Source organism: Hyla sarda, chromosome 9 (genome assembly GCF_029499605.1).
Source record: "Hyla sarda isolate aHylSar1 chromosome 9, aHylSar1.hap1, whole genome shotgun sequence".
Lineage (NCBI taxonomy): Eukaryota > Metazoa > Chordata > Amphibia > Anura > Hylidae > Hyla > Hyla sarda.
Window position 1 is genome coordinate 47,896,023 of NC_079197.1, and position 288,358 is coordinate 48,184,380.

Here is a 288,358-nt window from a genome sequence, read left to right on the forward strand (position 1 = left end):
CCAGGGGGACCCGACTAAGCCCAAACCATTTTTTTTTGCGAATCAGTGAGTTAGTCACTCACTGACCGCTGGGGGGATCACTATATACTGACTGACTGACTGACCGTACTCTGTACAGGCAGTCAGTAAGTCACAGCAGAGAGGGGGCCTGCTGCTATTATCACGTTATTTATTTATTTTCTGAATTACTGAGGCACGACCAGACAGTCCCAGCCCCTCCCTGTCTGTGACTGAGGTCCACTTTGGGGGCTGGAGCGAAAGGGAGCGCCATCCGGAGGGTAGAACACTGACACTTTTTTGGGTGCAGCTGGTATAAGACGTGCCTGCACACAGCAGTTACCAGCAGGCCAGTGACAATGGCTCACGTGTACCTCCTTTCTCTGCCCGCAATAGAGGAGCAGAGCAGCTGGCTACACTGCGCACAGGTACTAACTTGTATGGTGGCAATGTATGTGTGTATGATGGCTGTGTGTGTGTGTATAGGGAGGTGTATGTGTATGGGGGCAGAGTATGTGTATGGGGCTGTGTATGTGTGTGTGAAGTTCTGTGTATGTGTGTATACAAGAGCTGTGTATGTGTGTATGGGAGCTGTGTATGCGTGTATATGGGGCTTTTTATGTGTGTATATGGGAGCTGTGTATGTGTGTATAGGGGCTGTGTATGTGTGTATGGGGGATGTGTATGTGTGTATGGGAGCTGTGTATGTGTGTATGGGAGCTGTGTATGTGTGTATATGGGAGCTGTGTATGTGTGTATGGGGGGATGTGTATGTGTGTATATAAGAGCTGTGTATGTGTGTATGGGAGCTGTGTTTGTGTGTATATGGGAGCTGTGTATGTGTGTAGATGGGGCTGTGTATGTGTGTATATGGGAGCTGTGTATGTGTGTATGGGGGGCTGTGTATGTGTGTATATGGGAGCTGTGTACTGTATGTGTGTATATGGGAGTTGTTTATGTGAATATGGGAGCTTTGTGTGGTGAGCCATGGCGTCTGATGTGAGGTGTAAGGGGCAGATGGTATTGCCCAGGGGTAGATGGTATTAACCCCTTCGTGACGCCAGAGCGTGATTTGCCTATGTAACCACCCGAAGGTAGCACCGCTAGTCCTAGGTTAGGCAGGGGCAAATAATCGTCCAAGGCCAGGTTAAGGTTAACGGTAGCTTTTGCTGAGGTTAGACAGGTGTTAAAGTCTATACAGTTCGGCCAGAATCCCAGAGAGGTGACCAGTAACACAGGGGACCTCGCAGCTTGCTGGGACTTGCAGTGACTGGAGATAGGTGCGGGCCACACTGACTACAATTGACTTGAGTTGACTGAAGATGATGACAGCGGAGAAAGATAACTTGACTTACTGATTTGTGGCTGCAATTTAGGTTGAGGCCTTCAGATTTGCTGGACACTGACCTTGAGACATCTGGACTGGACTGAAACTCAGGAACAAGAGAAAGATTGTAGTACCTCCCCCTCTTATAAAGTGGGGCTGAGTAAGGAGCCCATAGGCTAACTGCGGGTTACCTGGTCACCTGGTGCTCTCTGGGTAACAAACATATGACTTAAACATGTGACAAACATTATTATGTGACTAACAATCATGTGACCCACGTCAAAGTTCCTTTGCACTTAATATACAACCCATTCACAGTATGGGGGAACACTGCAGGAGAGTCTTGTGGACGTACAGGGACTCAACCTGACAGGACTGTAGGGACATATCCCGTACTGGGAAATCACATGTGTATGTGTGTATATGGGAGCTGTGTATGTGTGTATATTGGGCTGTGTATGTGTGTATGTGGGGCTGTGTATGGGTGTTGTGTATGTGTGCATGGAGGCTGTCTATATGTATATGGGCGCTGTGTATATGTATATGGGGGCTGTGTATATGTATATGGGGCTGTGTATGTGTGTGTGTGTGTGTGTGCGTGTGGGGGGAATGTGTATAGGGGCACACATGTGTGATGGCTATATCTGTGTATGGGGGCACAAAGTGAACACTATTACTGTGTGAGTCAATATTGATGAGTAGTTTGTATAGAGGTGGGAATGGTGCTTTAGAAGGGAACCTAAAATGTGTGTTCATCAGGTTTTGCAGAGACAAGTCAGAGCTGGGAGAAGTCTTCATGGAGGTCCAGGCCAGATGGAGAAGGAAAGGAAACTTGAATGACTCCGACCAGAGAAGAAGTTGCCTGTGAGTCCTGTCATTGTAATCACCTATACTGTCAGCAGACACTTTCTGATATCTGTATGGTCAGTTGCAGAGATTTATCAGAACCTGTAGAGAGGAAAAGTAATGAAGTTGCCCATAGCAACAATGAGATCGTTTCTATTTATTTTTCAAATGTTCTCTTAAAAACAAAAGAAGCCACCTGATTGGTTGCTATGGACAGCTTCTTCACTTTTCCTCTCACAGGTTTTCATAAATGTCCCCCGGTATGTGGAAATATTCACAAATTTTTTGGGCAGTTTACAGTGACCAGAATAGGGTACATTTGATCATAGCAGAGTGCGGCGCAGATACATACTTTGCAGCACAATGTTTTACTGCACTGCCCTCTGCTGTAATCTAATCTAATTAAAATACATAATTAGTAAAATTAATTGGGTGGGTGGTGGGGGTGGTTCCTGGTGGCATGGGGAAGGGGGCCCAGGCCTTCACCTGTGTAAAGGGCCCCAAAATATCTGATGGCAGCCCTGCAAAACCGCCTCCCGCGTCACTATCCTTATCACTACTTGCCCGCCTAGTGGAGGAAGCCGCAAATATCTCCTCCACTTCTTGGCTGGTCAGTAGCTGCTGACTGTCCTCTATTAGATCTTCCTCAGTGAATAGTGGAGCTGAACCCACTGCATAAAATACTTCTGTAGGGGAGGGAACAGCATAGGACAGAGGCAATGGGAGGGCAGTGACTGCTCCTGCGCCATGCTAACTGAGGGTTGTGTCTGAGGAATCCACCAACTGTTGACTGGGGATATCAGATGTCACTTGTGATGACCGTGGATGACCGTGTTAACCAATCGATGCTCAGGACTCTCGCTGCGACTACTGCTGCCACTCGCCCCTAGTCTGCTGTGACCTCTCCTTGATGAGTTTAGGCCTCTGCCACTCCTCTGTGCCCGTCCTGGCACTTCTCTGCCTGACATACTTAGTGTGTATATGAGGGGAGTACAATACACTTCACTATGCTTAAAATAGTATTTGTCTAGAACAGCAGCAGGTGTGTACTTTTGCTTAGACTTTCATAATATATAGGCCCTTGAAAGATTAACAAGTACAAAATAGTACACTACTTAGATGTACGTATGTGGTATGCACTGATGAGGGCAGAAAAATGTGGTACAGTACACTTAAAAAAAACTTATTTTAGTAGAACACCAGCCGGTGATTACTTTTGGCTGTCCTTTCACAGTATGTAGGCCCTTGACAGATTAACACTTACAAAATAGTACACTACTTAGATGTACGTATGTGGTATGCACTGATAAGGGCAGAAAAATGCGCTACAGTACGCTTAAAAAAAACATATTTTTGCACAACACCAGCAGATCACAACAGTACTGCAGCACAAAAAAGCTGTGTACTAAACACAAAATTTCACTCTGTCAAAGACTATTAGGAATGGACTGCTGGGTATTACACTGTCTACAGACTAGTATAACCAGCTGATGATTTGTTGTGGAACAAAGACACAGAGTTGCGCTGAAAAATTATTCCTGCCTCCTCTGCAAAGGTTTATGAAGTTGAGGCAGCTTGTTGAAATGTATGAGGCAACACACAGCTCTCTGCCCCTCTCTGTAATACAATGCCGAAGAAAGTCACTGGGAGGTTTATGGTTGCAGTAAAAATCCTTTTCGGCGAAAAAAACACTGCTCTCTGTCCGCTGATGTGACTTGGATGTGAAACGCTGCTGGAATGAACTTTTCTGTGTAACAAACACACACAGCAATGTCCGTCTTATCTCTATGCAGTGTAATGAATGATAAGATGAGCTGCAAAATGGCTGCCGATTATATAGGGCTGTGACATCACAGGGGTGACTGGCTGCTGATAGGCTCCATCTTGCATGTGATTCAGGGTTATCCCGCCTACTTCCCTTCCCGTCTTACCTTTTCGCCTTCCCAGCACTCCTTGCCCCATGTACTGACATGTGGATCCACCATTTCAGATGCTCTGAAGCCTTCACCATAGGAAATGGAGTTTAATGAAGCGATTTGCGCAATAGAATTGTGGCGATATTCGCATACATTGCAAATCGAATATTTCATGAAATTCGTAAGAAATTGAGGTTCGTCAGCTTTGATTCTCTCATCTCTAACACTGACCTATACTATATACTACTATATAGTCCAACATGCTAGGAGTTGTAGTTTTCGTTTGGGGCAGCTGCTGAGCTACAGGGTGTATCAGGGTATGCTGGGAGTTGTAGTTAGTAACTAACTGCAACTCCCGAATTTAATTAAAAAAAGTGAGTAAAAAGTCACATCAAAACAAAAATGGTACTGTTAAAAACTACAAATCGGGGTGCAATTAATGAGCCCTTATACAGGTCTGTATAAGGAGAAATAAAAATGTAATGGGGGTCAGAATAGGACAAAATTTATCCCGCATATGTGTATCCTGTGATGTCATGCATATATAATGAATTATGTAAATTAGCATGGTCAGTATTTTTTTGAAAGAAAGGTGGCCACCCTACTACTGATTCATGATACAAGGTGTGAATGACACCTGCATATCAGATGCAGAAATCACTGTGGCGACTGTCGGAGCAGCTTGGAGATTCCTATACAGAATCCGCTACGTCACCTGCTCCACTGTCACAGAGCTGTCGGTAGAAAGAAATAGCAATGCCGTATTTCTCAAATGATTCATCTCCAGCTTAAAAAAAAAAAAAGTGGAGCTTCGGAGCTGGAGAGCGAGATGCAAGGGGTAGTAGTGAGGAATGATGAGAGCGATGCCAGCAGCCAGGCAGGAAGACATAAGAGAGTGGATTTTATACTTTAATGTTTTGCTGCTCTCGGCCACTGGAATTAATGAAAATTTATAGCTGCAACAAGATCTGCATGTGACAACCTCATCTGTGACCTTGTTTCTCTGAAAGGCTTATGTGATGGATCTGTGTATGAGTAAGTCCCTGTGTGACAACCCGTGGGCTAAAACCGAGGAATTTATACACCCTGAGCTCCCGGTATCCAGGCAACAAACTATGTTTTACTTAAAAGTGATGTTCGAAGAAGCATTTTCTTTTCCTGCCTTACTAGAGGGCCAATAAATCAAGGTGTTTGGCCGTTGGGTTTAATTCTCACTTTAGTGTCAATAGGGGGAGTTAGGTGACACTGAAATTACAGATGACAAATTTCATGCCATTATCCCTCACTTTTTTTTTTTTTACTCTCAGGGACATCTGATGTGAAGTAAAACCAGGCTGTGTAAGGAAAAAGGCTGTACAGACATGCAAGCCAAGTTCACATGTTTGTTACTAAGCATGTAGACTATTTTCTACCCTGTAATGGCAAAGATGAACTCCATCCTGGAAAATCCTGTACATGTATGTCCCACATTCTGATGTTTAGGTATGTGATGGGGCTCATATGGGGCAAAACAGCAATGTCCACTGGATCACCTGTGGGTAGACAGCTTTGATTGACAGCTCCCCTTCTTCTCTAATGGTTAGAATCAGAGGAAACTGGGATCCTATTTGTTCACCCCCTCCTCAGACCTATGTAGTACTAAGGACTCTTTTATGCAGTGGACTATCCACCAGAAATATTCCAGGCAGACACTTCACAGGTATTGGCAGAATAAGCCGGTGCTTGGACAGCTCGGAAATGCCCTGTGTGAATGAGGACTTAGGCTGTATTTACATCAAAACTTTCCAACATGTTGCACATCTACATCAAAATGGGACGCAGATGTATATGAGCATGTACAGGCATGGAGCCATTGACTTTAATGGCATAAATGGCATAATCACCTAGTAACTATGTTTGGGTCATTTTCCAAACATATATGTGCAGTTTAGGGTATGAGCCTAAACATATATAAATTCGGAAATGACCTGAATGTAGTTATTAGATGACTATGTTCGGGACATTAAAGTCAAGAAGGCCTGTGCCTGTACATGTATTAGATGTTTGCAACCCATTTTGTCATGATGCTGATGTATAAATGTGACATGTTGACAAATCATGGTGCCATTATACCCATAGGCCCAAACTCCAACATAGAGCAAGAGAGATGGCGACTGGGAAATAGTGGTGAATTTTGGATTCTTATCTGAGAACTTGTATGATAGAATTATGGATTGCATGTAAATGTTTAATATGCTTGAGTCCAACAGCTAGAACCCCCAAGCTATCACTAAAACTGAGGGGTTGCAACAATTTCCACATACTATTCCCCACATCCTTTTACTCTCTCCTTTCAACAAAAGTATTGCAAGTCTATGTAATATACTATAATACTGTGAACTTCCTTAATGCAGGGATGCTATTACATCTTTGTGGTTAAATCCAGTTAAAGGGGTACTCCAGTGCACCAGCGTTCTGAATTTTTTCTTCAGAACGCTCGGAGCCGGGGACTGTGATTGTGATGTTGTCACAGCGTGTGCTCTGGTCCCCTTCCCCGGACCGGAGCGCCCGTTCCCTCGGCCTACTGCCTCGGGATACCGGCGTCCCCCGGTCAGTCACAATGACCGGGAGCCCGGGTTCCCTTGTGTCAGGGATGCGGCTGCCGTGACGGCTGGTCCCCGTTCACGCGCCGCGTCCCTATTCCACTAACCTGGCTCCCCGCTCCCTGCGCCGTCAATCTCTGCCTCCCGACGCGCGCTGCCCCGCTCTCTAGGGCACGCGCGCCGCCTTCAGTAAATTTAAAGGGCCCGCGCACCGGTAATTGGTGCGCTGGTTGCTCACTTCCCCTGTCCTTCCCAATAAAAGGCACCTGCCCCTTCCTGCCCTTGCCGGATCTTTGTGCCCTAGTGCCTCTGAGAAAACGTTCCATATCGTGTGTATTGCCTTGCCTGTTGACGAACCCGTTGCTACCGCCTACTCGCCTTTGAACCCTTGCTGCCTGCCCTGACCTCTGCTACTTCTGACTACGCTCCTGCCTGCTCCCTGTATACCACGCCATATCAGCCGCCAGAGAGGTCGAGTTGCTACTGGATGATGCGACCTGGTGGTTACCGCCGCAGCAAGTCCATCCCGCCTTGCGGCGGGCTCTGGTGAAAACCAGAAACCACTTAGAACAGGTCCTCTGGTGCAACCCGTGCCATCGCCTCTCTGGTCCAGAGGATCCACTACCAGTCCTGCCAGTACGTGACAGTAAGATCCGGCAATGGATCCCGCTGATGTTCCTTTGCCAAGCCTAGCGGACCTCACCACCATTGTTGCCCAGCAAGGTCAGCAGCTGGCCCAGCTAACCGCCATGTTGCAGCAGCTTCTGCCGGCTCAGCAACAGCCAGCTCCTCCCCCTGCATCTGCTGCATCTCCACCGCCTGCAGTTGCCACCGATTCCAGAGTCCGTCTATCCCTACCGGACAAGTATGATGGAGATCCTAAGGGTCGAGTGCCGAGGGTTCCTGTCACAGTGCTCTCTCCACCTCAAGCTACTGTCTGACCAGTTTCCTTCTGAGTGAGCCAAGGTAGCCTTTATCCTCAGTCTGCTCTCCGGGAAGGCCCTGGCCTGGGCTACACCGCTATGGGACCTCACTGATCCAGCCACCTCCTCCGTCCAGAGCTTCTGCCAAGAGTTCCGGAATGTTTTCGAGTAACCTGCCCAGGTTACCTCTGCAGAGGCTGCCTTACTAAACTTGTCCCAGGGAGGCTCTACCGTGGGTGTCTACGCCATTCAGTTTTGCACCCTAGCTTCAGAACTGAACTGGAACAATGATGCGCTTTGTGCCACATTCAAGAAGGGACTTAACAGTGAAGTGAAGGATGTTCTGGCCGCACGTGAACTACCTTCCACCCTTAGTGACCTCATCTTGCTGGCCACTAGAATCAACAAGCGTTTCGAAGAGAGACGAGAGGAACTCCTTCTTGAAAAAGGAAACGCTCATCCTTGATGCTACCCTCGTCTGGCTCCCGTTTTTCAGCGTCCACCTCAACTTCTTTCCGGGCCTCCTGCCGTGGAAGCCATGCAGATGGATCGGTCACACCTGACTCCGCAAGAACGAAGCCGTCGCAGAGACAAGAACCTGTGTCTGAGTACTGTAACCAGTACTGAGCACTTCCTACGAGACTGTCCTCTTCGTCCACCGCGTTCGGGAAACGCTCGCACCTAGTAAACGTGGGAGAGGCGTTGCTAGGTGTGGATTCATCCTCTCCACGTCTCATCATACCTGTGAAGTTGTTCATCTCTTCCAAGTCCTCCTTCTCTGCTTCCGCCTTCTTAGATTCCGGTTCAGCTGGCAACTTCATTCATGCCTCCTTGGTTGACAAGTGCCATATTCCAGTAACCCGTCTACCTAAGCCGTTCCTCATTTCTACAGTTAACGGTGAGAGACTCTCTACCACTGTGCAGTTCCGTACTGAGACTCTGCAGATGGACATTGGAATATTCCACACTAAAACCTTAGAGTTCTTTGTCCTCCCTTTCTGCTCCTCCGAACTCCTCCTGGGTCTGCCGTGGCTTCAACGTCATTGTCCTGTCCTGAATTGGACCACCAGTGAAATACTGCGTTGGGGTCCCTCCTGTTCAGACCGTTGTCTCAAGCCTCCTCCAGTCAAACAGGCCCTGCAAGTTACTCCGCCTCCATACCAAGCCATACCATTCTTTTGCGAATGTCTTTTGCAAGAAGCAAGCTGAGGTCTTTCCTCCTCACAGACCTTATGACGGTCCTATTGACCTGGTGCCCGGTTCGACCCCACCACGGGGTAGGATCTATCCTCTCTCAACTCCTGAGACTCTTGCCATGTCCTACTATATACGTGAGAATCTACAGAGAGGATTTATTAGAAAGTCTTCCTCCCCTGCTGAAGCCGGGTTTTTCTTTGTGACTAAGAAGGATGGTTCTCTCGGTCCCTGCATTGACTACAGAGGACTTAATAAGATTACCATTAAGAACCGTTATCCTCTGCCCCTAAACTATATACTTGGATTACATCCTCATCTTTTCCTCCAATTTGATTCAACATCGGGTCCATGTGCGACAGGTTCTCACCCGCCTTAGGAGCAATCGCCTATACGGCAAACTTGAAAAATGTATTTTTGAATGGTCCTCCCTGCCTTTCCTGGGATACATTATCTCAGCCCAAGGACTTCAAATGGATCCAGACAAGCTCTCTGCGGTACTGGATTGGCCACGCCCCTCTGGTCTCCGATCCATACAAAGATTTCTGGGCTTTGCTAATTACTACAGACAATTTATTCCGCAGTATTCCAATCTCGTGGCTCCCATCATGGCTTTAACAAGAAAAGGAGCCAACCCCAAATCTTGGCCTTCCCAAGCAGAAGAAGCCTTCCAGTCACTGAAAGCTGCCTTTGCCTCTGCACCTGGTCTCTCTAGACCAGATTCCACCAAGTCCTTCTCTCTCGAAGTAGATGCCTCCTCGGTGGGGGCTGGAGCTGTCCTTACTCAAAAGTCTCCCGGGGGCAAGACAGTAACTTGTGGCTTCTTTTCTAAAACATTTTCCCCCGCAGAGAGAAACTATTCGATTGGAGACAGGGAACTGCTGGCCATTAAATTGGCACTGGAGGAATGGAGGCATTTACTCGAGGGCGCCACACATCCTGTGAACATCTTCACCGACCACAAGAACTTGGCTTATCTCCAGTCCGCCCAGAGACAAAATCCCACCAAGCTCGACAGTCTTTGTTCTTCACCCGCTTTAATTTTGAAATCCATTTCTGTCCAGCATGCAAGAACATTAGATCGGATGCTCTGTCTCGCTCTTCCGATGTGGTGGGCGATGAGCTAACGCCTCAACATATCATTCCACCGGAACGTCTGATTGCCGTAGCTCCCGTGGACCTGCGTCTTCTTCCTCCCGGCAAATCATATGTACCACCATGTCAGCGGTTGCAAGTACTCAAGTGGGGCCACTATTCTCTTTTTGCCGGGAATCCAGGGGTACTAAAATCCCTTCAGCTGATCTCCCAAAGATACTGGTGACCCACTCTGGAGAAGGATGTCTCGGACTTCGTCCATGCCTGTATGATTTGCGCCCGGGATAAATCGCCCCGTCAGAAACCAGCAGGTCTTCTCTTGCCTCTGCCTGTTCCTGTAAGGCCCTGGTCTCACATTGCTATGGACTTTGTTACAGACCTTCCCTCCTCCCATGGCATGTCTGTTATCTGGGTCGTGGTAGATCGCTTCTCCAAAATGGCTCACTTTGTACCTCTATTCAGTCTACCATTTGCACCCACTTTAGCCAAACAATTCTTCCAACACATCTTCCGTCTCCATGGCCTTCCTGAACATATTGTCTCGGATCGTGGGGTATAATTTGTCTCCAAGTTCTGGAGGGCCCTTTGTGGGCAATTTGGGATCAAATTGGACTTTTCTTCTTCATACCACCCTCAGTCCAACGGCCAGGTAGAACGGGTGAACCACATTTTGGGCGACTATCTGCGCTACTTTGTATCCTCTCGCCATGACAATTGGGTGGATTTACTTCCCTGGGCGGAATTTTCTTACAATTACAAACAATTCACTGCTTCTAACAAGTCTCCTTTCTTTGTAGTCTTTGGCCCACATCTTCTTCCACCTCTGCCGCAGACTTCCACTCCTTCTTCTGTACCTGCTGTTGACAATCTAGTATTGGACTTTTCCACCATCTGACATGATACTCACGCGGCTCTCCTCAAGGCATCTGCTCGTATGAAGGTCCAAGCCGACAAGAGACTCAGAGCTCCTCCGGAATTCCGCCCATGTAACAAGGTTTGGTTCTCCTCCAAATACATCCGATTCAAGGTTCCAAGCTACAAACTGGGTCCTCGCTACTTGGGACCCTACAAAATCAAGAGTCGGATCAATCAGGTCTCTTACCAGCTCCATCTTCCTCCCTCCCTCCGAATCCATAACTCTTTCCATGTCTCTCTTCTTAAACCTGCTGTCTTCAACCGTTTCTCTCCCAAGCTTTTTTCTCCCACCCCTGTTGCCGGAACCTCCGATATTTTTTCTGTCAAGGAGATCTTGGCGACCAAGATCCCTCGGGGGAAAATATTTTTTCTGGTGGATTGGAAGGGCTGCGGTCCTGAGGAGAGGTCTTGGGAGCCTGAGGAGAACATCTTGGACCGCAGTCTCAATTCTCTCTTTTCTGGGCACCAAGAAGAGGGGGAGACCTAGGGGGGGGGGGTACTGTCACAGCGTGCGCTCCGGTCCCCTTCCCCGGACCGGAGCGCCCACTCCCTCGACCTACTGCCTCGGGATTCCGGCATCCCCCGGACAGTCACACTGACCGAGAGCCCGGGTTCCCTTGTGACGGGGACGCGGCTGCCGTGACGGCTTGTCCCCTTTCACGTGCTGCGTCCCTATTCCACTTACCTGGCTCCCCACTCCCTGCGCCGTCCACCTCTGCCTCCCGACGCGCGTGGCCCCGCTCTCTAGGGTGCGCGCGCGCCGCCTTCAGTAAATTTAAAGGGCAAGCGCACCGGTAATTGGTGCGCTGGTTCCTCACTTCTCCTGTCCTTCCCAATAAAAGGCACCTGCCCCTTCCTGCCCTTGCCGGATCTTTGTGCCCTAGTGCCTCTGAGAAAACGTTCCATATTGTGTGTATTGCCTTGCCTGTTGCCGAACCCGTTGCTACCGCCTACTCGCCTTTGAACCCTTGCCGCCTGCCCTGACCTCTGCTACGTCCGACTACGCTCCTGCCTGCTCCCTGTGTACCACGCCATATCAGCCGCCAGAGAGGTTGAGTTGCTACTGGAGGATATGACCTGGTGGTTACCGCCGCAGCAAGTCCATCCCGCCTTGCGGCGGGCTCTGGTGAAAACCAGTAACCACTTAGAACCGGTCCTCTGATACAACCAGCGCCATCGCCTCTCTGGTCCAGAGGATCCACTACCAGTCCTGCCGGTACGTGACAGATGTCATGGTCACACCCCTCGTGACGTCATGCCACCTCCCCCCTCCATTCATGTCTATGAGAGGGGGCGTGTCATGGGGTGTGATGTCACAAGGGACATAGCCATGACATCACGACCACTGCCGCAGGAACCCAGCATTTGTTTAGAATGCTGGGTGCTGTGGGAGTTTGTTGGGGCTCCAGCAGCAGGACTCCGTGATCAGACATCTTAAATGTCTAGCAGCTGAGTACCCCTTTAATTCAGACCAATATGTTCCTATATATGTTGGTGAAGGTGTAATGATAATTTCTTTGAGCACCTTAACAAAAGGTTATTTTTCCCTTTATATTCTCTAGCTTTTACATTTACAGCACATGTTACTTTGATGGCCCCCACCTTGTAGTTGTAGGGTATACAATGTTATAACATGGAATAGCTCTAAATGAACTCTACATTGCACAGTACTTTGCTATTCCCCATTTACTGATCTGGACAGCAGTGCACAGTGTGGTTTTAAAGAGCTGATGTGATTTTTATAAATCTTTTTCCCTAATTGAAGACTTTTTTTTTAACTTATTTTGAGTTCAGCTATAGGAACATTTCCAAGAACTGTTCAGAAAGAAAAACACGTACACTCAGTTCTAGCAAAAAATGTTGTACAGTTTTACACTGCATCACTACTGTGAATGTGTTAACTGGCCTAATGTGGTGGAAACATAAGTCATGTAATTTTATGCGACTATCGTTACTGAAAGTGATGTACGCGGTTCTGGTACACTACCAAATGGGAACATAACACTCTATTGTGTCTGAAACTTAGGAACTATTTAGTAATTGCATTTACATGTGATTCTGTGAAATCCTTAAAGGGGTACTCCGGAGGAAAACTTCTTTTTTTTTTTTAAATGAACTGGTGCCACAAAGTTAATCAGATTTGTAAATTAAAAACTTAAAAATAAGGTGCAGCTCACAACAGAAGGACCGAGGCAGTTAAAGCTAAAGCCGGACCCCACCGGCAACAATAATATGAAATAATAAAAACCTATAGCTTATGCCTCTAGGACCTCACCAATAGTGCATAATGGTGTGGGCAAAGATAGATGTAACAGCGTTTATTCAAAAATTGCTTTTAATTCAGATATAAAATGTAATATATATATATATATATATATATATATATATATATATATATATAAAACAGTAGCAAAATATCAGATTATACTGGCATTTATCTAATGAAAATCTCACTGGGCCCTATCAATAATTGTATAAATAAATTAATATTCAAATAAGTCCATAAATCTGCAGATAAAAAATATAAAAATAAAAATACCAATAAAATAATTCCGTGAAAAAATGTTTGGATTTGTGGCAAAATGATTGTAACATAAAGTCAATGAAATTTTTTTTTAAAAAGTTGATGAATGAATGATACAGAGTATCTCTCACCACTGCTTCTGGCTTGATCTGTTGTAGTAGATGGGTCGCAGCCTTATGTTTCTCATGTGCCCCAATGAGTGGAAGGGGGGCACAGATTGGTGGATCTCCCTTAGCAGCCCCGTTGGCAGGGGGGCAAATGGATATTGCTTGTCGTGAGCTCCGATGGCAAGGGAGCAAGCGGCAGTTGCAGCGCTTGGGACCTCGTTCGCTTACCGGCCTAGCACAGACGGCACTAGTCTGGCACTCCGGCAGGAGTGTCAGTCGGCTCGGGTGCGACAACGCTTCTGCTGGTGATGGTACTCCGGGAGCAATGGAAGGTCCGGGACCAGCGTCCCACGTGGAAGCAGGAGAGGAGGCTATGCGATGCAATGGATGGTAAGGTTACAGCCAGGCAGGGCGGAGTAGAACAGGTTTAACTCCTCTGTTGCCGAGGTATTTGCAGATGGACGCTGATGGTGACTGTGTGAATAGTGCCTGATTTTTAAACGCAGTCACACAGTCACCATCAGCGTCCATCTGCAAATACCCCGGCAACAGAGGAGTTAAACCTGTTCTACTCTGCCCTGCCTGGCTGTAACCTTACCATCCATTGCATCGCATAGCCTCATCTCCTGCTTCCACGTGGGACGCTGGTCCCGGACCTTCCATTGCTCCCGGAGTACCATCACCAGCAGACCCGTTGTCGCACCCGAGCCGATTGACACTCCTGCCGGAGTGCCAGACTAGTGCCGTCTGTGCTAGGCCGGTAGGCGAACGAGGTCCCGAGCGCTGCAACTGCCGCTTGCTCCCTTGCCATCGGAGCTCACGACAAGCAACATCCATTTGCCCCCCTGCCAACGGGGCTGCTAAGGGAGATCCACCAATCTGTGCCCCCTTCCACTCATTGGGGCACATGAGAAACATAAGGCTGCGACCCATCTACTACAACAGATCAAGCCAGAAGCAGTGGTGAGAGATACTCTGTATCATTCATTCATCAACTTTTTTTTTTATTTTTTTCATTGACTTTATGTTACAATCATTTTGCCACAAATCCAAAATTTTTTCACAGAATTATTTTATTGGTATTTTTATTTTTATATTTTTTATCTGCAGATTTATGGATTTATTTGAATATTAATTTATTTATACAATTTTTGATATCTCACTAGGGCCCAGTGAGATTTTCATTAGATACATGCCAGTATAATGTGATATTTTGCTACTGTTTTATTTATATATATATTACATTTTATATCTGAATTATAAGCAATTTTTGAATAAACGCTGTTACATCTATCTTTGCCCACACCATTATGCACCATTGGTGAGGTCCTAGAGGCATAAGCTATAGGTTTTTATTAGATTTGTAAATTACTTCTATTTAAAAATCTTAATCCTTCCAGTAATTATTAGCAGCTGTATGCTACAGAGGAAATTATTTTCTATTTGAATTTCTTTTTTGTCTTGTCCACAGTGCTCTCTGCTGACACCTCTGACCTTGTCAGGAACTGTCCAGAGCAGCCTAGGTTTGCTATGGGGATTTTCTCCTGCTCTGGACAGTTCCTGATACAGGCATCAAGTGTCAGCAGAGAGCATTGTGGGCAAGACAAAAAAGAAATTTAAATAGAAAAGAATTTCCTCTGTAGCATACAGTTGCTAATAAGTACTGGAAGTACAAATATGTTTTAATAGATGTAATTTACAAATCTGTTTAACTTTCTGGCACCAGTCCATTTAAAAAAAAAAAAGGTTCCCACCGAGTACCCCTTTAATGCCTGGAATAAATGACTGTGATTCAGATTGTATGTTCATATAAAAAAAAAAAATATATATATATATGTATGTATGTGTGAACCTCTCAAGTATAACTCCAATATTTGAGAGTGTAAATGTCCAGTTGTCAAGAGGCAGTGGGAGAGTACAAAACTCACTAATGCACACACCTTAAAGGGGTATTCCAGGAAAAAACTTTTTTTTTAATATATCAACTGGCTCCAGAAAGTTAAACAGATTTGTAAATTACTTCTATTTAAAAATCTTAATCCTTTCAGTACTTATGACCTTCTGAAGTTAAGGTGGTTCTTTTCTGTCTAAGTACTCTCTGATGACACCTGTCTTGGGAAACGCCCAGTTTAGAAGCAAATCCCCATAGCTAACCTCTTCTAAACTGGGCGTTTCCCGAGACAGGTGTCATCAGAGAGGACTTAGACAGAAAAGAACAACCTTAACTTCAGAAGGTCATAGGTACTGAAAGGATCAAGATTTTTTAATAGAAGTTATTTGCAAATCTGTTTAACTTTCTGGAGCCAGTTGATATATATAATTTTTTTTTTCCTGGAATACCCCTTTAAGGTACTGATACATCTTATGTCTGAGGTATAAGGTGGGGCCTCTTGACTCTCCACCAACAGGTGATGTTGGTTGAGGAGAAGGGTTGTGCATGTTGAATTTCCACTGCCCAATACTTTTGTTCTGGGAAAACACAGAAAACACAGGAACATTCAGCCGTGAAGAACATTCCTGTATATGGGGAGGTCAGGAGAGTTATTGAAAATGTATGTCCACATATACTGTTTCACTTTTTGTGCAAAAGTCCTTTACAGAAAACTGACGTTATGGTTAACAGCGCAACTAGATCTGTTTTATCTTCCAGTTCCCTCAAAATGCTTCACCCACTCAATATTCCTTATGTTTCTTCTCCAGCATCTATAAAAATGTCAACAGAAAATTATATACATCTGTATTCATGCATGGTACTGCCAGTACTCACAGTCTTCTAACAGAGCAAGTGTGAAGGATATTTTCTGCACTTCTAGTCCCGTGTTTTCTTTTGAGAGGTTCCCTTGAACCCTGGAATTCTACGGGACCTAGTTAAGGTTTCCCATTACAGTAGGAATGACAAATTGCTTTTGGCCAGAACAAAAGATGTTGGGCAAAGCAGCCAAAAAATCACAGCCAACAAATCTGCTTTAACCACCACTACACAAGCTTTGAGGTAGGAATGGGAGGAGAGGTTCCCCCAAATTGGTAAATTGTTCTTGGTTTTCCTCTTTGTAATGAGTTAGGGAATCACTTTCCTCTTCATTGTATTTTCATTGCAGATCGAAAGGAATCCCATACAAGTGTCTTTGCCTTGTGATATCCCAGTAACTGGAAATAAGCCAATTTTCTTAGTATTTTTGATATATTTAGAAATCCTACTTATCAGTATACTGGCCAGAACTATGTGTTTTATGTCTGGGAATAAACTTTTTTACGTTATCTTTCCTAAATCTATTCCACTAACCTCATCAGAAGAGATTCATTATAGAACAATAAGACATTCGTACAGAATTTGCGTCTGCCAAACCATGCATTAACTATTTTATGCCGAGAGAGAAAAGTTTGTTAATTGACTTGCTCAGTTTAAATCGTCTACGTGAGTGATCATAATGGAATTTTGGGCAGCAGTAGCCGTATAGTCAATTAGAAGAATCCTTTAAAGCATGGGACCCTCTCTAGAAATCAGGAAATGTTGGCAACAAGTTGAATTATGACTGTATGGGAAAAAAGAAAGTCTTTATTTCATGAAGAATCTGACATTCATGCAATACTTGCTATTCACTAATTCAGCAGTGGTGGTTCCAGCTCCTTCAAGAATATAATCCAGGCGAGAACAAAAAAGGTCAGGTGGAGACCAGATTCATGTTTTCACAACGCTATTAGTACAAGGTCATGTGATAGGTCGCTGTTTACATCAAGGTGGAAGAATGATTTGTTAATCAATGACTTGGTGCAGACTTCTAATAAATAACCTGCACCTCCATTAGATCCCCTAAGGGAACAGACATCAAGTTAAAGGTGCACTCATATGTAAAAACCAGGACTAGAAGCACTCGACCAGATAACAAGCACTTTTAGAGTTATAGTTAACTAGAATTTCTTGTGTGGATGTTGACATCTCCATTCTGTGTATTCCCAAAGAGTTTCATGCAAATTTGAATATTTAAAGGAGTAAAATGAATAAAACTTCACCTTGAAAAGGGGAAACAAACTATATGTTAAGGGGGTACTCCAGTGCCACAAGGTTCTGAACATTTTGTTCAAAGCGCTTGGCGTGAGCGGCCATGATTGTGACATCACGATCACACCCCTCGTGTTGCCACACACAATTTTTCCCTGATATGCCTGAACATGTTTATCCATGTCATGATACTTTGGTGGTTTTCGTTGTGAATATTTTCATAAATCACTCGAATTGTAAAAAAAATAAATAAAGCCAAAACAATTTTAAGGACAATATTAGTTAAAAATGGTGAACTAGGTGAAAAAAAAAAAAACAAAACATTAATTATATTAATAAATAAAGTTAAATGTATTTCCCCATACTTTTTCACCTCTATTTACACTGAACTCCAATAGCACATGAGGCCTTTTATATAATCTGAAGGATAGTACGGGTACGTAGTCTGTACGGGAGATCGTGGGGGTCCTGTGGATAGGGTCTAAGACTGCAGCTGTCATGCCCCCTCACATAGGCTTGCATTCAGGGGGCAGAGCGTGACATCATACGGGGTGGGGCCGTGACATCACAATGTTCCGGCCCCCATGATCGCTAGTAATCAGACCCATAGCGAATGTGCTCCGGGGACTGATTCTAACGGGGTGCTGCATGCAAGATCACGGGGGTCCCCAGTGGCGGGACCCCCGCGTTCAGGCATCTTATCCCCTATCCTTTGGATAGGGGATAAGATGTCTTAGCGTCAGACTACCCCTTTAAAGCCACAGATTTTATGCAGCAGATTTCAGTGTAAACTGATTGACTGAACATGGCATCAAATCTGCAGCTTCAAATCCTGTGCATTATGTATGTGTAGGATTCTGTACATGTGAATACACCTTAATGGTCTATTCAAATGTACAGTATTCTGCACAGATTTGATGCGCAGAATTTTCTGCTGCAGATTTCAATGGAAACCCGTATTTTAACATTTTTAGCCTAAAGTCTATGTGCGTGTTATACGCCGATACACCCCAAGGAAAGGCAGGGGGAGAGAGGCCGTCGCTGCCCGCTTCTCTCCCCGTGCCATTCCTGGGGTCTAGAGCCCTGCTGCCGGCCCTTCTCTCCCCCTGGCTATTGGCGCCGCTGCCCGTTCTGTCCCCCTGACTATCGGTGACGACGCCCCATTGCCGGCGCCTATAGCCAGGGGGAGAGAAAGGGCAGCGGCACCCATTGCCGGCGCCGCTGCCCCGTTGCCTGCCCTCATGGCAGGGGGAGAGAAGCGGGCAGCGACGGCCTCTCTCCCCCTGCCTTTCCTGGGGGTGTATCGGGGTATACACGCGCACACACGCACCCTCATTTTACCATGGATATTTGGGTAAAAAACTTTTTTTACCCAAATATCCTTGGTAAAATGAGGGTGCGTGTTATAGGCCGGTGCGTGGTATACCCCGATAAATACGGTAAATGACTGAACACAGCTTGAAATCCTGTGCATCAAATCTGTGCAGAATACTGTACGTTGAGTGAACTGAAAATCTGTCTGGATATGGCAAGGTCTTCTTATAGAGGTTTTACTATATTTACAGTTGGTTTTCTTTTCTATTCTTTCATTTTTAAATTTTTCTTTTATTTACCTTATTTTTGCAAAAAGTCTTTTTGCACTCTTCAGAGTACTTTCAGTTATTGTTGTTCCCCCTAATGATAGTGACCTTACTGCCTTACTTACCTTAGGCAGTCTGGGCCCATCACAAACAATGTATATATGACTTCTATCCCCTCCTTTTTTTTTTTTTTTTTTTAACATGTGCTGCACTCTTTCCCACCCCCTCAGCCCAATCCTATATAAGTAGTAGTTAGCTACACATGGGTCATTTCTTTCCTAGCAGCCTCCCAGTCTGACTGGGAGAGCATGGTAAGTGAGCTATTGGACCTTGTTCACACTGGTGTGGTGCTGTGCGGTGTCCGTTGCTGCCGTGTCTGCGGGGGGGTGCGGCCCATAGACTGGTTTGAGTGGCATTGGGGCTGCTCTGCTGGTGGGTCGTTCCCCCCTATGGGCATTGGTGTCGCGGCGGTGGTGGTCGCCGCCCGATGCTGCGCCATTTTATGCTAGGGACGTTAGGGACCCACTCTAAATAGGTGGCCTTGACGTGGCGAGTGGGCTTGTACTTTTTGATCAAAAATGTATACTAACAACCTGTTAGTTTTTGATATTATGCTGAGAAGCAGTCAGATCATTATGCAAGATTGTAGATGTGCACCATGTCTGTTTTTCTACCCGAATTCACACTGTGACTTCTATCCCCTCCTTTTTTTTTTTTAACTTGTGCTGCACTCTTCCCCACCCCCTCAGCCCAATCCTATATAAGTAGTAGTTAGCTACACATGGGTCATTTCTTTCCTAGCAGCCTCCCAGTCTGACTGGGAGAGCATGGTAAGTGAGCTATTGGACCTTGTTTACACTGGTGTGGTGCTGTGCGGTGTCCGTTGCTGCCGTGTCGCCGTGTCTGCGGGGGGGGTGCGGCCCATAGACTGGTTTGAGTGGCATTGGGGCTGCTCTGCTGGTGGGTCGTTCCCCTCTGTGGGCATTGGTGTCGCGGCAGTGGTGGTCGCCGCCCGGTGCTGCGCCATTTTATGCTAGGGACGTTAGGGACCCACTCTAAATAGGTGGCCTTGACGTGGCGAGTGGGCTTGTACTTTTTGATCAAAAATGTATACTAACAACCTGTTAGTTTTTGATATTATGCTGAGAAGCAATCAGATCATTATGCAAGATTGTAGATGTGCACCATGTCTGTTTTTCTATCCGAATTCACAATGTATAATAAAATATGCAAGTAAAAAAGAAAAACAAGGGAGGCACAGTTCACATCGGTAATTGAAAAAGTTGGAGGATCCCAAAAGAAGCAATACTAACTAAAAAGTGGATGGTGGAGGAGATGCACGAATAAAAAAGTACATGGCTGCAAAATAAACTTAAGTAAAGATGAAAAATCCCGCACTCACCATGTCCATCGCTGCATTCGTGGAGGAAACAAAGGAAGAGGAATGTGAAAGGAGTAGAAGGGGCTCAGAGGCAAACACCGGTGGTTTTGTGCTAATTAGTACTTCACGCAGCGATGGACATGGTGAGTGCGGGATTTTCCATCTTTACTTAAGTGTATAATAAAATACATTGAAACAAGAACATATATTGAACATGGCTGTACAGTTAGTATAGTTCATAATATAGTATATGTATCTTTGATTGCTGGTTTTACAGTTCTTTTCAGATTTTTGCCCTGATGTTCATTCTTAGAAGTATACAAAATGAGTGTTGTCTTGAGCTTTTTCCAGGTTGCAGTGTGGCTCGAGACATTACATCATTAGTCAGGTGTTGAAAGGGAGCCTGGCAGTGCTTCAATGGGTGGAGCGGGCCACTAGGTGGGAGGGAAATCGTTCTCCACATGGCTGCAGGGAATTGTAGTTTCAAGCACAGCATGCAGAAAGGAGGCTAGTTGTGCTGCAATGGGTGGGGTGGTTGATATGGGGAGTGAGATAAGTCCCCTCCCACCTAGAAAAAAGGGATCCTGGGAGTTGTAGTTTGAGGGAGGATACAAAAACAGGAACACAACACACCCATTTACCACCGATATAAGCATGTATCCTCCCTAAACATGTCAGTGACTGTCTGACAGAGAAGAACTAAAGTCACCTTATGTTGGATAACCCCTTTAAGTTAAGAACATAGTGTTCAGTATTGGCAATGTAAGGGTTACAAATAGGTACACATAATGCCATTCTCCCTGGGCATTATTTGCATGAGACTCTAAACTGTCTCATTCCAGACTTCTCTGAGAATGCATGAAAAACAGAATGACTTTAAATCTTATTGTAGATTTGTTCAACTATATTCTCTGCTCCTATTTAAATATTAACTCTATTAAAACTAATACCACCTACTGTATATTAACTAAAATCCAATCTGTATAGAAAGTTTGTACTCTTAAAGGGAACATATTATCAGAAAGGTCAGCTTTGTATAAAGGTATCTAAATATACACAATTGTTAACTAGTTGGCCTAATATGATCAATATAATCATTATCACATTGGAATTCATCATGCAAGTTGAGCTTGTGATAGCTTTTCCACCTTGTGTGTTTAATGTTGGACACATGCTGATGTTTCTCCCTGTTCCCGAAGTCTATAATAAACACGTGAGGCAAACAGGCGCATCACTTGGAGCAAATGATAAACAAAAAGACAAGCAGCAATAGGTACAACACATATGTAACATTGGCTCAGTTTTCAAACAATTTAACAATTACATTTTACTTTGGCAGAGAAAAGGATACAGGGTCCAAATGCATGAACAATGGCGGCAAACGAGGCATGTTAATTTTTAATGGACCATCTGGTCCTCAATGACCGCCTATGACTGCAGTATCGTTTTGTACCACTAGAGCCACGCTTAACATAACTACATAACTTGGGATGCATGACTGATTGTCTTTTCTGGACGTCTCACAGCCATCCGCCTGCACCTAATAGAGGCTACAACTGAGCAGCTTGTTTGAACTGACCCATGTAGATGCTAAAATTGCTGCTGGCTCTTCATGTGAATTAACAATTCATGGCTTCTAAGTTCTAACTTGCCATGCTTGAAAAGAATCATTCAGCTGACTGGCCAAGAGGGACTATGTTGGTGCATCGATGACTCTTTTTTACTAAGGTAATGTGGTTGCTACCAAATTGGCCCTCCGGGACCATAAAGTTAAAGGAATATTCCATTTGCACTTTTCATGCAAAATAACACAGCACTCCTTTAACATGTTTGTACTATAGAAGATATTACTTTAATAAAACAGTTCTTTCACGTTGATGACATTTTATTTAAAATATAATTATTTGAGGAATGGTATTCTCCATGGCACTTGCTACCTAGTAATGAGTATATAACAAACACCTTTATCCAGCATCCAGTATGTAATGTAATAAGTACACATTACAGTATATTAAGGTACAATCCATTACATTATATTATTATATTACTGTAGTGTTGACATTTTCCATATCTAAATATCTACAATAGCTGAGTGAAACTACCAACCTGTACAATATACCAAGTTATTCATTCATGTATCTAGCTATAATATCAGCCCTCCAGGCAGGTTGTAAATGCTATGTAAAGCCCAGAACCCCTGATCTCCCATTGGAAGCCTGTGGATGTGCAAACAAATTATTATTATTAACAAAAACAATTGTTTTAATTAACAAAATATTCAAATTAACATAAGTCAGACAAATGCGACCCCAGATACTGGAGATACCTAATAAAAAGCTTCGGCAGAATTTATGATATTTGTAAGATGATAATTGGAGATTTACAGTCTTATAGTTTATTATACAGAGATGTTGCTACTTATTTTATTATTCTGTTTTATCCTTATGTCATTATCTACACTAATGTGGAAATGCCTGCAAAAGAGCAATGGCTCTCATTAATCTCAGTGTCCACCATAAACGCCATGACAAAGTCTTGATAATTCCTGTCATTAAAATAAACTTGTCTTTTGCAGAGAGCGATAGGTGGAGCTAATAGCATTGAGCCCCTTAGTGACAGAACTATTCCCAGATGAACAGAACAAACCATGACATCCAAGAACTGCGGGGATTATTTTAGCGAGAGGCAGCCATTCTAATACTTAGAGAGGCTCAGGAATCCCCATAAGAGGGAATTAAAGTCTATGAAATATGGTACAATTTATACATGATAATACCCTCTGCTACCACATTGAAGGATGCAAGCTCAAGTGCAAATCTTATGATAAATCAGCTTTTTGGAACATATCTGATTACTGTAATTGTATTGTATTTTGAGCACTGCTTGTTTGATACAGCAAACAATGCCTGTCTTACAAGATCCATTCAATGCCCCGGGTGCCCATTCCGCACAAACTGTTAAACAGCCCCCTCCTCACCGGCTCATCGCAGCGTTTGCTGATTTGATAGTGGGAACAGCGCCAGGAGCAGCATGCATTGTTTAATAGTGAAGACTCATCATATTGTATTGGAAGCACAGCCTAAGAGGGGGTAATTATTAGAGCAGAGAAAGGAGGCAATAACAAGGAGGGTGAAAAGCAACACGGATAAAAAAAGGAACATATTTCAAAAGGCGCAATTTAAGAGAACAGAATGCCAGGATATAATGAGAGGTGACAAATGAGAATAAATAAAATCAGCAGATTCATTCTCTCCTTATGCCTGAGATGCTTAAAAAATACAATATTTCCCTTTGTATACAAGTTATTGTCGTCCTTAAATCTGTTTCTTCTGTGTTTCTTTGTTCTCTGTTTATGGAAACTGAATCAATATGTAGTAAGAGGATAATTATATGTATCTCAGATACATACCTGAAGTCCCGGCTTGGTAATGCTATTATGTATGCCACTCTAACTAATTCACCAGCAATGTTTTTTTTAGGTCTATATAATAAATCCATTATAGCTCAGTATGCATCTAGCTGGGCTCTGGGAGCATGACCAAAGAAATGTAAGTCTAGTGAGAAATATAGAAAGATAGGCTGGTGGCAGTTTCTGCCAATTTATGTTTAGATGCCCTCTCAATATTTGATTCTCAGAACCTTCTTTACCGTGTGACCACATTGGTAGGTTTGAATGTTAAAATATAGCTGGCCACACATTTTTTTTTTTTTTTCATAAACCGGCTAACTTTTCTGGAACCAAGCGACCATCTCATGTGTATGGTATCTTCCTGACTCTCCATTTAAAAGGGTTAACTAGGAATTAAAAAAATTAATGTGCATATGAATCCGGGTAGGTTAAAAATATAGAACAACCTGTATTCACCTAATTACTAACTGGGGTTCTAATTGTGACATTGGTATTTAGCATATGCACTTAAGGGCATTATATTTGAGTGAGGGCCACTTAAGTGGGCATCATTATGAAGTGGGGCAATAAGAGGCCTCCATTACTGGGTCAATTACTATGGAAAGGGCACTAAGTTTGCACCTATACTAGAGGGAACACCTTTACTGTATATCATGCACTAATACAGTGAGGGGATTAAGGGGTCTTCATTACTGTTAGGGACAGGGCTCCAGGGCTCAAATGAGGTCACAAACCACTGTTTTGTTTGTCGGGCACCTAGGAGAAAACTATTACCATATGGTACACGAAGGTGAGCGCCATGAGTCGTAGCTGGAAGTCGTCATCATAGCCATTTTGGTTGCATGGAGAGTAAAAGGAAAAATGACTCTGACAATGAGTCTGATCAGAGAAAAAGTCCCCTTTGAGTCACTGGATGTAATTGCACTGATATCAATTACTGTATATGGTCTTCAGCAGGGTTATACCTACCAGTGTAATACTAGTATGTGAACATTATATGGGCATGGGTGATATTATTAGTTATGATTTTTTATAGTAGCATGACTATTATTCCAAAATAAGCTATACATAAATTTTTGTTTATAATGGGCCAAATATTTGCAGACATGGTTGATGTATTTGTGGATGGAACCTTCATGATAAAGCAATATCCAGGGACAGAATAATAGAAAAAGTAAGCAATTTACCCTCAGACTATACTTGTAAGAAAACAAAGCCATGGATAGGGAAAGGATTGCACGATACCTCAAAATCACAAGTAGGGAGTCACAGGTCATGTGACTGTGCTCGCATATATGTAAGGATGTCTAATATTATTTATATGGCTTAAAAGCCAGCACATCTGGGCGGCAGATTCTGGGGTCAAAGGAAACCTCCAGTGTTTATCATCAATATCACTATATAACATTAATAGCCAGTGATAAAAGAGGTACGGTACATCTTGTACTGAGCAGCAGAGGATAAGGATTCAGACATCAAAGGGTCTATATACAGTCACACATTTATAAAAACACTCAGAAGGTAGAGCCATATGTAGCCATTGTGAAGACTACTGCCTGCGTGCAGATTGCCGTATACCAAAAATGGCTGTCATTTGTCAGATAGATACAGGGTAATTTGTGAAGGTATGACATAGGTAATGACAGGAATTATTTCCAAGCAATGAGGCATTGTGGATGTATCATGTCTGTGTTGAAAGGTTCTCAGGAACAGGGGAGGAAATATGATGACAGGATCCTGAGAAGATGGGCCAGTGTAAGTGAGGCCCCGCCACAGGAAACTTAAAAGTAACTGCTTAATTCCTGACATAGGGAAGCGTAAAGGCATTTATGTCATTGCATTATTTATGTTCTACTATTATATGGAAATATTTATTTTTCATGTATTATTTTTTTCTACATGATTCCCAAACACAGCAGCATACTATCTGCTGGCTCACTAGTCTTGTGTTTGAAAGAAAAGGAAGACTAGAGGACAGTGCCTACTAGCTGAGTACCCGGCGTTGCCCGGTTTTTCCTTCCTAATCCTTGTTGGGAAGGAAAATAAACAAAGGAAGAAGCTTTTGACTTCATATCCCGTCCTCCTATCCCGACCTCCTATCCCAACCTCCTATCCCTTCCTCCTATCCCGACCTCCTATCCCGAACTCCTATCCCGACCTCCTATCCCGTCCTCCTATCCCGACCTCCTATTTCATCCTCCTATCTCGTCCTCCTATCCCATCCTATCCCTTCCTCCTATCTCGTCCTCCTATCTCGACCTCCTATCCCATCCTTCTATCCCGTCCTCCTATCTCGACCTCCTATCCTGATCTCCTAACCCGTCCTGCGTCCTCCTATTTTGACCTCCTATCTCGACCTCCTATCTTGACCTCCTATCCCGTCCTCATATCCCATCCTCCTATCCCGACCTCCTATCCCGACCTCATATCCCATCCTTCTATCCCATCCTCCTATCTCGACCTCCTATCCTGACCTTCTATCCCGACCTCCTATTCTGACCTATTGCGTCCTCCTATCCCGTCCTCCTATCCTTTACTCCTATACGTCATCCTATCTCGACCTCCTATCCCTACCTCCTATCCCGTCCTCCTATCCTTATCTTGACCTCCTATCTCGACCTCCTATCCCGACCTCCTATCCCGACATCCTATCCCGACCTCCTATCCCTTCCTCCTATCCCATCCTCCTATCGCGACCTCCTATCCCGACCTCCTATCCCGTCCTCCTATCCCGACCTCCTATCCCGTCCTCCTATCTTGACCTCCTATCTTGACCTCCTATCCCGACCCGTAATATGTGTATTGAAATATCTCCAGCTGTACGGAAGTTATGTGGGAACATACATTTCCCATTGATTTGCATGGAACTTTAAACAAAAGCGCTGACCCTCACAAATGGGGGTAGTTAAGGGTTAAATTAACTTTCGTATATTTGGAAGTTATGCAGTAACATATTGTTACACCGAGCGCTCCGGGTCCCTGCTCCTCCCGGGAGCGCTTGCGGCGTTCCTCTCTCTGCAGCGCCCCAGTCAGACCCGCTGACCAGGAGCGCTGCACTGACATTGCCGGCGGGCAATGGGATTTGCATAGCGGGACGCGCCCGCTCGCGAATCGCATCCCAAGTCACTCACCTGTCCCAGTCCCCGGCTGTCACATCCTGGCGCGCGCGGCTCCGCTCCTTAGGGCGCGCGCGCCAGCTCTCTAAGATTTAAAGGGCCAGTGCACCAGTGATTGGTGTCTGGCCCAATCAGCCTAATTAGCTTCCACCTACTCCCTGTCCATATTACCTCACTTCCCCTGCACTCCCTTGCCGGATCTTGTTGCCTTGTGCCAGTGAAAGCGTTTAGTGTTGTCCAAAGCCTGTGTTCCAGATCTCCTGCTATGCTTATCGACTACGAACCTTGCCGCCTGCCCCGACCTTCTGCTACGTCTGACCTTGCCTCTGCCTAGTCCTTCTGTCCCACGCCTTCTCAGCAGTCAGCGAGGTTGAGCCGTTGCCGGTGGATATGACCTGGTTTCTACCGCCGCAGCAAGACCATCCCGCTTTGCGGCGGGCTCTGGTGAAAACCAGTAGCAACCCTAGAACCGGTCCACCGACACGGTCCACACCAATCCCTCGCTGACACAGAGGATCCACATCCAGCCTGCCGAATCGTAACAGTAGATCCGGCCATGGCTCCCGCTGAGGTGCTGCTGCCAAGTCTCGCTGACCTACCCACGGTGGTCGCCCAGCAATCGCAGCACATTGCCCAACAAGGACAGCAGCTGTCGCAGTTGACCGCCACGTTACAGCAACTTCTGCCACTGCTACAGCAGCAACCATCTCCTCCGCCAGCTCCTGCACCTCCTCCGCAGCGAGTGGCCGCTCCTAGCCTCCGCTTGTCCCTGCCGGACAAATTTGATGGGGACTCCCGACTCTGCCGTGGCTTCTTGTCTCAATGTTCCCTGCATATGGAGATGTTGTCGGACCAATTCCCTACAGAACGGTCTAAGGTGGCGTTCGTAGTGAGTCTTCTATCTGGAAAGGCTTTGTCTTGGGCCACACCGCTCTGGGACCGCAATGATCCTGCCACAGCCACTGTCCAGTCCTTCTTCGCTGAAGTCCGTAGTGTCTTCGAGGAACCAGCCCGAGCTTCTTCTGCCGAGACTGCCTTGCTGAACCTGGTCCAGGGAAATTCTTCTGTAGGCGTACTCTCGCTTCCGAATTATCTTGGAATAACGAGGCTCTCTGCGCGACCTTTAAAAAAGGCCTATCCAGTAACATCAAAGATGTGCTGGCCGCACGAGAGATTCCTGCCAACCTGCAAGAATTTATCCATTTGGCCACTCGCATTGACATGCGTTTTTCTGAGAGACACCAGGAGCTCCGCCAGGAAAAAGACCTTGATCTCTGGGCACCTCTCTCACAGTATCCTTTGCAATCTACCCCTGTGCTTCCCGCCGAGGAGGCTATGCAAGTGGATCGGTCTCACCTGACCCATGAAGAGAGGACTCGCCGTAGGGATAACAATTTATGCCTGTACTGCGCTAGTACCGAACACTTCTTGGTGGATTGCCCTATTCGCCCTCCACGTCTGGGAAACGCACGCACCCAGCTCACGTGGGTGTGGCGTCTCTTGGTACGAAGTCTGCTTCTCCACGTCTCACTGTGCCCGTGCGGATTTCTCCTTCTGCCAACTCCTCCTTCTCAGCCGCGGCCTTCTTGGACTCTGGTTCTTCTGGAAAATTTATTTTGGCCTCTTTGGTGAATAGGTTCTGCATCCCGGTGACCCGTTTCGTCAAGCCGCTCTACATTTCCTCGGTCAACGGAGTAAAATTGGACTGCACCGTGCGTTACCACACAGAACCCCTGCTCATGAGTATTGGATGGCATCACAAAAAAATTTAACTTTTTTTTTGCCCAACTGCACCTCTGAAGTCCTCCTTGGTCTGCAATGGCTCCAACACCACTCTCCTACCCTTGATTGGACCACCGTGGAGATCAAGAGCTGGGGGGCTTCTTGCCTTAAAAAATGCCTCACGTCTGCTCCCAGTCCCGTCAGTCAAACCTCAGTGTCTCCTCCTTTACCTGGCCTCCCCAAGGCCTATCTGGACTATGCTGTGTCTCCTCCTCATAGCCCCCGTCCTGGTAACACTTTGCCCCGTGCCCAGCTTCACCCTCTTCCCCCACTCCCATGCCTTATGGTTTGCCCGCTGTTGATGAGGTTTCCCGGGACTTCTTCACCATTTGGAAAGAGACTCAAAAATCCCTCATACAGGCCTCCCGGATGAAGAAACATCCCGACAAAAAGAGGGGGAGACCTAAGGGGGGGGTGTACTGTTATGCCGAGCGCTCCGGGTCCCTGCTCCTCCCCGGAGCGCTTGCGCCGTTCCTCTCTCTGCAGCGCCCCGGTCAGACCCGCTGACCTGGAGCGCTGCACTGACATTGCCGGCGGGGATGCAATTCGCATAGCGGGACGCGCCCGCTCGCTAATCGCATCCCAAGTCACTCACCTGTCCCGGTCCCCGCTCCTTAGGGCGCGCGCGCGCCAGCTCTCTAAGATTTAAAGGGCCAGTGCACCAGTGATTGGTGTCTGGCCCAATCAGCCTAATTAGCTTCCACCTGCTCCCTGTCCATATTGCCTCACTCCCCCTGCACTCCCTTGCCGGATCTTGTTGCCTTGTGCCAGTGAAAGCGTTTAGTGTTGTCCATAGCCTGTGTTCCAGATCTCCTGCTATCCTTATTGACTACGAACCTTGCCGCCTGCCCCGACCTTCTGCTATGTCTGACCTTGCCTCTGCCTAGTCCTTCTGTCCCACGCCTTCTCAGCAGTCAGCGAGGTTGAGCCGTTGCCGGTGGATACGACCTGGTTGCTACCGCCGCAGTAAGACCATCCCGCTTTGCGGCAGGCTCTGGTGAAAACCAGTAGCAACCCTAGAACCGGTCCACCGACACGGTCCACGCCAATCCCTCGCTGACACAGAGGATCCACATCCAGCCTGCCGAATCGTAACACATATATTTCCCATTGACTTGTATGGGACTTTAAACATTAACCCCCGCCCCTGGCAAATCGGGATGAGTAAGGGTTAAATCACCTATCCTATGTTTGTCGTTAACATATAAGTAACATGTGTGCCAAGTTTCATGTTAATATGTTTAGCCGTTGGATGTGATGCTGGAACATACACACATACATACACACACACACGTTGAGTTTTATATATATAGACTAGCTGAGTACCCGGCATTGCCCGTTTTTTCCTTCCCAATCCTTGTTGGGGAGGAAAATAAACAGAGGAGGAAGCTTTTGACTTCATATCCTGTCCTCATATATTGTTGTCATATCCCGACCTCCTATCCCATCATCATATCCCGACCTCCTATCCCGTCCTCCTATTCCGTCCTCCTATTTCGTCCTCCTATCCCGTCTTCCTATGACGTCCTCCTATCCTGTCCTCCTATCCCGTCCTCCTTTCCCGTCCTCATATCTCGACCTCCTTTCCCGTCCTCCTTTTGCGTTCTCCTTACCCTTCCTCCTATCTCGACCTCCTTTCCCGTCCTCCTATCTCGACCTCCTTTCCCGTCCTCCTTTCCCATCCTCCTTTCCCGTACTCCTATCCCGTCCTCCTATCCTGTCCTCCTATCCCGTCCATCTATCCCGTCCATCTATCCTGTCCTCCTATCCCGTCCTCCTTTCCCGTCCTCCTATCCCGTCCTCCTTTCCCATCCTCCTTTCCCGTCCTCCTTTCCCGTCCTCCTTTCCCATCCTCATATCTCGACCTCCTTTCCCGTCCTCCTTTCCCGTCCTCCTATCCCGTCCTCCTATCCAGTCCATCTATCCCGTCCTCCTATCCCGTCCTCCTATCCCGACCTCCTATCATGTCCTTCTATCCCGTCCTCCTATCCCGTCCTCCTTTCCCATCCTCCTATCTCGACCTCCTTTCCCATCCTCCATTCCCGACCTCCTTTCCCATCTTCCTATCTCGACCTCCTTTCCCATCCTCCTATCTCGACCAGCTTTACCGTCCACCTTTCCCGTTCTCCTTTCCCGTTCTCCTATCCCGTCCTCCTATCACGACCTCCTACCCCGTCCTCCTATCATGACCTCCTATCCCGTCCTCATATCTCAACCTCCTATCCCGTCCTCCTATCACGACCTCCTATCCCGTCCTCCTATCACGACCTCCTATCCGTCCTCATATCTCGACCTCCTATCCAGTCCTCCTATCTCGACCTCCTATACTGTCCTCCTATCCCGACCTCCTATACAGTCCTCCTATCCCGTCCTCCTATTGCGTCCTCCTATCCCGGTCCTCCAATCCCAGTCCTCCTATTGTGTCCTCCTATCCCGTCCTCCTATCCCGACCTCCTATCCCGACCCATAATATGTGTACCAGTTATTGAAATATCTCCAGCCGTACGGAAGTTATATGGGAACATACATTTCCCATTGATTTGCATGGGACTTTAAACAAAAACCCTGACCCTCACAAATGGGGGTAGTTAAGGGTTAAATTAACTATCCTATATTTTAAGTGGACATATAAGTATCATGTGACCAAGTATTATCGAAATATCTCAAGCCGTTTGGAAGTTATGCAGTAACATATATTTCCCGTTGACTTGTATGGGACTTTAAACATAAACCCCGCCCCTGGCAAATGAGGGTGAGTAAGGGTTAAATCACCTATCCTATGTTTGTTGTTGACATATAAGTTACATGTGTGCCAAGTTTCATGTTAATATCTTTAGCCGTTTGGACGTGATGCTTGGACATACACACATACACGTTGAGTTTTATATATATAGATTACTCCATAATGAAGAGCCCTCTGGAAAAAAAAGTGCAGCGCCTGAATTTATCAATGTCCATGTGGGTGATTTTTTTTTCCACCTTTTCTTTTTGTGTAGTGGCTATGTGTACATGCATCAAATGTATTAACCCCTTAAGGACCAATGACTTACCGGTACGTCCTTGGTCCTGCTCTTCTGATATAACGCGGGGTTACACAGTAACCCCGGGTCATATCATGGTGGGCCTGGCGTCATATTGAAGCCGGGACCCGCCTCTAATAGCGCGCAGCGCCGATCGCGGCGCCGCGCGCTATTAACCCTTTAGCCGCGCGCTCAGAGCTGAGCCATGCGGCTAAAAGTGAAAGTGAAAGTTCCCGACTAGCTCAGTTGAGCTGTTCGGTTCGGGATAGCCGCGGCTAATCGCGGCATCCCGAACAGCTGACAGGACAGCGGGAGGGCCCCTTCCTGCCTCCTCGCTGTCTGATCGCCGAATGACTGCTCAGTGCCTGAGATCCAGGCATGAGCAGTCATGCGGCAGAATCGTTGATCACTGGTTTCTTATGAGAAACCAGTGATCAACATAGAAAATCAGTGTGTGCAGTGTTATAGGTCCCTATGGGACCTATAACACTGCAAAAAAAAAAGTGAAAAAAAAAGTGAATAAAGATCATTTAACTCCTCCCCTATTAAAAGTTTGAATCACCCCCCTTTTCCAATAAAAAAAAAACACAGTGTAAATAAAAATAAAAATAAACATATGTGGTATCACCGCGTGCGGAAATGTCCGAATTATAAAAATATATCATTAATTAAACCGCTCGGTCAATGGCGTGCGCGCAAAAAAATTCCAAAGTCCAAAATAGTGCATTTTTGGTCACTTTTTATATCATTTAAAAATGAATAAAAAGTGATCAATAAGTCCTATCAATGCAAAAATGGTACCGTTAAAAACTTCAGATCACGGCGCAAAAAATGAGCCCTCATACCGCCCCATACACGGAAAAATAAAAAAGTAATAGGGGTCAGAAGATGACAATTTTAAACGTATTAATTTTCCTGCATGTAGTTATGATTTTTTCCAGAAGTCCGACAAAATCAAACCTATAAAAGTAGGGTATCATTTTAATCGTATGGACCTACAGAATACATATCAGGTGTCATTTTTACCGAAAAATGTACTACGTAGAAACGGAAGCCCCCAAAAGTTACAAAACAGCGTTTTTTTTTCAATTTTGTCGCACAATGATTTTTTTTCCCGCTTCACCATAGATTTTTGGGCAAAATGACTGACGTCATTACAAAGTAAAATTGGTGGCGCAAAAAATAAGCCATCATATGGATTTTTAGGTGTAAATTTGAAAGAGTTATGATTTTTTAAAGGCAAGGAGCAAAAAACGAAAATGCAAAAACGGAAAAACCTCCGGTCCTTAAGGGGTTAAATTGTCACATGGCATGTAAAAATATGGTGCTAGTCCTCATTTTGTAGAAAAATCACTTAAAAGGGGTACTCCACTGGAAAACATTTTTTCTTTTTAAATCAACTGGTGCCAGAAAGTTGAACACATTTGTAAATTACTTCTAATAAAAAATCTTAACCCTTCCCGTACTTATCAGCTGCTGTAAACTACAAAGGAAGTTCTTTTCTTTTTGAATCTCCTATCTGCCTGACCACAGTGCTCCCTACTGGCACCTCTGTCCATTTTATGAACTGCCCAGAGTAGGAGCAAATCCCCATAGCAAACTTCTTTTGCTCTGAACAGTTCCTGACATGGACAGAGGTGTCAGCAGAGACCACTTGTGGTCAGACAGAAAGGAAATTCAAAAAGAAAAGAACTTCCTCTGTAGTTTACAGCAGCTGATAAGTACGGGAAGGGTTAAGATTTTTTATTAGAAGTAATTTAATTTGTGTTCAACTTTCTGGCACCAGTTGATTTCAAAGAAAATGTTTTCCAGCAGAGTACCCCTTTAAATGGACGTTGTCAGATTCAAAAACGTTTTATATGTTGTACATCTTGGAAAAACATTAACCTTTCTAATATACTTCATAAGAATTTTTTTTCCATTTTATAGAAATCATGACTTATTGAAAAACACCCCATACCATCCAGAACACAATCCTGTCTGGCTGCAGCATCATCTTTGTTCAAGATGAAGCTGAAGGCTGAGACAAAGTCCAGTAAGTGAGGGTGGGACCAGCACTTCTCTGTGCTTTTTCCTGTCCTATAAGACTGCAAAAAAGTAACTGCAACAAATTAAGAGTAGAAATATTGTATCCATACAACGATACGTTTCCCCCAATGTGTGGTACACTTTGGTTCGAATGGCCACAAAGTCCTTTGTCATACATCTTTTCTATTAGTGTCAGGGTTAATTTCTTGCATTGATCTAAAACCATTCCGGCGTCATCTGTACTACAATGAACCAAGAAATGAATAACATTTAATATGTAAAATTACATAATGGTGAGGTTCCTGGTCATCAGGGCCCCTGTACTCTCCTGCCACTGCACCCCCTATAGCTAAGAATAGGGGGTAAGAATAAGGGGAATAGGGGGGTAAGAATGTAGGGGGAAAAAATGCTATTTTATAGGAAAATCTGTTTTCACGCTGAGGAGGGGTCGTGCTGAAAGGCTAAAACATAGAATTGTTTTGAGTCACTCTTGAGTAAGGGGATTAACCCCGAAATGTGTTGAGCTGCTGTTTTATTGTGGAGTTGTTGTTTTTTTTTTTTTTTTTTTTTATAAAAGAAGTAAGAACTACTATTGAACTGAGTCCTGGAACCATATGTGCCTGGTGTGGATGAGCCTGTGAAGGTGTGTGAAGAGCCTACTTGGAGTTGAGAGGAGATGAGACATTTTTCCCCTTCGAAGTAAGTCTATTTTAGTGTACCTAAAGGAGATAGTAAAGGAAATAGATACTGTGGTCATGCTTTCTCTCCAATATTTATCTGTTTTTGATTTCTACCTAAGCACCAATGAAGCCGGTAAAGGGATCGTAACAAGCGTATATATATGTATATATATATCCATCCAAAGAAATGGTGCAGCACTCCATAAGTAAATCCAAGGTGCAAAAAGGATTTATTCACTTCACATCATAGCATAGCAACGTTTCAGATCACACAGGATCCTTTTTCAAGCTCATACAAACACACATTAGGGGGTAATAAATACCCAAGTGAACATTTCAATCATGGTATAATAATTATAGTGCCAATTAATAAAAAGTGTACAAAAAGTGCATATTTAGTGCATCATGTTACAAGTATAAGGCATTAGTGCAATGTATAAATAAAGTGCATACGTGTATATTAAAAACATTAAAATAGCTTGAAAGATACAGTTAATATTATACAAACATAATTAATTGCGCACACATGTCTGTCATATTGTATAATCATACCCATGTGTGGCAAACATAAATCATAAGCATAAACACTGGCACGGAGAAGGAGGAACGCTCACCTGTTGTAATGCATAATGGCGCCGGCAAGCGTGAGGCAATCTCTACTGCGCAAGTGCAGAGAGTTGTGACGGGATCTGTGTGGGGATGTCAGCTGACTCACCCGATCACGTGTTCCACGTCATTGTGTTGTTCTTGTATCACATGACCGTCGTCATGGAGACGGGCAACGCCAACTTGTGCTCTCTTCATGCTACTTGGTCAGACATAAACTATCACATATTGATATATTAGGAGATCTGCCATGTTATTTGTATTTAATCTATATGTGTGGCTAACGAATATAAAGTGAATACAAATATATATAATATTATATAAAAAGATCTCTTATATAAAAAGTCCTTTTATATTTTGTGTATATGTGAGAAAAAAATATTTTCTATTAGGATGCAGTAATAACGGGTCCATGTGGGCAAAAACTCAGCATAACTCAGAGTTATATAGAGATAGCATTAAGCGAGCTAAAAATAATTAAAAAATATTATTATGCGAAGAAAAGAGCAAGAGAGAGAAAAAAAGAAAAAAGAAAGAAAAAGAAATAATAAAAAATAAAATTAATATAGTAAATAAATTAAATTATAATAAAAAAATATAACAAACAATTAAAAAAAAAAAATTAAAAAATAGAAAATAAATAAAAATATATTGCAAAATAAAATTACTAAAGAATATAAAACATAAAAAAGTAAATAAATAAAGAAAATGTTTAATTTGATCATGGATCATCACATGAATGCTCAATGGTCTCTAGATTTTTTCAGGATAAGGGGACCCATATAGAATCCCTATTAATATCTACTCCTGGTGCCATGGGACCAGTGCCCGGGGGCACACTATCAATGTATCCCCTGACATCAGTCAAAGAGAGAGCCTTCAGAGTTAGGTCGCTAGACCCTTGTCCAGAGGCTCTCTTCACCATAGTCCAATGATGGAGCGCGCCCGCTATTTCAGCAGTGACTTATCATACTGGGTGGGTCCCCCCATTTTTATTCCTTATTGTTTTCAAAAACAAAAATGTAAACTAAAAAAGAAATAAAAAACAAAACAAAATTGTCAAATTACTCAAAAAAAACATTTTTTTTGTTTTTTTTGAGTAATTTGACAATTTTGTTTTGTTTTTTATTTCTTTTTTAGTTTACATTTTTGTTTTTGAAAACAATAAGGAATAAAAATGGGGGGACCCACCCAGTATGATAAGTCGCTGCTGAAATAGCGGGCGCGCTCCATCATTGGACTATGGTGAAGAGAGCCTCTGGACAAGGGTCTAGCGACCTAACTCTGAAGGCTCTCTCTTTGACTGATGTCAGGGGATACATTGATAGTGTGCCCCCGGGCACTGGTCCCATGGCACCAGGAGTAGATATTAATAGGGATTCTATATGGGTCCCCTTATCCTGAAAAAATCTAGAGACCATTGAGCATTCATGTGATGATCCATGATCAAATTAAACATTTTCTTTATTTATTTACTTTTTTATGTTTTATATTCTTTAGTAATTTTATTTTGCAATATATTTTTATTTATTTTCTATTTTTTTATTTTTTTATTTTTAATTGTTATATTTTTTTATTATAATTTTATTTATTTACTATATTAATTTTATTTTTTATTATTTCTTTTTCTTTCTTTTTTCTTTTTTTCTCTCTCTTGCTCTTTTCTTTGCATAATAATATTTTTTAATTATTTTAGCTCGCTTAATGCTATCTCTATATAACTCTGAGTTATGCTGAGTTTTTGCCCACATGGACCCGTTATTACTGCATCCTAATAGAAAATATTTTTTTCTCACATATACACAAAATATAAAAGGACTTTTTATATAAGAGATCTTTTTATATAATATTATATATATTTGTATTCACTTTATATTCGTTAGCCACACATATAGATTAAATACAAATAACATGGCAGATCTCCTAATATATCAATATGCGATAGTTTATGTCTGACCAAGTAGCATGAAGAGAGCACAAGTTGGCGTTGCCCGTCTCCATGACGACGGTCATGTGATACAAGAACAACACAATGACATGGAACACGTGATCGGGTGAGTCAGCTGACATCCCCACACAGATCCCGTCACAACTCTCTGCACTTGCGCAGTAGAGATTGCCTCACGCTTGCCGGCGCCATTATGCATTACAACAGGTGAGCGTTCCTCCTTCTCCGTGCCAGTGTTTATGCTTATGATTTATGTTTGCCACACATGGGTATGATTATACAATATGACAGACATGTGTGCGCAATTAATTATGTTTGTATAATATTAACTGTATCTTTCAAGCTATTTTAATGTTTTTAATATACACGTATGCACTTTATTTATACATTGCACTAATGCCTTATACTTGTAACATGATGCACTAAAAATGCACTTTTTGTACACTTTTTATTAATTGGCACTATAATTATTATACCATGATTGAAATGTTCACTTGGGTATTTATTACCCCCTAATGTGTGTTTGTATGAGCTTGAAAAAGGATCCTGTGTGATCTGAAACGTTGCTATGCTATGATGTGAAGTGAATAAATCTTTTTTGCACCTTGGATTTACTTATGGAGTGCTGCACCATTTCTTTGGATGGATTAATTTTGGGACTTTGATCAAGTTCATTTGGAGCTGGCACCCGACTATTTTTTTCATTAAGCTAAGTAGTGCTGCAAAATCACCTTGTTTTTCGTATGTATATATATATATATATATATATATATATATATATATATATATATATATATATAGTGACACTCAGAAACAGTAAGATGTCTACTCGCAGGGGTCCCGCCGCTAGGAACCCCCATGAACTCTCCTGCAGCACCCCATGTCATCTGCTGATGACAGGCGATACAGGGGCCAGAGGATCATGAGGTCACAGCCCCGCCCCCCCGTTATGTAACTCCCTACCCCCTCAATGCAAGTCTATGGGAGGGGGCGTGATGGCTGCCATGCCCCTTCCCATCAACTTGCATTAAGGGAGCATGGTGTGATGTCACGAGGGGTGGGCCATGACATCACGATCCTCCGCCCCCTGTATCGCCCATCATCAGGCATGGAGCGAAGTTCGCTCCGTGTACAAGATGACAGAGACATCAGGAGAGATCACAGGGGTTCCCGGCAGCGGGATCATGGGGGTTGCCAGCAGGGGGACCCCCGCGATCAGACATCTTATCCCCTATCCTTTGGATAAGGGATAAGATGTCTAGGGGCAGAGTACCCCTTTAAGTATTTAGAATCGCTCCAATTTTTCAGTTTTTGTTATAGGTATTAGAGATAGTATGTAAGTGGGTACAGAGTTCCTTTTAAAGAATGAAATAAATACCAGATAGCTGAATGGATTACTTTACTTTGTTTTATTTTGCACAAATTGGTAGAGTTTATGTGGCCTTAGAATACCAAACAACATGGTGGATGCATGTTCTTCTTGCAAATTTACAAGGTCAGCTCTGCTTTGTCCATAACATCAGTATGGGAACGGTGATTCAACCAACCAGGGAATAGCTTTGTTTCATTCAGATTTTTTATTTGAGTTCTAGGATCTGCCCAAATTAAGTTAATAAGAAGAATCCTATCATTTTTAGATAATTATTTATTTTTTCATTTTTTTATACTGAAATTTCTCTTTTTTCACTTCAATTGCAATGAGCTGTCCATTGACATTTGTTTACGATAGTCACCATGTTTTGTTTGAAATATTTATTTAGCATTTAAATTGTATTACTGCACTATGAGTAAAAACTCTAATGTGGGGGATCTTTGCTCGCTTCTCCCAAGTCACTTATACGTGAGGGTACTTGGAGAATATTAAAGGGGTTCTCCACTGCTTTAACCTTCTTTGGCCAGTTAGTTAGCACTGTGGCTATATGTCATTAACGCTTCCTTTCCTGTTGCTAACGCTACTATATGTGTTTTTTTTTTTACCTTTTTTAACAGACCCGGAAGCTGGTTAATTCCTTAGTTTATTGGCTTGCCTCAACCACTTTTTTTTCTCCCACCGCTATCTTGCCATCGATACGTCACGCTGCAGGGTGTTGTGTGGGAGGCCGGCCTGCCCCTCGCAGGTTAGTATTAACAATCCCCCAGCGCCTCAGGCCCAAGGCTGACATCACAATGGCACATGCGCAGATGACCCTCACGATCTAGGACGAACTGCGCATGTGCCAATCACCGGAGCCGATTCACCGCAAGCAGCCCAATCAGCATTCAGCTTAGAAGAAGCTGAAAGTAAGGAGGTGAGCGCTTATGATGGCAGAATATTCATTAGCGCGGGAGGCGGGCACGAACGGAGCGAGGGGCAGGCCGGCCTCCCACACAACACCCTGCAGGGTGACGTATCAATGGCAAGATGGCGGCGGGAGAAAAAAAAAGTAGTCGAGGCAAGCCAGCAAACTAAGGAACTAATCAGCTTTGGGGTCTGTTAAAAAAGGTAAAAAAAAAAACATATAGTAGCATTAGCAGCAGGAAAGAAAGCGTTAATGACATATAGCCACAGTACTAACTAACTGGCCAAAGAAGGTTAAAGCAGTGGAGAACCCCTTTAAAAAAAATTAAGGCTGAAGGGAGAAAAAATATGTATGGGTACAAAAGGTAAGCAAAGCAATGGATTCTGAGTATTATATAGTAAGCGGTAAACAAGGTAAGAGTGAACCACAGTGAAGTTAATGAAGTGAAGTCATGGATTGCTAATTCACACCTGTATACATTCCTAACAATGATTTATTATGTTGCCAATGACTAGCAAAAACACTTCTTTAACTAAAACAAACACATGGGGATTTAATTCATTTCCCAAAAGGGAGAGATCCACCAGACTATGATGGACAGTGCAGACAGTGCCCTCATGTAATGGCCACCCATATGCTATTATAATCACTTCTGATATTAAACTTACTGACCTGACATAGTAAAGGGCCCCCCAATCCATCTAGGCATGGACTTCACAAGACCTCTGACAGTATCCTGAGGTATCTGGCACCAAGACATTAGCAGCAGATCCTTTATGTCCTGTAAGTTAAAAGGTAGGGTCTTTATAAACCTGACATATTTGTCCAGGAACATCCCACAAATGCTTAATCTGATTGTGAATGTGAGGTCAAGTGAACTCCTTAATCTCTTTCTTATGTTTCCCAAGCCATTTCTCAACAAATTGTTTTTCACTGTAGTAGGGTACATCATTTTTCCGATAATCATTATCCTTCCAAAAGAGGCCATTGCTATTAGAAAATACTGTTGCCATGAAGGGGAGGAGTTGTTTGTACAATGTCTAGGTAGGTGATGTGTGTCAAAGTAACATACATATAAATGTCAAGACCCCCTTTCCAAAAGTAGAACATTGCCAGAGCATCATGAACTTGCTTACTTTCCATAATGCATCCTGGTGCCATCTATTCCCCAGGTCATTGACATAAACTTACTAGTCTGTGACTATACTACTGTCACGATGCCGGCTGGCAGGTAGTGGATCCTCCGTGCCAGAGAGGGATTGGCGTGGACCGTGCTAGTGGACCGGTTCTAAGCCACTACTGGTTTTCACCAGAGCCCGCCGCAAAGCGGGATGGTCTTGCTGCGGCGGTAGTGACCAGGTCGTATCCACTAGCAACGGCTCACCTCTCTGGCTGCTGAAGATAGGCGCGGTACAAGGGAGTAGGCAGAAGCAAGGTCGGACGTAGCAGAAGGTCGGGGCAGGCAGCAAGGATCGTAGTCAGGGGCAACGGCAGAAGGTCTGGAACACAGGCTAGGAACACACAAGGAACGCTTTCACTGGCACAATGGCAACAAGATCCGGCAAGGGAGTGCAGGGGAAGTGAGGTGATATAGGGAAGTGCACAGGTGAACACACTAATTGGAACCACTGCGCCAATCAGCGGCGCAGTGGCCCTTTAAATCGCAGAGACCCGGCGCGCGCGCGCCCTAGGGAGCGGGGCCGCGCGCGCCGGGACAGAACAGACGGAGAGCGAGTCAGGTACGGGAGCCGGGGTGCGCATCGCGAGCGGGCGCTACCCGCATCGCGAATCGCATCCCGGCTGGCAGCGGAATCGCAGCGCCCCGGGTCAGAGGATGTGACCGGAGCGCTGCAGCGGGGAGAGTGAAGCGAGCGCTCCGGGGAGGAGCGGGGACCCGGAGCGCTCGGCGTAACAGTACCCCCCCCCTTGGGTCTCCCCCTCTTCTTAGAGCCTGAGAACCTGAGGAGCAGACTTTTGTCTAGGATGTTGTCCTCAGGTTCCCAGGATCTCTCTTCAGGACCACAACCCTCCCAGTCCACTAAAAAAAAAGTTTTCCCTCTGACCTTTTTGGAAGCTAAGATCTCTTTGACAGAGAAGATGTCCGAGGAGCCGGAAACAGGAGTGGGAGGAACAGATTTGGGAGAAAAACGGTTGAGGATGAGTGGTTTGAGAAGAGAGACGTGAAAGGCATTAGGGATACGAAGAGAAGGAGGAAGAAGAAGTTTATAAGAGACAGGATTAATTTGACACAAAATTTTGAAAGGACCCAGATAGCGTGGTCCCAACTTGTAGCTAGGGACACGGAAGCGGACATATTTAGCGGAGAGCCATACCTTGTCTCCAGGGGAAAAAACGGGAGGGGCTCTTCTTTTCTTATCCGCGAACTTCTTCATGCGTGATGAAGCCTGTAAGAGAGAATTTTGGGTCTCTCTCCATATGATGGAAAGGTCACGAGAAATTTCATCCACAGCGGGCAGACCAGAGGGCAAGGGAGTAGGGAGGGGGGGAAGAGGGTGACGGCCGTACACCACGAAAAATGGGGATTTGGAGGAAGATTCAGAGACCCTGAAGTTATACGAGAATTCGGCCCATGGGAGGAGATCTGCCCAGTCATCCTGGCGGGAGGAAACAAAATGTCGCAAATAATCACCCAAGATCTGGTTAATTCTTTCTACTTGTCCATTGGACTGGGGATGATATGCAGAAGAAAAATTTAATTTAATCTTGAGTTGTTTACAGAGAGCCCTCCAGAATTTAGACACGAATTGGACGCCTCTATCCGAGACAATCTGCGTAGGCAACCCGTGAAGACGAAAAATGTGTACAAAAAATTGTTTAGCCAACTGAGGCGCAGAAGGAAGACCAGGAAGAGGGATGAAATGTGCCATTTTGGAGAATCGATCAACGACCACCCAAATAACAGTGTTGCCACGGGAAGGGGGTAAATCAGTAATAAAATCCATACCAATCAGAGACCAAGGCTGTTCAGGGACAGGCAGAGGATGAAGAAAACCAGCGGGCTTCTGGCGAGGAGTCTTATCCCGGGCACAGATAGTGCAGGCTCGCACAAAGTCCACAACATCCGTCTCCAGAGTCGGCCACCAATAGAAGCGGGAGATGAGTTGCACAGATTTCTTGATGCCCGCATGACCTGCAAGATGGGAGGAGTGACCCCATTTGAGGATTCCGAGGCGTTGGCGTGGAGAAACAAAGGTCTTTCCTGGAGGAGTCTGCCTGATGGAGGCAGGAGAAGTGGAGATCAGGCAGTCAGGTGGAATGATGTGTTGCGGAGAGAGTTCAACTTCTGAGGCATCCGAGGAACGAGAGAGAGCATCGGCCCTAATGTTCTTATCGGCAGGACGAAAGTGAATCTCAAAATTAAATCGGGCAAAGAACAGAGACCACCGGGCCTGGCGAGGATTCAGCCGTTGGGCAGACTGGAGGTAGGAGAGGTTCTTGTGGTCGGTGTAGATAATAACAGGAAAACTTGATCCCTCCAGCAGATGCCTCCATTCCTCAAGTGCTAATTTAATGGCTAGAAGTTCTCGATCCCCGATGGAGTAGTTCCTCTCCGCTGGAGAGAAGGTCCTAGAGAAAAAACCACAAGTGACAGCATGCCCGGAGGAATTTTTTTGTAGAAGAACGGCTCCAGCTCCCACTGAGGAGGCATCAACCTCCAATAGGAAGGGTTTGGAAGGGTCAGGTCTGGAGAGGACGGGAGCCGAAGAAAAGGCAGACTTGAGTCGTTTAAAGGCGTCTTCTGCTTGAGGAGGCCAGGACTTGGGATCAGCATTTTTTTTTGTTAAAGCCACGATAGGAGCCACAATGGTAGAAAAATGTGGAATAAATTGCCTGTAATAATTGGCGAACCCCAAAAAGCGTTGGATAGCACGGAGTCCGGAGGGGCGTGGCCAATCTAAGACGGCAGAGAGTTTGTCTGGATCCATCTGTAGTCCCTGGCCAGAGACCAAATATCCTAGAAAAGGAAGAGATTGGCATTCAAACAGACATTTCTCAATTTTGGCATAGAGTTGATTGTCACGAAGTCTCTGAAGAACCATACGGACATGCTGGCGGTGTTCTTCTAGATTGGCAGAAAAAATTAGGATATCGTCCAGATATACAACAACACAGGAGTATAACAGATCACGAAAAATTTCATTAACAAAGTCTTGGAAGACGGCAGGGGCGTTGCACAGGCCAAAGGGCATGACCAGATACTCAAAGTGTCCATCTCTGGTGTTAAATGCCGTTTTCCACTCATCCCCCTCTCTGATGCGGATGAGGTTATAGGCGCCTCTTAAGTCCAATTTAGTAAAGATGTGGGCACCTTGGAGGCGATCAAAGAGTTCAGAGATGAGGGGTAAGGGGTAGCGGTTCTTAACCGTGATTTTATTAAGACCGCGGTAGTCAATGCAAGGACGTAGGGAGCCATCTTTTTTGGACACAAAGAAAAATCCGGCTCCGGCAGGAGAGGAGGATTTACGGATAAAGCCCTTTTTTAGATTCTCCTGGACGTATTCAGACATGGCAAGAGTCTCTGGGGCAGAGAGAGGATAAATTCTGCCCCGGGGTGGAGTAGTGCCCGGGAGGAGGTCGATAGGACAATCATAAGGCCTGTGAGGAGGTAGAGTCTCAGCTTGTTTTTTGCAGAAAACATCCGCGAAGTCCATATAGGCCTTAGGGAGACCGGCTACTGGAGGAACCACAGAGTTACGGCAAGGGTTACTGGGAACCGGTTTTAGACAGTTCTTGGAACAAGAGGACCCCCAACTCTTGATCTCCCCAGTGGACCAATCCAGGGTTGGGGAATGAAGTTGAAGCCAGGGAAGTCCAAGGAGAATTTCCGAGGTGCAATTGGGGAGGACCAAAAGTTCAATCCTCTCGTGATGAGATCCGATGCTCATAAGAAGGGGCTCCGTGCGGAAACGTATGGTACAGTCCAATCTTTCATTATTTACACAATTGATGTAGAGGGGTCTGGCGAGACTGGTCACCGGGATGTTGAACCTGTTGACGAGAGAGGCCAAAATAAAATTTCCTGCAGATCCAGAGTCCAAGAAGGCCACAGTAGAGAAGGAGAAGGCAGAGGCAGACATCCGCACAGGCACAGTAAGACGTGGAGAAGCAGAGTAGACATCCAGGATTGTCTCACCTTTGTGCGGAGTCAGCGTACGTCTTTCCAGGCGGGGAGGACGGATAGGACAATCCCTCAGGAAGTGTTCGGTACTAGCACAGTACAGGCAGAGGTTCTCCATACGGCGTCGTGTCCTCTCTTGAGGTGTCAGACGAGACCGGTCGACCTGCATAGCCTCCACGGCGGGAGGCACAGGAACAGATTGCAGGGGACCAGAGGAGAGAGGAGCCGAGGAGAAGAAACGCCTCGTGCGAACAGAGTCCATATCTTGGCGGAGTTCCTGACGCCTTTCGGAAAAACGCATGTCAATGCGAGTGGCTAGGTGAATAAGTTCATGTAGATTAGCAGGAATTTCTCGTGCGGCCAGAACATCTTTAATGTTGCTGGATAGGCCTTTTTTGAAGGTCGCGCAGAGGGCCTCATTATTCCAGGACAATTCTGAAGCCAGAGTACGGAATTGTACGGCATACTCGCCAACGGAAGAATTACCCTGGACCAGGTTCAACAGGGCAGTCTCAGCAGAAGAGGCTCGGGCAGGTTCCTCAAAGACACTTCGGATTTCCGAGAAGAAGGAGTGTACAGAGGCAGTGACGGGGTCATTGCGGTCCCAGAGCGGTGTGGCCCATGACAGGGCTTTTCCGGACAGAAGGCTGACTACGAAAGCCACCTTAGACCTTTCAGTGGGAAATAGGTCCGACATCATCTCCAGATGCAGGGAACATTGGGAAAGAAAGCCACGGCAAAACTTAGAGTCCCCATCAAATTTATCCGGCAAGGATAAGCGTAGCCCAGGAGCGGCCACTCGCTGCGGAGGAGGTGCAGGAGCTGGCGGAGGAGATGACTGCTGAAGCTGTGGTAGTAACTGTTGAAGCATAACGGTCAGTTGAGACAGCTGTTGGCCTTGTTGCGCTATCTGTTGTGACTGCTGGGCGACCACCGTGGTGAGGTCAGCGACAACTGGCAGAGGAACTTCAGCGGGATCCATGGCCGGATCTACTGTCACGATGCCGGCTGGCAGGTAGTGGATCCTCCGTGCCAGAGAGGGATTGGCGTGGACCGTGCTAGTGGACCGGTTCTAAGCCACTACTGGTTTTCACCAGAGCTCGCCGCAAAGCGGGATGGTCTTGCTGCGGCGGTAGTGACCAGGTCGTATCCACTAGCAACGGCTCACCTCTCTGGCTGCTGAAGATAGGCGCGGTACAAGGGAGTAGGCAGAAGCAAGGTCGGACGTAGCAGAAGGTCGGGGCAGGCAGCAAGGATCGTAGTCAGGGGCAACGGCAGAAGGTCTGGAACACAGGCTAGGAACACACAAGGAACGCTTTCACTGGCACAATGGCAACAAGATCCGGCAAGGGAGTGCAGGGGAAGTGAGGTGATATAGGGAAGTGCACAGGTGAACACACTAATTGGAACCACTGCGCCAATCAGCGGCGCAGTGGCCCTTTAAATCGCAGAGACCCGGCGCGCGCGCGCCCTAGGGAGCGGGGCCGCGCGCGCCGGGACAGAACAGACGGAGAGCGAGTCAGGTACGGGAGCCGGGGTGCGCATCGCGAGCGGGCGCTACCCGCATCGCGAATCGCATCCCGGCTGGCAGCGGAATCGCAGCGCCCCGGGTCAGAGGATGTGACCGGAGCGCTGCAGCGGGGAGAGTGAAGCGAGCGCTCCGGGGAGGAGCGGGGACCCGGAGCGCTCGGCGTAACAACTACTCTATATGGAGTAACTATTGTGTTCTAATATGACTCTTTCATAGCCAACATTAACTTTTTAGGTAATATGTGCTACAGTATCTCTACTATGGGTTTGGAGCAGACAGTCTACCCTTTGCTATCCACACACAGGTCTTTCATGGCAATGAACCTGTTTAACAGCTATTCCCCCATGAATTACCTTTTGTAGGTACTAAACCCTGAATACTGGAAACTCTCCTTAAGTCCTGACATTTTGGAGATTATCTTCACATTTTGGCCCTTGTCAAAGTGCCTCTGTTCCTTACATTGTCATATTTTCTTGCTTTCAACACATCAACTTGAAGACCATAAGGTTCACCTACTGTCAACATATCTCACCCCTTGTCAGATGCCATTTTCACTAGATAATCAACATTATTTACATTTTTCATTTGATTTTATTGGTATAGCTGATTAGTGGATATACAATATATTTAGTACAGTAGTGGATATACAATATATTTAGTACAGAAATGTGTCTGATAATATATATATATATATATATATATATATATATATATATATATATATATACATACATATATTAGCATCTTTATAATTCCATTTATTGTATTATTTATAGATAAATGGACGATAAGTCAACTTCTTTAACTGTTGGGATCAGCATAGGTTACAATAATTCTGAATTGGTGGCATGCTATTCCCATAATCACATTTCTAGGCTTTATTTAAAGTAACAGGGTGCTTTGTACCGCTCTATATTATTATGTCCCCTTCTGCAACTCCATTCAGTGCTGCTGACAGGTAAAAGCAGCTGAGTGGCAGAGAGATTACAGGGAGCTCGAAATCAATCTAGTCTGAGAAAATGACTTCAAGCATAGGGATGCAGCATGTACTTAGCCAGACATAGTATCTTTGCCAGACATCCCTGCAGTGCCAGCAATATGAGACCTGGCAGGAAAATGCCTGCCTTTCAATAGACTGTTGGTTAACCCTTGCCTTCTATTGTAGCTTTATACATGCACAGCTAATGGGGAAACAATGCAGACATATTAGAGGTTAAACTCAGTAGGACAGTCATGGCAGGAATAAAACAAAGCTACTTTTGCTGGATGACCAAAATATTACCAATGATATACTGTACACAACCACAGAAGCATTTATTTATTTATTTATTTAATTCTTTAATATGAATACTATATGACCCTGGTGTTTGTCAGCTTGGCTACTGGCTTCCAACAAGGTGTTGGTTAATGGCCTCTGTGCTACTAAGATGGAATGCATCCTGTAGCTAACATCCTGAGCATATGTATGTAACACACACAATGATCTAGGCTGAGTCTATTAATTTAGAATAATGAAGTTTATAATTCAGAGTGATATTCTGTTCTCAAACATTTTTGGCATATCCAAAAGATGACTCGCATCTTATAGGGGAAGAACGAGAGAATGAAGAGATGGCCCATCATGTACATGTCTCTCTTGATTCTGAACTGTTGGAGTTATGTAAACTGCTTCATCTCTTTCTGTCACTCCAACAAAGATGAAAACAGTTAGCTGTGATGACAAATGGTCTCATTTCTATTTATTCTCCCCCAGAATGCCATGGTCTCATTTCTATTGATTCTCCCCCAGAATGTGGTTCATGGAACCTCTATTCTCTACTGGCATAAAAATGAATTATATAGTGCTGGGGCCATAAAGGAACTGAAAGAAAAGCTATACTTTCCTATCCCCAGTCCCCCCACAGGTCCCACTGCTCCGGTCTTCGACCCACTTTTGAAACGAGAGCTCAAAGCAGGATCTGCCTACTTGCAGCTGAAGACAGGAGCAGTGAAGGACCAGAAGCGGAGGAAGCTGGAGTTGCAGTGAGACCTGCAGGGAACCGGTGGTAGGTAAGTCTATCTTTTTTTCTTTTCTATGACTCAGCAACATATGATGTATTTATTTTTATTCTGGAATATTTCCTTAAGTGTAGCTCACACTTTTTCCCAAACAGTGCCTCTCCTAGTCCTAACCTATGGCTGTGTTAATTGGAGCGAAGTACACCCAGGTGGTCAAATGCCTAAAATAAATGTATCATTAGAAACTTAAAGGATAACTGTAGTGGAACACTTTTATATATGCCCGTGCCTGTGCCTCAAAAATTAACAAAATAAACTCATACATACCTTCCTACGAGCCCCCGTTGGTCCGGTACAGGCCTCACGGTCCGGCAATGCTTACCTCATTCCATTTCCTGGGGACGGGGACGCTGCAGAGCCGTCGGCATATCATCGGCCGCAGCGATGTCCCGCCCTGGCCTGTGATAGGCTGAGCCCACTGTCATGTAAGGAGCTCTGGCCGGCTTCTTACATGACAGTGGGCTCAGCCTATAACAGACTGGGGCGGGACATCGCTGCGGCCGGTGATATGCCAAGGGCTCTGCGGCGTCCCCGTCCCCAGGAAATGGAATGAGGTAATCACTGCCGGACCGTGAGGCCTGTGCCGGACCAACGGGGGCTCGTAGGAAGGTATGTATGAGTTTATTTTGTTAATTTTTGAGGCACGGGCACGGGCATATATAAAAGTGTTCCACTACAGTTGTCCTTTAAGTTTCTTATGATACATTTATTTTAGGAATTTGACCACCTGGGTATACTTCGCTCCAGGTTAAACTTATGTTTTTTTTTACTTTTTCTGTAATTGTAATACATAATACCATGCCAAGACATCATGTTCTGTAGAGAAACATCTTTATCATCATAGACAGGATTACAGTGAAACATAGGGAACAATAGACCAGAGCACAACCCTCTACCCTCCCCAACACAATGATCTGAAATGGTCACAGATCATGCCTAGTAAAAATGTTCTATAGATGTCAATAGGATTCTCTCTTGTCTATTGTTCCCTACGTCTGTGGGCTGCTGTATAGCACATCTGTTCTTTGCAGAAAGCTCAGGCAATATGGCTGCCCCATAATATAAGAAAATAAAAGATACAAAAGCATTTAAAAACATTTACATGTTTCAGTACTTGACACTAACTGAAAAAAAAATCTAGGCAATACATTCCCTCTAAAAAAAAGTCCTGTAGCCTTTTGTGCATCATCATCCACGTGGGGCTACTGCAGCCTGAGGACAATGTGATGCATTGAATCCTGGCAATCAATGCTGTGGCAAAGTGTATTGCATTGACGCTCAGCCTATCAACGGCCAAGAGGGGACATCACTGCATGCAGCGATTTGCTGAGCTATGGTCTGACACTTTGACCATGGCCAAACCAGGAAGAAGAGTGCAGCGAAGGAGCATAGAGGATACCTGGACACCGAGGGAGGGGCGGCAGGTGAGTCCTGTTTGTTGTTTTACATGCTGCCACCCGGGCATAGTACTAAAAAAATTTTAACCATGAGACTTCTCCTTTAACTTTCAATTAAAACAGATTTTGCACAGACAGAAAAGATGCATAACTCTGCTGCTTTCCTACAATTATGTTAAGTGTGTGGTCTTTCTCCTATCTGTTTTGTTCACTGCTTAGTGTCCCTTACAGAGATCTTCATCTAAGACCCATCATCTCTAAAATGGCTGCTGAAGTTATATGCATAGGCTTTTATAGTGGCTCTAACATCACCCATATACTGTCTCCTGATTGGTTGGGAGAGCCATTCAAAAGGCATTATGGCATTCCCCGAGGTCCTAATTCTCCTTTCTGCCATGTGGCTGTTATTTTAGAAGATTCTGCTGTAATACACAAAAATAACAACATGTTTCATGAGCCACCGCATTTACACAAGAAATGGTGTTTATTATTACTGTTTATTATTTTAGCAGATGAGAGTTTTGTCATTTCTATGGCTATGAATTTCCATTAGCAGCGATGTCTCTTAAACAAGTCACAGTGCTTAGGGTATAATTGTCATAAGTTTGTCAGGTTACTGTGGCAACACAGATCACAGGTTGTTACATTCTTGCCATAACCCTAGCATCTGTACTTTGTTGATATCTTGTTCTCAACGTGAGGATAATTAATAGGAAATAGCTGACATTGCCTGGGTATTTGTGAAAAATAAATGTCTTTCCTGCATGTAGAACCCAATTTGTACAGTTGTAGAACACTAGAAAATACTGCAACCATCTATATACCTTGCTTATGTACAGTAAAACATTGCTTTTACGGTACTAAACCATTGTTTTTCTTGATGCATATTCTATATGTATGGTTCTACGTAGGGGGCCATATGAGCTTTGATTTTGCCCGAATAAAATAGTGTCTGGGATAATAATGTAACATTAAAAAATTATATGTATATTTTTTAAAGTGAACAAAATTAACTACCATATTTCTGAAAACAAAGCAGATAATTTGATTTATTCATCTCATACTAACAGTCTTACAGTTTTTTCATCATAGGAGAATGCTTATACTTCAGATGTTTTTCAGGACCACAGCTAACAAGGGAGATGGTGACCAGATGGCTGCATGTCACTATTCTGACTAGGCTCCCCAGGTGGATCTTTACATCATTGGGTTCACATTCTCGCTTCATCACATAGCCTACATAAGTCCCTTGAGGATACACTATAGTTGAAATATTTACAATTTTGATTGTTCAGTATAACTAACAAGACAGTTTAAGACAGCTACCAACTACCATCAGGGTGTCTTTTATTATTTTTGGAATACTGTTTTTGACTTTGCTGTATAAAGTTGGAGGCTGCCTCTAGACTGGTGATTGGTGCCTGTTTATAGGAAAGACCCTAATATCCAGTCTTAGTTGGTAGGTACATAACACCCAATGATTTCCCCCTCTGAGACAGGTAAGATATAATAGGGATGGGCAGGTCACAGAGCAGAGCCAACCTTTTCAGGGCATATACTCAGCCTAGGTTTATAGAATTATTGTGACCCATAACAGGGGGAGTGTCCCCCATCAATGTAATCACGCAAATCCCCTACCACTTTATACAGAGCATTAAATAAGCGTATTAGGAGGGTCTGGTCAATATTTATTGCCATTTTGAGCAAAATTACCTATTGGTAACAGGTATTTTAAATTTAATCAGTAAAGGTTTTAGGTTCAGTTAAGGAGCTTATTGCATACTATTAATACATATAATTCAATAATAAATCAGCATTCAGTACATTCCTCTTCTCCCACTATTGGCGGCTGTAGATAGTCAAAATGTTATTATTTTATTCTAATGCAAAAAAAAAAAACTTAAAGCTCTGTATCAGAATAAGTAAGTTTTTAGTACAATAACATTTTTATGTATTATGGAGTTAAGCAGCACTAAATGTTTGACAAAAAATGACACAATGTTTAAATATTCACTTTGAGAGACAATGCTCTTCATTTATAGTTAATGATGTGATAGCTTGGTTGGTAGCATTTGGATCAGTTACAAGTAACCTGAATGTAATATATCACCAAAGGGAGACAAATGCCCTTGTTGGCTCACCATCTTAATCATTTATTCCTTTTGTCACTTGTACTTATGGATTTTGGAACAATGAATGACTTTTGACATTGGTTTGGTCAAAGGTCAGCACCAAGGACAGTGAACACATTGTAGTTTGGCTTGTGCTTTGAGTAAAAATTATTTTCTAAATGTTTCCTGAATGCAGTTAATAAATATTTGTGTAATTTAGGCACATCCCAGATGTAAAAGTTAAAATTTGGTATTATTTTGTCCAAAAGACTGAAAAATTATAAAAAGAAAAGAAAAAAAAAGAAAAACAGTGTGCAGGTTTCTTCAGCCTTTTTCACATACAGTACTCCATAGATATGTTTCTATCAGAGTTGTCATGTTAGGCTGCGTTCGCTATTGGCTTTTCAGGTCCCAGTACTGAGCCAAGTTCAGCTATCTGAAGACCAACACAATTGCAAGGAAAGGGAATGAGAGGCCCATTCTTGCCCTTCTATCATTCTTCAAAAAAAAAAAAAAAAAATCTAAACCAAGGAAACAGGTTCAGTGAGTAAAACTGCTTAATTTCATGTTTGCTGCAGTGCTTTGATTGTGCTATATTTTCACAGTAATTGAGATATCACAATTGATTTTTAAACAGCTGTACAATAAGGATACATCTACAAATAGTAGAGTTTTTCCACATACTGTATGTCACATGGTGATTTTGCTGTGTAATACTGATACCATAGGCGTGCGCAGCCTATTGCATTAGGGTGTGCACCCTAAAGCACAAACTCCTGCTGCGCGCGTGTATATATATATATATATATATATATATATATATATATATATGTATATATATACGCACACAGTTAGTATAGTTCCCCCACATTAGGTGCAGTATAGTTCCCCCACATTAGGTGCAGTATAAGTCCCGCCACATTAGGTGCAGTATAGTTCCCCCACATTAGGTGCAGTATAGTTCCCCCACATTGGGTGCAGTATAGTTCCCCCACATTATTTGCAGTACAGTTCCCCCACATTAGGTGCAGTATAAGTCCCACCACATTAGGTTGGCAGTATAAGTCCCCGCACATTAGGTTGGCAGTACAGTTCCCCTACATTAAGTGCAGTACAGTTCCCCCACATTATGTGCAGTACAGTTCCCCTACATTATGTGCAGAACAGTTCCCCTACATTAGGTGCAGTATAGTTCCCCACATTAGGTGCAGTATAGTTCCCCCACATTAGGTGCAGTATAGTTCCCCACATTAGGTGCAGTATAGTTCCCCACATTAGGTGCAGTATAGTTCCCCACATTAGGTGCAGTATAGTTCCCCCACATTAGGTGCAGTATAGTTCCCCCACATTAGGTTGGCAGTATAGTTCCCCACATTAGGTTGGCAGTATAGTTCCCCACATTAGGTGCAGTATAGTTCCCCCACATTAGGTGCAGTATAAGTCCCCGCACATTAGGTTGGCAGTACAGTTCCCCCACATTAGGTGCAGTACAGTTTCCCCACATTAGGTTGGCAGTATAGTTCCCCACATTAGGTGCAGTATAGTTCCCCCCACATTAGGTGCAGTACAGTTCCCCCCACATTAGGTGCAGTACAGTTCCCCCACATTAGGTGCAGTACAGTTCCCCCACATTAGGTGCAGTACAGTTCCCCCACATTAGGTGCAGTACAGTTCCCCCACATTAGGTGCAGTACAGTTCCCCCACATTAGGCTGGCAGTATAGTTCCCCCACATTAGGTGCAGTATAGTTCCCCCACATTAGGTGCAGTATAGTTCCCCCACATTAGGTGCAGTACAGTTCCCCCACATTAGGTGCAGTATAGTTCCCCCACATTAGGTGCAGTATAGTTCCCCCACATTAGGTGCAGTATAGTTCCCCCACATTAGGTGCAGTATAGTTCCCCCACATTAGGTGCAGTATAGTTCCCCACATTAGGTGCAGTATAGTTCCCCACATTAGGTGCAGTATAGTTCCCCACATTAGGTGCAGTATAGTTCCCCCACATTAGGTGCAGTATAGTTCCCCCACATTAGGTTGGCAGTATAGTTCCCCACATTAAGTGCAGTATAGTTCCCACATTAGGTGCAGTATAGTTGCCCCACATTAGGTGCAGCATAGTTCCCCCACATTAGGTGCAGTACAGTTCCCTACAAAAGCAAAATAGACATGGAGGCCACCAGCATCTGGGGGTTCTACCTTCCTACTGGCAGGAAGAGGGGGTTAATTTGAGGGTACTACCTTCTTACTGGGGGGGGGGGTTAATCTGGGGGTACTACCATCCTACTGGGGGGAGGGGGATAATCTGGGGGTACTACCTGCCTACTCGGGGCCCCAGATTAACCCCCTTCCCCCTGTAGGAATGCAGTACCCCCCAGATTAACCCTATCCCCCCACCCTGTTAGAAGGTAGTACCCCCCTGATGACCCCCTCCCCCCCAGTAGGATGGAAGTACCCCCCAGTTTAACCCCCTCTCCCCCCCCTGTAGGAATGCAGTACCCCCCAGATTAACCCTATCCCCCCCACCCTGTTAGAAGGTAGTACCCCCTGATGACCCCCTCCCCCCCAGTAGGATGGTAGTACCCCCCAGTTTAACCCCCTCTCCCCCCCTGAAGGAATGCAGTACCCCCCAGATTAACCCTATCCCCCCCACCCTGTTAGAAGGTAGTACCCCCTGATGACCCCCTCCCCCCCAGTAGGATGGCAGTTTAACCCCCTATCCCCCCCTGTAGGAATGCAGTACCCCCCAGATTAACCCCCTCCCCCCAGACCCAGTAGGCAGATTGAAATAACATTCACTCACTCAGCGCGGTAATCCTGCGAACCGCGTACCGTCACGTCACGCTCTGGGGCCGGCGTCCCTGAATAGAGCGTGACGTCCTGATGGTCATGTGACAGCAGTAACGCGCCGTCACATGACCGGACCAACTGAAGGTGAGCCAGAGCGGAGCGGGGCGGGGCACAAACAGGAGTAGGAGGCAGCGCTGTGTGGTGCGCCTGACGGACAGGCGCACCGCACAGCGGGGGAGCGGGGGTCTGGGCTGGTGAAGGACAGTCGGGCACAGATGGGGGGTGCTGCGGAGCATCTTGGTGTCACCCGGTCCGGGTCGCAACGCCACTGGATTAGGGTGTGCCTGGGCACACCAGGCACACCCCGTGCGCACGCCTATGACTGATACCATTGACTGATTGCAACCTGAGCAAAAAGTTGTGTCTTTTGTTTCATCAATCTTTATTAGCTTACAGCATGCAGGAACATCAAGGCTAACATGTTTTGGATCTTTCAAGATTATTGACAAACAAAAAAATAACATACACATATAGTATGCAAGGGATAAATAATTAGTATGTTAAAATAAGATCTTGCCTAAGGTTCATGCCATTAGGCTGTCTAGTATCAAGAATAAAAATCCAATAGGTTTCTTGTTTTAGTAGCTTGTGTCTTAGGTCTCCACATCTTGTATTTATCCTCACTCTCTCAAGAGCACTGACACAAAGTGCCAAAACATCACCATCATGGAAGTCTGGGAAATGTTTTGAGAGTGCAGACACATTGAATTGGGAACTTTTTGCATCTGAGATGTGTCTCCTGATATATGTTTTGAATGTATTAGACATACAGTACATCCAGCATATTGGCAGTGACACGGGACACAGGCTGCCAAATAAAGCTGTATGATTGAAATCTGTCAGAAACAGTACGTGGCTACATGTCATACATTTTATACAGTTGCACCTCCACGTACCTGGATTATTGAGTGGAAGTTCTGCTCATTTGTTATTTACTATTCAGGAACAAGCTAGGGGACAAAATTAAACCTACCAGGGACCTTGTCTGGCCACTGTACATTACCCTTCGACTACTGTGCCTTGTAAGATAGAATCTTATTCCAGCACTGGTAGATGTTGTTTCATAATTGTCTGCTATATCCCATAATGAAAGATTTCTTATTGTCTTTGTCTAACCTCTGGTTTTCTGGTTTGTCTATTTCTGGAAGAAATTAGATTATTACAATTCAACTTGCTAGCTTTATTTTTTTGCTTCTACCAAATTGTACCTAGTATAACCTCTTTCCCTTAACCTTTTATGTAGCAGGGCAGATTCAGCTTGGAAAGTGAATTCTTTAGAACAAATTCTATACAAACTTTTACCCATTCTCCATAAGGAATGTTTTTAACAATATGTTATGGATGGTATGAAGAAGCGTGAAGAATAGTATTGCCTGCAACATCTTTTCTATATGGGCAAACTGTGACTCTATTATTCCCTGCAATAAAGGTGACATCAAAAACTAATGTCCACTCCAAATCTAGCAGCGAACAAAGATTATTGATGTTAATGTAATCTACAAACTCATGTATGTTATTTTACATTTCAGGTCCAAATAATTTTATATTTTAAAATGGTTTATTAAAAGTTTAGTTTTATAGCTCATCCTCAGTAATGATTTACATTGCAGATTGCCCATAAAAAGCTGTCATCACATTCCATTTTAACCATAATTTCCAACACATTCTTAGTGTCTTTTAAAAGGGTGGGTGTAACTTTTACTGGTATGAGTCAAACCAATCTCACAGTCTCTAACCCAAGGACCCAATACCTGCTACAATGGAGATAGGGGAGGAGAAAAAACCTCTTTATGGACCTTGGGGAGAGAGTGGAAGATTTTGGTGAATTGATGTTTCATGCATAGAAGCTAAATTAAGTATTTAAAACCTCCATTGCCAGTCCCTCTTCCAAAAGTTTTAGAAGAGACATCTGGCATGACTTGGCCTGCATCTAGTAGCACTATAGAGCCTCCCTTATCCATACTGCAAATAACTAAGTCAGAACTATTCTTATATTATATAGACATGGCTGCACACTTCTCTTTACAAAAAATGGTGTGACTGTTTCTACTCAATTGGTCAAGATCTCTTTCTACCAGCTCTTGGTTTTTGTCTAGAGCAGTTTCTCTAGACACAACAGGATAAAAACTGGGGTTAAATGTCTGTAAAGGACCCACTATTTTACAGAAATGAAAAGACTGACATAATTTATGCAGTGAAAACATATTATGCGAATCTACAAAATCTGTACATATTACAAGATTAACATCAACAACTAGCAAAGATTACAACAGAGAGAATGTTTGTCATAGAAAGTACAAATAACCCCCACATATTCTTCACCTACATAAATAATATGGAATGCCCTCTTTTCTACTGTATTCACACTGGAAAATTTAATGTCAGAGGACAAGGGAAGGGCTCATGTAAATTTTAAGCAAATCTCACCTGTTTAACTCAACAAAAAGTGCAGTGCCGCCTTAGTAACATTAAGACACACAAATCACTGGGCCCAGATGGCATCCATCCCAGGGTTTTGCAGGAATTAAATACCGTACTAGACAGACCCTTATTCCTTATATTTAAAAATTTATGACAGGGAATGTTCCACTGGACTGGCACTTGGCAAATGTGGTACCAATTAGTGTTGCTCACGAATATTCGAAATTCGAATTTTAATCGCGAATATCGCATATTCGCGAATATTGCGAATATAGCACTATATATTCGCAATTACGAATATTCACTTTTTTTTTTCTTTGTTCACAGTACACATCACAGTGATGTCTTGTGGTATGTCCCCCGCACCTGAGAGCTTTGGCTCTCGCTCCCCGTACCTCCAGCTATTGACTTGCCATCTGCCGTATGGACACTTGGAATAAAGCATCATTTGGCAAATACTTCTCAGTGGGTGAGTGCAGCTTTTTTCAAGTCTTCTGCTTTTCATGTTTTACACATCACAGTGATCACTGCATCCCTCTCTGCTTTTCACATATGCGCATATTCACAAATATTGAGCCATCTCTTCTTTAATGGTATAGGGAACTAATGGGCTAGTGCAGTGGTCTCCAACCTGCGGACCTTCAGATGTTGAAAAACTACAATTCCAGCATGCACGGACAGCCAACAGCTGTCCGGGCATGCTGGGAGTTGTAGTTTTGCAACATCTTTCAGATCTTGAAAATTTAAAAAAGAAAAGAATCTCTACTGCTGTTTATTATTTTTAGTCTGAGAGATTGTGAATTGGGTATGCTTTTTTTGTGTTGGCAGGATTAGGGCTATTATATTCTAGTAATGTGTATGTTATAATTTTTTTTGCGAAAACCTTGTATAGTTATGGAATCATTAGTATTTTTTATGAGAACATCAAGAAATTTGAGCTGTTGGTTGCCAAAATTGAATGTAAAAAGCATGTTAACATTGTTAAAGTTTAAGTATGCAACAAATTCTTCAAACCTTTTACAGGTGCCCTTCCATACAATGAGAACATCATAGACATATCTAATAAAGAGTTTGATATTCTAAACAAAAGGATTTGCTTCTGAAAAAACAAAGTTACGCTCAAAAATAGAGAGAAACAGGTTGGCATAAGTACAGGAAAACGGGGGGCCCATTGCAGTGCCGATCTCCTGTCTATACCATTTGTCTTCAAATTTGAACTCATTGGTGGAAAGTATAAACATAAGGGCATCACTGACATAGGGAACTAAGTCAGGGGTTTTACCCAACTCAAGGAGCAATTCATGAATCGCCAGTACACCTGCATCATGAAGGATGCGGTTGTACAGGGATTCGACGTCAATGGATGCTAAATGGAAACTATTGCTCCAAGAGAAAGATTGTAACTGTTGCAAAAGGTCTCCTGTATCTTTTACATACGTGGGCATGGAGCCAAGTAATGGTTTGAGTAACCAATCGAGATTCTGGGACAGGGGCAAGGGGTCGGCTCTGCGACTTATGACATTTTGGGAGGAAATACCACTTAGGGTGGCGTGGAAGTTCTATAAGCAATCATTCAGCAGTTTTAATAGATATAACACCATTGTCTTCATGGAACACCTAACATCACGGGGATTGGCTCTACGACTGAGCCCCTGTCCCACTATCTTGAGTGGTTACTCAAACCATTACTTAGCTACATGCCCACGTATGTAAAAGATACAGGAGACCTTTTGCAACAGTTACAATCTTTCTCTTGGAGCAATAGTTTCCATTTAGCATCCAATGACGTTGAATCCCTGTACACCCGCATCCCTCATGAAGCGGGTGTACAGGTGATTTGTGAATTGCTCCTTGAGTTGGATAAAACCCCTGACTGTTTCCTTTGTCAGTGATGCCCTTATGTTTATTCTTTCTCACAATGAGTTCAAATTTGAAGGCAGATGGTATAGACAGGAGCAACTGGGCACGCTGGTTTCCTGTACTTATGCAAATCTGGTTCTCTCTATTTTTTAGCATAACTATGTTTTTCAGAAGCAAATACTTTCGTTAAGAATATCAAGCTCTTTATTAAATACATTAATGAGGTTCTCATTGTATGGGAGGGTACCCGTAACAGGTTTGAAGAATGTATCAAATGCCTAAACTTAAAAAATTTTAATATGCTTTTTGCATCCAATTTTGGCAACCAACAGCTCAAATTTCTTGATGTCCTCATAAAAATTACTAATGATTCCATAACTACACAAGGTTTTCCCCCAAAAAAAATTGCTAAAAAAAATTACTAGAATATATTAGCTCTCATTCGGCTCACACAAAAAAAAAAAAATACCCTATTCACAATTTCTCAGACTAAAAAGAATAAACAGCAGTAGAGATTAGCCAGAATCTGTCCAGATTGCACTTTTGAACGTGAAGGATCTCTTGTTCTTAAGAGCAGAGGTGAGTAGGCGGCCAGATTTGTTGCTCCACTCGTAATAAACCTTTCCCGTGAGTTGCTTGTAGTAGCGGTGTTTAGCATTCATCAGGTCTAGCAACTCATGGTGAACCCTTATCAGTTCTCTATATACCTGTTCCTGCTGTGTACGTTTGTGTTGTGTCTGCAGTACCTGGAGTGTCTGCGTCAGTGACAAGAATTTGGCAGCAGCCTCTTTTTTCAACCTAGCCCCATGCTTCATCAAAACACACACACTTCAGGGTATCCCACTTTATAGTGGGGGGTGTGGGGTCCGAAGCGTGATCATTCTCAAATTGGAGAAAGGAGTTCCTGAGGTCTTGGAGGCAAAGAGCATCCAAGAGCAGTGACTCATGCAGCTTCCATGAAGAATGGGGCTTGGAGAAGGAGGGGAGGGTAAATGGACAGAATGCAGGAGTGCAGTCAGATAGCGTCACAATCCCACTGGAGGCTGAGGAGATATTTGGCAGGAGATGGTGAGGAAAGAAGATATAATCTGACTGTACAAATGCCTAGGATGGGAGTAAAATGTGTAATCCCTCCCTTGGGGAAGTAGTGCACGCCACACATTGCTCAACTGCATCTTGTGTAGCTTTTGGCGCAGGGCTCTCAATATAGAATGGGATATTGCAGAGTGGCCCATAGAGGTGTCACATGAGGGGAAGAGCGGTACGCTCAAGTCACCACATAATATTATGGCACCTGTAGCAAACCTGTTCAGGGCTTCCAGGGTGTGTAGCAAAGAAGGAGTTTCTGAATGGTTGGGCGCATAGATGGACGCTATGGTGACGTGTTTGTCAGCTATTGTACAATTAATAAAAACATACCTAGCTTCGGGGTCTAAACGTGTGGAGGTGACATTGACAGGTAGAGATGTGTGAAAAACAATGGAAACACCCTTTGTACTGGCTTCGGGGTTGGTACTATGGAACCATAGTGGGTAGTATCTCGAGGTGAGAGTAGGGAGGTGGCCCTCCTTAAAATGTGTTTCCTGCAGGGCAAGAATGTGTACTTTCTGCCTATGGAAGGAGTATAAGGTTTGATCTCTCTTTTCAGGAGTGTTGAAACCCTTCACAATAAGGGAGGCTACTTTAATGTCAACTGCCATGGTGTCCATACGGGGCAATGAACCACTTACCCAGGTGCCCAGGGGTCATCCTGCCATCCACCTGGAAGGGTGTTTAATCACGCGGATGCGTAGACCTAAGAGAATAGAGCAAAGGAGATAAAGGTGGCTAAAATAGAAGGTTGGCAAAGAAGCCGTCACTCACCTGGTGCTTCTCCTGCCCCAGCCTCTGCCTCTCTGCTCCGGCACATGTGTCCCTGTCCCCTAGGGCATGCGTGTGCCGGAGCTTTAAGATTTAAAGGGCCAGTGGGCTCATTAGTGTAATTAACCTGTGGCTCATTGATAAATTCCTCCACCCTCCTCACTTCCCTGCTGGGTCTTTGTTGCCTTGTGCCTGAGAGAAAGCATTCCTGAGGGTTGTCTTACCGTGTATCTGATCCTTTGCTCAGTGATTTGACCTTGCACCTCTGCCACCTGCCTACTGAGCTCCTGCCAAGTCCTGACTACGCTACTTTGCCGCCTGCCTTGACCTTCTGCTATCCTATCCTTGACCTTCTGCTATCCTGACTATGAGCTGCCTTATCCCTCCTGTGCCTCGCATCTCCTCAGCCGATTGTGTGGTTGAGCCGTGCCAGGAGAAGCGACCTGGGTGCCGCCTGCCGCAGCAAGTCCATCCATCAGCAAATCCATTTTGCGGCTGGCTCTGGTGAAAACCAGCGGCACCTTAGACTCCGCTCCCTGGTACCGTCCGAGTCATCTGCCACACAGGTCCAGCGGATCCACATCCACCGGAGTTCCTGTCTTCTGAAACGTGAGTGTTACAGTAAGATCTGGCCACGAATCCCGCTGAGGTACCCCTGCCTGAAGTTGTGGATCTTCCCTTCATTGTGGTACGTCAGTCACAGCAGTTGGCCTGAAAGGCGCAGCAACTTTCTCAACTTTCAGCTATGATGCAACAGCTTTTGGCCTTGCAACAGCAGCAGGCACCGCAACCTGGCCCACTCCCACCACCAGCTCCTGCAGTGTCTTCTGACTCCCAGCTACGTCTGCCTTTACCTTCCAAGTATCATGGGGATTCCAAGTCATGCAGAGGCTTCGTTACATGGTGCTCCATGCACTTGGAGCTCATGTCTGAACTGTTTCCGACAAAACGTGCGAAAGTGGCCTTTGTCATTAGTTTACTGTCTGGGAAAGCCCTGACCTGGGCTACACCCCTTTGGGACCACGGGATCCAGTAGCTTCCAATTTGACAGCTTTTCTGGCAGAATTTCGCTGTGTCTTTGAGGAACCCACACGTGCCTCTTCTGCTGAGACAGCTTTGCTGAACCTATGTCAAGGGAATTCTTCTGTTGGTGACTACTTGGTTCAATTCTGCATTCTAGCCTCAGAACTAGCATGGAATGATGAGTTGTGTGCGGCATTCAAAAAAGAACTGTCTAGCAGGATTAAAGATGCCCTTGCTGAACGTGATCCTCTATCTGTCTGAACTTATCCAATTGGACACACGTATTGATGTGCGTTTTGCTGAAAGGCAGGAAGAACTGTGCTTAGAGAGGGAACCTGCCCAAACACGGAGATATTATCGCCTTGCACCTGTGTTTCGACGTCCACCTCTACAGTTTCCTGCGCCTCTTGCCGAAGAGGCTATGCAAGTGGATCATTCCTGTCTTACGCAACAGGAGAGATCAACGACAACACAGTGAGAATTTATGCTTGTATTGTGCTAGCCCCGAACACTTCCTCAAAGACTTTTCTGTTCGTCCACAGTATCCGGGAAAATGCTTGCACCTAGAGCCCCTAGGTGAGAATACCACCTCTCCTCGCTTAACTATTTTTGTACAAGTCTTCGCTTCTACCAAGTCTTCCTTCAGTGCTACAGCATTTTTGAATTCTGGAGGTGACTTTATTGATGCTTCTTTCTTTTGTCCACAAGTATCATCTTCCTGTCACTCGGCTTGCCAAGCCCTTGTTAGTGATGAGCGGCATATGCCATATTTGAATTCGCGATATTTTGCGAATATGAGGATGGATATTCGTCCCATTTTCATGAAATTTGAATATTCGTTCTATTCGTGACGTTTTTTTGAATTGCGAAATTACGCTATTGCGAAATTAATAGCGAAATTTCGCTCGTCTGCGCATGCGCGCTATAACATCATGCGAGGGACGTTGCTAGGGACGTTGCTAAGCTCTGACAACTGTGCTTGCAGAACTCTCATTGGCTCACAGGCATAAGTAGGGCGGAATTTCCATGAATATTCGTATTGCGAATATTCGTATTGCGAATATTCGCAATGCGAATATTCGCAAGCATAAACCTTTCGCCTCACAGTCTCATCCCTGGGTCTTTAATGAAATGATACAAGCATTGCATTTATTAGTCGAAGGAGATCCCTATAATGTGCTCAGTTTTTAAAACAGTTTGAAAAAAGACGAATATTCATATTTAATCATGAAATTCGTAATATTCGCGAATTCGCAACGAATATTCGAATTGCGAATATTCGTGAGCAACACTAGCCCTTGTTCTTCTCCTCTGTTAATGGACAAAATCTGGTCTGTATGGTTCACTTCCGTGATGAATCTCTTGTCATGCAAGTGGGTGTATTGCATAAAGAAAAGATTGAATTCATTGTACTGCCTCACTGTACTTCAGAGATTCTTCCTGGCCTTCCTTGGCTGCAACGCCATTCTCCGCACCTGGATTGGAGAACTGGAGAAATTATTAGCTGGGGACAATCCTGTCAAAATCTTTGCCTCCAATCAGTTCAGTCTAAAATAGTTTTTCATCCTCCTCCTTTATCTGGTCTGCCACCACCTTACCAAGATTTCTCTGATGTTTTCTGCAAGAAACAGGCTGAGTCTCTGCCTCCACATAGTCCTTACAATTGCCCTATTGATCTTCTGCCTGTTACCACTCCTCCTCGTTGAAGGATATACCCTCTGTCAGTCCCTGAGACCAAAGCCATGGCTGAGTATTTCCAGGAGAATCTCAAAAAGGGATTTATCTGTAAGTCCTCTTCTCCTGCTGGAGCTGGTTTCTTCTTTGTTGGAAAGAAGGATGGCTTACTCCGTGCATGCATTGACTACAGGGGACTTAACAAAATCACGGTCAAGAACTGTTACCCTCTACCTCTTATCTCAGAACTCTTTGACCGTCTACGTGGTGCCAAGGTCTTCTCCAAATTGGACTTACGTGGAGCATACAACTAGTGTTGCTCGCGAATATTCGCAATTCGAATTTTATTCGCGAATATCGCATATTCGCAAATTCGCGAATATTCGCGAATATAGCACTATATATTCGTAATTACGAATATAATTTTTTTTTTCCCACAGTACACATCACAGTGATCATCCCTCTCTGCTTCCAGCTTGTGTGGTGTAAAGAAGGCTCTAATACTACTGTGTGATACTGGTGTGCGAATTTTAGCATATGCGAAAATTTGCATATGCTAATTTTCGCATTTGCACATTTTCGCTTTATGCTAATTTTTGTATATGCTAATTTCCACATATGTAAATTCTCGCATACGCGAATGTTCTCATATGCGAAAATAAAACGAGAATATTACGAATATGCGAATATTCGCGAATATATGACGAATATTCGTCCATATATTCGCGAATATTCGCGAATTCGAATATGGCCTATGCCGCTCAACACTACATATAACCTCATTCGTATCCAAAAGGGAGATAAATGGAAAACAGCCTTCAATACTCGTAATGCAATTTGGTCTCTGCAATGCTCCAGCAGTTTTTTAAGAATTTTTCAATGATATCTTCCGTGATCTTCTCTACACCTGTGTTGTCGTATACCTAGATGACATCCTGATCTTCTCTTCCAACTTAGAGGAGCATCGTACTAATGTTCGTCTGGTTCTTCAGCGATTACGGAAGAATCATCTCTACGCCAAACTGGAGAATTGCCTGTTCGAGAAATCTAGTCTTCCATTTCTTGGCTACCTTGTCTCTCACCAGGCCCTGCTGATGGATCCAGATAAATTGTCTGCAGCATTGGATTAGCCTTGTCCTACAGGACTACTCGCTATTCAACACTTTCTGGGATTCGCAAACTATTATCATCAATTTATCCCACATTTTTCATCCTTGGTTGCTCCAATTGTGACTCTCACTAAGATGGCATCTAATCCTAAGTCTTGGCCTCAAGAGGCCTTCTCCCATTTAAAGTCTGTATTTGCCTCTGCTCCCATGCTTACAAGACCTGATCTGGAGAGGCCCTTTGCTTTGGAGGTTGATGCCTCATCTATTGGAGCGGGTGCCGTTCTTACTCAGAAAAATGCAAAGGGCAAGACCTTCTCTCCTGCTGAGAGGAATTACTCCATTGGAGATCGTTAACTCCTCGCTATCAAGCTAGCTTTGGAGGAATGGTGACATTTATTGGAAGGTTCTTCTCACCCGGTCAGCATCTACTCCAACCATAAGAATCTTCTATACCTTCAGTCTGCTCAGCGTTTGAACCCCCGCCAGACAAGGTGGTCACTGTTGTTTTCCAGGTTCAACTTCTACACTTCCATCCAGCAGACAAGAATATCAGGGCTGATGCTCTCTCCAGGTCCTCTGACGTCATTGGTTTGGACTCCATGCCTAGGCATATTATTTCTCCTGACCGGTTTATTTCTGCAGCTCCTGCCGAGATTCACCAAGTTCCTCCCGGAAAATCATTTGTGCCCGTCTGAATGAGACGGAAGATCCTGAAATGGGGTCATTCTTCCTTGACAGCAGGACATCCTGGTATACGCAAGACTCTACTTCTTATCTCCCAGCACTACTGGTGGCCTCATCTTGAACGTGATGTTTCAGATTTTGTTCGTTCGTGTGAAACTTGTGCCCATGACAAAACTCCTCGACAGAGACCTGCAGGACTCTTACAGCCTTTACCCATTCCAGAGACTCCCTGGTCCCATATTGCCATGGATTTCATCACCGATTTGCACTGTCTCAGATAACACTGTCATCTGGGTCATTGCAGATCGGTTTTCCAAGATGGCTCATTTAATTCCTCTACCAGGTCTTCCTTCTGTCCCACAGCTGGCGAAGTACTTCTTGTTGCATGTCTTTCATTTACATGGTCTTCCGCAGCATATCGCTTTGTATCGAGGTGTGCATTTTGTTTCAGCTCGCCAAGATGATTGGGTCGACCTTCTTCCCTGGGCAGAATTCTCATATAATCATAAGGATTCCGAGTCCACGAGGTTGTCTCCCTTTTTTGTTGTCTACGGACTCCATCTCTGTCTTCCTCTTCCTCTCCCAGTCTCCTCCAGTGTGCCTGTTGTTGATGAGCTGGTCCGTGCCTTCTCTACCATCTGGCAACAGACCCGACAGTCGTTATCCAAGGCTTCTTCATGCATGAAGGCGCAAGCAGATAAAAGTAGAAGACCTCCTCCATCCTTCTCTCCTGGTGACATGGTGGGGTTTTCATCCAAGTACATCCGCTTCAAGATCCCCTGTTACAAGCTCAGTCCTGGCTACCTTGGTCCCTTCCAGATTCTACAAAAAATCAACCCTGTCACCAACAAACTCCGTCTACCTGCTACGTTACGTATTCCCAATTCCTTCCACGTCTCTCTCCTCAAGCCACTTGTCATAAACCGGTTTTCTCAGAAGAATCTTGTCCCCACAGCTGTCTCCGGCTGTCTGACATCTTCAAGGTTAAAGAGATTCTTGCCACAAAAACTGTGAGGGGTAAACAATTTTTTTTGGTCGACTGGGAGGATTACGGTCCTGAGGAGAGATCTTGGGAGCCTGAGGAGAATATCCTGGACCGTGACTTTCTCAAGAGTTTTCTGACTCCTAAAAGGAGGGGCACACCAGAGGGGGGTACTGTTACATTATGTGCTCCCGCCACACACGTTGGTTGTGAGCGCATGGTCCCATTACCTGCGGCTGCCGGTGGGGCTGGGACTCGCATCGTGGGACGTGCCCGCATGCAAGCCCCAGGCCGTCACTCACCTGGTGCTTCTCCTGCCCCTGCCTCTGCCTCTCTGCGTCCCCTAGGGGACGCTCGCTGGAGCTTTAAGATTTAAAGGGCCAGTTAGTGTAATTCACCTGTGGTAAACTGAGGGAAAAGAAAAGCCAGCAACTATAATGATTCACTCTGAGAATAAGAATATATATGCAAACAAATATCTTTATTACATGTAAAAACTGACAAAAAGGAGAGCATACAAACAACCCCTTAAAGAGAATGGAGGCCGTCCCAACCATAAAAACACAATGCAAATTATGAATAATACTGTATGTATGTAATCACACAAGGGCTAAACAGTTGCAAATCAACATAGACCTATGACTAATGATGTCCACAATAGCAATAGATGATCCCAGGGTCCGTAGACAATGCATGCAAGATGTCAAAAATTAGTGCAGACTAATCACAGAGAACTAGAATGAAGATAAATATAAATTCCTAAATACTACAGGCCTGTAAAGTGTATGTGCAAGGAAGTTGCTACTTAGAACCGAAGTTCTATCTCTGTAAATGTCGGGAACGCCTACATCTCTGTGTGGGGGAAAGCTGACCCCACGTGTTCCGCCTCCAGCAATGGAGGCTTCCACAGGAGTGCTATTCCTGGGAACAGAGTCTCTAAGTTCATATTCCAGGGTATTTAACAGATCCCTGGAAAACGGACACTGCAGAAGAGAAGTGATGAGCGGCATATGCCATATTCGAATTTGCGATATTTCATGAATATATGGACGAATATTCGCCCTATATTCACGAAATTTGCATATTTGCATTTATTATCGTTTTGTGTAAATGCACATATGCTCGTATGCACATGCAGATAACTATGTACCCACCTATCTATATTCTCTATCTATCTATCTATCTCCTAATTCTTGGTCTATTCTTGGTCTACACAGAAGTGATAATAGTTCTATGACATTTTTCATTTTGAATATTGTCATGTCATATTCGCGAATATCATAACTATCAACCTATCTAGTCTTAGTGACGATATTCGCGAATATGAAGATATTTGTAAATATTCGCATATTTGCATATTCTCATATTCGCGAATATTCGCTCTCCAGTCTAATACAGTAAATAGTATAGGAGCCTTCTTTAGACCACAAGCTGGAAGCAGGGAGAGATGAGATCACTGTGAGGTGTTCTATGTGAAAAAAATTATGAATATTAATAAATACGAATGTATAGCCCTATATTCGCCATATTCACGAATATGCAAAATTTGCGATAAATATTCGAATTGCGAATGTTCGCTATCAACATTACAAAAGAGGTACAAAGTTGTTTCCTAAATTATTGGACACCTCGGGCAGTATCTGGTGTTGAACAATCCGTGAGTATGCATGTAAGTTCTCATGGGCAGGGCCACCTGAACGGCCATCCATGCAAAGTCCTTATGCCCATTTGTAAGCCCACTGTAAGCTACAGATTTCCAAACTGTCTGAGCTCTTGCTTCAGAGAGCCCTGAGAGCTCTGAGGAGCTTGCGGACTGTCTTTGGTTTCGGGCTGAAGACCCTATAGCTAATATTCCCTCACAAACTTGAGAACTTCCAGATAGTACCATGGGAGCTCCCAGTTGTAAGGGTCGGAAGTTGTCCCACATTTCCCTTCCAAGCCTCCTCCAGAGAGGCAGGAGAAAAAAGTGAGACATGAATCTGCCCGCCAAGCCTCCTTCTATTGTCATCAGATTCCTGCAAACACACGTGTCACATATCTGAAACTCCTTCTCCACCCTTGCTTGGTTCCTTGTAGATGACTGTCCATTTTACTCTGTTCATTTTGGAGCCCAAAATGAAGCAAAAGGTCACATTAGGGGGAGGTCTGTGCAGGGGTTAAAGTATAGCTAGACAAATTGACCATGGAGGGAATTACATGAACAGATTTTAAGACTGAAGATGGTAATGTTTTTTATTGGTTTTTCCAACTGCCCCTTCTCTTATGCCCTTTCAGTAGCAAGATGTAGTCGTTCCTGTAGCAGCACCTGACACAGTTGACATAGAGGAAATTGATGGTCACATAAAGTTTACATCAGACAGCTAATCATGTTGCGATCCATCAGCGTTAAAAAAGCTTACTCTGTCTTTAGCAAGATTTTGCTCTTTATAATTGTGTTTCTTATTGCTTTTAATAGGACATGATTTTGGAATTAAAATGGAAAGTGCAGTAGTAGGCATTGCATTGTGTTTCTGTGTGAGCCAGAAACACAATGCAACCATGGGGGACATTTATCATTAGTGATGAGCGGTATAGGCCATATTCGAATTTGCAATATTTTGCGAATATATGGAGGAATATTCATCATATATTCGCGAAATTCGTATATTTGTTTTTTCGCATATGCAAAAATATATTCGCATATTCACGAATATTGAGCCCTCCCTTCTTTAATGGTATAGGGAACTGTGACTGATGCATTAACTCTGTGATTTTTCACCCATTAAACCAATATGCCCATTGTGGTCTATGGGGATCTCAAGGCATGTAAAACAGTAAGCTAAGTAGGACTGTCTCAGCAGCACATTGAATGGGAGACCACCACGGGATCGGTTTCCGGGGTGGGACATAGTTTTACAGTGTTGTGGATTAACTTTACTTTCCTGGAAACACTGCTGAGTTGTCCATAGCAACCAACCAGATTGCTCATTTCATTTTTCACAAGGCCTCTGCAAAGTGACAGAAGCGAACTGGTTAGTTGCTATGGGCAACTCAGAAACTTTTCCTGGAAAAGTTTCTGAGTTGCCCATAGCAACCAGATTGCTTCCTTCATTTTTCAGAGGCCTTTTCAAAAATGAAGGAAGCAATCTGGTTGGTTGCTATGGGCAACTGCAACACTCTTCCTCTACACTAGTTTTGATGAATCTCCCCCATAGAGGGAGATTTAGCAAAACCTGTCCAGAGGAAAAGTTTCTGAGTTGCCCATAGCAACCAATCAGATCGCTTCTTTCATTTTTAGAGGCCTTTTCAAAAATGAAGTAAGCAATCTGATTGGTTGCTATGGGCAACTGCACAACTCTTTCTCCACATTGGTTTTCCGCATATGCGCATATTCGCGAATATTGAGTCCTCCCTTCTTAAATGGTATAGGGAACTGTGACTAGTGCATTAACTCTCTGATTGTTTGCCCATTGAAACAAATAGGCCCATTGTGGTCTATGGGGATCTCACGGCATGAAAAACAGTAAGCTAAGCAGGACTGTCTTGGCAGCACAGTGGATGGGAGACCACCACGGGTTTGAGACCTGGGGTGGGATAGAGTTTTGCAGTGTTGTGGTTTAACTTTACTTTCCTGGAAAAGTTGCCCATAGCAACCATTCAGATCGCTTCTTTCATTTTTCACAAGGCCTCTGCAAAATGAAGGAAGTGATCTGATTGGTTGCTATGGGCAACTCAGAATCTTTTCCTCTGGACAGGTTTTGATAAATCTCCCTCTATCTGGGAAATTCATCAAAACCAGTATAGAGGAAGAGTTGTGCAGTTGCCCATAGCAACCAATCAGATTGCTTCTTTCATTTTTGAAAAGGCCTCTGAAAAATGAAGGAAGCAATCTGGTTGCTATGAGCAACTCAGAAACTTCCAGGAGAAGCTGCTGAGTTGCCCATAGCAACCAATCAGATTGCTTCTTTCATTTTGCAGAGGCCTTGTGAAAAATGAAAGAAGCGATCTGATTGGTAGCTATGGGCAACTCAGAAACTTTTCCTCTGGACAGGTTTTGATTAATCTCCCTCTATGGGGGAGATTCATCAAAACCAGTGTAGAGGAAGAGTTGTGCAGTTGCCCATAGCAACCAATCAGATTGCTTCTTAAATTTTTTGAAAAGGCCTCTGAAAAATGAAGGAAGCAATCTGGTTGCTATGGGCAACTCAGCAGCGTTTCCAGGAAAGTAAAGTTAAACCACAACACTGTAAAACTCTGTCCCACCCCAGGACTTGAATCCATGGTGGTCTCCCATCCACTGTGCTGCCAAGACAGTCCTGCTTAGCTTACTGTTTTACATGCCATGAGATCCCCACAGACCTCAATGGCCTATTGGCTTCAATGGGCAAAAAAATCACAGACTGAATGCACTAGTCACAGTTCCCTATACCATTAAATAAGGGAGGACTCAATATTCGTAATTATGAATGTATAGTGCTATATTCGCAATATTCGCGAATTTGCGAATATGAGATATTTGCGAATAAAATTTGAATTGCGAATATTCGCGAGCAACACTATTTATCATCGTTGCTTTGGTAAGCAAGTTCTGTAGGCATTTTTTTGGTTTAATGTTAATAAAATGGCATTAGCCCCCTACACAGCTAGCGCTAACCCCCAATTATTACCCCGGTACCCACCGACACGGGGGTGCTGGGAGAAGCCGGTAACAACAGGCCCGGAGCGTAAAATATGGCGCTCCTGGGCCTAGGCGGTAACAGATTGGCATTATTTAAGCTGCAATAGACAGACAAGGAGAGCGCTCCTAGTGTGATAGCGTAATGTAAAAGCAAAGATAATAGACAAGAAAACTTGCTCACCAAGTCTAGTTGTACTGCGACCAAGTACAACTATGGTGAAGGCGTGAAGTGACCCTGCAACGGGCGAAGAGCGGCAGCTGCTCCTGGACACACAGGCGAAGAAATTAAGCGGATCCCTCCAGGGAACAAACCAGGATAGAGGCAGCGCACAGGACTTCAAAGGTAAAATGGTTTATTTACCCGGCATGCAACGCGTTTCGCTGGATAACCAGCTTCATCAGGCATGTTGAGGGTGGAGATACATAGGGTATTTATACACAACAGTTAACCCGCACATTGCTGGAATAAAAGCAATAGGCGGGAGCCCATAAAACACACATATAAAAAATAGTAAAATGCAAAAAAATATATATAAAAATAAATAAATAACAGAATTATATATATCCACATACCCAACTAGAAAAATTGGACATGTAAATACATAAGATATAAAATATAAAATATGTCAATAAATTTGTAATATATTTATAATATGTTATGATAATAGAAGGCAAGTCAAATCACACAGCGTTCTCAATCATCTCATTTAAACCACCAGGGAAAAGGGAACCAAGTGAAAAAATCCAGTATGATTCTCTATTAATTAGCCTTTGGAAACGATTTTTTATAATAGATGGTATGACTTCAATGATTTTTAATTTAAGACAGTCAAAATTCCCGGAGTGTATTTGACATATGTGTCGTGAGACACTGTGTAGCATGAATTGTCTTCCCACATTGGAACGATGTTTATTCATGCGGGACCGCACTGTCTGAACAGTGCGGCCCACATACTGCAAACCGCAAATACAAGATAAAAGGTAAACCGCATAGCTGCTTTCGCAATCATGCGTTCCCTTAATCCGAAATACATTTTTCGAAATATTACAAACAAAATTATCACCTTTTTCTATCATGATGCAGCATTTACATCTCATTTTACCACAGGGGATAGTGCCATTATCCTGTCCTACACGATTAGATCCAACAAAACGATTATTCTTAAGACCGTCACTGGGGGCCACCAAATTACGCAGATTTTGTGATCTGCGGAATGTGACACCTGGGTGGTCGGGTAGTATATCTTTAAGTATCGGATCACCTTTTAATATATACCAATATTTATTGAATATTGTTTTTATCTTGGGTGCTGCGCAATTAAAATTAGTAACGAAATTGTGACTATAATTCTTCTTGAATTTTTTATTATTTTTACAATCAATTTGACATTTATCGATTGTGAGATTTATAATTTCTTTCTTAATATCATTCGCATTAGTTTTATCAATTATCAAATCCTCTTGTCGTTGTCCCTTAGCCTGATTAAAAGCTTTATTTAGAATCGATTTTGGATAGTTTTTCTCTCTAAAGCGATTTTGTAAAATACGTGATTGTTCCAAAAAGTCAGAATTAGATGTACAATTTTTTCTGATACGCAAATATTGCCCATAGGGCACATTACGGATCCACTGGGGATAATGGGAACTATTGAAATCCAATAGACTATTTATGTCCACTGGTTTAAAAAATGTTTTTGTTTTTATACGGCCATCCGAATCCTTTCTGAGTTGAAGATCAAGAAAGTCAATAGAGGAAGAAGAGCAGTGAATGGTAAATTTTAGACCCCAGGTGTTAGAATTAAGAGTGTCAACAAAATCATGTGCTTGAGAGGAAGAGCCTGTCCAAATAATGAACAGGTCATCAATATATCGCCTATAAAAGGCGACATACCGATTAAAAACAGGGGACTGTGTGATATGTGAGGACTCGAAACGCCCCATGACCAAATTAGCATAACTGGGGGCGAATCGAGTCCCCATCGCACAGCCCCTGCATTGTCTGTAAATGATATCATTAAAACTAAAAATATTGTGTTCTAAAATAAAAAAAATAGATTCAATAATGAACAGTACTTGGGTGAGTGAAAAATTACCATCTGAGAGGAGAACCTCCTTTATGGCCGCTAGACCTATAGAGGTGGTAATATTAGAATAAAGTGCACAAACATCAAGAGTCAAAAACAAAAAATCAGCTGGAAAAGTAATATTGCTAACCTCCCTAATTAGCTGTGTAGAATCTTTAAGATAGGAGGGAAGAGAGAGAACAAAAGGTTGTAGAAATAAATCTATATAATGTGATAAATTACAAGTGAGTGAACCAACACCAGATATAATAGGACGTCCAGGGGGACAAAACAAGGATTTGTGCAACTTAGGTAAGTAGTAAAAGATAGGTAACGAATAATTTTTCACTGATAAAAAATCACATTCTTTTTTATTTAACAAATTATTATCAGTAGCATTCCTTATAAGTTCTTTATATTCCGCAAAATATCTAGGGGAGGGATCATTCGTCAAAATTTCATAGTATTCCTTGTCGGAAAGGATTCTGAGGGCCTCATCAATATATGCAGATCTATCCAGAACTGCAACACCACCCCCCTTATCAGCGGGGCGGATAATTATAGAGGAATTATCCTGTAGACTTTTTACAGCCTGTCGTTCAACAGTACTTAGATTGTCTTGTATTTTGCCAAAATTATGGCTATCACGTAAGGAACAAAGTTCTTTTGAAACAATCTGATAAAAAGTATCCACATAAGGGCCTTTATTATGGATAGGATAGAAAGATGACGGGGGGGTTACTTTTACATGCTTGATTTCAGTATTCCTTATGGTGTCAAAGGATGATGAAACATTTGTATTAGATTGCCCCAACAATGGGTCCTCTACTGAGATGTTACGTTTATTCGAAAGGGAGAAGTGTCTACTTAATGTAAGTTTACGTGTAAAACGATTCAAATCTAAAAATAGTTGGAAATTGTTTGGTAAGGAAACTGGACAAAAGGATAACCCTTTTGATAATAAATCACTCTCATTTTGGGCCAAGGCGTAAGAAGATAAATTGAAAATTTTTATTTTACCATCACTATCTCTAACTATGTTCTTAGGAAAACTTATTATTTAAGCTGGGGAGGGCCAGTAACAATGGTCCTCGCCCACCCTGGTAACGTCAGGCTGTTGCTGCTTGGTTGGTATTTAGCTAAAAATAAAAATAGTGGGAATCTTATCTTTTTTTGCATAAATAATTAATTATTTTAAAAAAACAGAAACGCATAGGGTCCCCCCTATTTTTATTTTCAGCCAAATACCAACCAAGCAGCAACAGCCTGATGTTACCAGAGTTGGCGAAGACCATTTTTACTGGCCCTCCACAGCCTAAAAAACGCCAGCCTGTTACCACCTAGGCCCAGGAGCGCCATATTTGACGTTCCGGGCCTGTTGCTACTGGCTCTTCCCGGCACCCCTGTGGTGGTGGGTACCGGGGTAATAATTGGGGGTTAGCACTAGCTGTTTTTGTGGCTAACGCTAAGCCTTAGCTTACTAATGGACTCCGTCTATAAGACAGCTTCCACTACTAAGCCTGTAAAGTAAATAAAAAAAAAAAAAACTCAACATGTTTCAAAAAAATTTATTCCAAAAAACACTCCCCCACAAGCCCTCGTTAACCATTTTATTAACATTAAACTGATTTTTTTTTTAAATGCTGGTCATCGAGGCAGTCCACCGAATCCGAAGTAGTCCATAGGATACAGGGATCTGAAATGAGAAAAAAAAGAAAAATAGGTTAATAAATTTATTGTCACCCGCCCGCGCATGACTACAACTCGCAGTATGCCCTTACAGTAAGGATATGCTGGGAGTTGTAGTGTGGGGGGGTAACAATCTCCCGCACCACATGACTACAACTCCCAGCATATCCCCACTGTAAGGGCATGCTGGGAGTTGTAGGGGGGCGGGTGACAACTACAACTCCCAGCATGCCCTTACAGTAAGGACATGCTGGGAGTTGTGGGGGGGGGGGGGTGACAATGCTGGGAGTTGCAGTCATGTGGTGCGGGAGATTGTCACCCCCCCCCCCCCCCCCCCCACAACTCCCAGCATATTCTTACTGTAAGGGCATGCTGGGAGTTGTAAGGGAGGGGGAATTCGAATTGCGAATATTCGGGAGCAACACTACTCCTTACCAGGCGCTGCAGAGATAATAGTTGACGGAGCCTGGGCAGCTGAAGTGTGGCTAGCCCAGGCTCCTTACCACGACACCGCAGGATATATGAGGAGCCCGGGCAACTGAAGTGTGGCTAGCTCGGGCTCCTTTTAACATCTAGCGGAGCGCGTCTCCGAGGTATGTTAAAAGGAGCCCGGGCTGGCATCACTCTGCATCCACCCGGGCTCCTCTGATTCTATCCCCGCTACCCTAAGATAATGATGGGGACACTGCTGTACATACCCCCACCCCCCTTGTCTTCCACCCGCCCGTGCCGCACAATGTCCGCCCACTACAATACTACAACTCCCAGCATGCCCTTACTGTATGGGCATGCTGGGAGTTGTAGTCTTGCAACAAGTAGCAGACAGATGGGAGATGCGGGCGCAGGAGACAAGGGGGAATGTCATTATGTTAGGGTAGCAGGGTTAGAATCAGACAGAGCCCGGGCGGCTGCAGAGTGATGTACAGTTGTAATATATTTCCCGCTGGAGCCGTGATGTCGGCTGCCAGCGGGAAATATAAAATTTGCTCTCAAAAGCCGTTTTGTATGCCAGCTGGCTGGCTTACATTTACGCAGTTTTTGAGGGCTTGCGACTTTTTTTTGCGCAGTTGCGACTATCTTAGTTAATAAATACCAGTCCATTTTAAAAAATTTTACTACGTAGTTAAGTTTTGGAAAACTTGCTTTTCTCGCTTTCCAGTCAAAATGTTGCACGAAAAATCGCATAGTCGCAGTTGCGACATTTGTGCGACATTTTTAGTAAAACAAAATTAACTAAATTGCTTGATAAATGTCTGTCCATATCTTTTTCATAAGGTGAGGACATTTTTGTTTCTTAGCCACCATAAAACTCTCCTGCAGAATTTTTATATGATATACTTTTTCATCTAGAACTCTATATTTCACCTTTTCTTTGTACATATTTAGAGACACTTGCATTCCCTCCCTCTCTCTTTGAAGTTTCGAAAATTGGTCCTCTTCAACCATGCATTTGAGTAAATTTTTTGAATATTCTGAGAGCAGCATTCCATTTTCTTTCACATTGTGGAGGATAGACTTTGACAGGACATTTTTTTTAATGCAGTCCACGCGGGACCATGTCCTTTGTTGGACAAAGTTCTAAAGTCCCAACACAGATGTAGCTCTTTAGCTTGAGCTGTTTCAAAATATATCATAAGTATGATACGCTCTTGCAGGGCAGATTAACTAGCACAAGTTTGGTAACATTTAAAGACTGGTCAATATATTTAGTCAATTGTGCTGTTTATGTTAAGCCATCCACTGCCCCCAACATAATCCAGCAGCTGCTTATTCATTAAAGAGATGTCTATTACTGTGCAGTTGAATTTCCAGTGTACATGCCTACCAAACCAATCAAGCCATCAGCTAACACCTCCACCACTTGTACCTGCCAAGAACTAGCCAGCAGTGCCACTGGCCCAAAACTGAGAGCCCAGGAAGAAGATTAAAGGTGTTATCCACCATGAGGTGATTTTAGTACTTACCTGCCAGACAGTAATGGACATGCTTAGGAAGGATCCGTGCTTGTCTTGGGGCTAAATAGCTTGTGTTGTGAGTCCACCATAATCCCACCATCCCTTGCTTGTAAGTGTGAGGTCACTTTTCTTCCTCCCACACACATCACCTACCTCACTCATTGAAGCACACCTGGGACAATTCTCTGTCTCCCTGTGGAGAATGATCTCCCCGCCACCACCACCACCCCCACCCAACGGTTGCTCCACCCATTGATTGTTCCACCCATTGAAGCAGACAGGCTCTCTTTCAACACCTAACTAGTGATGTAATTTCTCACGGGCTGCACTGCAACCTGGGAAAACCTAAGACAACCGTCATTTTGTATGCTGCTAAAAATAAACATTGAGGCCAATATCACATAAGGATTGCAAGACCAGCCATCAAACACTATGGGGGAGATTTACCAAGGGATTTAGAGCTTTTCTTTTGCTTACAAAAGTCGCACAAAAAGTCGCATGTGCACCTACGCAAATTTTTGTGCGACTTTTGGCTTTAAGCAAAAAGCTACAAAAGAATTTATCAAGTGCGAAAGTCACACAAAAAGTTGCAACACCTCAAAAACTCTGTAAATGTAAGCCAGCTCGGAGCTGGCTTACAAATTGGCTCTTGAGAGCAGATTTTTATACTTCCCGCTGGCAGCCAAGATTACAGCTCCAGCGGGAAGTATGATATAACAACTGTACACAGGAGCACGGGCTGGCATCACTCTGCAGCCGCTCGGGCTCCATCATATTTTCTCCCTGCTACCCTAACTTAATGACACTGATTTATTTCCCCCCCTTGTCTCCCACCAGCCGACACTGCACATCTCCCATCTGTCTGCTAACTGTTGCAAGACTACAACTCCCAGCATGCCCTTACAGTGAGGGCATGCTGGGAGTTGCAGTCTTGTAGTAGGTAGCATGCGAAAGATGTGCAGTGCTGTGGGAGACAAGGAGGGGATGTAAATCTGTGTCATTAAGTTAGGGTAGCAGGGAGAAAATATGACGGAGCCCAAGCAGCTGCAGAGTGATGCCAGCCCAGGTTCCTTTTAACCTACCTTGGCGCCGCAGAGTTTTTCTAGTCTCTACTGTAATTTCACATTTCCCGGTGGGCCCCCGTGATTGGCGTGGACCGAGCAGCCAGTCACAGGACCCAGCAGGAAATTTGATATTACAGTATGGGATGTAAAAACTCTACGGCTCCGTGATGTTAAAAGGAGCTTGGGCTGGCATCACTCTGCAGCCGCCCGGGCTCTATCTGATGCTATCCCCCCTACTCTGTCTAACTTAATGAGGGGATGAGGACACTGCTTCACATCCCCCCCTTGTCTCCAGCCCGCCCGAGCTGCACATGTCCCGCCCGCTACAAAACTACAACTCCCAGCATGACCACACTGTATGGGCATGCTGGGAGTTGTAGTCTTGTAGTGAGCAGGAAATGTGCGGCATGGGCAGGAGACAAGGGGGGATGTATAGCAGTGTCCCCGTCCCCTCATTAAGTTAGATAGAGTAGGCGGGATATCATCAGATGCCAGCCACGGACCAGGGAGTGGAGCACATTACCGCCCACTTCCCTGGCTTGCAGAACTAAAACTCCCAGTATGCTCTTACAGTCGATGACCAGCATTTTCTTTTTTTTCAGGTGAGTGCACCTGAAGAAACGCCCATCGGCATGAAACGGCACCATTGTGCTTCGATGAACGTCCCTGCCACACTGCTCTGCATGGCATACACGGGGATTGTCCTCAGAACCACTCTTCACATGTACGCTGCTACATCATGAAATAAAGAAGTTCTGCTGACCGGGTGAGTGCACCGGCTCCTTTTCTCTACGTTGTGAAGTTGTCTAATAGCCTTAGCACCCAAAACAGCTAGTGCTAACCTCCAATTATTTTCCCGATACCCGTCGCCACAGGGGTGCCAGGAATAGTCGGTACCAACAGTCCCGAAACATCAAAAATGGCACTCCTGGGCCTAGGCGGTAACAGGCTGGCATTATTTAGGCTATGGAGGGCCAGCAACAATGGCCCTTGCCTACCCTGGTTACAACAGGCTGTTGCTGTTTGGTTGGTATATGGCTGGAAAAAAAAATACACAAAAAAAAAAAAGCATAGGGTTCCCCCTATTTTTATTCTCAGCCAAATACCAACCAAGCAGCAACAGCCTGACATTACCAGGGTGGGCGAGGACCATTGTTACTGGCCCTTCCCAGCCTAAATAACACCAGCCTGTTACCACCTAGGAGTGCCATTTTCATGGTACTGGCTCCTCCCAGCACCCCTGTGGCGGTGGGTACCGGGGTAATAATCGGGGGGTTAGCGCTAGCTGTTTTTGTGGCTAACGCTAAGCCCCGACTTAGTGATGGATTCTGTCTATAAAACAGCTTCCACAAAAATGTAAAAATGTAAAAAATGTGATGGTTCGGAATGGTATTGGTTTACCACAGTCCATGCAGTAAATAAAATGAATAGATATGTCCAAGTCCATATAATAGAGATATATTAACTAATAGATGTATATTTACCAGCCAGATGAGATATTATGAATAAATTTGCTTCCAAAGAAACTGCTGCCGACAAGCACCCGTCCAAGTTGGGGTCTGCGTACGCCGGAACCAGTTTCTTTGGAAGCGAATGCAATGGGCAGACCAGGGGCGGACATATCACTTGTTCAGCCAGTTCGGCTGCACAGGGGCCCAGCGTGTTAGGGGGCCCCCCTGCCCAGGTCACAGCCTGGGCCTCACAGTCTGGGCCCCTGCAGGGCCCCCTGCCAGTACTAAATGCTGCAGCAACAGGTCCCGGACCTGCCGGTGACAGCAGTAATTTACCTTTAAACCGGCCGGGCGAGACGGACGGGCCAGGGGCTGATGGGAACAGACGTGCCCCGCGCAGGCACGCACGTCTGTTCCAAGCCCCTGACGTCACGTGTCATGGCCTCTGACCCCGGCAGAAGCGACAGGAGCAGCAAACCCTCCCGCCTCACAGCCGCATGGCTGAGCAGATAAGGTGAGGAGAGCGACGGTCGGGTGCAGGGCGGTGGGGGAGGGGATTGTAGTGATGATGAAGAGGACAGGAGGGGTGTTTAAGAGGTTGGTGGTGTAATGATAAGGAGGATTGGGGGTCTGGGAGAGCGTAGTGTTGATAAGGAGGAACAGAAGGGGGGTCAGGGGTGTAGTGATTAGGGGGTTTAATGTTGATGAGAAGGACTGGGGGGGTGTCAGCTGTGTAATAATGATGAGGTCCTTAAGGTATATGGGGTGATGAGGAGACTGAGGATGGAGTGCATGGGGTGTATGGGGTGATGAGGAGACTGAGGATGGAGTGCATGGGGTGTATGGGGTGATGAGGAGACTGAGGATGGAGTGCGTGGGGTGTATGGGGTGATGAGGAGACTGAGGATGGAGTGCATGGGGTGTATGGGGTGATGAGGAGACTGAGGATGGAGTGCATGGGGTGTATGGGGTGATGAGGAGACTGAGGATGGAGTGCGTGGGGTGTATGGGGTGATGAGGAGACTGAGGATGGAGTGCATGGGGTGTATGGGGTGATGAGGAGACTGAGGATGGAGTGCGTGGGGTGTATGGGGTGATGAGGAGACTGAGGATGGAGTGCATGGGGTGTATGGGGTGATGAGGAGACTGAGGATGGAGTGCGTGGGGTGTATGGGGTAATGAGGAGACTGAGGATGGAGTGCGTGGGGTGTATGGGGTGATGAGGAGACTGAGGATGGAGTGCATGGGGTGTATGGGGTGATGAGGAGACTGAGGATGGAGTGCGTGGGGGGTATGGGGTGATGAGGAGACTGAGGATGGAGTGCATGGGGTGATGAGGAGACTGAGGATGGAGTTCATGGGGTGTATGGGGGTGATGAGGAGACTGAGGATGGAGTGCATGGGGTGATGAGGAGACTGAGGATTGAGTGCATGGGGTGATGAGGAGACTGAGGATGGAGTGCATGCGGTGTATGGGGGTGATGAGGAGACTGAGGATGGAATGCATGGGGTGATGAGGAGACTGAGGATGGAGTGCGTGGGGTGTATGGGGAGATGAGGAGACTGAGGATGGGGTGTGTGGGGTGTATGGGGGTGAAGAGGAGACTGAGGATGGAGTGCATGAGTTGTATGGGGTGATGAGGATGGAGTGCATGGGGTGTATGGGCTGATGAGGAGACTGAGGATGGAGTGCATGGGGTGATGAGGAGACTGAAGATGGAGTGCATGGGGTGATGAGGAGACTGAGGATGGAGTGCATAGGGTGATGAGGAGACTGAAGATGGAGTGCATGGGGTGATGAGGATTCTGAGGATGGAGTGCATGGGGTGATGAGGAGACTGAGGATGGAGTGCATGGGGTGATGAGGAGACTGAAGATGGAGTGCATGGGGTGATGAGGAGACTGAAGATGGAGTGCATGGGGTGATGAGGAGACTGAGGATGGAGTGCATGGGTTGATGAGGAGACTGAAGATGGAGTGCATAGGGTGATGAGGAGACTGAGGATGGAGTGCATGGGGTGATGAGGAGACTGAGGATGGAGTGCATAGGGTGATGAGGAGACTGAAGATGGAGTGCATGGGGTGATGAGGAGACTGAAGATGGGGTGTGTGGTCTGATGAGGAGACCGAGGATGGGTTGTGTGGGGTGTATGGGGTGATGAGACTGAAGATGGGGTGCGTGGGGTGATGATTAGACTGAGAATGGGTTGTGTGGGGTGTATGGGGGAGATGAGGAGACTGAGGATGGGTTGCATGGGGTGTATGGGTTAATGAGGAGACTGAGGATGGAGTGCGTGGGGTGTATGGGGTGATTCAGTGGTGTATCGTGGTTGGCAGTATTATATTAATAGAGTACAGTGGTTGGCAGTGTTATATTCAGGGGTACAGTATTTGGCAGTATTATATTCGGGGGTACAGTGGTTGGCAGTATTATTTTCAGGGGTACAGTGGTTGGCAGTATTATATTAATAGAGTACAGTGGTAGGCAGTATTCAGGGGGTACAGTGGTTGGCAGTATTATATTCAGGGGGTACAGTGATTGGCAGTATTATATTAATAGAGTACAGTGGTTGGCAGTATTATATTCAGGGGAACAGTATTTGGCAGTATTATATTCGGGGGTACAGTGGTTGGCAGTTTTATATTCAGGGGGTACAGTATTTGGCAAGGTTATAATGATTATTGTCATCATACAGAGGATGAGGATCTACTGACAAATTAAGGAGCCAATGATGTCCAGGTGTCAGACTCTGCAGAGAAGATGGAAGAAGTCCTGGTGTCTGGACCAGAGGAAGAAGAAAAGTAAAGACAACAGAGAAGACGTCACTCAGGTCAGTGATATCATTGTGTATTTTCCTAACTGTCCCATCAGAGCTGTAGTCACTGATATCATTGTGTAGTCTACTGACTGTCCCATCAGCTGTAGTCACTTCAGACATGATGGGAGTTGCAGCTTTCCAACATCTCGGGAGCCACTTGAACCAAGGTGATTGGTGGGGGTCCCATGAGTCAGACCCCCACCATAAAAATGGGCTGTTTATTTTAAAATGCCTGGGCCTATTTTTGGTCCCAGTCTGGCCCTGCCTGTAAGTCACTTCTATCACTAAGGATAAGAAGCCAAGGAACCAGGGGGTGCCAAGGGGTGTCGTGCTAAGTCCAGGGGTGCGAATGTAAAGGGGAGCACTGTCCTCTGCCTCCCAGCTAGATACAGGTCAGGCTGACCCGGGGGAGTACTCACTGGGCCGCACACTGAGAGGGACAGGGGCCACCCGGAGCCCACCTCAGGAGCCGTTCCATCCACCTGTGGTGAACAAGGCAAGTGGCGACACTACACACGCGGGGTAAGTGGAGGCCCTCCGGTGGGGTCTAGGTACATGAGGGGGCAAAGTGCTGTGGCGGGGGGGCCCAGGCACATTCTTTGCACAGGGGCCCTCTGCTGTCTGTGTCCGCCCCTGGGGCAGACGACGTCCCTTTTTAACATTGCCTCTATTTCCTAGTTTGCTCCTGTTTAGTACAAAACAAATGAGCAGAACCTCAAGCTCAATAATCAAGGTACATAAAGGTGTGGCCACAAAATAATGTATTACATGTAGTCACATATTGGTTTCTGACAGATTTCAATCATACAGCACAGGGAAATGTTACAACACAAATAGCTATATCAATTGCAACACCACGTCGGTGGTGTGTTTTGGCAGCCCGTGTCTCTTGTCACTGCCAATATGCTGGATGTTGGTCTAATACATTAGAAAAACACATCAAGAGACACATCTCAGATGCAAAAAGTTCTCAATATTATGTGTTTGCACTCTCAAAACCTTTCACAGACTTCCATGATGATGAAGTTTTGGCACTTCGTGTCAGTGCTCTTAAGAGAGTGGGAAAAAATATAAGAAGTTTAGACCTAACACGCAAGCTACTTAACTGAGAATCCTATTGGATTTTCATTCTTGTTACTAGACAGCCTAATGGTATGAACGATAGGCAAGATCTTATTTTAACATACTGATTATATATATATATATATATATATATATATATATATATGTATATAGTCCCAAAATAATGCAGCACTACTTATCCAGTCCAGCAAACAATGGTGGTGCCAGCGTCCAAAAAAAGACTTGATCAAAGTCCTCCATAGACAGAAACCAAAAACAGGCGCAGCACTCCGAAAAAACAGTGTGATTTAATATCTCATGTCAGCATTACAACGTTTCAACTCCTCCTGGAGCCATTTTCAAGCATAGTGATATACAAACACCACAGGGCTTTTATGCCCCAAACAAATAATTAGTGCAAATCAATTCATAAAGTGCCAATCATATAAACATCATATAAAAATATAAACAGTGCGTTACATAATTATATAGCACATAGTGCATCAGTGTAGATAAAGTGCTATGGTGCATCTAGTGCATAAGAATCATACAAAAAGTTAAAATACAGCTTGAAAATACATCTCAAGATATGATTGCATATAATCATACAATCATAAACACCTGTGTATATAATGAACATCATAAAATAGTACATACTGCATAGTGAGGAGGAAACATCCACCTGCTCCATACAATGGCGCCGTAAGCGTGGGCTACTAGCTATTGCGTCTGCGCAAACAGGCTGTGAATACTTCCGCATACACACTCGCGGTCATGTGACTCACCCGCTCACGTGATCCACTACCCCGGCAACGGCCATCGCTATCTGCGAGGCAGTGTACAGAGGCAGCCGGAGCACGATCGCAGGCGACAATCCAGGCCGCGAAATGTGTATATATAGAAATGAAGAAAACAAGAACACAGGTATCAGCAAAGAAGAGGGCACAAACAGGACCATGGATTCAGATGCCAGAACATGGGGATTACAAGGCGCATAACAGAGTAAGAGAAGATTAGGAGCAAAAAATTGAAAAAACATAAAAAAATACAAATAATAATAGACAAAAAAAGAAATAAAAAATAATAATAAAAGTAAAAAAATATAAAAATAAAATGAAATATAATCCATAAAACATTGTTTCTTTTTTTGTTTCTTTTTTTACAGTTGTGTTTTCATTATTTTTATATAATATTAATAGGGTTACACCTTGTTGGGCCAGGGATAGATAACTGGCTTAACCCCTAATAGGGCCAAGGAGTCATCCATCAAAGGGGGGACGCCTGTGTTCAGGACCGTCAAGCCCTCACCCCACTGGATTCACCCCACCTGGGCTATACTCAAGGGCGCCCGCTTATTCAGCAGCGCTGAACCCTAGGCATACTGCCTAGTGTAATTCAAAATAAAAAGAACAAAACATAATAAAAAACAAAAATAAAAAAAATAAAAATATATACAAAACAATATATTCTTTTTATCATATAAGAAAATATAAAAAATAAATGTAAAAACAGAAATGGAAAAAATTAGAAATTTTTTTGAAAAATACCCCAGAATGATGTAATATGCGCATATATACCCCACATGATGGAATCCACCAACCACGGTCCAAGTAGTACCACAACAGTGCTGAATCTGTGTAACTTTATTTAATTCACCACATCAGATAGTAATAATACAAAAAATTAATTTAAAAATATTCGCCACAGTGTAGAAATTTATCTTAATTCACATATGTTGGAGTAGGTGATGTCTCCTCCTATGGTTGTAGAAATCTAAAAAATAAAGAAACATATTATTAGAATTATGACATTGTATTTGTATATCACATTACATATGTATAGAGGAGGTAAGTATAGCAACGGATAAATGGAATTCAGGGGCTGTTTATAGGCCACCTCTGTATACAAGTTTTCTACATAATATTGAAATCCGCATTAAGACCATAGGGACGTAGTGTTTTAAGTTTATGTATCCACCACAATTCACGTCGTTTCAAGATTGCTAATCTATCACTCCCTCTCACAGGATGTGGTATATGATCAATTGCCATAAAACGTAGGTCCTTCTCCAAGTGGCCAAGCTCAGTGAAGTGCTTGGACACCGGGAGGTCCAACCGACGTTTACGTATGCTAAACCTATGGTTATTAATTCTAGTTTTCAAATTCAAAGTAGTTTGCCCCACGTAGACCAAATTACATGGGCAAGTCAGAATATAAATTACCCAGGTTGAGTCACACGTGAGGTAAAATTTAAGAGGATATTCCATCCTGGTCCCTGGGTGTCTAAAGCTAGATCCCTTTATCATAAATTTACAATCCACACATGTTAAACATGGAAAAGAGCCAAAATTACGTATACTGAGTACAGTCTGTCTAAGGGTTTGGGGTCAGTCAATAGTAGATTTGACCAGTTTATCCCTCAAATTTCTTGATCTTTTATAGGACATCAAGGGAAATGTGGAAAACTCCTCAATTCCCTTGAAACTTTTTTGTAATATGGTCCAGTGTTTGTTGATAACACCCGCAATTTTACCACTATGGTTATTATACACTGATGTGAAGGGAATTCTTCTTGTTTTTTGTGTCTTACTAACTTTTGTCAAAGTAGATTGTCTGTCAAGAGTCTGTAATTTATTTCGCTGTCTATCAATTATGTCTTTGGGATACCCTCTCTCCAAAAAATTGGAAGAGATGGTGTCCAAAGTAGAGTCCAGAGTTAATTCGTCACTTACTATTCGTTTTGCTCTAAGTAACTGGCTGTACGGGAGTGATTCGATCATCCTTCTAGGATGACAACTTTTGAAATGCAATAGCGTATTTTTATCTGTTGGTTTAGTATACAATGACGTGAAAATCTGTCCATCCTTTTTACCCACCCAGACATCAAGAAAACTGATGCCCTCTAGGGAAAAAGTCATAGTAAATTCAATGTTGGGGTCAATTGAATTTAGAAATTGGTGGAATAGATTTAATTCATCCACAGAACCATTCCAAAGGAGGAAGATGTCATCAATATATCGCCACCATGCCAGACAATTTCTGGCATGGTGGGACGGGTAGATGACATCCTCCTCCATTGTGGCAACATACAAGTTGGCATACATGGGTGCGACATTCGTCCCCATAGCGGTCCCGACTAATTGTAAATAAAATTTTTCTTCAAACATAAAATAATTGTTGGTAAGTATAAGTTCTAATAAATCTAACATAAACTGTCGGGCCGCTATGGGGAATTCAGATGTCGCCAGTACTCTAGAAATTGCCATTAGGCCTCGTTCATGACTAATCGAGGTGTATAGACTCGTGATATCAAATGACACCAAAATGGTGTCTTCTCGAGTCTGTACATCTTGAATCTTATTTAGAAAATCGGTAGTGTCTTGTATATAGGACTGGGTCCTAAAAACAAAAGGTCTAAGAACCCTGTCGAGGAAAATGGAGGCATTACTGAGGAGTGAATTACACCCAGAAACTATAGGGCGGCCTGGTGGATTAACCAAAGATTTATGTATTTTGGGGAGAACATAAATGACAGGTGTAACCGGATTCTTAACTACAAGAAATTCTCTAAGGCTCTCATCAATGATGCCTTCCACAAATGCTTGTTCTACAATAGATGTAAGTTTCCCCAATATAACTTTTTTAGGATCAAACTCTAATACCCTATAGGTCCGTACATCTAATAATTGTCGATATACCTCTTTCTTGTAATCTGCTAGGTCCATAACCACGACCCCACCCCCTTTGTCCGCGGGTTTAATGGTGAGGCCGTGGTTATGGACGAGCAGATCAATGGCTTCTTTCTCCTTTAAGGAGAGATTATGCTGCACATTACCAGTTTGTAAAAATTTTTCTTTCAGTAACTCCATATCATTCCATACTAATGTGATAAATGTCTCCAATGGATGGGAGACAAGCGCTGGGTTAAAATTACTTTTGTTATATAAATCAAACTTCTTAAGTTGTAACAAACCACCAGCTACTTGTTCTCCATGCATTGTCTCCCCACTATTTCTTACATCATTAAACCAAATTTTTAATTTAATACCTCTGAAAAAATCTTGTAAATCACACTCCAGTTCAAACCAATTAACAGGAGATATAGGACAAAACGACAACCCTTTAGCTAATAAAGCTAATTCGGCATCAGAGAGTACATGGGAAGATATATTTACCACAGTCTGAGTATCTTTCAGGTCTTTCTCTTGTTGTCCTGGAATAGGGCAGGTGTTAATTTCCCTTGTTTCTGTCTTCTGGTTCTTCCTTGACCAATGTCTTTTTCGACCACCTCTTCTGGTGGGTTTCTTGTGATGTTCACAGATGGACCCTCTCCTAAAAAATCTTTGGAAGAAGCAGGGTTGTTTGTAACATTCCTAGAAAAAGATTTATTAGATTTACCCCGACGGGGAGAAAAAAACTGACTGTCCGTATTATTGGACCACTGTTGGTTCCACGTGTAAACTCTGCCTTTAGTATAGTCCATCTGATCACGATACCATTTCCTTTTCTTTACATCCATTACTTCACTTTTAAATTTATCCAAGATTTTCTTATTGCCATCCATATATGTAGAATACTCCTCTCCAGACAACATTTTAGCCAAACTTTGTTCCAACTCAGTGACTCTTGTTTGTACACCAATCAACTCATTCTGAAGATGATCCAAATTCAAAAGAATAATATCAAAAGCATATCTATCCGAAATCTCCTCAAACCTCTTCTTAAACTCTGCACTTTCAGTGTATACTGTAGGTCGCAACCGTGACCTCATTCCTCTAGGGATACGTTTGCTCTTATAATATTCTCCCAAGGTGGTAAGATGTAGTTCCATATTAATAAACCGCTTAGACTCATACTCAAAACTTCTTTTAACATCAATGTTAAATGTATGGAGCAGGTGGATATTTCCTCCTCACTATGCAGTATGTACTATTTTATGATGTTCATTATATACACAGGTGTTTATGATTGTATGATTATATGCAATCATATCTTGAGATGTATTTTCAAGCTGTATTTTAACTTTTTGTATGATTCTTATGCACTAGATGCACCATAGCACTTTATCTACACTGATGCACTATGTGCTATATAATTATGTAACGCACTGTTTATATTTTTATATGATGTTTATATGATTGGCACTTTATGAATTGATTTGCACTAATTAATTGTTTGGGGCATAAAAGCCCTGTGGTGTTTGTATATCACTATGCTTGAAAATGGCTCCAGGAGGAGTTGAAACGTTGTAATGCTGACATGAGATATTAAATCACACTGTTTTTTCAGAGTGCTGCGCCTGTTTTTGGTTTCTGTCTATGGAGGACTTTGATCGAGTCTTTTTTTGGACGCTGGCACCACCATTGTTTGCTGGACTGGATAAGTAGTGCTGCATTATTTTGGGACTATATGTGAAGATTTGTTTGCTGGCACACTGATATTATGGAGAATTTGAATAGAAATACTAACTCTCATGTCTCTTCATATGCTGAGGAGGAGGTCGACAGGATTTTGGGAGGTCTTAAAGGGGACGCCACCTTTTTAGCTACACCTACTACCATTGATGTTAAAAGAAGTTTTGAGTATGAGTCTAAGCGGTTTATTAATATGGAACTACATCTTACCACCTTGGGAGAATATTATAAGAGCAAACGTATCCCTAGAGGAATGAGGTCACGGTTGCGACCTACAGTATACACTGAAAGTGCAGAGTTTAAGAAGAGGTTTGAGGATATTTCGGATAGATATGCTTTTGATATTATTCTTTTGAATTTGGATCATCTTCAGAATGAGTTGATTGGTGTACAAACAAGAGTCACTGAGTTGGAACAAAGTTTGGCTAAAATGTCTGGAGAGGAGTATTCTACATATATGGATGGCAATAAGAAAATCTTGGATAAATTTAAAAGTGAAGTAATGGATGTAAAGAAAAGGAAATGGTATCGTGATCAGATGGACTATACTAAAGGCAGAGTTTACACGTGGAACCAACAGTGGTCCAATAATACGGACAGTCAGTTTTTTTCTCCCTGTCGGGGTAAATCTAATAAATTTTTTTCTAGGAATGTTACAAATAACCCTGCTTCTTCCAAAGATTTTTTAGGAGAGGGTCCATCTGTGAACATCACAAGAAACCCACCAGAAGAGGTGGTCGAAAAAGACATCGGTCAAGGAAGAACCAGAAGACAGAAACAAGGGAAATTAACACCTGCCCTATTCCAGGACAACAAGAGAAAGACCTGAAAGATACTCAGACTGTGGTAAATATATCTTCCCATGTACTCTCTGATGCTGAATTAGCTTTATTAGCTAAAGGGTTGTCGTTTTGTCCTATATCTCCTGTTAATTGGTTTGAACTGGAGTGTGATTTACAACATTTTTTCAGAGGTATTAAATTAAAAATTTGGTTTAATGATGTAAGAAATAGTCTGGAGACAATGCATGGAGAACAAGTAGCTGGTGGTTTGTTACAACTTAAGAAGTTTGATTTATATAACAAAAGTAATTTTAACCCAGTGCTTGTCTCCCATCCATTGGAGACATTTATCACATTAGTACGGAATGATATGGAGTTACTGAAAGAAAAAATTTTACAAACTGGTAATGTGCAGCATAATCTCTCCTTAAAGGAGAAAGAAGCCATTGATCTGCTCGTCCATAACCACGGCCTCACCATTAAACCCGCGGACAAAGGGGGTGGGGTCGTGGTTATGGACCTAGCAGATTACAAGAAAGAGGTATATCGACAATTATTAGATGTACGGACCTATAGGGTATTAGAGTTTGATCCTAAAAAAGTTATATTGGGGAAACTTACATCTATTGTAGAACAAGCATTTGTGGAAGGCATCATTGATGAGAGCCTTAGAGAATTTCTTGTAGTTAAGAATCCGGTTACACCTGTCATTTATGTTCTCCCCAAAATACATAAATCTTTGGTTAATCCACCAGGCCGCCCTATAGTTTCTGGGCGTAATTCACTCCTCAGTAATGCCTCCATTTTCCTCGACAGGGTTCTTAGACCTTTTGTTTTTAGGACCCAATCCTATATACAAGACACTACCGATTTTCTAAATAAGATTCAAGATGTACAGACTCGAGAAGACACCATTTTGGTGTCATTTGATATCACGAGTCTATACACCTCGATTAGTCATGAACGAGGCCTAATGGCAATTTCTAGAGTACTGGCGACATCTGAATTCCCCATAGCGGCCCGACAGTTTATGTTAGATTCATTAGAACTTATACTTACCAACAATTATTTTATGTTTGAAGAAAAATTTTATTTACAATTAGTCGGGACCGCTATGGGGACGAATGTCGCGCCCATGTATGCCAACTTGTATGTTGCCACAATGGAGGAGGATGTCATCTACCCGTCCCACCATGCCAGACATTGTCTGGCATGGTGGCGATATATTGATGACATCTTCCTCCTGTGGAATGGTTCTGTGGATGAATTAAATCTATTCCACCAATTTCTAAATTCAATTGACCCCAACATTGAATTTACTATGACTTTTTCCCTAGAGGGCATCAGTTTTCTTGATGTCTGGGTGGGTAAAAAGAATGGACAGATTTTCACGTCATTGTATACTAAACCAACAGATAAAAATACGCTATTGCATTTCAAAAGTTGTCATCCTAGAAGGATGATCGAATCACTCCCGTACAGCCAGTTACTTAGAGCAAAACGAATAGTAAGTGACGAATTAACTCTGGACTCTACTTTGGACACCATCTCTTCCAATTTTTTGGAGAGAGGGTATCCCAAAGACATAATTGATAGACAGCTAAATAAATTACAGACTCTTGACAGACAATCTACTTTGACAAAAGTTAGTAAGACACAAAAAACAAGAAGAATTCCCTTCACATCAGTGTATAATAACCATAGTGGTAAAATTGCGGGTGTTATCAACAAACACTGGACCATATTACAAAAAAGTTTCAAGGGAATTGAGGAGTTTTCCACATTTCTCTTGATGTCCTATAAAAGATCAAGAAATTTGAGGGATAAACTGGTAAAATCTACTATTGACTGACCCCAAACCCTTAGACAGACTGTACTCAGTATACGTAATTTGGGCTCTTTTCCATGTTTAACATGTGTGGATTGTAAATTTATGATAAAGGGATCTAGCTTTAGACACCCAGGGACCAGGATGGAATATCCTCTTAAATTTTACCTCACGTGTGACTCAACCTGGGTAATTTATATTCTGACTTGCCCATGTAATTTGGTCTACGTGGGGCAAACTACTTTGAATTTGAAAACTAGAATTAATAACCATAGGTTTAGCATACGTAAACGTCGGTTGGACCTCCCGGTGTCCAAGCACTTCACTGAGCTTGGCCACTTGGAGAAGGACCTACGTTTTATGGCAATTGATCATATACCACATCCTGTGAGAGGGGGTGATAGATTAGCAATCTTGAAACGACGTGAATTGTGGTGGATACATAAACTTAAAACACTACGTCCCTATGGTCTTAATGCGGATTTCAATATTATGTAGAAAACTTGTATACAGAGGTGGCCTATAAACAGCCCCTGAATTCCATTTATCCGTTGCTATACTTACCTCCTCTATACATATGTAATGTGATATACAAATACAATGTCATAATTCTAATAATATGTTTCTTTATTTTTTAGATTTCTACAACCATAGGAGGAGACATCACCTACTCCAACATATGTGAATTAAGATAAATTTCTACACTGTGGCGAATATTTTTAAATTAATTTTTTGTATTATTACTATCTGATGTGGTGAATTAAATAAAGTTACACAGATTCAGCACTGTTGTGGTACTACTTGGACGGTGGTTGGTGGATTCCATCATGTGGGGTATATATGCGCATATTACATCATTCTGGGGTATTTTTCAAAAAAATTTCTAATTTTTTCAATTTCTGTTTTTACATTTATTTTTTATATTTTCTTATATGATAAAAAGAATATATTGTTTTGTATATATTTTTATTTTTTTATTTTTGTTTTTTATTATGTTTTGTTCTTTTTATTTTGAATTACACTAGGCAGTATGCCTAGGGTTCAGCGCTGCTGAATAAGCGGGCGCCCTTGAGTATAGCCCAGGTGGGGTGAATCCAGTGGGGTGAGGGCTTGACGGTCCTGAACACAGGCGTCCCCCCTTTGATGGATGACTCCTTGGCCCTATTAGGGGTTAAGCCAGTTATCTATCCCTGGCCCAACAAGGTGTAACCCTATTAATATTATATAAAAATAATGAAAACACAACTGTAAAAAAAGAAACAAAAAAAGAAACAATGTTTTATGGATTATATTTCATTTTATTTTTATATTTTTTTACTTTTATTATTATTTTTTATTTCTTTTTTTTGTCTATTATTATTTGTGTTTTTTTATGTTTTTTCAATTTTTTGCTCCTAATCTTCTCTTACTCTGTTATGCGCCTTGTAACCCCCATGTTCTGGCATCTGAATCCATGGTCCTGTTTGTGCCCTCTTCTTTGCTGATACCTGTGTTCTTGTTTTCTTCATTTCTATATATACACATCTCGCGGCCTGGATTGTCGCCTGCGATCGTGCTCCGGCTGCCTCTGTACACTGCCTCGCAGATAGCGATGGCCGTTGCCGGGGTAGCGGATCACGTGAGCGGGTGAGTCACATGACCGCGAGTGTGTATGCGGAAGTATTCACAGCCTGTTTGCGCAGACGCAATAGCTAGTAGCCCACGCTTACGGCGCCATTGTATGGAGCAGGTGGATGTTTCCTCCTCACTATGCAGTATGTACTATTTTATGATGTTCATTATATACACAGGTGTTTATGATTGTATGATTATATGCAATCATATCTTGAGATGTATTTTCAAGCTGTATTTTAACTTTTTGTATGATTCTTATGCACTATATGCACCATAGCACTTTATCTACACTGATGCACTATGTGCTATATAATTATGTAACGCACTGTTTATATTTTTATATGATGTTTATATGATTGGCACTTTATGAATTGATTTGCACTAATTAATTGTTTGGGGCATAAAAGCCCTGTGGTGTTTGTATATCACTATGCTTGAAAATGGCTCCAGGAGGAGTTGAAACGTTGTAATGCTGACATGAGATATTAAATCACACTGTTTTTTCGGAGTGCTGCGCCTGTTTTTGGTTTCTATATATATATATATATATATATATATATATATATATATATAATTCTTTTATTTTTTTATTATGCCAAGACTTAGGGTTCTAAAGATCTGGACCTCCTGTATTGCCCTGGGGCACATATAGGCAGTCCGTACACAGGTGCAAGTGGTTGAGGTAAAAGATTTTGGCTCGATTAATGGAGATTTCCCAGATGATAATTAACCCTCTAACGACAATGGACAACATTTTACGTCCTGATGCGCTGGTACTTTGCGTACCAGGATGTACATTTACATCCTGTACATGATGCAGGCATCTGTAGCAATGTGGCACTTCTATAGGGCTAATCTGATCACCCACAGCTGCAGGGATCAAATCAGCCAAGTTGGCAGACAGTGATCCCCTCACCTGTCTCCATCCATCCTCCCTGCTTCCAGCAGACCAAAGAAGTAGATCACCAATAATACTGATCAGTGCCATGCCTATGCATAGAACTAAACAGCATTAGCAATCTAATGACTGCTATAAATAGTCCCTTATAGGGACATAAAAAGTGTAAAATAAATGTGAAAAATAAGTTTTAAAAAAAAAATTGAAAAAGCCCCATCCCCAATAAAAATGTAAAGTGCCCATTTTCTCCATTTTACTAAAAAAAAAAAAGTGTAAAAAACAAAACAAAACAAAAACAACAATAAACATATTTGCTATAGGCGCTTGCATAAATTCCCAATCAATGAAAATATAATGTAAATGATCCCATACAGTGAATGGTGTAAACATAAAACAAAATCCAAAATCGCTGCATGTATGTGATTAAAAAGTGTATGTGATTAAAAAGTCACATACACGCAAAAGTAGTACCGATAACAACAGATCACAGAACAAAGTCGGGAAGTCGGGAAGGAATTTTTTACCTCTAGTATGAGTTTTTTTTTGCCTTCCTCTGGATCAACTCAACTCGGTAGGGACTCATTAAGATTATAGGTTTAACTTGATCGACTCTGGTCTTTTTTCAACCTTATGAACTATGTTACTATGTTACTATTACAAAGTACAGTTGGTCACACAAAAAACAAGCCCTTAAATGGGTCTGTGGATGGAATAATAAAAAGTTATGAATTTTAGAAGGCAACGAGGAAAAAACATAAAAAATTAAACTGGTTTTGTCCTGAAAGGGGTACTCTGGTGGAAAACATTTATTTTTATTTTTTTAAATCAACTGGTGCCAATAAGTTAAACAGATTTGTAAATTATTACCAGTACTTATCAGCTGCTGAATACTCCAGAGGAAGTTCTTTTCTTTTTGAATTTCTTTTCTGTCTGACCACAGTGCTCTCTCCTGACATCTCTGTCCATGTCAGGAACTGTCCAGAGCAGAATATGTTTGCTATGGGGATTTGCTCCTGCTCTGGACAGTTCCTGACATGGACAGAGGTGTCAGCAGAGAGCACTGTGGTCAGACAGAAAAGAAATTTAAAAAGAAAAGAACTTCCTTTGGAGCATACAACAGCTGATAAGTCCTGGAAGGATTAAGATTTTTAAGCAGAAGTAATTTACAGATCTGTTTAACTTTGTGGCACCAGTTGATTAGAAAAAAAAAAAAAGTTTTTTTACCGAAGTACTCCTTTAAACCCTAACACAAATGGATATACATTCACGTCCATTTGCTGTGGCTCCCGAGGCATGATGCGTGCTCAGCATGAGAGAGCTATAAGCAACCGGGACCCACGAATAATGCCGGACATTGCCAATCGAGCTGATGCCCGGCATTAACCCTTTAGACACAGCAATCAAACTTGATCACCGCATCTAAAATGAACAGCAGTGCAGTTCGGGACCGCCGCGGTGAAATTGCGGCATCCCGAACAGCTTGTAGGTCGTGAGAAGGATCCCTACCTGCCTCCTCCATGTCCGATCAATTACTGCTTCATGCCTGAGATCCAGGCAGCAGCAATTAATCGGCAATAACAGCGATCAGTGTTACGTTATTGCATAACAGTGATCAGTGTTTTCAATCAGTGTGTGCAATGTTATAGCCCCATATGGGAGCTATAACAATGCAAAAAAAAAGTGTAAACAAAAAAAAGTTAATAAAGATCATTTAACCCCACCCCTAATAAAAGTTTGAATCACCCTCTTTTTCCCATTTAAAAAAAAAGGTGTAAATAAAAATAAACATATGTGGTATTGCTGCGTGCATAAATGTCCGAACTATAAAAATATATTATTAATTCAACCGCACGGTCAATGGCGTACACATAAAAAAATTCCAAAGTCCAAAATAGCGTATTTTTTGGTCACTTTTATACTATAAAAAAATTTATAAAAAGTGATCAAAAAGTCTAATCAAAAAAAAAATTGTACCGATAAAAACTTCAGAACACGGTGCAAAAATTAGCCCTTAAAAAGTTATAGGGGTCAGAAGAGGACATTTTTCAATGTATTAATTTTGGTGCATGTAGTTACTTCATAATTTTTTTTAGTAGTAAAATAAAATCAAACCTATATAAATTGTGTATCCTTGCGACCGTATGGACCTACAGAATAAATATTAGGTGTAATTTTTATAGAGAACTGCACTGTGTATGAAAGTGTCTGGCACTCCAGGAATGTGGATAAAACATAGGTTGTTTTATTGAATTATAAGACCGAAGTCAAATACAGAAAAATTATCTGACGCGTTTCCCCCTCTCTGGGGCTTAACTGACAAACATTACAAACCACATCATTAAAATACATAGACATTGAGTCACATGACCCATTATATCATTGATATAAAATCAAGGCAAATGGAAAACCCGGAGTGGGGATTATATACATTTACATGGCTTAGACCTTAGTTCACACTCATATGGGCCGCAAAACAAAAAACGCATTTATATAAACTTCAATTGATTTACAACTAAAACATGTATGCACTGCAACACTATATATATATATATATATATATATATATATATTTAATGTGCAGAACATGTCATCAGACATCTCCTTGAAAAACAAGACTAAACAAGATAAAGGTATTATATTCGTTCTACTCGGTCATACTCATCATTACTGCAGATGTTATGTACTTCTGGCCAAATGGATAGAATCTAACGAAACCTACAAAAAAGTTTTCCTATTTATTTTTTCTTGTTTATTATTTTTTGTTCCTTTATTATTTGGAATATTAGCATTATATTATTTGTTTATAAAACTTTTTATATGGATAGTTGGTCATTTGGTCTCATCCTGAAACCGCTATAATGTATCATCTACACATTATGAGCATGTTACAATTAGATCTAACCTTTTATTGAGGCCCTGGGGGTACGTGGTTTCCAAGAGAAACAACCAGTATGTTTCCCTATTATAAAGTCTCCTCCTCAGGTCTCCTCCTCTGGGTCCTAATCTCACTTTTTCTACACCTGATACTTTTAAGGACCTTGTGTCTCCCACATGAGTGTCTCTGAAGTGTTTTGACAACATAGATATGCCCACGCCGTTTCCCTTGACATCCACAAGGTGTTTTCTGAAGCTGGTTTTGAGAGAATTACTTGTGCAACCTGTATATTGCACATTACATGTCACACAGGTAGCCACGTACACTATGATTTAGCATTACAATTCAAGTATTCTCTTATGGGGTAGCTTTTCCCTGTGTGGGATGAAACTACATTTTTGGTGAGATCCATGAAACCACATGTTATACATTTATTGTGGCCACACCTCCAGTTTCCAGCTACATCTAACAAATTCAGTTTTTTTTTTGTTTTCATATTGAACTCTTTTTTATGGGCAATACTAAACAGGCTAGATGATAATGTAGATCCCAACGTTGAAACTCACCGGGGTACTGTTGCTAATCCATCCACAAGTATCTCTTTAAAATGGGGTCTGTTTCTAGAACTAGAGTGTACTTTTTATGATGTTCTTAATTTGTCCAAATTGCGTACTAAAAGGAGTTACCAAAAAGGGTTTTCTTATACCACTAGAGGGTTTTATCTTATCCTGTCTATTCGAGTAGGTTATCAGTTTTTTCCTGTCCACTCTATCTACTTTTTAAGCGCTCCCTCTAGGATAGTATCCTCATACCCCCTCTTCTTGAGCTTGTCAGTGAGTTCGCTTGTGGCCACCTTCAGATGTTCGCTATCTGAACAGTTCTTTTTAATGCTGCATTGCGTAGAAACAGAAGCCACTAAAAATCACAGAATGTTTTTTTTTTGTTTTTTGTTTTTTTGCCAAACAAAAATATTTTTTCTGGTTTTGCAGTAGATTTTGTGGTGAAATTATTAACGGTATTACAAAGTAAAATTGTTGGTGCAAAGAACAATCCCTCATATGGATTTTAGGTGGAAAATTGAAAGTGTTATGATATTTAGAAGGTGAGGAGGAAAAAACAAAAGTGTAAAAATGAAAAATCACCGAAGAGGGAAGGGGTTAAGGCCAAAATGGTCTGCGTCCTTAAGGGGTTAAAGGAGAATTCTGACAGTTGCATTAAAAAGGATATGCCGCTGGGGTCTGTAAAAAATGTAATGAGAAGCCATGTTACCCCCGATCCTCTGCAGCTCTCGTTTGGCTCTGTTCAGTCCCCTGATTTTCTGCCTGCTTTCTGCTTTTAAGATAAGCACTTGGTGCAGGACCTGCCTGGTCAACCAATCAGTGGCCAAGACAGGACACCATTGTGGCCAGAGATTGGCTGGACAGGTCCTGCATAACTATAGAACAAAGCATATATAGAAAAAAAAATAAGAACATGTCTTTGAGAGGTTAATCCAATGTTTATGAGCACCATAAGAGCCATACTTTTACCAGAACTGCACTGCCCTACAAATTTTTCGACACTACCATAACTAATTATGGGCAAACAGTGGAAAGTGTACAAGCTAGATGAAAATTAATTTGTATCATGATGTTATAATCATGTGTTGGCATAGCTGTGAGTTGTGAACATCCAAATACTCCCATAACAGACTGCCCTGAATTCTGTGTTGGGTCTTTTTTCTACACTGCTCAAAAAAAATAAAAATAAAGGGAACACTTAAACAACACAATGTAACTCCAAGTCAATCACACTTCTGTGAAATCACACTGTCCACTCAGGAAGCAACAACGATTGACAATCAATTTCACATGCTGTTGTGCAAATGGAATAGACAACAGGTGGAAATTATAGGCAATTAGCAAGACACCCCCAATTAAGGAGTGGTTGTGCAGATGGTGACCACAGACTAATTCTCATTCCTATGCATCCTGGCTGATGTTTTGGTCACTTTTTAATGCTGGCGGTGCTTTCACTCCAGTGGTAGCATGAGACGGAGTCTACAACCCACACAAGTGGCTCAGGTAGTGCAGCTCATCCAGTATGGCACATCAATGCAAGCTGTGGCAAGAAGGTTTGCTGTGTCTGCCAGTGTAGTGTCCAGAGCACGGAGGCACTACCAGGAGACAGGCCAGTACATCAGGAGACGTTGAGGGGGCTGTAGGAGGGTAACAACCCAGCAGCAGGACCGCTACCTCCACCTTTGTGCAAGGAGGAGCAGGAGGAGCACCACCAGAGCCCTGCAAAATGACCTCCAGCAGGCCAAAAATGTGCATGTGTCCACTCAAACGGTCAGAAACAGACTCCATGAGGGTGGTATGAGGGCCTGACGTCCACCGGTAGGGGTTAGGCTTACAGCCCAACACCGTGCAGAACGTTTAGCATTAGCTAGAGAACACCAAGTTTGACAAATTTGCCACTGGCGCTCTGTGCTCTTCACAGATGAAAGCAGGTTCACACTGAGCACTTGTGACAGATGTGACAGAGTCTGGAGACGCTGTGGAGAAAGTTTTGCTGCCTGTAACATCCTCCAGCATGACCGGTTTGGCGGTGGGTCAGTAATGTGTGGGGTGACATTTCTTTGAGGGGGGCACACAGTCCTCCATGTGTTTGCCAGAGGTAGCCTGACTGCCATTAGGTACTGAGATGAGATCCTCAGACCCCTTGTGTGACCAAATGCTGGTGCAATTGGCCCTGGGTTCCTCCTAATGCAAGACATTGCTAGACCTCATGTGGCTGGAGTTTGTCAGCAGTTCCTGCAAGAGGAAGGCATTGATGCTATGGACTGGCCCGCCCATTCTCCAGACCTGAATACCATTGAGCACATCTGGGACATCATGTCTCACTCCATCCACCAATGCCATGTTGCACCACAGACTGTCCAGGAGTTGGCGGATGCTTTAGTCCAGGTCTGGGAGGACATCCCTCAGGCCACCTCATCAGGAGCATGCCCAGGCGTTGTAGGGAGGTCATATGGGCATATGGAGGCCACACACACTACTGAGCCTCATTTTGACTTATTTTAAGGACATACATCAAAGTTGGATCAGCATGTAGTGTGGTTTTCCACTTTTATTTTGAGTGTGACTCCATATTCAGACCTCCATGGGTTGATAAATTTGATTTCCATTGATAATTTTTGTGTGATTTTGTTGTCAGCACATTCAACTATGCAAAGACGAAAGTATTTCATATGATTAGTTCATTCATTCAGATCTAGGATGTGTTATCTTAGTGTTACTTTTTTTTTTTTTTTTTTGAGCAGTGTATATATAGACAGAGTTTTTAAAATCCCCATAGAATTGTTTTGTACTGTAAATTGTTGCATATTTTTGGTGCAGATGTCACAATGAAAATTGATGACAAATCCATAAACATACCATTTCCAGACTTACACTATTTCATTCCAAACAGTCAAGTAAAGTTTTTAATAGGGGTGCCTTACCTGTATAGATTATGGCCTCACTAGGATTTTGGGAAGTTGATCCAAACGGATAATTCTTCCAAAGTATTTCCATTACCATGAACTAAACCAGTACTACTCCCCATTAGAGTAAAAAACAAGTAGTGCATGATGGGGCCCAGGAAATTAGCACATAAGAGACAAATGTATTATAAATGTCATGTGGTAAATAGGGAGCCCAGCTACATATTCTACATTGTGGCACAAGAGTTAAGACTTTATCCCTCTGCTTACATAGCAGAGTTTTAAGATATGATCACAGTTTATAATGTATTTTTGGAACATGAACTCATTAATATGATTGTTTGATTTTCACACAACAAGAACAATAACATGTCTCGACATTGTCAGAGTCTTTTTTAGCTAATTTACTATAGTTGTTTTTTCACTATTAAAGGTACTAGACACCTCCTCATATAAAAATTAAATATTTGGCCATGATGTATAAACACATATATTAGGTATCTAGGGTGAAATAAATTTGGGAATCAGTTATCTTATGTCTCCATAGCTCTCTGATTCATGTCTATGTCTTTTTCAGGACACACGTCCAACTACAGATTACACTACCCAACACCCTACAGATGTAAGACAATGCAAAGACAAACACACAAAAACTCTGCAACACTTGTTTAACAGCCCTGACAGTTTGTTTTTATTCCATTCCCCAGCTGTCAAACTTGTCCTGCTCCCCCTGAGAACGGATGAGTAGAGATAGGCCTCAGATATGGGGTTTGTCGCAGAGCTCCCTGCAGTGTAAACACCACACACAATGTAGAGGTGTGAGGTATGAATCAACCCTTAGAACTTCCTCCAAGTATAAACAGTGCACATCCCTTTGAGCTGGGAGATAGGGCATTCTCTTCAAACTTTCTTTTCCTTGTTATTGAAACACCAAATGCTGCAATGAGGTGCAAGGTACATGGTTATCTCCAGACTTTCCTTTACAAGTCATACAAAATAAATTTCCTGTATCACATTGTTTTATTTTTAAATTCATGTGAGTAAAGTCATATAAGGCAAAATGGGTTGTGTGTACATCTGTACCTACCTTAGCCTCTGATATTTATTCTACCTTTACTTACTTTTATACAATCCACCATGTCACCTGCTTATATTAGCATTAATAGATAAAGAAGATACTCAGAGCCTTAGCATTTGGTCACAAAACAAATGAGGCGTAGTAGTGCAGGCTATCTAGGAGTAGTAGTCCTTAGGACTGTGCAGAGTGGTATAGCTAACCTGAGGGTCCCCGGTAAGCTCGACAACACTTTTGTCAAATGAGGTATACTATGGTGTACTATTAGATATACAGTAGGAATAAGAAATCTTTACACTTATATAATGTGATAACAACATGGAACTGAACATTTACTGAATGTTCTGTGCAAACAAACGCAAACTTAGTCTCTTTGGCACAGAATAAGTAGAGTAGGTCACTGTCCCTTTAAGAGTTACTTTATAGCAGATAAACTGACTATAAAGTCTGCATATGATTTTTGTACTTTCAAGGGGGGTTGTTAGTGGTAATGTTGTAGACATGATACAGGAACACTTCACTTAGTTTATCTCAATTATAAAGGATCCACACATTTTGGCGGTGGTGCAGATACTTGAACTTTACCCAAGGTTTTGCAGTATGATACCCTATGCACAGGGTATACACTTAAGAAACGTCTGTGATATGTTGAGCTACTCAGTACTGACTCCAACCTTAGGTCCACAAAAACATTGTTGTACACAGAGAGGCCCTTGTTTAGTGATTCTTCTCTGACTGGCAGAAACTCCTTCTTGGAGCTGAAACTTGAAGCTTAAAATGTAGAAGAATTCATTCCATGCAAAAATGTGGGCATAGGAACAGCCCCTCCAACATTGTTGATTGGTAAGATTATGCTTGTTGTATTTGTGAATATAATTTTAGAATGACATAACCACCTATGTGTGTATGAATGAGATTTACAGGTTTACAAGATGTCATTCTCCAACATTATTTCTTGCTATTAAAGAGTACCCCCAAAAAATACTTCTATATAAATTTTAGAAACCACACCTTATCTGAGTAACAATGCTCTATACTATAAGGAATATTCAGTAATAGATTCTCAAATCAATCAAATTATAGCTATAGCCTATTGGAAATTGCCCAGTGAAAGATAAAGAATTGTGTCCATTTGCCCAGGTATAGTCTGAACCTGACTTGTATTATACAACTACTAAAATAACTGAGGCATATTCATAGTGTAGGGTCCGTCCCAATGAGATCACCTTACCGTGGTGGGACGGTCCAAGCTATTTGGCCGCCAAATTACAAGCTAAGTATCTCACTATTTCATTACTGCACCATGGCTGAACAGCTTCTCATGTTGTATCTATATACTCATGTTTTATCTATATCTTTGTGCTAGCAGTGTGCTGCTGTATTCTCCTGTTACTAAAATAACTGCACATGTAAACCCTATTAACCCCTTAATGACCACGGACGTAAATGTACGTCCAGGTTTGGCGGTACTTCGCACACCAGGACGTACATTTACGTCCTGTGTATAACCGTGAGCATCAGAGCGGTGTTCACCTCATACACGGCAGGTTCCAGCTGTAATAGGCAGCCGGGGACCCGCCGGTAATGGCCGACATCCGCGATCATGCGGATGTCCGCCATTAGCCTCTCAGAATTCGTGATCAGTACAGATCACGGCATCTGCGGCAATGCACATAGATGATCCGTTCACCTGCAGCACTGCCGTAGGGATTCGATAATCTGTAATGGCGGATGGAGGTCCCCTCACCTGCCTCCGTCTGTCTCCCGGCATCTCTTGCTCTGGTCTGAGATCAAGCAGACCAGAGCAGAAGATCACCAATAATACTGATCACAATAATGCATCACTCTATGCATAGCACTAAACAGTATTAGCAATCAAATGATTGCTATAGATAGCCCCTATGGGGACATAAAAAGTGTAAAAAGAAAAAAAATAAGAAGAATGTAAAAATCAAAGAAGAGAAATTAAAAAAAAAAAGTTTAAAAAAGTGAAAAATCCCCTCCCCCAATAAAAATTAAAATTGTCAGTTTTTCCCATTTTACCCCCAAAAAGCATAATTTTTTTAATAAACATATTTGGTATCGCCGCATGCGTAAATGTCCTAACTATCATTTTAGCGGTACAAAAATATAAAAGTATGTAGCCATGGGTATCATTTTAATCGTATTGACCCACAGAGTAAAGAACAATTCATTTTTTACTGTAAAGTGTACAGTGTGAAAACGAAACCCTCCAAGATGTGCAAAATTGTGGGTTTCATTTAAATTTCCTCCCTAAAAAAATTTTTTTGGGGGGTTTCCTGTACACTTTATGGTAAAATGAGAAATTTCATTACAAAGTACAATTGGTGACAAAAAAAAACAAACCCTTATATGGGTCTGTAGATTGAAATATAAAAGAGTTATGGATTTTAGAAGGCGAGGAAGAAAAAAACGAAAACACAAAAATAAAATTGGCTTAGTCCGTAAGGTTAAAATGGGCTTGGTCCTTAAAGGATTAAAGTAACATAAGCATAATTTGGGTAAATGTAACTGAGGTTATACAAATGTATTACTTTGGAAAAAAAATATAAAGACAAGCAAATATGACATTTTCTAACATGGCTTTCAACAAAAATGTATTGTTCTCCACTGCTTTCCTAAAACTCATCATTGATTGAAAAACTACTGAGACCCATCAGTTCACTAAAGGATCAGATTAAATGCAGCCCATGGAAGTCTTTGGAGAGTAGAGGAGGCAATGAGAACCAAAGATAGAAACTTCTGAAATATTTAGAAAGTGTTTTATGTCATACTCAAGCTTGAGTCACAGATTACACTGTTCGGTACTGCTCTATAATATCCTCCATGCTGCTGCTCTTGAGAGTATGCATTAAAGGGGTATTCCAGGACAAAACTTTTTTTATATATCAACTGGCTCCGGAAAGTTAAACAGATTTGTAAATTACTTCTATTAACCCCTTGGGGACGGAGCCCATTATGACCCTAAGGACGGGAGCATTTTTTGCAAATCTGACCACTGTCACTTTAAGCATTAATAACTCTGGGATGCTTTTACTTATAAATTTGATTCCGAGATAGTTTTTTCGTGACATATTCTACTTTATGTTAGTGGTAAATTTTCATCGATACTTGCATCCTTTCTTGGTGAAAAATTCAAAAATGTCATGAAAAATTTGAAAATTTTGCATTTTTCTAACTTTGAAGCTCTCTGCTTATAAGGAATATGGATATTCCAAATAAATTATATATTGATTCACATATACAATATGTCTACTTTATGTTTGCATCATAAAATTGATGAATTTTTACTTTTGGAAGACATCAGAGGGCTTCAAAGTTCAGCAGCAATTTTCCAATTTTTCGCAAAATTTTCAAAATCGGAATTTTTCAGGGACCAGTTCAGGTTTGAAGTGGATTTGAAGGGTCTTCTGGTTAGAAATACCCCATAAATGACCCCATTATAAAAAATGCACCTCTCAAAGTATTCAAAATGACATTCAGTAAGTGTGTTAACCCTTTAGGTGTTTCACAGGAATAGCAGCAAAGTGAAGGAGAAAATTCAAAATCTTAATTTTTTACACTCGCATGTTCTTGTAGACCCAGGTTTTGAATTTTTACAAGGGGTAAAAGGAAAAAAATCCTCTCAAAATTTGTAACCCAATTTCTCTCGAGTAAGGAAATACCTCATATGTGTATGTCAAGTGTTCTGCGGGCGCACTAGAGGGCTCAGAAGCGAAGGACAACAATGGGATTTAGGAGAGTGAGTTTTTCTGAAATGGTTTTTGCGGGGCATGTTCTATTTAGGAAGCTCCTATGGTGCCAGGACAGCAAAAAAAACCACATCGCACACTATTATGGAAGAGACACCCCTCAAGGAACGTAACAAGGGGTACGGTGAGCCTTAACACCCCACAGGTGTTTGACAACTTTTTGTTAAAGTCGGATGTGTAAATGAAAAAAAAATTCCACTAAAATGCTGGTTTTTCCCAAATTTTACTTTTTTTTACAAAGGGTAATAGGAGAAAAGGCCCCCCAAAATTTGTAACCCCATTTCTTCTGAGTATGGAAATACCCCATGTTTGAACGTCAAGTGCACTGCGAGCAAACTACAATGCTCAGAAGAGAAGGAGCGCCATTGAGCTTTTAGAGAGATCCTTTGATTTGAATGGAAGTCGGGGGCCATGTGCATTTACAAAGCGCCCCCCTGGGTGCCAGAACAGTGGACTCCCCCACATGTGACCCCATTTTGGAAACTACACCCTCACGGAATGTAATAAGGGGTACAGTGAGCATTTACACCCTACTGGTGTTTGACAGATCTTTGGAACAGTGGGCTGTGCAAACAAAAAAATTACATTTTTCATTTTCACGGACCACTGTTCCAAAAATCTGTCAGACACTTGTGGGGCGTAAATGCTCACTGTACATTCCATGAGGGGTGTAGTTTCCAAAATGGGGTCACATGTGGGTATTCATTTTTTTGCGTTTATGGCAGAACCACTGTAAAGTCAGCCACCCCTGTGCAAATCACCAATTTCGGCCTCAAATTTACATAGTACGCTCTCACTCCTGAGCCTTGTTGTGCACCCACAGAGCATTTTACGCCCATATATGGGGTATCTCCGTACTCAGGAGAAATTGCGTTACAAATTTTGGGGGTCTTTTTTCCTTTTACCTCTTGTGAAAATAAAAAGTAAAGGGCAACACCAGCATGTTAGTGTAAAAATGTTTCTTTTTACACTAACAGGCTGGTGTAGACCCCAACTTTTCCTTTTCATAAGGGGTAAAAGGAGAAAAAGCCCCCAAAATTAGTAGTGCAATTTCTCCTGAGTACGGCGATACCTCATATGTGACCCTAAATTGTTTCCTTGAAATACGACAGGGCTCCGAAGTGAGAGAGCGCCATGCGCATTTGAGGACTAAATCAGGGATTGCATAGGGGTATTCTATGCCAGTGATTCCCAAACAGGGTGCCTCCAGCTGTTGCTAAACTCCCAGCATGCCTGGGCAGTCAGTGGCTGTCCGGAAATGCTGGGAGGCTCCGTTTTGGAAACACTGCCGTACAATATGTTTTTCATTTTTATTGGGGGGGGGGGGGGGGGGGGACAGTGTAAGGGGTGTATATATAGTGTTTTACTCTTTATTATGTGTTAGTGTAGTGTAGTGTTTTTAGGGTACATTCACACTGGCGGGTTACGGTGAGTTTCCTGCTAGAAATTTGCGCTGCGGCGAAAAATTTGCCGCAGCTCATACTTGAAGCAGGAAACTTGCTGTAAACCTGCCCGTGTGAATGTACCCTGTATGTTCACATGGGGGGGGGGGTCAAACCTCCAGCTGTTTCAAAAATACAACTCCCAGCGTGTACTGACAGACCGTGCATGCTGGGAGTTGTAGTTTTGCAACAGCTGGAAGCACACTAGTTGGAAAACCTTCAGTTAGGTTGTGTTACCTAACTCAATATTTTCCAACCAGTGAGCCTCCAGCTGTTGCAAAACTACAACTCCCAGCATGCACGGTCTGTCAGTACATGCTGGGAGTTGTAGTTTTGCAACAGCTGGAGGCACACTGGTTGGAAAACCTTCAGTTAGGTTCTGTTACCTAACTCAGTATTTTCCAACCAGTGTGCCTCCAGCTGTTGCAAAACTACAATTCCCAGCATGTACTGATCACAGAAGGGCATGCTGGGAGATGTAGTTATGCAACAGCTGGAGGTACGCAACTACAACTCCCAGCATGCCGAGACAGCTGTTTTCTGTGTGGGCATGCTGGAATTTGTAGTTTTGCAACATCTGGACTGCTACAATTTAGAGACCACTGAACAGTGATCTCCAAACTGTGGACCTCCAGATGTTGCAAAACTACAACTCCCAGCATGCCCAGACAGCAAACAGCTATGTGGGCATGCTAGGAGTTGTAGTTTTGCAAGATCTAGAGGGCAGTATAGAGATCACTGCGCAGTGGTCTCTAAACTGTAGACCTCCAGGTGTTGCAAAACTACAAATTCCAGCATGCCCACACAGCAAACAGCTGTCTGGGCATGCTGGGAGTTGTAGTTTTGCAACATCTGGAGGGCTACAGTCTAGAGACCACTATAGTGGTCTCAGACTGTAGCCCTCTAGTTGTTGCTAGGCAACTGCTCACCGGCTTCCGTCGCATCCGAGAGCCGTCCTCTTCTGCCGCACGCCGCCACAGATCTCCGTCGCCGCCCGCCGATCGCCGTCGCTCTGCAGCCTCCGAAGGGGTAAGTGGACTCCGGCGCCACTCCTCTTCATTTTCCCGGTCCTGCCCCGCCTATTGTGGGTGGGCAGGACGGGGAAAACAAAAGTAAACCCCTCCGTCCCAGATCTGCTATTGGTGGTCGCGTATAGACCACCAATAGCAGGGATAGGAGGGGTGGCACCCGTGCCACCTCACTCCTATTGCTTTAGGGGGATTGTGGGTGTCTTAGACACCCGCGATCCCCCTTCTATTCCGGGTCACCGGGTCACCTTATACCCGTAATAACCCAGAATCGGCGCAAATCGCAAGTGTGAATTCACTTGCGATTTGCGCCGATCGCCGACATGGGGGGTCTAATGACCCCCCTGGGCATTTGCACAGGGTGCCTGCTGATAGATATCAGTAGTCACCCCGGCCCATTCCCCGCCCGGCGCGCGGCGGGGACCGAAATTCCCACGGGCGTATGGATACGCCCTTTGTCCTTAAGTACCAGGACACAGAGACGTATGCATACGCCCTTCGTCCCCAACAGGTTAAAAAATCTTAATCCTTCCAATAGCTATTAGCTTCTGAAGTGGAGTTGTTGTTTTCTGTCTAACTGCTCTCTGATGACTCACGTCCCGGGAGCTGTGCAGTTCCTATGGGGATATTCTCCCATCATGCACAGCTCCCGGGACGTGACATCATCATTGAGCAGTTAGACAGAAAACTTCAGAAGCTAATAACTATTGGAAGGATTAAGATTTTTTTATAGAAGTAATTTACAAATCTGTTTAACTTTCCGGAGCCAGTTAATATATATAAAAAAGGTTTTGCCTGGAATACCCCATTAAATATTTAAGGGAGCAGGATCTGCTCATCTGTGTCCGTTCAGTGTAAAACTTCATAGCAGCTAATTTTTATCCAACAGTTCAGGGACAACAACAAATTTAAGATAAAGCCCGGAGAAGGGAGATCTGGTGAAAAACTGACATGCACAAGTTGCATAATGTAAATAATGCTATACCACAAGTGAAGAAATGATCCAGAATTGATACTTATGTTCGTCATGAACATAAGCATTGGCCAATTGACAATGAGAGATTGCAGCAGTAGATTTAATGGGGGATATTTATGAAAGTTGTCTATGTCCCGCATCAATATAGACCAAACTACAGAGGGTTAGGCTGGTCTATTGTGCGCCTAATTTATCTAAAGGCGCACGGCTCTTGATGAATTCTATGCACAGATTTGTGATCTATGCTTTAGACTGTATTTAAACCTGCTCCAGCATGGTCTGACATTTCGGCGTACTTTCAGCCGATGCGACTTGTCGCTGAAAAGTCGATTTTGATAAATTCAGCACCAATGCATTATCCAATGCATTTCCATCTAAAATAAACTAGAATGCATCATGTTCTAAAAATCTTCTAGAGCAAAAGTCGCAGAAAAGTCGCACATATTTAGACTGCCACTTTCTGTGCGACACATTAAGACAGGAAAAACCTGTCAAAATCCATTGATAAATATCCCCCAATATGTTCAAATCTCTGTTGAAAGCCAAATCCTAGTAGGAAGTTCTGTTGTGGACATTTAGATTCTCTGTAGGGGAACAGATCTTAAAGGGGTACTCTGGCCCTAATACATCTTATCCCCTATCCAAAGAATAGGGAATAAGATGTCTGTTCACGGGGGTCCCGCCGCGGGGAACCTGTCACCCGCAATCTGTCATTGCACCTCTCCGTAGCACTGGAGGTTCCAAGTTCACACTCCGCTTCACACTCGGAGCCTCCAGTGCTGCAGAGAGCTCACAAAGGTGGGTGTGCAATAACAGATTGCGGGGTTCCCCAATGGCGGGACCCCCATGACCAGACATCTTATTTCCTATCCTTTGGATAGGGGATAAGATGTATTGGGGCCGGAGTAGCCCTTTAAAGGCTATTTTCTTCTATTCCTTAGTAATTCACTAGATTGAATGGGGAAATTCCCAGACCTTGAAAAACTGTAAGCTCCTGTCCTTTGGCACAGATCTATGTAGAATAAATATATTAATTTGCTTATATTGCAAGGAATATGGTATTTATCCAGGGTTTGAGCCAACTGAAATAAAGGTATTGTTTACACTGAACAAAATAAGGCTATGTGGTATGAATCTTAGTATAAAGTATAGCGCAGTTCAAAGCTTCACCTTTCTTCACCTTCACAGATTCACAGACAGTCAGGATTCTTAAAATGTCAAACCAGAAGAAAGGGCATTACTTCTTTGACATGTGATTTCCATGTAATATAACATCATCATATGCCATGTTTTACATTGCAATTACAATTTCTATACTATGATAATGTACTATGATGTAGCTTTAAAAACCTATTGCACAACTCTATTGTATAACAAATGGAGAGACGTGGTCAAGTTAATGACCCCAGAAGATATATTCAGCCTCCTGGTACACAGCATACAGAAATATTAGGGATAATCCAAACTAAACAGTCAATCCATCAAAGCATCAAAAACACACAGAGGGTCTAACATCATGAGTAAATATAAACACAATATCTGGGTAAAAATTTACACTCCCATACCTGTGTACAGAGGGGCTGATAGTCAGTGGCTGTGAGTAAGGTCACTCACGTAGGGTAGAGGTTAGTGACGCACTCTATGCATGCCCACACCAAAATACTTGGACTTATACTATCTGCTATCTGTGATGTCACAGCCCTATATAATTGGCAGCCATCTTGCAGCCACACACATCAGCATTCTATGGCAAAGAAAGATAGAGAGAGAGAGTGAGAGGGACAGACAGCAGTGTGTGTTGCACAGAAAAGCATTTTTACAGCAGCGATTCACCTCCCAGTCACATCAGCGTTCTGTTAAAGAGAGTGACAGAGGCAGTGTGTTGCACAGAAAAGCTTTTTTACAGCAGCAATTCACCTCAAGCCCAAATCAAGCCCAATTTTCAGTGTAGTACACAGCGACTGTGTGCTGCAGCACTAGTGTGTACAACAACTGAAGAGCTAATAATAGCCAGCCAGTTAGGGTGACCTGAGCACTAAAAGCATATTGTCCTCTATTAAGTGAAACCTGTGCGTACATCTAAGTGGTGTACCATTTTGTTCCTGTTAAAGTCTATAAAGCCTAGATACTATGAAAGACCAGCCAAAAGTATACACCTGCTGGTGTTGTAGACAAATACTGTTTTCAGCGTACTGGAGCGTATTGTACTCCCCTCATATACGCACTAAGTATGTCAGGCAGAGAAGTGCCAGGACATGCACAGAGCAGTGGCAGAGGCCTAAATTTATCAGGCAAAAGTCGTAGCAGACTAGGGGCGAGTGGCAGCAGGAGTCTCAGCAAGAGGCCTGAGCTCCCGATATCAGCTAGCGTTCATGTCTCAACCAGCAACCCATCTGCCTTCATCGATTGTTTAACACGGTCATCCACTTCATCACAAGAGACATCTGACACCCCCAGTCAACAATAGCTGGATTCCTCAGACACAACCCTCACTTGGCATTGCCCGGGAGCAGTCCCTGTTCTCCCATTGCCTTTATCCTATGCTGTTCCCTCCCCCACAGAAGTATCTTATGCTGTGGGTTCAGCTCCACTATTTAGTGAGGATGATCTACTAGAGGACAGTCAGCAGCTACTGCCCAGTAAAGAAGTGGAGGAGACATCTGCCGCTTCCTCCACTAGGTGGGCAAGTAGTGATGAGAAGAGTGACGTGGGAGGCGGTTTTGCAACCGTTCAGGCTCCTGAAGCAGAGACTTTTGAGGAACCTGAGGAGGACATCAGTGAAGTGCAGAAATAACTTGATGATGATGATAAAGCCGATCGCACTTGGGAGCAGGGTGCAGACGGGGCTTCATCACCATCAGGAGAATGGGGTTGCAAGTTGTCTGTGAGGCAGCAGATGAGCCAGCAAGTTTGTACCATGGTTGGCAGTCAGCATGGTGGCAGAAGTGGAAAGTCTGGAGACAAACGTGCCCGGGGGAGACCACATGCTTCCCGGCAGCCTACCTTCCTGGGAGGTAGTGGAACAGGGGTTCCTGGAGTCGGCGGCAGTAGCAGTCAATCAGTGCGGACTGTTGGTGGGGAAAATCAGCTACTCGGCGTTGTGGCAGTTTTTCATCAAGCATCCGGAGGATGTTAACCTGGCCACATGCAAGATGTGTCGGCAGAAGGTGAAGAGTGGCCAGAGTCCCAATGTTGGCACCATGGCCCTGCGTCAACATATGCAGCATCACCATAAAGTGGCCTGGGAGAACCGTGGCTCTGATGTGGTGGTCAAGCCTGCTGCATTTGTCGGTGGCATGCCTCTCCCTGTTTCAGCCAGCCAAGGCTTCTCCACCTCAGCCGAAGGGAGCTGTGTGTCATACCAATCTTCTGTCACTCTAAATGCTCCTGCTCCTCCTACTTCGAGTCAGTCATTCCGCCAGCAATCCATCGGCGAAGCCATGTCCAAGTGAAAACAGTATGCGCCCACTCATCCAACGGCACAAAAGCTTAATGCGCTCCTGTCCAAGTTGCTGGTGCTGCAGTCCCTCCCTTTTCAAGTGGTGGACTCTGCACCTTTCAGAGAACTGATGGCTTGTGCCAAGCCGAGGTGGAGAGTCCCAAGCCATCATTTATTTGCGAAGAAGGCAGCACCAGCCCTGCACAATTTTGTGGAAGAGAAGGTGGGCAAGTCCTTGAGCCTGTCGGTGTGTAACAAGGTGTACGGCAGTGCCAATGTCTGGAGCTGTAACTACAGTCAGGGACAATACATATCCTTTACGGCCCACTGGGTGAATGTGGTTCCTGCACAATCACAACAACAACTTGGACAGGTCACGCCACTACCGCCTCCACGCTCTCGGGCTGTTGGTCCTTCGACAGTGTGCGAAGGACCTCCTCATCCTCCACCATGTCCTCAGCCTCCACTGCATGGAAAAGTCTCAGTGCCCCTCCAGCATACCATGTGTGCAGGGCACGGTGGTTTCACACTGTTCTTCACATGGTTTGCCTTGGGGAACTGAGTCCCACACGGGAGGAACTGCTAAAAGTCATTCATCAAGAAATCAAATCATGGCTTACTCCATGAAATCTGGAAATGGTAACCATGGTGACCGACAACAGGAAGAACATCTTGTCTGCGCTGCAATAAGGAAGCCGGAGACATGCGCCTTGCATGGCACACGTGTTCAATCTGGTTGTCAAGCCGTTCCTGAAGTGTCCCCCCCATTTCCAAGACATCCTAACAATGGGAAATAAACTTTTGCATGCACTTCAGCCACTCGTACATCGCAAAGCATGCCCTCCTTGAGCTGTAGCGTCAGAACGGCATTCCCCAATATAGTCTGATTTGCAATGTTTCCACACGTTAAAATTCCACCCTCCATACGTTATATGAACAGAGAAAAGCTATCACCGATTTCTTGATGATTCAGGCGGATGGGGTACTACCCTGTGCTACTTCAATGTCAACCAGTGGCAGCTCATACGTGACACCTGCCGTTTGCTCAGGCCCTTTGAAGAAGCCACATTATCAGTAACTCGCCAGGATAATGGGATGAACAACGTCATTCCACTGCTTCATCTACTGCAACACGTGTTGGAAATTATGGCAGTGGTGCTCAGTTTAGGTTTCGCAAGATGGGCGGATTTTAAAGTCATCTGACAGGAGAGGAGCTAGAGGGTTATGAGAAAGGCAAGACAGAAGACCCAGACACACTGTGGCAGTATGCAGTGGAGATGGAAGCAGGGAGTGCCTCCGAATCACTTGTACAAATGGCACAATGCATGCTTACTTGCTTGCGCAGTGACTGTGGAATTGTCAACATTCGGCTGCTGAATGACTTCTGGCTTTCCACCTTATTGGACCCTCGCTACCGCCACAAAATGGGGGCTTTTTTATACCCACCGAGAGGGTGGACAAATTGACCTACTATAGGACATCCTACGTAGTCAGTTGGCCAATGCTTATCTGCGCCATTGTCCATCCTCTCACAGGTCTGACTCGGGGGGGGGGGGGGGGGGGGGCTCTGCGCTCACCTTCCACTGCCATGACAGCTGGAGAGGGGGGGGGGGTGTCAGGAGCAGTACCAGCTCCTTCAGCAGCAGCCTGAGTCTACAGAAGCTGATGAGAAGCTTTCTTTACTTTCTTCACCCGCATAGTGAAGCAGTTAATCAGCAGCAGGTAGAGCTGGAGCAGGACCTGAACCAGCAGGTGGTTGCATACCTTGATATGACCGTGCCATGATTTGTGGCACCAACTAGAAGAGTTTGCCTTGGAAAAGCTTTCCTGCCTGGCCAGTAGTGTGCCATTAGAGCAGGTGTTTAGTGCGGCGGGGGCCATAGCTACCCCAAGGAGAACTAGTCTGTCCACTAAAAATGTGGAGAGACTGACCTTTGTGAAGATTAATCAGGCATGGATCCGCCAGGATTTTCTTCCACCAATGCCTGATGCATCAGAGTAGATTGACCATGGTGCCACACTAACACTTTACAAATATGGATAGTGCCAAACATATTTAAGGCGCTGCTCCTCAGTTACAGACATTTCTCAGCATCAGACCACAAGTAAGTAATGAGGATATGCATTACGTAAAACTTAACTTATAATAATATTCTTAGGATAAAATATACGTACCCAATTTTTTTTTTTTAAATCAAACAAAAGGAAAGGTGTGAAAATACACCATGTGCCACCTACATCAGCAAGTATTGATGTGATGCAAAGACCTTTAAAAGGTGGAAGGAAACAACGTATGGTCCATTGTAACCGTTGGGGTTAAAACTTCCCCTTTAAGTCCCTACTCTTGCATTATTAATTCTCTTCTTGGCAAGTGTTACTCGCCCTAAAAAGGGCGGCCCAACACAGGAACCTCTACCTATTTCCCCCTACAAACACTGCCATTTCCCAGGGTTTTTAGGTGGAAATAGAGAGTTTCCTGTGTGGGGGCCACCCTTTTTAGGGTGAGTATCAATTGTCAAGAAGGGAATTAATAAGGCGAGAGTAGGGCCTTACAGAGCAAGTTTTTCCCCCACCTGCTACAAAGGACAATACTTTGTTCCCTTCCACCTTTTCGAAGAAAGTATTACTCGTCTTAAAAAGGGCTGCCCCACACAGGAGCTAATCCCTATTATCTCCTAAAAACCCTGGGAAATGGTAGTGTTTGTACGTGGAAATAGGGAGAGGTTCCTGTGTGGGGCCGCCCTTATTACTGCGAGTATCACTTGCCAAGAAGGGAATGAATAATGCGAGAGTAGGGCCTTACAGGGGAAGTTTTTACCCACCCTGGTTACAATGGACCTTTTAGAGGTCTTTGCATAACCTCAGTACTTAGATTAGTGGTGTAGGTGGCACATGGTGTTTTTTGCACACCTTTCCTTTTGATTGATTTAAAAAATAAAAAAATGGGTCCATATATTTTATCCTAAGCATATTATTAGAAGTTAAGTTTTACGTAATGCATATTCTCAATACTTACTTGTGCACACTAACACTTTTACAAAACCGACCATTTTCTTCTGCCTACCTGACTCAGCTACTATTCTGATCCTGCCACCCGACTGATGCCACACATCTGATTCAAAGTTCTCCTTTTTTCACCAACCAACGTCACCGGGTACTGGTATTGCCACCCACCACACCACTTTCAGGACTCCTGATGCTGCTGCTGCCACCTCCAGGCTGCCTCATTCTGCCACCATAGGTTCTCATCATGCTGATGCCAGCTCCAGGCTGTTTCATTCTGCCACCATGTTCTTCTCATGCTAATGCAAGTTCCAAGCTGTCTCATATTGCCACCATATGTTCTCATCATGCTGATGCCAGCTCCAAGCTGTCTCATACTGCCACTATATGTTCTCCTCATGCTGCCGCCAACTCCAGGCTGTGTCATTCGGCCACTATGTGATCTTCTGGTGCTGCCACCAACTCTAGGCTGTGTTGTTCAGCAACTATATGGTCTTCTCATGCTTCCGCCACCTCAGGCTGTGTCATTCAGGCACTATATGGTCTCTTCATGCTGCCGCCGCCTCCACGCTGTGTTATTTAGCCACTATATGGTCTCCTCATGCTGCCGCAAACTCAAGGCTATATTATTCAGCCACTATATGCTGCCGCCAACTCCAGGCTGTGTCATTCAGCCACTATATGTTCTCCTCATTGTGCCGCCACCTCCACGCTGTGTCATTAAGCCACTATATGGTCTCTGTATGCTTCTGCCACCTCCAGGCAGTGTCATTCATCCACTATATGTTCTCTCCATGCTGCCGCAAACTCCAGGCTGTGTCATTCAGCCACTATATGCTGCCACCAACTGCAGGCTGTGTCATTCAGCCACTATGTGGTCTCCCCATGCTGCCGCCACATCCAGACTGTGTCATTAAGTCACCATATGGTCTCCTCATGCTGCCACCACCTCCATGCTTTGTCATTTAGCCACTATATGTTCTGCTCATGCTGCCGGAATCTCCAGGATCTGTCATTCAGCCACTATATGTTCTCCTCATGCTGCCACAAATTTTAGGCTGTGTCATTCAGCCACCATACGCTGCCACCATCTCCAGGATGTGTCATTCAGCCACTATGTGGTGTCCACATGCTGCCGTCATCTCCAGGCTTTGTCATTCAGCCACTATATGGACTCCTCATGCTTCCGCCACCTCCAGGCTGTGTCATTTAGCCACTATATGCTGCCGCCAATTTCAAGCTGTGTCATTCAGCCACTATATGGTCTCCTCATGCTGCCACCACCTCCACGCTGTGTCATTCAGCCACTCCTCATGCTGCCGCAAACTTCAGGCTGTGTCATTCAGGCACTATATGCTGTCGCCAACTTCAGGCTGTGTCATTCAGCCACTATGTGGTCTCCTCATGCTGCCGCCAACTCCAGGATGTGTCAGTTAGTCACTATATGTTCTCCTCCTGCTGCCGCCACCTCCATGCTGTGTAATTCAGACACTATATGGTCTCCTCATGCTTCCACCACCTCCACGCTGTGTCATTCAGCCAATATATGGTCTCCTCATGCTTCCGCCACCTACAGGCTGTGTCATTCAGCCACTAAATATTCTCCTCATGCAGCCGCAAACTCCAGGCTGTGTCATTCAACCACTATATGCTGCCGCCAACTCCAGCCTGTGTCATTCAGCCATTATGTGGTCTCCTCATGCTGCCACCGCCTCCAGGCTGTGTCATTCAGCCACTATATAACCACCTCAGGGACTGTGGGGAGATCTCTCCACACAGGGTACACAATCTGATATTTTGGTTAATTTACTTATTGTTTTTTTTTTTTATTGTTTTACTTATTGCTTTCCTCTTTTAGCTCTTGGTAGTGAAGAAAAGACTTTCTGAATTCAGAAGGAGAAGGCGCTCTTATGTGCAGGACTCCAGCTTAACCTGTGGAGGGGAGGAGGGTAAGGAAGTCAGCCACTTACCAAAGTTGGTTGTGTACCATCCATAACAATGTAAAGCGTGTTTTCAAATAAGTCCCATCTGTAGCCTTCCTGTGGATAAGTGTAGAGATCAGAAAGGACTTCAGAGATTCACCTGGTGCTGAATGGGACAGAGGAGTCAGGACAACGGAACCTGTGCATCTCAGAAGTCCTTTCTTAATGCATGTGATATCTGCATCCAGAGGGGTAGCTTGTAGCTTCTGGGCCCTGATGCAAAATCTGCAACAGGGCCCCTGTATGCCAAATATAATACTGGTCTCTTATGGGGAAGTTGTGATTTGGGGCCCCCTTAGGCACCAGGACCCCGACTGCTACCTCTGTAGCCATGCCCCTGTTTGCTTCTCCTATACAGTCTCTGATGTAAGTCACCTGAAGGAAAGCTACGTGTCAATAATGCACACTACCTCTCACTACTCTCACACTAACACCCAGACCCCAACCAATAAAAACTTTAAATTTTTTTAGGACTTTACAGAGACCTCAAAGAAATAAACTGATCTTATTCAATTATCATTTAATACACAAGGGAAAAGCATATCTAGATCCCAAATATATAAATTTATAAGAAAAATATGCAAAAGAACAATGCATTTAAAAACACATTAAATATACAATCAAAGAATATTTGTAATCTCCGGATTATACAAATTATTTTCTAATATATTTTGAGTATTTAAATGTATTGTTCTTTTAAATATACGTTTCAATAAATTGATATATTGAAGATATAGATACACTTTTCTTTTGTAGGTGAAGAAAGAAAACGAAAGGCGACTCTTCATGTGCAGGTACAATCACAGGACATCAAGCTGCTGATCGCACAGACGCCAGTGTTTCGAGTGAAATTGCGCTACCACAGACTATCCCTTTCCTTCTCAGGTACGTCCCCTTAATACACCTATTCCCGGTGACATCCGGAGCAGGGTGGGGATAACAGGCAGAGGTTTAAAATATACAAAAAATCACATACATTTAAAACCAGACACAATTAAAGGAACATAGCCATATCAATACGATCCTTAAGACCCGCTACCTCCTGTGCATTAGTCCTCAGGATCCAGCGGGCCTCAATTACACGGAGTGCCATTTTGGCAGGTTACTCTTTTCAGACCCATAAACCACGATGCGGACGCATCACCATTGTGTGCTGTCCGCATATGCTCAATCAACCTTGGGGAGCCCCTTCCTGATCTTATGGACCATACATGTTCACGGAATGTGGTGTTAAGTGCCCGAGTTTTGGTGCCAATATAGAATCTTTCGCAACTGCAAATTAAAGCATAAGTTACGAAAGAGGTTCTGCAGCAGATTAATTCACATGCATTCTTCTGTATGCCTCCAACATTTACAGTTTTTCCTGCTATAAACTGAGAGCACCATTTGCAGCACCCACATTTGTGGTTACCTTGCAAAGTGCTTTTTTTTTAACCAGTTACTGTCAGATTTTATTGTTTTAAACTTACTACATGTCAGTTCATCTCTCAAGTTTTTAGTTCTTTTAAAAGTTATGATAGGTTTTTTCGAACGAGCACTACCTATTGATGTATCCTTTGTGATAAGATTCCAATGTGTCTGTATTGAACTTCTTATAGTATCCGCAAGGGGGCCATACTTCAAAGAAAAGGAGAACCTTTCTTCGGTCTTATTCATACTGGAACGTTTTTTATACTTTTTAGATAGAAGTTCTGCTCTATTACTGTTCCTAGCTCTATTTAGGGCTGTTAGCAGTACATCTGCTGGGTAACCCCTAGCTAACAGTCGGTAGGAGAGATCTTGGGCTTGACATTCAAACGCATCATCTGAACTGTTTATGCGCTTCAAACGAAGATATTGTCCATACGGTATCGCATTCCGGCTGTGCAGGGGGTGATAGCTAGTATAATGCAGGTATGAATTAGATGCTGTGGTTTTTCTGAAACCTCGAGTAACCAGCTCACCTTTTTCTATCACCACCTGCACATCCAGGAATTCCAAGTCTGTGTAGCTGTATTTACACGTAAATTTCATGTTCATCTCATTGCTATTAAGAAAGGACACAAAATTTTCTAAATCCGTGGCTGACCCACCCCATAACATGAACACATTGTCTACAAAACGAAAAAAGCACCAAATGTGTTTTAAAAAAGGATTAGAAGGTGAAAAAACATATTTTTCCTCAAAGCAAGCTAGATTAAGATTTGCTCATGTACATGCGACGGGTGTCCCCATCGCTGTTCCCCTGGTTGGCTAAACCACTGGTCGCCAAATGTAAAAACATTATTTTGTGAAATAAACAGCAAACCTTCGGAAACAAAATTGATATAATTTTTGCTTTTCCCTGATTTTTTGAGGAGTTCCTCGATGCACTTAGCGGCCATCTCCTGTGGTATTCTCTTATACAGACTATTGATGTCAATTGACATCCAGAGTAAACCTTCATGCCAGGGTATGTCACCCAGTGCCCCGAGGAAAGCATTTGTATCCTTTATTAGTGAGGGGACTTCTCGTAGTAGAGGTCTAAGCCAGTGTTTCCCAACCCAGTCCTCAAGGCACACCAACATTCCAGGTTTTTTCAGTTACTCCATTGAAATAGAACAGGGAAAAATTAAAATCCTGGACTGTTGGTGTGCCTTGAGGACTGGATTGGGAAACACTGGTCTAAGCAACCAGTCAATGTATTTAGATAAATACTCTGTGAGTGACCCCACCCCGGAGTCTTCGGGGTGGGGTCACTCACAGAGTTTTTATCCAAATACATTGAATGGTTGTTTAGACCTCTACTACAAGATGTCCCCTCACTAATAAAGGATACAAATGCTTTCCTCAGTGCACTGGGTGACATACCCTGGCATGAAGGTTTACTCTTGACGTCAATTGACGTTGAGAGTCTGTATACCAGAATACCACAGGAGATGGCCGCTAAGTGCATCGAGGAACTCCTCAAAAAACCAGGGGAAAGCAAAAATTATATCAATTTTGTTTCTGAAGGTTTGCTGTTTATTTTACAAAATAATGTTTTTAAATTTGGCGACCAGTGGTTTAGCCAAACAGGGGGAACAGCGATGGGGACACCCGTCGCATGTACATTAGCAAATCTTTATTTAGCTTGCTTTGAGGAAAAATATGTTTTTTCACCTTCTAATCCTTTTTTAAAACACATTTGGTGCTTTTTTCGTTTTGTAGACGATGTGTTCATGTTATGGGATGGGTCAGCCACGGATTTTGAAAATGTTGTGTCCTTTCTTAACAGCAATGAGATGAACATGAAATTTACGTGTAAATACAGCTACACAGACTTGGAATTCCTGGATGTGCAGGTGGTGATAGAAAAAGGTGAGCTGGTTACCCGAGGTTTCAGAAAAAACACAGCATCTAATTCATATCTGCATTATACTAGCTATCACCCCCTGCACACCCGGAATGCGATACCGTATGGACAATATCTTCGTTTGAAGCGCATAAACAGTTCAGATGATGCGTTTGAATGTCAAGCCCAAGATCTCTCCTGCTGACTGTTAGCTAGGGGTTACCCAGCAGATGTACTGCTAACAGCCCTAAATAGAGCAAGGAACAGTAATAGAGCAGAACTTCTATCTAAAAAGTATAAAAAACTTTCCAGTATGAATAAGACCGAAGAAAGGTTCTCCTTTTCCTTGAAGTATAGCCCCCTTGCGGATACTATAAGAAGTTCAATACAGATACATTGGAATCTTATCACAAGGGATCCATCAATAGGTAGTACTCGTTTGAAAAAAAATCATAACTTTTAAAAGAACTAAAAACTTGAACTGACATGTAGTAAGTTTAAAACCATAAAACCTGACAGTAACTGGTTAAAAAAAAAACACTTTGCAGGCCAACCACAAATGTGGGGGCTGCAAATGGTGCTCCCAGTTTATAGCAGGAAAAACTGTAAATGTTGGAGGCATACAGAATGTATCTGAATTCATCTGCTGCAGAACCTCTCATAACTTATGCTTTAATTTGCAGTTGCGAAAGATTCTATATTGGCAGCACAACTCGAGCACTTAACACAAGATTCCGTGAACATGTATGGTCCATAAGATCAGGAAGGGGCTCCCCAAGGTTGATTGAGCATATGCGGACAGTACACAATGGTGATGCATCCGCATTGCGGTTTATGGGTCTGAAAAGAGTAACCTGCCAAAATGGGTCAGATTCAGAAAAAGTTATCCGGGAAATTGAGGCCCGCTGGATCCTGAGGACTAATGCACAGGAGGCAGCGGGTCTCAATGACCGTATTGATATGGCTATGTTCCTTTAATTGTGTCTGGTTTTAAATGTATGTGATTTTTTGTATATTTTAAACCTCTGCCTGTTGTCCCCGCCCTGCTCCGGACGTCAAGGGGAATAGGTGTATTAAGGTGGCGTACCCGAGCAGGAAAGGGAGGGTCTGTGGAAGCGCAATTTCGCACAAAACCATTGTCACCCGGCAACACACACTGGCGTCCGTGCGATCAGCGGCTTGATGTCCTGTGATTTTACCTGCACATGAAGAAATAAAGTAACTTCACTCAGCGATGAGTCGCCTTTCGTTTTCTTTCTTCACCTAGGGATTGTGACTGTGTATTTCTGAAATAGAGCACCACCGCAGAAGAAATCTGTATCTCCTTACTGCAGTTTCCCCAGTACATTCCCTGCTGTACAGACAGTGCCGGGCAGCTTTCTTCTTTTATGCCTTACACTTTTCTTTTGTGTTTTTAATGTTTCTATGACATGTCAAAAGTTTTGTTTAAATGACAGTAATGCTTTATGAAGGGTATCACAGGTTTTCCAAAGAATAAACTTCCTAATAATCTTAATTTACCAATTCTGTTATTCTGCTACAAATATCCTTTTCTTCTTCCTTTCTATGCTTAGAAATCTATTTTTCGATGTATCATAGTGATGAGTCATGTGACTGCAGTAAAGTTTGACTGTCACGATTCGGCTGGCTGGAGGTGGATCCTCTGTGCCAGAGAGGGATTGGCGTGGACCGTGTTGGTGCACCGCTTCTAAGTTGCTACTGGTATTCACCAGAGCCCGCCGCAAAGCGGGATGATCTTGCAGCGGCGGTAGCAACCAGGTCGTATCCACCAGCAACGGCTCAACCTCTCTGACTGCTGAGATAAGCACGGTACAAGGGAGTAGACAAAAGCAAGGTTGGACGTAGCAGAAGGTCAGGGCAGGCAGCAAGGATCATAGTCAGGGGCAACGGCAGAAGGTCTGGAACACGGGCTAGGAACACACAAGGAAACGCTTTCACTGGCACAAGGGCAACAAGATCCGGCGAGGGAGTGCAGGGGAAGTGAGGTATAAGTAGGGAGTGCACAGGTGATAACACTGATTAGGCCTGCTGCGCCAATCAGTGGCGCAGTGGCCCTTTAAATTGCAGAGACCCGGCGCGAGCGCCCTAGGGAGCAGGGCCACGCGTGCCGGGACAACACAGACGGGAAACGGGTCAGGTACGGGAGTCGGGATGCGCATCGCGAGCGGGCGCATCCCGCGTCGCGGATCGCATCCCGGCTGGGAGTAATATCGCAGCGCACCCGGTCAGCAGGTCTGACCGGGGCGCTGCGAATGCGAGGACGCTGCGAGCGCTCCGGGGAGGAGCGGGGACCCGGAGCGCTCGGCGTAACATTGACTTTTCTGAGGTTGACTATGGGCAACAAAGGAATATTGCTAAACTAAGATTTTTCTTATTTTTTTTTTTAGAAAGTTTATTATTTTGCTATTTCATGCCCTGTCAGACCTAGTTTCTGCTCCAGAAAATGTCTATATGCATAGGGAATATAAATATGGATATACTATAACTAACTATCCATCATTTCTGGTCCAAGACACAGGAGCCACGAGTGACCCATATGGGTCAACATGTTAGAAGATATCTGATGATGCTTTATGCACTTCAACTAGTGCTTTGCATACTATTGATTTACTACACTGTGTGCAATATAGTGATGCCGATTGTGGTGTCTGTACCCACCTGACATTATAGTGGGAACTTTTGTGTTTCCCTTCAGTGGGGTTTTTGTTATATTTACCTGCCTTATAGTCATGTATATACCTGTGTGTCTGACCACATTAATGTGTCATTAGTTAATGGGGGACATTTTTGTTGCTCTGGCTCCATTTTGGTTTATAATTCTTATCCACTTCTCCTGATGAACCCACAAAAGTGTGTAGGAAGCACATTGAGTTTGGAAGTTAACAACCTCCCAGTATCAAGGTGGCTATCAAGGTTCTAGAAGCTTTTGATTTACACTTTAACTTATCTGGCAATACATAAATGTTGATTAGAGGTATTTCCTACATATCAGGTGTCCATTGTGAAGGACATATTGTGATACCTGGTATTGCTTGTTTCATAGAGCTATGCATATGATTGTCATGAAAATATATTGTGCCTTTTTTTCTGTCCCTCAGAGAGGTGTCTATATGGATTTGGTCAATGTTTTGTATCTTTTAAATATTTCAATAGTAAAAGTTATATTTTAGCAACCGCTCTGTGACGTTATACTTTTCATTTGTACAGTCATTTCTAAAGATGGTCACATAAATTATTGTCTATTCAATCTTTAGATTTTTTTGTGCAATCTGCCAATAATCTACAGTGTACATAGCAGCCTCAGTTTGAATGGGGGCAATATGACATCAAAGGTAAGAAGAATCATCCATGTTGGATTTCAACGTACTTGTTCCTATGTGCCCGTGGGATATAAGTGCTGTCAGTGCTGTCTGGCAACTGTGTTTTATGGGCAGTCTGGGGCGATAACTGTCAGCTAAATGTGAGCGTGGCGACAACTTTTTCATTTGTGTAACCAGCTTAAATGTGAAGTCAGTCATTTTAATAAGGTTTGTAAGTCTACATAAAGAGTAAAGATATATTTTATAAAATCTTAAGGCACATAAGTGAGAAATGAGTTCACGCAAAGCTGGCAGGTATTGTGGCTAGCACATTCAATGAGCGTCACGTCTCTTTTCTGAAATAGGCGGCGTTGTCTTGGCCACAGGCTAATTCCATTGCATGCAAGCTGCGCATTATAGCATCTCAGTGGGGTTTGCGTCTTACATCTCAGCTTGGGCTCATGTCTGTTACCCATCAGCCTCAGAAAAGCCATCTTTCTTGAGGTTTTCCCCTCGGAGCGTTGAATTTCCAGCATTCCCTTTCTTGAAGCTCCTTCTCTCCTCTCTCACGTTCGCTGTCTTCCAAACTTTACACTGCATTCGATTAGCACCTTGCTGTTCTAATCCACTCCCCAGCTGCCTGAAATTATCACCCCATTTGATTCAAGACTTGGCTTTCCTCCCCTCCATCTATCAATAGACCCTGATATTTCTGCTCTGTTCTCTGGGAAACCTGAGTCGTCCAGCCACCTTTCAGACTCTCTGCCTTTCACACACGCGTTTGCTGTGCATATCATTTTCACTCCATCTATCTCTCTTCCTTACCAAGAAAGTGCGATTGTCTTGTTGTAAATTCAGACCTGAGGCAAAAGAGAAAAAAAAAAAAAAAAAAACTTTTTAGCATCTAGACATTTTGGCTGGGAGAAATCTCTCATTTAATGCAAATATCAAGATTACTAAGATTTCTATCCACAAATATTCAACAGTGACCACGATCTGTCTTTCATGTATCATGCCATATTTCAGCTTCAGTCATTTACATTTCAAGCAAACACATAAATCCTAGGCATAGAAACAACACTGTATTTACAAACTCCATATGGATGATAAGAATGCTTCCACCATGCTCAATAGAAAGCAAGAGTGATTCAGGACATGGCACTTGGCACATAGCATATAAAATATATCATGTACTGTATATTATAGGATTATATTACAATAACTCCTTTATATACCTGTTATGTGAATTATTTACCTTTGCAGTGGGGAATGGTCAGTTGATTGAGCAGGACAATAAGGGAATCAAGTTCATATCATGTTTTGCACCATGTTGGAGCAAACCCTTTTGTTTTTGTTGTTAAGAATATGACAGTCACTACACTGGTTACCGATTCAGTCCAGAATACAGTACAACATCCTCCCTCTCACCCACAAGTCTCTCCACAGTACTGCACCTCCCTACATCTCCTCTGTCATCTCTGTCTACCATCCTACATGTGCTCTCCGCTCTGCTAATGATCTAAAACATCATCTATAATCCAACCCTCTCATTCCCGTCTCCAAGATATAACTTCTCTAGTACACAATACACTGGACCCTCAGACTTATATCCAACATCCACAGATTCAAATGTGCCCTGATGACACATCTCTTTACGCAGGCCTATAACATTGCCTATTTGGTCTCCTCTACTATCCCTTCGGCCCCTTCAACCTCTGGGTCTTGAAGACATCAGAAGTGGCATATTCAGCCATCACACTCTACACTCTCTGCACTTTAAACATTAAAATACCAGCTGGTGACTGGTTCACTTAACCTTATATAACCTACCCTATTTATAAAACATGACTGGACCTTTGTTACAATAAAGCATTTTCTGCCTCTTGTCTCAACCCTATTCCTCGTAGACTGTAAGCTCTCATGAGCAGGACCCTCACTCCTCCTGCCTGAATATTTAGTGTGTAATAATAGTAATGTCTGATACTTGTCTTTATTTGTATCATCAAAAAGTGCTGCGGAATCTCTGTTGACACCATATAAATAAATATTGTTATTTTTTCAAAAGGAAGCAACATAAAGCTTTTTTTTTTTTTTTTTACTCTCCCTTTATATTTTGTTTGTTTTTGAGACTTTTTTTTAATTATGCAGTTTTTATAGGTCACAAGAAAGTTTTATTGAGAAAAAACAGATATCAAACAAGATGGTTACACAGGATGTAGCAGTATTTTTATCCTGCAGCATCCTGTTGCCATAGGCTTACATTAAACAAAAAAACATCCATCAGGATCCTGTTTTTTGACAACACAGTATTATGAGACAGCCTTCCTTTTTCTCTCCTATTAAACAGATTTGTAAATTACTTCTATTTAAAAATGCAATAGACAGAGGTGTCAGCAGATAACACTGTGGTCAGACAGAAATGAAATTCAAAAATAAAAGAACTTCCTCTGTAGTATACAGCAGCTGATGAATACTGGAAGGGTTAAGATTTTTAAATAGAAGCAAATCTGTATAACTTTCTCGCACCAGTTAATAAAAAAAAATGTTTTCAAGGGGAGTACCCCTTTAACAGGTCATTAAACAATTGTTAAATAAATATATATTGTACAACAGACATTTCAATAGGATAGCTAAGAACCTATTTCATATACCAGTTTTAATGCACACATTTTAATACATTTGCCATGTTTTAGGATTAGGTTTAGTTCTAAAATCAGCATAGTAGTCTATGCCAGCTACGAGCAAGAGCTGTTGTGTTCCAACATTTGCACCACTTTCTGGCTTTTATAATATTGAATCTGTGTTATACCAGTAAAGACCTCTTCTACTCCTTTGAAAAAATGATGTTTTTTCATGTTACATGTAACATTTGGCAAATTATGTTAAAAAAGCACAAATTTTCCTGCATTTGGCACATGATTTTTCAAAACATTTTTGGCAGTTTTGTAATTTGGCACAAACAACTCAATGTAAAAGAATATTGGCCAATAAAACAATTCCAGTAGGCTCACTCTTTTCTTGAACTCCCTTCTTACCTTTGCTGTGTACACTGGGGCAGAGTAAGCAGAGAGCAGTGAATTTAATGACACCTCTGTTACATTGTTGGAGGCATAGATAAGGCAGGATAGCAACACTATACACAAGTAAGGCTAGGGTGAAATTACGATTTGTGCCTCCGAGGCAGGGGCGGACATATCACTTGTTCAGCCGGTTCAGCTGCACAGGGGCCCAGCGTGTTAGGGGGCCCACCTAGTGGCCCAGGTCACAGGCTGGGCCTCACAGTCTGGGCCCCTGCCAGTACTTCATACTATATGCTGCAGCAACAGGTCCCGGACCTGCCGCTGACAGCAGTAATTTACCTTTAAACCGGTCGGGCGAGAGGACAGGCCAGGGGCTGATGGTAACAGACGTGCCCCGCGCAGGCATGCACGTCTGTTCCAAGCCCCTGATGTCACATGTCATGGCCTCTGACCCCGGCAGAAGCGACAGGTGAAGCAAACCCTCCCGCCTCACAGCCGCATTGCTGAGCAAATAAGGTGAGGAGAGCGACGGTCGGGTGCAGGGTGGTGGGGGGTTGGGGAGGGGATTGTAATCATGAAGAAGAGGACAGGAGGGGTGTTGAAGAGGTTGGTGGTGTAATGATAAGAAGGATTGTGGGTCTGGGAGAGCGTAGTGTTGATAAGGAGGACCAGAAGGGGGGTCAGGGGTGTAGTGATTAGGGGGTTTAATGTTGATGAGAAGGACTGGGGGGGGGGTGTCAGCTGTGTATTAATGATGAGGTGCTTAAGGTATATGGGGTGATGAGGAGACTGAGGATGGAGTGCATGTGGTGTATGGGGGTGATGAGGAGACTGAGGATGGAGTGCATGTGGTGTATGGGGGTGATGAGGAGACTCAGGATGAAGTGCATGGGGTGTATGGGGTGATGAGGATGGAGTGCATGGGTTGTATGGGGTGATGAGGAGACTGAGGATGGAGTGCATGGGGTGATGAGGAGACTGAGGATGGAGTGCATAGGGTGATGAGGAGACTGAGGATGGAGTGCATGGGGGGATGAGGAGACTGAGGATGGGTGCGTGGGGTGTATGGGGGTGATGAGGAGACTGAGGATGGAGTGCATGGGTTGTATGGGGTGATGAGGATGGAGTGCATGGGTTGTATGGGGTGATGAGGAGACTGAGGATGGAGTGCATGGGGTGATGAGGAGACTGAGGATGGAGTGCATAGGGTGATGAGGAGACTGAGGATGGAGTGCATGGGGTGATGAGGAGACTGAGGATGGAGTGCATGGGGTGATGAGGAGACTGAGGATGGAGTGCATGGGGTGATGAGGAGACTGAGCATGGAGTGCATGGGGTGATGAGGAGACTGAGGATGGGGTGCATGGGGTGATGAGGAGACTGAGGATGGGGTGCGCGGGGTGATGAGGAGACTGAAGGTGGGGTGTATGGGGTGATGAGGAGACTGAGGATGGGGTGTATGGGGTGATGAGGAGACCGAGGATGGGTTGTGTGGGGTGTATGGGGTGATGAGACTGAAGATGGGGTGCGTAGGGTGTATGGGGGTGATGAGACTGAGGATGGGGTGCGTGGGGTGTATGGGGGTGATGAGGAGACTGAGGATGGGGTATATGGGGGTGATGAGGAGACCGAGGATGGGTTGTGTGGGGTGTATGGGGTGATGAGACTGAGGATGGGGTGCGTGGGGTGATGATTAGACTGAGAATGGGTTGTGTGGGGTGTATGGGGGGATGAGACTGAGGATGGGGTGCGTGGGGTGTATGGGGGAGATAAGGAGACTGAGGATGGGTTGCGTGGGGTGTATGGGGTGATGAGGAGCGTGAGGATGCGTGGGGTGTATGGGGTGATTCAGTGGTGTATCGTGGTTGGCAGTATTATATTGATAGAGTACAGTGGTTGGCAGTATTATATTCAGGGGTACAGTGGTTGGCAGTATTATATTAAGGGGTACAGTAGTTGGCAGTATTATATTTGGGGGTACAGTGGTTGGCAGTATTATATTCAGGGGGTACAGTGGTTGGCAGTATTATATTCAGGGGTACAGTGGTTGGCAGTATTCAGGGGGTACAGTGGTTGGCAGTATTATATTCAGGGGGTACAGTATTTGGCAAGGTTATAATGATTATTGTCATCATACAGAGGATGAGGATCTACTGACAAATTAAGGAACCAATGATGTCCGGGTGTCAGACTCTGCAGAGAAGATGGAAGAAATCCTGGTGTCTGGACCAGAGGAAGAAGAAAAGTAAAGACAACAGAGAAGACGTAACTCAGGTCAGTGATATCATTGTGTATTTTCCTAACTGTCCCATCAGAGCTTTAGTCACTGATATCATTGTGTAGTCTCCTGACCGCCCCATCAGCTGTATTCACTTCAGACATGATGTGAGTTGCTGCTTTCCAACATCTCGGGAGCCACTTGAACCAAGGTGATTGGTGGGGGTCCCATGAGTCAGACCCCCACCATAAAAATGGGCTGTTTAAGTCACTTCTATCACTAAGGATAAGAAGCCAAGGAACCAGGGGGTGCCAAGGGGTGTCGTGCTAAGTCCAGGGGTGCGAATGTTAAGGGGAGCACTGCCCTCTGCCTCCCAGCTAGATACCGGTCAGGCTGACCCGGGGGAGTACTCACTGGGCCGCGCACTGAGAGGGACAGGGGCCACCTGGAGCCCACCTCAGGAGCCGCTCCATCCACCTGTGGTGGACAAGGCAAATGGCGACACTACACGCGCGGGGTAAGTGGAGGCCCTCCGGTGGGGTCTAGGTACATGAGGGGGCACAGTGCTGGGGGGGGGGCAGGCACATTCTTTGCACAGGGGCCCTCTGCTGTCTGTGTCCGCCCCTGATCCGAGGCTTAACCCCTTAAGGACTAAGCCCATTTTGGCCTTAAGGACTCAGACAATTAAATTTTTACGTTTTCATTTTTTCCTCCTCGCCTTCTAAAAATTATAACTCTTTTATATTTACATCCACAGACTAGTATGAGGGCTTGTTTTTTGCGCGACCAGTTGTCCTTTGGAATGACATAACTCATTATATCATAAAATGTATGGCGCAACCAAAAAAAATTTTTGTGGGGAAATTAAAAAGAAAAACGCAATTTTGCTAATTTTGGAAGGTTTCGTTTTCACGCCGTACAATTTATGGTAAAAATAATGTGTGTTCTTTATTTTGAGGGTCAATACGATTAAAATGATACCCATTATTACATACTTTTATATTATTGTTGTGCTTAAAAAAATCACAAACTTTTTAACCAAATTATTACGTTTATATTCCCTTTATTTTGATGACCTATAACTTTTTTCTTTTTCCGTATAAGCGGCGGTATGGGGGCTCATTTTTGTGCCATGATCTGTACTTTTTTTTGATACCACATTTGCATATAAAAAACTTTTAATACATTTTTTTTTTTTTTTTTTTATAAAATGTATTAAAAAAGTAGCAATTTTTAACGTTCACGCCGTTCACCGTACGGGATCATTAACATTTTATTTTAATAGTTCGGACATTTACACATGCGGCGATACCAAATATGTCTATAAAATTTATTCTTACGCTTTTTGGTGGTAAAATAAGAAAAAAACGGACGTTTTACTTTTTTATTGGGGGAGGGGATTTTTCTAATTTTTTTTACTTTTACATTTTTTTACATTTTTTTTACACTTGAATAGTCCCCATAGGGGACTATTCATAGCAATACCATGATTGCTAATACTGATCTGTTCTATGTATAGGACATAGAACAGATCAGTGTTATCGGCGATCTTCTGCTCTGGTCTGCTCGATCTCAGACCAGAGCAGAAGACACCGGGAGCCGGAAGCAGGAAGGTGAGGGGACCTCCGTGCGGCGTTCTGAATGATCGGATCCCCGCAGCAGCGCTGCGGGCGATCCGATCGTTCATTTAAATCGCGCACTGCCGCAGATGCCGGGATCTGTATTGATCCCGGCACCTGAGGGGTTAATGGTGGACGCCCGTGAGATCGCGGGCGTCGGCCATTGCCGGCGGGTCCCTGGCTGCGATCAGCAGCCGGGATCAGCCGAGCATGACACGGGCATCGCTCCGATGCCCACGGTTATGCACAGGACGTAAATGTACATCCTGGTGCGTTAAGTACCACCGCACCAGGACGTACATTTACGTTCTGCGTCCTTAAGGGGTTAAATATTTGGAGAAACTGTCAAAAAAAAAGAAATGGCCAAAATGTAGTCACTAGCTGACAAGGCTCGGACCATTGACATAAATAGCCCCCATGCCTGTTCGAATATGCATACATCAGCATGTGATTTTGACAGTTCCCAGATGTAGTCATGCCCTGGAGTCACAAATCATGATGTGAACCCTGCCAAAGGCCCTTAAGGCATCTCTCTTGTCCCTCTCTGGGGGCTGAATGCTATCTCTTTCTAGTAATGTTTATAGTCTATGACATTTCTCTGTAAATTGTCACAGTCATTACAGTCATATACACCCACAAAACAAGGAAGGAATTGTGTACAATTAATATGGCTGGTGAGGATTGGGCATCTATAGTTGAAGTCCCTCTGTGAACCCTCTGTGGATAGGAAGATCTTTGAGAGCCTGAAGGTGAAAATGGATGTCTCAGCTATGAGCTTCTATGGCTACAGAATGGATTTTAATGGAAAGAACGGACTAGTACAAAATAATAAAAGTATGGCTTTATTCTAAAGAACTACGTGTTTCAAGAACTAGCGGTTCTCTTTGTCAGCTCTGTGAGGATTAGGCAGTAGAAGGACTGGTGCAGCAGTATATATATATATATATATATATATATATATATATATATATATATATATATATTATATATATATTTTTTTTTTATAAAATCCCCAAATCTTTTTCTTTTATATATATATTTTATTCCCAGACAAATCCTTGAAATAAAGAGCAACCTCATTAGTATGGTTCCACAAACTTACAACTAATGAATGAAACAAAATAACATAGAAAATGCATCCTGTCCTGAGACATCCCTTTTAAGAGGCATTAAACCTGACTGATGTCCCGCAGACTGACACTAATGACTCTCATTAACCCTTTTAGGTTGTACAGATCCCAGTAAATTCTCTGTGAGCTGACTACATCAACAGCACAAATCCCTCTCCTTCCCAATTCTGATACCTTAAGCTCTGAGGATTGTTAAGAATTGATTCAAATTCATTCCCTTCCGAGCAGAAAACAGAACAAGGTCTGTAGAGGCTTTCAGGCTTTGGATTTAAACAAGAATGTTTCATTCACGCACAGCAAACAGAGATCCTGAAGCTCAAACACACAAAACAATGCATAAAGCTGCATAACTTAGACACTTTAATTGTTTAAAGGCAAAATACAATTCACTATAATAATAATAATAATAATAATAATAATAATTTATTTATATAGCGCCTACAGATTCCGCAGAGCTTACAATTATGGGGTACAAACAAAGACAAGTATCAGACATAATATTACACAATAACTATTCAAACAAGAGGTGTGGGGATATGTTGAGGATATGTTGAGGCCAATTAGAGAATGTTATAGGCCTGTCTGTTTTCAGGCCACGTTTGAAACTATGGATGTTGTTGTTGAGTCTGAGGGATTGAGGGATAGCATTCCAGAGAATCGGTGCAGCACGAGTGAAGTCTTGGAGACGAGAGTGAGAAGTTCGGATTATAGAAGATGTTAGTGTGAGATCATTAGCAGATCGTAGAGAACGTGTAGGATGGTAGACAGAGATGAGAGAGGAGATGTAGGGAGGTGCAGCATTGTGGAGAGCTTTGTGTGTGAGACTGAGGATTTTATACTGTATTCTGGACTGAATTGGTAACCAGTGAAGTGACTGGCACAGGGAGGAGGCATCGGTGTAGCGGCTGGAGAGGAAGATGAGTCTGGCTGCGGCATTAAGGATGGGCTGGAGAGGAGAGAGTTTGGAGAAAGGAAGGCCTATTAGTAAAGAGTTACAGTAGTTGAGGCGGGAGTGAATCAAAGCAATAATGAGAGTTTTAGCAGTTTCAGTAGTGAGAAACGGGGGGATTCTGGAAATGTTTTTGAGATGCAGGTGACAAGAAAGTGAAAGGGACTGAATATGGGGAGTAAAAGACAGATCAGAGTCAAGTATAACTCCAAGACAGCGAGCCTGCTGCCTGGGAGTTATGGTAGTCCCACATACCGAGATGGAAATGTCAGGGTTAGGTACAGTATCAGTTGATGGAGAAAAAACAAGAAGTTCTGTTTTCGAAAGATTTTGTTTCAGATATAAAGAGGACATGATGTCTGAGACGGCAGAGAGACAGTCACTGATATTCTGTAGGAGTGCAGGGGTGATGTTGGAGGAAGAGGTATAGAGTTGGGTGTCATCAGCATAGAGGTGGTACTGGAAACCAAATCTACTGATTGTTTTTCCAATGGGGGATGTGTAGAGTGAAAAGAGTAGAGGACTCAGGACCGATCCCTGGGGAACCCCGACAGGAAGGGGAAGAGGAGAAGAAGTAGAGCCAGAAAACGAGACGCTAAAGGAGCGGCCAGAGAGATAGGCGGAAAACCAGGCGAGAGCAGAGTCCTTGAGACCGATGGAGTGGAGACTACTGAGGAGGAGTTGGTGATCCACAGTGTCAAAAGCCGCAGAGAGGTCCAAGAGAATCAGTAAAGAGAAATTGCCATTTGATTTGGCCGTCAGAAGATCATCAGTGACTTTGGTTAGTGCCGTTTCTGTGGAGTGAAGGGAGCGGAAACCAGACTGTAAGGGGTCAAGGAGAGAGATAGCGGATAAGGCAGGAGTAGACCAAGCGTTCCAGGAGTTTTGAGATAAAGAGGAGATTTGAGACGGGTCGATAGTTGGCTGCACAGGACGGGTCCAGAGATTTTTTTTTCAATAGTGGGGTTATGATAGAGTGTTTGAAGGAGGAGGGAAAGACCCCAGAAGAGAGGGAGAGGTTAAAGATTTTAGTTAGGTGACAGCTGATAGCAGGAGAGAGAGACTGGATGAGGTGTGAAGGCATGGGGTCACTAGAGCAGGTAGTGGGGCGGGCGGAGGAGAGGAGCCTGGAAACCTCATCCTCCGTTACAGGCTCAAAAACTGAGAGTGTTGAAGAGGAGACATGGCTGGGAATTGGATCAGAACTTTTAGGGGACTGGGAGATGATTTCATCACGAATGTCATCGATTTTAGTTTTGAAGTAATTGGCCAGGTCTTCAGCACATAGATCAGTGATTGGGGTCTGTACTTTAGGCCGAAGGAGAGTGTTAAACGTGTCAAAAAGGCGTTTTGGGTTGTTAGACAGAGAGGAGATGAGGGAGGTAAAATATGTTTGTTTGGCGAGATGAAGAGCGGAGTAATAGGATTTAAGCATGAATTTATAGTGCAGATAGTCAGAAGAAGTCTTAGTTTTCCTCCACAGATGTTCAGCACACCTAGAGCATTGCCTGAGAAAGCGGGTTGTTTGCGTGTGCCAGGATTGCTGCCGTCTGTGTCGGGAGGTTCATGTTTTAGGGGGTGCCATTTGATCAAGGGTAGACTTGAGGGTGTCATGGTAATGTTTGGCTGCTAGATTAGGGCAGGAGAGGGAAGAGATTGGTGATAGTGAAGATTGTAGAATGTCTATAAATTTCTGTACGTGTACAAGGTTGGAGTGTCTGGAAGAGGATAGGAGTTACTGATAGAGAAAGAGAGAAGGTTGTGGTCAGAGAGCTCAAAAGGAGAATTAGTGAATTTAGAGACAGAGCAAAGTCTAGAGAAGATAAAGTCCTGTGTATTCCCATCCTTGTGTGTGGGAGGAGGTTAGAGACAGAAACCGAGAGGCAGAAGAGGAGATTGGGGTATCAATGGGGATATTAAAATCACACATGATGAGTGTAGGTGTTTCTGAGGAAAGAAAGTGAGGGAGCCAGGTGGCAAAATAATCCAGGAACATTTGGGGAGAACCAGGAGGACGATAGATGACCGCCACTCTGAGAGACAATGCGTGGAAAAGCCTGAGGGTGTGGACCTCAAAAGAGGGAAACGTGAGTGAGGGTAGTGGGGGGATGACTTGAAAAGTGCATAGTGGTGCTAGAAGCACTCCGACTCTTCCACCATGCCTGGTGTCAGATCTGGGGGTATGGGAAAAGTGAAGGTCACCATAAGATAAAGCAGCGAGAGAAGCAGTGTCAGAAGGTTGTATCCATGTTTCTGTGAGAGCCAGCAGATTAAGCGAATTAGTGAGAAATAAGTCATGGATCTGGGTGAGCTTATTGCACACAGATCAAGAGTTTAGGAGAGTGCAGTTAAAGTTTGTAGTGGTTCCGCAAGAGGCAGGTAGTGTAGAGCAAGTATTAGTGAAAGGTGGACCAGGGTTAGGAGCAATGTCCCCAGCAGCTAAAAGCAGTAGAAAGAAGAGGGAGAGCAGATGGCTGGGTGAAGTGATGTAGCGACTTCTGTGCTGTACTATGGAATGAGGTGACTTTGGGTGGTTTATGATGGTGAGCAGTGCATGCAAGCAATACACAGGTGAGGGAAGGAGGCATGGACAGATGTATATAGAGCCCACCGGAGAAATCGGTGGGGGATAGAAGAGAAAATGTATTGCAATGATGTAAATAATAAGTGTGTGCATGTTTGGTATTTTCATTTTTTTTTCCTGAAAATGAGTGATTTATTTTTGTAGTTATAATGTTGAGTTAGTTACCTTTTAGTTGAGTTAGTTACCTATTTTATATTTTCATCCACAGACTATGTGAATTATCTTCTTTAAAGAGTACCTGCTACCAAGTAAACTGTTCTAAACTCACAGGCTATGTTCATTAACTACTCCTAATACTCCTAATACTCCTCGCACTTTAGAAAGTTTTGTATTATACCTTTCTTCTTGCTCACATAGTGCCATCTCCCAGCAGGAGAAAGTGGGCTTTTCCCTGCACGCATGACATCACTGAAGCCTGCTAGGGGACCACTTCTGCCCTCACATCTTTGCTGTGTTGTGATGAATAGAAGAGTAAGGCTCTGTGCAGCTGTCAATCAAGCTCAGTGCAGAAAAGCACTTCCTTAGTTTGGTCTCCTGTCAGGCAGGGAGGAGACCAAACTCACTGAATTAATTGCAGCAGGGAAAAATAACACAGCCACCTAGTGGCCGTTTTTTCTATTGCATTTTATACATATTGTATTTATGTTGATAATTTAAGAAGCAAGTGAATGGTAAAGTGTCTGCAAAAAACACAAGAAAAACTATATTAAAAGTTTTATTTGGTGACAGGTACTCTTTAAAGGGGTAGTCCAGTGGTGAAAAACTTATCCCCTCTCCTAAGGATAGGGGATAAGTTTGAGATCACAGGGGGTCCGACCGCTGGGGCCCCCTGCGATCTCTCTGTACGGGGGCCAGGCTCTCCGGCCAGATAGCGGGTGTCGACCCCCGCACGAAGCAGCGGCTGACACGCCCCCTCAATACATCGCTATGGCAGAGCCGGAGATTGCCGAAGACAGCACTCCGGCTCTGCCATAGAGTTGAATTGAGGGGGCGTGTTGGCCACTGCTTCGTGCGGGGGTCGACACGCCCCCTTCGTGCGGGCTGTCGGGGTCCCGTACAGGAGATCGCGGGGGGCCCCAGTGGTCAGACCCCCCACGATCTGCAACTTATCCCCTATCCTTAGGATAGGGGATAAGTTATTCACCTCTTGTTCACTACTGGACTACTCCTTTAACCCCTTTAAGGACACAACCCATTTTGACCTTAAGGACGCAGGCTATTTTTTGCATTTTTGTTTTTTCCTCCTCACCTTCTAAAAATCATAACTATTTTATATTTTCATCCACAGACTAGTATGAGGGCTTGTTTTTTGCATGACCAGTTGTCCTTTGTAATGACATCATTCACTTTACCATAAAAATGTATGGAGAAAAAAAAAACTATTTGTGTGGGGAAATTGAAGTAGAAGGGTGGGGGCAGGCCGGTGGGTGGGTGCAAATATGGTGGCACTGTCAGGTTTTATTGGAGTAGGCAGGTGGGGGAGGTAGGTAGGTAGTTGGGGGGGGGCATGCCAGTGGGGGGGGGGGGGTTACCTGTATGGTGGCACTAGCGGGTAGCCTGGCACTGCAGCAGCACAGAAAGTCAATCAAGCGGTGCCGCGGCAGTGCAGGAACAGATGAGGTAACGGCATGAAACTGATGGCGGGCGCATGTGGATCTCCCGCGCGCTCCTCTCTGCCGGCACCACGTCACACGTCACCACTGACGTGACGACTCATATTACTCCCAAACAGCCACTGCGGTACTCTCGGGCCACACACCGAGGCTGCCTGGGAGGTAACAAAGAAAGAAAAAGGGGGAGCATGTCTGTGCCCCTTTGAGAGTGCCCCTTTACTGGCTGCAAGATAAAAAGAAAAGGGGGGTCACGTCTGCGCCCCTTTACAGAGACTAACCTCCTATCAAATAAATGCACCAGACGTGAAAATATTAATAAAATAACAAGCTTTATTAACCCCTTAAGGACCAAGGACGTACCGGTACGTCCTTGGTCCTGCTCTCCTGATATAACGCGGGGTTACACAGGAATCCCGCGTCATATCACGGCGGGCCCGGCGTCATAGTGAAGCCGGGACCCTCCTCTAATAGCACGCAGCGCCGATCACGGCGCCGCGCGCTATTAACCCTTTAGCCGCGCGCTCAGAGCTGAGCCGCACGGCTAAAAGTGAAACCGAAAGTTGCCGGCTAGCTCAGTCGGGCTGTTCGGGATAGCCGCGGCTAATCGTGGCATCCCGAACAACTGACAGGACAGCGGGAGGGCCCCTACCTGCCTCCTCGCTGTCCGATCGCCGAATGACTGCTCAGTGCCTGAGATCCAGGCATGAGCAGTCATGCGGCAGAATCGTTGATCACTGGTTTCTTATGAGAAACCAGTGATCAATGATGAAGATCAGTGTGTGCAGTGTTATAGGTCCCTATGGGACCTATAACACTGCAAAAAAAAGTGAAAAAAAAAGTGAATAAAGATCATTTAACTCCTCCCCTATTAAAAGTTTGAATCACCCCCCTTTTCCAATAAAAAGAAAAACACAGTGTAAATAAAAATAAAAATAAACATATATGGTATCACCGTGTGCGAAAATGTCCGAATTATAAAAATATATAATTAATTAAACCGCTCGGCCAATGGCGTGCGCGCAAAAAAATTCCAAAGTCCAAAATAGTGCATTTTTGGTCACTTTTTATATCATTTAAAAATGAATAAAATAAGTCCTATCAATGCAACAATGGTACCGCTAAAAACTTCAGATCACAGCGCAAAAAATGAGCCCTCATACCGCCCCATACACGAAAAAAATAAAAAAGTTATAGGGGTCAGAAGATGACAATTTTAAACGTATTAATTTTCCTGCATGTAGTTATGTTTTTTTCCAGAAGTCCGACAAAATCAAACCTATATAAGTAGGGTATCATTTTAATCGTATGGACCTACAGAATAAAGATAAGGTGTCATTTTTACCGAAAAATGTACTACGTAGAAACGGAAACCCCCAAAATTTACAAAACAGCGTTTTTTTTTTCAATTTTGTCGCACAATGATTTTTTTACCGTTTCACCGTAGATTTTTGGGCAAAATGACTGATGTCATTACAAAGTAGAATTGGTGGTGCAAACAATAAGCCATCATATGGATTTTTAGGTGCAAAATTGAAAGAGTTATGATTTTTTAAAGGCAAGGAGCAAAAAACGAAAATGCAAAAACGGAAAAAACCCCGGTCCTTAAGGGGTTAAACATATATAATAATTAAATAAAAAACATAAATAATGTGAATCAGCAATAGCCAGAAAAATGTGCAATGATCTAATAAAGACTATTCTCTTAAAGGTTTGCCATTACCAGTTAAGCACATACTGCAGGGAAACACTGCCACATTGAGCACACATGGGGAAGGCAAACACAAATTGAATGATAATGATAAGAAAAGGGAGAAAACGTATACAGGTGATCTATTGGTGCACTGTGGGAGCCTGAGAAGACTAGAGCCAAAAGTGTATAGGTATGAGACCTGAAGGAATCAACAGCTACATCCATAACAACATCACTGCACTAGAAGAGTACACCAGCCCACGGAAGGGAAGAGAAGGTAAGCACGCTGCCACAGTGCATCCTGAGTCACCACGTTATACTCACATAAGAGATCACACACAACCCCTACGCCGTTTCGCTACCCTCTTCGTCAGGGAGTGTCTGGGTGATAGCTGGGTGAACTATTTATACAACAGAGGACCAATCAGATATTTGAAATGAGAATTACCTGGATGAGAGCAGCTGTGTTCCGTACCGCCAGAGCTGATAGCTGCCGGCCCCATCTTGGGCTCTCGGGCGCACGCGCGTAGTGGAGAGGTGACGTCTGTGCACCAACGTCCTTTACAGAGACTGTAGCTGCGCCTGAGGCGACTGCCTCAGTTTCCTCATGGCAGCTACAGCTCTGACTATATGGTGGCACAGTATGGCTTTGGCTCACAACAAGATGGGAGCATGGTATGGCCTGAGCCTTCAACTATGTGGGTGAATAGAATGATCTGAGCCTTCAACTGTATGGGGGCACAGAATAGGCTTACAACTATACATGGGCACAGAATGGGACTACAATTATATAGGGACACAAAACGGACACAATTACTGTGCGGGGCAATACATATGAGGAGTGTGTAAAGAGGTGGGCATTGTGCTGGAAAAAGAAGCTTTAAAGGGGTACTCCGGTGAAAACCTTTTTTCTTTTAAATCAACTGGTGGCAGAAAGTTAAACATATTTGTAAATTGCTTCTATTAAAAAAATCTTAATCCTTCCTGTACTTATTAGCTGCTGAATACTACAGAGGAAATTCTTTTCTTTTTGGAATGCTCACTGATGACATCACGAGCACAGTTCTCTCTGCTGACATTATTATAATAATAATAACACTTTCTTTATTGTTGTCCTTAGTGGGATTTGAACCCAAGTCCCCAGCACTGATAGGCAGCAGTGCTAACCACTGAGCCACCATGCTGCCTTTAGCATACATCTGCTATGCATCTGCTATGCATCTACTATGCATGGTTGCTAAAATGAACAGAGATGTCAGCAGAGAGCACTGTGCTTGTGATATCATCAGTGTTCCAAAAAGAAAGGAATTTTCTCTGTACCATTCATCAGCTAATAAGTACTAGAAGGATTAAGATTTTTTAATAGAAGTAATTTACAAATATGTTTAACTTTCTGCCACTAGTTGATTTAAAAGAAAAAAGATTTTCACCGGAGTACCCCTTTAAATATTTGCCTGGCAGGTTCTGCAGACACAAATCTTAATCTTAATGGTGATCTAGGCTGACAAATTTGAAAAAATAAGCGATTCCAATCGGAAAAGACATCCTCTGCTATTGATTTAGAGAAGATGTCACCGGTAAGTCACTGGACAAGACTGCACTGCAATCACTTATATGGTCTGCCGAGCAGTGCAGCTGGTATGTACCACTATAGTGACATTATAATGTTTGGCAAATTTTTAGGGTAATTTTGTATCACTCACAAACAGAAAATGACTGTAAATACTCACTCAGCCACTCACTGGTTATGGAAGGTCACTGCAGCAGCCAGTAAATGGCTGTGCAGAGGTTTCTTCCATTTTTTGTGTGTCAAGATAGGATCAGCAGAAAATATGTAGAAAAAAACCCTGCAGCTTCCACCCAAGGAGGTCAGGATACAAGGAATTTTCAGTTTCAATAGTTCCTTTATTGAAAACTTAGTAAAAACACAGAAAATAAAACAAAATAAAGTTAAGTATCTCACATAAAGTGGCAAAATGCGTTTTGGGAAGGTAATCTCCCTTTATCAATTTTCAAGGTGAGAAGTCGTATTTAGGTCGTATTTATTTTATGTACCGTTTTAGTCTCTTTTTTGACCATTTTTAACCCCTTAAGGACCAGACAAATTTTGGCCTTAAAGGAGTACTCCACTGGAAAACATATATTTTTTTAAATCAACTGGTGTCAAAAAGTTAAACAGATGTGTAAATTACTTCTATTAGCCCCTTAAGGACCCAGGTTTTTTTTTTGTTTTTGTACTTTCGGTATTTCCTCATTACCTTTAAAAAAATCATAATTCTTTAAATTTTGCACCTAAAAATCCATGTGATGGCTTATTTTTTTGCGCCACCAATTCTACTTTGCAGTGACATCAGTCATTTTACCCAAAAATCTACGGGGGCTTTGAGGGCTTCCGTTTGTACACAATTTTTTAGTAAAATGACACCTTATCTTTATTTTGTAGGTCCATACGGTTAAAATGATACCCTACTTATGAAGGTTTGATTTTGTCGTACTTCTGAAAATAATCATAACTACATGCAGGAAAATTTATACGTTTAAAATTGTCATCTTCTGACCCCTATAACTTTTTTTTTCTTTCCGCGTATGAGGCGGTATGAGGGCTCATTTTTTGCACTGTGATCTGGAGTTTTTATTTGTATTGATCCGACTTATTGATTGATTTTTCATTATATAAAAAGTGACCAAAAATACACTATTTTGGGCTTTGGAATATATTTGTGTGTACGCCATTGACCGTACATTTTAGTTAAGAATATATTTTTATAATTTGGACATTTCCACACGCGGCGATACCACATATGTTTATTTTCATTTACCCTGTTTGTTTGTTTTTTTTTTACTTGGGAAAAGGAGGGTGATTCAAACTTTTATTAGAAAAGGGGTTAAATGATCTTTATTAACAAATTTTTTTCCACTTTCTTTTTTGCAATTTTATAGCTCACATAGGGGGCTATAACAATGCACACACTGATATTTTACATTGATCAATGGTTTCTCATAGGAAATCATTGATTGATGATTCTGCTGCTTGACTAAGCACTCATTCGGCGATCGAACACCAGGAGGTCCCGAACAGCCCCCTGAGCTAACCGGCATTAGTTTAGTTTCACTTAGTTTAGATCAACTTTAAATGCCGCATCTAAAGAGTTAATAATGCGCGGCACCGAGATCAGTGACGATATTAGCCACGGGTCCAGGCCGTTGTTAGAGGCCAGGCCGCACATTATAGAATGGGAGCGGACAGGTATGCCCTGGGTCCTTAGGTGGTTAAAAAATCTTAATCCTTCCTGTACTTATCAGCTGCTGTTATGATCCAGGAAGTTCTTTTCTTTTTTAATTTCCTTTCTTCCTGACCACAATGGTCACTGTTGACACCTCTGTCCAGAGTAGGAGCAAATCCCCATAGAGAACATAATCTGCTCTGGACAGTTCCTGAAATGGACAGAGGTGTCAGCAGAGAGCAATGTGGTGAGGCAGAAAGGAAATTCAAAAAGAAAATAACTTCCTGTGGATCATAACAGCAGCTGATAAGTACTGGAAGGATTAAGATTTTTCAAAATAATTAATTTACAAATCTGTTGAACTTTCTGGCACCAGTTGATTTAAAAAAAAAAAAAAAATAATGTTTTCCACCGGAGTACCCCTTTAACCTGTTGGGGACGAAGGGCGTATGCATACCCCTTGCGTCCTGGTACTTAAGGACGAAGGGCGTATCCATACGCCCGTGGGAATTTCGGCCCCCGCCGCACGCCGGGCGGGGACCGGGCCGGGGTGACTGCTGATATCTATCAGCAGGCACCCCGTGCAAATGCCCAGGGGGGTCATTAGACCCCCCCATGTCGGCGATCGGCGCAAATCGCAAGTGAATTCACACTTGCGATTTGCGCCGATTCCGGGTCATTACGGGTCTATGGTGACCCGGTGACCCGGAATAGAAGGGGGATCGCGGGTGTCTAAGACACCCACGATCCCCCTAAAGCGATAGGAGTGAGGTGGCATGGGTGCCACCCCTCATATCTCTGCTATTGGTGGTCTAGACGCGACCACCAATAGCAGATCTGGGGCGGAGGGGTTTACTTTCGTTTTCCCCGTCCTGCCCTCCCACAATAGGCGGGGCAGAACGGGGAAAACGAAGAGGACCAGCGCCGGAGTCCACTTACCCCTCCGGAGGCAGCGGAGCGACGGGGATCGGCGGTCGGCGACGGAGATCTGCGGCGGCGTGCGGCAGAAGAGGACGGCTCCCGGATGCGACGGAAGCCGGTGAGTAGTTGCATAGCAACATCTAGAGGGCTACAGTCTGAGACCACTATAGTGGTCTCTAGACTGTAGCCCTCCAGATGTTGCAAAACTACAACTCCCAGCATGCCCAGACAGCTGTTTGCTGTGTGGGCATGCTGGAATTTGTAGTTTTGCAACAGCTGGAGGTCTGCAGTTTAGAGACCACTGCACAGTGACCTCTATACTGCCCTCTAGATCTTGCAAAACTACAACTCCCAGCATGCCCACACAGCTATTTGCTGTCTGGGCATGCTGGGAGTTGTAGTTTTGCAACATCTGGAGGTCCACAGTTTGGAGATCACTGTTCAGTGTTCTCTAAATTGTAGCACTCCAGATGTTGCAAAACTACAAATTCCAGCATGCCCACACAGCAAACAGCTGTCTCGGCATGCTGGGAGTTGTAGTTGCGTACCTCCAGCTGTTGCATAACTACATCTCCCACCATGCCTTTCTGTGATCAGACATGCTGGGAATTGTAGTTTTGCAACAGCTGGAGGCTCACTGGTTGGAAAATACTGAGTTAGGTAACAGAACCTAACTGAAGGATTTCCAACCAGTGTGCCTCCAGCTGTTGCAAAACTACAACTCCCAGCATGTACTGACAGACCATGCATGCTGGGAGTTGTAGTTTTGCAACAGCTGGAGGCTCACTGGTTGGAAAATACTGAGTTAGGTAACAGAACCTAACTGAAGGTTTTCCAACCAGTGTGCCTCCAGCTGTTGCAAAACTACAACTCCCAGCATGTACTGACAGACCGTGCATGCTGGGAGTTGTAGTTTTGAAACAGCTGGAGGTTTGCCAACCCCCCACCCCCCCATGTGAATGTACAGGGTACATTCACACGGACGGGTTTACAGCAAGTTTCCTGCTTCAAGTATGAGCTGCGGCAAATTTTTCGCCGCATCGCAAATTCCTAGCGGGAAACTCACCGTAACCCGCCAGTGTGAATGTACCCTAAAAACACTACACTACACTACCACCTAATAAAGAGTAAAACACTACATATACACCCCTTACACTGTCCCCCCCAATAAAAATAAAAAACGTATTGTACAGCAGTGTTTCCAAAACGGAGCCTCCAGCTGTTGCAAAACAACAACTCCCAGCATTTCCGGACAGCCACTGATTGTCCAGGCATGCTGGGAGTTTAGCAACAGCTGGAGGCACCCTGTTTGGGAATCACTGGCGTAGAATACCCCTATGTCCACCCCTGTGCAATCCCTAATTTAGTCCTCAAATGCGCATGTGCTCTCTCACTTCAGAGCCCTGTCGTATTTCAAGGAAACAGTTTAGGGCCACATATTGGGTATCTCCGTACTCGGGAGAAATTGCACTACAAATTTTGGGGGGCTTTTTCTCCTTTTACCCCTTATGAAAAGGAAAAGTTGGGGTCTACACCAGCCTGTTAGTGTAAAAAAAAAATGTTTTACACTAACATGCTGGTGTTGCCCTTTACTTTTTATTTTCACAAGAGGTAAAAGGAAAAAAAGACCCCCAAAATTTGTAACGCAATTTCTGCTGAGTACGGAAATACCCCATATGTGGACGTAAAATGCTCTGTGGGCGCATAACAAGGCTCAGGAGTGAGAGCGCACCATGTACATTTGAGGCCGAAATTGGTGATTTGCACAGGGGTGGCTGATTTTACAGCGGTTCTGACATAAATGCAAAATAATAAATAACCACATGTGACCCCATTTTGGAAACTACACCCCTCATGGAATGTAATAAGGGGTGCAGTGAGCATTTACGCCCCACAGGGGTCTGACAGATTTTTGGAACAGTGGTCTGTGAAAATGAAAAATTAAATTTTTTTGTTTGCACAGCCCACTGTTCCAAAGATCTGTCAAACGCCAGTGGGGTGCAAATGCTCACTGCACCCCTTATTACATTCCGTGAGGGGTGTAGTTTCCAAAATGGGGTCACATGTGGGGGGGTCCACTGTTCTGGCACCACGGGGGGCTTTGTAAATGCACATGGCCCCCGACTTCCATTCCAAACAAAGGATCTCTCTAAAAGCTGAATGGTGCTCCTTCTCTTCTGAGCATTGTAGTTCGTTCGCAGTGCACTTGACGTCCACATATGGGGTATTTCCATACTCAGAAGAAATGGGGTTACAAATTTTGGGGGGCATTTTCTCCTATTACCCTTTGTAAAAAAGTAAAATTTGGGGAAAAAACAGCATTTTAGTGGAAAAATATTTTTTTTTTCATTTACACATCCGACTTTAACAAAAAGTTGTCAAACACCTGTGGGGTGTTAAGGCTCACCGTACCCCTTGTTACGTTCCTTGAGGGGTGTCGTTTCCATAATAGTGTGAAATGTGGTTTTTTTTGCTGTCCTGGCACCATAGGGGCTTCCTAAATGGGACATGCCCCCCAAAAACCATTTCAGAAAAACTCACTCTCCTAAATCCCATTGTTGCTCCTTCGCTTCTGAGCCCTCTAGTGCACCCGCCGAACACTTTACATAGACATATGAGGTATGTGCTTACTCGAGAGAAATTGGGTTACAAATTTTGAGAGGATTTTTTTCCTTTTACCCCTTGTAAAAATTCAAAAACTGGGTCTACAAGAACATGCCAGTGTAAAAAATGAAGATTTTGAATTTTCTCCTTCACTTTGCTGCTATTCCTGTGAAACACCTAAAGGGTTAACACACTGACACACTTACTTTTTTGTTATCAGCTATCTTCTGATCTGGTCTGCTCGATGTCAGACCAGAGCAGAAGACTCCTAAAGACGGCCGGAGGTAGGTGAGGTTACCTCCGGCTGCAATGCTGGATGATCGGATGCCCGAGGCAGCGCTGCGGGTGATCTGATCATCCATTTAATGTACTGCACTGCCGCGATCTGTATTGATCACGGCCTCTGAGGGGTTAATGGTGGACATCCGCATGATTGTGGAAGTCCGCCATTACCAGCGGGTCCCTGGTTGCCGTGCATGAGTACTGGTCTAGTGCTTGCGGTCATGGCAGAGCGTAAGTACCACCACACCATGACGTACATTTACGTTCATTGTCGTTAAGGAGTTAAATAAGGTTTATGTATTACTTACTAGAATGGCTTCTTCTTTTCTTTCTATGATAGATGAATGTTATTTCTAGATAGATGAATGTGTTTTAGATCACATTTGTGCAGAAATTCATAAACTTCTAAAGAATTCATTAACATTCTAGCACCATTGTCTATATCAGGGAATTGTTAGTTATTCTGTGACACATGTAGCAGTTTTGCATTTCACAATGAATGCATTTTTTTAATAATAGATCAAATTCAGTTAAAAAATGTCTTACAAATCGAAATGAATCAGATGAATTATTTTTTGCGAAAAGTACTGAATGAATATATGTAAGAAAACAAAACAATATATTTTAAGGCTTTTTTAAAGTAATCTTTACAACTTCCCAGCCTCGTAAATTCATCTAATAAAGACATATTTTGCACTAACATCACAAGAAGATTGGGAAAACAGGAGTAAAGGGTTAAACTCCTCAGCAATAGTTTAATGTCGTAGAAATTGGGAGTGATGTTTCCATGGTTGACAACTTTCTTGCTTCATATTTTCACTAATCACTTAAGGGTCCTTTAAATGAGTTATCAGCACTTCGGCCCATTCCTTATAATCACATGCAGAGCCCACACCAGGCAGTTCCCCTATTTTTATGTCACTGCCAGAGGACTTTTGGCTGAACCTGATGGAGTGCAAACACAAGTAGCTTTTTGATAGCTATCTGAAGAATTTCTGAATCAGCGTCCTGTGACGGTAGAGAACACTTGAGGCGGAAAGTGGGGGCAGCCATTCCAGCTTGTGGGGTCACTAATGCGTCTGCTCTGGGGTAACTAAGTTATTTCAAACAATCTGATTTGGGAATTGAACGTCCTTAGAGTGTGAGACTGATACATGTTACCAGTAGACTTCCTCCGTTCCTTCAAGTCCCAGACATTATTACTTGCAGGTTAATATCTGAACTATGACTAATTGGTTGCAGTTATATGAGAAGTAATTGCTTACAATCAGCTGCTTCACATGTGGACATTTTGTGTGCTAGTTTATGTACTTTGCTCAAATTTATTGTACTTCATTTTCCTGATTTACTTCTAATGTTGCTCTGGATAACATTCTACGACTTGAATAAAGACACAGTAGTCTGCATCTGGTCCTGCTCAAGTGTAGCCTAGCAATGACAATATGGTAATGCAGACAGAGGGGATGTCATCTACCTGTAAGGCTGCCCCCTATATAGAGATGAACAACTATACTTATTTGTATCATCTCAGTAGAGCATTTGTTACACTGGAAAAAGCATGAACATTTCTTTTAACTATGCATATTTACTTTATGTCGGCTTTACATAGTGTTTTTAAGGAAAAAAAAACTTTTTCATGGCCTTTTGAACAAACTTTTTGTTAGATTTTTTTTTTTTCTTTTGGAGATATATTTTAGTGTGAAGCAATAGTAGGATTCAAATGTTCAACCACAGTCTCAAAAACCTGCAAACATTGGCCACACTGGCATGGCAAGCAGTATAGTTAGCCAGAGGAGGAGGTGGGGGGAGAAGATGACTCTCTGAATGAGTGGCATAGCAGTTACTAGGGAGGGATATCAGACAAAACCAAATATGAAGCGCAACGTATAAAGCGCAACGTATGCATAAAGCAGGTGGCACTCACCTATAACTGAGAACCAGCTGGATTCCAATATTGCTTAAATGGTCCGTCACTTCAAACCCCTTCCATCCATTGAAAGTCTATAGGATTCTGCTGCGCTGTGCACATGGCGGAATTTCCGATTTTTGCTGTAATAATTAACTTGTTCATTCTTACTGCGGACTCTGCACAGAATGCATAGCCATCTATGAGATGGCGCATTCACTTGCAACACACGCAGTCTCAGGAATGTCCACACTGAGATTTTCCGTGAGGACATTCCGAAAGATGTGAACATAGCCTAACAGCACAGAGAGCACTGAAATACAATACATTTTTGTGGCATTTTGCTGGTGTGTTTTGGTATTGTTTTTTTACAGAATGTTCTAGTTAAGGCATTTCTGGTGTTTTTTTCCATAGACGTTACTAAAGAAATTCCACTCCAATAGAATATGCCACTAAAACTATGGCTCTATTATAGCACCATTTAGTACGTTATTTACCCTTTCATTATAAATGGTAGCCACTAGAGATGAGTGAGCCGAACTTTTAAGGTAAATTTGGCTCACAGACCTTTCAAACTTTACTAGGCTTGGCTCGCGGGAGCCTGATATCTCCACTATCATTAGCAGAAGGAATGCGGAACACATGCCGTTTTGGCGATTGAATGAATGGAGGAAGTACTAGGAAGAGGGAGATGATGACAGGGTAGCCCAGCATACCATGCAGCTATCAGCAAGATCACATGACCCTAGGTTATCAAATCATTGGTTGTGACATAAAGCTCCCAGTTCAATCAGAAGACAGCATAGAGGTAAGTTTAAAAATGTTATAAACCTCTATGCACTGTATTGCAGCAACCATCTTGGAGAGAAAGCTGAGAGAGCAGACAGTGTACAGGAATTACTGATCCCAGTAAACCTATTTTCAATACAGAGCAAGCAGAGCAAAACCTCCTGTCACCTTTCTGAATTACTGGGTCCAGGTGGTACACTACAGATCCCAGCAGTGTCACTGCATACAAAGCCCATAAATCACACAACAATACAAAGCAAGCTGAACAAAGGAGTGGGCTGATCTGTATTTTAATATAAATATGCATTAAAAGCATTTATACTGAATGTGGAATACACATGTTATTCCAAGTTACGTGTGCAGTGCAGCGGGCGGTCCGATCATCCATTTAAATGACCGCATCGCCACAGATGCCGTGATCCGTATTGGAGGATATGTGGATAAAGAATAGAAAAAAAGAAAAAAAAGAGCAGGCGCTCTCTAAGTGCAGCAGTTTCGCATTCAAAAAGCAAGTAGATTAGAAATTGCTAGATTTTTAATAAATGAAGTATGGTGAGATTGCAAACACACCTCTTAGTGTTGCGTTGCAGGCACAACACTGTGATATGCATGAATGAGTGTATACACTCTGGAGGAATCCTTGTGGCAGCCTTGCGTCCTTTTCCTGGTCATCTATGATGTCGGTCAGGCAATCAGTGGTATGGAGAGGAATTCGGAATATTCCCCTCGCTGGTTCGGATCGCAGTTCGGCGCCTCAATGTAGCTGCTTGTCCCTGCCCTAGCTGGGAATCAATAGGGAAATATGAAACATCAAACCAACTTGGTGTTTTGTTTACTCCGCCTTTTTTTTTTTTTGTCTTAGAGGCAAGAAATCACAGCATGCTGAGACATTTTTTCAGTCAATCCTAGCATTTTTTTTCTCCCATAGACTTCTATGGGAGGAAAAAATGGCAAGAAATACACAGTGTGGACCAATCAGTAACCATTTTATTACACAAAAAAGCCTTTATGACGTAATCCAGTTTTCTTTCTTCTTTAAAAAAAAACAAACAACTTGTGGCTCTGCAGTGGTTGTAAAACTACCACTCTCATCATGCCTGGACAACCAAGGGTATAATGAGAGCTGTTTTGCAGCATGTGAGGACCCACAGGTTGGAGACACAGTCCTCAAGCTATGGCTCTGCAGAGGTAGCAAAACTTCCATCATGTCGGACAGCCAAGGAAAGGCTGAACACTGTGGGTCTTGCACCTTCTTCACAACTACAACTACCATCATGCCTTCAAAACCAAGGACATGTGGGGAGATGTAGTTTTCACCAGCTACAAACTCACAGACTGTGCCAGACCCTTCAGAAGTACTGACATTGGCACATACACCAATGACATTACATATGTAGAGCACTGCACGTCCACCGGTTTCTGGCACCAAAGTCAGAAATTCTGTCCTGTGCAGTCATACCATCAGAAGTCAGAATAATGGAATATCATTGAAAGAAGAGTAGCCAAAAAGGGACACATTACCGGCTCTTCAGTCAAGGTAAAGAAGGTATTTGCATGGGACTGACAGGGATCGAGGTATCTGAGTATGAATGGTTTATTATTTTACCCCCCCCCCCCCCAAAAAAAATAAAATTATCTTGCCAATGGACAACCTTTTTAAAGGGGTTTTCCAGAATTAGAAAAATGCTGTTTCTTTTTTTTGTGGACCACAGATTGTCCACAGGTTGTGTGCAGCTGCAGTCCCATTAACTTCAATGGAGCTGAGCTGCAACCTGTTGACAGGAGTGGTACTATTTTTGCAAGAAAGATATAGCGTTTTTTTCTAAACCTGGGAAACCCTTTTCATACTAGTGTTTAGGACATATCCATTGACACAGGGAAGGATAACTTACCAGTAAGTTTATACATTTCAACGAAGAATATCAGAGAAATGTCACAAAGGAAATTTTAAAGAAAATATTAGCATTGACTAAAGAAAGTAATTACTAGAACATACCTGTACATTTAATGATACCTGTCTGGGATCAGAGATGGCTCTAATCATCAGCTTTAACAAAAAAAAAGAAGAAAAAAAAAAGAAAAAAGAAAAAGACCTGTGGCTTCTCCTTACCTGTCTGTTTTAGTGGCGCATAGATGTAACTTGTGTAGACGTTACTTGTCTGGGGTAAAGGAAATATGTTAGGACAAAAACACATAAATCAAGGACAACATATTTCATATGCAAATATATTTATTCAAGTCAAACATAAGTTTCATATAACAACTGTTGGGGGCCAGTGGTATTTACATATACATAGAAAGATAGTGTAGATGGGATCACGGATGGCCAGGGGAAGACTAGTCTTTCCCTATATAGTGGCCCTGCCTAGCGGTCTGCCTAGTCCTGCCTGTCTGTTTTAGTAAATACAGTGAAGGGAAAAAATATTTGACCCTTAGCCAACTGAAAAAAAAATGAATTTCAAATAACTTAGAAATTGACAAATTTTAATTTTACCCTTTAGTACTTGGTAACAAAACCCTTGTTGGCCATCACAAAGGTCAGATGTTTCTTGTAGTTTGACATGAGGCTGGTAGACATCTCAGGAGGGATTTTGTGCTACTCCTCTTTGCAGATCCTCTCCAAGTCAGGTTTTGAGGCTAATGTTTGGCGACTCAAACCTTCAGCACTTTCCACAGATTTTCTATTGGATTTTGGTCTGGAGACTGACTAGGCCACTCCAGGACCTTACGGTACTTCTCCTTTGTTGCCTTGGCCATGTGTTTTGGGTAATCACCATGCTGAAATACCCATCTATGTCACATTTGTATCACCCTGATTAAGGGAATTACATTCTCACCCAAGATTGAACATGGCCCCATTCATCATCCCTATGATGCAGTAAACATGTCCGGTCTCCTTAGGAGAAAAACACCCCAAAGCACAATCTTTCCACTTGTTTGATGTTGGGGGTGTTTTGGGGGTGATAAGAAGCATTCCTCCTCCCAACACGATGAGTTGAGATGAGGCTAGAGAGATTGATTATTCACCATTTTCACAATAATTTAAACACCACAAGGGAAGATCTTGCATTAAGCCCCTAACTGAAGGAGATTGACAGTTTCTCTTGTGTTTTTTTCCATTTGAAAATAATCACACCAACTGTTTTAATCCCTTAAGGACGCAGGGTTTTTCGGTTTTTGCATTTTCATTTTTTCCTCATCACCTTCTAAAAATCATAATGCTTTCAATTTTGCACATAAAATTCCACATGATGGCTTATTTTTGGTGCCACCAATTCTACTTTGCAGTGACATTAGTCATTTTACCAAAAAATCTACAGCGAAACAGGAAAAAAATTAATTGTGCAACAAAATTGAAGAAAAAAATTCATTTTGTAACTTTTGGGGGCTTCCGTTTCTACGCAGTGCATTTTTTGGTAAAAATAACACCTTATCTTTATTCTGTAGGTCCATACGGTAAAAATGATACCCTACTTATATAGGTTGGATATTGTCGTACTTCGGAAAAAAACTCATAACTACATGCAGGAAAATTTATATAAAAAATGCTCATCTTCTAACCCCTATAACTTCTAACCCCTATATATTTTTCCACATACGGGCCAGTATGAGGACTAATTTTTTGTGCCGTGTTCTGAAGTTTTTATCGGTACCATTTTTGTATTGATCGGACTTTTGGATCGCTTTTTATTCATTTTTTCATGATATAAAAAGTGACCAAAATACGCTATTTTGGACTTTGGAATTTTTTTTTGCATGTACGCCATTGACCGTGCGATTTAATTAATTATGTATTTTTATAGTTCGGACATTTCTGCACACGCCGATACCACATATGTTTATTTGTTATTTTTATTCATACGCTTTATTTGACAAAAATATAGCATACAAGATCCATACATCGCAAATGGATGAGCATACAGTAAAGAATAAAATATGACAAAAGAAAACTAAAAAAAAAAATATAGTAACTGTCACCCTAATGAGGGCGGCAAAAAATAACCAGTCAAGGCCTATATAAACAATCAAGTCTCGTCAGAGCAAGACCAACGAGAAACCAGATGAGAAAGAAACGGCATGGAAGGAAAGAATAACAAAGACATAGATAGGGGGGGAGATAAGGAAGGGGAGGGAGGGGGTAAAGGCGAGGGAGGGGAAGGGGGTTACGGGGAGTCAGGGAGGTGGCGCTGAGTTAGAAACAATGTCGTACAATAGACAACGAGGTGAGGCTACAAAGTCTAACCAGGGTCGCCATCTTAGTATAAATTTATCAGAGGAAGCGGGGTCAGGGGGCCCAGGGGTCGCAACAGACCCACTTTCGGGAAGTAATGTAAGCATGCAAAGAGGGTCACTTTAGCAACAAAAGGGAGGGATGCCCCAGTGACCGAAGTCCAGTATGATGGGCGTATCCATGGGAAACAGGTGAGAGGAATGGGGGACAACATGTGCTCCAGGTATACCCATAGTTTAGTTTGAATCCCATCCAAAATGCGGGTAGCCAGAGTAGCTAAGTAGTAGTGTTGAGCGGCATAGGCCATATTCGAATTCGCGAATATTCGCGAATATATGGACGAATATTCGTCATATTCGCGAATATTCGCATATTCGTAATGTTTTCGTTTTATTTTCGCATATGCGAATACTCGCTTATGCGAATATTCGCGTGCGCGAAAATTTACATATACAAAATTAACACGGGCGAAAATTCGCATATGCGGAAATTCTTATATGCACATTTTCGCATATGCGAAAATTCGCGCACCAGTCTCACACAGTAGTATTAGAGCCTTCTTACACCACATAAGCTGGAAGCAGAGAGGGATGATCACTGTGATGTGTACTGTGAAAAAAAAAAAAAAAAAAACGAATATTCGTAATTACGAATATATAGCGCTATATTCGCGAATATTCGCGAATTCGCGAATATGCGATATTCGCGAATAAAATTCGAATTGCGAATATTCGCGAGCAACACTACTAAGTAGTAGGTGTAGGGGTCGGGAAAGGCCAACCCGCCATCTGCCTTAGACCTAGCCAGTGCATCCTTCGAGAGCCTGTGTCTCCCTTGGGACCATACAAATCTAGTAGAGAGCGCAGTCAGGGGCCTAAAAAAGGCACCTGAAAGAAAGACTGGCAAGGTCTGAAAAAGATAGAGAAGGCGCGGGAGTAGGTTCATTTTAAGGATGTTGACACGACCTATCCAGGGAAAATCTTTCCTGTCCCACTTAGAAAGGTCACCTTTGAACCTAGCGAGCAAAGGGGTTAGGTTGAGGTCCGCTATTTTGGAGAGGTCTCTGGGGATGAGCACTCCCAGGTACCCAAAGGAGGAGGGGTGCCAGGAGAAGGGATACAGACCCTGAAGCCTGTGGGCCAACGCAGAGTCAAGAGAGACATTCATGGCAACGCTTTTGGAATAATTAATTTTGTAGTTGCTCAAGGCTCTGAAGTCGTCCAGGACAGACAGCAGGGCCGGGAGAGAACGCTCGGGGGAGGAGATGTACAGTAGCATGTCATCAGCAAATGCAGAGCATTTAAAGTGGGTGTCCTTCACTGAGATGCCCTGAAGGTCTCGGTCGAGTCATATGGCCTGAAGCAGGTGTTCCATCACCAACACATATAATAGGGGCGACAACAGGCAACCCTGTTGGGTGCCATTACGAATCGACAATGACGCCGAGAGGGAGCCGTTGATCCGAATTCTGGCAGAGGGGTTCTAGTACAGGGCCATGATATGGCTAAGTGCCAGTGGGCCTTGGCATTTTTGCTTCAACACCCCTCCCATGAAATCCCAGCCCACGCGATCAAACGCCTTTTCGGCATCTAGCGACAACACCATACAAGGGAATTTAGTCGTTTGAGCGTAGTGGAGAAGGGAGAACGTCTTAAGGGTGTTGTCACGGGCCTCCCTAGAGGGGACGAAGCCCACTTGGTCTAAGGGGATCAGGGACTCCAGGAGAGGATTGAGGCGCAAAGCAATAAGTTTAGCGTAGAGCTTAGCGTCCACGTTAAGGAGGGATATGGGTCTATAGCTCTGGCACAAATTAGGGTCCTTACCTTCCTTAGGGATGACAGTGATGTATGCTGCAAGAAAAGAATCAGGGAAGCCCACAGTTGGAGAGACGGAATTGAAAGCAGCTAAGAGAAAAGGTGTGAGGTCAGACTGAAGAGTTTTGTAAAATCTTGCGGTGTACCCGTCGGGTCCCGGGGACTTACGGGAGGGAGAGGAGGAAATAGCTAGATCCAATTCCTCCGTGGAAAAAGGGGCCTCGAGACCCGCAAGGATATCCGCAGACAGGGAGGGGAGAGCCATGCGTTGTACATAGGACAGAACGCCCGGGGAGGGTGGAGGGACACCAGCCGCGTCTGAAAGGTTATAGAGATCGGAGTAGTAGGAGTGAAAGCAGGAAAGAATGCGAGAGGTGAGATGTTCAAGATGACCCAAAGGCTCTAGCAAACAGTCTCCCAGCCTTATTTCCCCACTCATAATATGTAGCTGAACATTGTTGGCAATACCTGTTATGCTTTTTGTCAATGAGAAATTGGATATCTTTCCGAATCCTAAGCAGGTCCCGAAGATCATCCTCCGCAAGTGTCCGTTTATGACGAACCTCCAAAACATGTAGCTGGGACATAAGAGAGGAAAGTTCAAAGGAGGCTTCACACTTGCATCTGGCACCATGTTGGATCAGGGTTCCCCGCAAGACACATTTCAAGGCTTCCCATTGAACCTGAGGCCGCGTGATGTCAGAGGCATGTGAAAGCTTGAAAAAGGCGATTGCCGATTTAAGATCGGCAAGACAAAGAGGGTCCATAAGGAGCGTCTCATTCAGATGCCATGTAAACTCCCTCTGTGAAGGAGCAGGCAATTGAAAGATACAAGAGACAGGAGCATGGTCCGATTGAACCATGGGGTCAATCGTCCCCGAGGAAAGGGTAGGGAGGAGGTGATGGGAGATCAGAATGTAGTCGAGTCTGGAGTACACCCCCCTAGCATGTGAATAAAAGGAGTAGTCTCTGTTATTAGGGTGAAGGAGATGCCAAGCATCACACAATTAATGTAGTTGCAGAGAGCGTTTAATACCCCTTAACGATGCAAAAGGGAGTAAACTCGAGCCCTGGGAGGTGTCAAGAAGGGGGTTAAGGGCCACATTCAAGTCGCCACAAACAATGAGGTCACCCTGGGAAAAAATAGCTAACTTCTCCAGCGTCCTCTCCAGAAATGACCGCTGGCCATGATTCGGGGCATAAATTGAGGCCACAGTATAGGCCCGACCCTGGATAGAACACTTAACAAATACATAGTGTGCATCCTGATCAACATGTGAGTCCAGAACCTGAACTGCTAGGGATTTATGGAAAAAAATTGCCACACCTTTAACTTTCTGGGAGGGGGAACTACTATGAAACCACGTTGGGTAGTAACAGTTACGAAAACCACCCAACTGATCCTGACGGAGGTGAGTTTCCTGTAGGCACAGTATATGGGACCTCTGTTTATGAAAGCCATATAGGATTTTAGCCCATTTGCCTGGGACATTGAAACCTTGGACATTAAGGGAGGAGACTCTTAGAGAGGCCATTAGGGGTATGAAGAGTCAAGGCAATACTGCAGGCCTGTAGGGGGGGGGGGTGAAGATGTGAGAAAGAAGAGGAAACAAGGGGGGGGTAGGTGCTGGGGAGGAGGTGGAGGGTGGTAAGTAGTGGGGGAGATAAAGAGAAAAGAGAACAGAAGCACAGCAGACAAGAGCAGTGCGCATCATCTAAATAGTAAGCCAAAGGCAGAAACGTGGTAGACTAAAAGTCTACCTACAACCTACTTGGGGCATAGGAACTAAACTAGGTGATGCAAATCGTATAAGCCACTAACAGCGGGGGACTATAGAAAAAAGGAGTAGGCTTAAAAAAATCCATATGACCGCCATATGATACCGACATCTGCAAAAAACAGAAATACTGCATAAGGGATCCAACAACCTGGCAATGTAGATTAGCATAAATACAAGAGGAACAATTATACTCATCAGTCACGATGGCAGGTAACAGGAACAGTCCGCCAGGAACAATAAACCACGGACAAAGTCCACGGTATCAGAGAGCACTCGGGTGCAGTGCCCGGAGGCATCAGTGTCCGGGTGGCCCGAACCCAGGTAGAAGACCTGAGGTGAGCTGGAACCAGGGAGCTCATGGGGAGCGTTGGGAGCCCCTCCTGGAGAAGGAAGAGCTGCAAGGTCTTCTACGCGACCTCTGTGGACGTGGGGTCGCAGGTTTCAGGGACGAGATGATTCCAGGAGGTCCATCAGAGGAGGGCTGCAGGTAAGGGTTCTTCAACAGATCAGCCCAGTGGGGTAAGTCCATGGGGGGTGGCGCAAAGTCACCAGCTTATCATCCAGGCACACCGAAAAGGCGAAGGGAAAGCCCCATCGGTAAGGGATATTCTGCGCCTCTAGAACTGACAGAAGGGGTTTTAGGGCGGCACGCTGTCTGAGAGTGAAGCGGGAGAGGTCAGGGAATAGTTGCAGGCGCGCCCCGTCAAAGTCCAAATCTCTCATCTGCCGGGCTCTCCGCATAATATCTTCTTTCGTAGTGAAGTAGTGCAGTCGGCAGATCACATCCCTTGGTTTCGGGGGGTCGTTACTTTGCAGGCGCAGGGCCTGATGCGCTCTGTCTATCTCCACAGGGGTGCGAGGCGGGCGATTCAAGATGGAGTTGAAATGTTCAGTCAGGACCTGCATAAGATCCTGGGGTCGGACCGAATCAGGGAGGCCCCGCACATGGATGTTATTCCTCCTATTACGGTTTTCTAGGTCGTCAAATTGGGAGTGGAGAAGATGCTGATGTTGAATTTGAGTAGTCAGGTCAGAGCGTAGAAAGTCCACAGCATTTAGAACAGAAAATTTGAAGGCCTGGAGTTCCGACACTGAGGAGCGGAGAGAGTCCACTTCAGTTTTGACCACATGAAGGTCTTGGCGCCAGGCCGTGCGCAGGTTAGATGCTAGAGAAGAGAGGTCCTGCTTGGACGGCAACAGCGCTAGAAGCACCTGGAGCTCCGGGTGGTCTCTCAGGATATGGTGAGCGGCCGCCGGTGGCAGGGTCAGCTGGGCAGAGTCCTGTAGAGGAGCCGGGGGGGGGGCACCTCCGCATGTGTCAGTGGAGGGCCATTGTTAGTGAGGCCAGTAGCAGGAGGCGGAGGTGGGGGGGCCTTCAGATCCCCACCCTCAGCCATGGGCCACGAGGACATACTGGATGACTCCCAGGACTGAGCAGGGGAGGATGCATGGCCCATCGGAGGGGACAAGGGGGGGCAAAAAGGATCCTGGGGGAGGGGAAGGAGCCCCTCAGGTTGCTGGGGCATTGTTGGAGAGGAGATAGGTCCCTTAATTGCAGCGGTCAGAAGCTGAGGACTCACCAGGTCCATGGAGGGGAAGAGGAGCAGGGATCCCTATGAGGAGGAAGGAGGGCTGCTGGAAGGAAGCCTCACTGGAGAGCCAGGAGCGACTGTGGCTGATTCTGCCTGGTCCTCCCCGTCCACAGGCAGATGCGAGTGGGGAGAGGAGCCCAGCTGGTCGCCGGGTGAGTACGTGTCCGGCCACAGATAGTCCAGCGGGAGCTGCTGCAGTGCCCCAGAGTGAGGAGCCGGCTCTAAAGATGGTGCCCGCACTGACTGGAGGGGAGGGGGCGTGGCCAGTCTCACCTGCACTCACGAGGACAGAGATGGCACTGGCAGGCAAGGGAGGACTGGAGCCAAACATTCAGGGGAAGCAAGGTCCAGGAGAGACACATCCAGGGCCGGCACAGGCAGCGGAGACTCACCCCGGGAGGATCGCGGCCTGGAGAGTGAGAGGCAGGTAAGAGAAGCAGCAGGGTCCCCAGTCTGTGCGGCGCTCTCCGGAAGCCGCCGCAGGTCCATGGAGGAGCAAGAGTCCCGGGCAGGGCCGCCACATTGCGAGGCAGAGGGCTCCGTCTGAAGCACGGAAAAGAAGTTGGAAATCGGAACCCCTGTGGCAACAGGGGTTCCTTTAGCTTTAGGTGCCTTCTTGTTCCCTTTGTTGCGCATAGTGCCAGTGTAGGAGCCGTGCAAATGGCAGTCAGGGATGGAGCTCACAAGTAAAGCGTCCTCACCACAGCATGGCATGTCACACCCCTCCCACATATGTTTATTTTTATTTACACAGTTTTTTTTATTTATGGGAAAAGGGGGGTGATTCAAACTTTTGTTAGGGAAAGGGTTAAATGACCTTTGTTAACTTTTTTTTCACTTTTTTTTTTTTTGCAGTGCTATAGCTCCCATAGGGAGCTATAGCACTGCACACACTGATCTCTTATGCTGATCCCTGCAAAGCCATAGCTTTATATTTATAGGGGCTCGATTGCTCAAACCTGTAACTCAGGCTTGGAGCAATCAAACCCAGATCGGACGCGACAGAGCAAGGTAAGGGGGTCTCCGCTCGCGTCCTATCTGATCGGGACATCGCAATTTTATCACGATGTCCTGATCAACCCGAGCTGCCAGGAAGCGTTTACTTTCACTTTCAGATGCGGCGGTCAACTTTGATCGCCCCTCTGAAGGGTTAATAGCGCGTGGCACAACGATCGGTGCTGCGCGCTTTTAGCCTAGGGTCTCGGCTATGAATAGCAGCCGGGACCGACCCGGTGTGATGCAGGGTCACGGTGTGACTCCGTTTTAAACACCGGGATCGGGCGTAGGGCGTACAGGTACACCCTACATCCTTAACAGGTTAAACTTCTTGCCAAGGTACTTTGCAGTGGTCTTGTAGTACATTCCAGCTTTGTGTAAATTATCCTTGGACAGATCTTTGGTCTTAGCCATGGTGAAGAATTTGGAATCCGATTGATTGCTTCTGTGGACAGGTGTTCTTTATACAGGTAACACGCTGAGATTAGGAGCACTCCCTTAAAGAGAGTGCTCCTGATCTTAGAGAAGGGAGCTAGAAGTTTTGCTAACTGAGAGTAAAATCCAAATAATGCATCACTTATTTAAAATGTATTTTTCTGCATTTTTGCGTCATTATGTCCCTTACTGTTCAAATAAACCTACCCATAAAATTATAGACTGATCATTTCTTTGTCAGTGGGCAAACATGCAAAAATTTGTTCTTCACTGTACATGAACACATAAAATTACAATTCTGGAATATCTTTTCTTCTAGCTCCGTGTGGTGTTATTCATCTGTCATTCTTACTAGAAAAATGTATGACTAAATAGCTAATCGGGTGTTTCAAGCTGAGAGAGCATCTAAAAAAAAGAATCAAAATAATGAATAATTAAAAATAAAATTATAAAAATAATAAAAAGTCTTATTTACCTCACGCCAATTTTACACTAAGTCCCTTCGTGGAGAGTATTGCACATTTATATTATTTTTAAAATAATGGCTCTTAAATAATGGAAACCTAAAATACAAATATTTTTTTTTTCAGTATGCTCTGCCGCTGGTCACACTTCTGCCCCTATTCTACCCAAATCCCTCCACCAGCCCTACACACAAAATACATTTTGGACTTGTTAGCGCTGCTATCTGCCCCCGTTAATAAATGCCCGTTATCAATCAGTTTGATAATTTTTTTAACGTATTGCAAACGGCTGTAAAATAATCCCTTTTTAATCCTTTATCACCTGTTTTCACACGTTTGCTTCCTGTTCCGTTTTGATGAGCCTTTAATGTCATCCGTTTGCACCCGGTTTATTATATCTGTTTTTGAACCGTTATTACTTCTGAGCATGCTCAGAAGAGGTGACATCAGCAGAATCCTGCAGTGCTGAGGGACAACTACTACTCCCATCATGGAACAGCCTAGTTTCCATGATGGGAGTAGTAGTTCCCCCGGCTGCGGGAGTCTGATGGAGGCTGGGGAGGCTACATTAGTGTTTGGACTACAGAGTCTGTTCCATGTTGGGGGTAGTAGTACAGGGGCTGGGGGATTGATTGCACCAGGTCTCACTTCTGATACCCGATGCAATCAGAAGTTATTAAACCTGAGAGCGTGCGGCATGTCCCCTGTGATGTATTGAGTGTATTTTTTCTTTAATTTTAAATTCCCCGCCAGGAGCCCTGAATGCCCGGCACCGAGGGGCAATTCAGGGCTTCCAGCTGGATTTTTAAACTTATAAAGGGACATTTATCAATGTTTGCTTACGTATTCTTTTTTTTAGTAATTTTTTCCTTACTTTTTTTTTGCTTATGTGTGACTTATTTATCAACTGGTTTCAGCCTGTTGATAATTTTCTTTCACGTAAGCAATTTTTCCTTTTTTACTTTGGTAGTAGCTTTTTCTGCTCCATGTTTGAGCTGGAGTAAATTTAGTAAATTTTTAACCCTGTTGCAACTTTTTTTCGCGCAGTTGCGACTGTCGCAGTTAATAAATACCTGACTACCCGTAGTCCATTATAAAATTATTACTACGTACTTAATTTTTGGAAAACTTGCTTTTCTCGCTTTCCAGTCAAATCGAACAATCGCGTAGTCGCAGTTGCGACAATTTTGCGACAATTATAGTAAAGAAAACCTGACTAAACCCGTGTGTGCATAATTACAATATAATCTATTCTCCCCAACTTTTGTGTTATCATTTTATTCCTCCCATGTATATTTGTGATAAAGGATTACCCTGCTGCCCGGTCATCTTATACCGGGCACAGCCACAGCAGGGACATGCCAGTCCATTCCCCGCTGCTCATCTCCATACCTGACAGAGATGAGCAGTGGAGAATAGACTGACATGTCAGGAACTGACGGCGGCGGTGAATGAATGAATTAAACGCAATTACATCGCACAGGGGGTACAGGTCCCTCCATTCCCCTTTGCTCATCTCTGTCAGGTACAGAGATGAGCAGCGGGGAATGGACTGGCATGGCCCTGCTGTGGCTGTTTCAGGTGGGTGTAAACGGCAGAGATTCTCCCCCCCCCCCCCCCCCAGTAGATGTAGGCAGGGCTGCCATCAGAAATTGTGGGGCCTCTTACACAGTTTGTAGTCTGACCCCAAACCCCCCCCCCCCTTCCTCACTGTGGCACACGCTGAATTTTATCTTAGTATCGGGCTTAGAAACATAAAATAATATTGCCACTCCATATTAATTCTGCAGTGACTAAATAATACCACCATAATGTAAAGAAATAAAAGACACTATACGCAGACCAGTATCACTAATAACATCACAATACAAGGGACATATAATTCCGCCACACCTTGACCACTACCATTACCACTGACTAACAATGCTATATTGTTATTGAATAAAAACCAATATACAAAAGATCAATAACCCCTATAGAGGAGTAGATTTGAGTTGTACACATGGGCTGCAGACCATATAAGTAATTATAGTTACATACTCACTGGAGCATCTTCTCTGATCAGAGCCGTTCACTTTTCTCTTTCTTCTCCATCTGTTCTGGGTCATCATGTAGATTTCTCCCGATCACAACTCGTCTTCACCGAATCTGCCAGACAAACATTTTAGGCTCCTCGCTACAACAAAGTCCTCACCTCTATACAAACCCCCTATATGTATTACACTGCCCCATATAGTAGTCCCTTCTGTGCCCCAGTACTGTATAGTATTTGGCCCCAACATTGTCCTCATACATTACAATGCCCCTCACATTGCCTCCATACATTATAATTCCCCCTCACATTGCCCCATATACAATAATACCCCCTCACATTGCTCCTACGTATTACAATGCCTCCTTACATTCCTCAATATATAATAATGCCCTGACATGGCCTCACACATAATATTGCCCCCTTACATTTCCCCCATACATTATAATGCCCCCTTACATTTCCCCCATACATTATAATGCCCCCTTACATTTCCCCCATACATTATAATGTCCCCTTACATTTCCCCCATACATTATAATGCCTCCTTACATTTCACCCCATACATTTTAATGCCCCCTTACATTTCTCCCATACATTATAATGCCCCATTACATTTCCCCCACACATTATAATGCCCCTTTTACATTTCCCCCACACATTATAATGCCCCCTGACATGGCCCCTTCACATAATAATGCCCCCTGGCATGCCCCTTCACACAGATCCATGGAAAAACAAAAAACACCGCTCACCTCTGCCTCGTTCCCCCGCTGCTCCTGCAGCTCACCTTCTCTCTCGGGTTCCTGTGCAGACAGCCTCTGCAGAGCCGCTGCCACACAGTAAGCCGGCTCCTTCCTGTCACATCAGCCGCCGCAGCCGAGCGCACGCTCAATACTATGTGCGTCTTAAAGGCTGTTGGCTGTGGTTGCTCAGGGATTCGGGACAGGTATCCTGAATCCGTGGGCACCCCCTCCCCCTTCCCCTGCTGGCTCAGTCGCAGGGGATGTGATGGGGCCCGCAGGTGAATGGTTCGGTTATGCACATGCAAGGACCGTGCCAGCACCATAGTTTTATTTTAAAGATTATTATTCACAAATCTATGAAAGCATAAAGTAAATAAATGATTCTAAATGTATATAAAACATCATAAAAACATTAGATCTAATAAAAAACCATTACTTCTATTGGTCACTGCTCAGTCATTAGTCACACAGCCATCTTATGTTATGTGTAACACATCCACATTTTCCGCATTTCTATCACATATAAGACAATATTTCTTAATAGATATTATTTTTTGCCTTAAATGACCAGAAAAACATATGGATTTACTTTACTATGTGCAGAGAACATGTCTTGCCGGCATTTCTGCATTTATACATATGTATGCGTGTCATGGTTAGAGCTGTCACACTGAGGAAAAATAAAAACATAAATATCAAAATAATATATTATACTGAAATAGCAACTGACAACCACCATATAAGTATGAAACCTGAGAAGGAATTATTCTGTCTTTGGTTACTTTCACACAACAGTATTTTGGTCAGTATTTGTAAGCCAAAACCAGGAAAGCATCCAACGTAAAAAAAAAAAAGTATACTGGAAAGATTTGCACCCCTCCTGTGTTTTGGACACACTCCTGGCTTTGGCTTACAAGTACTGATGTAAGATACTGACATAAATACTGCTATATAAATGTGGCCTTAGGGGTACTCCACATGTAACGGCCAAAGCATGGTCGAAGTGCGGCTAGGAATATGCGCCAAAATGTGGATTTAGAGCAAAACGGTACTATTTTTAAATTGTTAATGATAATGACAAATGCAGTTTTGAACATAAGATTATGGTTTATCTGCAAAACCATGTGGGCGATAATAATCAATTTAAAAATTGCAACTATGTGAGGTAAAACAACATGGCAGTGTGGCTTTGTGCTGCATCACAGCCAGTTACCATGAATCTGCTGAGGTCCTTTGGTGTTGATGAGTTGACTTGTGCTAACAATTCTTGGCAAACATTCTATATATTTTTTTCCACATGGTTTTTGCACATACACACCACCTTAATATACTGTAGCGCTACAAAAAGTTTCAATGTAGCCTTAACCTTAACCAGTTAAGGACCCAGGACGTACAGATACGCCTTGACACCCTGGTAATTAAGGACCAAGGGCGTACCTATACCCACGTGGGAATTTCGATCCCCGCCGTGTGCCGGGCGGGGACCAGACAGGGGTGACTGCTGGTATCGATCAGCAGGCACCCCGCGCAAATGCCCAGGGGGGTCATCAGACCCCCCCATGTCGGTGATCACCGCAAATTTGCGGAAATTCCGGGTCATATGGGTCTCCGGTGAACCGGAAAATAAGGGGGATCGGGGTTGTCCAAGACACCCACGATCCCCCTGAAGGGATAGGAGTGAGGTGGCAGGGGTGCCACCCCTCCTATCCCTGCTATTGGTCGTCTAGAAGCAACGACTAATAGCAGATCGGGGGCGGGGGGGTTCACTTTCTGTTTCCCCGTTCTGCCCACCCACAGTTGGCCAGGCAGAACAGGGAAACCGACGAGGATCGGCTCCAAAGGTCCACTCAACCATCAGCGGCGGCAGCGGATGGCGACTGGCGGCGGTGATCGGCAGCAGAAGAGGACGGCGATGTGGCTCCCTGGATCCTACGGAAGCCGGTGAGTTGCCTAGCAACAGCTGGAGGGCTACAGTTTGAGACCACTATACAATGGTCTCAAAACTGTAGCCTTCCCGATGTTGCAAAACTACAACTCCCAGCATGCCCAGACAGCTGTTTGCTGTTTGGGCATGCTGGGATTTGCAGTTTTGCAACAGCTGGAGGGCTACAGTTTGGAGATCACTGTGCAAATCCCAGCATGCCCAAACAGCAACCAGCTGTCTCGGCATGCTGGAAGTTGTAGTTGCGTACCTCCAGCTGTTGCATAACTACATCTCCCAGCATGCCCTTTGGCGATCAGTGCATGCTGGGAGTTGTAGTTTTGCAACAGCTGGAGGCACACTGGTTGGAAAATACTGAGTTAGGTAACAGAACCTAACTGAAGGTTTTACAACCAATGTGCCTCCAGCTGTTGCAAAAGTGCAACTCCCAGCATGCACGGCCTGTCAGTATATGCTGGGAGTTGTAGTTTTGCAACAGCTGGAGGTTTGCCCCCCCCCCCCCTCCATGTGAATGTACAGGGCAGGTTTACAGTGAGTTTCCTACTTGAAGTTTAAGCTGCTGCAAACTGCTGCAAACTCCTAGTGGGAAACTCACTGTAAACCCCCCAGTGTGAATGTAACTTAAAAACGCTACACTACACTAACACACGACTGCCCCCCCCCCCCCCCCAATAAAAATGAAAAACGTATTGTACGGCAGTGTTTCCAAAATGGAGCCTCCAGCTGTTGCAAAACAACAACTCCCAGCATTTCTGGACAGGCACTGACTGTCCAGGCATGCTGGGAGTTTAGCAACAGCTGGAGGCACCCTGTTTGGGAATCACTGGCATAGAATACCCCTATGTACACCCCTATGCAATCCCTAATTTAGTCCTCTCTTACTTCACCTTCGTCCTGTGGTAGTTCAAGGAAAAAGGGTAGGGTATTTCCGTACTCAGGAGAAATTGCACTACAATTTTGGGGGGCTTTTTCTCCCCCTTATTAAAATGAAAAGTTGGGGGCTATACCAGCCTGTTAGTGTAAAAAAATAAAAATAAAATTACACTAACATGCTGGTGTTGCCCCATACTTTTTATTTTCATAAGCGGATAAAGGAATAAAAGACCCCTAAAATTTGTAATGCAATTTCTCCTGAGTACGGAAATATCCCATATGTGGGCGTAAAATGCTCTGCGGGCGCACAACAAGGCTCAGGAGTGAGAGCACACTATGTACATTTGAGGCCTAAATTGATGATTTGCACAGGGGTGGCTGATATTACAACAGTTCTGACATAAATGCAAAAGAAAAAAAAAACACATGTGACCCCATTTTGGAAACTACAACCCTCAAGGAATGAAACTAGGGGTATAGTGAGCCTTAACACCCCACAGGTGTTTGAAGAATTTTCATTAAAGTTGGATGGGAAAATGAAAAAAAAATTCCACTGAAATGCTGGTGTTACCCTACATTTTTCATTTTCACAAGGGAAAATAGGAAAAAAAGCCCCCAAAATTTGCAACCTCATTTCTTCTGAGTAAGAACATACCCCATATGTTGATGTAAAGTGCTCTGTGGGCGCACTACAATGCTCAGAAGAGAAGGAGCTCCATTTGGCTTTTGAAGAGAAAATTTCTCCGGAATTGAAGGCCACGTGTGTTTACAAAGCCCCCCTAGTGCCAAAACAATGGACCCCCCCACATGTGACCCCATTTTGGACACTACACCCCTCATGTAATGTAATAAGGGGTGCAGTGAGCATTTACGTCCCACATGTGTCTGACAGATTATTGGAACAGTGGTCCGTGAAAATGAAAAATTAAATTTTTCATTTGCACAGCCCACTGTTCCAAATATCTGTCAAACGCCAGTGAGGTGAAAATACTCACTGCATCCCTTATTAAATTCTGTGAGGGGTGTAGTTTCCAAAATGGGGTCACATGTGGGGGGGGTCCACTGTTCTGGCACCACGGGGGGGCGGGGGGCTTTGTAAACGCACATGGCCCCTGACTTCCATTCCAAACAAATTCTCTTTCCAAAAGCTCAATGGCACTCCTCCTCTTCTGTGCATTCTAGTGCGCCAGCAGAGCACTTGACGTACACACATGGGGTATTTCCACCCTCAGAAGAAATGGGGTTACAAATTTTGGGGGTAATTTTCTCCTATTACCCTTTGTAAAAATGTAAAATTTGCAGAAAAACTAGCATTTTAGTGAAAAAAATTCATTTACACATGTAACTTTAACAAAAAGTAGTGAAACACCTGTGAGGTGTTAAGGCTCACTGCACCCCTTGTTACATTCCTTGAGGGGTGTAGTTTCCAAAATAGAATGCATTGTGTTTATTTTTTCTGCTGTTCTGGCACCATAGGGACTTCCTAAATGCGACATGCCCCCAAAAACCATTTCAGCAAAATTTGCTTTCCAAAAGCCAAATGTGACTCCTTCTCTTCTGAGCATTGCAGTGCGCCAGCAGAGCACTTGAGGTCCACACATGGGGTATTTCCATACTCAGAAGAGATGGGGTTAGAAATTTTGGGGGGCATTTTCTCCTATTACCCTTGTAAAAATTTTACATTTGGGGGAAAACTAGCATTTTAGTGGAAAAAAAATCATTTACACATCCAACTTTAACAAAAAGTCATCAAACACTTGTGGGGTTTTAAGGCTCACTGTATGCCTTGTTACGTTCCCTGAGGGGTGTAGTTTCCAAAATAGTATAACATGTGTTTTTTTTTTTTTTTTTGCTGTTCTGGCACCATAGGGGCTTCTTAAATGTGACATGCCCCCCAAAAACCATTTCAGAAAAACTCACTCTCCAAAATCCCATTGTTGCTCCTTCCCTTCTGAGCCCTCTAGTGCACCCACAGAGCACTTGACATACACATCCGCTTGTAGAACTTTCAAGTAATGCTATGCAGCCCGCTGGCCTGAAGGGGACATATGGGAAAGAGAGCCAGCAAGGCATCTACTATTTCAACAAAACAGTTTTTCATAATGTTCTTCCCCAATATAAACTCGGCAGATCCATTATCTGTCACATTAGTTGCAATCATTCTCTTCCCGCTAAGTACATGCTCTCACAACTGAATGGCTGGCTCCTAGTATCCCTGTCTGGGGACTGGTTGCCCATTACCTGCAACTACTCTGAAGTTAACATCCTCACACAATAAACTAGCATCCCAATGCTGATAGAAAACATTTTTTAGGTATAGTAGACACTTGTGACCCTGTATCTATCAATGCCTCCAACGATACACCTTCTACAATAATTTTTATATAGGGGCTGGAGGCGACATAAAACGAGAGTCCTGATTGAGGTCGTTCGGGGATTATACCTGATGACAGTTTTCCTGAGGGCCGGTCTGTGACCTCAGGGGAAATCCGTTTAAATCCCAACACTGCATTTTCCAATGTCCTGGTTTATTACAATAGGTACAAAAAGGTCTTTGTCTCCCTGAGGGTCTATTAGTTGGAGGGTTGCGGGGGTTGAAATTGTGAGGAGCAGGGGCAGGTTTTCTGGGTAGGGGTGGTTCACAGTCAGGATTGGCAGACCGAGAGGCAAGCTCCTTCACAGCCTTAGACAGTTGTTCAATGTCCTGACTAACACTCTGTAACTCTGAGGTTGTGGTGACTGGAAAAGCAGGTTACACTGGGGCGGGGGCTGGGGATGGTGGTGGTATTGGTCGGGCTACTACCCCTAATGGCTCAGGTCAACAGGTGGACAAGCTTCCTCTAACTCAGTCCTGGATTCAATCACTTGCATAACCAGTATCTTGAAAGCGGGGAATGACAAGTTGGGGCTTTGGACCACTAACATTTGCAGGTGGGCTTTGTCCCACTTATTTTGAGCCCAATCAATAAATCTGTCCATTAACACCTTGTTGCCCTGCTCAGGAGTTATACCATCTAGTTTTTGGACAGTCTCTAGGGCATTCTGTAGGGCTACGGAATATGCTCTCAAGGTCTCACCTGGCTTCTGTTGCCTTTCATACAACCAGAGACGTACCTCTGATGGAGAATGGGACTCAAATACCTGGTACAGTCCTTCAAAGATCTGCTCTACAGTTGCCTTCTCGGAGGCTTGCCAGGTGCGGACTTCCTCTAACGCTGGTCCCTGTAGTTGTCCTGTGAGCAATTGCACCTGTTGATTAAGAGGGAAAGAGTAAAAGACAAACAAACTCTGGATCCTTTCTTTGAAATCCCTCAGGGTAAAGAGGTCTCCATTGTAGGTAGGGAGGACAGGATTCCCCATGAATACTGGTGCAGATGCTGGAACACCAGGGTTGTTCATGTGGACTGCAGGCAGGACTGGTAACATTCCGGCCGCTGGGGCAGGTGATGACCCCGCTGCTGGAGATGAAAGGGCATTGTCGCCTGGTTGATCTGGAGAGCTGGGTTCTGACATCTTGTTGAATTTTGAGGCCGGATGCAGCCGCCGGAACCTCCAATATGGCTGCGTCCGGTCGGCAAAGTCTTCCCTAGAGATGAGCGAATCGAAGTTGGCGAACCCGAATTCGTTACGAATTTCATGAAAAATTTGATTTGCAACGAATACCAATATCGCCGCGATTCTATCGCACAAATCGATTCATTAAACTCCATTTTACAGCGTTCCAGGCTATTGTAGACCTAAGATGGCGGATCCACATGTGAGTACATGGGGCAGGGGATTATGGGAGGGCATGAAACAGCGGCGGGAATGAAGGTAGGCGGGCTGACCCTGAATCCCATGTGAGATGCCGCCTATCAGTGTTCACTGACCCCTGTGATGTCACAGCCCCTATATAATCGGCGGCCATCATGCCTCTCTTCATTTCATCTATGCACTCAGATAGAGAGGACGGGACTGCGTGTGTGTGAATAGCTCATACAACAGCGTTACACTGCAACTTTAGTCACATCAGCATTAGGGAAAGACAGGAGTGCAGAGTGCTTTGCTGTTAACACTGAGAAGGATCATTGATAGCTAAACCTCCTATTCAAGTTATTGAGCATTGCAGCAGAGAGGGGCAGATAGCTGTCAGCTGCCTCACACAGATCTCCAAGCTGCCTGAACTTTCTAAAGCATCTTATCTCCTCATTTTTCAGACCAATTGAGTTTATTTATTTTTTGCTCCACAAATCTTCTACTGCTCAGAATTGTGTGACAGAGTGCAATTTAGGGTTCAATCCCTGGATTTTTTTTTTTGTGGTGCTGCACTGTTGGGTCCTGCTGCTGTACAGAAATATGTGATTGTTCAGTGGACTGTAGTGCATTTGTACCATTTTGTACCTGTTAATCTGTCAAGGGGCTACATACTGTGCAAGTCCACAAAATAGTATTCACCGGCTGTTTTTTTTAAAATAAAATAGTTTTTTCTGGGTATAGTTACGCATATTACTGCCCTCATCAGTGTATACTGCATACGTACATCCAAGTATTGTACCATTTAGTGCCTGTTAAGCTGTCAAGGTGCTCCATACCTTGAAAGTTCAAACACAGTATCCAAAGGCTGGTGTTTTACAAAAATACAGATTTTTTTCTGTGTATAGTTAGGCATATTCCTGCCCTCATCAGTGCATGCCGCATAGGTACATCCAAGTATTGTACCATTTAGTACCTGTTAAGCTGTCAAGGTGCTCCATACCGTGAAAGTCCAAACAATAGTATCCACCGGCTGGTGTTTTTCTAAAATACTGATTTTTTTTTCTGCGTATAGTTAGGCATATTACTGCCCTCATCAGTGCATACCGCATACGTACGTCCAAGTATTGTACCATTTAGTACCTGTTAATCTGTCAAGGTGCTCCAAACCGTCAAAGTCCAAACAATAGTATTCACCGGCTGGTGTTTTACAAAAATACAGAGTTTTTTCTGCGTATAGTTACGCATATTACTGCCCTCATCAGTGCATACCGCATAGGTACATCCAAATATTGTACCATTTAGTACCTGTTATGCTGTCAAGGTGCTCCATACCGTCAAAGTCCAAACAATAATATCCACCGGCTGGTGTTTTACAAAAATACAGATTTTTTTCTGCGTATGGTTACGCATATTACTACCCTCATCAGTGCATACCGCATAGGTACATCCAAGTATTGTAACCTTTAATACCTGTTAATCTGTCAAGGGCCTACATACTGTGAAAGGACAGCCGTAAGTAATCACCTGCTGCTGTTCTAGACAAATACTGTTTAAAGAGTAGTGTAGCGTATTGTAATACCCTCATAAATGCACTAAGTATGTCAGGCAGAGAAGTGCCAGGACATGCACAGAGGAGTGGCAGAGGCCTAAATACTTCAGGCAGGGTTGGCAGCAGACTTGGGGTGAGTGGCAGCAGGAGTCGCAGCGAGAGGCCTGAGCTCCCGTTATCAGCCAGCGGTCGTGTCTCCACCAGCAACCCATCTGCCGTCGTTGATTGGTTAACACGCTCATCCACATCATCACAAGTGACATCTGACACCCCCAGTCAACAGTCGGTGGGTTACTCAGACACAACCCTCAGTTGGCATGGCTCGGGAGCAGTCCCTGTCCTCCCATTGCCTTTGTCCTATGCTGTTCCCTCTCCTAAAGAAGTATCTTATGCTGTTAGTTCAGCTCCACTATTTACTGAGGATGATCTAATAGAGGACAGTCAGCAGCTACTGCACAGCCAAGAAGGGGAGGAGACATTCGCCGCTTGCTCCGCTAGGTGGCCAAGTAGTGATGCGGAGAGTGACGCATGTTTCACACTTCCTTGTCGCAGCGCGGACACGATGTTCTTCCCCTTGTCGGTCACCATGGTTCATATTTCCAGATTTCGTGGAGTAAGCCATACTCGGATTTCTTTACGAATGAACAAAAGGTACAAAAAAACGAATGAACAAAGGTACAAAAAAACAAATATGGCCGGTCAAGGCTATGGAGATGTTGCGCCTACATCTTACGGCCACATGAGCCCAGTGGGTGCTTGTGAGATTAGGTCCTTTGTACCCACACGGCGAGGTCCGGGACACAAATTTTGATTTAAATTTCAAATAAAAAAAAATCATACATTTCAATGGTCTCCTCATGCTGCAGCCAACTCCAGGCTGTGTCATTCTGGTAATATATAGAGAGCACTCGCTGTCCTAAATTTTCGTTAAAATTTTTCGTAAAAAATGTTGTCTTTTTTATTAGGGATTGTAAAGCTTTGGTGCGTACTCATGCATCAGCCATCTCCAGCCTGTGTCATTCAGGCAATATATGGTTTACTGATGGCGCTGCTGTGCCTGGGTCTGGGAATTTCTAATTTTTTCATAGGTAGCACCCGCTTTTTCTACAATTGTTGTGTTTTTTTGGAGGGATTATGAAGCCCTAGTGTGTACTCATGCATCAGCCAACTCCAGGCTGTGTCATTCAGGCAATATATAGGTAGCACCCGCTGTCCTAAATATTCTTAATTTTTTTTTTTAAATGGTTGTTTTCTCTTTGGGATTCTGAAGCCCTGATGTGTACTCAATGCTGCTTCCTGCTACACTCTGTCAGCCCGTTGGTCCTGTGACAGTGTGCTACTCCGCCTCCACATCCTCCACTGTGTCTTAAGCCTCCACTGCCCGGACAAGTCTCAGTGGCCCTTCCATGTGTGCAGGTCACGGCGGTGTCACGCTGTTCTTCACATGGTTTGCCTTGGCGAGAAGTCTTGGAAACAATGGCTTGTCAGGGCAATGGAGACATTGCGCCTTAATCTCACAGCCACATGAGCCCTGTGGGGGCTTGTTGGATTTGGTCCTTCATACCAACATGCTGGGGTCCGGGACACGCAAAGGTTGTTTTAAATTTCAAATCAAAAAATGATGGTGCTGCTGGGCCTGGGTCTGGGAATTTAACATTTTCTCATAGGTAGCACCCGCTATCCAAAATCTTTTTCAAAAGTTTCTGAAATTGTGGTGTTTTTTTTTTTTTTGGGGGGGGGGGGGGATTGTGAAGCCCTGTTGTGTACTCGTGCATAAGCCAACTCCAGGCTGTGTCATTCAGGCAATATATGGGTTACTGATGCCGCTGTGGGGCCTGGGTCTGGGAAATTCAAATTTTCTCATAGGTAGCACCCGCTATCCAAAATCTTTTTCAAAAATTTCAAAAATTGTGGTGTTTTTTGAGGGGGATTGTGAAGCCCTGCTGTGTACTCATGCATCAGCCAACTCCAGGCTGTGTCATTCAGGCAATATATGGGTTACTAATGCCGCTGTGGGGCCTGGGTCTCATAGGTAGCACCCGCTATCCAAAATCTTTTTCAAAACTTTCTAAAATTGTGGTGTTTTTTGGGGGGGATTGTGAAGCCCTGCTGTGTACTCGTGCATCAGCCAACTCCAGGCTGTGTCATTCAGGCAATATATGGGTTACTGATGCCGCTGTGGGGCCTGGGTCTCATAGGTAGCACCCGCTATCCAAAATCTTTTTCAAAACTTTCTAAAATTGTGGTGTTTTTTGGGGGGGATTGTGAAGCCCTGCTGTGTACTCGTGCATCAGCCAACTCCAGGCTGTGTCATTCAGGCAATATATGGGTTACTGATGCCGCTGTGGGGCCTGAGTCTGGGAATTAAAAATTTTCTCATAGCAAGCACCCGCTATCCAAAATCTTTTGCAAAAATTTCTAAACTTGTGGTGATTTTTTGGGGGGATTGTGAAGCCCTGCTCTATACTCGTGCATCAGCCAACTCCAGGCTGTGTCATGTAGGCAATATATGGGTTACTGATGCCGCTGTGGGGCCTGAGTCTGGGAATTTCACATTTTCTCATAGGTAGCACCCACTTTCCAAAATCTTTTTCAAAAATTTCTAAAATTGTGGTGTTTTTTTTTGGGGGGGGGGGGGGGGGGGTTGTGAAGCCCTGCTGTGTACTCGTGCAACAGCCAACTCCAGGCTGTGTTATTCAGCCACTATATGGTTTCCTCATACTTCAGCCTCATCCAAGCTGTGTCATTAAGCCACTATATGGTGTCCTCATGCTGCCAACACCTCCCCGCTGTGCCATTCAGCCACTATATGGTGTCCTCATGCTGCCAACAACTCCACGCTATGTCATTCAGTCACTATATGGTCTCCTGACACTGATGCCACCACCAGGCTCTTTAATTGTGCTGCTGTGCGGCAGTGATTCTAAAAGTGATGCCGGTAATCTGCATGCTATTCTGAATAACAGTATTATTTTACTAACCCAGCACACTCCATATGCGTTTTAGAACACAGCAAAGTGTTCTATACCCCTATAGAGGCTCTATTTAGGCTAGAAATAGCCTTTTTTTTAAATAAAGATTCGCCGCGAAAAAATTTGGATCGAAACCAACTTTTTTGGAAAATTCGGCGAATCGGCCGAATCGCATTTTTGAAAAGTTCGCTCATCTCTAGTCTTCATCTGTGCAACACAGGGTGGCTCTTTGGTTCCTCCTCACTGTGCTGGAGAGGCGTCACCGATGGGGACTGATGGAGCGGAGCTGCGACCACTCGCGCGTGCGCGGGAAACACGGGACCCAATTCACCCTTTCAGGTACCGACTCTCTACACTCCACGATGGCAAATAACAGTCTTTTCTTCACCTCTCCCTCTGTTTCACAAATGCCACGAGTAAAACCCTTTTCACTTGCAAAGTCCCATACACTTTTTTGTGAAGACGTAAATCGCATCGGCATGCAGTTTTTACAGACAATATTGGACACAGTTCACTAGGGGGGAGGACTTGTGGCATAAAGTGCACATCCCTATCCTGTTCTTTACACCAAAGTTGTGGTAGCGGGGTGTGTGGTGCATGGCAGATGTTGTTACCCTAGGGGCAGATGACATTAACCCCTTGTATTCATGACACCAGGGCTTGGTTTAGCCTATAACCACCAGAAGGTATACCGCTGGTTCCTGGGCTAGGCACGGGGGCAATAAAGTCTCCGACACCAAGTTACGGACAACGATAGCTTTACTGAGAGTAGACTGTTGGTAAAGTCTATACAGTTCAGCAAGGGCCCAAGGAGGTGACCAGTGACGCAGATACCTTTAAGGGCTTGCTGGGTCTTGTAGTAGGACTGGACAATTTGGTGTAGGCCACGCTGACTTGACCGATGACAGGGAGTGACTTGATTTGACTCATAAAGCTGTGACTTTAGCTTACTTGACTTGATGGTGGCTGCAGGACTTGACTTTGAGGCCTCCAATACTCTGGATACACACACTAGGCACGACTGCACTGGACCTCAGCTTAGCAGAAGAGCAGAGCTCAAAGATAAAGAGGCTATCTCCACCCAGTGCTGATATGGGGGAGACTAGCAGGGAGCCCATAGGTCACTCTTGGGGTCACCTGATCACTGATACCTCCTGGGTAACAATCACATGACATGTCGCATGGTATAACTCTTAAAGCAACAATACATTTTTTAACATTTTACATGGTAAAACATATTTACAATGGGGAAACAAGTGCAGGGGGCCTTGGGGACACTGAAGGAGGCTGCCTGAAAGGACCGCAGGAGCGTTATACCACCATAATTTACTTTTAGATTTTTGTATACACCAAATGATGAAATTTCCACACTGCAATTTGTAGTTCAGAGCAGCTGCAGTGATTAGATGTTGTATGTAGAAACCAATGTTTTATAAATGACTTGTTTTCCCTTTAGCTCATTTCGAATTTAGAATCTATCCCACAATAGACATTTATGACAAGTTGATTGGATGTTGTAACTTAGATATGTTAGATAGATGGAAGTTGAGATTCCCATCAATACAACAACAGCAATTTCCTTACATTCAAGTAAAATGAGTAAAACATCTTTCCATAACTACTATTTGTTTCTATAAAAAAAATGACAATTGGTATTGGTAGTCACCTGTCTGTTGATGGCTGGGACCCCAGATCAGCTTTCATCAATCTAGTTGTGATACAGAGACCAGGTTTACTACCAGTCCCCATGACCTACAGTGATGGTCTTGTAGAAAGATTCCTTTTTTAACCCACCCAGAATGTGCCCCAAGTCTGCTCTGTATTTCAATGAGCATACTAAGCACTTACAGGGTGGGTCCAGCCACGTGGGAAAAAATAAATATTACTGCTCAGTTGCCATGGATAAAACATGCAAAGATTAACATGCATAGGGTAAAATTTGCAAAGATAAATTTACAGCAAATCCAAGACATAATAAGCAGGCTGCAGATCAGACAATCCATCACGTGCCTTCAAATCAGCACTGGGGAAATATGCTCGGAGTCATTGAGCTTTTGTGAGAAAAATTATTTCTTAGAAAAAACAAACATTTTTGTCAAAGATTTCGTTGATGAAACCACACAAAGTAAAACATGTTACATTTGAGCGTAGGCATATATTCCCACTGCCTTTATGTTATTTGGTTGTCTGCTGTCCCTAATATGTTTGCAATAGTTAGGTTTCATGAAGTTTACCCTCTGAAGACACCTGAAATGTCCATACATATCAAAGTGAGTGCCAATAGCTAGGGTTGGTTTATAGAAAATAGGACCTTGAACAATGTGCAAAAGAAGGGTTCCCATGAGTGAGCAAACCTAATACTGGAATGGACTGTCAGGTCTCCTGGGCTTTCTAGTCATAAGGAGCCCTAAATAAATGGTGACCCTTGGCAATTGAGGAGGAAACAAACACAAAGAACTACACTGGATGGCAAAATGCCAAGCCATAATTGGGACCTATAGTTTGATGGAGATGTCTTCATGAATGAAAATACAAAGGGTTTATCTCAAGGTGCAAAACACTGGCAACACTTCAGAAAAATATGGCTTAAAAAACTTTGCTAGAAAATACTCGAAAAGCCACCTGGTTCTTAGACAAGATTATTTATGTAGATGAAATCAAGATTAACTGGTGTCAGAATGGTGAAAAGAGTATAGTAGGAAGAAGGAAGGAAAGTGATCATAATCTGAAGCATACAACTTTATCTGTCAATGCTTGATAAAGGCTACTACTGCCGAAACATTGCTTTTGTTTTGGGGATAATAAAGACAACCCAGCTTTTTTAAGATCTATGACCTGACTGGTGCTGTGAATTTGGACTCCTTGTACAATTATCATGGGCTGGCTGCATGGGCAACCATGGGCACAGAGGTCTAACCCCGGTGCTGTCTCACACACTTATTTATATATATATATATATATATATATATATATATATATATATGTATATAAAGGGGATGAGTATTTATCTAAGGGAGAGATTACCACTATTGGTATGACGAAGCTTCATAAGGCCATTTTGCACTCCACGGGCATTCTGGGTAGGGGGATATGCAAAGCAGCTCATTACACCACCTTATTCAGGTAGTGTTCCCTGGTATCATCTTAGCTCCTGTTAAGGAATATGAAAAGCTAATCGGGATTTATGCCAAGACAGACTACTTCCCAAAAGGAAAGTTTCTACCCATCCGCAGACAGCTATTTTGTGGTCTTTGCCACTCGTCAGTACAGAGCAGGGTGATCTGGCTTGCCTGCTCTGTACTGATGAGTGGCAAAAACCACAAAACAGCTGTCTGCAGATGGGTAGAAACTTTCCTTTTGGGAAGTAGTCTGGCTTGGCATAAATCCCGATTAGCTTTTCATATTCCTTAACAGGAGCTAAGCTGATACCAGGGAACACTACCTGAATAAGGTGGTGTAATGAGCTGCTTTGCATATTCATATGTATATATATATATATATATATATATATATATATATATATATATACACATCCTGTTCCAAATTATTATGCAAATTCTATTTAAGTGTCACGAAGATTAAATATTTAGTTTTTCAGTTTAACTCATGGATGGCATTGTGTCTCAGGGCTCTTGATCTTGATCACTGAAAACAATCTCGGACACCTGTTATAATTAGATTGCCAGTTGAGCCCAATTTAAGGAAGAACTACTAAAGGTGGGTGTTCCACATTATTAAGCAGAGCATAATTTTCAAGCAATATTGTGAAAAAAAAGTATCTCTCTGCTTCCAAAAAGAGTGAAATAGTTCAATGCCTTGGACAAGGTATGAAAACATTAGATATTTAACAAAAACTTAAGCATGATAATCACACTATTAAGAGATTTGTGGCTGATTCAGAGCACAGACGGGTTCGTACAGATAAAGGCACATTGTTAGATCCATGCATCGGATCAAGAGAGCAGCTGCTAAAATACCATTACATAGCAGCAAACAGATATTTGAAGCTGCTGGTGCCTCTGGAGTCCCACGGACATTAAGGTGTAGAGTCCTCCAGAGTCTAACAACTGTGCATAAACCTTCTATTCAGCCACCACTAACCAATGCTCACAAGCCGAAGTGGCTGCATTGGGCAGAAAAAACATGGACTCATTTTCAAACAGTCCTGTTCACTGATGAGTGCCGTGCAACCCTGGATGGTCTAGATGGATAGAGTAGTGGATGGTTGATGGACGGCCACCCTGTTCCAACAAGGCTGCAATATCAGCAAGGTAGTAGTGGAGTCATGTTTTGGGCTGGACTCATGGGAAGAGAGCTGGTCAGCCCCTTTAGGGTCCCTGAAGGTGTAAAGATGACCTCTGCAAAGTTTGTGGAGTTTCTGACTTACCACTTTCTTCCCTGGTACAGAAGGAAGAACTATGCTTTCCTAATAAAATTATCTTCATGCAAGACAATGCACCATCTCATGCTGCAAAGAATACCTCTGCATCAATGGCTGCTATGGGGATAAATGGAGAGAAAGTTATGGTGTGGCCTCATCCTCCCCTGATCTCAATCCTATTGATAACCTTTGGAGCATCCTCAAACAAAATATCTATGAGGGTGGGAGGCAGTTTACATCCAAACAGCAGCTCTGGGAGGCTATTCTAATATCTTGCAAACAAATTCAAGCAGAAATTGTCCAAAAACTCACAAGTTCAATGGATGCAAGACTTGTGAAGCTGCTATCAATTAAAGGGTCCTATGTTAAAATGTAATGTGACCTTTTAAAATGTTTCTCTCCCTTTCTATAATGTGGGGCCATGGCGTGGCCCTGCATAAAAGTGGGTTGGGCCTAGCACTTAGTAATGGCCGGGACTCATGGCTAATAGCGTGGCACTGATCGCTGTGCCGTGCGCTATTAACCCTTTAGGCTTTCAAAGTTGATCGCCACATCTAAACTGAAAGTTAATCAGTGCCAGTTAGCTCAGTGGGCTGTTCGGGACTGCCGTGGCGAAATTGCAGCATCTCAAACAGCTAGAGGACACGAGGAGGGTGCCTTACCTTCTTCCTCCATGTCCGATCGCCAAATGACTGCTCTGTGCCTAAGATCCAGGCATAAGCAGTCAATCGCAGAATCATTGATCAATGTTATCCTATGAAATAACAATGATCAATGTAAAAGATCAGTGTGTTCAATGTTATAGCCCTCTATGGGGGCTATAACATTGCAAAAAAAAAAAGGAAAAAAAGTTAATATTAAGATCATTGAACCCGTCCCCTAAAAAAAAAAAAAAAAAAATTGTGTAAATTAAAATAAACATGTGGTATCGCAGCGTGCAGAAATGAATAAAAAGCGATCAAAAGTCCAATCAATACAAAAATGGTAAAGCTAAAAACTTCAGATCATGGTGCAAAAATGAGCCCTCATACCGCCCCGTTTGTAGGAAAATAAAAAAGTTATAGGGGTCAGAAGATGACAATTTTAAACGTAAATTTTCTTGCATGTAGTTATGATTTTTTCCAGAAGTACGACAAAATCAAACCTATATAAGTAGGGTATTATGTTAATCATATGGACCTAGAGAATAAAGAGGTGTCATTTTTACCAAAAAATGTTTTTTTTGTCTTCAATTTTGTCGAACAATGATCTTTTTCCATTTCTCCATAGATTTTTGGGTAAAATGACTGATGTCATTACAAAGCAGTCATTGCAAAAAATAAGCCCTCATATGGATTTTTAGGTGCAAAATTGAAAGAGTTATTATTTTTTAATTGTAAGGAGGAAAAAAACAAAAGTGCAAAAACAGAAAAACCCCGGGTCATGAAGGGGTTAAAAAGTGAAAATGTTGTTAAAAGTTTGATTGAAATAGCTTTTGAGTTCAGTAAATATGCTGCAAACACAACAATTGACAATTTCCAGTTACTTACAACCCATAAAGTGTTTTGAAACTTACTGTGTGTAATAATTTGGAACAGTGCATTGTAAGTTTTCTATGTTTAACCCCTTATGGACCAATACAAGTAAAGCTGTACGCCCCTGAAAGACCAGGCCTGTTTTTTCAAATTGGGGATGTCTGACTTTTTTAGAGAATAACTCTGGCAATGTTTTGCCAATCACAATAACTCTGACATTGTTTTTTTTTTATCACAAGTTGTCCTTCATGTACATGAAGTAAAAGTAAGCCGATATCATTTGTAGTTTTTTTCTACAATGCAAAAAAAACTAATTCTGGCTATTGTAACACTAATAGATTGCATATTTTTATACTTTCTGACCAAATAGTTTATGAAACTCATACTTTCAGATGTCTACTTTATTTTGAAAGCATTTCTTTTGTTTTTATCTATTTGTTTTAACTTGAAAAGTACATATTTTTTTAGGTGCTATGCAAGGTTTGCAGAAATTTGAAGGTGGTAGAACATAGGAACCCCCCACCCCCCAAATGACCCCATTTTAAAAACTAGGCCCCTCAAGGTATTCGCTAGGGGGTACAGTGAGTATTTTAACACCATTGTTTTTTTGGCAGGAATTATAAAAAAGTCAGTGTTAAAAATTAGAAATTTGCTTTTTTTCACAAATGAATCATTTGTGGGACATATTTTTTGTACATCGCTTCTGATATTGAAAGAAATGCACCCTATTTTTTATTGAGCTGCTCGGCCCGTGTTAGGAAATATCCCCGCTTAGGCCATGTTCGGTTCCTTGGCCGCGTGGTAGTACCCAGAATGAGAGGATCACCATTTGGATTTCAGGGCATCATTTTTGGCCAAATGAATTATAGGCCACACTTCATGCCTGCAAAGGATTTTAGCTGCCAGAACCATAAAGAACCCCCACAAGTGACCCCATTTTTGGAAACTACACCCCCTAAAGTATTCAGCTAGACCAAAAGTTAGTACTTTGAGTCCTTTTTGTGTGGCTGGAATGGTTACAAAATTAGTGGAAACATTTTAATTATTTTTTTTTTTTCACAAATGCACCATTTGTGGGACATATTTTTTGTACATTGCATCTGAAAAGTAGAAAATACACCCCATATTTTATTATGCTGTTTGTCCCATGTTCGTTAATACCCCCGCTTAGGCCATATTTGGTTGCATGGCCACATGGTGGGGCCCAAAAGGAGAGGAGCACCATTTGGCTTTCAGGATATGATTATACAAATTATAGGCCGCACTTCATCTTGCAATGCATTCTAGCTGTTAGAACAATACTGCACCCCCAGAAGTGACCACATTTTTGAAACTACACCTCCTAAAGTATTCACCTAGGGCAAAAGTGGGTATGTTAGCCGTTATTTTGTGGCTAGAATTATTTCAAAGTCAGTGGAAAAAAATAGCAGTTAGGATTTTGTGCTGTATTCTGATACAGGACAAAATCCACCAGCAGTACAAAAAATATCCTCTGATACATATACTGAACTGGTAAAACACAAAAGACATCAGATAACTCTGATACAACACAAAATCTACCATCAGTACTATATCCGCACAATATCCATATAAGTTATCCTCTGATACAAAAGTTAACTCTGATATCCTTTTTCTTGTTTCGGCCAGTATCTTTTGTATCACAAGTTATTATGAGGAGACAAATTTTGGTTGTACCTATACGCACCCTTTTTTTTGTTTGTTTGTGCTTAGTACCGATCTTTGTACGGCCAATCCATCCTCTGAGATATCTTGTTAATAGGGTAATTACACGGTCCTCACTACTTCCCCCCAAAAATTTTAAACTTTGAAATGGTTAAACTTTGACATATGTGAACAGTCTGCAGCCAGACTTAGATGAAAAGGTAGAACTGTATTTAAATGTGTCATGTGTTAATTGAGCCCTAATGTTTTATCTCCGAAGAAATGGATGACTGAGCTGTGCCAAGGGAAGGATGTTTGAGTGTGCAAAGAAGTTTCAAAACTGTGTCTGTGTTGTAAATTAAGTTGTTGAGTAGGATTGGTTGTCTCCTAAAGAATGTTCCTTGGTGGCTTTGGATATGGTAGTTTGAGTCGACAAATGGCTGTGTGCATTGTGATGAGGAAGTTGGTGGTTTTGGTCCGGGAGTTGATGGTGTGTGCAAGTGGTGAGACAGCTGAGGAAGGAGCAGATTGTTGTAAGTAGTTTGATAGGATTAGAGAGAGAAACAAAATAGAGACTCAACGTTTTGATGGAAAAGCATGTGGATATTAAAGAGATACTCCGGTGGTCAACATGTTTTTCCGTTTTTGACTTACCCTATTTATTTTTGTTTCATTTCTATTCTTGTTGTTTAGCCTACTCTATTTCCGTTCTTTGTTGTCTTTTTATCCCCCACTTTGTTTTCCTATCTTTGCTTCTATTTCCTGTTTCTTGCTGTGCTGAAAACTACAAATCCCAGCATGCCACATCTCTTGCTGGTTTGGGGCGGCTCCTTTTTTGTTGTTGTTTGTTTGTTCCGCCCTTTACCCACCCTACTATTTTCCCGAGTCAGCCCCCTTATACACACAGTGTCATACAGATACAGTGTCATACACACACAAAAGGGACTACAACTCCCAGCATGTGTCATTCAGGAGTCTTCAGTCTGTGGTATAACACCAGCATGCTGCCTCTGTAGTCTCCTGGGGGTTGTAGTTCACCACACCTCTGTAGGGCATACACCAGTGTTTCCCAACCAGGATGCCTCCAGGTGTTCTAAACTACAACTCCCAGCATGCCCTGACAGCCTTTGGGCATGCTAGGAGTTGTAGTTTTGCAACAGCTGGAGGCACACTGATTGGTAAACACTGGTGTAACATGATGTGTATGCTGAATAGGCTAGAACAGTGTTTCCCAACCAGTGTGCCTCCAGCTGTTGCAAATCTACAACTCCCAGTATGCCCAAAGTCTGTCAGGGCATGCTGGGAGTTGTAGTTTTGCAACAGCTGGAGGCACACTGGTTTGTAAACACTAGCATACACACACACACACACACACACACAACAGGGACTACAACTCCCAGCATGTGTCATTCAGGAGTCCCCACCCCCTCCCCCTTCATATATAAGGGGAGATTTATCAAAACCTGTGCGGAGGAAAACTTGCCCAGTTGCCCATAGCAACCAATCAGCTTGCTGCTTTGATTTTTATGAAGGGCTGTGAAAAATGAAAGAAGCTATCTGACTGGTTGCTATGGGCAACTGGGCAAGTTTTCCTCTGCACAGGTTTTGATAAATCTCCCCCATAGAGATCATTCCCAGTATGAGATTTATTCCCCTGCAGTCCATACATCCCCAGCCCGTGCACCTTCTCATCCTCCCCTTCAGATAACACTTATCTTCTCTGTGAGGTCCTTCTCCTGTGCAGACCTGCGTCCTTAGAATACAGAGCAGGGGGGAGGGGAAGTGAGGAGCTGTGTACTCAGCTGGATGAGATGAGGGGGTGTGGCTTATTCCTCTCATGCAGACAGAGAAAAAAAAAGCTGTGACATCTTGTCCACAACAGACTCAGAACTGTGGACAACAGTAAAAGAAAACCCTCTGAACTACAGAACTTTCTGCCCAAAAAAACAGGTAAGAAAAACACATACATTATGCCAAAACATATAACACATGTATATTGCAAAAAAACTAAACTTACAAAGAAGATGCCATATAGTAAAAAAAAAATTAACTACCGGAGTACCCCTTTAAGGCAGTTGAAAGTTTGGAATATACTGATGGTTAATGAACAGAAGTATTCATATACAGCAGTGTTAAAGGTGTCAGTTAAGAGGATGGGAAACAGTGACTATGAGTAGACTTCATCTAACTGCCTAAGGTGGACCAATATAAGTATGTCCTAGTCTGACTGTCCTGATTCCGTAACCATGGAGACAATAAATATGGCAGTGTGAGGAAAAAATAGAGGTACATTTTAATATATATATATATATATATATATATATATATATATATTCTTTCTAAATAATTCCTGATAAAGGAAACACTTTAACACTTAAATAACCCTCTATAATCTAGGAAGCAAAGGAAGGGGGAAAAAGGAAGGGAGAATTTGCCTGTCACATTTTTTTGCAGCTTCATGAAAACATTTTCTTCTTCAGCTCACTGTAAACGTCTCTTATTAGCATCACATAGCAGTTTGTACCAAATCAGGGTCAAATGTACTTCTTATTAATAATAATAATTGCATTGTAATTTAAGTGAAAAGTAGAAGCTTAGTACATTACATCTGAGTTGCCTAGTGCTGGACTTGCAGCTGAGAGCCTTCACAGAGACATGTTTCTTAAAAATCAATAATCGTGACATTTTTCCTACCGTGGTCATCTGAATAATTGTGGCAATCATTAGCACACATATTCACTAATGGTCTACAACTAATATTCACATTAATACATTGAAAGTGAAGTTGCATAATTATATTTTCACATTGGGTATGGGTCGTAAAAGAATACACAATTTGTGGTCCATCTATTTTTAATTAAAGGTATGTTCTCCAGTATATGATAATGGGGAACACTTTACTTTTCCTTCATTTGACTCACGGAAATGGGGGGGGGGGGGGTTAAATATGTTGGGTATTTTGATTGGATCAGAACGAAGTGGAGAGACATGAGTCTCCATTTTCATCCTGGCAGCCATGTTTAAGCAGATGCATTCAAATCTTAACCCTAAATACCAAAATGATAAATGTTATTTAATTGAATATGAAATGGTGCATTACACAAACATATATTTTGTATTCACACTCTGTATATAATCAGCTTTACACTGTATCACCCATAACACATGTGATTCTAACACTTAATAGTTTTAAAGTTGCACATACTAACCTCTGTTCTCATGGACATGTCTTCATAACAACACCATGTTCTTAAGCACCATTATCAGCTTTGTTTGGGTTATCTCTTAGGGTCCTAGATACAATGCCCTTCAGACGTTTGCTATAAACAATATGGTGTTGTTAGTTGTTACGAGGTCAAATTATCCTCTTATTTTTCTTTATCTTTTTTTAAAACAAAATGTAACCACTTGATGTCCATGGACTCTATGTCCATGTTGGTCGGGAGTCTTCATGCCCAAGGGCATATGTCACATTTATCTTCTCTTTCCCCTTACTTAACCCCTTAAGGACCAAGGGCGTACAGGTAAGCCTTTGCTCCCTGGAACTTAAGGACCAAGGGCGTACCTGTACGCCCGTGGGGATTTCGGTCACCGCCGGGCGGGGATCGGACCAGGGTGACTGCTGATATCTATCAGCAGGCACCCTGCGCAAATGCCCAGAGGGGTCATCAGACCCCCCCATGTCGGCGCTCGACGCAAAGCGCAAGTGAATTCACACTTGCGATTTGCGTGATTCCGGGTCATTACGGGACTATGGTGACCCGGTGACCTGGAATATAAGGGGGATCGTGGGTGTCTAAGACACCAACAATCCCCCTGAAGAGATAGGAGGGAGGTGGCAGGGGTGCCACCCCTCCTATCCCTGCTATTGGTGGTCTAGACACGACCACCAATACCAGATCGGGGGCGGGGGGGTTAACTTTCGTTTTCCCCGTTCTGTCCATCCACAATAGGCGGGGCAGAACGGGGAAACGACAGAGGACCAGCGCCGGAGTCCACTTACCGATCTGCGGAGGCTGCGGGCGACGATCGGTGTCGGAGATCGGAGGGCGGCGATGTCGTGCAGCAGGCTCCCTGGATTCGACGGAAGCCGGTAAGTTGCCTAGCAACATCTGGAAGGCTGCAGTCCGAGACCACTATATAGTGGTCTCTATACTGTAGCACTCCAGATGTTGCAAAACTACAACTCCCAGCATGCCCAGACAGCTGTTTGGGCATGCTGGGAGTTGTAGCTTTGCAACAGCTGGAGGGCTAAAGTTTGAGACCACCATATGGTAGTCTCTGAACTATAGTCCTCCAGATCTTGCAAAACTACAACTCTTAGCATGCCCACACAACTGTTTGCTATCTGGGCATGCTGGTATTTGTATTTTTGCAGCATCTGGAGGGCCACAGTTTGCAGTGGTTTCTATACTATAGCTCTCCAGATGTTGCAAAACTGCAAATCCCAGCATGCTGGGAGTTGTAGTTGCGATCCCTCCAGCTGTTGCATAACTACATCTCCCAGCATGCCCTTCGGTGATCAGTACATGCTGGGAGTTGTATTTTTGCAAGAGCTGGAGGCACACTGGTTGGAAAATATTGAGTTAGATAACAGAACCTAACTGAAGGTTTTCCAACCAGTTTGCCTCCAGCTGTTGCAAATGTACAACTCCCAGCCTGCATGGTCTGTCAGTACATGCTGGGAGTTGTAGTTTTGAAACAGCTGTAGGTTTGCCCCCCCCCCCCCCCTATGCGAACGTACAGGGTACATTCACACGGGCAGGCTTACAGTAAGTTTTCTGCTTCAAGTATGAGCTGCGGCAAATTTTTCGCCGCAGCGCGAACTCTTAGCAGGGAACTCACTGTAAACCTCCGCCAGTGTGAATGTACCCTAAAAACACTACACTACACTACACTAACACATAATAAAGGGTAAAACACTACATATACACCCCCTTACACTGTTCCCCCCCCCCCCCAATAAAAGTAAAAAAGGTATTGTACAGCAGTGTTTCCAAAATGGAGCCTCCAGCTGTTGCAAAACAACAACTCCCAGCAATTCAGGACAACCACTGACTGTCCAGGCATGCTGGGAGTTTGGCAACAGCTGGAGGCACCCTGTTTGGGAATCACTGGTGTAGAATACCCCTATGCCCACCCCAATACAATCCCTAATTTAGTCCTCAAATACGCATGGCGCTCTCTCACTTTGGAGCCCTGTCGTATTTCAAGGAAGCAGTTTAGGGCCACATATGGAGTATCTCCATACTCGGTAGAAATTACACTACACATTTTGGGTGGCTTTTCTCCTTTTACCCCTTATGAAAAGGGAAAGTTGGGGTCTCCTATTTTTTACACTAACATGCTGGTGTTGCCCTTTACTTTTTATTTTCACAAGAGGTAAATGGAAAAAAAGACCCCCAAAATTTGTAACGCAATTTCTCCTGAGTACGGAAATACCCCATATGTGGGCGTAAAATGATCTGCGGGCGCACAACAAGGCTCAGGAGTGAGAGCGCACCATGTACATTTGATGCCTAAATTGGTGATTTGCACAGGGGTGGCTACTTTTACAGCGGTTCTGACATAAACGCAAAAAAATAAATACCGACATGTGACCCCAGTTTGGAAACTACACCCCTCACGGAATGTAACAAGGGGTATAGTGAGCCTGAACACCCCACGGGTGTTTGACAAATTTTCGTTAAAGTTGGATGGGAAAATGAAAAAAAATAAAAAATTTCACTAAAATGCTGGTGTTACTGGGGTCCACTGTTCTGGCACCACGGGGGGCTTTGTAAACGCACATGGCCCCTGACTACCATTCCAAACAAATTCACTCTTCGAAAGCTCAAAGGCGCTCCTCCTCTTCTGAGCATTGTAGATCGACCGCAGGGCACTTGACGTCCACACATGGGGTATTTCCATACTCAGAAGAAATGGGGTTACAAATTTAGTTTTTTTTTTCTTCTGCTATTAACCCTTGCAAAAATGTGAAATTTGGGGGGAAACACACATTTTTGTGATTTTTTTTTTTACATATGCAAAAGTCGTGAAACACCTGTGGGGTATTAAGGCTCACTTACTTCCTTAATACGTTCCTCAAGGGGTCTAGTTTCCAAAATGGTATGCCATGTGTTTTTTTTTTGCTGTTCTGGCACCATAGGGGCTTCCTAAATGCAGCATGCCCCCCAAAAACCATTTCAGAAAAATGTACTCTCCAAAATCCCCTTGTCGCTCCTTCGCTTTTGAGCCCTCTACTTTGCCCGCCGAACACTTTACATAGACATGTGAGGTATTTGCTTACTCGAGAGAAATTGGGCTACAAATACAAGTATAAATTTTCTCCTTATACCCTGTTACGCCTAGCGCTCCGGGCCCCCGCTCCTCCCCGGAGCGCTCACGGCGTCTTTCTCCCTGCAGCTCCCCGGTCAGTCCCGCTGACCGGGAGCGCTGCTCTGTCATGGCCGTTGGGGATGCGATTCGCACAGCGGGACGCGCCCGCTCGCGAATCGCATCCCAGGTCACTTACCCGTTCCCGTCCCCTGCTGTCATGTGCTGGCGCGCGCGGCTCCGCTCTCTAGGGCGCGCGCGCGCCAGCTCCCTGAGACTTAAAGGGCCAGTGCACCAATGATTGGTGCCTGGCCCAATTAGCTTTTGGCTCCCACCTGCTCCCTGGCTATATCTGGTCTCCTCCCTTGCACTCCCTTGCCGGATCTTGTTGCCCTTGTGCCTAGTGAAAGCGTTTTGTGTGTTTAAAGCCTGTGTACCAAAACTTCTGCTATCTCCCCTGACTACGAACCTTGCCGCCTGCCCCCGACCTTCTGCTACGTCCGACTTTGCTTCTGCCTACTCCCTTGTACCTCGCCTATCTTCAGCAGTCAGAGAGGTGAGCCGTTGCTAGTGGATACGACCTGGTCACTACCGCCGCAGCAAGACCATCCCGCTTTGCGGCGGGCTCTGGTGAAAACCTGTAGTGGCTTAGAACCGGTCCACTAGCGCGGTCCTCGCCATCCCTCTCTGGCACAGAGGATCCACTACCTGCCAGCCGGCATCGTGACAGTAGATCCGGCCATGGATCCCGCTGAAGTTCCTCTGCCAGCTGTCGCTGACCTCCCTACGCTGGTCGCCCAGCAAGCTCGTCAGATCGCCCAACAAGATCACCAGCTGTCGTACTTGACCACCATGACACAGCAACTCCAGTCACAACTACAGCAAGTACAGTCACAGCTACAGCAGCAACAACCATCTCCTCCGCCAGCTCCTGCACCCCTTCCGCAGCGAGTGGCCACTCCTAGCCTCCGCCTGTCCTTGCCGGACAAATTTAATGGGGACTCTAAGTTTTGCCGTGGCTTTCTTTCGCAATGTTCCCTGCACTTGGAGATGATGTCGGACCAGTTTCCTACTGAAAGGTCTAAGGTGGCTTTCGTAGTCAGCCTTCTGTCTGGAAAAGCCCTGTCATGGGCCACACCGCTCTGGGACCGCAATGACCCCGTCACTGCCTCTGTACACTCCTTCTTCTCGGAAATTCGAAGTGTCTTTGAGGAACCTGCCCGAGCCTCTTCTGCTGAGACTGCCCTGCTGAACCTGGTCCAGGGTAATTCCTCCGTTGGCGAGTACGCCATACAATTCCGTACTCTTGCTTCTGAACTATCCTGGAATAATGAGGCTCTCTGCGCGACCTTTAAAAAAGGCCTATCCAGCAACATTAAAGATGTTCTGGCCGCACGAGAGACTCCTGCTAACCTGCATGAACTCATTCATCTAGCCACTCGCATTGACATGCGTTTTTCTGAGAGGCATCAAGAGCTCCGCCAGGAAAAAGACTTAGATCTCTGGACACCTCTCCCACAGTCTCCACTGCAATCTGCGCCTAGGCCTCCCGCCGAGGAGGCCATGCAAGTGGATCGGTCTCGCCTGACCCTGGAAGAGAGGAATCGCCGTAAGGAAGAGAATCTTTGTCTGTACTGTGCCAGTACTGAACATTTTTTGGTGGATTGCCCAATCCGTCCTCCACGTCTGGGAAACGCACGCTCGCACCCAGCTCTCGTGGGTGTGGCGTCTCTTGATGCTAAGTCGGCTTCTCCACGTCTCACGATGCCTCTTCGGATTTCTACTTCAGCCAGCTCTCCCCTCTCAGCCGTGGCCTGCCTGGACTCTGGAGCTTCTGGGAATTTTATTCGGGAGTCCTTAGTGAATAAATTCCGCATTCCGGTGACCCGTCTTGTCAAGCCACTTCACATTTCCGCGGTCAACGGAGCCAGGTTGGATTGCACCGTGCGTTACCGCACGGAGCCCCTCCTAATGTGCATCGGACCTCATCACGAGGAAATTGTATTTTTTGTCCTTCCTAATTGCACTTCTGAAGTTCTCCTTGGACTACCCTGGCTTCAACACCATTCCCCAACCCTGGATTGGTCCACTGGGGAGATCAAGAGTTGGGGTCCCTCTTGTTCCAAGGACTGCCTTCAACCGGTTCCCAGTGCTCCCTGCCGTGACCCTGTGGTTCCTCCTGTATCCGGTCCCCCTAAGGTCATTAAGGACTCTGCCTGCCACAGGAAATGCCTCTCCCCCCCTCCCAGTCCCATCAGGCAAGCCTCTGTGTCCCCTCATGGCCCTCGTCCTGGTGTCACACTGCCCCGTGCCAGGTCTCGCCCTCTGCCCTCTCTCCCCATTCCTACTCCTGCTGTTCTGCCTGCCGTTGAGGAATCCCTCCATCCTTTCCCGGTGTCCTCATCCCAGGGGAGGCAGTTACCGGACAAAGAGAAGGGGAGACCTAAGGGGGGGGGGTACTGTTACGCCTAGCGCTCCGGGCCCCCGCTCCTCCCCGGAGCGCTCACGGCGTCTTTCTCCCTGCAGCTCCCCGGTCAGTCCCGCTGACCGGGAGCGCTGCTCTGTCATGGCCGTTGGGGATGCGATTCGCACAGCGGGACGCGCCCGCTCGCGAATCGCATCCCAGGTCACTTACCCGTTCCCGTCCCCTGCTGTCATGTGCTGGCGCGCGCGGCTCCGCTCTCTAGGGCGCGCGCGCGCCAGCTCCCTGAGACTTAAAGGGCCAGTGCACCAATGATTGGTGCCTGGCCCAATTAGCTTTTGGCTCCCACCTGCTCCCTGGCTATATCTGGTCTCCTCCCTTGCACTCCCTTGCCGGATCTTGTTGCCCTTGTGCCTAGTGAAAGCGTTTTGTGTGTTTAAAGCCTGTGTACCAGAACTTCTGCTATCTCCCCTGACTACGAACCTTGCCGCCTGCCCCCGACCTTCTGCTACGTCCGACTTTGCTTCTGCCTACTCCCTTGTACCTCGCCTATCTTCAGCAGTCAGAGAGGTGAGCCGTTGCTAGTGGATACGACCTGGTCACTACCGCCGCAGCAAGACCATCCCGCTTTGCGGCGGGCTCTGGTGAAAACCTGTAGTGGCTTAGAACCGGTCCACTAGCGCGGTCCTCGCCATCCCTCTCTGGCACAGAGGATCCACTACCTGCCAGCCGGCATCGTGACATACCCCTTGTAAAAATTCAAAAATTGGATCTACAAGAACATGCAAGTGTAAAAAATGAAGATTGTGAATTTTCTCCTTCACTTTGCTGCTATTCCTGTGAAACACCTAAAGGGTTAAAACACTGACTGAATGTCATTTTGAATACTTTCGGGGGTGCAGTTTTTATAATGGGGTCTTTTATGGGGTATTTCTAATATGAAGACCCTTCAAATCCACTTCAAGCCTGAACTCGTCCCTGAAAAATAGTGAGTTTGAAAATTTTGTGAAAAATTGAAAAAATGTTGCTGAACTTTGAAGCCCTCTGGTGTCTTCCAAAAGTAAAAACTTGTCAATTTTATGATGCAAACATAAAGTAGACATATTGTATATGTGAATTAAAAAAAAATTTGGAATATCCATTTTCCTTACAAGCAGAAAGCTTCAAAATTAGAAAAAGGCAACATTTTCAATTTTTTCATCAAATTTGGGGATTTTTCTCCAAGAAAGGATGCAAGTTACCACAAAAATTTACCACCATGTTAAAGTAGAATATGTCACGAAAAAACAATCTCAGAATCAGAATGATAACTAAAAGCATTCCAGAGTTATTAATGTTTAAAGTGACAGTGGTCAGATGTTCAAAAAATGCTATGGTCCTAAGGTGTAAAATGGCCTGGTCCATAAGGGGTTAAAGTTAGAGGCCTCATATATATCTGGTAATGTACTCATTCTTAATTGATTGTGATCATTTTACAATGTGGATAAAACTATATCAATTAGTACGTATGGTGAAAGATCTTTTCTAAACATCTAATAGAAATAATAAATCATTGTGCATACCACCCCCAGTCAGCAAGGTTTGCATATTACACCTACATCGGGGAAGCTGGAAGGAAAACAACTGCCCCCTGCCTGCTTGGACACATACTAGTCCTGCTGTGTCGATGCGTCATGGACACACTTCCTTGATTGGCAGCTGTGAGCACAGGGCTCACAGCTGGAGGAAAAATCCTCCCACTGTCTGCTTGTGTCCCGCTACTGTCAGTGAGGACAAGCTGGGAGTTGTAGTTTTGCTAATGCTAGGGGAGATGTGAGCAGACAGCATGCTGAGGGAGGGGGCGGAGACCTGCACAGTAAGGCCACACCCCCCTCCCTTTGAGAGGAATTCAGACTAGTGAGCTAAATTAAAAGTGTAATAAAAAAATAAATAAAGTGGAGGTGTGGACAACCGGGAGGGACTACGACACATATCTGGCTGACATGTCCACTACTAGAAGACTATTGGTCCTCAATCCTCAATGCTCCCTCACCTCTCTCTCCCTGATGAAATGCCCATCAACAGTACTGCTCTCTGTTCTCCACAGATCTCGCTCACACCGACATTGCTATTAGCCCACTTTTTATTGATGTCTGCGAGAACAGTTATTCCTAGACTGTGGAAGTCAACCACTCCCCCCATATTCTCATCCTAGCTCAAGGAGGTTTCTCAGGTGTGTCGAATGGAGGAATTGTTAGCTGATTTTAGGAACCAGCTTCACAAGTTCCAGCTGATCTGGTCCCCTTGGTTATCTTATGTATCTTCTGCTGAATTCAGAATTCACAACTTGGCACCATGATGCTGTCCAGAGACTGGTAGTAGTGGGCCAGACTGGAAGGTATGTACATCTCACAGCTGCCAAGGCCAGGATGTTCAGCCTGTCTCCTATTCCTGCCCATGTTCTTTTCCACTTGTTTCACTCTCCCATATTTTTCCTATTTCCTTTTTCCTATACCTTTTCCCTCCTACTTTTAACTTACACTCATTCCTTCTCCTTCTCCTTCTTTTTGAGTTGCTGTCTCTCTACAGGGGATGATTGTGGCATTCTTTCTCTCATGCCTTGTAAGGAGTTATTGTTCCCTATGCCAGTAGAAGACTATGCCATTAGACACCAAGCTGAGAGATGAGTGGAGTCACTGTGCCTCGTCCTTGCAGACTTAGTTACTGTGGGGTCACATCCCCAATTATCCTTGGTTATCTAAGTTACAACTGGTATGGCCTTATCATATGTTTTTCATTATTGTATTTTGGACCAACTTTAATAAACACTATTTTGAAAAACATTAAATAAATAAAGGTGTCGGACACATAAAAATTAGATGTACATGGTCAGGACTAGATAATGAGTGATATATTTTTAAAAAAAAGTTCTCTGACAGGTAATTTTTACCGAAATATGCACTGCGTAGAAACGGAAGCCCCCAAAAGTTACAAAATGGCGTTTTTTCTTCGATTTTATCGCACAATGATTTTAATAATGATTTGGAACAGGATGTATATAATATTTTACTGGCTGCTTCAGTCATCTGACCTCAACCAGAATGAGCACACTTTTCACCTGCTTAAGATAAAATGGAATGCAGAAAGACTGATAAAAACAGGCTGCAACTAATGGTGGCTGCAGAAAATCTTTGCAAAGTAATCCACAAGAGGAAACTCACATTTGATGATCCGTTCCAGACTTTGGGGACCATTGACAGCAAAGTATCTGCACCCAAAAATTGCAAATAACCCTTTTATTTAAAATTATGTTTGTTAAAATGCTTTAGAGCCTTTAAAAATAGAATATGTACAAAAAGGCTGTCAACAGGTCATGCAAAATGTAATTATTTTTTAAACCCATTGGGGAGATATTAAAAAAACTACTGTCATTTTTGTTCCAATGATATTAATCACACTTTTTTTTTCACCTCACATTTTCATAGGTCTCTTGTACTGCTTTGAAAATATGAAAATATGTGAGGGTGGCAATTTTCGCGCCACTTTTGTTATTTGTTTTTCGCGCCAAAATTTATTTTATTGCCGCCTTCTTTATTTTTTGTGCCAAAATTGCCGAGCTTGGCACCAAACTTGCCATTAATTGTGCCAAATTTTGAATTACAGAGAATTCTGGCGGAAGCATCTCACATAATATTCCATGATTACTGCTGCTCATATAAACAATAACTGTATAAAAAAAAAAAATAAATAAATAAAAAACATGTCCAGGGGTTAAATGTGAGTGCAGGTTCATTGACCATGAAAAAAATATATATATATATATATATATATATATATATATATATATATATATATATATATATATTTTTTTTTATTAGCATTTTTCTATGATAATTATTTATTTATCAACTAGCTGAGTATCCAGCGTTGCCTGTTTTTTTCTTCTTAATCCTTGTGGGGAAGGAAAAGCAACAAAGGATGAAGCTTTTGACCTCATATCCCATCCTCTTATCCTGACCTCATATCCCATCCTCATATTACGTCCGTCCTCATAACCTGTCCTTATATCCCATCCTCATATAAAATCCTCATACCCTATCCTCAGGTAGGGCTGAGTTGTGATGAAGATATTGTAAGCAGAAAATAGAAGGGGGCTTGTGTCTGTGGGAGTGGGCATGATTTGCAAGCAAGACAGATGCACACAAATAAAAAGGGGTGTGGCTTAAATGATGGGCGTGTCTTTGCGAGATGGGGCGTGGCATGCATGGAGGATGTGGCTTGCAAGACTGATGCATTCACCTGTAGATGCAGAGCAGAGCTTGTGGAGTAAGGTACCGAAAGTCCCATATACTTGCATGGGACTTGAAACAAAAAACCCATCCTCCACAAAGGAGAATAGGTTAGGGTTAATTTAACTATTAGATATTTTTATTTGACACATAAGTAACATGTGACCAAGTATTAGCGAAATATTGCCAGCCGTACGGAAATTATGCACTAACATATACTTCCCATAGACTTGTATGGGACCTTAACCCCTTAGCCCTTTTTCACCTTAAGGACTCGGCCATTTTTTGCAATTCTGACTACTGTCACTTTAAACATTAATAACTCTGGGATGCTTTTAGTTATCATCCTGATTCCGAGATTGTTTTTTCGTGACATATTCTACTTTAACATGGTGGTAAATTTTTTGCAGTAACTTGCATCCTTTCTTGGTGAAAAATCCCCAAATTTGATGAAAAAATTTAAAATTTAGCATTTTTCTAACTTTGAAGCTCTCTGCTTGTAAGGAAAATGGATATTCAAAATAAAAAAAATTTTGGTTCACATATACAATATGTCTACTTTATGATTGTATCATAAAATTGATGAGTTTTTTTTTACTTTTGGAAGACACCAGAGGGCTTCAAAGTCCAGCAGCAATTTTCAAATTTTTCCCAAAATTTTCAAACTCACTATTTTTCAGTGACCAGTTCAGTTTTGAAGTGTCTTCATATTAGAAATACCAAACAAATGACACCATTATAAAAACTGCACCCCCCAAAGTATTCAAAATGACATTCAGTCAGCGTTTTAACACTTTAGGTGTTTCACAGGAATAGCAGCAAAGTGAAGGAGAGAATTCACAATCTTCATTTTTTACACTCGCATGTTCTTGTAGACCCAATTTTTGAATTTTTGCAAGGGGTAAAAAGGAGAAAATGTTTTACTTGTATTTGAAACCCAATTTTTCTCAAGTAAGGACATTCCTCATATGTCTATGTAAAGTGTTCGGCGGGCGCAGTAGAAGGCTCAGAAGGGAAGGAGCGACAAATGGTTTTTGGGGGGCATGTCACCTTTAGGAAGCCACTATGGTGCCAAAACAGCAAAAATAAAACACATGGCATACCATTTTGGAAACTAGACCCCTCAGGGAACATAACAAGGGGTAAAGTGATCCGTATTACCCAACAGGTGATTCACAATTTTTTTCCCCCTAAAATGCTTGATTTCCCAAAATGTTTACATTTTTTAAAAGGGTAATAGCAGAAAATACCCCCCAAAATTTGAAGCCCAATTTCTCCAGATTCAGAAAACACCCCATATGGGGGTGAAAAGTGCTCTGCTGGCGCACTACAGGTCTCAGAAGAGTAGTCACATTTGGATTTCTGAAAGCAAATTTTGCTCTGGGGGCATGCCGCATTTAGGAAGCCCCTATGATGCCAGAACAGGAAGAGAAAAAAAAAACACATGGCAAGTTTGGAAACTAGACTTCGGGGAATTCCACCTTGGGGAATGTAACAAGGGGTTAAGTGAACCTTAATACCCCACAGGTGTTTCACGACTTTTGCATATGTAAAAAATATATATATTTTTTTTTACCTAAAATGCTTGTTTTCCCAAAAATTTAACATTTAAAAAAAAGGGTAAAAGCAGAATATACCCACCAAAATTTGTAACACAATTTCTCCCAAGCCTTGAAATATGACAGGGCTCCAAAGTGAGAGCGCCATGCGCATTTGAGACCTAAATTAGTGACTTGCATAGGGGTTGACATAGGGGTATTCTACACCAGTGATTCCCAAACAGGGTGCCTCTAGCTGTTGTAAAACTCCCAGCATGCCTGGACAGTCAGTGGCTGTCTAGTAATACTGGGAGTAGTTGTTTTGCAACAGCTGGAGGCTCCGTTTTGGAAACAGTGGCGTACCAGACATTTTTCATTTTTATTGGGGAGGGGAGGGGGGCTGTGTAGGGGTATGGGTATATGTCGTGTTTTTTACTTTTTATTTTATTTTGTGGTAGTGTAGTGTAGTGTTTTTAGGGTACAGTCGCACGGGCAGGGGTTCACAGTAGTTTCTCGCTGGCAGTTTGAGCCGCAGTTCAAACTTGCAGCCCGATACTTACTGTAAACCTCCGCCCATGTGAGGGTACCCTGTACATTCACATTGGGGGGGGGGGGGACATCCAGCTGTAGCAAAACTAAAACTCCCAGCATGCGCTGACAGACTGTACATGCTGAGAGTTTTAGTTTTGCAACAGCTGTAGGCACACTGGTTATGTATCACTGAGTTTGTGACCTAACTCAGTGTTTCACAACCAGTGTGCCTCCAGCTGTTGCAAAACTACAACTCCCAGCATGTACGGTGCATGCTGGGAGTTGCAGTTTGCAACAGCTGGAGGCACACCGGTCGTGAAACACTGAGTTAGGTAAAAAAAAAATATATATATATGAGTTTCACAACCAGTGTGCAAAACTACAACTCTCAGCAGTCACCGACAGCCAACGGGCATGCTGGGAGTTGTAGTTATGCAACCAGCAGATGCACCACTACAACTCCCAGCATGCACTTTAGCTGTTTGTGCAAGCTGGGAGTAGAAGTTATACAACAGCTGAAGGTACACTTTTCCATAGAAAAAATGTGCCTCCAGCTGTTGTAAAACTATAAGTCCCAGCATGCCCATAATGGAATGCTGGGAGTTGTGGTGGTCTGCCTCCTGCTGTTGCATAGCTACAGCTCCCAGCATGCCCTTTTTGTATGCTGAGAGCTGTTGCTAAGCAACAGCAGGAGGCTCTCACTCACCTTCTACTGCTGCAAGCCGCCGCTTCCGGTCAATCCCTCGCCGCCGCCGCTCCTGGGGCCCCGATCCCAACAGGGATGCCGGGGATCAGGGTCCCCAGCTGCCGGGGTCCACTTCCCGCACCCGATCATGTCCTCCGGAAGAGGGGCGGAGCGGGTTGCGGGAGTGACACACGCAGCAGGTGCCCTGATTGGTTGGCCGGTGAACCGGCCAACGAATCAGGGCGATCGTGAGGTGGCACCAGTGCCACCTCACCCCTGCTGGCTATGGCTGTTCGGGGCCGTCAGCCTGTAATTCCTGGTCACTGGGTCACTGGAGACCCGATTGACCCAGAATCCGACGCAGATCGCTGGGCTGAATTGTCCAGCGATCTGCGGCCATCGCCGACATGGGGGGTCATCATGACCCCCCTGGGCGATATGCCGCGATGCCTGCTGAACGATCCCCAACCGGCTAGCGGACTTGGAATGCAGGGCGTATCCATACGCCCTGCGTCCTGAAGAGGTTAAACAAAAAATAGCAGTAAACAAGACAAGATGATCCCGCACTCACCGCGTCCATCGCTGGGTCAGGGAAGGCACGTGGAAGAAATGAGGGTGGAGAGGTAGACGGGGGCTCAGAGGCAACTCCAGCCTCATTTCTCCTGCTTTCTTTTTATGAATGAACTGTGCCTTCCCTGTTACTTTTTACTTGACTTTAAACAAAAACCCCAACCCTCACAAATGGGATTGGGTTAGGGTTTATTTACATTTTGCATTTTTTCCTACATTTTGCTCTTTTTAACACATGCTCGGATCTGTCGGGATTTCCTCAACTCAAATCCACTACATTTTCTGTGGAAACCTTAGTAAATGTGTTGTTTTTTTTTTAAATGTTGGGCAGGCCCCTTTTTGGTAGCCACGCCCCCTTTTCCTGATGACTAGGCCCCCCTTTTTGGGTTTTCTCAGTAAAACAGAGAGTTGGTTGGGTTGCTTTCAATTCTGGCGCAAATTCGGGCACAGACATCATTTCTGGAGCGTTGCACCAGAATATGGCGCACAACCAGGCAAAACATGTAAGGTTTACAATATTAAATCAGGGTCATTGAGTTTTCTATATGAATAGATAATTTATCAAATAACACATTCCCCCCCCCCCCCCCACCCCCAAAAAAATAAATACAACTATTTCTGTGATTTTTATACTAGCAAAGAGCTAGTGTGAAATTTTTTATGTAAAATGGCATGACATTTACATACCCATGCCCACTTTTGCCAAACGGGTCTGCTTAGTGTAAACCTTGACTCATTCTCATGTAAAACACTTTGAATATCTGATGGGACCTTTTTTTGTGCCAAAATTGGCGGGATGTACTTTATGTTGTGGGGACACAATAAACACCACACTTTATTGAACTTCTACGTGTGCTGCGATCTTTTCCTATGGATTGATGCTGGATTCCCTGACCAGGAACCCGATGATGGCGTGCACCTTATACTTTTTGCGTTTTAGCGAATGTGCTGCTTGTTAGGACTTCTATCTCTAAACCCAACTACAAAGCTTTGAACGCAAGCCCAAAGTGTTGGCTGTTGATGGCCAAGCTGATCACTGTGATAAAATAGCTGTGTAAAGGCCAATTATTAGTCAAATTATTGTTTGTAACAACAATCGTACTCCGCTGCTCATTGTTTGGGACAAGCTGTTCTGAACGATGGAGTCGGTGCTGGGAGCTTGTGACGTCATAGCTCCCTCCCATAGACTTGCATAGAGGGGGTGGGGCGGGACGTCATGAGGGGTGGGTTATGGTTTCACAAGCTCCCGGTACCGGCTCCAGCGTTCGGAACAGCTCCAAAGTGGTTCCAAACACTGAGCAGCTGAGTACCCCTTTAATGCCAATAATAGGCCTGTGTTAAGGGCCATCGATCTTCCAATAAATGAGAAACTATTAGACCTTTTATGCAGGTCCAAAAATCATTGTTAATGGCCTTACATTGCCCCGTATAAACTGATTGTCACCAAAGAAACATAGAAATAATGTCTTTCTTGTCTTAGCTTTTTTATTCTTCTTTTAGACAACCTAGTAAAGCAATATGGAAGGTGACAATTAGATTAATAGATATTCTATTTCATTTTGTTGATGTTATCTAACTTTTACTCAACACTTATAATCAAAGAGAACACACAAGAGTATACACATACTGTACATGTGCTAATGTTGAATACCCCCCCCCCACCCCCATTCTCAGTCAGTTCTGAGAGATTAGAATAAGAAAATTGAAAAATACAGTGAGAGCAGAAAAAAGAATTCCCAGGAAATGGAAATATTTCAATGTAAATATGTGCAAATTCATGCATTTGGGCCGCAAAAACCCAGAGGCAAAATACATGTTCTCAGGTATTGAAGAGAGAAAATGGATCTGGGAGTTGCTATATTTGGTGGCCAAACAATGCATTATCATTGCCAGGGAGCCAGCAAATATTATAGTTTGTAAAATGAGATATAGGAACAGGGAGGTGTCTGGTGAAACTTTGAAACCTATTCTCTGGAGCTGATAATATTGCAACTTTGGAAAAAAGCTTGCTGCAACCTAAAACTTTAGAAAGAACATCTCAGGTCAGACATATAGAAAGGGAGCCACGAGGCCATAGACGAGAGGTAAGACATCGACTCCTATTTGTGTTGGATTATTTTATTAGACAAAAAGCCAGATTGACATTCAATCTAATAAAAATGGACAATTAGGGGGAATTTACAATGAGTAAATTCTGTATGAATCCATAGTAGAAAATGATCGGGAATACCAAAAGAGCAATTAAGTAACTTTTCTGGTTCAATCTTTTGCCGGAATTAAATTTATCATTGGCAGCACCATAACTTCCAATGTGTGAACTGTGCAGCTTAATTCTCATTTAAATCAATGGAAGGGTGCTGCAAAATGGAATCCGCATGTTTTTTTTCTGTAGTGTAAGTAGGGCCTTAAGAATTAGACAGTCTTAGTATGGGCCGATAGGACAAACAGCATGGACATGAAGAAGACAGGATGCAATTAATGTGTATGTAAATAAGGTACAGAAACCAAAAAATATTCAAAAATCTGGTCAAAGCACAAAAGACTTAGGGCAGCAGGGAACGTTGAGGTAAAAATGTTGGCAATGTTTGGATGGAATGGTGAAAAAATTTAAACTCTAGTTTGACAGGGATTTGAGTAATTTATATAGATCACACATCATTGAAAGGTTATTGGCTTCAAGTATGCACCTTATACTATAGAACTAGTCAGTGCTCCAAAGAGTATTAACATTTTTAGAAGGTGGGAGGAACATATACGAGTCATTCTCAGCAGATGTTTATGTTCAGTGAGCTCATAACCCAGCAGGGCCTGATCCTAGTGTCCTTCCATCTGCTGCACCATGGAGGTTCTGGCAAGACTGGTACCTAGGAGGGATATCAGTGGGTGGCTGTATTCTTGGAGAGATAATTCCATGGATACTGCCCCAGCTGATTAAACAACTTTTGAAAACTCTCTTTACAGACCCTGAAACCCCTAGAAGCAGCAGGTTCCCTCTGTAACACAAAGAGCAATCATGAAGCTCCCGTAATGGTGGGAGGGAGTGGGGTTCAGTCCAAAGCACACTAATAGAAAAGGAAGCAGGGGTTTAATGGTGTGCAGCTGTAATGAGCCGAGATACGGACAGCAGTGCCAAGTCGTGTTTTGGCATGGGATGCCTGTGACGGTATGCACAACCTGAATCCTGAAGGAAAGCATAGACTAATATGGAAAACCTGCTCAATATACATGTCTGGTTGCTATATATATATATATATATATATATATATATATATATATATATATGTGCTTTTAAACCACATATATGTACTCATTCATGTTTTAAATTGCTGAAGGAGACATGATGACATCACAGTGAAGGAATGAGGTAGCAGGTTCCCACAGAATGATGTCATCCCGCTGGGGCAGGAATGGCTCAGAATCACCTTCGTCTTTAATTAGGCATTGGGCAGATTAAGAAACAAAAGGGTTCAGCTTTTAACTCTCACATTGGGGCTGTCAGAGCACTGTCAGCTACAGCTTTGTCAATGAAGTCTGGTTATAGCAGCTCTTTTTTTATACCCGACTGTATTGAAGCATGCCAAGGGGGGAGTTTAACCCATTCAGTGTAAATTTTCGGAAGATGAGAAGGTTTAATTAGACATTCATCAAAGCTTCCACTGATAAGTGGTATAAATGCAATGGATATATAAACTAATAATAGAGAAAACTATTATACTTACTTCACTTTTGCATTGTATAGTAATGTTTGTATGGGTAAAATAATATACAAGAAACACACTATATCTTGTGAGAGTTAGTCATTGTCAGATAAGAACCCATTAAGATGGATGGTTTGGCTTCTCACAATCTGTATCACTTTTTAAGGAAGACCTTACGCATTATTAGCATGAAAGACATTTACAGAACCACTAAATAAAATTGTTGGACAAAATAAATAGAGCGCCCCTATTTTTCTCTTCCTGACACACCTGACATCACTGTAACATTTTTACAGTCACATAGCTGAGATCACTAGTAATAAAAGTTTTGAAGGGTAATGATTGCTGTTATGCACCTGGTAGAGGTATCTGTGACCCGAAATGTTCGGCTCAGTTATAATTGTGGTGTAGTTGTATTTTAGTCATTTGATTCATTTAGTTTATGACTAGGTTTCCACACAGGTTTTTTTCTGTCATTTTTTGGAAAACTGCCACTGCAGTTTTTGAACCAAAGTTAGAAGTGGATCCAGTAGGAAGGAGAAATATACGTCCTTGCTTTATATTCCTTATTCCTTTGAACACTTCTCCCTTTGGCTGAAAAACTGCAATGGCAGGTTTCCCAAAAACGCGAGAAAAAAAAGTAATATAATGAAATGTTATCATCATGCATATCATCACTGCTACTGACAAAATCTCCTGTTTGCTGAGGATAAAACTCCCAATAATTCCAGTATACAAGGAGGAAATATTATCACCATACATATTGCTACCATACTGTTACTGACCAATTCATGTATATTGAGGCCAATATTACCAATAATTCCAGTATACAAGGGACAATAATACCGCCACATCACAACCACATATTACCACCATATCATAACTATCTATCATAACCCCATTGCTGCTGAATAAAGTCCATTAAACAAAGACCAATATACCCCCATACAGTGAGCATATAGAGGTAGATAGCTGTTGTACACAGTATAATAGTTATGTCCCAGACACTGTCTTTGTATAATAGTTATGTCCCAGACACTGTCTTTGTATAATAGTTATGTCCCAGACACTGTCTTTGTATAAATGTTATGTCCCAGACACTGTCTTTGTATAATAGTTATGTCCCCCTCACTCTATATGGCAACATAAAAAAGAAAAAAAAACACAATACTCACCAGTCACTTTGCTTCCACACAGCTCCACAGCATTCTCCTGATGGTTTAGACCTCTGCTCTGACTTCCCGGCAAGTGAACGGGGAAGAGAAATGTTGCTTGCTCTGTCCCGGCGGATGGCAGAATTCCAGAAGTCCCGGCTGTGCTGATGGCATCAGGCTCCCTTTCTGGCCTGGGTGAAATGTCCAACCTGTCAGTCCACCATGGAAATTTTTATTGGTCGAAAGTCAAAGCTTGATGCGAGGGACAAAATAGCATTACATTGGATTAGAGCCAAAATACTAGCACTTTGAATTGAAGGGACTATAGTTTTGTGTTTCATTTTTTATTTGTTTGGGACTTGATTTGACAAAGTACTTTTTTGTCTGCAGATCTTTTGCCAGTCTTTGCAATCTGGGAAGAGCCAACCTCAATTCACCCATGAAATCAGCAACTCGGGTCACATATGCCTCTACCAGACCCACACCAGTAACCATTCCCCTTCGGAACACTGTCAGGTCTGAATTATAAGGTGCCTAAATAAATAAGACAAGCTAATAATATAATGCTTAATTACATGTATAGAAAAACACTCTATACCATGTAATATACAGTCTATGGGACCTATGCAGAGGGTAAACTTATTTTATTACTGTTGATAGCCTGGGGAATCTCTATGTAATCGATTTGCGGTTTTGCCAAATACATTTTGTATACACCAAAGCTAAAATAAGAATAAAGACTAATCCCAGACTCCAAGACACAGCATTATTTCCCACACCGGCTGAATCTCAATTAAATATTGTTGCACATTTTAAGCCTCCTGAAGATATAACTATTTCATCTGCTACTTAGCCTGTGTGCTGTCTGCAAATCCAGCTGATTATTCGTGGTACCTTTCACAAAGTGTTGGGTACACGGCTTCTTGACAATAACAACAAATGTTGGACATTTCAAGGCTATTAATGTGAGCAGCTCCTGGTTAAGCTGTCATAGTCATCCTTTTGCAAGACTCATTGTCCACATATTTGTGGTTACTTTGTAAGCTGATATTATTTGGATCCTGGAAACCATTAAACCCTGGGGCTCTTTGCATGGGGAAAAATAACCAGCTGTGAAACTCATCAGGAATGGATCCCTGCGTTCCGTGCGTTCTTCTGAAATGAGGGTATACAGTGGAGAATGGGTTAAGATTTCTTCCAGCTAGCCAGAACTTAAATATGTCCATCACATCCATTTCGAAATCCATTGTATGTACCTTTTCCCTATTTTAGATTTTTTTTTTGTAATGGTCACTTTCAGGTTGCCATGTTCTTGTTATCAAATAAAACATGTTCCCTAGTTAATGAAGCTCACACATGCAACATTTATATCATACTATATTAGGTATGGAAAAGAGCAATAATTGGCATTGACTTTAATATAAGTAGATCAATTTTGTCATTACCTCCTTATAATCGTTCGGTCTTTTCTTTTATTACAGTGTTCATAGCATAAAACCAAACTATGAGCTTCATTCAAATGGGCTCTTCAGAGAAAAAAAAACACACACACAATGATACTTCTCTGGCACATCACCAAAAAACATCAACATATTGTTAGCTAGATATATTATTTGTCATTAGTATTTGACCCAAATGCACATGTCTCAACTATGGAAAGGGTTCTAAAAGTACAGTAAAGAACAAAAACTGACATAACAATAAAGTTCTTTTTAAATCTTTCACAACGGGTCACTATGGGACTCCAGAACTTTTATTTTCCTGCTAGGTTTCTTTAAAACAATGCTGTTTGTACTGTATATAATATTTTTAGATGTCAATACATAATGATTTCCAGTGTAACATTATAGATAAATGCTACAAGTATAAAGTGTAAAGGGTAAATTATTATTATTTTAAGTATAGGTGCTTGATCATAGATGTGCCTGGCTTCAAATGGTCAGACACCTTTCCTCAAACTACTTTTAACCCCTTAAAGGGGTACTCCCATGGAAAACTATTTTTTTAAATCAACTGGTGCCAGAAAGTTAAACAGATTTGTAAATGACTTCTATTAAAACAATCTTAATATTTCCAGTACTTTTTAGGGTCTGTATACTACAGAGGAAATGGTTTTCTTTTTGGAACACAGAGCTCTTTGCTGACATCATGACAACAGTGCTCTCTGCTGACATCTCTGTCCATTTTAGGAACTGTCCAGAGCAGCATATGTTTGCTATGGGGGATTTGATGATGTCAGCAGAGAGCACTGTGGTCATGATCTCAGCAGAGAGCTCTGTGTTCCAAAAAGAAAACCATTTCCTCTGTAGTATTCAACAGCTGATAGGTACAGAAAGGATTACAATTTTTTAATAGAAGTAATTTACAAATTTGTTTAACTTTCTGGCACCAGTTGATTTAAAAAAAAAAGTTTTCCACCGGAGTGCCCCTTTTACGCCGTGCGCCGTAAATGTACAGTGCTGCAAAGTGTCACTTTGCGCACAGGGCCGTACATTTACGGCGCGTGTTCCTTGATCACCGCGTCTCCGGATGCGGTGATCTGAATGGATGATTGCTGATATCTATCAGCAGCCATGCTGGCATATCGCCCAGGGGGGTCCTAAAACCCCCCTTATCGGCCATCGCTGTGATTCGCCGTTCAAATCTGACTGGCGAATCTCTGGTGACCAGATGGCCTGAAAAATAGGGATGATTGGAGCTGTCAGAAACAGGGGTGCCACCTCCTCCTATCCCTTGCGATTGGGCAGGGGCGGGGGGTCAAAGTTGAGATCCCCGCTCTGACCTCCCCTGGAAGTCCGGGCAGAGTGGGGTAAAGATGGCAACGGCAGTTACCGGTGGAAGACAGCGAGGGACTGGCGGCGGGGGGGTGGCAGCGGTGGTGGAGACAGAGGCAGCAGTGAAGATCTGGTAAGTGATCTTCACTGTTGCCTCGTAGTTTCACAACTTCAACTCCCAGCATGCCAAGAAAGTCAAAGGCTGTCAGGGCATGCTGGGAGTTGTATTTTTGCAACTTCTGGAGGGCTACAGTTTGGAGACCACTGTATAGTGGTCTCCAAACAGTACACTTCCAGATGATGTGAGACTACAACGCCCAGCATGTCCTTCGGCTCTCCGGGCATGCTGGGAGTTGTAGTTTTGCAACAACTGGAGGCACACTGGTTAGGAAACACTGTCTGTTTCCTAACTCAGTGTTCCCCAACCCGTGTGCCTCCAGCTGTTGCAAAACTACAACTTCAAGCATACACTGACAGACCATGCATGCTGGGAGTTGTAGTTTTTCAACAGCTGAAGGTACACTGGTGCGGAAACACTGTAGTAGTCTGTTACCTAACTTAGTGTTTCCCAACCAGTGGGCATCCAGCTGTTATAACTATAACTCCTAGCATGTATGGTCTGTCAGTGCATGCTGGGAGTTGTAGTTTTGCAACAGTTGAAGGTTAGCCCCCCCATGTACAGGGTGCATTCACACGGGTGGGAGTTTTCCGCTTTAAGTTTGAGCTGAAGCACTACCCCCCCCCCCCCCCCAATAAAAATTAAGAACATATTATACGGCAGTGTTTCAAAAACGGAGCTTCCAGCTGTTGCAAAATAACACCCAGTATTGCCGGACAGCCATTGACTGTCCAGGCATGCTGGGGTTTGGCTACAGCTGGAGGCACCCTGTTTGGGGAACACTGCCATGTCCGTCCCTATGCGAATCCCTAATTTAGGCCTCAAATGTGCATGACGCTCTCTTACTTCGGAGCCCTGACTTATTTCAAGGCAACAGTTTAGGGCCACATATGGGGTATTTCCGTACTCAGGAGAAATTACATTACAAATTTTGGGGAGCTTTTTTTGCCTTTTACCCTTTATGAAAAGATAAAGTTGGGGTCTACGCTGGCATGTTAGTGTAAAAAAAATAAAAAAAATTATACTAACATGCTGGTGTTGCCCCATACTTTTAATTTTTACAAGAGGTAAAAGGAAAAAAAAAGACCCCCAAAATTTTTACACAATTTTATTTTACACTGGTATTTATAAAGCCAAAAAAGCTACCCAAAAAGTGTGTGAAGAAGGCCTTATACACATCTTCAATGTACCCAAATTGCCTTAAGGCCTATTATACATGAGCATATGGGTATATATCCATAATTTGGACATATGGTCCTATTTCATCTGTATTTTTGTACAGTAAATAAAAATTTAGACTTCACTTTGAAAAATGTATAAATTAGATGAAATTCTGATGACATAATGATGCAATACATATCTAATATGGAGCATCTATAGATGTATACATATTCTTACCCCTTGGACATCTGCTGTACATGTATGGCAGGTGCACGCCGGGGTTGTATGAAGCAAACTCAGCAGCCATCACTTAGGGTATGTTCACATGACGGAATGTCCATGCGGAATGCCGCCTGAATATTCTGCACAAACATTCCGCTGCAACAGAGTCCCATTGATTTTTCCAGCCATATTGTTTTTTCCATCTTTATTTATAGTCATATTTAGGCTACAACAAAAAAATATAAAAAAAAAAAAAAAGATGATTTTAATTTGGGTCATATTACTGTTTTTATGGTTCATGTGAGTGTGGATTTTTATGTGATTTTAATCTAATAATGCAACGGTACAGAAGTAAAATGTCCCATCTACCAGTGCTGAATTGTTAAACCTTGCTGATGTGCATGTGGAGTTTCAGAGATGAAGCAGTTGCTACAGAAAAACCTAGTCCACTGGTTTACACAGGTGCCACAGGTGGCACTTAAAGGGGTACTCTGGTGGAATTTTATTTTTATTTCAACTCAACTGGTGGCAGAAAGTTAAACAGATTTTTAAATTACTTACATTAAAAAAATCATAATCCTTCCCGTACTTATCAGCTGCTGTATGCTCCAGAGGAAGTTGTGTAGTTATTTTCTGTCTGACCACAGTGCTCTCTGCTAACACCTCTGTCCATGTCAGGAACTGTCCAGAGCAGGAGAAAATCCACGTAGTGAATCTTTCCTGCACTGGACAGTTCCTGACATGGACAGAGGTTTCACCAGAGAGCACTGTGGTCAGACAGAAAAGAACAATGTATATTCCTCTGGAGCATACAGCAGCTGATAAGTACTGGACGGATTAGGATTTTTTAATAGAAGTAATTTACAAATCTGTTTAACTTTCTGGAGCCAGTTAATATTTTAAAAAACTAATCTTGGCTCATATGTTCTTCCAGTCAGTGTAAGGCTGTATTCACATTCACACAATAACAGATTAGCTGCATACTTAGTGATATCACTGTTGCTCTATAGTAAATGGATGGGCTGAATTTTTAATTATGTCACTGCCACTCTGCAGTATTTGGATACGCTTAGTTTTCAGTAATGCTGCCACTGCTCTCTAATGAATAGATAGGCCACATTCTCAGTGATGCCATTGATGCTCTCTAGTAAATGGATAGGCGGCATTGTCAGTGATATCACTGCTGTTCTGTAGTCAATGGGTAGCAAAGCCAGCCCAAGACATTGTGCTTCCTGGAAATGTGAAATGCTGCCCCTCCCCCTCTCAAAAAAAAAAACAACCTGTGGGGAAATAATTTTTTCACAATATGGGTAAATGTGACATGCTATCTTGTATATAGGAATAATTTTAGTTTCATTTTAAGGTAAAAAAAAAAAAATATATATATATATATATATATATATATATATATATATATATATATATATAAATTTGAAAAAAAAATATATATATATATATAAATTTGAAAAAAATAAAAAATAAATAGTTTGTTCAATGGCATGTTCTGACTTCTATAATTTTTTTTTATTTCCACCTACAGGGCTTTGTTATGTTTTTTTTTTTTTTTGTGCTGCAGTTTTTAACGATACCACTTATGCGTGTCTATGAAATTTTGATCACCTTTTATTGTATTTTTTCTAGGATGTAGTGTAACAAAAAATCAGCAATTTTGACGTTTGGATTTTTTTTGCATTTAAGGTGTTCATTGTGCATGATCAAGAATGCCCTAATTTAATAGTTCAGACATTTGCACATGCAGCAATTCCAAATATGTTTATTATCATTTTTTTATTTATTTACAGTGTTTCATAAAAAATAAAAAATGGGACTGCCACACCCCCTTCCATAGACTTGCATGAGGGGCATGGCCTGATGTCACCAGGAAGCATGGCCGACACCCGCAGGGAATTAATATCCCAAGTCTGACAGAGGATGTCAGGGATTCCTTGGACGACCCAATCTCCCTCCAGGAGCTGGAGGAGGCATTGGCATCAATTCAAGGGAATACATCCTCCGGGTCCGATGGCATTCCATTCCAGATATATAGGATATACTCAACTCTGCTACTTCCAAAACTGCTGGGTATCATTAATGAATCCTGGAGGGGGGGGGGGGGTTCTCCCTAAATCAATGTGTGAGGCTAATATTAGACTCATTAGGAAAAAAGATAAAGATCCCTTGGATTTGGGTTCATATCATCCTATCTCCTTGCTTAATACAGATATAAAGACAATAGCGAAAGTATTGGCAAGGAGATTGGATAAAGTGGTGGAGGTAGTGGTGGGCAATGACCAGGGAGGATTCAGGTCGGGAAGAACGGTCCATGACAATATCCACCAGGTGTATGAGGCAATCCAGAGTGGATCCCGGGGCCCCCTCTCCATTCTGTCACTGGACGCTACTAAGGCTTTTGACAGGGTGGAGTGGGGATACCTCTGGGAAGTTTTGAAGAGGATGGGGGTGGGCCCGAGATTCCTGAGCTATATTCAGTTATTGTATACTAACCCTGAGGCGAGTGTAGTGGTGGATGGAATTCCCTCCTACCCATTCAAACTAAGTAGAGGAACAAGGCAGGGCTGCCCCCTCTCACCCTCTTTATTTTTAATTTATATTGAACCCCTAGCGGCTTGGATAAGAGATAACAGTGTCTATGAGGGATTTGGAGTAAATGGAGAGATGAGTAAGATCTTTTTATTTGCAGATGATATCCTCCTTTTCGTAACTAACCCACAAGAAAAAATACATCGTATCATTAAGCTGTTCGAGGCATTTGCCCCTCTATCTGGATTGGAGATAAACTGGAGTAAATCTACTATGCTCCCCCTGGATGAAGATATGGGGGAGATGGTGGGAAGACTATCCGTGCTAAAAAAAACGAATGTTTCCCCTATTTGGGAGTAAAAATAGGAGCCACAAATGATAGGTTCGTGATTAACAATATACGGCCCCTATTAAATAGTCTAGCGAAGAGAGTAGAAGTATGGATTAAAATGCCTTTCTCTATGTCAGAAAGGATGGCGATAGTAAAAATGGTGGTCCTCCCACAGATCCTTTTCTTTCTTAGTGCCTCGCCAATGTGGATCGGCAAGTGCTGGTTCCGGAAGATAGAAATGATACTGGGTAGATTGTTATGGGGAAGAAAAAGGGTTCGTCTGAAGTACAGATATTTTATGGCCCCTGGAGATAGGGGGGGATTGGATATGCCCAACTTTCTTGTTTATTACTTGGCCGCACAGTTGGTACGAGTCGTGAATTGGAGGAATTCTAGATATCTGGAGAAGATTGTAGTAGATAAGGAGAAAGAGAACATATATGAGGTGTTGGAATTAGATGATTATGAGGAGAGCGGTTCAAACAACACGTTGCTACTGCATAAATACAGAAAAGTATGGGAAAGATTAAAGGAAGAATTACATATAGAAAATAGTTTTGGGTTCACACCCTTATGGGGTAACAACAAATTTAAAGAATTGGTGGATTGCGAGTCAACTTTTTGGGATAGTAAGGGGATAAAACAATTGGAACAAATATTTGATAGAGGACAACTTTTTTCATTTGAGCACATAAAAAGGGGGTATGACATTGGTGATAATGATTGGCTGTACTATTGGCAAGTTAGTCATGCAGTCCATAACACGATAGATAAGGAGGTATATGTAGCACAGAAACACAATTTTATAGAAGCACTAACCCAAATAGAGCACTTAAAAAAAAAAGGAATATCAATTTTGTATAAGAAATTGAATAAGGTTATTGGAGTAAGGGGGACCGATAGAATTAAAGAAAAATGGTCAGGGATAGTGGGTACTGTGTCCGAAGATAAGTGGGACATTATGGCCCAAAATATAAGTAAGGTCTCTCGTAATATGGAACATAAAATCACACAATTTAAGATACTACACAGGACCCACTATTCCGCGCTTCATTTATATAGGATAGGGGTGAAGGTTACGTCACAGTGTGTTAAATGTGGTTTGGAAGAAGCGGATTATCTACATAGCTTCTGGTCGTGTGAGAAGATATCTGTTTTCTGGGAATCTGTAATAAAAGAGGTAGAAAGTAAAATCCCTGTGAAGGTACCGCGTACGATAGAGTTTATACTGCTGGGAGCTATTGGTAAGATGGGCAAATTTGAGTGCCTGCTGCATCGGATTTTGTTCTTCGCCAGACTGACCATATTAAGGAATTGGATATCCCCTAGAGAATTGCAGATAGAGGAATGGAAGGAAGGTTTAAAAATCATGAAAAATAAGGAGTTTAGATGGATGAGGGGTAAGAAGGGTCAAAGAGAATGTAGAAAAATTTGGAATGTATGGTAGACTTAAACATTAATATTTTTTTTTCTCCTCTTTCCTTTTCTCGGTGCCAGTGGGTGGGGTGGGGGGTGGGATGGGGGGGGGGGGGTGTTATTAATGATTATACTTCTCAGATGTAAACAAGCATAGCTATTTGGCCTTTTTGTCTTTGTCTTTTCTTGATTGGTGACGTTGTTATATCTGAATTGTACAATGTATTTTTGTAAATTTTTATTATTAAAATAAAAACATTTATTTATAAAAAAAAAATGGATAGGCGGCATTGTCAGTGATATCACTGCTGTTCTGTAGTCAATGGGTAGCAAAGCCAGCCCAAGACATTGTGCTTCCTGGAAATGTGAAATGTGAAATGCTGCCCCTCCCCCTCTCAAAAAAAAAAAAAAAAAAAAAACCTGTGGGGAAATAATTTTTTCACAATACGGGTAAATGTGACATTCTATCTTGTATATAGGAATAATTTTTGTTTCATTTTAAGGTAAAAAAAAAAAAAAAATATATATATATATATATATATATATATATATATATATATATATGTATATATATATAAATTTAAAAATAAAAAAAAAATATATATATATATATATATATATATATAAATATTTGAAAAAAAAATATATAGTTTGTTCAATGGCATGTTCTGACTTCTATAATTTTTTTTATTTCCACCTACAGGGCTTTGTTATGTTTTTTTTTTTTTGTGCTGCAGTTTTTAACGATACCACTCATGCGTGTCTATGAAATTTTGATCACCTTTTATTGTACTTTTTCTAGGATGTAGTGTCACAAAAAATCAGCAATTTTGACGTTTGGATTTTTTTTGCATTTAAGGTGTTCACTGTGCATGATCAAGAACGCCCTAATTTAATAGTTCGGACATTTGCACATGCAGCAATTCCAAATATGTTTATTATAATTTTTTTATTTATTTACAGTGTTTCATTAAAAAAAAAAAATGGGACTGCCACGCCCCCTTCCATAAACTTGCATGAGGGGCATGGCCTGATGTCACCAGGAAGCATGGCCGACACCCGCAGCGTGCGCACAGTGTTCGGAACTAAATGTTCCAAATGTAGCCGGAAGGCTGGCCAGTGGAGTATCCCTTTAAGCAACTGACGATCTATGGAGCACTGAGAAGGACGGGTAAGTCCCTATTCTTCCTCAGCAACCCATCTTCAGACTGCAATTTCATCATGGGGCTGCAGATGGGTGCCCTAGACACCAGGGATTACTGAAATCTAATGTTTAAATGCCATGATCGCTATTGATCACAACATTTAACCATTTAAATGAGGGACATCCTAGCCAGCTCCAATGCTGATAGCAGCTGCTGATAGCAGCAGGGATTTGTCGGTTATGGTGCGGACCCGACCCTCAAGCTCGTGCCATATTCCCCTCGCCCAACCCATGACAATAGGGTAAGTACGTCATGGGTCAATAAGGGGTTAAAAATCTTCTCGGGGCGGCAATTTACTACCCCTATGAAGGTGCCGCCTGGGTCCAATGGACCCGCGGGACTCATTTTAAGGCCAGTCCTAATGGGTAGGCTGTATTGTCAATTATATCACGGTTGCTTTGTAGTGAATGGATAAGCTGTATTCTCAGTGATGTCAATTGCTCCTCTAGTGAATGAATAGGCTGTATCTCAGTGATGTCACCAATACTCTCTAGTAAATGGATAGACGGCATTGTCAGTGATGTCCCTGCTCTTCTGTAGTGAATGGATAGGCTGCATTCTCAGTAATGTCACCACTGCTCTGTAGTGAATGGAAAGGCTGAAATCTCAGTGATGCCATTGCTACAGTGATGCTATTGCCGTTTATTGAGGGGAATAAATAATTTAATAAATAAATAATTAACTTAATCAAATAAATATGAGATAAAAGATAAACTTTATCAACTCATAACTCCATAACCTGAATATAGAAAACACCACAGTATCATCAAACAAACATCAGCTGTCCACCCAGAGCATTCTGCATGGAACACCCCCACCTTATAACATTAGCTGTCCACCCAATGGATGACACCCCTCATAAACAGACCGTGACAAGGGAGGTCCACACCGCTGAGCTGGTCGGGTTAATTTTGAACTTAAGATTCCCGCCGTGGTGGATAACAGCCAATCAGAAACCGGTCCAATCTGCCCAGCAACATACATCCCTGTAAGAAAACTTGGCACCACAGTTAGTAACAGCTTTAACTCTTACCTCATCAGTTTACCTTAGATATAGAATATAAACTTCATAAAAATATATAAATATAATATATAAATAATTTAATTAATTAATAATTAAGTTAATTAAATAAATACCAGATAAAAGATAAACTTTATCAACTCATAACTCCATAACCTGAATATATAAAACACCACAGTATTATCAAACAAACATTAGTTGTCCACCCAGAGCATTCTGGTTGACACCCCCAAAAGCATGCTGTTGCCATTTGAATTATATTTTGAAGACCTATATTGAAAATGTCCATACCAATCTGTGTCATAGGTGGACATCATCTGGCTAATACAGCCCGACTTCAAAATCCTCTAACTGTTTATGCCTGTGAGAAAAACCACCTATGGTTTTCATAAAGTTCTCCATCCCACGATTAAGCCGATTCCGCATCCCATCTAAGAAATGAACCCTCCTGGGAGACCAGACCAATCTGGGAACTATCTCAGAAAAAATCAAAACTGAGGAGGGAAAACAGTTATGTAGTGTAAACAGAGTCTGTTTAAAAGTTTGAAACAACAGGGCTGTATTGATTTTGCCCACATCATTACCACCCACATGGATTATCAATACATCCAGGGAGGGTTAGATGGAAGCTTTAAATCTAATAAATCAGACTAACATAAACAACGTTTCCCGCCCCAGAAACTACAGACCTTGTTGACAGGGATACCCAAATTTCAGCCACAAGGCCTAATGGCAGCACATCGTTTGGCCCAATGGATGAAGGAATGTTCAAATATCCAAATAATTCTGATGGTCTCATCTGCAAGAAAATGTATTACTAATAAATCAACAGCTACGGGCATACATAGATCTTGTATCTCTCAGACTTCCATCTGCCCATTGACTTAATGCTCTCAGCAGACGAACATGACAAAGATGCTTCAGTTGCAGCCCCAATTCTAAATGAATGGGGACTGATCATAAGGTCACCTATACCTAGTTGAATACAATTTTTTTTCAACATGTTTTTAAATTGCAAAGCAGTGAGAGCAGAACCATCCTTGTGAATGAAGAAGGGTGTAAAACTAAGTGGGCGAGTGGATAGAAACTTCTCCGCTAACCCTATGGGACATAGTTCATTATCAGTTATACGTGCTATACACAATTTCTTACCCTTTTCTAGACAGTCTGTTTTGGATTTTTTAATACGTCTTTAATAAGACGAGGCAGATACAGAGACATCAGTATTGTCCAGCTGTGAAGCTGGCAGCTTATTGGGGGCCTATCTGAAGGCACCAAAAAATGCCAAAAAACAAAGGCTGTCTGAAAAAGCAAAGATTCATAATCATCGGAGCACACCACAGAGCAAACAACAATGGGGGAGATTTATCAAAACCTGTCCAGAGGAAAAGTTGCCCAGTTGCCCATAACAACCAATCAGATCGCTTCTTTCATTTTGCAGAGGCCTTGTTAAAAATGAAAGAAGCAATCTGATTGGTTGCTATGGGCAACTGGGCAACTTTTCCTTTGCACAGGTTTTGATAAATCCAATAACCTTCTTTAGCAGAGAGAAGTCAATGGGACACCTCTGATCTTTCTGGGCCAAAGACAAACAGTAACCTTTCATCACTTGCTTAGACTTGGTAAAAAGAATTAAGGGGGCGCACTCCCATCCATTTCTGAGAGAAAGCTGTACCTTCTAAAATATTAGAAAGGTAACTGGGAGAAAACTTTTTAACCAAAAGGCTAGATAGAAACATTAAAGACCAGTTAACATAGACTGAAGACTAAAATAACGAAAAAAAACCTTAGAGAAACAAAAAGAACGCAACTCAGATCAACACTTACAATAACCAGCATAAGTTTTTGAAGAAACTGAATTCCTAGGAAAATGTTGAATCAGTCCCATACTAGGTTCCATAGGTGAGGTGGACAGGGGAGACCCTCCATATCTGCGTCTGGGCACAACTGACAGAATCTGTGAAACTGGCCCCGGGAGAGTGAGTCAGCAATGCAATTAATTGAACCCTTAATATAAGTGGCCTTAAGCCAAATGTTTAATTTAAAGGGGTACTCCGGTGAAAACCTTTTTTCTTTTAAATCAACTGGTGCCAGAAAGTTAAACATATTTGTAAATTACTTCTATTAAAATGTTTTAATCCTTCCAGTACTTATTAGCTGCTTAATGCTACAGAGAAAATTCTTTTCTTTTTGGAACACTGATGACATCACGAGCACAGTGCTCTCTGCTGACATCTCTGTCCATTTTAGCAACCGTGCATAGCAGATGTATGCTAAGGGTAGCATGGTGGCTTAGTGGTTAGCACTGCTGCCTTGAAGTGCTGGGGCATTGGGTTCAAATCCCACTAAGGACAACAATAAATAAATAAATAAAGACTTATTATTATTATTATTATAATAACGTCAGCAGAGAGAACTGTGCTCGTGATGTCATCAGAGAGCATTCCAAAAAGAAAAGAATTTCCTCTGTAGTATTCAGCAGCTAATAAGTACAGGAAGGATTACGATTTTTTAATAGAAATAATTTACAAATCTGTTTAACTTTCCGGAGCCAGTTGATTTAAAAGAAAAAAGGTTTTCACCGGAGTACCCCTTTAAAACAGAGTAGCACAAACTGACGGAGCAATTTAATTACTGGGTCAGACCTTGCAGATAAGCAGTTAATGGCAAAGGCTACCCCTTTATTGTCTGTATGTATGGTGATGTGTCTATTCTTTAAAAAGGGGGCCCCAAATAATTAAAGGCACTACCACAGGAAATAACTCTAAAAATACAATATAAGTTGTAAACCCTGCCTCCATCCAAAATACCGGCCAGGGTTCAGCAGACCATTCACCTTTAGGGTACGTTCACGCAAGCTGATTTTTTTGCGGGTTTTCCGCTGCTTATTTGAAAGTGGGCAGGCTCTTCTCGGCTGTCCGCAGCAGATTTTCCACAATGGAATTATTACACTGCGGAAAATCCGCCGCAGTCCCTTCTGCAGCGTAAATTCCGCCACGGAAAATCTGCTGTGGACAGCCGAGAAGAGCCCGCCCCTTTCAAATGCGCAGCGGAAAACCCACAAAACAATCCGCTCGTGTGAATGTACCCTTAAAATAAGCCAAAAGACGTTCAAAGTTGATCTCCACCTCTAAAGTGAAACTAAACTGCCCCCGGCTAGCTCAGTGGGCTGTTCGGGACCACCACAGTGAAATTGCGGTGTCCCGAACAGCTGTAGGACACGAGGAGGGTCCCCCTACCTGCCTCCTCATGTCCGTTCGACGAATGACTGCTCAGTGCCTGAGATCCAGGCATGAGCAGTAAAGCAGCAGAATCGTCGATCAATGGTTTCCTATGAGAAACCATTCTTCAATATAAAAGATCAGTGTGTGCAGTGTTATAGCCCCCTTTTCAAAAAGTGGAAAAAAGTTAACAAAGATCATTTAATCCCTTTCCTAATAAAAGTTTGAATCATTCCCCTTTTCCCATTTAAAAAAAAAAAAACAGTGTAAATGAAAATAAACATATGTGGTATAGCCGCGTGCAGAAATGTCCGAAATATAAAAATACATCTTTAATTAAACCGCACAGTCAATGGCGTATGCGCAAAATAGAGTATTTTTGGTGACTTTTTATATTATGAAAAAATTTATAAAAAGCGATCAAAAAATCCGATCAATATAAAAATGGTACCGCTAAAAAACTTCAGATAACTTCAAATAAAAAAGTTATAGGAGTCAGAATATAACAATTTTAAACGTATACATTTTCCTGCATGTAGTTATGATTTTTTCCAGAAGTACGACAAAATCAAACCTATATAAGTGGGGTATCATTTTAATCATATGGACCTGCAAAATAAAGAGGAGGTGTCATTTTACCAAAAAATATACTGCGTAGAAACGGAAGCCCCAAAAGCTACAAAATGGTGTCTTTTCTTCAATTTTGTTGCACAATGATTTTTTTTCCGTTTCGTCGTAGATTTTTGTGTAAAATTTCTGATGCGCAGCTGCTCTGGGACTGCTCAGGCAGCCGACAGTCCTCCAGCGGCACGACTTCTGATGTCATTTGCGTAGCAACATTATGACGTGGCTCCGCCTCCTCCTCATCGTTGGTCCTACTTCCATGCGGGTTTCGGCTCACTAACGCTGGCGGAAATGAGGTAGGTAGTTTGCCCTCTTTGGATATGGGCCCGCTCTGCCCCCGCAGCCTTCTCCAGCAACCGCAAATACAGGTCTTTTACTGCGGAGGTGGTGGCAGCTGTGAGGGCTTCTTCCAGTGGTTGATGCATCTTCTCTTCAACAGGACAGGAATCCAAGCTGGTTCCTCTTCTTTCTTCACAGACTGGTCCACACTGCTGAGCTGGCTGGGTTTATATTGAACTGAAGATTCCCGCCGTGGAGGTTAAGAGCCAATCAGAAACCGATCCAATCTGCCCAGCAGCAGCCGGCACTGTAACTTGGCACCACAGTTAGTAACAGCTTTAACTTTTACCTCACCAGTTTACCTTAGATATAGAATATAAACTTCATAAAAATATACAGGCAAACACAAGGAGGGTGGGGGCCCATCCCATGTGGCCCCTCCGTAATCCTACTGGGCCCTATACTTTGAAGCTTCACAAATGTATCCTCCACTAGTGCTGCCGGGAATATTCGCATTTTGAATTTTTATCACGGATATATATATTCGAAATTACGAATATTCACTTTTTTCCGCATATGTGCATATTCACATATTCCTTCTTTTCACTTGTGGGCCAATTAGAATGATGCAAATACAATTGTCTGAGGTTATCAACAACATCCCTAGCAACCAACAGTAAAGTTGCCCACCCCCTCACTGTTTTTTTCCCAACAACATCCCTAGCAACCAACAGTAAAGTTGCCCACCCCCTCACTGTTTTTTCCCGCGAATATGCTAATTTATGCAAAATTTCACGAATATAGGACAAATATTCGTCTATATATTCGCGAAATATCACAAATTCGAATATGGCCAATGCCGTTCATCACTATCCTCCATGTATCACACAAAAAGTTGACTTGCGCAATTTAAAGGGGTACTCCTGAATTTATTAACTTTTAAAGAATACCTGTTATGATCTTGTAAAATTTTATAATCCTCCCAGCTCACTGCCCCCATCATGATAAACCCCCACCCCCCCCCCCCCCTGCCTTTATTCTTTTATGATTTTCTTTAGTTTTTTACCTTGATATTGCTCTGTATTTTCTGCTCAGTCTCAGACATTTTCACAGACTGGGAAGGGGCGTTACCCAGCAGGCGTGACATCATCTGAAGCCATACAGGGGAGAACTTCCTCCCTCACTCTGCTACATACAGCCCAGAGCATTTCAGTGTGAAATAAGCTATGATTGGCTAAGGCTGCAACAACCCCAATACCCCCCCCCCCAGCACTCCAGCCTGCATTTCCTGATAGCAAAAATTACTTTTAATAACAGTGCCTATTTAACTATCCAGCCCGTTATGCAGAGTTATGTCAGCTATCCATTTACTCGTTGTATGGATGTTCTACGGATCTTCCACTCTTTGTTCTTTATATAGCCTCCTAGGTTCAGCATTCCGTTTCAGTATGGATTACTATATTACTGTCGTCTCAAACCCTTCCCGCAATCCTGTTCGGCTACAGACGACAGCTGATCACAGGGGGCCTTACTTCTTCCTGACCTCCCTGACCAAGCTAGCCCTCTGATGACGTGTGCTCTCTATCTGGACATCCCGAATTGCCAGCATTCACTGCGTCCCCGCATATTGCAGACTGCCGAGATCACGTGACGTCAGCAAGTCCCTGTCCAACCCTGCCTACAGAATCCAGGATTTGAAATTGTAGAAATAAACACATCTTAGATTGTTGTCAAAACAAGCCAGATTATTTATGAAATAATATTTGTTTTGCTATTTTTATGTAAATTAAGCAGAAGGTACATTCTAACATTACTGCGGCTGCCACATGTGGACAAAACCATGCAAAACCTTGGTATTTGTCACTGCATACAGGTGTTGTGTTGTCCTAAGCCTAAATTGGTGTTTCCCAACCAGGGTGCCTCCTGCTGTTGCAAAACTACAACTCCCTGCATGCCTGGACAGCCAAAGGCTGTCCAGGCATGCTGAGGGTTGTAGGTTTGCAACAGCTGGAGGCACCCTGGTTGGGAAACACTGGTCTAAGTATTTGGCATGAAACAATAATTTTGTATCCTAGACTCCATTAAACCTTATACCTCTCTCCTGTACCTTCTGCACATGAATTGTCTTAATCCCTCTAACACTTCACCAGCCTATCCCATGGAGTAACAACCTTTCACTTTTCCTTTCCAATGACTGAAAATAAATCTCAGCTACAAAGTAAACCACAGCTGCTGCCCTCATGTGCCCTAAAGGTAGAGTTTAAAAGTTTCTTTGAAGCCTGTGCATGATGTATTAGATGATATGGCTTATATTTAAAGTACAATAATATATTTGCTGTGAACATTTCAATACAATGTCAACTACAATAAAAATGATGCTATAAAATGTTACAAATGCAACCCCAGTGAGCCGGCCTGCAATTGGATGTGAATTTCTAAAATCAGGAACATCCTCTTCAATATGATTAGATTTTTTTTCATTTATGGTATTACCAAGATCGGAATATATTGCTAGTTCCAAATAAGAATAATGATGACATTGGCGCTAGATGGGCTAGCAAATCTTTCCTGTCAGAGATCAGGGAACTGTAACACTGCGGAGATGTACTCAAAACCCTTTGGGAAGGAAAATACACAAAACTGTAGCCGAAGTAAGTGAGGCAGAACATTGGTGGTGGTGTGATAAATGCTAAAGATGAGAAAGGAATCTAAAAGAAGACAGTCTGGGGAAGAAGAGTTTTTTCTTTTTCTTTTTTTTCTCTTTCTTTCAGGCAAAAGAGAGATCTGAGTTTGTCCTACAACATGAAAAAGTCAAATATTTGCAGGCTTCTATTAAAACATGTACAACCCACTAGTTATAGTCAAAGCAGAAAGAAGAGTAACTATAACTCAAATACCAGTGCATATTAAAAACTCAGGTTTCATATAGTGCATGTAAGCAGGGCTGGTGCAAGGATTTTTGCCACCCTACGTGAAAGCTAATTTGCACTAGCTAGCTCCTCCCAGGGTTTATATGGGGGAGAATCTATAGGTCACATGGTCACTGGTACTTTCCTTGGTTACAACACTTAGCAACATTACTTAACCCCTTAAGGACCAAGGACGTACTGGTACGTCCTTGGTCCTGCTCCTGTGATATAACGCGGGGTTACACAGTAGTGAAGCCGGGACCCGCCGCTAATAGCGCACAGCGCCGATCGCTGTGCCGCGCACTATTAACCCTTTAGCCGCGCTAAAAGCGAAAGTGAAACCTTGCCGGTTAACTCAGTGGGCTGTTCGGGATAGCCGCGGCGAAATCGCGGCATCCCGAACAGCTGTCCGATCGCCGAATGACTGCTCAGTGCCTGAGATCCAGGCATGAGCAGTCATGCGGCAGAATCATCGATCACTGGTTTCCTATGAGAAACCAGTGATCAATGATAAAGATCAGTGTGTGCAGTGTTATAGGTCCCTATGGGACCTATAACACTGCAAAAAAAAGTGAAAAAAAAGTGAATGAATATCATTTAACCCCTCCCCTATTAAAAGTTTGAATCACCCCCCTTTTCCCATAAAAAAAAAAACACAGTGTAAATAAAAATAAACATATATGGTATCACCGCGTGCAGAAATGTCTGAATTATAAAAATATATCATTAATTAAGCCGCTCGGTTAATGGTGTGCGCGCCAAAAAATTGCAAAGTCCAAAATAGTGCATATTTGGTCACTTTTTATAAAAAGCGATCAATAAGTCCTATAAATGCAAAAATGGTACCGTTAAAAACTTCAGATCACGTAAAAAAGTTATAGGGGTCAGAAGATGACAATTTTAAACGTATTAATTTTCCTGCATGTAGTTATGATTTTTTCCAGAAGTACGACAAAATCAAACCTATATAAGTAGGGGATCATTTTAATCGTATGGACCTACAAAATAAAGATAAGGTGTCATTTTTACCGAAAAATGTACTACGTAGAAACGGAAGCCCCCAAAAGTTACAAAACTGCGTATTTTTTTCAATTTTGTCACACAATGATTTTTTTACCGTTTCACCGTAGATTTTGGGGCAAAATGACTGACTTCATTACAAAGTAGAATTGGTGGCGCAAAAAATAAGCCATAATATGGATTTTAAGGTGCAAAATTGAAAGAGTTATGATTTTTTAAAGGCAAGGAGCAAAAAACGAACATGCAAAAACGGAAAAAAACCTGGTCCTTAAGGGGTTAAAGGTATATGACAAGTTATATACATTACAGTAGATAACACAGGTGGTATTTAGCTACTTAGGGAACACAGACAAAAGGAGGGCCCAGGGGTCACTCATTAGAGTCCACCTGACAGGGCAGCAATGGTACAGGGGTGCAACTCCTGTACTGTGCCACCACAAACGCCCAGTCCTGGAGGGCAGATGAACATGAAGTGGCCACTGAAGCCAGGTGATAACAGTAGAGTGTAACACTCACATTTCTGAAGACAGGACTCCGGTGTATGTGGATCCGCTGGACTTGTGTGGCAGATGACTCGGAACCGTACCAGGGAGCCTAAGGCCCTAAGACTCCCGTACCAGGGAGTCTAAGGTGCCGCTGGTCTTCACCAGAGCCCGCCGCAAAGCAGGATGGGCTTGCAGCTGCAGGCGACACCCAGGTCGCTACCCCTGGCACGGCTCGACCACACAGGCGGCTGAGAAGATGCAAGGCACAGGGGGATGAGGCAACTCGTAGTCTGGATGGCAGTAGGTCAGGGCAGGCGGCACAGTAGCGTAGTCAGGAGGAAGCAGGAGTTCAGTAGGCAGGCGGCAGAGGGGCATTGTCAAGTCACAAGAGCAGGAAATCTGGTACACGACAAGGCAGTATAAAGGAACACTTTCTCTATGGCACAAGGCAACAATGATCCAGCAGAGAACTGAGGAGGGTGGAGGAATTTATAAACAAGCCACAGGTGATTACACTAATGAGTGTACTGGCCCTTTAAATCTTAAAGCTCTGGTGCGCGTGCGCCCTAAGGGACGGGGACACGCGCGCCGGAGCAGAGAGGTGGAGGCAGAGGCAGGAGAAACACCCGGAGAGTGATGGACTGGGGCTCGCATTCGGGGACCATGCGCTCACGGCCAGCGTGTGAGGCCGGAGCGCATAGTGTAACATATAGACAGTTCCTGGGGCATTTGAGCAAATGTCCTTCACAGGGTTGATGAACTGATGAACTGGGGAAAGAGTCGATGTGGCATTGCACTTAATGTCTTTACATGCTCCATTGTGCGAGGGTATTAATAATTGGGATCATGAAATATAAACAGGTGAAATCTTTTTGGTCTTGCAACTGCATAATTAGCAGATATTTGGTTCAGATCGTGCTGCCGGAGGCTTTCTAACCAAATGCCTGTGCTAATTAGGCCCTTCAGCTATAGCTACTTCTCCCCATAACATTATACCATTACATACACATTTTTTTTTCCATTTTGACAACACATTAGAATGTTACCTATAACCACAGTAGCTCTGTCACTGCACGTTACTTAGACCTCCAGGAGAACTCTCTGGCCACAAGAGTACCCTGTAAACGATGGACAGGAAAATAATTAGACATTAAATGACTATTATGGGCTGAATGTTTAGACTGGTTAGTTATAGTCCTAACTAGTTATATGACATTTGACTATTTAGATACATTAGATACTATGTACATCACTGACTATCTGTACATTAAATGAATTTAGAATTATTTATTCTATACTGACTTAGTATAGTATTTACTGACAATTAGTTTAGTATTTACTGACAATTTTATTCAAAAATACTTTTACTCTCTAAACCTGGCTGGTAACTGTGCCTGTGTGGACCTTTGGGATCTGCGCAATACCATCTCTGTAGAACCACGAACCGTCGGAACCTCTGGAACCTTCAACAGGCTCTTCTTCAGTCAATTCAGGAATAGTGTTGCTCGCGAATATTCGCAATTCGAATATTATTCGCGAATATCGCATATTCGCGAATTCGCGAATTTCGCGAATATAGCGCTATATATTCGTAATTACGAATATTCGTTTTTTTTTTTTTTTTCTTCTTCACAGTACACATCACAGTGATCATCCCTCTCTGCTTCCAGCTTGTGTGGTGTAAAGAAGGCTCTAATACTACTGTATGAGACTGCCGGACGAAAATTCGCATATGCGAAGATTAGCATATGCTAATTTTCGCATATGCTAATTTTCGCATATGCGAATTTTCGCGTATATTAATTTTGAATATGTTGATTTTCGCGTACGCGAATGTTCGCATATGCGAAAATAAAACGAGGGTATTACGAATATGCGAATATTCGCGAATATATGACGAATATTCGTCCATATATTCGCGAATATTCGCGAATTCGAATATGGCCTATGCCGCTCAACACTATTCAGGAACTGGGATTTGTTCAGGAATTGCTGGACTCGGGACCACTTGCACTTGTACTGGAGAGGTTGGAGCCATCGTTGGTATTCTGGAGACAGATTTATAAGCTGGAGCCAATGGAGATAGAGCAGGGACTGGCGTGTTGACTAAGGTTGATTGGATTAGTCCCAGTGTTGGAGGTAAACAGAAGAATGCTGGCTGACTTGGAGATAACATAGGGAAATCCATGGATGGGTGGATCCCTTCACCAGGAACATACTCCCTCGAAGGTCTGAAATCTGGAGGAGGCGGTGGTGGGAGTACGGGTAAATTTTCTTTAAGACAGATCTTGATACAATTTTGGTGGACGATTTGTGGCTCATACTCAGGCTTCTGGACTTCATACACATTGGACTTAGGATAGGGTATAGCCATCACCGTGCAGGGTTCTGTCTCCCAGATTAAATCTAATTTGTTGGTTCTCGGGAACTTACATAGCCAGACTTTGTCGCCCACCTCGAGTGGTTTGGCTGAGGCATGGCTGTTGAAATCATCTTGTTGCTGCACCCATTTTCTTATTGACAATCTCTTTGGCCTCTTGAATCCTCCTCTGATGGTCAGAGATCCACTCGAGGAATGCTTGTGGAGAATTGTTGATTGGAGCCTGTAACCCGAACGTCCGGTCTTTAGGCAGTTGCCCATATCGTCCCATCATCAAATAGAAGGGGTTGTACCCAGTGGAGCAGTGTACGGTATTGTTGCAACTCTCCAGTAACTCAGGCAATAGCCTGGGCAATTCTTCTTGTCTTGACACAGAGGCTGCTCGCAGCATATGGATAAAAACTTGGTTGATGCGCTCACAGAGCCCATTCCCCTGAGGGTGATAGGTGGTGGTTCGGAGTTTCTTGCAGTCGTTCAAGGGTTTGCACCCATTTAGAGTAGAACATCTGGGCCGTTGTTTTGGCTGTGAGATCTTTGACAGGTACCATGACAACCCCCTTGGAGTAATGATCCACCATGGTGAAAGCATAGGTATACCCGGACCGGGTAGTAGACAACTTCACATGGTCTAGCGCAACCAACTGAGTCTGTCACTCTGATGGAGTGGAGGGGTTCTCTGGTGTCCTTGCACACATTCTTGGTGATGTTACAGACAGAACATTCACCAGAGACCAGATTCAAAGAATTTCAGTGCAACAGTCCTTTGTGCACAAACAGTCGCTTCCTCTGTCGCCACAGACGTTTCAACTCGTAGTCACACTGGGCCTGGCGTAGACGGGTTGGTACCTTTTTTTGCCAGAGGGTTTTCCAGCAGATCAACTTTCATCTTGGAGAGTCTTCCAGGTATACAGGTCTTCTTTAACCTTTTCGGACCTGAGTTCACCGTCCATAAGGGCGTTCACAACATTCTGGTTCACAAACAGTTGATAAAATGGGGCATCTGCACGTCTTCCCACACGTCTTCAACAGGTGGTTCCTTGCTGGGGGTCATCTGAGACAGTACATCGACATTGACGTTTGACTTGCAGCTTCTGTACTTGATGGTGAAGCTGTAATTAGCTAATCTAGAAGCCCATTTGAAGCGCTCTCCTGCTTCTGGACGTACAGTGTGCAAATTGCGTACATAATGGGGGAGATTTATCAAAACCAGTACAGAGTTAAAGTTACTGAGTTGCCCATAGCAACCAATCAGATCACTTCTTTCATTTTTCACAGGTCTCTTTAAAAATGGAAGAAGCGATCTGATTGGTTGCTAGGGGCAACTCAGCAACTTTTCCTCAGAACAGGTTTTGATAAATCTCCCCCAATGTGCGTACAAGCTAAAGCATTTTCCGGCTCCTGTACGTACATTATGCAAATAGTGTACACAATGTATGCACAAGAGCGTACATTGCGCCACAGGCCGCGTGATGATGTAATTTCATCACGTAGCCTGAGAAGTCCTGCGCCGCTACAGAAGCTGCTGACAGCCTGGCCTCAGTGCAGTGGATTATAATTTTTTTTTTTTTTGAAAATCGATGTGGGGGCAATTTTTACCCATGTGGGGACAGCGTTTACTAACTGGTGCATTTTTAGCCTACTGGAGCATTACCTATGTGAGGGGCATTATTACATAATTGAAAGCATTACCTATGTGAGGGGCATTATTACATAATTGGGGCATTACCTATGTGAGGGGCATTATTACCTAACTGGGGGTATTAGTAACTAGCTGGGGGCATTATTACTTAATTGGGGGCATTATTACTTAGCTGGGGGCATTACCTACCTGGTGGACACTACATACCTGAATGACCTATATGGGGGAACTATCTACTGGGGTTACTGTATACTGGGGGCATTACCTACCTGAGGGAACAACCTACCAGGGACTACTACCTACTAGGGCCACTATCTACTGGGGCACTACTCAGCTGGGGGGAGGACACTACCTACTGGATGCATTACCTGCTACCTACCTACTAGGGGCACTATCTACTGGGGCATTACCTACTATCTATCTACAGGGGGCATTACCTACTGGGTCATTACCTACCACCTACCAGGGGCATAACCTACCACCTACCTAATGGGGACATTAACAGTAATAGGGGAAGGAAAATTACCTACCCACTACCACCCAATCCCCCTACCCTTTCCCCAACACACTAACCTACTCCCCAGGACACCAAGGAGGAGCATTATTGTGGGCACTGAGAGGGCATCAGCGGGGTGGTGAAGGGGGGCCCAGGCCTTAAGCTAAGTAAGGGGCCCCGAAATTTCTGATGGCAGCCCTGCTGACCTACTACAGAGACATCCTAAGTAGTCAGTTGGCCGATGCCTATCTGATGCATCGTCCATCCTCTCGCAGGTCTGACTCGGGGGCCCTCTGAGCTCACCTTCCACTGCCATTACTGCTGGGGAGGGGTGGGGTAGCAGGAGAAGTACCAGCTCCATCAGCAGCAGCCTGAGTCTACAGTCGCTGATGAGTAGCTTTCTTCACCCGCATAGTGAAGCAACTCATCAGCATCAGGAAGACCTGGAGCAGGACCTGAACCAGCAGGTGGTGGCATACCTTCACATGACCATGCCACCACACCCTTAAGATCCGCTGGACTTCTGGGCAGCCTAACTTGATTTGTGGCCGCAACTAGCAGTGTTTTCCATGGAAAAGCTGTCCTGCCCGGCCATTAGTGTACCATCAGAGAGGGTGTTTAGTGAGGGCCATAGTAACCCCAAGGATAACTCATCTGTCCACGAAAAATGTGGACAAACTGTCCTTTGTAAAGATGATTCAGGCATGGATCAGCCAGTATTTCCCCCCACCAATGCCTGATGCATGAGAGTAGATTGACCATGGTGCCGCACCAACACCTCACAAATATGGATAGTACAAAACTTATTTATGGTGCTGCTCCCCAGTTACAGACATATCTCGGCATCAGACCACAAGTAAATACTGAAGATATGCATTAGCTAAAACTTAAAGGGGTACTCCGGTGGACAACTGGTGCAGAAAAGTTTGTAAACAGATTTGTAAATTACTTCTATTAAAAAAATCTTTACCCTTCCAGTACTTAGTAGCAGCTGTATGCTACAGAGGAAATTCTTTACTTTTTTAACCCCTTAAGGACCAAGCCCATTTTGGCCTTAAGGACCAGAGCGTTTTTTGCACATCTGACCACTGTCACTTTAAACATTAATAACTCTGGAATGCTTTTAGTTATCATTCTGATTCCGAGATTGTTTTTTCGTGACATATTCTACTTTAACATGGTGGTAAATTTTTGTGGTAACTTGTGAAAAATCCTAAAATTTGATGAAAAATGTGAAAATTTAGCATTTTTATGACTTTGAAGCTCTCTTCTTGTAAGGAAAATGGATGCTACAAATAAAAAAACTTTTGGAAGACACCAGAGGGCTTCAAAGTTCAGCAGCAATTTTCCAATGTTTCACAAAATTTTCAAACTAACTATTTTTCAGGGACCAGTTCAGGTTTGAAGTGGATTTGAAGGGCCTTCATATTAGAAATACCCCACAAATGACCCCATTATAAAAACTACACCCCCAAAGTATTCAAAATGACATTCAGTCAGCGTTTTAACCCTTTAGGTGTTTCACAGGAATAGAAGCAAAGTGAAGGAGAAAATTCACTATCTTCATTTTTTACACTCGCATGTTCTTGTAGACCAATTTTTTTTATTTTTACAAGGGGTAAAAGGAGAAAATGTATACTTATATTTGTTGCCCAATTTCTCTCGAGTAAGCACATACCTCATATGTCTATGTAAAGTGTTCAGCGGGCGCAGTAGAGGGCTCAGAAGCGAAGGAGCGACGAGGGGATTTTGGAGAGTACGTTTTTCTGAAATGGTTTTTGGGGGGCATGTTGCATGTAAGAAGCCCCTATGGTGCCAGAACAGCAAAAAACCCTCACATGGCATACCATTTTGGAAACTAAACCCCTTGAGGAATGTAACAAGGAATAAAGTGAGCCTTAATACCCCACAGGTGTTTCACGACTTTTGCATATGTAAAAAAAATATATATTTTTTTTCACTAAAATGTGTGTTTCCCCCCAAATTTCACATTTTTCCAAGGGTTAATAGCAGGAAATACCCCCCAAAATGTGAAAACCCTTCTCTTCTGAGTATGGAGGTACCATATAAGTTGACCTGAAGTACACTACGGGCGAACTACAATGCTCAGAAGAGAAGGAGTCATATTTGGCTTTTTGAGATCAAATTTTGCTCGGGGGGCATGTCGCATTTAGGAAGCCCCTATGGTGCCAGAACAGCAAAAAAAAAAAAACACATGGCATATCATTTTGGAAACTAGACCCCTTGAGGAATGTAACAAGGGGTACAGTGAGCATTTGCCCCCCACTGGTGTCTGACAGATCTTTGGAACAGTGGGCTGTACAAAAGTTTTCATTTTCACGGACCACTGTTCCACAGATCCGTCAGACACCTGTGGGGGGTAAATTCCCAAACAGGGTGCCTCCAGCTGTTGCAAAACTCCCAGCATGCATGGACAGTCAATGGCTGTCCGGCAATACTGGGAGTTGCTGTTTTTCAACAGCTGGAGGTTCTGCTTTGGAAACAATGGCGTACCGGACATTCTTATTGGGGGAGGGGGGCTGTGTAGGGGTATGTGTATATGTAGTGTTTTTAACTTTTTATTTTATTTTGTGTTAGTGTAGTGTAATGTAGTGTAGTGTTTTTCGGGTACAGTCACACGGGCGGGGGATTAAAGCGAGTTTCCCAGCGCAAAATTTGCTGCATCTCAAACTTGCAGCGAGAAACCCACTGTAAAACCCTCGCCCATGTGAATGTACCCTGTACATTCACAGGGGGGTTGCACCAGCTGTTGCAAAACCACAACTCCCAGCAATCATGGTCTGTTAGTGCATGCTGGGAGTTATAGTTTTGCAACAGCTGGAGGCTCACAGGTTAGGAAACACTGAGTTTCCCAACCAGTGTGTCTCCAGTTGTTGCAAAACTACAACTCCCAGCATGCCCAGACAGCTGAAGGGCATGCTGGGAGTTGTAGTTCGGCAACATCTGAAGGGCAAGATGTTGCTGAACTAAAACTCCCAGCATGCCTGGACATTATACAATGGTCTCCAAGCTGGGGCCCTCCATATGTTGCAAAACTACAACTCCCAGCATGCCTAGACAGGCAAAGGCTGTCTAGGCATGCTGGGAGTTGTAGTTTTCAGACTCCTAGAAGCAGCAGTGAAGATCTTCACTGCTGCCTCTGAGGACCATGTACTTATCTGCCGGTCCCGTCGCTGCTCGTCCACGTGGCCAGTCCCGCGCTGCTCCTCGGTCCCGCCGCTGCTCTAGGTAAGGCCGCCGGTACCCTCGTGTTCCCCCCCTATGCCGCAGGTCCCTGCAAGCCCCCGCAGCCATCTTCCCCCATTCTGCCCCACTTCCAGGGGCGGGCAGTGCCGGGATCTGAACTTTCACCCCAGGTCACTGTGATTGGTCCACAGGGACCAATCATAGTGATCGCTGACCAGGACCATCAATGGATGGTCCTGGGGGGGTGAAGCAGAAGTTGTCCCCTGCTGGAAACAGCGGGACTTCTGCTGGTTAACCCGTGCGATGCTGCGCATCTCCGGGTTAACTGAATGTCATTTATAAACGTCGGGATGCGCGAACGCACTGCACAACCCGGCGTTTATATATGACATTCTGCGGGAAGGGGTTCATTTCTTTTTTGTCTTGTCCACAGTGCTCTCTTCTGACACCTGATGCCCAGGAACTGTACAGAGCAGGATAAAATCTCCATAGCAAACCTATGATGCTCTGGACAGTTCCTGACACAGACAGAGGTGTCAGCAGAGAGCACTGTGGAAAAAAAGACAAAAAAAGAAATTCAAAATGAAAATAATTTCCTCTATAGCATACAGCTTCTAATAAGTACTAAAAGGATTGATATTTTTTAATAGAAGTAATTTACAAATGTGTTTAAGTTTCTGGCACCAGAAAAAAAAAAAATAGTTTTCCACCAGAGTACAACTTTAACTTTTCTTAGGATAAACTATATGTACCCAAATTTGTTTTTAAATCAAACAAAAGGAAAGGTGTGCAAAAAACACCATGTGCCACCTACACCACCAAGTATTGATGTGATGCAAATACTTCTAAAAAGTGGACGGGAACAATGTATTGGTCCATTGTAACCAGTGGGGGTAAAAACTTCCCCTATAAGGCCCTACTCTTGCATTATTAATTCCCTTCTTGGTCAGTGTTACTCACCCTAAAAAGAGCGGCTCCTCACAGGAACCTCTCCCTATTTCCCCCTACAAACACTGCCATTTCACAGGGTTTTTAGGTGGAAATAGGGAGAGTTTCCTATGTGGGGCCACCCTTTTTAGGGCGAGTAACACTTGCCAAGAAGGGAATTAATAGGGCGAGACTAGGGCCTTACAGGGAATTTTTTTTTACCCCCACCCGTTACAATGAACCATACATTGTTCCCTTCCACCTTTTAGAGGTCTTTGCCACACACATACTTGGAGGGGTAGGTGGCACATGGTGTTTTTTGCACACCTTTCCTTTTGTTTGATTTCAAAAAAAATTTGGGTACATATATTTTATCCTAAGAATATTATTAAAAGTTAAGTTTTACATAATAAATATCTTCAATACTTACTTGTGCACACCATTTTCTTCTGCCAACCTGCCTCAGCTACTATTCTGATCCTGCCACCCACCTGATGCCACACATCTGATGCAAAGTTCTCCTATTTTTCACCCACCTTCATCACCGGGTACTGGTATTGCCACCCACTATGTCACCGGGTCACTTTCAGGACTCCTGATGCTGCTGATGCCACCATATGTTCTCTTCATGCTGATGCTAGCTCCAGGCTGTCTCATTCTGCAACTATATGGTCTGCTCATGCTTCCGCCACCTCCAGGCTTTGCAATTCAGCCACTATATGGTCTGCTCTTGCTGCCGCCAACTCCAGGCTGTGTCATTTAGCCACTATATGGTCTCTTGAAGCTGCTGCCAACATTCAGCCACTAAATGGTCTCCTTATGCTTCCGCCACCTCCAGGCTGTTGCACTGTACCGCCATGTGGTCTCCTTATGCTGCTGGCACAATAAGTAAAACTTTTTAGGTTCATCTATTTGAAATCTTCAATTTAAATGTTAAAAAATATCTTCAATATTTTCAATTGTGAGGCCCTATGGTCTCGTCAGGCTGTTGCCACCTCCAGGCTGGGTCAGTCAGCCACTAAATGGTCTCCTCATGCTTCCGCCACCTCCACACTGTGTCATTCAACCACTATATGGACTCCTCATGCTGCCGCCAACTACTGGCTGTCTCATTCTGCAACTATATGGTCTCCTCATGCTTCTGCCACCTCCAGGCTTTATCATTCAGCCACTATATGGTCTCATCATGCTGCCACCAACTAAAGGCTGTTTCATTCAGCCATTATATGGTCTCCTCATGCTGCCGCCAACTCCAGGCTGTGTCATTCCGGCATTATATTGTCTCCTCATGCTTCCGCTACCTCCACGCTTTGTCATTCAGCCACTATTTGGTCTACTCATACTGATGCCACCTCCAGGCTCTGGCATTGTGCCACTCTGCAACAGTGATTCTAATAGCTTTTCCTCTAATCTGCATGTCATACTGAATAACAGTATTATTTCACTAACCCAGCACACACCCTATGCGTGTTACAGCAAGACAAAGTGTTCTACATCCCTATTGAGGCTCTCTGTAGGCCAGAAATAGCCATTTTAATACAGATTTTCCACAAATAAATTCAGACCAAACCAATTTTTTCCGGAAAAGTCAGCAAATCAGCCGAATCAAATTTTTCAAAAATGTGCTCATCTCTAATTACAATAGATAACACAGGTGTTAACTAAGTAGTTAACTACTTAGGGAACACAGACAAAAGAGGTGCACAGGAGTCACTGAATAGAGTCCGACTGACAGGGCAGTAATGGTACAAGGGTGCAACTCCTGTTCTGGGCCACCACATTAGTGTAGTTTATAATATAGTGTCTGTACCTGTGTATGACGGTCTCGCAATTCTTATGTGATCTATGCCACAATATTTCTTTTTAACAGCATATAAAATTAATGTTGTCTCAGGATTTCCAGATTGTAGTGCGACTTGAGACATTACATCACTATTCAGGTATTTAAAGGAGCCTGTCTTTGCTTCAATGGGTGGAGCGACCGCTGGGAGGGAAGAGATCATTCTGCAGTGAATTGTAGTTTTGCAAAAGCGGGAGGCACCTGGTTAGAAAACATTGGTCAATTGTTCACAGCAAAGCATGGAAGGCAGCAGACCTGTGGTTCAGTGGGTGGGGTGTCTGATGCGTGGGAGGGAGAAAAGTGACCTCACACTTACAAACAAGAAATTATTGCATTTGTAGTTTAACGGCGGAATGTTTTTTTCACATAGCCATTTAGCCCTAAGAAAAGCGCAGATCCTTCATAAGCACGTCCATTACTGTCTGGCACGTACGTACTAAAATCACTTTACGGTGGATAACCCCATAATTCTTTAGAGGAATTCCACATGTTCAATCTTTATATTACAGCACAATAAAAATTGATGTAACAATAGTAAACCAAGAATGAAATCCAGTGATAGTTAACAAGGTATAGTATGTTGAATTGTCCTACACCATCAATTCTAGTACTCAAGTGTAAGCCAAATGGAAGATGGTTAACATGACTGTTTTAAACAAAACTTTTAGATAAAAGTATCCACTATAAAGAACCTGGTTCTGAGATAGAGTGGTTTCACAACAGTATGTTATGGGCTAAAATTTACACACTTGTATGACTGAGTGTCTTACCTTGGCTGCTAGTTTAATGCTGTCAGTTTGGGTCATTGAACCTGTGGTCGGGGACTGGAATCTCTGCATTGTATACTTGTGTAAAGCTAGCTGTCCCATAATTTTGACCTAATTGGTGGATATTTCTTCTTGTGCATTTTTTCTTAGCTGTCCTCAGTGAAAGAATTAGCTTGAGTGTTTTACTTACAGCACCTCTTTCTTCCATGGTTTTGTCAAAGTGTAAGTTGTGTGTGGATCTACCACATGTTCTGCAAATGTAATGTAAACTTACTCTAAACTTATACATTAACATGTATTGGTTGTCCAATAGTAAAAGGGGTAACCCAGGGAAAACCATTTTACATTAAAAGGTGGCAAGAATAGAGTAAAAATGATACTGCACAAGATATTTAAAATACTTTAAAAACCATGTTTAAAATACTTCTCTTGCAATATATAGTGAGCACTCTTGCACTATAACTCGCTACAAAGTACGTAACCAGCTGTGACAGTATATTACAATGGACAATTATAACTGTAAGACATATTGCATGTCAACACTGGTGTCTTATTGAATGGTAGAATGTTAGTGGCTGCACTCCACCAGCAACCGTTTGGTACACTCTGGCAAAACAAGACTTTAAAACACACCTAACCCCCTGACATGTTTCGCTCAGCCAAGTGTCCTCAGATGTCTTAGCTAATACTGTAGCTCTGAGGATGCTTGGCTGAGAACATGATGGAGAAAACAATCAAATCATGGTGTAAATGTAGGTAATCTGGCATCATGGCAGTCTTCAGAGTGCAGCAAGGTACATTTATTATAAGCAGTTTATACTATCAATCACCAAAGTTATATGGAGTAAATTTATCAATGATTTTTGTGTAGGTTTTAGTGATTTATTTGTGCACAAATTTGCAACTTACCCTTGATTTTGCACAAAAATTGATTGCATTGTACCAAAAATTTGTTAGACCAATTTTCTGGTGAAAATATTAACAATCCCCTTCCCCACTCAATTTCCTTCATGACTGTATTCACTAGTAGTCTATTACTTGTTACATAATCATACATGTCAAAAAAATTCTGAGACTCTCCCTTTAACAAACTACAGTTTAGCATGGCAATACGGTTTGTTCTTTCTCTGTGGCTTTTGCAAATCTCATGAATCTCAACTCTTCTGACCCCTATCAAACAAATTCACCACCTGTCTTTGAATCTAAAATGGAACTAAACTTATACCTTTTAGATCACTATTGGCTTTTGCAGAGTAATTTTCTTTGTGAGATTATAAGATGAAAAATTACATTGAAGCCTCGGAAAAGACTTCACTTACCCTTGGAGAGAAAGGTGAAAATAAAGCCAAAGCCGGAGAATAAAAATCCTCCCAGGGCTTGTTGGGTATTAAGTTAATTTAAAGAATATATCATGAATTGTAAGGCACATTTAACTAAAATGGGAGTACATTATATTATTTCATTTTAAAGAGATTTTCTGGTTTAGAATAGCCATTTAAGCACTTAAAGGAGTTGTCCAGTGGAAAACAATCTGTGTATGGTGTCAAAAAGTACAATGAAGCAACTTACCTATATAATGTTATTAGCCATAGTGCACATATTTCTCCATATCAGCTCTGCTCTCTTGTAGCTTTGACGTACCATTACATTTTCTGAATGCAGTCTGCTCCTGTTCCTTCTTCTCTCTAGTCTGCTCAGAGAGAGACCAGTAATGTGAAGGGGAGCTCATGTCACTGCTCATTACATATCAAGGCAGTAGATAGCATCTCTCAGTCACAGTTTTATTCAGAACAGACTCACTGCAGTCTTATCTGGGAAAGGCTCCCTTCTTCCTTAACATATAAGGAGCAGTAATATGAGCTTACCGCTTCACATCACTGGTCCTGTCCACAGGAGAAAGGATGGTAGGGGGAGAGCAGTGATGGGAGCTGTGATTTCAGAGATTGGGAAGTGAGGTCACAACTACAAGTCAGACGGCTCTGCTGATAATGGAAGATCTGTGCAGTATAGCTAATAACATTATATTGTAAATTGCTTTATTATGCTCTTTGACATCATAGACAACTTGAAATTCCTGTAATGGAGAAAAATTATTAAATGGGGATAATCTGTGTCCAAATCTGTTGGCATAGTAGGGCTGTCACACTGATATCCTGATCCTATACTGTAATGGGGAGTTGAATAAATCAGTTCCTTGTCACTGAAAACCTCTGACCAAGAGCTGTGCTCCTGAATGCAGAAGCTTTGCTTCCACATTCGAGCAGTTGCTGGGGTAGCCTGTGATGTCAGTAATGATTCCACAGGGCTTCCTTCAGCAGAGGTGCCAAGAAGCATACAGAGAAGATGTAGTCTCTCCATGCCTGACCATACAGATCAATAGTAATAGTGATGTAATGGATAATCAGTGATCTGCATATTGGGAAAGCATGAAACACATAGAAATTGTGTTCCCCGCTAATGGGTCCCCATAGTAAAGATGTGCATGCGTCCCTGTCTCCTAGGGCATGCGCGTGCCGGAGCTCTGAAATTTAAAGGGCCAGGAGGCCCATAATTAGTTGTTACACCTGACACTACATTATAAAGTCCCTTCACCTCCCACACTTGCCTGCCGGATCTTCAGTGCCCCTAGCCTGAGATTAAGCATTCCATATTGCCTGATGTCTTACCCAGGTATCCAGAGCTTCCACTACGTTATTTGACTTCGAACCTTTGCCACCTGCTTTGACCTTCCGCTACATTTGACTACGCTACTGCCTTATTCTGCGGTACCTCACTTAGCCCAGCTACCTGTGATTTCTGTGATTTCTGTGTAAATTTTTAAATATTAGAAAGCCCAATGTGTCCTGGAAAAAAAAGGTTAGGAGTGGCTGAAAAAAGTGGATTTAAGTAAACCTAAAAATTTAAAACTGGCACATTGTAGCAACATGTCAGAAGTTTGGATTGGTGGGGTCCAAGTGCTGAGACCCCCACATATGCCTAGAACAAAAGGGCAGATCATTTTCAGAGTTCTGTGCCTCTACATTTTTTCTCATCTCTCCTCAGAAAGCTGAGTGTGCAGTGTATAGACTCAACGAAAGTCTCATAGACATTAGATACACACACATAAGATAGTTGTCAGCCGAAAATTCATTCAGCTAACAGCTGTCTATTGTATTTACCTGACACAAGTACCAGCAATGTAGGGGAATTAGTTGTATCCACCTGTATCCACCAAATACAGGGACTGATGCCTCATTGGAAAAATGGGATCCATACACTTTCTGGAAAAAGAAGACCTCTTCCTCACACTTAGAGAAGTGTGACTGTATGTTATAATATTTATAAATTCCTGGAAATGCAGAATGTTCCTATATCTCTTCAGCGAGTAATTTAATACTGGAAAACAAACTTCTATTCGTGTGATATATACAGATGTGTGATGTGTGCTTAATTGAAGATCTAGTTAGACTATACATCACTAGCTTGCTCGCAATTTAGAATAAGATAGGGAAAAGAAAAGTCCAACATGTTCTTTAAGACCCAACAGAAGGTAAGCTAATCCAAATAGGTAATGAGGTAAATTAATGCTATTTATATAACTTGGGCAAGTATGAGACTTTTTGAAACAATTTTGTTGAACTCGACGTGTTTCCACAGCAACCATCACATGTTTTTTTAGTGATTAGACTGCAATTAACTGAAGTTTTAATCTCCATATTGCTGCGTTCTTGTATCATTATCATTTACAATCATTAACCAAATACATAAACGCTGAGGTCATGGATAATAAAAAAAAAAGAAAAAGAAAAACAATAAAAATGAGCCAAAAATGTAGACCAGCAGGGAACTTCAGCCTCTGCCCATTTTCAGAAGAATATAATTTCTTTTCAGCGGGACATTTGTTTTTTTCCAATTTTATAAGTATTTCAAGGCTTCATTTATTGTAATTTCTGTAATTACTATCCCCTTCCACATTAATGCCATTATTATATAAGTAAAAAAAAAAAAAAAGCTTCAATTCTGAATGTATGAGGGAATCAGTAAGGTCCACATTAAGTGTGCACTTTTTACGTAACTAGAGTTCGGTTACATCTAATTCCATTTTATGGTTGAATGCTTTCATTTGCTGATATTATAAATACTGAATGAATATTCCTATATATGTGAGTATTGTCCATAAGACAAGCAAACACATAAAACATATTCTGTAAAGCTAATGTGTATTTGCTGCTAGGTATCTGTGGGCACCTGCCATGGGCAGCAAAATTAAAGTGGCAGCATAATATTTAAAATTATTTTCTTTAAAATTAACATTTTGCTGCTTGACAGATGGATAAAAACTTTGTAGCTTGGGGTTTCTTATTAAGCAGCGTCCAGTAATATTTTGGTGTACAGCGCAGAGAAGCTATGATCGCTAAGAGGAAGTATTATGCATAATACATATTGGAAAAGATTTATCAAAACCTGTGCAGAGGAGAAGTTGCTGAGTTGCCCTTAGCAACCAATCAGATCCCTTCTTTCACTTTTCCCAGGCCTTTTCAAAAATGAAAGAAGCGATCTGGTTGCTATGGTCAACTTAACAACTTTTCCTCTGGACAGGTTTTGATAAATCTCCCCCATTATACTAATTGAGATAAATGTTATCACTCAGCAGTCCAATGTTCCCTTCATTCCATATACCATATTTTACTGCACTGTATGGGCACAGCACATCACACAGGGACCACAACTGGCAGGCAATGAGTAACTTAACATGAAAAACAAGTGTTTCTGTTGTTTACTAGTTAGAAACCTTTAGACATAAGTAAAATATGTCTTTGCAAATATGCCTCAATAGTAATTGGAATCTCAATGCTTAGGGCAGCAAAAACTGTACATGCACCCCAGTACTCTACATGCAGGCCAAGTTTGATTTGAAGTTCCTGAAAACCTCTAGATTGTTGGAGTCCAAGTTTTAGAAATCAATTCGGGTTAATTGCTGCCAGGAGAATGGATGACTGTCAAAGTGTCTCCATTTATGATCAGAATATAAACTGTGATGCTAAGTGCTTAACTCTACTATACTTACCCTGCTCCCGGTCTGAATGTTAACTGAGCAGTGAGACATATATTGGACAACTCATTACTCACTGAGTGTATCTGAGCCTGAGTTCCTGCCATTTAACCCCTTAAGGACCCGGGCTTTTTCCGTTTTTTCATTTTCAATTTTTCCTCCTTAACTTTAAAAAATCATAACTATTAAAAATTTTCACCTAAAATTCTATATGATGGCTTATTTTTTGCGTCACTAATTCTACTTTGTAATGACATTAGTCATTTTACCCAAAAATCTAGGGTGAAACGGGAAAAAAAATCAATGTGCGACAAAATTGATGAAAAAACTCTATTTTGTAAGTTTTGGGGGCTTCCGTTTTTACGCAGTACATTTTTCAGCAAAAATGATACCTTATCATTATTCTGTAGGTCCATACGGTTAAAATGATACCCTACTTGTATAGGTTTGATTTTGTATCACTTCAGAAAAAAATCATGAATACATGCAGGAAAATGTATGCGTTTAAAATGGTAATCTTTTGACCCCTATAACTTTTTTATTTTTCTGTGTTCAGGGTGCTACGAGGGCTCATTTTTTGCGCCATCATCTGAAGTTTTTAGCAGTACCATTTTTGTTCTGATCAGACTTTTTCATCACTTTTTATTCACTTTTCTGTGGTATAAAAAGTGATCAAAAATGCGCTATTTTGGACTTTGGAATTTTTTTGCGCATACGCCATTGAACGAGCGGTTTAAAAAGCAGTATATTTTTTATAATTCGGACATTTCCACACGCGGCGATACCACATATGTTTATTTTTATTATTATTTACATAATGTTTTTTTTATTCTTGGAAATGCCGGGTGATTCAAACTTTTATTAGGGGAAGGGATAATTGAAAGGGTTAATGATTTTTTTACACTTTTCTTATGCAATATTATAGCTCCCATAGGGGGCTATAACATTGCATTAACTGATATTTTACACTGATTGATCCATCTCCATAGGAATGGATCAATCAGTGTTTTCGGCGATTGAATGCTCAAGCCTGGATCTCAGGCTTGAAGCATTCATTCGGCGATCGGACAGCAAAGGAGAAGGTAAGAAGACCTCCTCCTGTGCTACAGCTGTTCGGGATGCCGCGATTATACCGCGGCGATCCCGAACAGCTCCCTGAGCTAGCCAGGCACTTTTAATTTCGTTTTTAGCCGCGCGGCTCAGCTTTGAGCGCGTGGCTAAAGGGTTAATAGCGCGCGGCACAGCGATCAGTGCCGCGCGCTATTAGAGGCGGGTCCCGGCTTCACTATGACGCCGGGCCCGCCGCGATATGATGCGGGGTCACCATGTGACCCCGCATTATATCGCAGGACCGGGACCCAGGACGTACTCATACGTCCTGGGTCCTTAAGAGGTTAAAGGAGTACTCCGGCACACACTTTTTTCCTTTTATCCCGTCCGGGCTGCAAAATAAAAGAAAACACACTTTCTCTTACCTGCCAACGAGCCCCCGGAGCTCCGGTACACTCCGATACAGGTGTTCAGTCACCGGGCTGTATTCTTCTTACTTCCTGTTAGCCCGGCACGTCACACGGAGCTTCAGCCTATCACCGGCCGCAGCGATGTCCCGCCTCGGCCGGTGATAGGCTGAAGCTCCGTGTGACGTGCCGGGCTAACAGGAAGTAAGAAGAATACAGCCCGGGGACTACCGGTGCTCCAGGGGCTCGTTGGCAGGTAAGAAGTAGTGTGTTTTCTTTTATTTTGCAGCCCGGACGGGATAAAAGGAAAAAAGTGCGCGCCGGAGTACTCCTTTAACAAGAGTTCCTGTTCCTGCTTGTACTTTCCATGGTGCCAGGGACTACTGTCAATAGTAGAAGTCAATGCTTCTGTACCCTGAGTGATAAGACAAATACTTGGCCAAGTTATTTGTTGAGCCATGCAGGTGAATGTGTCAGGCCTCCTGGAGCTGTGTGGCCACGCTAAATGCATTACTGCTTACACTGACCACATTTACTGGGTGAAGTACTTTGCACCAGGTCAAGCAAATATTAACTGAACAGGGAGAATACTGTACAATGTATTCCTCTCTCCACAGTGTACAGGTGCAGGAACTGCTGATTTTTTTTCCAGTTTGCTATAATCAGTGGCATATCTACCAATTGGTGAATCCGGACCCTTCCGCTGGCACACATCCGGGAGGGGTGCCGGACGCCAAACATGTCAGGCCGCCCCACTGCTAGATAATTATATAGGTGCAAATATACAGGTGCAGCTGCTTAGGATGATGGCCAGTTGATCACGCTGATCACACTACACAGCCCCCACAAATACCTACTATAACTCTACTATACTTGCCCTGCTCCCGGTCTGAATGTTAACTGAGCAGTGAGACTGAGCAGTGAGACATATATTGGACAACTCATTACTCACTGAGTGTATCTGAGCCTGAGTTCCTGCCATTTAACCCCTTAAGGACCCGGGCTTTTTCCGTTTTTTCATTTTCAATTTTTCCTCCTTAACTTTAAAAAATCATAACTCTTAAAAATGTTCACCTAAAATTCTATATGATGGCTTATTTTTTGCGTCACTAATTCTACTTTGTAATGAAATTAGTCATTTTACCCAAATATCTACGGTGAAACGGGAAAAAAAAATCTATGTGCGACAAAATTGATGAAAAAACTCTATTTTGTAAGTTTTGGGGGCTTCCGTTTTTACACAGTACATTTTTTCAGCAAAAATGATACCTTATCTTTATTCTGTAGGTCCATACGGTTAAAATGACACCCTACTTGTATAGGTTTGATTTTGTATCACTTCAGAAAAAAATCATGAATACATGCAGGAAAATTTATGCGTTTAAAATGGTAATTTTTGACCCCTATAACTTTTTTATTTTTCTGTGTTCAGGGTGCTACGAGGGCTCATTTTTTGCGCCGTCATCCTTATTTTTTAGCAGTACCATTTTTGTTCTGATCAGACTTTTTCATCACTTTATATTCACTTTTTTGTGGTATAAAAAGTGATCAAAAATGCGCTATTTTGGACTTTGGATTTTTTTTGCGCGTACGCCATTGAACGAGCAGTATATTTTTATAATTCGGACATTTCCGCACGCGGCGATACCACATATGTTTATTTTTATTATTATTTACATAATGTTTTTTTTATTCTTGGAAATGCCGGGTGATTCAAACTTTTATTAGGGGAAGGGATAATTGAAAGGGTTAATGATTTTTTTTACACTTTTCTTATGCAATATTATAGCTCCCATAGGGGGCTATAACATTGCATTAACTGATATTTTACACTGATTGATCCATCTCCATAGGAATGGATCAATCAGTGTTTTAGGCGATTGAATGCTCAAGCCTGGATCTCAGGCTTGAAGCATTCATTCGGCGATCGGACAGCAAAGGAGAAGGTAAGAAGACCTCCTCCTGTGCTACAGCTGTTCGGGATGCCGCGATTATACCGCGGCAATTTCGAACAGCTCCCTGAGCTAGCCGGGCACTTTTACTTTCGTTTTTAGCCGCGCGGCTCAGCTTTGAGCGCGTGGCTAAAGGGTTAATAGCGCGCAGCACAGCGATCAGTGTCGCGCGCTATTAGAGGCGGGTCCTGGCTTCACTATGACGCCGGGCCCGCCGCGATATGATGCGGGGTCACCGTGTGACCCCGCGTTATATCGCAGGACCGGGACCCAGGACATACTCATACGTCCTGGGTCCTTAAGAGGTTAAAGGAGTACTCCGGCACACACTTTTTTCCTTTTACCCCGTCCGGGCTGCAAAATAAAAGAAAACACACTTTCTCTTACCTGCCAACGAGCCCCCGGAGCTCCGGTACACTCCGATACAGGTGTTCAGTCGCCGGGCTGTATTCTTCTTACTTCCTGTTAGCCCGGCACGTCACACAGAGCTTCAGCCTATCACCGGCCGCAGCGATGTCCTGCCTCGGCCTGTGATAGGCTGAAGCTCCGTGTGATGTGCCGGGCTAACAGGAAGTAAGAAGAATACAGCCCGGGCACCGATTGTACCGGTGCTCCGGGGGCTCGTTGGCAGGTAAGAGATAGTGTGTTTTCTTTTATTTTGCAGCCCGGACGGGATAAAAGGAAAAAAGTGTGCGCCGGAGTACTCCTTTAACAAGAGTTCCTGTTCCTGCTTGTACTTTCCATGGTGCCATGGACTACTGTCAATAGTAGAAGTCAATGCTTCTGCACCCTGAGTGATAAGACAAATACTTGGCCAAGTTATTTGTTGAGCCATGCAGGTGAATGTGTCAGGCCTCCTGGAGCTGTGTGGCCACGCTAAATGCATTACTGCTTAAACTGACCACATTTACTGGGTGAAGTACTTTGCACCAGGTCAAGCAAATATTAACTGAACAGGGAGAATACTGTACAATGTATTCCTCTCTCCACAGTGTACAGGAGCAGGAACTCCTGATTTTTTTTCCAGTTTGCTATAATCAGTGGCATATCTACCAATTGGTGAAACCGAACCCTTCCGCTGGCACACACCCGGGAGGGGTGCAGGACGCCAAACATGTCAGGCCGCCCCACTGCTAGATAATTATATAGGTGCAAATATACAGGTGCAGCTGCTTAGGATGATGGCCAGTTGATCACGCTGATCACGCTACACAGCCCCCACAAATACCTTTATCCCAGGTGTGGGCTCTTTAAAAATCTGGTCAAGGCAGGACAAGTTAGGGGTAGCTGGGTGTAGACGTGTGCCGCGCAGGCACGCACATCTGCCCCAGGCCCCTGACACATCCGGAAGTGCACAGAGGAAAAGCAGCCTCCGCCGCCTCACAGCACTGCAGTGAGTGTACTAACCAATGATGGGGGCGCTGAAGAGACAGGACGGGGAGCTGTGTGAAGAGACTGTGGATTCAGGAACAGGGATGGATGGATGGGTGGGGGCTTGGGGTTGTGTGAAGAGACCATGGATTCGGGGGGAGATGGGGGTGTGAGGTGACTGAGGATGGAGGGGTGTGAGGTGACTGAGGATGGGGGGTGTGAGGTGACTAAGGATGTGGGATGTGAGGTGACTGAGGATGGGGGGAGGTGACTGAGGATGGGGGTGTGAGGTTGCTGAGGATGGGGGTGTGTGAGGTGACTGAGGATGGGGGGGTGAGGTGACTGAGGATGGTGAGTGAGGTGACTGAGGATGGGGGGTGTGAGGTGACTGAGAATGGGGAGTGTGAGGTGACTGAGGATGGGGGTGTGTGAGGTGACTGAGGATGGGGGGTGTGAGGTGACTGAGGATGGGAGTGTGTGAGGTGACTGAGGATAGGGGTGTGTGAGGTGACTGAGGATGGGTGTGTGTGAGGTGACTGAGGATGGGGGTGTGAGGTGACTGAGGATGTGTGTGTGTGAGGTGACTGAGGATGGGTGTGTGTGAGGTGACTGAGGATGGGGGTGTGTGAGGTGACTGAGGATGGGAGTGTGTGAGGTGACAGAGAATGGGGGATGTGAGGTGACTGAGGATGGGGGGATGTGAAGTGACTGAGGATGGGAGGGTATGAGGTGACTGAGGATGGGGGGGGAGTGACTGAGGATGGGGGTGTGAGGTGACTGAAGAAGGGGGTGTGAGGTGACTGAGGATGGGGGTGTGAAGTGACTGAGCATGGGGAGTGTGAGGTGACTGAAGATGGGGGGTGTGAAGTGACTGAGGATGGGGGGGTGAGGTGACTGAGGATGGGGGGGTGAGGTGACTGAGGATGGGGGGTGTGAGGTGAGTGAAGATGGGGTGTGAGTTGACTGAAGATGGGGGTGTGCGAGGTGACTGAGGATGGGGGGGTGAGGTGACTGAGGGTGGGGGTGTGAGGTGACAGAGGATGGGGTATATGAGGTGACTGAGGATGGGGGGATGTGAGGTGACTGAGGATGGGAGGGTATGAGGTGACAGAGAATGGGGGGGTGAAGTGACTGAGGATGGGTGGTGAAGTGAATGAGGATGGGGGTGTGAGGTGACTGAGGATGGGGGTGTGTGAGGTGACTGAGGATGGGGGGGTGTGAGGTGACTGAGGATGGGAGTGTGTGAGGAGACAGAGAATGGGGATGTGAGGAGACAGAGAATGGGGATGTGAGGTGACTGAGGATGGGGGATGTGAAGTGACTGAGGATGGGAGGGTATGAGGTGACTGAGGATGGGGGGGTGAAGTGACTGAGGATGGGGGTGTGAGGTGACTGAAGATGGGGGTGTGAGGTGACTGAGGATGGGGGGGTGAGGTGACTGAAGATGGGGGGGTGAGGTGACTGAGGATGGGGGGGTGAGGTGACTGAGGATGGGGGGGTGAGGTGACTGAAGATGGGGGTGTGAGGTGACTGAGGATGATGGATGTGAGGTGACTGAGGATGGGAAGGTATGAGGTGACGGAGGATGGGGGGTGAAGTGACTGAGGATGGGGGGTGAAGTGAATGAGGATGGGGGTGTGAGGTGACTGAGGATGGGGGGTGTGAGGTGACTGAGGATGGGGGGGGTGAGGTGACTGAGGATGGGGGTGTGTGAGGTGACAGAGAATGGGGATGTGAGGTGACTGAGGATGGGGGGGTGCAGTGACTGAGGATGGGGGTGTGAGGTGACTGAAGATGTGGGTGTGAGGTGACTGAGGATGGGGGGTGAGGTGGCTGAGGATGGGGGGTGTGAGGTGACTGAAGATGGGGGGTGTGAGGTGACTGAAGACGGGGGTGTGCGAGGTGACTGAGGATGGGAGTGTGTGAGGTGACTGAGGATGGGGAGTGTGAGGTGACTGAGGATGGGGGTGTGTGAGGTGACTGAGGATGGGGGGGTGTGAGGTGACTGAGGATGGGTGTGTGTGAGGTGACTGAGGATAGGGGTGTGTGAGGTGACTGAGGATGGGTGTGTGTGAGGTGACTGAGGATGGGGGTGTGAGGTGACTGAGGATGGGTGTGTGTGAGGTGACTGAGGATGGGGGTGTGTGAGGTGACTGAGGATGGGAGTGTGTGAGGTGACTGAGGATGGGGGTGTGAGGTGACTGAGAATGGGTGGTGAAGTGAATGAGGATGGGGGTGTGAGGTGACTGAGGATGGGGGTGTGTGAGGTGACTGAGGATGGGGGGGGGGGTGTGAGGTGACTGAGGATGGGAGTGTGTGAGGAGACAGAGAATGGGGATGTGAGGAGACAGAGAATGGGGATGTGAGGTGACTGAGGATGGGGGATGTGAAGTGACTGAGGATGGGAGGGTATGAGGTGACTGAGGATGGGGGGGTGAAGTGACTGAGGATGGGGGTGTGAGGTGACTGAAGATGGGGGTGTGAGGTGACTGAGGATGGGGGGGTGAGGTGACTGAAGATGGGGGGGTGAGGTGACTGAGGATGGGGGGGTGAGGTGACTGAGGATGGGGGGGTGAGGTGACTGAAGATGGGGGTGTGAGGTGACTGAGGATGGTGGATGTGAGGTGACTGAGGATGGGAAGGTATGAGGTGACGGAGGATGGGGGGTGAAGTGACTGAGGATGGGGGGTGAAGTGAATGAGGATGGGGGTGTGAGGTGACTGGGGATGGGGGGTGTGAGGTGACTGAGGATGGGGGGGTGAGGTGACTGAGGATGGGGGTGTGTGAGGTGACAGAGAATGGGGGATGTGAGGTGACTGAGGATGGGGGGGTGCAGTGACTGAGGATGGGGGTGTGAGGTGACTGAAGATGTGGGTGTGAGGTGACTGAGGATGGGGGGTGAGGTGGCTGAGGATGGGGGGTGTGAGGTGACTGAAGATGGGGGGTGTGAGGTGACTGAAGACGGTGGTGTGCGAGGTGACTGAGGATGGGAGTGTGTGAGGTGACTGAGGATGGGGAGTGTGAGGTGACTGAGGATGGGGGTGTGTGAGGTGACTGAGGATGGGGGGGTGTGAGGTGACTGAGGATGGGAGTGTGTGAGGTGACTGAGGATAGGGGTGTGTGAGGTGACTGAGGATGGGTGTGTGTGAGGTGACTGAGGATGGGGGTGTGAGGTGACTGAGGATGGGTGTGTGTGAGGTGACTGAGGATGGGGGTGTGTGAGGTGACTGAGGATGGGAGTGTGTGAGGTGACTGAGGATGGAGGGGTGTGAGGTGACTGAGAATGGGGGGTGTAAGGTGACTGAGGATGGGGTGTGTGTGAGGTAACTGAGGATGGGGGATGTGAGGTTGCTGAGGATGGGGGATGTGAGAAGACCAAGGATGGAGGTGGGAGGTGACTAATATTGACTGCATTTTGCAGAGGTAGGGAGGAGGTGGGAAGGTTTGCCTTTAACCCTGACCTGGGCAGCGGGGTAGTGTCAGTACAGTATCCCCTGTATCTGCCATTCAGCAGCCATACCTCCAAACTGTCAGCAACAGTGATCTCACAATGAACTGCAATAACCTTAAGTGTCAGCCATAATGCCCCTTTATTGTTAACCACCTAATTCCCCAATGTCTTTCAAAATGCCCACTTCCTTTATTTCTAAATACAGTATCCACCTACTGTCAGCCAAAACACATCCCATTGTCTGTTACATTGCCCCATGCTGTCAACTTTGATGTCCTTTTAGTTTTCACCAGTGTTCCCATATTGCCAGCCACAATATGCCCCCAGGTTCTGCCATCATGTCCACATATTGCAAGCTACAATACTTTTCCACTGTCCACCATACGGCCAAAACAGCCTCCTTGGTCTGCCACAATGTGATTTCCACATTGTTCCCATATTGCCGTCTTGGATTCTCCTCAGTTTCTATTATATTGTCCCATATTAAAAGCCACAAAACCCCCTGGTGTCTGCCACATCCTCCCTTTATTGCAAGTTAAAGTTAAACTAATCCTCATCCACAATGCCCCCTATAACCATAAACAAAAAGACAAGGGGGTGAGGAGAAAGAGGATGAGGGGGGATGTGCATATGTGTGTATGATGTGTGTATGTATGATGTGTGTGTGCATATGTATGATGTGTGTGTGTATGATAGATGAGCATATGTATGATAGATGTGCATATTTATGATGTATGCAATGTAGATGTATGTGTGATAGATGTGCATATGTATTGATGTATGTGTGATCGATGTGTGTATGTATGATGTATGTGTGATAGATGTATGTGTGTATGTAGGATAGATAGATGTGTGTATGTATGTGTGGTAGTGGTTTGTATGTATGATAGATGTGTGTATGCATGATAGATGTGCTTATGTATGATGTATGTATGATAGATTTATGTGTGATAGATGTGTGTGAATTACATATGCATGTATGATAGATGTGTGTATGTATGGTGTGTGTATTATAGATGTATATATGATACATATGTGTATGTAGAATAGATCACACATCTATCATACATACACCCATCTTTCAAACACACATCTATCATACATACGCCCATCTATCACACACACATATACCATACATACACACATCTATAAAACACACATCTATCAAACAAACACACACATTTGTGGTCGGGGGGAGCATAGGAGCATGGAGAGGAATTAGGGTATGTTCACACGGTGTAATGTCGACAAGAATATTCCACACGGACATTTCCCTGCAGCAGAGTCACATTAATTTTTTTTTCAATAGTAAATGTTTATTCAAGGTTTTCAAAGAACATCATAGTACAAACAAGCAAGTACTAGCAATAACTGGTCAAGACTAGACAATTAAGTCAGCAAAAAGAGAATATGGAGAACATGGAAAATACAAGAAACGAAAGAAAAGCAATAAACGTAACAGTCAGATAAGAGACATGTATAAAATAACAGAAGAGTGAAACCTGTCAGGTACAGCAGAGGACAATCGTCCCAACGGTTCAAGTGGCCAATAGATAGTAGGGGCAGGTTAGCATAGCTGATGTGGATATGTCAGTGTGCTCGCTGTAAGCATCTGAAGCAAGAACACTTATGGGTAGGAATCTAAAGATATAGGAGAAATGAGTCAGAGGGAGACAGAGTAACTGGGCCACATCGGGGGTAGGCACCAATAGGTTCGATAAAGACTACTAGAGGAGATAAGAAAAGAGGAGGAAAGGAAGAAGGGGTAAAAAGGAAGAGGAGGGGAAAGGGAGATGAGGAAGGAGAACAGGCAAGGTAAGGGAAATACGTACCCCGGAGGACGACAGGTCTAGGCGAGGCCCCGGAGAGGGGAGTCAGCTGACAATGCGGTGCGGGGAACATCCCCGAGAGCGGCACAGTGGGACGGTAGGGGGGGAGTATCAGGGCGGCAAATAAGAGGACCTATAGTCATCCGTAGAAAGATATGAGATCCAGGGGCTCCAGATCAGGTGGTGTTTCATTGTTTGGTTTCCAGAATCCGCTATGAGTTCCTCCATCCTGTGTATATGTGTGAACTACCGGGCCCAGTGGGAGAAAGATGGGGGCGATGTGGATTTCCAGAGTCTCAGAATCACAGTCCTAGCCGCCAAAACCATAAATCCAAACAGATGGACACTTCCCCTAGGGACTGAGGGAGGGAGGATAGAAAGGAGGAGGAGAGCCGGGTTGAGATCAAGTCTAACCGAGGTCAATTTGTGAATGAGTCACATTAATTTTAATGGGATAGTGCTGCACTGTGCATAGAGCAGAATTTCCACTGCAACAACATTTGACACAGAAATTCCGAGGTGCGCAGAAAGAATAGACATGCCTATTCTTTCTGCTGATTCCGCTCAGAAATGCATTGCCATCTATGAGACGGAACATTTCCGAGTGGTGCTAGCATTTTCCAGGCGGACATTCCACACATAATTCCACACATGTGAATATGGCCTTAGAGTTCTGGGGAGAGGAGCAGAGGAGCTGGGAGAAAGACTCAGGGGTCTGAGAGGACAGAGGTGTCTGAAGGAGGAGGACAGAGGAGTCTGGAGGAGAAGGACAGAGGATTCTGGAAGAGAAGGACAGAGGAGTCTGGAGGAGAAGGACAGAGGGGTCTAGAGAAGAAGGACAGAGAGGTCTGGAGGAGAAGAACAGAGGGGTCTGGAGGAGGACAGAGGGGTCTGGAGAAGGACAGAGGGGTCTGGAGGAGAAGGACAGAGAGGTCTGAAGGACAGAGGACAGAGGGGTCTGGAGGAAGACAGAGGGGTCTGGAGGAGAAGGACAGAGAGCTCTGGAGGAGGAGGACAGAGAGGGCTGGAGGAGGAGGATAGAGAGGGCTGGAGGAGGAGGACAGATGGGTGTGGAGGACAGTGGAGGGGTGGGATGCAGTTGAACTGAGAAAAAACAGTGTGTGTTAGTATTGTTTTTACAGGCATAGTGTGTGGCAGGTTATATCACAGGGTAAACTCCCAGTGTGTGGCAGGGTTACATTCAGGGGTACAGTGTGTGTGTTACGCCGAGCGCTCCGGGTCCCCGCTCCTCCCCGGAGCGCTCGCTTCTCTCTCGCTACCGCAGCGCTCCGGGCAGCTCCACTGACCCGGTGCGCTGCGATACCGTCTCCAGCCGGGATGCGATTCGCGATGCGGGTAGCGCCCGCTCGCGATGCGCATCCCGGCTCCCGTACCTGACTCGCTCTCCGTCTGTCCTGTCCCGGCGCGCGCGGCCCCGCTCCCTAGGGCGCGCGCGCGCCGGGTCTCTGCGATTTAAAGGGCCACTGCGCCGCTGATTGGCGCAGTGGTTCCAATTAGTGTGTTCACCTGTGCACTCCCTATTTATACCTCACTTCCCCTTCACTCCCTCGCCGGATCTTGTTGCCATTGTGCCAGTGAAAGCGTTTCCTTGTGTGTTCCTAGCCTGTGTTCCAGACCTCCTGCCGTTGCCCCTGACTACGATCCTTGCTGCCTGCCCCGACCTTCTGCTACGTCCGACCTTGCTTCTGTCTACTCCCTTGTACCGCGCCTATCTTCAGCAGTCAGAGAGGTTGAGCCGTTGCTAGTGGATACGACCTGGTCACTACCGCCGCAGCAAGACCATCCCGCTTTGCGGCGGGCTCTGGTGAAAACCAGTAGTGACTTAGAACCGATCCACTAGCACGGTCCACGCCAATCCCTCTCTGGCACAGAGGATCCACTACCTGCCAGCCGGCATCGTGACAGTGTGGCAGTGCTTTATTCAGAGGGTACAGCGTGTGGTAGTATTATATTCAGGGGTTACAGTTTGTAGCAGTATTATATTCAGAGGACACAGTGTGTGGCAGTATTATATTCAGACTGTACAGTGTGTAGCAGTATTATATTCAGGGGGTACAGTTTGTACAGTTTGTAGCATGTATGAACTAATCAGAGGAAATTATTTCCTATTTACATAGTTGAATGTGCTGACAACAAAACAACACAAAAATGATCAATGGAAATCAAATTTATCAACCCATGGAGGTCTGGATATGGAGTCACACTCAAAAATCAAAGTGGAAAACCACACTACAGGCTGATCTAACTTTGATGTAATGTCCTTAAAACAAGTCAAAATGAAGCTCAGTAGTGTGTGTGGCCTCCACGTGCCCGTATGACCTCCCTACAATGCATGGGCATGTAGGGACAGTCTGTGGTGCAATGTGGCCTTGGTGGATGGAGCGAGACATGATGTCCCTGATGTGCTCAATCGGATTCAGGTCTGGGGAACGGGCGGGCCAGTCCATAGCATCAATGCCTTCCTCTTGCAGAAACTGCTGACACACTCAAGCCACATGAGGTCTAGTATTGTCTTGCATTATGAGGAACCCAGGGCCAATCACTCCAGCATATGGTCTCACAAGGGGTCTGAAGATCTCATCTCAGTACCTAACGGCAGTCAGGCTACCTCTGGCAAGCACATGGAGGGCTGTGTGGCCGCCCAATGAAATGCCACCCCACACCTACTGACCCACCACCAAACCGGTCATGCTGGAGGATGTTGCAGGCAGCAGAATTGCCAATCTTGGTTTTCTCTGGCAAATGCCAAATGTCCTGCACAGGGTTGGGCTGTGAGTATAACCTCCCCCTGTGAATGTCGGACCCTCATACCACCCTCTTGGGGTCTGTTTCTGACCGTTTGAGTGGACACATGCACATTTGTGGCCTGCTGGAGGTCATTCTGCAGGGCACTGGTAGTGCTCCTCCTTGCACAAAGGTGGAGGTAGTGGTCCTGCTTCTGGGTTGTCGCCCTCCTGCGGCCTCCTCCACGTCTCCTGATGTACTAGCTTGTCTCCTGGTAGCGCCTCCATGCTCTGGACACTATGCTGACAAACACAGCAAACCTTATTGCCCAGCTAGCATTGATGTGCCATCCTGGATGAGCTGCACTACCTGAGCAGCTTGTGTGGATTGTAGACGCCGTCTCATGCTACCACTAGAGTGAAAGCACCGCCAGCATTCAAAAGTGACCAAAACATCAGCCAGGAAGCATAGGAACTGAGAAGTGGTCTGTGGTAACCACCTTCAGAACTACTCCTTTATTGGGGGTGTCTTGCCAATTGTCTATAATTTCCACCTGTTATCTGTTCCATTTGAACAACAACATGTGAAATTGATTGTCAATCAGTGTTGCTTCCTGAGTGGACAGTGTGATTTCACCGAAGTGTGATTGACTTGGAGTTACATTGTGTTGTTTAAGTGTTCCCTTTATTTTTTTTGAGCAGTGTACATTCAGAGGACACAGTATGTGGCAGTAATATATTCAGAGGGTACAGTGTGTGGCAGGGTTGTATTCAGGGGGCACAGTATCTGTCATGGTTATAATGATTATTGTCTTTATATAGAGGATCTGCTAACAAAGTGAGGAACCAATGATGTTCAGGCATTAGACTCTGCAGAGGAAGACATAGCTATAAGAAGTCCTGGTGCCTGGACAAGATGAAAAAAAGAAAGGACAATTGAGAAGACATCACTCAGGTCATTATTATCATTGTGTATTCTTTCTAACTGTCCCATCAGAGCTGTAGCCACTTGTAAATTCTGTAGTTAGGATTCTGCCCCAATCTGGGAATCTCCAGGTATGATGGTAATTGTAGCTTTGCAATAGCTAGAGAGCCAATGGAATCGAGTTTGACCCCCACCAAAAAAAATGGTCTGCTTAGTCTAAAATGCCCAGACCTATTTTCGGTCCCAGTTAGGGGGGCCCAGGGTATTTTTATATTTTTTTTGCACTGAGGCTCAGTGCTTTCCATCTACCCCCTGGCACTTATTTCTGGCAGCCACGCACATTACTGTGTCTGTGTCTCTACGCCTTATTGAGGAGGAGTGTAAGGACCCACGCACCACTGCTGAGCATGGGCTGGGCCTCTAGTCTCTGGAGCATCCAAGAGCAGGAAGCTGCTGCTGCTGCTGAAAGTTCAAAAGGTTAAAAAAAAAAAACCTGTATGTTTATTTAATATATTGAAGATTTAAGACACATATTATCCTAATGCCGGCAGGCAGCAACACGTGGGTGCACAATCAGAATCTACTGCTTACAGGGTCGCCACTGTCAGTATCTAATCCAAATGGATTCATGTATGGATTAGATACTGTGTCCCAACTGTTTGGATTAGATACTCCATTACTCTCTCATATGGATTAGATATGTTGTACTTTCCATATGGATTAGTAGTATCTAATCTGTAATAGGGGTTACAATGTCTAATCCAAACAGGGGGCACAGTATATAATCCACATAGGGAAATCACAGCATCTAATCATATAGGAGAATCACAGTATTTAAGACATACAGTTGGGAAGAATATGTAATCCATACGTATTTGGGGGGTTGAGGGGGGGACGATACAGCACCTCGTCAGGGGCGCAAGGGGAACTAGGTACGCCTCTGGCTATAATGTGAACATGTGTAAAATAGGCATCGGGGAAAAAAAATCCAAAATTTGTAGTTAAAAGAATTATAATGCAAATTTAAATGTGTGTGCCTTTAAGAAGTGTTCACATGTTCAGGTTTTTTATTACAATTGTTGACTTGAAAATTGAAGAAGTATTTGCCTTGTCTTTATACATGTTCTCCATTTATGGTCTGTTCCTGGCTTTGTATTTAATAACAATACAAAAATACAATTAAAAACCTGAACATGTGAACACACCCTTAGTGATCCATACTAAATAAACTAATTAGGACACTGTTTCACAATAACTACTGATTTCTATTGATCGAAAAGTATGGATTCCTGTGTCAATCAAAATGGCTAAAATTAATGTTTTTTTCTCCTCTGATAAACAATTGCAAAGATTTACCTCATGACTGTATGTACAAAACTTACATGTAAATTTAGTCCACTGTTGTTAAAAAAAAAGAATATATATATATATATATATATATATATATATATATATATATATGAACAAACACATCAGACTGATCACAATCTGTCATAGAAAAAACACCACTCCACTGTTGTTCAAAAAAAAGAAAAAAATTATATATATATATATATATATATATATATATATATATTATATAGTGGTGAAGTGTACGGCCATCTTGTAAACAGAATCTATTACTAAGCTGGGGCTTAGCGCTATCCCCCTCCCCCAGAACAGCTAGCGCTAACCCCCAATTATCACCCACTGCCACAGGGGTGTCGGGAAGAGCCGGTACTAACGGGCCCAGAGTGTCAAAAATGGCGCTCCTGGGCCTAGGCGGTAACAGATTAGCGTTATTTAGGCTGGGGAGGGTCAGTAACAATGGTCCTTGCCCACCCCGATAACGTTGGTTGGTATCTGGCTGATACCGAAATATTTTTACTTTTTTAAATTATGAATAAATACCGTATTTATCGGCGTATAACACGCACTTTTTAGGCAAAAATTTTTAGCCTAAAGTCTATGTGCGTGTTATATGCCGATACACCCCCAGGAAAGGCAGGGGGAGAGAGGCCATCGCTGCCGGCTTCTCTCCCCCTGCCTTTCCTGGGGTCTAGAGCCCTGCTGCCGGCCCTTCTCTCCCCCTGGCTATCGGCGCCGCTGCCCGTTCTGTCCCCCTGACTATTGGTGCGCCGATAGCCAGGGGGAGAGAAGCGGCGCCGACAGCCAGGGGGAGAGAAGGGGCAGCGGCACCCATTGCCGGCGCCGCTGCCCCGTTGCCTCCCCCCATCCCCGGTGGCATAATTACCTGTTGCCGGGGTCGGGTCCGCGCTGCTTCAGGCCTCCGGTGTGTGTCCCCTGCGTCATTGCTATGCACTGCACGGCGCGGCGCACTGACGTCGTGCCGATATCGGCGCCGATAGCTAGGGGGAGAGAAGGCCCTGCAGCAGGGCTCTAGACCCAAGGAAAGGCAGGGGGAGAGAAGCCGGCAGCGATGGCCTCTCTCCCCCTGCCTTTCCTGGGGGTGTATCGGGGTATACACACGCACACACGAACCCTCATTTTACCATGGATATTTGGGTAAAAAACTTTTTTACCCAAATATCCTTGGTAAAATGAGGGTGCGTGTTATAGGCCGGTGCGTGGTATACCCCAATAAATACGGTAAGTGTTTGGTTCCCTCATTCTTTCAGTATCAGCCAGATACCAACGAAGCAGCAACAGCCTGATGTTACCAGGATGGGCGAGGACCATTGTTACTGGCCCTCCCAAGCCTAAATAACGCCAGCCTGTTACCGTCTATGTCCAAGAGCACCATTTTTGGGGGTGGGTATCGGGGTAATAATTGGAGGTTAGAGCTAGCTGATTTTGGGGCTAATGCTAACCCTGCGGCTTAGTAATGGATTCCGTCTATAAGACAGCTTCCACTACTAACCCTGAAAATTTAATTATAATAAACACAACACATTGAAAAAAAAAATAAAAAAAACAAAACACTCCCCCACAGCCCTCGTTAACCATTTATTGAAATAAAAAAAAAAAAAAAAAATGCTGGTTGTCGCTGTAGTCCTCCCCATTCACGAATCTGAAATGAGAAGAAAAAAAGCAAAAAAGGGGTTAGTACATTTTCTGCGCTCTCCCCTGGGAAGAGCGCACATAATGCACCATGTCCCTAAACAGGGAGCCTCCAATTGTTGCTAAACTACAACTCCCATCATTGGGGGCTGTTGTTAAGCAACAGCTGGAGTCTCCCTGTTTGGGAACACACTGCTCTGTTCCCATTATGCAAAACACATAATGTGAACAGAGATCTGTCCCTCTGCCCTTGGACTACTACTCCTATCATGGACAGAGTCTGTCCCATGATGAGAGTAGTTGTAGTACCGCAGTGCTGCTGAGGGATTGCACTTGCACATCCCCCAGCTGTTGGACTTTTAGGACTACTGTTCCCATCATGGACATACTCTGCCAATGATGGGAATTGTAGTCCAGGGGCTGAGGTGCAGATCGCACCCGGTCATTCTGCAGAAACCCACTGCGATTCACATTTAAGCCGCGGTACATGCGGCTACATGGCACTCCACGCCGGCTTCTATATACACTGTCATAATTCATAATCCCTTCTGTCGGAACACAGGAGCTCTGATTGGTGAATCACTATTGACCAATTAGAGCTCCCGTCTCCCTGCTGGGATTATGAATTATGACAGTGTATATAGAAGCCGGCGGGGAGCGCAATGTAGCTGCATGTACTGCCGGCTTGTTAACTTAAATGTGTATCGCAGGGTGTCTCTGCTGAATGACCCGGTGTGATCTGCACCTCAGCCCCTGGACTACAACTCCCATCATGGGCAGTCTGTCTGTGATAGGATTAGTAGTCCTATAAAGTCCCACAGCCGGGGGATGTGCAAGTGCCATCCCTCAGCAGCACCGCGGTACTACAAATACTCCAATCATGGGACAGACTCTGTCCCATGATAGGAGTAGTAGTCCAAGGGCAGAGGGGCCGATTGCAACAGATCATTCTCCGGAGATCCGCTGCGATCCACATTGATTAACTATACAAGCTGGTGGGACATGCGGCTACACTGCGCTGCCCACCGGTTCCTATATACAGTTCTTATAATTCATAATCCCCACCAGGAGACGGTAGCTCTGATAGGTTAATAGCTTTAAACCAATCAAAGCTCCTGTCTCCCGGCAGCAGGGATTATGAATTATGACAGTGTGTACAGGAGCCTGGAGCTGATGTGCAGCGCAGTGTAGCCTCATGTGCCGTCGGCTTTTACAGTTAATAAATGCGGATTGCAGCGGGTCTCTGGATCATGACCTGCTGCGATCTGCACCTCAGCCCCTGGACTACAACTCCCATCATGGGCAGAGTCTGTCCATGATGGGAGTAGCAGTCCTTACTGTCCCAAAATAGACACTTTGGTATGTGTCCTCCAAGGTGGTGTATATTTGCGCAAATTTTTGGGGCGTAAATTAATAAATTTGATTCTACAGTAGAAAGTGCTCTATGGTAAACTTAACCGTAGACACAGCAATGAAAAATTCTCTGATTTTGCGCAAAAAAATGTGCAAAAAAACCTCTTGCGAAAATTTTTGCGTTAAAAAATTCACCAAAAAAAGCTCTATATCTATATATATATATATATATATATAAAACTCAGTGGCCGACATTTATCATTGTCTTTAGACAGTTTTTTGTGTATACAAAAGGCACAAAAAGGAGCAAGAAGGGTTTATTTGCGCCTTTTTGTTTACACATTTCTGCTGATTTTGAGATGCAATCCACTGATTTTGAGTTGCAATCCACTGATTTTGAGTTGAAATCCACAGATTTTGGCAATACACATAATATAGAAGGGATTTATGAACAGCGCCTTTTTGTAAAAAGCACAAAAAAGGCGCAAAGCCACTGAAAAGTCCCTGACCTGGCGTAGCTTTTTAGTGTATGTGAAGAGAGAAATTTGAGAAAATGTTTACCTGCGCAAAATGTATCAAATGCTCTGTGAACATTTAATGAATTTGGTTCTCCTACACATTACTAGCACACAAAAAAAAGGTGTCAAAAAATGCTTACACTTACACCTACACTTACACCTACAATGATAAATGTGGGCCAGTGTGTATATGTATGTGTGTATGCATGTTCCACAATCACGTCCAAATGGCTAAAGATATTGACATGAAACTTGGCACACATGTTACTCATATGTCAACAACAAACATAGGATAGGTAATTTAACTCTTACTCTCCCCCATTTGCCAGGGTTGGGGTTTTTGTTTAAAGTCCCATACAAGTCTATGGAAAATATATGTTACTGCGTAACTTCCAAACTTCCAACAATATTTTGTTAATACTTTTTCACATGTTACTTAAATGTTCTGATGAGCTGCATAGGCCATATTCCAATTCGCAATATTTTGCGAATATATGGACGAATATTCATCATATATTCGCAAAATTTGCATATTCGTTATATTTTTCATGCGCATATGTAAAAATGTATGCCCATATTCGCGAATATTGAGCCCTCCCTTTTTTTTGGTATAAGGAACTAATGGGATAGTGCATTAACTCTGTGATTTTTTGCCCGTTGAAACCAATAGGCCCATTGTGGTCTATGGGGATCTCACGGTATGCAAAATACTGTAAGATAAGCAGGAGGGTCTCGGCAGTACAGTGGATAGGAGAGCCTGGTGGTGGTTCGAGTCTTGGGGTGGGACGGAGTGTTACAGTGTTGTGGTTAAACTTTACTTGTGATTGACAAAAGTAGGTCAATTGGTAATTAAGAAAACCTTTGAACAGTGGGAACTAGGTCAATTGGCAATTAACTGAGTGTTTGAACCTTGGGAACTAGGTTAATGGGGTACCAAATATGGGTATTGGGATTAATTGAAACTGAATGTTGGGTATGAATGAATGAATGGGAGGTGAAGGAACATAGGGGGAGATTTATCAAAACCTGTGCAAAGGAAAAGTTGTCCAGTTGTCCATAGCAACCAATCAGATTGCTTCTTTCATTTTTCACAAGGCCTCTGCCAAATGAAAAAAGCAATCTGATTGGTTGCTATGGGCAACTCAGCAGCTTTTCCTGGAAAAGCTGCTGAGTTGCCCATAGCAACTAATCAGATCGCTTCTTTCCTTTTTCACAAGGCCTCTGCAAAATAAAAGAAGTGATCTGGTTGGTTGCTATGGGCAACTTTTCCTTTGCAGAGGTTTTGATAAATCTCCCCCTATGTTCCTTCACCTCCGATTCATACCCAGCCTTACACAATACATCCAGTTTCAATTAACCCCAATGCCCATATTTGGTACCCCATTAACCTAGTTCCCACAGTTCAAATGCTCAGTTAATTGCCAATTAACCTAGTTCCCACAGTTCAAAGGCTTTCTTAATTACCAATTGACCAGCATTTGTCTATATTCGCAATATTCATGAATATGTGATATTCGCGAGCAACACTACCTATGTGTCCACTTAAAATATAGGATAGTTAATTTAACCCTTAACTACCCCCATTTGTGTGGGTTGGGGTTTTTGTTTAAAGTGCCATGCAAATCAAAGGGAAATGGATGTTCCCATGTAACTTCCGTACAGCTGGAGATATTTCAATACCTGGTACACAGATGGGAGGTCGGAATGGGAGGTCGGGGTAGGAGGACGTAATAGGAGGTCTGGGTATGAGGGTGGGATATGACAACAATATATGAGGACAGGATATGAAGTCAAAAGCTTCCTCTGTTTATTTTCCTCCACAACAAGGATTAGGAAGGAAAAACCGGGCAACACCGGGTACTCAAATTCCCCATAATGTATTTATGTATGTTCCAGCATCACGTCCAAACGGCTAAAGATATTAACATGAAACTTGGCACACATGTTACTTATATGTCAACAACAAACATAGGATAGGTAATTTAACCCATAACTCCCCCCATTTGTGAGGGTCGGTTTTAAAGTCCCATGCAAATCTATGGAAAATGTATGTTCCCACATAACTTCTGTACAGCTGATGATATTTCAATAATACCTGGTACACATATTACTTATATGTCAAATAAAAAGATATGATAGTTAAATTAACCCTTACCTACACCCTTATATAAAATATGTTTTTTTGTTTCAAGTCTCATGCAAGTATATGGGACTTCCAGTACTTTACTCCACAAGCTCTGCTCTGCATCTCCTGGTGAATGTGTCAGTCCGGCTTGCAAGCCACACCCCATCTCACAGAGAAACGTCCACTGTTTAAGCCGCACCCCTTTTTATTATCTACCCTTTCTGTGCATCGGTCTGGCTGGAAAATCACACCCAGTCCCACAAAGCCACGTCCCATTCTATTTTCAGCTTACAATATTTTCATTACAAATCAGTCCCACCTGAGGATTGGGGTATGAGGATGGGGATATGAGGGTGGGTATATAAGGATGGGACATATGGGTCGAGATGGGAGGATGGGATATGAGAATGGGAGGGGATAGGAGGATATGAGGACGGGATAGGGGGACGGGATATGACAACAATATATGAGGATTGCATATCAAGTCAAGTTGATTTTCCTCCCCAACAAGGATTAGGAAGGAAAACCGGGCAACGCCGAGTATTCAGCTAATATATATGGTTAGGTGAATGATGCAGGGGCAAATTACTGACATGGCCGACATGTTTAACTACTTTTAAAAGAAAAATGACCTTTAATATCTATCTTGCTGTCTATATCTATATTAATTTTTCTACAAATTTCTGCCTGTCTGTTTAGCTAATCTTGAATGTGAGCAGAACTACCATAATATGGCTTAGGCTATGGTCACATCTATCTATCTATCTATCTATCTATCATCTACAGTATCTATCTATCTATCTATCTACAAACAAGAGAATACAGCAGCACACTGCTAGCACAAAGATACAGATAAAACATGAAATGCTATATTGCTACAATGAAAAATTGAGGTGCTTCGCTCACCATTTCGCCAAATAGTTTGGACCATCCCAAGGTGACCTCATTGGGATGGACCCAACACTGTGAATGTGCCTCTGTGCAATCACAGATCATTCTTAATGGTCTTCCTTTCTGCTAAAATTCCGCCATCATGTGGGATAGACGTATAGAGACTCACGATGTCCAGAGAGACCAAAATTGCTCCCTCTGGAACAAAGATGTCTTGAATTTTCTACAAAAATTTGGTGGTGTCATGTAGATGGGATTTACTAGCCTTTCATGACTATTTGAACAGGATACACCCTAACATCAAATTCACTTTGACACAATCAGAAAAAGCAGTACAGTTTTTGGATACAGTGGTGCAGATTGAACGTGTTTGCCTGACTACAGATTTACAGATAAAAACTACAGATTGCAATTCTATCTTAAAGGGGTACTCCGCTCCTAGACATCTTATCCCCTATCCAAAGGATAGGGGATGAGATGTCAGATCGCCAGGGTACCGCTGCTGGGGACCCCCGGGATCTCCCATGCAGCACCCACCTTTAGCGGCTTCCGGAACCGCTGGAGGTCCACAGGCTGAGTCCATCTTGACAGCTGTCATGCCCCCTCCCATAGGCTTGCATTGAGGGGGCAGAGCGTGACGTGACACGGGAGCGGAGCCGTGACGTCACTATGCTCCATCCCCGTGATCACTAGTAATCAGACCCAGAGCGAACACGCTCCGGGGACTGATTCTAAGAGGGTGTGGGGTTGAAGATCACGGGGGTCCCCAACGGCGGGACCCCCGCAATCAGGCATCTTATACCCTATTCTTTGGATAGCGGATAAGATGTCTTAGCGCCGGAGTACCCCTTTAAGGTATGAAAGTCAACACCCTAAATCTATGTGATGTTCCCTTCCAATCAGCCTGATGTTAAGTGAAAAAAGGATTGTCAGTTTGGAAGACAGGTTGGAACCGGCTCTTGCCAAGAGGGCATCCAACTTTTCTGAACGGGGATATCCTCGACAATTAATTTCACAATGTAAAGATTGGGTGTTTAAACAAAAGATACATGAGACCGTTGGAAGTGCTAGAGATGGGGGACACCAGTCCAGGGTTGCCTTTGTCTCTACCTACTCAGAGCTCTCAAGCAGGTGGTCCTGTGTTTTGAGGAAGCACTGGCACATCCTGAGGGTTGTCCTGTGTTTTGAGGAAGCACTGGCACATCCTGAGGGATGGCTTTGAGAACATTACGAAATTTAAGAATTTTGCCATTATGTCTTACCGTAGATCTGGTAATTTGAAAGATCGCTTGGTGCAAGCAGATGTTGCTACATCCACCCCTAAGCAGAATTTCATGTGGTAGCCCTTGGGGGTGTATGGTAGTGGTGGTATGGTATCAGTATATGAGGGGTTAATGTTAACCCTATAGTTCGTGACGCCAGGCTGAGGGCTGGTATGCCGAGGTAATGCTCCGGCCTATCGCCGCCCTTCCCAGTAACGATAGGTGCATGAAATGACTGAAGGTCCACAAGGAGATTGAACTTGAACTTGAACAACTTTACTTAAGTGCTTGCAATGCATCCAAGGCACAGTAACAGTCTCATACAAACAGTCCTTATATCGCTCAGTGACTGACAGTGGTTGCGGACCTTGAGCTATTTAGAAAGTCTCTGAATTTAGGGTAGATATTTGCAGATCCGTCCGGATTTAGGGGTTATATTAGGTCCGGTGATGCTGCAGAGTGTCTGGGGATTGATACACTCTCTATTCTGAATTACTCAGCCGTTGCCGCAAGGCTCGGACCTAACGCACTGCGATAGTTGCTGCGCAGATCCTTCTTGTTTGACAGCCCAGGAACAAGAGAGAGAAAACATGGCTGCCGCTCCCTTATATAGGCAGGGGCGGGTTAATCCGATTGGTCCGAACATCTGTCATTCACCATTACACAGAGTAATGGGATTACATACGTCACCGGGCCTCCAAAGCTCCTTAAGCAGAATACCATAGAGTTTACCTAGTCACGTGACCCACAGGTCCTGCAACACTATGGAACCGGTAATTAACCATTTATTTACATATATTACTATATTTACATCACCCTTACATAAATTACTAGGTTATTAGTTGGAATAGAGGTGACAAGGGGTAGGCTACACAACAGGGATCCCTACGTCCTAGGGACTCTGGCTATGGGGACCCACACATACATAGGTATGGTATAAGATGCGGTACCGGGACACCACATTCATTACTACTAAAAACTTAGGATCATTTCCATGCCAATCACGGATCAACTATGCTCTTATCCAGAAGGGTAATTTCTTCACACATCCAGGAACAGGGGTCGAGTATAAATTTAAACATTATTTAATGTGTAATTCCACATATGTGGTTTATGTTTTCTGGTGCCCCTGCAAAGTGATTTATGTAGGGGAGACCATGTGGGATTTTAAAACCCGCATAAACCACCACAGATACACTATCCGAAAAATAGACAAGACCTTCCCATTGCAAAAAATTTCTATGATAGTGGACACACAGAAAAGGACCTTCGTTTCATGCTCATTGACAATGTCCCACCATTGTAAAAAGGTTCAGTCACTTGAAGAGGAGGGAACTATATTGGATTTATGAACTGAATACCCTGAAGCCTTTTGGTTTAAAGGGGTACTACGCCCCTAGACATCTTATACCCTATCCTAAGGAGAGGGGATAAGATGTAAGATCGCTGGGGTCCCGCCGCTGGGGACCCCCATAATATAGCAAGCAGCACCCACCTGTAACTGCAGTTACAGGTGGGTGCTGCTTGCTATATTGCGGGGGTCCCCAGCGGCGGGACCCCGGTGATCTGACATCTTATGGGCGGAGTACCCCTTTATGGGAAGAGTACCCCTTTAAATGTAGGATTCAAAGTGAATAACAAAATTTGTAACTTATGATATAGTTCAAGATCAAGCCCTGTGAAAGCACCAGTCAGGCACACACTCATGACATGCACTGCAGAATTTTTGAAATGTCTAATATATGCAAGATGATTCTATGGTAATGCCCAACATCAAGATGGCGCTATTCACCAGAATGTTACATATATGCAGGCACACGGATTGCTGGCACTGAATGCGCCTGACCAACTGTGATGCAACATCCGGTTTACTACCCGGAAGCGCTGTACGCACGAAGTCTGTACAGTACAACTGGCGATCCACATGGAGCTATGAGGACAGTGTGCATTTTGGAACTCCTCCCCCCTTTGACACTGAGGTATCACTTATGAGCACTTATACATACACTGAATCATTGTGATGTTTTACAGATGGTTTTAATGTTTGTATCAACTGATTTACATTTGCATAGCAAGGGCTCCTTACAAGAGTTTTATGAGTTTATGAATCCAATGTATGTGATCTTAATAGCACAATGTCTGTAAATATCTTAATTATGTTGTCACTGTTCACAAATTGTAAGATTGGTTGTAAGATATTTATACACCATGTACCATTTGTTGCTTGACAATGGCCGTACAAGACGGGCGAAACATCGCTTATGTTTGGTGAATAAAGCCACCTATACTGTTTCACTATTCGAGTGCTGCTGTAATTCTTTGTTTATCTATCTCTCATATCTATCTATCTCATATCTGTCTATCTATCTCTCTCACATCTATCTATCCAATCTATCTATCTATCTATTTACAGTATCTATCATCTGGTCTATCTATATATCATCTATCTATCTATCTCGGTCTCAAACTGTGGCTCTCCAGATGTTGCAAAACAGCCAACGGTTGTCTGGGCATACTGGGAGTTGAAATGTTGCAACAACTGGAGGGCCACAGTCTGAGACCACAGATATCTACAGTATCTACAGTATCTATCTATCTATCTACCTCTTTAATTTCAAGCTTTTTTTTTATCTAGCCAGCTAGTTAATGTTACCGACCATTTACGGATCCATAAAGGAAATATTAAATGTCTGACTATCCGACTTCAGAAGCCAAAAGCCATTGTTCCACACTACATGTGATTTGTTTAGTTGAATTTTTCCACCCTGGGTCTTCAACTATGAAAGCTGTAATTGACAAAACAGTTACGGTTACTATAGAAACAAGAGCTTCTCGATTGAATTACATGCCATATACTATATGATTTTACAATATATACCATTACATTATTAATATCACACAACATATAACCAGTATGTACATGGTAAAATATAGCAGCCTAGCTGTAGAACAGTGCTGTGTGGACCCTTAAGAGCTCACGCTGGCTTCTGTAGAACAAGACAGACACGCTAAGACTTTAATGAAAGAGGAAACAATTCAAAGTAACTGATGAGACATTGTAACATTTTATTCTCTTCATTTCTCTTGCTGGTACCCACAAGATGCCTGTGAAAATAGGAGTCTACAAATGTACGAGACTCAGTTCACAATACAGTATGTCAGTACTGAGAGTGGAGCTAAACAAATCTACGGTAAGATTTGAATAACCAGTATCCAAAGAACTAGCAGCGGATTCATTCAGTCTTATGAAAGTCATTCTGCCATTCAAGTGTTCTGATTCCCCAGAGAAGTCTAGAATAAGAATATAGACTGTCTTATTTCAGACTTCTCTGGGTTTGGTGAATCCTATTCTGGATTCACTCAACTCTAGTCGGCATTCATTTGCCTTTGGCAAAAATGGTAAAAACCTGTACTGCATAGTGTACCTTTTTTTTTTTTTCTCTGTGTGTTGGGTCATTGCATACAAAAACACATAGCATAGTCAGAACATTCCTATATAGTGAAAAAATTGTATATATCATCATGATGGAAGCCAATGTGGGCGGGTTTAGGGGTCATGAAGGTATGTCCCATTCTACATAACAGCACATTTGGTCTGGTCTGGAGTCTGCATAAATTTAAATGGAAAGTCCGAAAGAACGGATGCAAGTGGCTACGCAGGCTGTCATTTGCGTTTGTCCAGAGCAGGCCGAGGATGTGTATGTAGCCTAGGCCCCATATAGAAAATTGAGGGGTGTCCGCGGCGGTCAGAAGAACTTAGATTTTTTTTTACAGATTTGGCAATTTCTTCCTCTCCTGAGGCTTTTGCAGCATTTATAATCTGTTTTGTTGCAGCATTTACAATTTGTCAGAGAAACTTTCAGTCTCCCAATACCTCTTGTCATCAGATGTTTTGTTGTTTGTTATAGTAGTTGTTACCTCTCCTATAAGCCATAGTGGTTTCTTCTTTTTACTTTTGCTAATTTGTTTACATGTGTGGTGGCCCAGTACGGGAAATGTTACCCTTGCTGCCCTGTCAGGCAGCCTCCTTCAGTGTCCCCAGGGCCCCTTGCACCTGTTTCCCCCCTATACATATGTTCTGCAGTATATTATAAAATGTGTTGTTTCTTTTAACAGTTATGTAATGTGATAGTTACCCAGGAGGTATCAGTGACCAGGTGACCCCAAGAGTGACCTGTGGGCTCCCTGCTAGTCTCCCCTATATAAGCCCTGGGTGGAGCTTCTCTCTCATGGCTCTTATCTCTTGCTTCCTGCTGAGGTCCAGTGCAGTCGTGCCTAGTGTGTGTGTCCAGAGTGTTGAATGCCTCAAAGTTAAGTCCTACAGCCACGATAATTTCAAGTAAGCTAAAGTCACAGCTTTATGAGTCAAGTCAAGTCAGACCCTGTCATCTGTCAAGTTAGCGTGGTCTGCATTCAATTGTCCAGTCCTACTACAAGTTCCAGCAAGCCCTTAAGGTCTCTGCGTCACTGGTCACCTCCTTGTGCCCTGGCTGAACTGTATAGACTTTACCAACTGTCTACCCTCAGTAAAGCTACCGTTGTCTGTAACTTGGCATCAGAGTCTTTATTGCCACCGTTCCAAGCCCAAGAGGCAGCGAAATACCTTTGGGTGGTTTTAGGCTAAACGACGCCCTGGTGTCACGAATACAAGGGGTTAAAGGGGTTATCCAGGAAAAAACTTTTTTTTATATATCAACTGGCTCCAGAAAGTTAAACAGATTTGTAAATTACTTCTATTAAAAAATCTGAATCCTTTCAGTGCTTATGAGCTTCTGAAGTTTAGGTTGTTCTTTTCTGTCTAAGTAATCTCTGATGACACGTGTCTCGGGAACCGCCCAGTTTAGAAGAGGTTTGCTATGGGAATTTGCTTCTGAACTGGGCGTTTCCCGAGACACGTGTCATCAGAGATTACTTAGACAGAAAAGAACAACCTTAACTTCAGAAGCTCATAAGTACTGAAAGGATTAAGATTTTTTAATAGAAGTAATTTACAAATCTGTTTAACTTTCTGGAACCAGTTGATATATATATAAAAAAGTTCTTTCCTGGAATGCCCCTTTAATGCCATCTGCCCCTAGGGTAAAAACATCTGCCCTCATCACACCCCACTACCACATATGGTCTAGCTGCCTCTGCTTTTTAATATACTGTGTAGTGAGAGCTCGCTACCTTACTTTATATTAACCTTTTAATTCATTATTTAAATCTTTCTAAAATCCAATACTTTGATTGTAGTATAGGATTGCTCACAGTCGGTTTGTATGTCATACTATAAACATTGATGGCCATTGGAACTTAATGTTTTTTCCACACCCAATACCCATTAGTAAATACTTAATCTAGAAGGCTTTGGTTGACGACTTCATAAACTCTTTTTGAGATGTCCCTGTAAGGCTCTTTATTACATTCTCTAATGCACAAAGGATAATCCAATTGACATATCTCCCTTTACTGCCCTTTGGGAAATTTCATCCACCAACATATTATGATATGTGTTAATGGTGTGGTTCACATATTTAAGAGGCATGATCAAATAAAGCACATTTCTATACATCACATGTTGCATTGTGTTATTCTTCCACTCTGTCCTTCAAGTTCTAATCATGGATTCTTTCCCCGGAGGACAAAATGACAATCCTTTACCCTCCATGAAATGAATAGTGGCCTATGGCTATGATCAGCACATGTGCCAGGAACTCTCCTGATATCAAAAGCAAACGTAAAGTAAAAAAGAAATCTGAACAGACCCAAATGTGTTGCACAAGATCTGAAGTTAGCTGATTACTAAATGTGATTGTTAATCTGAAGTAAAATAAATAAATTCAATGGATTCAATGTGTAATATAGAAACAATATATTAAACAGCGTAACAGACATGTGTAACAGATGTTGAATTATGGCTTTGGTGGTATCTGTTAGTTACAGTGCCATTTCCTCTCTATATATCTGCAGGAGTATGAGCAGTCAGACAGCCCCAGCTCTCTGGCTTAGCCCAATCTTACTCCTCAAGTTAGAGCCCTAGTGACTAAGTGTAATACAGGAGCTCCCTCTAATGGAGTGACTAGTAACATGTCACCATGTCAATGAAATACCTCATTGTGGGATTGGGTACCGTATTTTTCGCCCTATAGGACGCACCGGCATATAAGACGCACCCAATTTTAAAGGTGCAATATCTAGAAAAAAAAAGATTCTGAACCCAACAGTGATCTTCAAGCTGCGGACCTCCAGATAATGCAAAACTACAACTCCCAGCATGCCCGGACAGCTGTTGGCTGTCCGGGCATGCTGGGAGTTGTAGGTTTGCAACATCTGGAGGTCCGCAGGTTGAAGACCACTGGATAGGAGGTAATACTCACGTGTCCCCACCGCTCCGGACCTGTCAACGCTGCCCTGGATGTCGCTCCATCGCCGTCGCCGCATCCCCGTGGTGTCCCCAACGCTCCGTACGTCTTCTTCCCTGGATCCACGCTCTCCGTCGCCGTCATCACGTCGCTAAGCACGCCGCTCCTATTGGATGAAGAGACAGGGTGCGCGACGACGTAATGACGTCGAAGGAGAGCGCCGGCCATGCAGGGGATCCCGGCACGGAGCAGACACCGAGGAGGCAGGCAAGGTCCCTCCCGGTGTCCTGTAAGCTGTTTGGGAGGCCGTGATTTCACCACGGCGGTCCCGAACAGCCCGACAGAGCAGCCGGATTAGTGTCACTTTCCCTTCAGACACGGCGGTCAGCTTTGATCACCGCGTCTGAAGGGTTAATACAGGGCATCACCGTGATCGGTGATGTCCTGTATTAGCCGCAGGTCCCGGCCGTCGATAGGTGTGTATTCGCCGTACTAACTTTTTACCATCTTTTGGGGAACAAAAAGTGCGTCTTATACGGCGAAAAATACGGTAATTCTGTTTCTGTGAGATGAGAAGCAATAAGAAAGAGAAGTCTCATGATTCCTTAGGAATTTCAGGCACTGGTAGGCCTGACATTGACTTTAGATTTTTATTTGCATTAAATGTTTGTGCAGAATTTATGTTCATCTAAGGCAGATTCTGTCACTCACAGGTATTGTAATACTGAATGTGCTGCTAAGGTCTAAGGAATCTTTCACATTTCTGTCATGGATATTTTATTATATGCGGCATGAAATTGGCAACAAAACAATTCAATGATACCATATTCACAAGGTTCTTGTTTAACGTTTGTAAATTATTTTCTTGAATGCATGATGCCTAAGTGTGACTAAATTGAGAAGTGATAGAAGAAAAACTGGAAAAACAAGCATCATTTTTAAGGAAACCCATGAAAAAAAAATGGCATTGGGTATTGCTGTTTAGCTACCTAATCCAAAGTACCTTGAAGCTCTTGGGCCCCAATACAAAATCTGAAAGAGTCACCTACCGAGCATGCAATATTTACCTACCGAGCATGCAATATTTTTATTCCTAGTATCTTAAAGGGGTATTCTTGAGCTTAGACATCTTATCCCCTATCCAAAGGATAGGGGATAAGATGCCTGATCGCGGGGGTCCCGCCGCTGGGGACCCCTGGGATTTTGCACGCTGCACCCCGTTAAAATCATTCCCCGGAGCGTGTTCACTCCGGGTCTGATTACTGTCGATCACAGGGCCGGAGTGTTGTGACGTCAAGGCTCTGCCCCGTGGGACATCACGCTCCACAGCTGTCACGCCCCCTCCCATTGGCTTGCATTGAGGGGGGCGGAGCTTGACGCCATACGAGCGGAGCCTTGACCTCACAACGATCCAGCCCCGTGATTGACAGTAATCAGACCCAGAGCAAACACGCTCCGGATACTGATTTTAACAGGGTTTGGCGTGCAAGATCACGAGGGTCACCAGCGGCGGGTCCCCCGTGATCAGGCATCTTATCCCCTATCCTTTGGATAGGGGATAAGATGTCTAAGCACCGGAGTACCCCTTTAAGTTACAAAGGGATCTTTGGGTCCTTGTAGGCACAAGGGACCAGGGATGACTGCTACCCCTACACCTGTATAGCAAGAAGAATAACTTCTGGTGCAAAATCTAGGGGCCCCTATCTACCATGTGCATTTACAATTATGGTGTCTTACTACAGATATAGCCATCATAATTTTAATCCCTGGTGCATTGAAGGGGTACTCCGCTGGAAAACTTTTTTTTTTAAGCGGTGCCAGAAAGTTAAACAGATTTTTAGATCACTTCTATTTAAAAACCTTAATCCTTCCAGTACTTATCAGCTGCTGTATATTACAGATTATGTTATAAGCTCTTTTCTTTTTGAATTTCCTTTCTGTCTGACCACAAGTGCTCTCTGCTGACAACTATGTTGACAGAGACAGAAAGGAAATTCAAAAAGTAAAGAGCTTTCTAGCTTTGTAGTATACAGCAGCTGATAAGTACTGGAAAGATTAAGTTTTTTTTTTAATAGAAGTGATTTACAAATCTGTTTAACTTTCTGGCACCAGATGATTTAAAAGAAAATGTTTTCCAGTGGAGTACCCCTTTAAGATATTGTACTGTACTCCTGAAGTTCAGATAAATTATTCTAACATGTTACACAAACTTGATTTTAACATCACTCAATTACTGGTACCTAGGGTGCTATAAAAAAAAAAAAAAAAAAAAAAAAAAAAAAAAAAATATATATATATATATATATATATATATATATATAATAAAGATGATAATAATGAAAAAGAAAATAATGAAAACTATCTCTGATGCATAGGAATATTCAAGCACAACACATTGCTGTGTGTGATGACACGTGTATGATAACCATGGATACATCTGTATGTGGCAGAGGTGCCTTGAGGTCCCCTCAGGCACCAGAGTCAAGGTAAAACCTCTGTACTGCCCGTAGTTAGCCTCCTGTATAAACTTCATTTGGCAGTGCATGCTATTAGTGAACCAACACCTCCGGCATCACTGCACATCCCACAGACTCCCTCCCATAACTGTGCTGAACAAATTAACCTAGGCTAACCTGCCCGAAGGAGATACACATTTACAAGGTTAGGCTGAGGTGACAGTGAGGATGATTAATGGACACCAATAAACTCTTATAGATGTACTCCATGTTGTAGTCTGGCTACATGAGATATGAATTACATATTAATACTTATTTAAGTCATCAAATGTAAACAGAGAAAGCAAAATCAGTCCTTAGAGGAGCAACCCATAGCCCTAAATTATTTATCCAAGATAAGAAAGACAAAGCTGATTTATTTTAAAAACAGCACCACACCTGTCCTCAGGTTGTGTGTGGCATTACAGCTCAGTTCCGTTGAAGTGTACAGAGCCAAATTATAATACCACATACTACCTGAGGATAAGTGTGGTGCGGTTTTTGGAAGAAAATAGCTTTGTTTTTTCTATCCATTTAACTCACTAACTGAGCACATTGAACTCAAAAGAGGGGTGGGCAAAAATGTTAAAGGGTTACTCAGGTTTGAAAAAAAGTATCCCCAATGGGAAAAGGTCTCCTGAATGGAGCCCCTATTCCTACCCCTCAACTCACCCACCCGCTGCTTCTCCCCTAGGAGCTCCTGTGCCCACTTTTGTAGATGAACTCTACAAAACACCAGTGACAGTGCACAATCAGACACTTATCCTGTGGATAGGGGCTAAGTTATTTTTCAGTACTCCTTTAACCCCTTAACGAACACGGATGTAAATGTATGTCCTGGTTTGGCGGGACTTCGTGCACCAGGACATACATTTACGTCCTGTGTATGACCGCGAGCATCGGAATGGTGCTCGCATCATACACGGCAGGTTCCGGCTGCTAGCAGAAACCAAGGACCCGCCGGTAATGGCAGACATCAGCAAATCACGCGGATGTCCGCCATTAACCCCTCAGATGCCGTGATCAATACAGATCACGGTAGTGCGGTACTTTGAAAGGATGATCGGATCGCCCGCAGCGCTGCCGCGGCGATCCGATCATCCAGTATGGCGTCATCCAGCATGATCTCCCGGGGTCTTCTGCTCTGGTCTGAGATCGAGCAGACCAGAGCAGAAGATCACCGATAATACTGATCGGTGCTATGTCCTATGTATACCACTGAACAGTATTAGCAATCAAATGATTGCTATAGATAGTTCCCTATAGGGACATAAAAAGTGTAAAAAAAAGAAGTTGAAAATGTAAAAATAAAAAGTAAAAAAAATTTGAAAAATCCCCTCCCCCAATAAAAATTGTCAATTTTTCCCATTTTATTTTATTTTATCCCACATATTTGGTATCGCCACGTAAAAGTCTGAACTATCAAAATATAATGTTAATGATCCCATACGGTGAATGGCGTAAACGTAAAAATTTTTTAAAAAGTCAAAAAATGCTGCTTTTTTGTCACATTTTATTAACATTTTTTTTATAAAAAATGATCTAAAAGTTTTATATATGCAAATTTGGTATTGATAAAAATTAAAGATGACAACGCAAAAAAATGAGCCCTCATACTGCCCTATATAGGGAAAAATTAAAAAATGATAGGTGGTCAAAATAGGACAATTTTAGATTACTGATTTTGTACAAAAATTTTTAGATTTTATTTAAGCGGTACAAAAATATAAAAGTATCTAGCCATGGGTATCATTTTAATCGTATTGACCCACAGAATAAAGAACAGATGTCATTTTTACTGTAAAGTGTACAGTGTGAAAACAAAACCATCCAAAATGTGCAAAATTGTGGTTTTCATTTAAATTTCCTCCCTAAAAATTTTTTTGGGGGGTTTCGCCGTACATTTTATGATAAAATGAGAGGTTTCATTACAAATTTCAATTAGTCACACAAAAAACAGGCCCTTAAATGGTTCTGTAGATGGAAATATAAAAGAGTTATGGATTTTAGAAGACGAGGAGGAAAAAACAAAAACGCAAAATTAAAATTGGCCTGGTCCTTAAGGTTAAAATGGGCTTAGTCCTTAAGGGGTTAAGCCCCCACTACCTCCCAGTACCTCCCCTACTCCGCTGGCTAGCGTTAGGAAGTAAATGTTCTGAACTGTTTTCGCGCTGCGGGGGTTAGCCACGCCCCTCGTGACATCACGGCCCCACCACCTCAATACAAGTCTAAGGGAGGGGGCGTAACTGCCGAACGCTGGCCAGAGGAGTACCCCTTTAAATAAATGCAGATGTTGTAGATTGGTGTCAGTTTAAAAAGTATTTAGAAAAAAAAAACTATTGATGGGGAAAGCTGCATTCACACTTTGTTTTGACATTATGGGTGCCGGATCTGGCTGGGGGAGGGGCAAATCGGGCTCTCCCGTACCCCAGCCGGCCCAGCGCTGAACTCCATTTACTTTAATGAGCTGACCGGAGTCAAACGGGGACTCCGGTCGGCTCATTTTTTACCTGTATCCAATTTTGTGACCGGACCTAAAACTGTAGTATACTACGGTTTTAGGTCCAGTCAGGTAACCGCATACAGGTAAAAAATTAGCTGACCGGAGTCACCGTTTGACTCCGGTTGGCTCATTAAAGTAAATGGAGTTCAGCGTTGGTCCGGCTGGGGTACAGGAGAGCCCGATTTGCCCCTCCCCCAGCTGGATCTGGCACCCATAATGTGAAAACGAAGTGTGAATGCAGCCTAAGTTGTGTAGCCCTTTACGTGTATCAGATATTGGCTGCACATCCTCTATTCCTTGGGGAACGATGGCTAGAAAATATCTGCCTGTTCAGCCAATAATCACACTGTGTAATGGAGGCCTTATGGCTCTCTTTGGTTTGTTATCCATTGTACTTTGCTAGTTTAAAAGATGTGCAATAGATAGATAGATACCGTAGATAGTTTATTGACTGTAGACACAGAAATACTTTCTCAAATTCCAGTCAGTCTTTGCACATTTCATTAGGTAAAGTATTGACAGCTTTGATTATGCTGCCCTATGAGTAGATGTCTATCTGGTTCAGCAGAGCATAAAGAAGGCTCTTTACCAGTTTTAACCTTTCTTTTGGTGGATATTTGCTTTGTTGAAGTGCTGTATATTTTATCATAGACTATGGGAGAATAGTTGTAATTAATCATGTGATTAGTACTATGTTTTTATGTGGCCATTTATCAGCAGAAAGTTCAGCGCCTTGAAGATTTAATGCCGGCCAATAACAGTTCAAAGTGATTTGGCCTTCTTATCAGACTGCTAATTTTACATAAATAAAATAAATTAATCAGAACTCCGGAGTAATAACCTCAGGCATGTGATACATTTTCGCTTTTTTTTTTTCTTTTCTTGACAATTTTCCTGGCAGGACAATGTGATTTCCTGAGCTTCTCTTACTCATCCAGCCTCCAGGCCATGCACATACCACCCATGATCTGTCCCCAGGAAGAGTGGAGAAACTGTCTTTTCTCTGAGTTCATGTAGGGTTTCCCAGTTGCCCTACAGATGATTTACCTGATTTGTCAGACAACTTGGTTTTCTCAGAAAGGGCCTTGCTGCACCGTCTCGTGTACAAGGCATGTCTGTATATGACTTGTAGAGATAATAATGCTCATTGCAATGTTTGTCTCTTCTCCTCAAACAGGATGTACATTCCAACATATGTCTCCTGCTGAAACATATCTTAACAAATATGTATTTAACCTCCATTTTTCCGCATAGTTTTCCCAGAACATATTAATAAAAACAATTTGTTTGGATGCTTTTTATCTGTCAACACATAGAAACAAGGTCAAGTGATTCTTCAGAGAGAAATGCTGCAAAATGATGTAACTTAAGAAAAATAGCTTGTAAGGAGGTAACCCTTATCATGCTTGACTTTACCTTTTGTGTTTGTCAGTTCCTATTTCTTTGTGTTGTGTTGAGAGGACCACTGCAATAGAGATCCCCACCAAACATTTACCCCATTTCTAACTACAAGTCGGTAGGTGAAGTTTGGTGTCAGTATGGGCATGTAAAGAGCCTGATGTAGTCATAGCTTTGAGGTTTTGAGTTCTTCTCTATGGCACTACAATGAGAAGCTAATAAAAGTATAGGGAGCGTGGCTCTGACATGTGGGCATACACAATTTCCTGATAGCGTCTTCTAGTAGCTAAAAAGTTAATCATTCAGCGGCTGAGGAAATAGAATGCTTGAAGGGATACTCGGGCATCTTATCCCCTGTCTGATCGCGAGGGGGGAGGGGGTTTGCGTGGCATGGCATCACATCTACTGCTGTACATAAACACAGGGCCTCATTTACTAAGCTGAAACCAGTTTTTGTCTGGTTATTTTGGTGCAGAGTGTCTGAGACATGTCTGCGCCAGTTTGCGACAGTACGCGCCTGAAAAATCCAACAAATACGACATTGCACTGTGAAAAGCCAGAAAAGGGTGTGGCCTGTCGCAAAGGGGAGTGGTCAGCCTGAAAATGGGCATGTCTTCACAACTTGACCGATTTACTATTGAATTCACAGAAAATCCTGTGGATAAATGGCTGGAAATATTGACCTAAAAAAAGCTGGGCAGAAAATTTTCCTGACTTTTCCCAATAGTAAATAGAGATAAATCCTGCAAGTCTGAAACAACTTTTCCCACTAATAAAAACCCAACACTCTTAGTAAATGAGGCCCATAGTGTTTAGAATGTCCCACGATCAGACATTTTATCCACTATCCTTTGAATACACTGAGCAAGAGTTAACAGATTGAATGTAAATTTGGAAGTTAGTCTCATTTTGGTCATCCTAGGCAATACACAGGTAATGGGAGTCTCAAAGCGTAAATTGGTTTCTAAACTTGTTTTATTGGGGATATTAAAATCTAGGAATTGGTTTGACAGAAAAAATCCATCTATTAAGGTATGGGAATGGTTAGTGGGTAGAGTTATGAAATTTGAGATTACTATGACTAATAATAAAGAGGGAGGAGTCAAAGTAAAAAAGAGCTGTATACTGGGACAACTGGGTAGAATAGTTTAGTGTAAAGGTATGTTCACACTACGGAGTGTGAACGGAATCTCCGCTCGCAGAATTCCGCGAGCGGAGATTCAGTCTGGCAGCCGGCGGCGGTGGTAGGACCGCGCGGCACTGCACCATCACCATTGACGGATATGCAGTACTCGCGGACTTCCGCGCAAAGAATGCAAATTTCTTTGCACGGAACAATTTCAGCGACGGAAATTCCGCAGTGTGAATGGGTCTCGCGGAGACCCATTCACACTAATGTTAAGTTCACACCGCGGAATTCCGTGGGAATTCTGTAGTGTGAACATACCCTAAGAAGGAAAAGGGGAAAGGAAAAGAGAATATCATGAAACAAGGGTTACTTTTCTTTGGTGTAGTGGTGTCTTTTTTTTTTCTTCTCTTCGTCCTTTGAGGTGGGGTGGGGGCGGGGTACTACTTGTTACTGATACTATGTTTATCATTTTATATTAGAAATAAGTGGTATGCAATAATGTAATATGTATTGTACATTATATCTGTGTTGTATTCTTGTCTTTGTGTTGCATTTCTTCATATGTATTGTTGCATGCAAATGTAATCTTAGGTATATTTATATGAAATGTAGTGCTATTTTGATATATATATATATATATATATATATATATATATATATATATGTGTTTTTTATGAATTATTTTCATTATATCTTATTGGGGGCTGGTAGCCATCTCCACAGTCGATCCAGGTTATATACACAGGAGAATCAAGTAGGTTCAAGGGATGAGGCAAAAGTAGGGTCAGGATATCAGGCTCAGGTCAGACACAGGTATGCAAGTCAGGAACCAGGAAACAGACATCTTCGCTTGTAAATACATTATTGCTAATGCTTTAAAGGAAGGGAGGAGTGCTTTCATATAGATGGTGCCTTGCAGGGATTGGAGGATGACAGAATTCCGGAGCGCAAACTTGCTCTATAAGAAGAAGCATGTGCACAGCCCTTATGAGACATGCCAGAAAATGTTGCAGCATTCGAAAAGAATGCAAAAGAAAAGGATGTCCAGAGCCTATAGAATGGAAAAGCCACATGCACAGCGCAGTATTGGTAAGCAGCAGTACATGCCGTACCCTGTCGAACTTCAACCACCAGCATTATGCTGACACATGATCACTGTAGCCTAATATGGTAGCTGTTATGAGAAACTCAGCTTTAGTGGTCAGTGCCAGGCAGCGGCTGCCAAGGCTAACAAAGCCATAGGATGTATAAAGAGAGGACTAGAGGCACGTGATAAGGACATAGTTTTGGCTCTGTGGAAATCATTAGTCAGACCACATATAAAGCATTGTATCCTATTCTGGGCACCTCTATATAAGACGGACATGACTGAACTGGAGAGGGTGCAGAGGAGGGTGACAAGGATCATCGATGGAATGGGAGGATTACAGGACCACGACAGTAATGTGGAGGGTATGGAAAGTATGTTTTTTTTTTTTTTGAGAGCACTACTGTATCTCGACGGGAGTCAAATGAAACAGAGATCAAGCCGGCACGCAGGACTAGCTTTTATTGGTAAAAGTAAAAATAAAACAGGACAAGGCGTTTCAGCACACACTTGCGCCTTCCTCAGGTCAACAAATATAATTTTGTGTAGTCCTGGCCGGGGATCCTGCGGTCGGGCTGGGATCCTGTGGGCGGCCCCAGCCCGCCCACAGGATCCCCAGCCAGGACTACACAAAATTATATTTGTGGACCTGAGGAAGGCACGAGTGTGTGCCGAAACGCATTGTCCTGTTTTACTTTTGACTTTTTTTGCTAATAAAAGCTAGTCCTGCGTAAGTGCCGGCTTGATCTCTGTTTCATTTGACTCCCATCGAGATACAGTAGCGCACTAAAAAAACAAAACATACTTTCTATACCCTGCACATTACCTTGTTGTCCGTCTCCCTTGGGAACACAGAAAAAAAGGGGTGAGAGCAGCAGACTGTGACAATTCTATCTTTGCATACCCTCAACCACACATAAGAAGCCCCACTGACCTCTCTACACATCCACTCAAGGTCAGTGCGTCACCTTGGGTGCTGGTGGTGGGTATTTGCACTTTTACTTTTTATTCCAGAAATACTACACCAGGGAGCGCCCCGTTATTTTTTCTCCTCCTTTTTCCTTTATACAGGACCAAGACAGGTTATCAAGCTTGTGGTTATTTAGTTTGGAGAAAAGATGTCTTATGGGAAATTTGATCACAATGTACAAATATATAAATAGACAGTACAGAGATCATTCAAGTAATATTTTTATATCTAGGCTGTAAACCAAGAATAGGGGGCATCCCTTTATGTCTAGAGAAAAGAAGGTTTCACCATCATCACAGACAGAGATTCTTTACTGTAAGAGCAGTGAGACTATGACACTCTCTGCCACATGATGTTGAGATGTCTGACTCAATAAACAAGTTCAAGGGTGTCCTGGATGTTTTGGATCATAATATTACAGGTTATGGATACTAGATTTATGGGCATAGAAAGTTGAATCAGTAATTTATTCTGATTACCATATTGGAATCAGGAATTTTTTTCCTGTTATGGGTAATTGGCATCATCCTTCCTCTGGATCAACACAGTAGGGTTTTGGGTTGAACTAAATGGACTCGCCTTTTTTTTTAAACCTTACAAACTATATTATCATGTTACTATATACAGGCCTAAATCTACTAATTCTTAGACAGTGAAAAGCTAGACTGGACAGTCTAAGAATGTCATTGTAACACCGAGCACTCCGGGTCCCGCATCCATCCCGGAGCGCTCACGGTGTGTGTCCGTCTGCAGTGCCCTAGTCTGTCCCTCTGACCGGGAGCGCTGCTACAGTGCCGCCGGAGGGCATGCGATCCATGTGGCGGCACAAGTCCGCCCCCGGGCTGCTTCCCGTTCCACTTACCTCCCTCTGTCTTCTCTGCCCTCCCGGCGCACGCGGCCCCGCTTTCTAGGGCGCGCGCTGGCTCTCTTACATTTAAAGGGCCAGTGCACCATTAATTGGTGCTTGGCCCAATTACTGTAAAACGTATAAAACACCACTTCCTCTTCCTGTCCTTTGCCGGATCTTGTTGCCTAGTGCCTTGAGAAAGCGTTTCCTGAGTGTCCATTGCCTTTGTTCCCAGAAGCCTTGCTGTTGCCCCTGACTACGAACCTTGCTGCCTGCCCTGACCTTCTGCTACGTCTGAACTTGCCTTGCCTTGTCCTTTTGTTCCGCGCCATCTCAGCTGCCAGAGAGGTTGAGTCGCTACCGGGTAGAACGACCTGGGGGTTACCACTGCAGCAAGTCCATCCCGCTTTGCAGCGGGCTCTGGTGAATACCAGTAACCCCTTAGACTCCGTTCCTCCGGTACGGCCCACGCCATCACCTCTCTGGGACAGAGGATCCACCTCCAGTGTCCTCACCATCCACCAGCCCGGATCCTGACAGTCATATTTATCAAAGTAACTAAGACTTTTTGGAAAATTTGGTTTATTTAGGTTGTCTAGTCTACATTTAGACTCTCCTAAACTGCAACAGAATTCTGGTGCAATTTTGTTGTACAATGTCAAATTTTAAGCTACACACCTTTTTAAACAAGTCTTGTCCCTTTTTTGGATGCAGTGAAACAAGTATCTTAAACACATAATAAATGTGATCCACAATGTAAGTCAGTATCCTGGTACAAATTGTGTCATTTTATGAAGTAAATATAAATCTGTGCCACTGGCTTTAGTGGTTTGGTCAGGTCAGTGATCATGTGTCAGTGCAGCATGTACTTGATAAAGCACTGAAAACTGAGAAAGATGCATGGCCCGTAAGAAAGCTTTGAGGGAATGTACGATATTAGTTTATTTATTATTTTATCGTATAAGCAGCTGCTAGAAAAATATATTTTTGTGCATTGAAAACTTTTTTGCTTGATCAGAGAATAATGGCATCTTCTTATTATCAGAATAATAAAACAGTAGACTAGGAAATTAATACCAGTAGTATTATTAACAGAGTTGGCCATAAATGGATATGTATCTCTATATAAGATTGCTACATTTTTACAATTTATGGTAAATAATATAATGTTGTAATGCTTTTTATGTATCAGTGTGCAGTAGTGAGTATTACCATTTAGGGTTTAGGTATAATTTATAGATTCTGGCACCATACCATCATGGTAAATAAAGGGTTCAAAGGGAAGTGGTGCCAGTTTCACTCTAAACGCCTGGCAGCCTTACCGCTATGTCAGGGGACATTCCTACATTTCAGCCAGAGTTACCATAGGTACAAACGCCTCTTTCACACAGATGAAGATCAGAGGTGAATGGCTGCCCACTAGATTAAAAAGCACTTTGAAAAAGCTCATGAAATGAGAATCACTTGTCTCAGGTGTTACAATCCTTTCTGAATGAAAAACCTCCATGTATAGAAGAAAAAGGAGAGTCAGGAGTAACTACATCTATATACAACTTTACCTCAGAAAGACAACAATTCACTGAGAGTAGAGAGATTTACAAATAGCAATGGTAGCACCTACGAGAATACGTACCACTGACTGAAATGGGCACTAAAATATTCAAGAATAAAAAAGCATAGTGATAAACAAGCAAAAACAATGATGCAGTAGCTAGAGTAGTATAACTGATGATGCTCCCCCTTTCTCCCCCCACCACAAAGTCCTGTGATTAACAGAATTCTGATGCATTTCCCCCATTTTCATTAGAAGATGTGGGGTTCATCAGGGGATAACACAAGAGCCACTAGAGGGGACACTGAAGGGGGGATTTATCAAAACCTGTCCAGATGAACAGTTGCTGAGTTGCCAATAGCAACCAATCAGATGCCTTCTTTCATTGTTCAAAGGACCTTTTAAAAAATGAAAAAAGTGATCTTTTTTTCTGGACAGGTTTTAATACATTTCCCCCATATGACTGGATATTCTGGACCTTGGTGATCGGGGTATCCATTGATCTTATCCCTGGGACCTGAGTGGTAAAATTTCTGAGCAGTTTGGAGAATTGTGGCAGGGCCAATGCTCTTTTATTGATATTGGGGGTAAGCCAGCAAATCTTTGAGTGCTTCTGTGTTATCCCTTGATGAACTCCACATATCAGTAAGGAAAACAAGGGAAATGCATTGGGATTCTGCTAGTCACAGAAATTTATGGATATGACCTTGACCTGCTATCTACAAACCTGAGCTGCTTTCCAAGATTATTATGCCTGTCTCTTACCATGTTACCAGCCTATGACCTACGCTTGGAGCTTAACACCTTGGTAAGGCTGGGTTCACACTACGATTTGAACTACGGTTCCCGTATACAGCTGGGAGGAGGGGTGGGCGGTGCTTAATCACGGCGCCCGCACTCAGCCGTATTCGGGAACCGTAGTTAATGTATGTCTATGAGCCGACCGGAGTGAACCACAGCCTCTGGTCGGCTGCTTTTTTGGCCGTATGCAGTTTCCCGACCGCAGGCAAAAACGTGGTCGACCTATAACTTTTTCATATTTCCATATAAGTGGCACTGTGATCTTTACTTTTTATTGATACCATATTTGCTTATATAAAACTTTTAATCCATTTTTTTTTTAAATTTTTGGGGAATAAAATGTTGTAAAAAAGCTGCTATTTTGGACTTTTTCTTTTTTTTACGTTCACGACGTTCAGCATACGGTATCTTTAACCTTTTATTTTAATAGTTCAGATATTTACACATGCGGCAATACCAAATATGTATATAAAAAAAATGTTTACACTTTTTGGGGATGAAATAGGGAAATGGGACAATTTACGTTTTTATTGGGGGAGAGGGTTTTTCAAATTTTTTTTTCCTTTATTTTTTTCCTTTTTTTCCTTTTATTTTTACACTTTAATAGTCCCCACAGGGGACTATTTATAGCAATCATTCGATTGCTAATACTGTTCAGTGCTATGTATGCGGGAAGGCAGATCAGAGCAGAAGACCCCGGGAAGGCAGCGGAGCCAGGTGAGGGGACCTCCGTCTGCCATGCTGGATGATCGGATCGCCGCGACAGTGCTGCGGGCGATCCGATCATCCATATTAATGACCGTGATGCTGCAGATTCTGTATTGATCACAGCATCTGAGGGGTTAATGGCGGACATCCGCGGGGTCGCGGATGTCCGCCATTACAGGCAGGTCCCTGGCTGCGATTAGCAGCCGGGATCTGCCGCGAGTGATCCGGGCATCACTCCGATGCTCGTGGTTATGCTTAGGACGTAAATGTACGTCCTGGTGCATTAAGTACCAGCTCACTAGGAAGTACATTTACGTCCTGCATCGTTAAGGGGTTAAGGGGCCACCACTGCACAATGGCTTCAAGTCACAATCAGCAGAGGTGCTGGGTTTCAACATTTTGCCTAGCAGACTATCCTGAGGAGAGGCCATCAATTCGTAGAGCCTGGAAAAATCCTTAAGGGTTGGGTCCTACGCAGCGCATCCGCAGTGTAATTCATGCTGTGGATGCGCTGCTGGCAGTTACAAGAGCGAGCTCCCTGCTGTGTCCGCTTATGCAGTGAATTTACCGCTGTAGACACAGTGCCTGCCTGTAGCAGAAGACAGACATCCTCTACTACAAGCAGACATAGAGATTAACCCGGTCACAACAGGTCACTCTTGTGACTGCCATCAGTGGATGCGCTCTGTGTGGCCCTACCCTTAAAGAGGGAAGGGGTAAAGCAGTCTTTGACAAACTCAGATTGTAAAACTTTCAGGAGGGAGCAACCTTTAACATATCTAAGGGCTCTCCGTTCTCTAAATAGTATTCAGTCAGTGTCAAAATCTCTTTTCTACCCAAGCAAAGTTTAATAGGAACATGCTCATAGGCTGTCATTGCAGGAATGTTGTGTCAAGCTAGGGATAAAATTCACATATTCTAGGACATCAATCAGAATTACATTTGGATAAAATTTACATATACCACAACAAAACATCAAAGTCTTTTTCTACCTGGAAGTTGTTATATATATGTTAAGGATTTGAAGTAAATGGCAAAATTACTGTTCTAAATTCCAGCTCATGGAAACAGTCTATCAGTTGCATGTGGATAAAAAGCACAATTAATCACATTTTCTTGGATTTGTATTTTCATATGACATGCAGACTTCCAGAATCTGGCCAAAACTATGCATGGCCCTGATTTCAATTGAACAGAAAAATGTTCTGTAAAATTGAAAATGAGGAGATAATAGTCAGTTTTGTTGTTTTCATTGACATTGTGTATACAGAATATAACAATCACTGAGCTTATTTGCCAAATAAAGATTGTAAAACATCTCATAGTCATAGAACAAATTATTCCCATCTAAAATATCAGTGCAAAGGAAGAAATACTAAGTTTGTTGTCTAGTCTTGTTACTGTAGAGCAGTGGTCTCAAATTGTGGGCCTCCAGCTATTGCAAAACTTCAACTCCCAGCATGCCCGGAGTTGGGGTTGGAGTTTTGTAACATCTGGATAGCCAGATATCTTATCCCCTATCCAAAGGAAATCTCTGGGAAATCTCAGTGTTCTGAACACGTAAGCTTGGAGCTTCCATGTTAATGACATCACGCCACACCCCCTCCATTCATGTCTTTGGGAGGGGTGTGATGGCCAGTACATTGCCGTCACACCTCCTCCCATAGACATGAATGGAGGTGGCGTGACCCGGACGAGTTCGCTCCATGCACTGGATGAGTGGGGTGCCGTGCCAGAGATCGGGTAGTGGGTGGGGGGAATCATTCTTTAGAAAGGATTGATGCATTTCTGTGTTCACTGTGAAATCTGTTATGCATTAACAGAGATGTCATAAAATTAAACAAATAAGGTCAGGCTAGGGAGCCGGTATGTAGTTGCAGTAGGTAGCATAAGAATGAGCTAGGAGAAGACTGGGCAGGTGAGTAGTGTATAGAAAACAGGCAGGGGCGTAGCTATAGAGGTAGCAGTCGCATCGGGACAATTGTGGCAGGGCCAATGCCCCCCTCCAGACTTAACTGTCGTTTTGGCTTTAGTCAACTTCCGGTTGATCATAGAGCACAGAGAGGGAATAGAGATGACTGTGCATCTATACCTGTACAACCACACTCTAAGGAGAGTTCTCTGGAGTAAACTTTACGTGAGCTGAAAGAGTCTTGAAATGGATAAGCTGTACTGTCATATAGGTTAAAGAGAATGTCAGCAGGTTCCTTTTTTGGTAAATTGGATGGTCATTGGCCTCCTTGGAGCCTCAGGTGGCCACCTTTATCATCTATAATATAATCTGCCACTGCTTCTGATAAATAAACGTAACATGTCTGTCATGAATTTACTCCTCTGAGCCAACTAGAGACTTAATTATAGCTGGTAGTGTGATTCCAAAAATTATTTGCATGCACTAGACCAGAAATAATTATACAAAATCATCTTTAAAGGGGTACCTTTTTTCTTTTAAATCAACTGGTGGCAGAAAGTTAAACATTTGTAAATTACTTCTATTAAAAAATCTTAATCCTTCCTGTACTTATTAGCTGCTGAATACTACAGAGGAAATTATTTTCTTTTTGGAATGCTCTCCGATGACATCACGATCACAGTTCTCTCTGCTGACGTTATTAAAATAATAATAACACTTTATTTATTGTTGTCCTTAGTGGGATTTAACCTAAGTCCCTAGCACTGCAAGGCAGCAGTGCTAACCACTGAGCCACCATGCTGCCCTTAGCACACATCTGCTATGCATCTGCTATGCATCTGCTATGCATCTGCTATGCATCTGCTATGCATGGTTGCTAAAATGGACAGAGACGTCAGCAGAGAACACTGTGTTCGTGATGTCATCAGTGTTCCAAAAAGAAAGGGATTTCCTTTGTAGCATTCAGCACCTAAAAAGTACTGGAAGGATTAAGATTTTTTCAAAGAAGTAATTTACAAATATGTTTAACTTTCTGCCACCAGTTGATTTGAAAGAAAAAAGGTTTTCACCGGAGTACCCCTTTAACATCACCCACACTTTTACACTTAAAGGGGTACTCCCATGGAAAACTTTTTTTTTTTAATCAACTGGTGCCAGAAAGTTAAACAGATTTGTAAATTACTTCTATTAAAAAATCTTCCAGTACATTTTAGGGGCTATATACTACAGAAGAAATGCTTTTCTTTTTGGATTTCTCTGATGTCACGATCACAGTGCTCTCTGCTGATCTCTGCAGTCCATTTTTGGAACTGTCCAGAGCAGGAAAAAATCCCCATAGCAAACATATGCTGCTCTGGACAGTTCCTAAAATGGACAGCAGAGGTCAGCAGAGAGCACTGTGGTCGTGACATCAGAGAAATCCAAAAAGAAAAGCATTTCCTCTGTAGTATACAGCCCATAAAATTTATTGAAAGGATCAAGATTTTTTAATAGAAGTAATTTACAAATCTGTTTAACTTTCTGGCACCAGTTGATTAAAAAAAAGGAGTAACCCTTTAATATATTGCTGCTACTACTAGAGATGAGCGAACTTCTGAAAAATTTGATTTGGCCGTTTTTTCTAAAAAAAAAATAGTTTGATCCGAATTTATTTGCGGCAAATCTATATTAAAAACAGTTATTTCTGGACTACAGAGAGCCTCACTCAATAGGGGTGTAGAACACTTTGCTTTGTTCTGACATGCATATGGAGTGTGCTGGGGTAATGAAATAATACTGTTATTCAGAATGACATGCAGATTACAGGCATCGCTATTAGAATCACTAACAGAGCCTGGAGGTGGCATCAGTATGAGGAGACCATATAGTGGCTGAATTACACAGTGTGGAAGTGTTGGCAGCATGAGGAGACAAGATAGTGGCTGAATGACACAGCCTGGAGCTGGAAGAAGCATGAGTAGACACTAGGGCTTCACAATCCCTAAGTTTAAAAGTTGAATTTTGAAATTTAAATTTAAAATTTAGGGTAGCTAGTGCTACCATAAAAACATTTTTATGCCCAGACCCAGGCCCAGCAGCATCAGTAAACCATGTATTGGCTGAATGACACAGTCTGGAGTTGGCTGAAGCATGAGGAGACCATATAGTGTCTGAATGGCACAGCCTGGAATTGGCAGAAGCATGAGAAGACCATTGACATTTAAGATTTTGACATTTAAATACAAGATTTTGAAATTGAAATTAAAATTTCACTACTCCGTTTCACTGCCTGACATACTTGTTGTGTATACAAGGGAAGTACAATATGCTTAAAACTACGCTTAAAACAGTATTTGTCTAGAACAGCAGCAGATGTGTACTATTGGCTGTCCTTTCACAGTATATAGACCCATGACAGATTAACAGGTACAAAATAGTACACTACTTAGATGTAGGTATGTGGTATGCACTTATGAGGGCAGAAAAATTTGCTACAGTACGCCTAAAAATACTAATTTTTAACTGTGTCTCAGATTCCAAAATTCCTTTATAATCAGATAATGTCAGAATACTACCTGACATTCAAAATAAGAAAATGATACATACGTTCTCTGAAGAAAAGAATCCTTCATTAGATGACAATATTAGTAATGTGTGTTCCCGTGACATTAGCTCATTGAAGGAACAGGAAAACATGATACAACTTAATTGTGCAACTGAAGAACCACAACAAAGAATGAACGACTTAAAGCCTACTGGAACTGAGGTACTTTAAAATGGTAAATCTACCACCTGGGATAGTCCATCAATTCCAATAGCCGGTGGTCAGTATCCACAGTTCCCTGTTTCTGCTAGTCCTTGGCAATATTTCTTTTATTACTGGTATCAACATGGCAATAATGCTGGGAGAGTAACTCAAGCATGACTAGACACTAGGGCTTCACAATCCCTAAGTTTAAAAGATGAATTTTTAAATTTAAATTGAAGATTTAGGGTAGCTAGTGCTACCATAAAAAACATTTCAGCCCAGGCCCAGCAGCATCAGTAAACCATATATTGGCTGAATGACACAGCCTGGAGTAGGCTGAAGCATGAGGAGACCGTATAGTGTCTAAATGGCACAGCCTGGAGTTGACAGAAGCATGATGAGACCATTGAAATTGAAGATTATTAACTTGAAATTGAGGATTTTGAAATTGAAATAGGGAACAGCATAGGACAGAGGCAATGGGAGGACAGGGACTGCTCCAGGGCCATGCCAACTGAGGGTTGTGTCTGAGGAACCCACCAACTGTTGACTGGGGGTGTCAGATGTCACTTGTGATGAAGTGGATGACAGTGTTAACCAATTGATGACGGCAGATGGGTTGCTGGTCGAGAAACAACCGCTAGCTGATACCGGGAGCTCAGTCCTCTCGCTACGACTTCTGCTGCCACTCCCCCCTAGTCTGTTTGGACTTCTGCCTGATGAATTTAGGCTTCTGCCACTCCTCTGTGCCCGTCCTGGCACTTCTCTGCCAGACATACTTAGTGCGTATATGAGGGGAGTACAATATGCTTCACTATGCTTAAAACAGTATTTGTCTAGAACAGCAGCAGGTGTGTACTTTTGCCTGGACTTTCACAGTATCTAGGCTATTGACAGATTAACAGGTTTAAAATAGTCCAATACTTAGATGTAGGTATTTGTTATGCACTTATGAGGGCAAAAAATGCGCTACAGTACGCTTAACAAATGTATTGGAGTAAAACACCAGCTGGGGATTACATTTGGCTGTACTTTCACAGTATGTAGTCCTTTGACAGATTAACAGGTACAAAGTAGTACACTACTTAGATGTAGGTAAGTGGTATGCACTTATGAGGGCAGAAAAATGTGGTACAGTACACTGAAAAAAATTTATTTTAGTAAAACACCAGCTGGTGATTACTTTTGCCTGGACTTTCACAGTATGTAGGCCCTTGACAGATCAACCGGTACAAAATAGTACACTACTTAGATGTACCTATGTGGTATGCACTTATGAGGGCAGAAAAATGTGCTGCAGTACGCTTAAAAAAAAGTATTTTTGCACAACACCAGCAGAACACAACAGTGCTGCAGCACAAAAAAGCTGTGTACTAAAAACAAAACTTCACTCTGTCAAAGACTATTAGAAATGGACTGCTAGGTATTATACTGTCTACAGACTAGTATAACCAGCAGATGATTTGCTGTGGAACAAAGACACAGAATTGCGCTGAAAAATGATTCCTGCCTCCTCTGCTAAGATTTATTAATTGAGTCAGCTTGTTAAAATGTATGAGGCAACACACAGCTATCTGCCCCTCTCTATAATACAATGCTGAAAAAGTAACTGGGAGGTTTATGGCTGCAGTTAAAATCCTTTTCAGTGAAAAAAAATACTGTTCTCTGTGACTAGGATGTGAAACGCTGCTGTAATCTTTTTTTTTCAGTGTAACACACACACAGCAAATTCCGTTCTATCTGTATGCAGTGTAATGAATGATATGACGAGCCGCAAAATGGCTGCCAAATATATAGGGCTGTGACATCACAGGGGTGACTGGCTGCTGATTGGCGGCATCCTGCATGTGATTCAGGGTCATCCCACCTACTTCCCTTCCCGTCTTCGCAGCGTTCCTTGTCCTTGTCCCATGTACTGACATGTGGATCTGCCATTTTAGATGCCCTAGAGCCTGGACCGCAGTAAATGGAGTTTAATGAAGCGATTCACATGATAGAATCGCGGCGATATTCGTATTTGTTGCAAATCGAATATTTCATAAAATTCGTAAAGAATATCGGTTTGTCAGCTTCGATTTGCTCATCTCTAGCTACCACCAGTCAATTCCTGCAGATAGGATTCCACCAATCCAATCTGGATGTACAACAATTTAAAAAAATAATCTACTATCCCCAGTACCTTAAAAACAGGAAAAATATTAACTGAAATCTATAGCCTAACAAGCACTTAGGACTATAACCGAACTCTCTTCAAAAATAATAATTAGTTTGTTTTACCAGATTAAGGCAGGGCTGAATAAATAAATACATTCACTAAGAAAACAAATATTCACAAAACAAGTAAAGAACAGATAGAATAATTTCATCACACAGATAGAAAATGAAAGAGAAAAAAAAAATAATAGAGATCTTGCTTATCAAATATTGAAATCTACCCAGGGGTACTTCCGGTGAGAAATTGACATCTTATTGCAAGTTAGACCTGTATCTTCAATATAAGCGTACCCCATTATTCTAGGCCAGCCTTTTTGTTATCTGCTGCTGCTCTCTCTGCCTCTGGAGGAGAAATAGAAGAGGCTGAAAAGGTTCTAGCTTTCCTACCCCTCCTACTTAAGAAATGAGAAAATACCTCCATCTTCCACCACGGATCAGTCACCCTCATAATTGCTCACTATTCAGGCTCTACATAGAGTGCCCATTCTGGGGATACTTGACATGACCCCCCAATTGCATAAGGCAGCTGAGAGTCACCCATCTGGTACTGTTCTTTGGTTACCTTCATTGGCCCAATTTTGTTAACACTCCCCAACTGGCCAACTATAGACAACCGTTCAGCCTTTCGTCTCCACACAAATCAACTTAGCTGGTATCTCCTTCTTTTGCAGTCAACAATGAAACATCAGTAAGACCAAGATAAATATTGTTAAGAATGAAATATTAAGATGTTCATCTGACCAATTATACACATATGATCAACATGGCAAGTATTTTGGCTCTAAAAGTTAGGCTCTTACAAATATAAGGAATACAATAAATATGTAAACAATACCTAAGTGTATACAATAGTTTAAGAAAAATGTCTAAGAAGCAAATGTTCTGCTTGGTAAGTCCGAATAAATAGAAGTTGCTCTTGTAAAATCCAAGTTCACTCATAGAAAAGGTTTCTCAGCATCCATAAAAAAAGGACCATGGAAATAAAGTGTCTTGAGATGTTAAATCTGTTCACTTTCTGTTTTGTATTGTTTTAGCCACACGGCATGGGATAGAGCTTCTTGGTTATAGATAATGATTTGAAAGTTAAGGACAAGATGATTTCTATTTTTATTTGTGGAGGAGACATTAAGCAGTAGCCTGGACAGATCTCATTAGAGACATCAGAAAGTAATGGTCCAGCTGGCTGAGCAACATGTTACACTTGTGAAAACCATTAGTAAGTTTTTCAATTCCTCGGTTATGAACTGAATGACGAGATCAGAGGGATCCCAGGCCAAATTTAGAGTAGAAACAAGAAATGTTATTTAGAAAGAGCGTTGACCTCCAGGTCTGGTGAATGAAAACTAAGATTATAGGAGGAAAAATAAGTTTTGGGAAACATCTAAAAATAAATAAATAGCAACAACAATCCAAAAACTGTGATGGGCAAAACAAGTAAAGAAACAGGAAAATTCTTGCAGTATTCAAAATAATGATGTCCATACTGGTCTTAAAGCTTCCTGAGAGAAGCATTGCCCTAAGGACCCAGAGTGTCCCACTACAATGTTATATCTGGCAGTAAGGTTATTTATTGTAGCAGAATATGGCCTAAAGGCAAAGCTTTCCTTCCCTAGCATAACATTATATGTATTCTATTAGGAAGTGTTAATTATTAATTAAGAAAAAACTGAAGCTGATAAGCTAAAAAATTAACCATGTAAATGCCCTTCATGTCTCTTTATATAGATTAGTATATCCATTTGAAATATGGCTTCACATTCTTATCCAATGCCAGGGTGAAAACTGGAATAGTATAGTTTACAATTCAA

At 43.4% G+C, this 288,358-nt stretch overlaps 2 long non-coding RNA genes across 2 annotated transcripts; both read left to right on the top strand.

Annotated features, from left to right (window-relative positions):
* Window positions 1-21,916: 21,916 nt before the first annotated feature.
* LOC130290926 (uncharacterized) lies at window positions 21,917-202,033 on the top strand. The gene is made up of 4 exons (XR_008847733.1): window positions 21,917-22,115; window positions 57,089-57,230; window positions 77,984-78,147; window positions 201,760-202,033. It is a non-coding gene; the product is annotated as an uncharacterized LOC130290926 (long non-coding RNA).
* An 11,677-nt stretch (window positions 202,034-213,710) lies between these two features.
* On the top strand, window positions 213,711-217,990 carry LOC130290925 (uncharacterized). The gene is made up of 4 exons (XR_008847732.1): window positions 213,711-213,852; window positions 216,119-216,299; window positions 216,443-216,607; window positions 217,703-217,990. It is a non-coding gene; the product is annotated as an uncharacterized LOC130290925 (long non-coding RNA).
* The last annotated feature ends 70,368 nt before the right edge of the window (window positions 217,991-288,358 follow it).